This window comes from Diadema antillarum, unplaced genomic scaffold (genome assembly GCF_040938485.1).
Source record: "Diadema antillarum isolate AM-2024a unplaced genomic scaffold, OU_Dant_1.0 scf00000094, whole genome shotgun sequence".
In the NCBI taxonomy this organism is placed as follows: Eukaryota; Metazoa; Echinodermata; class Echinoidea; order Diadematoida; family Diadematidae; genus Diadema; species Diadema antillarum.
Genome location: NW_027270983.1, coordinates 2,660,582 through 2,948,939, shown reverse-complemented (window position 1 = coordinate 2,948,939; position 288,358 = coordinate 2,660,582). Strand labels below are relative to the sequence as shown.

The window sequence follows — 288,358 nt, the reverse complement described above, 5'->3', positions numbered from 1 at the left end:
GGTATTTTGGGAAAGTCATGCGATCATTATCTACCGGGCATGGGTTGATCATCCGCTAATATCTATACCCGGTCAAACGCACACACATGATAAACTAAAAAAGCGCTTTTATATATATATATATATATATATATATATATATATATATATATATATATAGGCCCTATTTATGTACATATACAACTGTGGCTCTAGGAATAGAACGACTAATATATAATTACTTTATTAAGGAGACACACCACCTGAGGTAGACAATTTGTGTTTCAACGTTTTCAGCTATGAGTTTAATCATATCCATTCACTCGCACGCTTTACTGCTGACATTTCTCTATCTACACAATGTCTCCCTAAAGCTGAATTCAGTTATATAATCGGCCAATGTACATATATCTAGGGCCTATATAATGATATAGGCCTATATATTTGCTCAAAGTTGTCACTAATAGGCCCTAAATCATTCATTTCTTTTCAGTTTTCCCTTCGTTCGTTTTCATATATATATATATATATATATATATATATATATATATATATATAAATATATATATATATATATATATACACATATATATTTAGATATTATATATGTATATACATACATATTGAAAGAAATTAGACTTGAGGCGGACGTTGCTCTCGCCTGATAGCAGGCCGAAAGCTCGATTGATTAAAAGGGAGAACAAGATCGAGAGCAACGTACGCCTCAAGTCTAATTTCTTTCACTATATGCTACCCACAACGAGGCACCGCGTATGTTTGGGAAGGGAACAACCTCTCGCACTATATATATATATATATATATATATATATATATATATATATATATATATATATACATATATGTATATACATATATATACATGTATTTATGTATATATAGAATACTGTTCTAAGTTCTTTTGAGAAAAAATATGGTTCATTGAATGTTCCAACCTATTTATGCCATTCGAGGTGGAACATAATTACGCCTACCCTCCCAATATAGTAGCCGATTGCTTCCCCAAGGAGTGGGCGGGGCAGGAAGGGGGAGGACGGAAGTTGACCTATCCAGCCTCGTACATTGTAAGCTTATGTATGAAAATCTTGATACTGAGTAACTTTTTTTTTTGGGAAAAATCATTACATTATGATATCATCCCAAGAAATGAGAATTTGTGTTTCATCATTCATATCGAGGACGATTGGGGAGGGGGTTGGAAGGGAGCGAGGATAATGAAGAATAAAACCATCCCATGGCCCAGCTTAACAATGTGCATGTATTATGTCTTTGAAAGCCCTCTTCCTCCACCTACAGAGCTAGAAACTCCATGCTCCACCTGAATGCTCTCGCAGACTCGAATTTAAAATGGTCTCCACCGATCAAAGAGGGGGGGGGGGGATGTATTTCATTGTGCTTGGGCTACCCTTCGTACCCTATTCTATTCTGTAAAGAGACGGCTCAGTTCGGTATTTTTCTACCTTTTCATCGGGGCAAATCAAGTATGAATGGGCTGATTTGGCAGGAAAGGGCACACAGTGTCAACGGCACACAAAGAATCCTTTCACACGCACCCATCGCTTCAACTTCCAATAACAGATTTTTTTTTCATCCTTTTTTTTTTGGGGGGGGGGGTGGAGGGGTGGAGGGGTCGGGGAGGGCAAAAATTCTTCAATTTTTCCTTGCATTCCAGAGGAAAACCGCGTCACAAATACTGCTGATTTTTCCTCTTTCTTGCGTATTTTCTCTCTCCCTTCTCTCTTTCTCTCTCTCTCTTTCTCTTTAATTCCAAAAAAAAAAAACCCAAGAAATCTTGAACACAAAAACACGACAGTTTGCTTTTCCTTAACTACATAGTACCTAGTAATGACTGCGGTCTACGAGCATCTCAACTATATTTGAAACAAACGGCCGCCTTTCAAGAACGATTGTTGTGTATTGATCTGAGCTATCATGGAAAATGATCAGTCACGTCATAGTTATCATATCATAGATATGCGTTTCTTTGTGTCGCGAAATTTTGCCCCAGCAATCATGAATGGATAGGTATTAAATGTAATTGTATAATATTCATCTATAGGCCTACATAATCATATCATGTAGCCTACTTCGTGCTTCATTTCATGTTCAAACCCTTGTTCCATCAGTCGATATGAAGCACATCCCCGCTGCCTGGAAGCAGGGGCGGGGGGCATAGAATAAGTTTACTTAATCTTTCCTTTCAAAATCAAATGAAACCCAAGGTTCGATAATTTTACGTCAATGGGTCTGAATTCACATAGCACACATTTGGCTTCTTTCCATGAGTGCATATCCTCGGGGTCATCCCACAAAACCGACACTCACGAGTTGTACGGCCCACGAGTTCGACATTACATCGTGGGGCTTGTGTCGGTCTCGTTGGCCTTTCTTGCCTAGTGTCTAACTCGTGGGCTTTGTTTGTCTAGTGTCGGACTCATGGGCCTCATATTCCTAGTGTCGAACTCATGGGCTGTATGACTCGTGGGCTGTTGACTCGTGGGTGTCGAACTCGTGACGTGCACCCATTCCCTCGTTATGATCTCTCACTTACTGTTCCTGTAGATTGCCGAACATGAAAAAAAAATAACTGCTGATAAAATACAAGTAGCAAAAAGATGACTATATTGGAGAGTAAAGGGTCATGAAGTTCAGAATTTTAAAAAACAAAATCAAAACATAATAACGCAACTAATTCAAAGTGACCACGTGATTGGTCAGCAACTTCTCAGAAATATTTGCGTCACTTCAAAAATCCAACAACAATTTCACTTTTTTGTTACTTCTATGAAAACAACATTAGTATTTTACTTCTCCTCCCCAGTGGGGTGTCTCACTCCCCCCCCCCCCCACCCTTCCTCCCCCTTTCTTTCTCCCTCTCTTCCCCCTTCTCCTGCATTTCCTTCCTCTCTCTTGTCAGACTCAATAAAAAAAGGGAACCTGTCTTTAGGTTGTTTGTATAATAGGTTACAGAGCACAATACCGGTAGGCCGCTAGCGCACATCGCGGTTCATTCCAAATTCTCACAGTCTCACGTGCCCGATTACACCGCGGCGGTTAGCAAATGTGGCTTCACTCACGTTCATCCTCGTGATATCGATGCAAGTGGCATTATCATTTTGTCCATTATTAAAACAAAACATGCATAAAATGTGGGTTTCTTATTGGCGGTGGGGAAACAGCCAGTTCCACGTCTCTTATGGCTCTACGAGAAAGAGAGAGAGAGAGAGAGAGAGAGAGAAGAAATACATATACATATATTGTGTGTGGGAAATTACAAGCTTCCAGAAAAAGAATCCGGAATCTATGGAAAGAAAACAAAATTGTGATCATTCACTTCCCACTGTAACAGTGCGCGAATGTTTCACATCATATGGAAATAGAAATGAAAATATTCCCAGGCATCTGGTGGTCTACTTCAAGTTTTATTTTGCTGTTTCCCATTTATGTGGATCTGTGTGTACTGTAACTTTCAAGACGTGTCATTACATTTTTCCTTCTTCGTCTTGTTCATGGTAGTACATCATCTTGACTATAATTATGTACGCGAACAAATATTACTATATTCATATTTTAATTTAAAGCGACACTAATGACTTGCAATAACCATTCATGTTTTCACCGTCGTGCCATGATTCATCATTGGATACAGACCACTGGGTTAAGTCGACTGGGAACTATGGATCAACCAGTCACATCAATTGTCTGAGAGTTGTTTAGATTGACGCCCAGGACATGGAACCGGAAGTGATGATTACGCTCCTGCTGGTTCCGTCCCATAAGCCCTGTGTTCTAGACCATATCGGCATTTCAAAATCCAATTGTGGTCTCAAGAAGAAAAGGGGGAAAAAGGAGGAGCGTGGGAATAGTACTGGGCAAAAACAGACAAAGTCAAAACAACTTATACGGAGTAAGAGCAATACCCTGCAGTTTTGTTCAGCAATTTTATTATTAGTTTTATTTTGAGTTTGGGTTTTGGTTTGGACTTGGATTTGGGTTCTGATTTGAGTTTTGACATTTTGGCATTTGAGTTTGAGCCTGAGTTTTGATGTTGATTCTGATTTTGGTGTGAGTTTGAGTTCGAATTCCAATTTGAGTTTCAATTTCAGATCAAATGTTAACTTTATTTGAGTTTCTGTTTGATTTAGATTTTAGCCTTAGTTTTGACGTCTGTCTAAGTTCGAAGTCTACGTGGCCCTAGGGATATTATAATCAAACGTGTGCAAGCAAGAAATCACTGTATCTTTCGCGGACTGCTCCCCTAGACATCATTTATGAAACTTATGAACTCTTTTAGTTTTAATTTCTGCCCTAGTATTACTTTTGAAATGTGAAGCACCGCTGCAAATTACTATGATTGGGACATATTCATGGACATTGTGAAGTTTGAAATTAGATTCTCTTAAGATATACAGGTTTTCAATCACACCAAGAGAAGAGTGCTAGAAGCGAGTAGGGCTCATTCACGAATGTATGCATTCATCTGCATAATGTATGTCCAGAGCCAAATTAAATAAAGCGAACTCGATATGTTCCGCAGCAAATGGCTAACAAATTTATCCTAAAATTTTCGATTTCTCATTCGCAAATGAGCGTAGATGCAGCCATTGCGCATGATGACTTTTCTCATGGAAAAAAAAATGAACAAAAAGTGACCCGGACACCTACAGGGTGCACGTCACGAGACCGACACCCACGAGTCATACAGCCCACAAGTTATACAGCTCACAAGTCATACAGCCCACGAGTCATGCAGCCCACAAGTCATACAGCCCACCAGTTATACAGCCCACGAGTTCGACACTGAGTAGATAAAGCTCACGAGTTCGACATCAAGTAAAATAAGCCCAGGAATTATACGGCTCACGAGACCGACACTACGCACAGAAGGCTCATGAGACCGACACTAGGCAAACAAAGCCCACGAGACCGACACTACACTTAAAAGGCCCACGAGACCGACGCTACGCATACAAGACTCACGAGACCGACATTACGCAAAAGAGGTTCAGGAGACCGACACTAAGCAAAGAAGGCCCACGAGACCGACAGGATGAACAGCGCCACCTATAGACCAATAAATTGTATAGGGTGTCCTGATGATGGCATAAGGAAGATATGAGAGATGGAAAAGAAGAGTTGCCAGGGTGTTACCCCTTCAGTTGCCCCCCCCCCCGAAATGATCAGGATCTTTAATTGTGTTTGCGTGGGTGTGTGTTTGTGAGAAAAGTGAACAAAATTCAGTAAAAGCGTGCAACAGATCTTTCCACATTAACTAAAGATGCCAAGACACCCTCGTTTGCATGTTAACCCTTTGACCTCTTTTATATATTCCTACTCCCAGCCCCCCCCCCCCCAAATAAAAGAGAGAAAGAGAGAGAGAAAGAGATCTGCCTTTGGTGATTGTTATTATATTCTAGTGGGAGGCATTTTATAGAGTAAAAATCGGCATGATTCGAGTGTGCTTATGATTTGAATAGAGAAAAAACGGCTTGTAAGAAAAATTGTTAGTGCAATTCAATCTAATCTGTATAAACAAAGTGGCTACCAAAATCATTACGTTTTTATTCTTGTAGGTGGTTGCTTGTGGAAAACTCGTTACTGAACTGGCAAATTAACATCACTTAAATTACATGATGAGAAGGTGGAGCTGCAGACAAGAATTTAATACAAGTCAACGAATTAGGAAGAAAATAAAGCATATACATTTTGTTTAATGCAAATACAATACATTGAATTGATGAGAGATAAGTGGTCTTAGCTATACTTCACGGATTTGGGGATCTTATGAGATTCTGTTGTACTATGATGTTAATCTGCATTGGCTCGAAAAATCAGATTATCAAGGAAAAAAATATCACGAAATGTGATGGCAGTAAATGATTAAAAAATGACAATTTCTCATATAGGTCCTATATAATATATACATATTCGATTCGGATTCGGAAAAAAAAAGATGCATCCATGAAAACAGCTATTGTATTTCCAGAAAAATGTACTGTTTTGGAGGAGAATAACACAAGCCACAAATCGAGGTGACTCCCTGCGATATGAAACGTTTTAATCAGTTGAATTACATACACTATAGTTACAGAGAAAATTACAAATAGATCTTACTCCAAAACGTCTAAGCCCGGGGGTAGGATATCTAATATAGCCTAAGAAAATAGTGAATAGAGAAAGAGAAGAGGTAAAAAGTACATCCTGTTCATCTTCTAGCTAAAAACTAGGAAAGCCTATTAAAAGTAGCACGGTGGCATTATCAAAGCTCTAAAATTAATCCATACATCGGTCTTGTCCTCTTTTATCAATTCATTTGACCATGTGTTTTTTGTCTTCTCCTTTTTTTGGGGGGGGGGCATGAAGAATATAATTCTATTTTTCTTATTGATAACAATGTCGCTCCCTGACATACCTGCCCCTGGAAATGTGTGGAAATACATATTTGATGTCATTCATTATGTAGATGGTTACCATCTTTCACTTGATAGCGTGACGAAATTGCACCCGCCAGTATGTTATTTTTCCGTTCATGGAACACCCTGTACAGGTAATTGACATGTAGATGGCGCTGTTTATCTTGTCGGTCTCGTGGGCCTTCTTTGCCTACTGTCGGTCTCGTGGGCTTTCTTTGCTTAGTGTCGGTCTCGTGAGCCTTTTTTGCTTAGTGTCGGTCTCGTGAGCCTTTATTGCTTAGTGTCGGTCTCGTGGGCTGTGTTTACTTAGTGTCGGTCTCATGAGCCTTTTGTGCCTCGTGTCGAACTCATGGGCTGTATGACTCCTGAGCCGTATAACTCATGGGCTGTATGACTCATGGACCTTTTATTGATGTCGGTCTCGTGGACCGTATGACTCGTGGGTGTCGGTCTCGTGGCATGACCCCCACCTACAACCATTTAAACTGATTCATCAAAATGTGTACATCAATGCAAACAGATTGACCTACACTTAAAAAGTAATGTTTTTTATTATATAGATAAGTTTAAACATTCTGCCGAGAATCTCCGAAATCTTGAAATATTTCTCAAAAGCAGGTTAATCGAGAGATGAATTGCTGATATGAATGGAAGCTTTCCCAATCCCCGTTTTTATCAGCTTTTGCAGTAAGCCCAGGGCGTTGAAAAAAAGGCTCCTCTTTTACGTCACCAAGGCAACGTCGTTAGGTGGACCAAAAGGAAATCAGCTCTACGCCGCAAGCTCGTCTCGTCCAAGTTCACGGAAAGGCCAGAGATAAATGTGAAACCACCTCCCAGCCAGTTCTCAGCGACCTGTGTATTGTTTCATTGCTCAAACACTGGCATTCTTACCTTTCATACCATCTGATTTAGGGATGTGCATGGGAAAGACAGTGCTCATACAAACTGACATTTTTCCCACAGGGTGAGAACATCTGCAGAATCTCATACCCCCAAGAAATAACGAGGACCAACCATATATTTTATATAATATCGAGACAGTGTTAGCAATTGAGCAGGTATACGATAGAAGGTGGGGGATTGGTGGAAACAGAAAAAAAAACAAGATGAGAAATTAACAGAAAACAACACAAGAAATATAACATAACAGAAATACAAGAAATATGATATCATGATAAGGAGGGATATACATGACCAATACTTAACTGACAGCTACAAGTAGAATGAATCTTTTAAAAAATTACAGCGGTCGCAAAATGTATAGAAATGCTGATTTGATAATCATTTGGCATGGCATTGAACATCACTGATGAATCGATGGAACATTTTGTTGTTGTTGTCAGGAGCAATACTTCTGGCTTGGTGTGTGCATTTCATCTCATTAAAGCTTCACGTTGTAAACTTTCACTGTTTTAAAAGCATATTATATGGAACTTTAAAATGTTAAATTTTGCTTGTGTTGTCAATGGAATCAGCTTTTCCCTCTTCTTTACAAACAAAACCGTAATTTTGAAACGCCTTTGAAGGCATAAAAATATCAAAACTTACTCGTTGTCAACTATTCACATCAAACCGTATCCGGGCAATTACCCCCTGAGAGCAATTACCCCCCGGCTAAATACTGGTTAGTGGTAAGGTTAGAGTAAAGATTAGGGTTAGGGTTAGGTTTAGGGTTAGGAGTTTGGGTGAGGGTTAGAATTAGGTTCAGGATTAGGATTAGGATTAGGGCCAAGGGAAGGGTCCGCGGTAATTGCCCAGGGGGTAATTGCCCTTGAACCCATCCAACAAGCCAGTCAGAATTTGAAATATCAGTAGAAATGAAACGAGTCAATTATACGCTTCCAATCTTGCATGACGTGTTTCGCATCTCGTGGCTCTCCTCGCCTCCTCTCAAACTTCCAGAAAAGTGTTATTTGTCACTGGTTGCATCTCCGCCTCGCGTGATCAAATCGCTTCGGTAGAAATTTTCCTCCCGGACACCCGGTTTTATATATGTATTATTTTACCAGTTGGTAAGCGGAGAATTGTTGCCATGGAAACTTGTTAAGATGCATTACCATATCTGTCAACGCACGAACGCTGACGGAGGATGAAAATGGCGCGTTAAAAAAAAAAACAAAAAGACTGGGATTGTCACCATGGTCACAACACCTGTTTCTTCTGCACAGCTCTCGTCATGCTAGTCTTAGTTTGAAGCTTAAAGGTACTGCTTACCATTGGGAGCAGTGATTTAAAAAGTGTTCAAGTTACCACATCTGGTGCATGTGTGTACGTCAGTTGCATCACAAAACATCCTACCATATAAAAATTTTGCACTAAAGCCGAAAATATAAAGATATATCACTATTTGTTTTCTCACTAAACCATGGCCGGTGACTAGGGTTAGAGTTAGGTGACTCTCACTAAACCATGACTGTGGACGATTTAGTCTAGAAACAATCTGCTGATTATAACTATTGTTCACATTTTTATATGTTTAACAATATTTAATACTGATTAACTTTTTTACACTGGTTGTTTCTATCCCAAACTAACATTTTAGAAATAGTTTGAAGCACTAAAGCTATGTTTTTGTTTCATTTGCAAATGGTAAACAATGTCTTTAAGGTTAAATTTATGACTTAATCTGTACAGGGTTATGCTAAATTACTCCTGCCGAAGACAAAACAATAGATAAATAAACAAACGAACAAAAAAAGTTCTTGTCATAAGCATAACATTAGGGCAGATGATACACATGCCATGATAGTAAAAGAGCACACATACATACACATAAATATGCTTCCAGTTTTACTGTGTTCAAAATATAACGTGACTTTGTGATCAAAGCAATTAGTTTGTTTATACCGCATGTCGAACTTTAGAAATGAGCAATCAGCTGCCCACGAGGGTTTAGGGGTTTTTTGACTTTTTTTTTTTCATTTCAGAAATTCAAAGAGTACATCCTTAACGACACGTTATTATAAATCATAATAGTTTTTACATCATCGGATATCTTAATGACTGTACACTCTTCAAATTCTGTAATTTAAAAAAAAAATTGTTCGATAAACTCCTAAACTCCCTTTTTTGTTCTGCTAACAATAAACCCCTTCCCCCTCCACATAGGTAGGTTTTCTGGGCTGCCACGTGTTTAAGCAAATGCATGTATAGTGGCAGTCCTTCTTCTACATATTTTCTTAGTTAATCATTTGCATATTTGGTAATACAATTCATTCATTCATGTTTTATTTTCATTTCCAAACAATATACATGGGTAATACATACGTCAAAATGATGATTATATATTCTTGTAACATATAATGTCACATGATCAGTAGAAATACATCTTGTTTCATTAAGGACTTGATGGAAATGCTAAAAAATTAAAGTTTGTGTAAGGAATTAATGTACACATTGAATGTGTACATTAATTCCTTTAACAAAATTTGTATGATGGAAAAATAAATTTGATGTTCTTCCTTCAAATCGTGTACATTGTTATTCCTATGCAAGTCCCATAATATCAGTTATTTGAAACTGTGTGTATATCATGTGGCCTCTATGTAGTGTATCTCCTCAAGGTTCTCATTGCCATGTCGGTATAGATTCTGGTTTTCGACGATATTCTTGAGAAATAGGAAAGAAATGAAATGGATACCATGTAGAGAGAGAATTATTTTCCTAGCCTTCCAACAAGTCCTGCAACAAATTATTGATTAACGGGTGCTCGTCACGAGTTCGACATCCACGAGTCATACAGCCCGCTGGTCATACAGCCTATGAGTTCGACACTAAGCAAATAAAGGTCCATGAGTCCAATAAGGGGCAAACAAGGCCCACGAGTTCGACATTAAGCAAACAAGGCCCACTACACCGACACATTAAGCCCTGTGATGTAATGTCGAACTCGTGGGCCGTTTTTACCTAGTGTCGAACTCGTGGACCTCTCTTTGCTTAGCGTCGAATTCGTGGGCCTTGTTTGTCTAATGTCTAACTCTTAAACCTTGTTCGCCAAGTGTCAAACTCATGGGCTTATTTAATTGCCTAGTGTCGAACTCACGGGCTGTATGACTGGTGGACTGTATGACTCGTGGGCTCTATGATTCGTGGGTGTCGGTCTCTTCGGATGACCCCAAAGCAACACGAACAAATGTGTGAGAGTTTTTTTTTTCCCCTGAAAATTGAGTTGACTGGGAAAGAAAACACATTGACCATATCAATTATACTGTCGTAGTCCTATGTCTTTAGCATTCATGTTGGACCAAGTCCTCATTCGTTCGTAACCAAAGGGTCTGGATGCGACTCCATCCCACCCCCTCTCCATGCGCACTATCTTCCAGTGTTCAACGGTCGATCAAGTGTGAATTCCTCGCAGTCGCCATTTTCAATATGCTTTCTGCACGCCCGGGTTTTATGACTTTTTTTCCGCCGTAAAGTTCACAGCTTCTCTTCATAGTTTAGTGACTTTTGTTATGGTTGTTATCCTTGATCGTTCTCCACTCCGCCATAATAATGGCATTCATTGAGTTCTTTAAACGTGAGTCGACTTATTATTGTCAGGGGTACAAAAAAGCCTGACATCTCCACCCCCCCCCCCCACATGTTTCCCTTCTCCCATAAATGGAAGTCATGATTAATGTGGGAAATAAAGTCTGAATGGCCTGAATGTATTAAGATTCTCTTTATTGCAATTGTATAATTGTGTTTATTGAAATTCATATTTGGGACCAGAGACTGATTTAAACGGTTTGAGTAGAATTGGGTGATTTACTCACAAGCTAACATTAACCTAGCTGCTTGAAGTTGAACCTGGCCGGCTAAAGATTACTTATCAGTGTTGTTACACGCTACTGAGGTATAGATAGCTACATGAAAATTTCCACAGATCCTGCATTTATTGTAATGACCTACGTACTGTACTCAATCTTTGCAAAATTCTAGAATATCTTATAAGGAAATATCAGTAAACGTAATGGACTTTCATCGAACTTGTCGGTCTGCCCGTGGACTGCGATCCCTCCAAGATGGAGGCTGGGGATGGAGAGGGGTGTTTGGTCCTGGTCGTAACCCGGGTTTGTGCACTGAAGAGGCCCCATCACACCCAAGAGTTTACCCAAGCCGACACCTAGATGAATGGTCCTCCAGTCCAAAGGTCAGTGGGCTTCACAATACGTATTCATCGGAAATTGTGGTTAAAGATTGTTGTTTGCATGAAACGCCGCGATGAAACAAATAAGACTATGAAATTCACTCCAAGAATTCCTGGCATAACTGCACCACTCTTTATAAAGAGAGAGAGAGAGAGAGAGAGAGAGAGAGAATGTATTTTGATAAGTAACACAATGATTCATTCTTTTTTTTACACTTCACGGAGCATAATGTAAAATGCATATGAAGTGAATACGGAAAAGTCTCGCACCTATGAAAAAAAAATCTCCTTAGACACACGTTATATTTAATGCAAAAATGTAAAATGCAAATGAAGTGAATACGGATGAGTCTCGCACCTATAAAAAAATCTCCTTAGACACACGTTATATTTAATGCAAAAAAATACAAAACATTGTGTAAAATTCAAGAAATTTTCAGTGTCTTTACTGTTTTAAATCTAAGTAAAGCTACACATTTCACGCCACTCCTGAAATCAGCAAGGGGGGGGGGGGGGAGCTCGATTCAAACTCCGTTCAAAGGTCCTTAAAGAAAGACTACAGTTTTTTTTTACTCGTTAGCTTCACATGTATTCTGAACCAACGCCGAAAAAAAATATGTAGCCTTCCCTAAACTTTAAAGAAAGGCTTCAAACGAGGGTGTGACCCTCATCAGCCACATCTTACTTTGTAACAGGCTGGTCTGGTTTATCATCTACATACATGTATATTAAATATAAAGTTTTGGTACCTCAAACGTTTCCCTGAGTTTCCTTGTCTTAGTTTGTGTTTCAGGTTAAAGTACCTTTCATATAACTAACATTGTGAGACTTACTCACACAAAAGTGCTCTCATGTCTTAGTAATCATGCAATAATGGTTTCGTACAATACGTGTGCACAGTATATTGATTGTCGCGGTACCGCGTCGAGTTAAACTAACGGCTCGTTCGAATTTTTCTGAGCCCGGTCTGCTCTGGTACGAAACCATTATTGCATGATTACTAAGAGATGAGAGCACTTTGGGGCGAGTAAGTCTCACAGTGTTAGTTATATGAAAGGTACTTTAACCTGAAACACAAACTAAGACAAGGAAACTCAGGGAAACTTTTGAGGTACCAAAACTTTATATTATCTTTAACTAGATGTCAATTTGTGTCTTTGGGACGACAAGGTGATGTGGCTCGGGCTGTTCCACTTTATATTTAAAGGAACGAAACCTATAGGAACATGTAGATGAATATGAATGAATACGAATGATATGATAATTATGTAGACGTCACTTGTGCTTGCTTTCGGTTATCTATCACTTGGTCTGCTCCCAATTCGTCTAACTCTAATGGCCATTTAGTCCCAACCCACGTGGTCTAATCCTGTTTCGTCTACAACCAGTTCGTTTTGATTTTGCTACAACACGCATTTCCCATAGACATCTAATATCTAATATTTCATATAAGACGTCTCTAATTATCTCGTAAAAAGTTAAAACCTGAATTTCCATCTCAACCAAATTTTTACCATCCCTTTAACTTTTCAGAATTTCATTTTCAAAGTGTCTTTACCTCTGAAACTTTTGAGAAATAATTGTGTGTGTATAGGTGGGTGAGCATGTGTGAGTTTGGTTTGCCTGTTGAGTGTGCTATCAATTGTGACAATCTTATCACACTCAAGATTCAAGTTCACTGTTATTGTGTGGAGAGCACACAAAATGATTATCAGTGAGCAAACGTGTTTCGATCTTTTCCCACCTTGATGTGTCTCGTTTTTACTCTTTTATTTTTGTAGTGTTTCTCACAAGAGTGCGCATGCGCAAGAACAGAGCTCAAAGGTCAGGCTCTGGAACATGATGACATTAAAACACTCGAGGTGTCGTCGTAAAGTCAACTTGAAGGATTATTCGCAGGGTAGGGTGCTGGAAGGTTACCTGATATCTCTCTTCATTATCTCAAGTCGAGATTACTGTCTCCTCTAATGTTTAAAAAGCGATAAAGAAGAGCGTCTCTTATCGTGTGATAACCGCTTTAGCGTACAATACCCTTCCTCATTAAAATGCAATTAGCCATTGATGAAACACTAAAAGCTATCTTCTGTGCTTAAAGTGTATTTTTGAATGTGATGCAATCTTTTCTTGTGTGGGTCGTCCTAGTTAATCAAAAATAATTTATCGCCAAGAGTAAACTTTGTTCATTTTTCTGTTTGACTGATCGTAGATGTATTTTATTTTATTTATTTTATTTATTTATTTATTAAGTCTTCTTTAAAAGCAGGGTAGTCCCATTCAGTGCCACAAAGGCCTGCTTTACAAGGGGAAATTAGTATTTGTCCTCCATGCTGAATACTTCAACTGCATGAAACATTTAACGATATACTTAGGCAAATTAGGCATGTCTCCAGAGCAAAGCGGACACAGCGCCTATCCAATCACCATGATGGGTGAAGGTTTTTTTTTTTACAACAATATACTAGTAGGTTACCCTCTAATTTCTCCAGACATCCTAGAGGCTGGAAAACACATTTTACGGAACCATCCAAAATCATCAATATGCTTTCAGTCAGTGCTATATCTCGTCAATATTCAAGTCCAATGTCTTGCTTAAAAGTAAACTGCGCTAACAGACCCTAGATGAATGGTCTTGATGTTTTACAGAGGTATTCGCAAATGTCTCGTATTTGTTATACACTGATCATGGTGTAGCTCCATGCACTGATAAAGACGAACCCTGAAACCGTTGCGTGAGGCGGAAATACGGGTGATCTGGGTCATGACGATGAGGAGGTGCAATGTATACAGGGAGGGGTGCATCAATCATTCAATCACCTCGTAAATCCACCCATCCTTTAGAATTGAGCTTAAGAAAAAAAGTTTCATAAGAAGATGAATGTATCTTATACAGCTGCATGGCGAAACCACAAAACACACGGATGACTTAAAACACACATGATTCAACTCATCTCTCTCTGAAATAATTATTCTTCTGGTGTTGTGGGACCATGACGATGTGTCTGTTGGCAACGACGCGTCGTAACCAAGAAGGCAACAGAAATTACGGTGCCTTTCTATTTGACGACATGGCGGGATAAATCATGAAAGCAAGTCAGAGGGGCGAAGGTCCAGGTGCGACCTTCTTCAGTTTGTCTCCCTCCAATAAATGAAATTTATTAAGATTTCATCTGTTAGAGGGAGACAAATTGAAGAAGCTCGCACCGAGATAATTCATCTTGTCGTAAGAGCCGATAATTTAGCGTGGCGTGAGTTACACCAGAGAGGTGTCTCACCTCCCTGGTTACACCAAGGAGGTGGTCAGGGAGGTGGGACCACCTCCCTGGTACCGCCACTCCCACCTCCCTGGTTATGCCGCCCATCCAGCCATTTTGTTCGAAGGAACCCGTGCGGGACGGAAACATCTCATGACCTTGTGAGGTCATGTTATAAAGGAGGTAAACGCCTCTTGACTGAATCATGTATGAAGCGGTCCATGTTACGTAATGCGTGTCGGAAGAAATGGCTTCGTTGATTCAATGTGTTTCTTTTGGTGGACGTTCCGTCAAAGCTTGAGTCCTCTCAAGGTAAATCGGGAAGTCCCTTTGTTTGTGACGACTCTTCACCAACTCCTCCTGTTCACGTCGCTGACTGTATCAATCTTTACCGGTCCGTACTAAATACTCGCTGCAATGTTGCTTGCGTCAATGATTGGCTACCTATACCAAATGTCCTGCTCTTCTAAGTGGGAATAACAATGATGATGATGATGATGATGATAATTATAATAATGATAATGATATGTAATAATATAGATGTAATAACAATAATAATGATAAAGATGATAAGAAGAAAATCTATGATATCAATAATGTAAGTAATTATAATGATAATGATACCGATTTTGCTCAAAACTTCAGTAAGTTGAGAAACACAAGGAGTAGGGGGTTTTCTTGTGGATGATCACTGCCGCATGTCCTGTCATCATGTGTCATACATCCTGAGAGCTATCCCCTTCTGGGTGGGCTTGCTAGGGCACAGGCAAACAGCATTAATTGTCGACTCATGGAACCATTGGAAACATATCTCTGTGCAGTTACTATGGAAGTTGTATAACGATCTGCCACAATGCATTGTATGCTATATTGAGTGTAAAGGCTGGTGGCTGACTATCGCTCGCGTTTAACCCAATAATGTATGTCTTGGTATGCATCTCTCTAACCTTCTTAACAAGTACTAGAGTAGAGATAGCTAGGTAGCAAAAAGAGAGGGTAGAAATCGACAAAAAGTGAGACTGATTCGGTGACTGCGTCCCGAATTCTTGCTCCTTATTCGACTCCTTACACCCCTGCCCTTGTCTCTGCCTCCAGATATCCTGTTGATACCTGTCGGCTGGCGTGAAAGCATCCGAGACGGCTTGGGAGAACAGAGGAAGCTCTATGCGAGGGAAGCCACATGATCTGCGGTGGGATAGAACGGAATTCCGCCCGATTATCTGGGCTCGGGTGTGGATTCTTCGTCTGAGGACTCTACCATTCATGGATGTGAAAAGTACTGCCATGAGACTCTGAAAAAGAAAAAAAAAACACCAAAGATTTTCAGGTGAATGCAACATCCTTGTTCGCAGAGCTGTCTTATTTTTATCAAATTTCTCTACACATATCTCCTCTAAGAAGCCCATAAAGAACCCTAGAAGGTTTTTCAACGTTTTGAGGAGGGATTCTACTCAAATCCAAGATTACTTTGATAAATAAAGTATTCTCAAACAAACAAGAACTGCAGATTTCTAAAACAAGAACAACACCAAAAGTGTTTATAGAATTTCAATGTTTCAAAAGTTTGTTTGTTTTTATACAAATTTTATTATACTCTTTTTGGAATGTTTTTTATTAAATCGCTTTAACAATGATATCCTTTAAAAATCAGTACAACTGTAGGGTATTTTGATGCGACGGATGCATTTTTCATCTCTGCATTCGTTTGAAAAGGAGAGTTAAACATTTTTGTAGTCCAATTGAAAACTCGTGAGGCCTGACAATGGGAATTTGTAACATGGTATAATCTATACAGTAATGCAGCATCTCACGAAATTCTGTGTCGGATTCAGATAAATCTTTTACTAATTTTAACTCATTATGATATACTGCAAAGGAGACCTGCACAAGCAGCATAAGATTCACATGCAATTAATTTAGCAGAATTTTTATAGAAAATTTATAAAATCAAAATCAAATTATTGAATAAATACCACTATAAATGTAGTCGATATTGTAGCGACTGCAATTCGCTCTCTGTTAAGGATTTCTGAAAATTTATCATAAGTTTACAATAAATTGATGCAAAAGATGAAATCGCTTCAGTACTCTCTAAAAAAATCGAGTGAAAATTTTCACTCTAAAAAGAGTGAATACAAAAAAGAGTGAATTTCGAGTGAAATTGGAGTGAATTTTGAGTGAAAATGCTCATTTTCACTCATTTTGGAGTGACGTCAGGGATCACTCGAAGATTTTGGAGTCGGTACAAAAAAGAGTGAATTTCGAGTGAAATTGGAGTGAATTTTGAGTGAAAATGCTCATTTTCACTCATTTTGGAGTGACGTCAGGGATCACTCGAAGATTTTGGAGTGATCCGTGACGTCACTCCAAAATGAGTGAAAATGAACATTTTCATAAAAATTTTGAGTGAAAATTAACATTTTCACTCAAAATTCACTCCAATTTCACTCGAAATTCACTTTTTTTGTATTCGCTCTTTTTAGAGTGAAAATTTTCACTCGATTTTTTCAAGAGAGTTCAGAAAAAAAAAAGAAAACTAAGATAAGATTAGAGTGCAGGTAAATGGAAGACTTGACGCGAAGAGACCATCACTTTATTTGATTTGCATTTTTTTATTTTGACCAATATCAGATCATGGTTGAGCGTGGAGTGGCTTTTCACTTTAAAGGGATGGTATATAATTTTGGTTGAGACGGGACTTCAGGTTTCCAATTTTTTACGAGATAATTAGAAACTTTTTGTATGAAATATAGGGCACTAAGAGGAATTAAAAGCTTATTTTGACAAAAAATCGTTCTTGAAATTGCTGAGATATCCAGAAACAAAGAGGTCCTAATAAAAAGTGGGTCCCATCTTTTATTTGTTTCACTTTGTTTTTGATATCTCATTCATTTCAAAACCAATTTTCATCAAATAAACTTTGAATTCCTTTTAGATTGTATGCTCTTTAAAACTCCATGTGCGGGGTTTCTAATTATCTTATAAAAAAGTTAAAACCTGAATCCCCATCTCAACCAGAACTGTACAGTCCTTTTAAAGACCCAATAGTGTGAGGATCTATGAGTGGCCCGCTTCATTCGCTGCCCACAGGGGTACATTCGAAAACCACGAAAAGAACCGGTCAGTGAATATGTGCATTGTGAAGGGTACGCTCATAGGAAACGGTCAAGATACCAGTCAAGATTCTTCAGCCGTGTGTGTCTTTTACACAGAGATCTTTACGGGGATTCGCGAATACAGCCGAATCGGACCAGCCTTATCCTACTCCATTGTATCCTATGCTATCCGGTCTTTAAACTGGAAGTCGGACTCGACAGGGCTGGGTCCGTGACGAGATCAAAGTCAGCCGAGAGTCATTCCTTGAACTCATACAGTATCTCTGGTTTGCCCTCATTAAAAAGAATAATGGGTGTAGAATGATCTCTATCGAAAAGATCGTGTTAAATGTGCCATCAAGTTTGCTTGGTTAAAAAAAAAAAGAGAGAGAATATCGCTTGACTACATTTGAATAATCTGGGTAGTTTATACTATGTTTGTGAAAATCCCATGACGACATGGGCCAATGGAGCGAATTTACCGCCTCTGAACAGGATTCACTTTTCAAGAACAAGGAAGCGGTCGTTGACTGAGCAAGAAAAATGGTGATAATGGGTCATCTATTGTTCTATGTGGTATTGTTGGCAAAATAATTGTCTTTGAATTTTCCTTCCTATTCATGAAACGGCGTCCATGCATGGCTCAGTCGGCGACATCAAGATATCTACGTGAATTCGGCTTAACATTGTAATTAAATGGTCTTAAAAGTTTGAACGCAGTGTTCTTAAAACGTGAAGCACGTCATGCGGTAACAAACGAACCAGGTTCAGCTTGCCTCCACACCAGACCATCTTGTCAGGGAGAACCAGAAAGAAAATAGGTATACGTAATTAACAAATGCAATGAATTATGGCATCCAGTTAATTAATAGTTGGGGGCCTCCGACAGAGTACTGATGAATATTCACAGCCTGATGTGAGATGGCAATGCTACCAGGTAATGTTTGTTTGTTGGGTTTTTTTTTTTTTTTTTTGGTATAATCATCTCCTTTTTGACTGCGTATGTATAACGCTTTCTTGAAAGTGTTGGTTGGATGTGACGCCTGTCCAGCAATCAAGAAGTCGTGGGTTCAAATCCAACCCGAGTATGTATGCCCATGATTTTTTTTTTAATCATATCTACTACTCAGACAATGAATGATCGGTGTTTATTTACATCAACGATGGGCACCGACGGGCACCGATGGTCAATCTGTAGCAATACAGAGACGACTCGACGTAAGCATTATTAATTTAAAGAAGGCTCTCCTGTGAGGTTTCCTCATTTAGCTATAGAGTACGTTTAAAGAGATGATATATTTGTGGAGATGAGGATTGGGCTTTTAACTTTTTGTGAGATACCAAGAAACTACTTATGAAATAGTATACAGAGCATACCATTCTAAAAGGAATTCAAAGTTTGTTTGATGAAATTCAGTTTTGGAAAATAATAATAAAAGGCGGGTCCCACCTTTTATGAGAATCGCCTCGGTTTGGATATCTAAGCCATTTCAAAACCAGATTCAATTAAATAAACGTTGAATTCCTTTTGGAATTACATCCTCTTTCACATTTCATAAAAGGTTTCTCATTATCTCACCGAAAAATGCTAGAAACCTGAAGTTAGGTCTCAACCAAAACTATACCATTCCTTTGATACTGCGAGATTTCAAATCATTAAGATGACATAATTTCGTAACTCTGAAATCATAGTTACACCCATAACCATTGTACCCTTAGACAACTCCTGCACAAAAGACCAAAAACACATTACGTTAGATAGATGAATGAAAGTGGTGTAATAGTGTTATCGAAAATAAAATGATAGTCCAAGTCACATGACTAAAAAGACTGATCTCGCGGATTAACGAGCATCTAGATATAGAATAATATTCTATATATTATTACACGCACATATTATGTGCGTGTCTGATTATAAACGAATCTTCGGAATAAACGAACCTTATTTCATTTACGGACAAACTTTGGAATAACGAACAATACCCCATCCAAGCGGTGGAATTGCGATCTTTTCTGAAGGTGTCATGGTCACGATAGGTGCCAAAGTCCAAAAATCTGAATGAGGAAGATTTCAGAAACTTATACCAAGGCGAAAATACACGTAAATACTGGACTTTGGGCAACCAGCGGCACAATGTACCTGTATGATCTATCAAAATTAAATCTAGCAGAGTTCAAACTGCACAAATCTGTGATTTTGTATTTGTTTTATTTTGTTTTCCCTTAGATGCGCACGACCATCTCTACCACGCTGGAATGTGGCTCGTTGATGGGGTATACATTGCAGGAGCAACCAAGAACTGAATGCTCTAAAACTGTACACCATTATCTAGTTCCTCCAAGCATCCCCTTTGTCAGTGTTTGTGCCATTACGGAGGACAGTGGAAACTCGATATAAAGAGACCATTGCGATTGAAAAATATTGATCGATATTGGAACCTTATTCTCTGTTACTAAAGAAAGCGAAGTGTATATGTTCTCGTCGAAAAAATGACATAAAAGTGGAATTGATCTGAATTGACTTGAATTGACTTAAGGTGACTTGACTTGAATTGAATTGAATTGAATTGTCATACATTTTGTATTAAGTGTTTTTTTTTCATTAAATCTGTATTTTGCCAGATTCACGAGAGGTTCATAAATATGTCTCTCCTAGCAAAATGTGTGTAAAAATGTAAGGTATGTACTGCCATGCTCAGCTCCGCCATTTTCTCCATCGATCAGAAAGCAAGAAGAGGGAGAGCATGCTAATGTGAACATCCAACTTGGACAGAGCATAATACATGTACTAGGCCCAAAACCACTATTTCGGCGCAATTGGTCAAAAATCGTGTCGCTTATGTTCCTTCTCACCTAGGAGAGATAAAAAGCTCTTTCAAAATGCTCCTGTGATTTTATGTGATGCCAATGGACATATAGACAAAAACTGAAATCATTTCGAAGGCGAGATTGTACCACTAAGCCATTGGTGGAGGGTTAAGTTTGGCCAACAGGCTCAAAAGTGCATGTCGCCAACGATGATTTTTTATGTTTTCTCAACTTTGTGGGAAAATATGAGCATAAAGGAGAAGCTTACTCACAGTTTCAGAAAAGTAGCCGAACGTTCTATAAAAACCTAACACAACTTTATAAGCTTATCATTCTTTAACAACAAAATACCTGATGGAAATGTGTCGCCAGATCTGCTGAAACATACGTTACCATCTTTGTACTGCAAACTTGGTAATGCTATTACAGTGAATACTACACAATTGTATTGTTTTTCTGACCAAAAGGGGTCTAAGTTTATGTTAAAAAATATTTCATCACTCAGCTTCAAAAGACATGCGACTGCTAATCTCGCAAATATAGATTTTAAAAAGGTAGATTTAAGAGAAGTAACATACGTTACCATCTTTGTAAAAAGTATGAAGGTGCATGGCTCTGAATGATTGTTCTAGAGTTGAGACTTATGGAGTAGATTGTCCTCATACCCATGGGTGGTAAAATAATCATTATCATGTTGCTAACTTATACGATTTAATCCACAAGTGTAACATACGTGATGTAACTTACGTTACCACCAAATGACAGAAAGCTTGATTACACCATTAATTACCACCTAAATATATATTTCTCGAATCTGTGCCGTCGATTTGAGGTCATGGGATAGCTCAGCAACCTCTTTTACTGGCATCTTGAGCATTGGCAGCGCGCAAAATACCTTTACATGATGTGTTGAAAAACTGAGTAAGTATTTGATTGTTGGAAATGTGTTGTTGTTTTTCATAGAATCATGCTTTACTTCTGTTTATTGTGTGTTTATTAAGTCAGTACATTCCACCGTAAAAATCCAGTAATTACTTTGCTGTACAGGCTTATTCTTTTGAAATAAATCACTCAATTTATTAAGTAACGTATGTTTCAAATTTTGATAACGTAAGTTTCAAGATGTTGTCATGTTAATAACAGACAATCTACGGAAAAGCCCATTTAATCTGAGACAATTTAATTGTTGCAGTTATGATGTTGATGAATTTCTACGTCAAAACATATCAAAGTCATTTACAGCTATATGTTCTTGTTTGTTTGGAGGATGCAGTAAAAGGGGACATAATCATAGTATCTTTTTAAAAAATCGTTTGGTGGGCGTTGATGTTCAACTTGGCCTTAATGATGTCATATTTCAGGTATAAGCAATGAATTTAACATTGTTTTAAGAAAATTAAATGAATAGCTAATAAAATTAGAGATTACACAGATCTTTACTTCAAAACTAGTGGACCAGGTCCCTGCATTAATGAGGTAACGTAAGTTTCTAGTTTTGGTAACGTAAGTTTCATCAATTCATGTCATTGAAAAAAGAATATTTTAGAGAATGTGCGTGGATAAAAATAACATTTAATTGTTCTAGAACTATTGTTGAAGGAATTATGTAGGGAAATACGTCTTTTCAATTATATTTATCTTTGGTTATCATAAAACAATATGGTGACTTACTCCCTGACTATTTTTAACGGAGAAAATAAACTCAAATTTCTGTCGTAATGTCGTTGATGATCTCAAAGTGAAGAAAAACACATTTTGAATGAAGAAAAGGCAACAAAAATACAGTGCATTAGAGAAATGTAATTTCAACTATTACTGTTACCATCATAGATCAGGCCTACATGATAATAATAGTGATAATGATAATAGTAATTATAGTAATATATATTTATGTTTCAGTAAGCTATATTTTTAAGACATTAACGTTTTTTGTTCTTCCTTCTCGTTGAAGTTAATACAGTTGCAATGGGGAAGAGCAGTGCTAGGATTAAAACCCCATATATAGGGAACGTGTTAGCTGTAATCAGAATGGCGAAAAAGCATATCTCTAAGCAAAGATTCAAGAAAAAAAAAACTTATGCCCGTCTCGTATTTAACAAAGAAAAGAAGCAAAGTCACACATCTTTTTTTTTACCCTGCCACATCAGGGTAATTATAGGGGAGGGGGTTCAGGGTCCCTCGCCCCTTTGCCAGCAGTCAAAATACAAACAAAAGGAAATAAAAAGAAAAAAAATGAATCGCGGACTCACCCTCCCCCATTTGAAATAAAAAAAAAAACCGAACAAACATGAAATTGGGCTTGTACTGGCAGCATCGAATTGAGCTGCAGCCTTTTTTTTTATATTTCTTCAATTTTCTTTTCTTTCTTTCTTTTCTTGCTTGTCAGTCGATGAAACCCGGCAAAAGAAATGAAACCAAAAAAAAAAAAAAAAAAATGGCACGGGAGTTTTTTATTTTTCTGCCCGTCAGGAGATTAAAACGGGAAGTGGTCGACTTTTTCTAACTCCTGACCCCATCCTCCACCCCATAAAAATCCTACTTACGGGCCTGCATGCCTATAATCATTATCAGTACCTTTGTTGTGCATGTTTAGCAACTTGTCCTTTCACTTTTCTTTTTAAAGATTCAAAACATTTTTCCTGGAGACAATTTCAAGATACGGCAAGAATTATTAATGCAAGACTTGTTATTCTTGTTATCCTTGTGGATTATGCTGTTTTATGCATACATAACAAGGAAAATCGAGTACATCATTTTACTAATGACAATTTCATTCATCCTACCCAGTATTGTGCTAATGAAACTGTGTAATTTGACGTTATTTCATGGACCTCATTTTGCCATAGTCAACTTAGTAAAGTGGTCATTTATTTAGTTAACAAAGAACATTTCTCGGTTCCTTCTTTTCCTATCTCTTGTTTACCGAGTTCAGACATTTTAAATACAAGCAATACGGCGTTATTGTTCATTATGAAGCACTTTAACAGAGTAATCATCTCGTTTCTGCCGTTTCTTGTTTCATACAAGTGTTAAGAATTTTGTGAATACTATTTTATTGCAACTGCTATTTTCAAACTGTTCCTGCATAGAGTAACTGTTGCGACAGCTGATGAGTCTGCAAAGTTATGGCTTCGAAACATATCTTTCAACAGCATGAAGATAACAAGTTACAAGACATCAATATGAAGATAACAAGTCACAAGACATCAAGCATACGAAAACTTTCATTATGATAAAATTAAAGTGAAACCTACGTTACCCACCACTCGTTTTATATTACACGTACATCATGACAATATTTTCATCCGTTAAGGCACGAAACAGCATGTTCCCAACTCTTATCATTTCAATGCCACAAATTCATAAGTATGAAGCCTATTGTCTTCAAAATATCAACAGTTACGGATTACTGTTCTACTGAAGAGTTTATACGAGGACATGTTATAAAGTCTTGCAGTTTTACAACTATTTTAATTGTTATTTTTGAGAATTGTATCGCCATAATATTGCGACATCGTGTTATAATATTCGTTCACTTAGAGTTGAAGAGAAATTAGTGTAAGAATATAAACAAAAACCAAAAAGAAAATGTTCCAAAATTTGCTGCACATGTAGTAGTATTGTCTGTGTAACTTACGTTACATTAACGTGAAACATACGTTACGTGGAATCTAACGACTATATTTTTGCGCACATAGTTTCACATGTTTCATCGATGATACTCAAGAATTAGCTGGCAATTTGGGACTGATAAATGTTGAAAATATTTTCTGAAGAAAGTCTGACGTCAAATTATCGAGAAAACAAATCAACATTACCTGTCTAAGATTTAACACAATAGGACATGCTGTGTTCAGTATAGCATACAGGTCATATGCCATCCTTCCCATCTGCAGGCAGCATTTACAAACATGGCAGCCGATGGTATACTTCATATCTGACGCATAATTATCTCAATCATAGAATGTATTCACCAATCTTAATGCATTTGAAATAGAATGACATGGTAACGTATGTTACATGATGAAATTTACGCCCCATGAAAGAAATTATCACACCTTTAAAATAAAGCAAAACTATGTGTTGATATTTTTCAACTACAAACTTGAATATTTGTCTCGTGGATTGGTATAAAAATGAAACCTATTCTAACAACTTTAATTTTCCCGTTTTGTGATTGTCCAATTGTGCCGAAATAGTGGTTTTGGGCCACTATTCTTAGTAAATTACCAAGATGATACATAATTATTTAAGTTGCGAGCTCAGTACAGGTTGCGACCCCAGTGAGGTAGATATAGGTATAGTACTTGACTATGCCTTGCCTGTCACTTCGTCGCCCTGGCCATTCACCTGTAGTAGTCACATGTGTACTTTGATCTATTCTGAGTGGGTTGTAGAGGAGATTTCAACAGATACCGGCTTTAAAGGGGTAGTATACATGTAGTATTGGTTGAGGTGAGGGTTCAGCTTTAACTTTTTGTGAGATACATGTACTTAGAAACCACTTAATGAAATGATCCAGAGCATACAGTTCTAAGAGGAAATCAAAGTTTATTTCATGAAAATCCGTTTTGAAATGGCTGAGATATACAAAAACAAGGTATAGACAAAGCAATCTTAACAAAAGATGGGTCCTACCTTTTATTAGGATCGCTTTTTTTTCTTTATATCTCAGCCATTTCAAAACCAATTTTCATCAAATAAACTTTGAATTCCTCTTCGAATTAAATGTTCTTCCATATTCCATAAGAAGTTTCTCACTATTTAAAAAAAAAAAATCACCGTCAAAAACATTTGAAACCTGAAGCCCCATCTCAGCCGACACTGTACCATTCCCTTAACCCTGTCCGTTGGCAGACAGGAGAATCTGCACACTCTGTTTTAGAAGTGTGAGGTATAAAGAGAGGAGTGCATTTTGCCCCCATTTTGAGACAAACTGGAGGACACATGTAAAGAAGATATTTACTTGCAGTTCTGTGCACATAGAAGAGGAGGTGTCCCTCTACATCTCGAACCCAGTCAGGAACCACGGGGATCAAGAGAGGTGGTGTACAAACTGTAATCATCTAGAGGACTACCAATGACTACAATCAAGGGAACTCAGGCCCTACTCTGCATGTTCTGAGACACACTCGCTGATACAGAGGGCTACATCAAAATGTCAGAAATAGAGAGAAAGAGACCTAAACATCTACTTGTTTGTTGATACGAAAGTTTGCTTTTAATCCAAAAATGAAAAAAAAAAGGTTCGTTAATTCGAAAACGAAATAAGGTTAGCAATTCCAAAGGTTCGTTACTACGCACATTCTTTTCCTTTTCGGATTAACGATCCTTCGGAATTACAAACCTTATTCCGTTTTCGGATTAACGAACATCTTGGTACTAGGAATTTGTGTGTTTCGGAATAACGAATATCCGAATAACACACGTCTCCCAATATCTGGCCAGCAACCAGAGGGTATAAAAAGGGTATGGATTGTATCCCTATAAAGCCTATACAATTCAAGATCAGTGAGAACAACCCAGTGCGTGGTATGGCATTGAATATTACATTTATCCATAATTCGGAAGTCGTACAATAGTCAAATTCAAAGATTTAAGGCATAAGTTATGTATTGTGTCTAAAAGAAAACTGAATTAATCTTTAATCCACTTTTTCAGCTCACTGGTTTCATAGTTTGAAAAGGGTTTCTCTTCCGCACGGATGCAGATACTCGCATTATTGTTTATTTCTTGGTCGGAGCACTTAAAAGCAAAAACCTCTTTCTTGCGAGGAATTTACCCGTAAGTTTTGAAAATATATGAAATAGTTAATTTTCAACAATATGAATTGGACAGAATGATTATTGAAAACGATACATACACACTTTGATTCTTTCACTTTGTTTTCGCACAAATTGTTTTTGTCATTCAAGTTACCGTTATTTTTTACGTATTGAATAGCATCGAAGAGGTGGGCACTGTATTTATACCCTGCAAGTGCACAGCAAATACACCGTGCGAAAAGTACGTAGGATCTAGTGTCCTTTGAGGAATCTTGTTTCTTGCGAGTAAGTTTTTCCTGGCCACAGTATGGACAACAATGGGGAAGGAAGACAGCCTAGACGTATGGAAACCGTAGTTAAGTTAAGTATCAAATATTTGTAATTACTCTAGATAAGACAGAACTCGACTTTCGACATACGGACTCTCAACAAAGGAAATGAAGTTGTAGATTGCCACTCAACGCCCGTTAGTCAAATTTTGTGATAAAATCAGTTTGTTTACCAGAGCAGTTAGATGTTTGTCATCCGTATTTTTTTTTAATGTTTCTCTCTTCAGAATGAAGAATGGGATCGCCGGTAGATTTCTCAAGTTAACTACACATTGAACATCTTTTATTGCTGTTAGTTTCAATAGTTTACAATTACAAATCCTTTAAATCGAAATCTCTTTCTTCCCGCCATAGAAGAAGTGATCAAACATTTGCGTTTAGACTGCCACAGGAAGTATTTCCAGCAAAGAATAACATCGAAATACAATGGGAATTCGGGTATTCACTGCGCGATGATCAATCGAGCTCTATGCTCGCAAAGACATTACAGCAATGCCTATAGGTTCAAAGTACACCAAATGCTGGGCTAGTTTTAAAGGAACCGCTGGGATAACGAGTGTGTGTTTCCTCAGAACATTTCCTTTTTATTCATTTTTTTTTTAAATAAACTTGTTTTCTTTTTTTCAACAGTAACAAAAAATTATACTGACTTGATATAATCAATAGGCGACATTAAATCTTCGCAATCCCTATTCCTCCATGATAAAGCATGCAGATCCACAATAATGCAGATATTCCTGATAATGCGCATGAGTACGTCTGACCGTGGTTCAAACTTTCGCCTGAGGTGGACTGAGATCTATGAATTAGCATCAGAGATGAAAAAAAAAAATGAGTGTGAGATAAAGGTGCAAATTTTACTTTTGTTCGTTTGTTTTTAGTTAATAAAAAAGGAAACTCTCCTGGAGAGTCATTACCTGGTCCATGAGTGAACTATGAGACAACGGATCTGCCTACAAACACTCTTGTATACTTGTAAAATTGTCTCATGAATACGCATATGAAACTTTTCGATTCCACGACTTCCCAGCATGATGCGAGATATGATTTTTGATGAAATCTCCTCTGTCGTTTAATTTGTTTGATTCTCCGTTGCTGCGACCAGTTAAGGGGATGGCATAGTCTTAGTTGAGATTAGGATTCAGATTTTAACTTTTTTTAACGAAATACATGTACTTAGAATCCATCTACATGTATATGAAATATTAAAGAACATACCATACTAAGCTGAATTAGAATGTCTTCGATGAAAATTCGTTTAGAAATGGGTGAGATATCCGAAAATGGAGCGACACACAATGATCCAGTTTAAAGGTGGAACCCATCTTAGAATTGTATGCTCTTTAATATTTCATATAGACCTAAGTGGTTTCTAATTGTCACGCAATAAGTTAAAACATCAATCCTCATTTCAACCAAAACTATACCATCCCTTTAAAACACAGTGTGGAATTGCATATAAGAGCTCACACAGGAGAACGTTTTAAGAAGAATTCCGGACCGGCTTAAAGTTAGTCTATAAAGAAATAGTGAAATCATGATAAGCACAGCAGTAATAATAATTTGATCAACTCAGACAGAAATTGGGGAAGTTATGATATTGTGAAATTTCACTGATTTTTGCAACAAACAGTAGATATGAATATGCAATTTAGTGGTCTGAAGCATCTCGTACAAATAATTTTCCATTGATCGCTCACAAAAACAAAATGGGGCATAATCATTTTTTTTTAAAGAACTGTGAATCATGATATTCATGGCTATTGTATATCTTCAAAATACAGATCAGTCGGATATACATGTAGCAGGATTTGAGGCTGGGGCATAACTGCATTTGAGCAACAACAACAAGAAGAAAATTTCAAGATTTTGTGTACAAACAGTATGACAAGTTGTGAGGCGATGACATCAACTCACTTATTTGCATATTCACATTGTTGTTTTGTGAAAATAAGCAAAATATCATAATTTCATACACTCTCTCCTATCGGACTAAGTTTAACTCTTCCGGAATCGTGTTATAGGCACTTAGAAAAAGACGGTATATATCGTCTTCTAAAAGAACAAATTATCATTCGTTTAAGACGAAAAGTGAAAGGACCTGTCTAAAGATTTTCACACAGGCTTGTTACCGGCAAACCGGTATATATGGCTGTATATGGCTGCCACTCTGTGTATTCAGTGTGTTGATACACTGGAAATTCGAATCGGTATGAAGAGATTTGATAAAACGATGATGTCTGAACGCTTTTCTTTCTCCCAGTGAAACGAAATCCTATGCATTTTTACACTACTGATAAAGCAAAGTTTTTGATATAATGAACAAATTTCCAGGTGAAAAGCAGCTCTTTACATCGAGTTTCTAGTGTACATTACTATAATGTGTATGTTATTACTCCTCTCTCTTATTCTCGACTTGCATTCAAGTACACAAACACAGAAGCGTATTCACACATTATAGTTGGTTAAAATAATTTGTCTCCATTTTCCATAAACAAAATATACAAGCAACATGAATATTGGTCATCTTCTGTATCATACAAAGCAGTGTCCTAACTATAGTAGTATTCGTCATATAATTTATTCATTTTCGACATATTATAGTTCGAATAGAAACAACATTGAACTGTTGTGTCGATATATCAAGCGGACTATTTTCGGTAATCTACACAAAAGGTACATGGTAACATGTACAAATAAGCGATACATAGTCGATCAACTCACATTGTGACATACAGGTAGACACAACTGTAAATTCAATACTGGCGTGTAAGAAAAATAATAGTGCTCATTATTCGGACTGTACATAACTAGGAGTATAATCATATTATGAAAATACAGCACAGTATTTAAGTAAAATTTGACCCATATGCAGATTCATAAACAAATCAAAATTCATATCTCAAATTGCTTCGGTGTAATCGAAACATAATACATCCCAGGTTTACCAACAACCCTGGGCAACAAAGAGCTGAAAATGACATCGAATACATGTCAGTTCTTCGCAGTACACTGCATAAGGATTACATACTATGTAGTTAAAGATTTCTCCTTTGCAAAAAATGAAACACCTCTTTAACCGAACATCCGTGCAAGTTAATATCACATAGCCCACAACGCGAGTTGCATGCAGCGAACGAAAAGAGAAACGAGTTGTATGGAAAGTACATGCGGTTAACTTCTGCCATCTGTTACAATTAATATTCAGTGCCATTTGGCCTGATTTCATGTACTACGTAGTTATCATTCCTCGACCATCACATAACATGTCATCTGCCTTGCATACAAACAGGTTGGCGATAGAAAGGACAGCCTAAATTAATGATTGCAAATCCAGGCAATAGTGCATGATATCATTACAAACACCTGTTTTAATAGCGGCAGTTGGCTGCCGAATGAAAGAGGCTTTCAATATACATTGTACATATTTCACATTCGACATCCCCAAAATTCTGATGAAAATTCACATGCGAGGTACAAAATTTGCGTCGATTTCGAATCTGCTATTTTTTAAAGAAACAACAACAAAAGAAGAAGACATTTCTGTCCAAATATTTGTCGAGAGGACATCGTGAGTCAAAAGTGAATTACAGATTCTGATAAGTCTGTTTTTTAACGGTCCGTGAGAGCTAACGTCGACTTTTTCCACTAGACTATTTAAAGGGACAGTATAGATATGCTTGAGATGGGGCGTCGGATTTCATGAGATCATGATTTTATTAGATCATGAGAAACCCTCTTACGAAATATGAAAAAGCTTACAATTCTAAGAGAAATTCAAAGTTATTTGACGAGAATTAGTTCTGAAATGGCCGAGATATCCCAAACAAACAAGGTCTAATAAAAGGTGGGACCCATCTTTTATTAAGACCACTTTGTTTTTTTTTTAATATATCTCAGCCATTTCAAAACCGACTTTGATCAAATGAACTTTCCATTCCTCTAAAAACTGTATGTTCTTTAATAATTCCCAATCGGTTTCTAATTAGCGCCAAAAGTTAGAATCTGAATCCTCCAGTTCAACCAAAACTATATCCTCCTTTTAACTCCAAATGGATTATTACACAGGTGTGTAAATGAATGGTCCAACACATTTCACTTGAATTGGCCATCATATTCCTTTGCAACTACTCAGCTTCTGGTCGAGCGCCAGAAACTGACCCTTCATGTGTATCATTATATACCAAGCCTTTGAGGATGTTCCTTTTTATCACCTTGATACACGCAACATCATAAATAAGCGACACATCATCATGTCCGTTCGTCTTTGAAGCAATTTCTTCATTTGCCCCACATTACACCGAATCGAAATCTTTCACATTTGAATCCCAATCTGAGAATTAAAACACGACTTCCATTCTTAACAGATTTTCTTGACGTCATACAGACCATAGGAAATGCATTCAGCACACGACATCGTAAAAGTACTCATGTTCTTGTCATGAATGGCACATTTCCACTGCGTAATGTGCTATAAAGGGTACCTACTCAGTACCAACACGCATGGAAGTTTGAAAAAAAAAATGTTCATCTAATATTACTGTGCGTTCTTTAACGGACATCATAGTAACATCTTTAGCGTCACATTTTTCAAATAACTGCCGTCATTCATAACATTAAATGCTGAAGTCTGAATTTTAAAGCCTAGATTTTAGGCTTTTAGCTCCGGTTTTACTAAGGGTCTCCTATAATAAGTGCGTGCACAACTGCTTGATAAAGAGATGTTTAAGTCAACCTGATTTGTCTTCACAATTTTTCAAGCAAAGATGTTAATGGCCTATATATCAACAACATTCACACATTGGACACACACAAACACCCCCCCCCCCCCCACACACACACTGCTCTAATTAATCAAAACTTCAATAATACATGTACATTGTACACGATGTAGTACTGGAACTTACTGGGCATGCTGCGCAACGAGCAGACAACACGGGTTGTTTAACATGTTTATCTGGGTGTACGTCACGAGTTCGACACTCGCGAGTCATACAACCCACAAGTCATACAACCCATGAGTCTAAAAGGCCAACGAGACCGACACATTAAGCCTCGTGATGTAATGTCGGTCTCGTGGGCCTTTTTGGCAGTGTCAAACTCTTGGGCCTTGTTTGCCTTTTGTCGGACTTGTGGGCTTTATTTGCCCAGGGTCGACCTCATGGACTGTATGACTCGTGGGCGGTATCATGACTCCTGGGACTTTTTTCAATGTGGAATTCTTGAGCCGTGTGACTCGTGGGTGTCGGTATGGTGGGATGACCCCGTCCAACTAAACTCTCCGTTTCATAAAATTTGAATGTCATATATACTTTGATCAGAATAATCTGAAGTATCTCTTCACGCGGAAATTATTTAGATGGGTTTATGTATGTAACTGTACTATCAATACATTTTTCTTCATAACTCCAAATTCTGCGATTGAACACCTGGAAATGTCGAGTGACATCGCTTATCGGCAATAACCTTGATCACATGGTTCCAGATGTTCAAGATTCAAGATCTTCCCTCAAAGAAAACTAATTCCCGATAATAGAACGATTACAAAATACGTTGTATAGGGCCTATGTATATTGTCAATTCAATACATGTATTATTTTGTGCTAACAACTAATGCGACTGCAGAAAATTATAAAGATACAAAGATAACTTAGGCGGGCTGACAAGTGATATTGATGACGATGTTCGGTAAAGGATGATAGCTACCAGCAGACGAAGAAGAAGATTGTAAAATCGTTAGCAGCTTTATCGTTCTTTGACGATTTGAATACGAATTTGTCTACGTATAAGGAGGGCGGTTTTATGGTTCTTTTTCAGTGACTCGACGTATACATACAAGTACATGTATGTACATGAGTGTACATAATACATACATGTATATACACATATAACTATATATACGTGTGTGTGTGTGTGTGTGTGTGTGTGTGTGTTTGCATGTGTACCTGATGTTTGTTACTTTGATTAAACTCCCGGAGTGACTTCAACAACGTGAAGACGTCCTGGGAAAGAACGAAATCCCCATTTCCCGTCAGACCTCATAATTGTGCCAATGTTTACCAACCGGCTGAGCCCTCCCCTTCTCTTCTCTTTTCGGGTTTTCTTTTCTTTTCTTTTCTTTATTTCCACCCGTTGTTATTTACCATGCCGGTGCCTCCATAAGTGCCGATACGTGTATGTAAATTTGTAGAACTGCCTTGTGATTCGGTCAGTACAAAGGGGATAACGTACAAACACGCAGAGGCGACTGTCCCCAAAATACCAGACCTGTGAGAGGATGACTTACGCTAATTGGATGACGAATCGAGTGCATTCTACTGCATTTCTAAGCATCCCTTGATTTTACACTCACAGTCACACATCCACGCATAGACATCGACACACGATCACAAACAGACAAGCAAGTGCAGTACAGAATAAGCGCCTAAAGGTCCACTCTTTAAAAAAAAGTAATGCCAATCACGTGATCATAGCCCGTGGACGTGTCAATAGAATGTGTAGAGGAAAAAAATTCTGGGGACGGCACTGGTGTGTAGATGATTGTCTTTGATCCCGCGTAAAATGCCGCCAAATTCCCACGAAATAAGCTGGTGCGAAACTGGACGGTATTATGATATCGACTCGTCATTCCCAAAGTATTGCGTAAGAAAGGGCCCAAAAGAAGGGGGAGGAACGTTATTTCATGCAACCTTGCGAGATCTTCTACTCCTATGTACACACAGTGGAACACTGATTTACGTGTATGTTCAGTGAAGCCTAGGTTCGTCTTTTTTGGGGGGAGGGGGAGGGAATCATTCAAAACTCATCGTCAAGTGCAACAAATACTTTCATTACAGTGTTCGAATGTGCACCACATGACGCACTTTTCGGATCTTAACAAATCTTTCAATCACAATTATACTCTTTTGTAAACATACATACGTATTTCTGTGTGAGAAGCTTTCAGGACTAAACAAAAAATTGTGGCAAAGTGTCAAAATCTGTACTTTGTCTACAACTGGGTTGGTGTTCACTTTCTCGGGATTCAAAATTATATCGTATTCATTGAGCACTATAAAAATCGTATACATTAAAGAGCTGCTTTCGAATCTTCGCGGTCATAGGAGAACAGAGATTTAGTCATTATCTAATGAAATCTCACTCTGATCATGAATATTTGACAGTTACAGTTAAGACACACAATTATTGATCGTCACAATTCTTCCGAAATTTGCCCATAAATTTGCTTGTTTACTTATTGTTTCTTTGAATGAAATCTTGAAATCTGGACAAAGGGTTCGTAAAACTTTTAAGAACAATACAACTCACAGCCAAAAGGCAATTTCGCATGACGTCACAAGGTGACCTCAAAATCCTGTTGGTCACATGACTGAATGCGAACGTGTACGAACGTGATGTAGCTTGCATAGAATCACCAACACGCACATGCATTAACAGAAAATTCTAAATTGGTGATACGATATTGAGGAACCAAATTAGAAGTAAAGGGAAGTGACGTCATACATGATCACATGACCAAGAAAAATTCTTTAATCATCCACTTTAACGCCTTGATACAAGGCTTTCTGATATCCAAGTTTGAAGGCGTAAATACTCAGTCTTGAGTGATATACGCCTTTAAAACCAAAACAACAACAACATTGAAGTAGTTGTCCAGTTTCCTTCGATACACGTATTCTATCAATTTGTGCTTTGAAATGTTTAATGACACTGCTTTCTTGAGTTCAGAAAGTAATTATAGTCTACATTGTCTATACTTCTAACTTTTAGCTGTGTCTGACTTTAGGCAAGTCAAATAGCAAACAATACTGCTGCTGGACAGCCCTATTAAGATGAGGCCATTGCAAACACTATGTGTACATCTGTGATGTTGTGTCCTTCTGGAGCAAATAAGCCAGTGTAGACGACACTCGCTTACTCCTACATAAATAGTCACACAAATAAATTTGCAATTGTTATCCGTTTGTAAATAGCTACAGGTAAGTGGTCACTGACACCATGACCCGAACTGACTGCATCTTTCTGCATTCCTCATGTTAGTTTCACCGGCGGGCATGTATGGTCCCAGTGACACGTTGGTCGGTAAATGACATAGCAAACATTCCTTTACATATAGGAAACACTCTATCAAGGGTCCCATCGACGAAAAACGGCTCAATCCGTCCTTTAAAATGCAATTCAAGGTTCCTCTCCTTTCAACGTCCGTGGGAATTGGAATGGAATCGCGGAACAAAATGTAATTTTTGCGCGGATCTAATGAGCTGTGACGTGACAAGTCTATTGTTGGTGATAGAGCATTCAATCTCGGTCCGACCCCTCTGCTAGCCTACTTTTGCCGCAGACGATAGAGAGGGTCCCTCTCCATTGAAAGCTAGGCCTGGAACACCTTTCAGACGGTCTTGCAACTCCCGTCCTTCATTATCCCCCCCCCCCCCCTTTCTCTCCCCAGTCTTTTTAGAGAAAGAAGGCGGGTAACAAGAGAAGAGAATAATAGGGAGGGATAATTCCCCTACACTTCCTACGGGATACCTAAATGGAAAGAGCAGTAACCTGCACAATAAAGGATAACGACGTGAACATTGTACATAAAACGATCACAATCATGATTGCATCAATACACTCACATGTAATTTAATTTCTCTTACAGAGTGAACAGGATTGTAAGCTGTAAACAAGCATCAGAGAAGTTGGAATTTGTAACTGCATCTTTCCGAACTGAATCCATTTGGAAATCGATCACATTTGATTATGAAGAAAAACATAGTTTCCAAAACGCTCCGAAAACCACAATTATGAGTGAAAATCTACCCCACAAACATCTTCAATCTTACTCGACAAAATGACAATGTAGACTAAAACCACACACGCGTCATGCAGGAAGGGTGTCACCAAACGGACATAAAATGTTACGATAATGTGACAGTTCAACACAAATGGCAGTAATATCTGTGACAACCACATTACGCAAATTGAATGACTTGATAAACCATCGTCTAAATGATGCACTTATCTCAATATACAATATCAATACATCCATATCAATGAACTGTATAGAGCCCAAGTACCAAATACAGTGGACTCCCGTCATAAATACAAGGAAGTGCTCGGGACTGGCAGTTTTCTTGAACGGTATGTCGAAATTTCGTTATAACCACACAAACTATTAGAAGGGCTGTACAGTACTGGTTGAGGTGGGGATTCATGTTTTTTTCATTCCTAGGTGAGATAACGAGAAACCTCTTGTGAAATATAAAAGAGCATGTAATTTTAAGAAGGATTTAACGTTTATTTGATGAAAATTGGTTTTCAAATTGCTGAGATATCCAAAAAGTGATAATAATTAAAGACTATACAGGCCACGCCTTTTATTAGGATCTCTTTGTTTCACCTTGCTTTTGGATATCTCTGCCATTTCAAAACCGATTTTCATCACATAAACTACCCATCACATACCCCTTAGAATTGCATGCTCTTTGACCTCTCATAGAGTGGTTTCTGAATATCTCGTAAAACGTTAAAAGCTAAATCCTCACCTCGACCAAAACTGTACACACCCTTTAGTACATGTATACATAGAGTGGATAACGTTGCGGCCTGAATTTTTACTTCGTTGTAACCGGAATTTCGTTATAACCGTTTTCGTGATAACGGGAGTGCACTGTACGTTACGATTTAAGCTCATAATTTTGATTATTTTGCGGCGACGTTTTTTGTTACATTTTCAAAAATCTATAACAGCCATTCAGGTAAGTTGGCGCTGGGGATGCAATCTAATCCTTTAAAGTGTCAGTGAATTTTAATGAACAGGCAATTGACGTCACCATTAATTTGACTAATAATTTTTGTAAAGACACATTGGAAGTTGAAATCCCTAAATTTGATTACTCTATATTCAGTGGCTAGCTCTCTTTTTTTTTTTCGGGGGGGGGGGTGGCTTTCCTGTATTCGTTCACAAGATGTATTGACGGTGTTGAAACTCTTAGACATTAAACGCAAAAGTAAAATGATACTTTCAATGAATTACTGGCAGCTTACCATCAACTGCATTTGAATTTTAAGCCATATCAAATTCTATTTGCTGAAGAAAAATGAAACTACTTTTGCATGACCAGCGTGATCAAGACCGACATCAGTTCCTGTACGTGTTGTAATTTGGCCGAAAGAAATGACAGATTTCAATTCGGATTTTCTAAATTTTGCAAAACTTATGGAACTAAACCTCCTGTCGAAAAGCTACATGTATAAGGCCTAGGGGGCCTACATGTAAGAGTCATATTTGAGCCCTCTGTATTTTGGTCCGACAGAGATTTTCTGCCTACCAAACAATAAAATAATCACTGGCCACCAAAATGACAAGTTCTGCCAGATTATCTCGAAGAGAGGGCCTAGAAATATAATTCTACCCCAACTCTAACCATTATCGTAATTTTGTCATAAAATGCACAAGATCACCCGGCACTAAGAATATTAGTTTGGAAAATCTATGGACACGTTTATATCGATATATTTGTCAGTACAGGCTGTTCCCGTCTTCTATATTGTGCAAGGACCACTAGTACCTCGTTGGTATGTGAACGGATAGTAATTTTCTGAGCAGAGGGCTGTCAAATTACTTGCCGCCATCTTTTACGTGCCCCCTGGGTCGCACAGGTGTGAGTTCAGCGGCACGTACACATCCCTTCGGCACACCCCACAGCTCTGTTGACCTTTCAACTCATGTCGTACTACCACTCCTCTCCCTTCCACACACACACACACACACACACACACATACACACACACAACACACATACACATACACCCCCTTCCCACTCCAAGTCCAGACATCTTGCTCCCGAAATATTGTGTAATTGATTGACACAGAATTTTCACAATACAACTGACAAAATGTGAACTCAAAAGTGATTCACGTAGAAGTAGGCCTACATATTCCTAATCACCCAGTAGGTGTAGAATAAATACAATTGTAGTTGCAAATGGATTTTTTTTTTCGTTCTTATGGGACGAGTGGCCCCTTCGACTGTTTTTTTCTAAAGCGCTTTTGGGAAAAAAATAACCATAAACAGGTGTGGATAACACGTATTCACAAACACAATATATAATAGACTCCTTGAGGTTTGTGGATACCCTAGCCACGGAGCTAGGAGCTCCATGCCCTAGCATTGAACTTTAACAAGAAAAGCTCCCTAAGGCGACTGGTGGATGGCTTATTCATCTATTTAAAAAGAAAAACAGTTCAGAGAAGAATCATGGAACACGGTCACGTCTCATTTCGACCGTCAAGCTCGGAGAGAGACTAGAAAAGCTCGAAATTTGCCGAGATTATAATATTCTAAAAGTCATCTTTATAATAATCTCTAAAATAATATATGAGGGAAATTCGAAGTGTACAGGGTAAACGAAAGGATTCACAACTCATGGATGTACCTTCAGCTTGTAAGTAAGCACATAATAATTCAAACTTCTGGGTATATTTATTAATCTTCCATTATGGATTGTGGAACGAGCCCATAAGGCAAAAATGCACACCATCTTCAGTGCCGCATGTTCTCTGGCAATCAGTGTTGTGTGAGGGAATTGAAATTACACTATTTCTACGACTCATGAACCCATCCCTTTGGCAAGGTAAGACATTTCAAATGCAGTAAACTTGTACTTGTACATGTATGGGGTGCAGCGCAAGTCACGTGACCATGTCCGAGAGGACAGTTCTGAAAGTTAGTAAAATGACATTGAGAGAATGAAGAAGAGAGGCAGGTCCATTATGTACATGTACAATTGTACGATTATCTTTAAAGGCTTGTTCGTTTAGCTAATAATTATTTCTATCTTTTTAAGGAGTTTGATCATCCCGTGCCAAGTTTACATCTCTCCAGTGGACTAGTCAAGGGCGTTGGAATTCCAGACATACATGTAACTGTACATGTAACCCTCTAAGGGCTATCACGTGACTGAATCTGACTGAGGTCACGTGTTATCTCGACAATTGTATTGGGATGAGGCTTCGCACTCAACATCACTACATGCCGCTCCTAGACTCACAGCTCAGTACATGTAATGTTTTCGTACTGTAGTTGGGATACTAATTGACGACGCCACACTGGGGACACCGAATTTCGTCGCCATTTTGGGGTACAAATCACACTTGTCCATGACTGAATCCAAGTGCACAGTGGGGAAAAAAACGTTTGCAAATTTGGTATAATCACAGGAGTACAACTGTAGGGCGGCTTAAGCAGAAGAATAAGTAGAAAATTTACAATGAAATACACGTACGTGTAGTTTGTACAGATGTGCATCCACACTCCTCCAGTCCTTCACATTCCCTTCGTTGTTATCCATTACGTAACATGAAACAGAACGACAAGAACAACGAATGACCAGTCTAAAACACACTACACAACACCGCAACCGGAAAAATCATCGTTACTGCACAACGTTTGCTTCCGTCTGTTGCTACAAATTTCTCTTTTGTCTTTTTGCTTGGTCATAACGTAACGCTTGTCTATACACCGTTACGTACGGTTTCACTCGCAGAGTCGGATAAGATGCAGCATTACTATATAGAGAATTCACACGAAGAAGCAGAGAAGTTCCGTAAGACACAATTTGCGGATAATCTACCGTAGACGTCTTTTAATACTGTTATAGTGCATTACCCCGTCTAATGTTAACAAAACGAGTATGGCATCATAATATACAAGTTCAATAATGATCATATAAAAATATATATAGTATCTATGTTTACATGCATCATAGTTTTCACTAGAAACTGCTCGAAATGATGAAGATCGCTTTACTGTACATTCAATACCGGTATTCGGCTCACATTTATAAAGGGAATACAAGGTCCAAGCGACGTGAAAAGCCAGAACTCAACGAAGAAACATCAACATACGACATTTCGATAGTAAAGGGTGAAAAGCAGGTAAGCTACCAGATCGCATTTCACTTACAAACAACAACAAACAAAAGCATGGTGCAAACATTGCACAAGCTTTGCCCCTACTCTGTATACAATGTTTAACAAATGACTTTCAACGACCTTATACACATTACTGAAAAAACAACAACACGAGGCTATTAATTAAAAAATGACCATTTTCACAGATGGAGATCTGTCACATGAGAGTCTAGCGCCCTCTATAAGCATTTCACCAAACGCGAAGGCTGTTAGTCCGTACAATTTGTACTTCCGATTTTTTTTTTCAGATGTCTAGCCCTCATGTAAAACTACTGTAACAAAACACCGAGGGGTTATCACCTCCGTAACTTTCGTTGCAAAGGAGATGGAAAGCAACTAAACTGAAAAAGTGACATTCTGACATCTTCACTAACAACTTGATGACCAATGGTCTCCACATATTCTGTCCAGTTGAATTTAATCAACCACGAAGGAAATCAGTTTTGGCAACTCACAGCACTGTGACAAGCTACATATGCTATTTCACTTGGCTTCTTTTTTAAACTAAGTCAAAGGAAAGCGAGAAGGATTAATATCTTAACAGGTCATTTCGGATTGTAGACAATATAAACAAATAATAGCTGCGCGGTTTCTTTTAAATTTGCTCGCTTGTGAGAGCTACGTGAAAGATACTTGACGAAGTTTTTACTAGATATAATAATTTCCCAGGAGCTAATACATCAGGCCGGTATTTTCATGTAATGAGAGCTAGACATGGAGCATTGTTAATGTGTAATCTACCATTACGTCATCACTGACAACAAAAAGATGTAGTAGCTACATGTAACATTTCCTCGCACATTATACACACATAATAATTCATACAAAGTTTATAATGCGTCTCTCGTTCATTGATCAGTACGCGGGTTCTTGAATATCAAGTGCCATATGTAGCTTGATACGAATCTTGTGCGTTGACATCCTTGTTGACATTTTCTTACATTTGTTATAATAATTAAAGTATGTACACCTGTAGATACAGTGTACTATGTATCACTCAATTTAAGTACGACTAGAAGATGCCTTAAGGACAAGCAATCCTGAAAATAAAAGGAAGAGAATACTTCCAAAGCAGTTTGAGGACAATCGGAGGACCTACTACATACTCAAGGCTAGTTGCTCATACCAGGGAGGTGTCACCTCCCTGCTCATACAATGTACTGCCTTTGACGATACATAAACCTGTATTATTGTACAGCACTTGCCATCTGGATACACACGAACTGCATCTTGCATTACACCTTGGGTCTATATCGCAGTCTTCCTTGTTATGAATGCTTACACTGCAATATCGTGAGTTGTACATACACTTGGAAACAACTGCGGCTGAACATTCAAAATAATAAGCATGATGTAGGCCACTCAGAGTATTGAAATGTTTGGAACCATTTCTGATACAAAATTTGATAATCTCGTCCTTCACCTCTCATATAGTACGATATTTCGTTCAACAAACAACACGAAACTTCGGTATGCAGTTACACATGTGCATAGACGTGGTAAATATCACGTTATGACGTCATACGTCTGAATAGTTGTTATGATTCTAAAGATGGCACCGTGAAGCAGTTAGTTTTGTTCGAGTCTTTCTTCTTCGTTGATTAAAATGTCCCATAACTTTACATGACTGTTGAAATTTACGCGACTTTGAACAAGCGTATGCACGGGACAAATAAGGACAAAATCCCGCCATTGTAACCAAAGTTTGCTATGTTCGTTCCATGAAAAATAGAACAGGGGGTGGACCAACTCCCAGAATAGGGTAAGCGTTTCATCTTCTGCGAAACATACTGCTTTGTTAAAGGTGATGGCTAGTAACCGATCAGTGGGAATCAGTGGGAATGCTGAGGGATGATTGTTCCAATCCTTGTGGGATTCATTTAAGAGTACATTATATATCTACTGTTGTGTGGAAATTATTTGCTTCAGAATGGTCTCATATTCAAGTAATGTGTAGATTAATGCCCCGTCACTGACCAGGGACGCTTACCTGGAAACATTAAACTGCACATTACTTGAATATGAGACCATTCTGAAGCAAATAGTTTTCACACAAGAATAGATATATAATGTACTCTTAAATGAACCCCACAAGGATTGGAACAATCATCCTCCAGCATTCCCACTGATTCCCACTGATCAGTTACTAGCCATCCCCTTTAAAGACAGTGGCATACAGTATTCAGAGAATAAGAACACAAAAAATAGATCTAACAATAACAGGTGTATTTTGAAGGGACATTAGCTACGATGTGTGTACAATGTACATGTAGCCCTCATAAGAAGTCAAACACGTGAATCATACGTCAGTGCATCTCAATAACTGTTCAATAGACAATAAACACTGTGTAATATGCACTGCAGACGAAGTAGCGTATGACTAGTTGCCTTTCATGCATAAAAAACACTTCAGTCTCAACTCGTGGGATATCACAGACAACGGTTATGGACGTTCCCGTGGCGAGAACACTATCTGTACATAAACATGTCCCTGTTATATACATGGATTTCTCGCTTACATCGACGAACTACACGAAGGAGATAAAATATCACACACACCCACGAGTGGGGATTGTCGAGATGCTAACTTATGCAACTTACTCTTAAATTATGTGTGTAAGAATGAATGACTAGAGTCTCGAATGACTTAGGTAAACATAATCAGTAACATTTCAGCATAGTATGGCAGTGATGATACGAATATCAATGAATACAAATGACCATCCACTTTTACTTTCAAGCGGTCAAGCGGTACGTACAGGAATCGTTCATAAGTTACAAACTTAGCGATTTAGGTCATGTGATAAAAATAAAACGAGCCTACAATGGCATGCTGCATTAATGATATTGAAAGGCTCAGTTGAAATACAGAAGCAGTCTGGTACATTTATAGTGAATACAAAAGTGGCAAAGAAATGATGTAGATAGTAGGATTTGTCAGTAAGGTACAGAGGATTTGATTTAGAGTACCACGCACTCTCAAGCTTACACCACACCCGACTGGTGACCCGCCGGCCGGCTGTCGGCAAAGAGACAGTGATATTCTTACGACATGTACAATCGTATCGGCCTCAGGGATTGGCAAATTTTCACATTAACTGATAATAATGCATCAGAATACTTGGGAAGTACACGTAGTATTGAAAGGGTGCATGCAGCCCATGAAGTTTGCACAGACTGAACACGAATCTCACTGCCTGGGGTACGATGTACAGGAGGGCCTTCAATAGCACACACACACACACACACACATACATACAAATTGTACATACACCTGACTCAAATGCCCAGATTCCTACTTCCACTCCGAAAGCGAGAGAACAGTGAGAAACAGGGCCCTGGTCTGTCGCCATGGCAACTGACCTTGAGTGTGACGGGTGCCGGTAGGGAACACACACACACACACACCACACACACGTACATGTTCATAACGAATAAGAGAGAGAGAGGAGGGAAAAAATGCCGTCCTCCACTTCTTTCAAGAGATTGGCCCCACGGTACACACATGCGAACAGATTTTCAGGCGGGAGACTGCTTGAGCGAGTGAAGGCTTACCACATGTGCGCTGGTATTGATCTTAATCCTCACAGTGGTAGAATAAACGTTCCACCTGCCGCTAAAACTCGCAGCGAACAATTCCACGGGAAAATAACACATAAACTATACTGCCAGTAAAAGAAAAATATTGCGAGTGAATATAACTGTCTTCTTTTGAGAAAGCAATATACCTTGCAAGAAATAGTGTGATATATAAAAGTCGAAGTACAAATGAAGTATTTTATTTGGTTACGTCATTTTTACGCTGGATCTTACAAAAATATTCTCATTGCAAATAATAGCTAATGTCCAGAGTGCAGTGGTAAGAATCTTTCATTATCTCTCCCCCATCATAACGACCCGAGCTCTGCAGTCTACACGAGTACAGCTGGCCGTGCCGTGCGTGGTCTTGTTCCGTCCGCTGGTTCTGGACGAGGCAAGGGACAGTGCTTCATTGTTATCGCGGCTTGGGAACTTCGCTGTTCCCTCCTTTCACCATTTCTCACGTTTGCAGACTTCAGCTCCTCAATGCCTGCTACATGTACCACAATAGCCTGGGAAAATTTGCAGGCGGTAGACAATCGACGAGACGGACGCGCCGGACTTGTGGTAGATACCGTGGTTATTGAAGAACTAGCCGCCCGATGCGCCGACGTCCGAAATCCCCCTTCACATTCGACTTCCTTTCTGGCAATCCGTTGATGGAAAAAAAATAGAGCAGACATTGACAATAACACCAATCACCAACCACGACATAGGAGATTATATCCCATAACTCCACTCCATCCAGTGAGACAGCGCTGGGGAGCCTATAACGTACCAACCGTAGGGAGCGTCAAGAGGTAGTAAAATATCTTTATCAATGACACTTTTTTCTCCTTGCGTTGAATATATAGGATGGCTACATAATATACTAACGGTGTTATGTTGCAAAAATATAAATCTTGATGCATAGCTGCAGAGTAGTACTTAAAAGATGTCGACACTCATAATTGCGATTATGAGAAGCCCGTTCATCGTTTTTTATAACTCTCTGTTCCTCCGATGAGGTACAATGCTATGTCAATGTAACCCCTATATGCCGCAATGTGTAATGCGTTCCATCCTTCTCGATTTGCCAGAGCAACATCCGCTCCACAGTGAACCAACAGTTTCACCATCTCCAGGTTCCCTTTCAGAACACTCTGGTGCAGCGGGGTTTGCCCGTGTCTGTCAAATATATTCACATCCAAACGGGCAGGTGGTGAAGCCCGTAGTAATCGCCCAAGTTCCGCATAATTTTCCAACTGAACTGCTTCGTGAAACAGTAACTGGTGCTGTCTTCCATCCCCGTGGAGAGGGCCGGCCGTGGCCCCCACAATGGGCGAGGTGGGTGCCCCATGCATGGGCGTAGCTGGAGTGACACCTTGTACAGATGTGTCATATTCCGATGTAAATTCCATTATTACGGGAAAGCACTCCTTGCGATTCTATCCGCGGCCGGACGAGAGCTAAAATGGCAGGCTATGCCTAGTCTTACACGTCGCCATGTCCCGTAGTATTCGAAGCTAGGAAAACGTGAGAAAATGTGTCACGATGGATGAGGGCTGTCTCTTTGTCAGTGACGAGAACACGTGCAATAGGGAGCCCGTCGTTCAACGCTTTAGCTCGGCCATGTATACTGGAGTCCGTGGGATCCAAAATTTCACAAAACATGTGCAGCGGGCGATACGATGGGAGTGGCGAACGAAGAGCGCGTATATCGTGTGCGTGTGGAGCTCAGAGTAACGATTTTCCCACACTCTAATCCTGCAGCGAAACCTGTGCGCTCACCAATCAGGTCCAATTCGGCCTCCTTTGCTGCAGTCCAAAGGGCGTTTAAAATGTGATAAACTCAGCAGCGATTCCACTACATGAGTATGGCATTCCCACGGCATGTAGGATCGCCTTACTCTTGAACTTGTGCGCTCTTAACTTGGTTCGTTCTAAGTTGGAGTCGTTATTTTTTTATGTCCTTCTTCTGTCTCTCTCTTTCCCTCTCTCCCTATCTCGCCCGCTCTTTCCTTCGCCTTGCCCCCGAGTCTGACCCAGCCGGGCTTCATGCTCCGCTGAGCTAACGAAAGCAGTGCGTACAAAGGACCAGAGCCTGCGATTCTCCCACGGCCCCGGAGCACGCACAAAGTGATGAAAGCAACTCGTATTAGCCAATCTCGCTCTGAGTCTAACCTTTGTGTACCTCCCTTCTCTTGGCCTGGGCCCTGTGTATGTCTTTTACCGTGTTTGCCAACGGGTCAACAAGTGTGTATGTATGTATGTATGTATATGTGTATGTGTGTGCGTGTAGGGCTGTGTGTGTATATGCATGTGTGTATTGCTTTGTCTGTACGTATTGGTGGGTAGTTCAGGTTGTCTGTAGATCAGCTTCATTGAAGAGCGGTGATGTCGTTATCCTGCCCCACCCCTCTGGGCGACAGAGGAAAAAGGGTGGGACCGAGAGCGAGGCATAGCGAGCAAAGTGTGACCCTGGGACGATTCGAGTCCAGAGATGGCAGGGGTAAAAAGGGGCGCTTACTGTCCCACAAAAGGTTTAGCAGCCCTTGGGGCCTAGTTTAGATTTCAGTGAACTTCGGAAAACATTTTAAAGGATATGCGTCCTTTTGCGTCCATTTCCAAAGATGTGATTCCTTCGAACTCCATGCACAGAGACAAATAAATCTGACGCGATGGCAAAGTGAATTTTAATGTTTATTCTATCAATAATTCCTCCACCATGTTCAAGTTGTTCCTTTTTTTTTTAACAGAGTAAAATCAAACAACCGATGGTCGAGGTTTCGTCAAAATTGGACCCACAGAATACATGTAGTATACAAAGAGTTACTGAACTTGTTTTTTTCTGCCGAAAATTGATGTTGATTTGTTATCATACACCACTGATTTGAGATGATGGTGGATATTGGCCTCATCACATGTTTTCGCGCACAAATCCTCACTGTCTTCTTTTGGGCATAAAGTCAAAAAGAAAAACAAATTGCACATTTTTCATGACATTTTCATTGTGTTGCAACCAGTTATGACAACTTACAGATATGGGTTCAACTACCGAACTACCGACTTGAACATGATATTTATGTTAGTTTGTGCACAAAATTTTAGTTTGCATAGATATGCGGTTGCGACCTAGGCTATATCATTATCATTTTTGTGTACTGTTAACTTTTAAGGTCTAATATTATGCAAATTTCCTGGCTTATGTCGAATTCCGACGAATCTTCCACTGCTCTTTTTTTTTTTTTGAGTTTACTCTGTTTGTCTGAGCCAACCCTTCATCAGGGTTCATTTTTGGTAGCTAAAGCACTGAAACTCAGGGCACACGCAACGTATAAATGCTTACCACGGGGAAACAATTAGGACCCACGTGCTGTCATGCGTTTGGACCTAGAACCAATGGGGCAAAACTCTATTATCCTCGAAATTCAAATTCAGAGCGGTTATCAAGTTTGAAAATTTCTGGTTCAGAGTCAAAGGATTCGGCAAATTAGACCGTCATGAGACTATTTCTCTTCTCTTCTTCTTCTTCTTTTTTTTGCAACTGCATCTTATCTGAGGAAGAAAAAATAGAGAAATAATACCAGCAGGATACAAAGATAGGCCTATTATCATGTTAAAACCTCTCCAAGCATGAATAATTCATAGCTCTGTAAATGTAACGTCATTGATTTTAGCATAGAGTGGGGTAAATACTCACATCAGCCTGTCAAACACCATAAATAACCATTTTTTTTTTTTTGGTCACATGTCAAAGGGTTGAGTGTCGTGAATATCACGTACTGCATTAATACGCATCATTGCATTCATATTCACATAGGCACATCTTTTCTACTCATACAATGATAATAAATGATTATACATACATGCTTACATACATATACACACACACATACACTACGTGGGCCTACATACAAGCATACAGCATACATTCATACTCATTAAGAGTACGTGCGTATGTGTGCGTGTTTGTGTGTGTTCAAGTATGCGTGAAGATAAGTATGGAATGAATAAGTTCTTCGTGTTGAGAGCAGTGGGATCCAACCGCGCCGTGGGCCTGTGTCAACCACCCCTTTAAATATTTCGCCGGGAAAACAGGTTGACCCGCTCATTGTTTGACGGTGATGAACTTTACCGGGCGGATAACTCCCCGTGCGTCGATAGTTGCCCTCCACTCAAAACACCGAGCTCAATAAAACGTGAGAAAATAGCACTGGGGGGAAATAGATAATCGTTGCCCATAGAATTCTGCGGTAATAGTGTTTCAGTGGCGACAACGTTTTCCGAAGACGCTTTTTTTTTTCTAGTTTACGAGAGAACGAAAAGCTGTGACTACATGTTGTGGAGCGGCAGTTCAATAATAATTCTGATATTTACGGCATATAAATATTAATAATACATAGTTGTTGCATGATCCAGTGGCTGACTGAAGTTACTTACCTGCCTAAATAGGAACATCATTTTCCTATATAGGCTTTTATATGCGCATACTACAAGTTGCTGACTATCAGTCTACCTGTTACCGTATGTGCCCGAATGCCGCTTGTGGAAAAGACAAAATAAACTCCTCAGATATAGTAACTAATGATGATAACTCCTCAGTCGTATAGATAAAGCGATTTCTGAAAACTACGATTGGTATACTTGTTTACTGTACGTAATGGTATACACTCTTTCAAAGTGCCTGGTCAAAGGCAATGAAAAAAAGTTTGAGGAAATCGCTGCTATAGCTTTCAAGTACAGTGTATAAAGGGTTGATAACACACAATGGTAGCGATCCATCGCCTTACCAACGGCCGATATCGCACCTTTCAATTCTGACAACCATGGCAAAGTTCCGAAAAATGGGTAAAGGAATAAGGCTCTTTTTTCATTTGTTTGTTTGTTTGTTTGTTTGTTTGTCAGTGCATTTCCGATTATTTCCCTGCTCTGATTATCTATGTATTTTTTTCACATGTAATGCGTAATTGTAGGACTGTAAGGAATATGATATTGGTATGACTGAATAATTCAATAGGTTTTTTAACTTTTTGATTCTTTTAATTGTGAATGTTCTATAATCATGCATGTACTTTTATTCTGTACGCATGACACTATTAGTCTGCGGACTAACTATTATGCTTCTTTTGATTTGAAATAAAACCGAATTGAATTGAAAATCACATGCACGAGGGTCTCCTAATCACCGTTATACTTTAATAGTCTCATGCAATGCAAACATTACTATCTTTATTATTATTTATTCGACTAGATAAAGAACATAATATTATACAGTACATACCATAAACATTACAAACAGAAGACAACCATCATGCACACTTTTGCAGTACCACAACATCGATATGTTGATTATATTCATAATAATACTCTTGCATAATACTGTCATACATCTTCTTCTATAATAAGTCGCTTGTATACATTTGATTTGCCTTATGATATTACACGGTGCTGGGGTTTTCCCCATTGATATTTATGTCTGCTCGAGGAATAGAAATACAAAGTCTTTAAAAAAACCCAGTAGCAAGCACATTAGGCATGCATAATGGTGACAATCATCATGCTTGTAGAAATGATCCGCATTGACCTAATACCCCCACACAGACCGTGTCTTCTTCAGAGCTGCTGAAGCTGGAAACCACCTAAGGCCTACATGCTTCCGACTCTCTCCGAGCTGTCGGGATGTTTTCCTGCACTTGACGTTGACGTATCATTGTTGATCGATGCTGGAATTTGGTGAGTGTGAAAGTGGTTGCCTCCCTTCAACTTGATCCCCATCTGTGCGCCTTGACAGACACAAAAGGCCTGAGACCCCTCTGTGAAGACCTTTGTCGCTCTCACTGGACGCGGTAAGGGGGATTTTTCATCAACATTGGAACAAGAACGCTCGTCCTCGCCGTTCGCCCTTTGTACCAGACAATGCACGGCCAATTAACACGCTTCTGGCAAACTCATTGTCACCGGGGTGTGAGAACGCCTACCGAAGACCCTCACAGCCACAACCCCACCCCCCCCCTCCATCCACCCCTCATTCTGACCCCCCCCCCCCTCCTCTCGCCGAAGTTCACTCTCTCGCCAAGTAACGATTTCATCAATACAGTAACAGAAAAAGAAAGTGATGGCGGCTCATTAGTTACTTCAGCGTTTCTGTGCGATAGGTCTTCTGGGGTGGGCGAGTTTTAGTACAGTATACGTACTTCGACCTAAACACCAGACTTGAAAAAAGACCTACAAACAAAATATATCAACGGAAAGTTAACTTAGGAATAGTAAGGAAGAGTGAAAAAACCCGAAAACGCACAAAAAAATAACATGTTGACAGTGTTACATGAAGGCCCGATTTACTAAAAGAGCATGTAATACATTTTTATGGACAAAAAAAACAAACAGCTTCCTAAAACGTGTGTTTTTCTTGTGTTAGACACGAACAAAATGTAACCCTTCTCACTTTTACGAATGCGTATCTCTTGAAAAAATATACTTTGCGATCAAGGGATAATGGTTAAAATAATTCTGACACTTCAATTCTTTGTGACGAATAGACGTGTCATGCAAGATAGATCGAACGGAAATCTGACCTATACGTCAAATATTTTATGTTCTCTCACGCATAAAGCAAATCGTTCAAATTGACTGAGTACTAATGAGAAGAACGTTCTTTGGTGGTCAAAAGTTGTGTAAGTTTGTCCCGGAAGCTTGCTGTCATGGTCTATTAAGTCTGTGACTACCCTTTGCCACATGTTTACGGGCATTTTCAGTCCGATCCTGGAGATTATGGAGACAAGGATTGTATCGATCACTGGTGCGTGATTGCGTGTGGTTCCTTCATGTTCTGCCAAGTTCATTCGGGAATGACGTGGCCATTGAAATGTATACACACTCCTATAGTTGTTGCCTGCGATTGTTGACAGAAACCGTGTGACGTATACATCGGTGATAAGACCGTGTGAACGAGCTCGTAGTTCCACCTGCTGTTAATGGTAGGTATATTAGTGTATATAGGGGTGCACGTCACAAGCTCGACACCCACGCGTCATACAGCCCACGAGTCATACAGTCCACGAGCTACAGATACTTATAAGTGAACAAGGCCCATGAACCCGACATCAACAAAAAAAACAGACCCACGAGGTTTACGGTCCACGATCTCGACACTAGGCAAAAAAGAGCCACAAGCTTGACTTTACATCACGGGCGAGCTCATGGGCCTTATATTTGCTCATAGTGTCGAGCTCCTGGGCATTATTTGCCTATAGTGTGTAATCATAGCCCTAGCTCGTGGACCGTGACTCGTGGGTGTCAATCTCGTGGGATGTCCCCGGTAAATAATATTTATCTATGATAACTTTATGAACGTGACTATACCATTGGGATGACACCGCGGTGGCACCGACCGGTGCCACTGGTGCTACACCGTCTTCCAGGGAAGGAGACGTGGTTACGTAATGCACTACCGATTGAACAGGTATAATCCGCTTTCTGATTAGACTCTTTGCATTGGAATGCACCATGTGGTCGTGTCTTCAGATTATTGCACCATGGAGCAACAACAGCTAAATGATTACTAATGGTATTGTCTTTTTGATGCACGTTTTGACAGTTTTAAGTATATGAGAAACTAAGGATAGATTATATTGGCTGCGGAGTGGGAATCCAATATGCACATTTTGTTTCTTACAAATAAACCAAACAATAAATAAACAAATGAAATAAAGGGTAAACCCTTTTTCATTTTCGGATTAACGAACCTTTGCATTCAGCAAATTTGAGTGTTTGGGATTGACGAACCCTCGGAATAACGAACCTCATTTCACTTTTCGATTAACTAACTTTCCGAATAGCAAACTTAATTTTCGGAATTACCCATCTTTGGAACAACACCGCATATCTTGGGATAAACGAACCCTTTTTCATTTTCGGATTGACGAGCTTTTACGTAAAGGGAATTTGCGTGTTCCAGATTGACGAACCTTCGGAATTACGGGTGCACGTCACGAGACCGACACCCACGATTTATACAGCTCACGAGTCATGCAGCTCACAAGTCATACAGCCCATGAGTTCGACACTAAGCCAACAAGGCCGTGTTGTATCTGTCGAACTCGTGGGCTGTTTTTACCTAGTGTTGAACTCATAAGCTTTATTTGCCTAGTGTCGAACTCATGGGCTGTATGACTCGTGAGCTGTATGACTCATGGACCTGTTTTCAATGTCGAACTCGTGGGCTGTATGACTCGTGGGTGTCGGTCTAGTGGGATAACCCCCGGAGTTATAATCCATACTAACCTTATTTCAATTTCGGATTAATCATTTTAATGAACCTTCGGAATAACGAACATCCCCCAAAAGAATTGGGACCTATTAGTATTACACTACCAGTTGGCATCCAATGCCGGCATACCAACCCTATTCCTGATAATTTTTGGACCACGTTCATGTTTTTACTGAATGTCGAGGACTCTTCTAAATTCCAGACAAATCCTGAGAATGCATACCAACGAGTGAAGTATTCCGGTATGACTACGTAGATATTTAGTACATTGCCCTTTTCTTGGGAGTGACACCATTTTTTCTTGGATCGAGACACCCTCCCGGTAGGTTGCAGGATTCCGCATCCGCTGCTCTGATAGCTTTCACATGTTGATCTGAACTTCTTTTCTTCACAAACTCGACTTTATTCGATCATGGACCTACACTAGGTCCATGATTCGATCAAGCTCCTTGATTTGACTTTTCTTACAGTACAGTTACTCACAGCTGAGAGGAGGTATACCCGTGGCATATAGCAAGATCCGAACTGCAGATACCCTAGTCCACTATCTGGATTACAGACATCCGTGTGATAGGCGTAGATCGTTTGACCATGGTTTACCAGGCAGGTGGGTTTTCGTCCCTAGTTAACTTACCTCCCTGGTTTGAATCAGGCCACCTGTCTATTTGGTTTAAAATATTGTACTGGAAATCGCCAATGTGTTCATTCCAAACTCGCTGGTTAGCACCCCACCGTATTTCACATGGACATTGATGGTAATAATTTAACCTACTTCCCATCTTTTTTTAAAATTTTTATTTTGGCAGGCAGTCTTCTTATAAACTTGCTTAGGTTTTCACCTCCCTGATTATTTCCAAGATTAATTGCATACAAGCTTGCTCGTACTTGCACTGATGTGGATATCGAAGCTTCGTCACGACGTCATGAGCACAACTACACTCCACATACACCACACACGGGTGCTGTTCGTTATTCCGAAGGTTCGTTATTCCGAAGGTTCGTTAATCCGAAACACACACATTTCCTATACCTAGAGGTTCGTTCATCCGAAAATGAAAAAGGGTTCATTAATCCGAACATTTGTGGTGTTATTCCGAAAGTTCGTTGATCCGAAAATGAAATAGGGTTCGTTATTCCGAAGGTTCGTTGATCCGAAGTGATGTAGAGTCCGTAACGAACCTTCGGAACAACGACCTTTGTTTCATTTTCGGATTAACGAACCTTCGGAATAATGAACCTTATCTAATTTTCGGATTAATGAACCTTCGGAATAACAAAGCTATTTCATTTTCGGATTAACGAACCTTCGGACTAAAGAACCTTCGGAATAACGAACCTTCGGAATAACGAGCTGTAACCACACACACAATGAGAGTCATCTGCGGACTTGTTATACCATGGGGCTAGTCTGCAGCTATATCCTACCTTTAATTCATACAGGAGCGGAAAATTAGCAAAAACACGAATTTTCCGCACTACCGTGGGAAAAGACTCTGGGCAAACTGTGAAATCTGGGTTACCGCCGGGTTACCACCGTCTCAAAATCCTTTCCTCGAAATCACCGCGAATTACGTCGACTTATACAAACAAAATTTTGACGAGCTTTCAAGAAGAGGGAGAGAGTGGTCTTTTTTATTCATTGCCTGGTGCACGTGGCTTCCTGTAGAGTGTAGTCTGCCGTTTTTCACCTTTCTGTAGAAGCTCCTTGGTATCACCTTCTTCCGATAGACAGGTGATATTGCGGTGGTAACTTCGTCATCGTTATTTCCTGAATGAAAAGTTGCCAATAATGTTAATAATAATGATAATGGGCCGGCCATCTTTTCAAGCAATGCTTATAATGGCGGCCCTCTGCATAATCGTTTCTTAACTATAAATGTTATTCTTATCACTGCTGCATAGACATGCATACTGTATATTAAATTTCTTTCATATCGTTGTTTATGCAAGTCAAAAGACTGTGTTAAATTTACTTTACATAATATGTCCTACGTGTTCATGATTATGTACTTAGTATGTATCGTGGTTTATGCAAGTCAAACGACTTTGCGTTTAATTTACTTTGTATATTTCCTGCATTTTCATGATTATGTAACTTATGTATATTGATTTGCAGAAAATAAAGTATCTATCAAACAAATAATAATATGGAAAATATATAGCGCTTAACATGACGAAATGTTACTATTAAAGTGTTTTACAACAAGTTAACAAAGGAGAAACAATCAATTAAATCGACTACGAGTACAAATAATCCACAATTGCATATTTTTTATTTCATTTCGTTTCATTTCATTAATTTCATTCTTCATTTTTCAGCAAAACATAGCACAGAATAAATCAGAAGTTATAACATAGGCATGTATTCAACTTTTCATGATAGATGATAGAACTTTTTTGTTTGTATTTTATGTCCGCTTGCATTGTACATGTATGTTGAATTGCCGAATAAATAGTAAAAATAATAATAATAATAATAATAATAATAATAATAATAATAATAATGACAATAATAGATCATGTCAAGACAATAAGATAATGTCAACCAAATACAAATTAATCATCGGTTCTGTTCCTGAAATAAGAGTGTTTAAAGTTTCTTTTTGAATATATCAATGGAGGTAGAGGGTTTGATATGAGTAGGGAGGTTGCTTCTAGGAAGGGAACACAGACGGAAAAAAAAAATTATTGCACTGTACCATAACGGTTGTGGGTGCGAGGATCAAGTTCAAGCTGAGCTGTAATTGATAATGAGAGTTATCTCGCTTGATAGATGTTGGCCTCTAGTGCCGAGGGGTAGCCATTTTGCAAAAAAAAAAAAAAAAAAGTGCAGATTTCGATGAAACTGATCATGCATTTTGATAACATGACATATCCTTACCAAGTATTGTGGAACAAGCAACATTAAATACATTCAATTCACTTGCCTCTCAATGCATGAAATTTCGATCAAACAATTAATTACATAAAAATAGCTACGCAATGTTCACTTTACGTTGAATTTCGAACCTATCTGTCTGGTGGTATGCTAGAAATCTCACAAGCTGTAAACCACAGTATTCCTTCTTTTCAGCCGTTTCTGTGAAATACAATATTGTTTCAGAAACTACATATTTTACCCATCAATAGAGAACATATATTACCTCCGATTATAATCATAAGAAGAATGAGTCTCAAATACGCCATCTGTAGATCCAACAAGAAGGTTTTTATTCACAAAATTTTCAACCCGCCTCAGGCCTTCTTGTTGGATATACACATTACTTATTTGAGACTCATTCTTCTTATCTTATGTAACATCCGAAGTCCAACACGTGGGAAATTCCAAGATGAACACCTCCGATCATATATATACTCAGCAAAAAAAGAAAGTAAACACTTTTTCGAGTTCATATTTTTCATAGAAGATTTTGATGAAAATCAATGTATTGTATACCAAATTGAAGGTAATTCATTTGGCTATCAAACTAGTAGGTCAATATAAAGGGAAACGTTACGCATGAGTGAACGCATTTGTTTTTGTCCTCCAAGGTACAAAAGTGAAAATTGCAAAACTAAAGTTGACATGTTGTCTTTCATTTGGAAATGCCCTTTAAGATAACAATGATAACAAAAGACCAGTTTAACAGAGTGGGAGACATGAATGAAATAACAAAAATAAGTTTTGGTTCTCTTTATGCCTTTATTACCTCAAACAAAATCAAAATTAAAAAAACTAAAGGGGGAAAATAACAATTTTCTGTCAACTCAAACTTCATATGACATAGGGAGTAAGGGCACAATGATGATTAAATGAACAACATATCTTCAATTAACTCTTTTAATGTCGCAATTTAAGAATTCATGAGACAAATTCAAGAATCAAATATAATTTTTAATTTTCCTAATTTGAGAAATTGATTCGAATTTCTACCACTTTTGTTTATATTGCTCCTTCTCGCGTTTCATTTTAATTTGGATTTGACAGAAAATTCTTCATTTTCCTCCACTACTTTAGCCTTTATTGATCTTTTGGGCTTCAAAGATATTGGCGAATTCATAGCTCTTTATTTTTGCAACATAATACATGTTATTTTTTGGGCTAAATTCGTCTTTTGTTCTTATTGTTACACGGAAGAGCACTTATGAAGAGCACGCATGAACGACAACTTGTTCATTTTTGCAATTTTCACTTTTGTGCCCTTGAAGAGAAAAACGAAGGTGTTCACTCATGCGTAAAGATTACCTTTTTATCGACCTACCAGGTTGATAGCCAATTAAATTACCTTTCATATGGTATATAATACATTAACTTTTAGCTCAGTATTCTATGAGAAATATAAACTTGAAAAGTGTTTACTTTCTTTTTTGCTGAGTGTATATATAAACATATCGAATTTCAAGTGCTCTGGTGGGTTCACAGATAATTGTTTCAATGTGTTATAAAGAATCTAACCCAAAACTTTCAATATTATAATATTTTGTAACATGTCTCCCTTCAAAACAGGCCCCATGGCTTTGAATGTAATTTCCCTGTATGTTCCAAAGAAAACTGAACTAATAGATCCCGTAACAAGTGATCGCAGTGTCTTATTAGTTTGTAAAATCGTGGTCTGTATATTTCATCTTTATTATACGAACCTTTTTTAGTTTTGTGAGCGGCGACTTTAATCACCTCATTCACCTTGTCTATGTATGTGGTTGAAACCAATAACACTGTTAAAATTCCACCACGTACTTATTTCAGATCAGATTTCGCCGACTTCCTTGCATAGAAGTCAAATTGAATATGAAATGGCATCGCACTTTGATAGAGAATATTGATAATTATAAACACACACACAATCATATACACATATATGTATATATTATATATAATATTATATTTATTCATTTATATGTAGGTCCTATGTATTATACATATATATTATATGAGATATATGAAAGATACCTAGCTGTTGATATCTATTCTTTTTCCTGGTATGTAACACGTTCCACGATAGCTATCGGGGTCGTGAGAACTCGGAGTACGGTTGGTGGCGCAAACATCGTCAATAAGTACATTAACCTCTCTGAACCTCACATCGTCTAAATTAACCCACTTCGCCCCCTGTTACCACGATAAACATCTGTCTGTCTGCAGTCTTCTCCACCGATCTGACGACCCAAGTTAACTCAAACAACCTCCCAGCGCTCACAGCCTCTCTTCCCCCTTCACAAGATTCACGCGAACCAAAGACATTTTCAGAATCTCTTGGGGTGAGAAGACACTCCCAGGCCCGGCAACCACATCGACACATCATAAAGAATGACTATAAGAGAAGTTGCACAGTGTATAACGAGACAAATGTAGGACCTATATGATAAGATAAGTGGATGCGCAGATACAGGAATATATTGCGAGAAAGGTAAGTAGATGAACATAATTGCTATTTCATGGCTTCGCGTGGCAGTCAACACGAATGGAGTTTACAGTTTTGGTTGAGTTTTCCATTTTTTTTTTTTTTGCTTGAGTTTTCCAACGGTTTTCTTTTCTATAAGAATGATGATTTATTATTTTTTGCAATAATGAGAAACCTTGTATGGAATATAAGAGAGCGTAATTCTAAGAGGAATTCAAAGTTTATAAGATGAAAGTTGGTTTTGAAATGACTGAGATATCCAAAACAAAGCGATCCTAATAAAAGATGGGTCCCACTTTTTATTAGGATCGCTTTGTTTAACTTTGTCTGTGGATACATCTCAGCCATTTCAAAACTGATCTTCGTCAGATAAACTATGAATTCCTTTTAGACTTGCATACTTCTTAACATTTCATAAAGCAGGATCTAAGTATCTCGCAAAAAGTTAAAAGTTGAATTCTCGCCTCAACCAATACTATGTCATCCTAAACTCCCACTTCCCATCTCTCTCAAAGAACAAAAACACAATCAATGACGACGCTAATGCATACCCACACGTACTTTTTCTCTCTCTCCCTCTCTCTCTCTCTATTTTTTTTTTGTGGCTCTCTCGCTCTTTCCCTGATATCATATATCTTCCATTTACTTTGTTTTTGTTGCTGCCCCCATTTCTTGCAGTATTAAAGGGATGGTATAGTATTGGTGGAGATGAGGATTTGGCTTTTAACTTTTTGCGAGATATCAAGAAACCGCTTGCGAAAGAGTACGGAGCATACCATTCAAAGTTTATTTGATGAAAATCGGTTTTAGAATGGCTGATACACCCAAAAACAAAGTAAAACGAAGCGATCGTAATAAAAGGTGGGTCCCACCTTTTATTAGGATTGCTCTGTTTTGGGTATCTCAGCCATTTCAAAACCAATTTTCGTCAAATAAACGTTGAATTCCTCTCGGAATTATATGCTCTTTCATATTTTCATAAGAGGTTTCTCATTATTTACCCGAAAATGTTTGAAATTTGAAGTTAGGTCTCAACCAAAACTATACGATCCCTTTAACATTGTAACTCAACATGATAGGACATTAAATGTCCCGGCCGCAGCTTGTAAGGAGAAGCACCATCATCTTTACAGATGATGTTGTTATTGTGAGCAGACAAAATATTTCAAAGCACAGAGAGGCGTTGAAAAGTATACATGTCATATGTATTTCCACAATCGTAGATTACTTGCTCCTCATTTGTTTTCTACAAGAACATCTAAATTTGACTGAGAATAACAACAATAAAAATGGACCGTAATATTATTGAGACCCGTTACCTTGTTGTACCAACGGTACTTAATAGATCTATGAAATCAGATTTCTTTCCCCCCTCTCCCCCCCCCCAAAAAAAAAAAAGAGCATCAGCAGCTCGACAAAAACTAATCAGCTGTCGTTGGTGAGGTGGATTCCTTTCCAAATTCCCTTCAAATAAGATGATGGACGCATTTCCTTTCAAATTAGAGGGATTCTTTGTGTCTTAGAGCAAATTAACAAAATATGTGAAAGTTTTGAGACTGTCGATTACCTGTACCGCCCACTGACCAAAGTTTGACCAGGAAAAATGCAGATGTGAGCACTGGAGCTATAACATGTATACTTATCTCGTATAAATCATTGCTTCTTTGTAATACGTGTCTCTGTGGTGCCTCATTGATATTACAGTGTAAGAGATCTTTTTTTTAAAAAATGTTCAATAAGGCATCAGAACCGTTAGTCTGGTTTCCAGACCCTTTGCCAATTACAGTTCAATTCAATTCATTTATTCCACATCCTCAAAAAAGTATAAGAGAAACACAAATACACGAACATAATATTATATAGCACATTACGTTTACGTTAGAAATGAGAGAATGGTGCAAAAAGATATGCTAATAGATAAAGATATAAAGATATACATTATGTGTAGGAATCAGAAAAAGGCCACATAGGACTTCTCAAGGCCGATTTCCTTACAAATGAATATAATAGGATACAAATTGCAATCAATGATATACATTTTAAAAAGGTATACTATTAGAAAATGTACACACACAAAAAACAACAACAACAACAAAAAGACAAATATCCTAGGAATTTTTCACCTGCACTTTGGATTAAAAAGTCCCTTCCACAACATTCCAGGAAGCAAAATTACACATGCAGATGGTCTTGAAGCCCGGGACTCCAGTACAGTCACAATAGAAAGAGGACGCAATGGCTCGCACAATATTGCTGGCTCATCTTAAGAGGGCGGTATATAAACTTATTTTGGTGGGTTTAAGGTGATTTATATTTGGATGAGATATGCTTCTAAAGAAGAGCAAAATTAATACAATGTATTTCCGACTACAATCTTAGTTATGTCGCAGTCTAATGTCATAATCATTGGACACAATTAACTAGATTTGTTTCGGTGTAGACTCAGAAAACACAAACTTTTTGAGTGGTGAAATTGTAGTAGGCCAGCTGTTGTTTTTTTTTCCTTTTCAACGCGCTTGTCTATGTGGAATAGACCAGTTAGTAATTCCACTTTGCGTATGAGCAGAAAAATGTCGTTTGTACCAACAGCCCTGTCGGGTTGTAAATTAACCGAAGTAAGCATCTATGAGGTGATGATTATTAATGTGATCCTTATAGGTAGTGCTTTCCAACACATCCACCAGACAAAAAGTCTGGTATTTAGCAGTATTAATTAAAAAAAAAAATCATAACACGTTCAGGGCGGTGAGTTGGCTCAGTCGGCAGCGCGTCTGCCTCACGATCCTAACGGCCCTGGTTCGAACCCGAGTCTGGACTGAGCAATGCTGTATGTAAACATACCGTCCCCTCTAGCAAGAGGCAAAACACGGATCTGCCCCTCGGATAGGACATAAAATGGAGGTCCCGTGTATAAGAGAGTCACAACTCATGCACGTAAAAGATCCTGTCCTGCCTCATTCATTCATCGCAAAGAGCAGGGTGTTTAATCCGGTGAAGTGGTCTCACCTTACACCCATGGAAGACCTGCTTAGCGTAGCTGAATATGGGCTATCCAGCCGTCTTCTCAGATAAGGGTAAACAGTTGATTAATTATGCTTCACAGGCCTGGTGTTAATTGACAAATCATTCTGGTTACCTCCTCTGCGCAAGTTTGTTCTTGGTTTGAACATGAATTTCCATAAATTGCTACGTCGGGCAAGGTCATGCATTACGTCGCTTTCAAAACAAGTGAAATGCCTAGCAGGGGCGGATCCAGGGAGGACCGCAACCGGCGCACGCCCCCCCCCCCCTTATTTTTTTGTTGAAACAAAAGAAATGAAAAGAAAAATGGGGGGAGGGGTGCGTACGCCCCCCCCCCTTAATTTTGTAAACGCGCCCCCTCTTTACGGAATTCCTGGATCCGCCCCTGCCTAGCCAACCGAATGCCAATTTTACCAATGTACACATTAATCATACTTGCTAATGAGCCAATTACGAACTGGCTTATCATAGCTGCAAGGCCAGATGAAGAATTGCTATAGCGCCCTCTACACTGTTAGAGTGGAGAAGGCAACTTTCTGCCAATAGGCCTGCTATTGAAATCGACTACGGCATGAATCCGCACTGCAGTATTGTATTCATACCTCTCTCCCTCTCACTTCTCATGCAAAGCCCGAAAAAAAGTGTTGACTACTGCATGCTGGGTATCTCATGGATCTTTACTGAAAAACAGAACAAACAGAAAGTTACAACAGAGGCTAGGCTTCTACTAACCTTTAGCAATTTTGTGAACAAGGAATTATTATTGCAACTGATTGACAAATTGCCCCACATCGACGTAAATAAGCACTGCATTGATCAGTGTTTTAGTAGTGGCCATGATAAAAAAAAATAAAAAAAAAAATCATGGGCGTACATACTCGAGCAGGATTCGAACCTACGACCTCCTGAACTCCGGACAGGCGTCATCTCCACTACACCACCGAGCTTCCTCCCGACAGCAAGTGTTGGTTCTCATCCTTATAGCATGCAGCGGGTACTGCTTTATTATTCAAATTCATGAAATTCTTCCGTCGGGATGTTTTCATCGCAACTGATTGACAAATTGCCCCACATCGACGACAATAAGCACTGCATTGATCAGTGTTTTAGAAGCAGCCATGATAAAAGAAATCATGGACGTACATTCTCGAGCAGGACTTGAACTGACGTCCTCCTGATCTCCGGACAGCGTCATCTCCACCAGCGGCCACCGAGCTTCCGCCCGACAGCACGATGTTGATTGTAATCCTTATAAATATAGCATGCAGCGGGTACTCTGCGTAAGCATTCAAATTTATTCTTCCATCTCGAGGGAAGAATTTCATGAATTTGAATAAGCAATTATTATGTGGACTTTCTCAAGTAAAGTCGTCACACCGTTTCTCCTCTCAATCTGCCTGTTGTCCGGTCGCTGGACTGGAGATCGCTGACAAAAGTATAGCTTTATTCCCTCTTGAGTATTGGGACTCAGGCAGTGGTACAAAATTTGTATTTAATGAAAAATATAGTTTTTACAAAATCAATTTTCGTCGCTATTTCTACACTTGAACGTGTCAAACATGTGAAGCTGACCACTTGAGTGTACCTTAAATTTAAAGAATTAATGAAAGAAAGAAAACATCGAGTAGCTGGTCTGGAACCAGTTTCGGAATTTATCGCGTTCAAAATTACCAAATCCGTCCATTCTCTGATATACTCAGTTAAGTGTCGTGACTGTATACAGTATGTAAAATTGATATAATTAATCAATGAAAGGTGCACTATGCCATCTTCTTCTGATTTTGTGCAGTTAGTGGTGCAAGAATGATAATTCTAGTTTTATACAAAATAGACTTTTTGTCGTAATTACTATACACTGCACCTCTTGTAAGAGTCAAATGATTTTCAGTACGTCACTCTTGTCCCTTGCTATAATACCTTTTTTTTTTTGGTCACAATTGTAAAGAATACGTTGTTTCTATTCATTCATTCATTCGCATATTTTGTATCAAACTTTATGAATTGTATTTCTTACAAATTGTTCACAATATGATTTATCCAATGCAAACTTTGTACGTGTATTTGTATTACGTCTCATTGGATGGAAATAAAGCACAAATGAATCATATTGAAACGTATAAAGCTGGCCATTTGAGTGAGATAAACACATCATACGTATCTCAACATCACTGGCTTCCTATAATAATGATGTCGATTTTATTAGTACTCTACTTAAGAGGAAACCATATAAAAAGATGCTTAAAATATACATGTAGCTGCTTCCATAGATCAAATATCAACCTCATCCTTTGGCATACAGAATCAAGAAAGGTACAAACGAATGCGAGTGCATGGCTGCAGAATTTAAAAAAAAAGATAAACACGTCATACGTTTTTCAACATCACTGACTTCCTATAATAATCATGTCGATTTTATTAGTACTTTACGAAGAGGAAACCATATAAAAAAGGATGTTTAAAAATAAACATGTACAACCTCATCCTTGGGCTAACAGAATCAAGAAAAATTGAAGAGAATGTGAGTGCATGGCTGCAGAGTTGAAAAAAAAAAAGCAGTTTGAAAATAGATACTATTAGTATCTTTGTTGTTGGGGACTCATTTTAAAGCTATAAGTGATTCAGCAAATCGGATTTATCTCTTTTAATGATCACAAAAGTGAAAAAGATGAAAATAGATGGCCAAGCAAACAAGCTGTGTACGTGCTCAAATCAATGTCACAAAGACGATGATCTTATGATGGGTTACAAGGAATCTCCACTCCATTTCAAGTTTTCTTTAATGAGAAGAATAAAGTAAAACACTCAGTGTGCTTGTATATTCTAATACTCATACATACCTGAGGGAACTTATTTCATACAAGGCCGCAAGGCCTTTCTCTAGTTCTCTTTTTCATTTCCATGAATTGTTTGATTTGGCAAATATGTAGACTTGAACTTTGTTTGTCTGTATTATGTCAATTTCGATTGATTATTGTTTTTAGTGTTTTGTAACCACGGATTTTATTGGAATGAATAAGCGTAAAGAATGAAAACGGCGCGCCGTTTGACTAACTCAGTCGGTAGAGGGCGTCTGCCTCCCATTCCGTATGACTCGGGTTCGATTCCCGTGTCTACAGGTGAGCAATGTTGTGTGTGTAATGGTACCGTCCCCTCTATAGTGAGGTAGAAAACACTATGTCCTTCGGATAGGACATGAAATGGAGGTCCCGTGTGTGAGAGAGTCACAACTCCTTCAAGGAAAAGTTCCCGATTCATTCATTCATCGCATGGAGCAGGGTTTAACCCGGTGAAGTGGTCCCACCTCACATCCAGCTTGACCGCATTGAAGACCAGTTAGTGCAGCTGAATATGGGCTGTCTAGGCATGGAGAATTAAACAAAAACCAAACAGAAAACATTAAAAATTCCTAAGATATGATTTTTTTTAAATGTAGGGTAGCAACAGAAGGTTGTTTTTTTGTGTGTAACTCTTCTTTGTAAAGTGCTGTGAATCACAATGACCTAATTCACTAATTATGCCTTCAACGGGGCGCGCTGCGCCATGTTCTTGTCAGCACCCTGGTCAGTCAGTACCCGTGCACCTCCTCTCATTTTCTTTCCACGTCGAACTCTTCTTCTCGTTTTCACAAGACTTGGAAGTTATGTCAAAAAGCTTTCATCACTTCTTCTTTTCCTGCTAATCAATCTTGAATCTCCACATCTGCATGCCTTGGATCGGAAGAATACTCACACACGGAAAATTGACACTCACACACAGAATATTGCACACTTAGTAAACACAAGGGGGCCATTACTTGCATGTATCTATAAATTCAAAACTCGCTCGTTGCGCTTGCCAACTCTCTCACCTCATTCGCTGTAGACACACGGGGTTGAATAAATAAAAAAGCGATTAAAAATTTCGTGTGGAATACATGATTCATTGCCTTTTATGCTTCATATCTGAGTAGAAAAAACTTATTCTACTCCAGTTTTTAACTTTGCATGGAAGATTTCACCTCGAACTCTTATCAGATGTCCTTAACCCTTTTTATTCCAGGGACTTAAGAAAGTGTGTCTGGGGATTTTGCCCCAATCGCCTCTCAAACACACAAAGAGTTAAAAGAAAACTATGGCTTCACCACTTAAAAAACAAACAAAACGAAGACAAAAAACAAAAACAAATCTTTATTTTTCCTGAATCTGCGACGAAACAAGAAGTCCCCTGTGATTTCAAAAAACAAAACAAAACAAAACATAAAGTGCACTTTGTAAAGGGTGTCAAAAGATTTACCTAGTCAGTTTTTTTGTTTTGTTTTTGTTTTGTTTTGTTTTGTTCTGTTTTTTGTTTTGTTTTGTTTTTTGCATGAATGGTATGGCTTATTTGTAATGCTTTTTTCCCAAATATATTTTCGTATCTTTATAAAATCGTATCTTATAAAATGATAGGGTTCGGGCTGGTCCATTTTCTCATGTTACTAACAGGTGTGAGATTTCTAACGCTATACCTCCTTGTAATGACGTCATCGAATCCTGTTGTGAGGTTCGCTCTACCCTGAGTTCGCCAAGTTTGCCAAATTTGATTTTTTATCTTCATATTAATTATTGAAATGAAAGCGATATTTTCTAATTGTGCGCATGAACTTCATTCTTTTAGTGATTTTCAATATATTATTTTCTCTTCTTCAGTTTGAATAGTGTCAAGTGAAAGTTCTCCAGTCTTGTTCTTCATATCCAATTTAGATTTGTGTATATCAAGGTCATTTGCTTGCATGGAGTCTCTCTTGGTCCAATTTGTTTACCTACAAAGTAAAACCCCTGGTAAAACCCATGCGAAATTTGAGGCGGCAGAACCGTGTCTCTGGTACACTATAGTAGCCCTATCTACGATTGATGGTCACTGACGCTTTTTACTAAACAGCGCCATCTCTGGCGAATATCAGGAGATGAAACGAAGTCAATCAAATATGTTTGAGGCGCTTGGTTCTATATGTGCCATCAGTAATCATGGCTTGTATCTCTCGATAGAGAAAAATGTTCCTATTTTCTTCACTTTTTGATATCATAGCAACACCAACCTACTCTGCGTCATTTCTCAGGTCTAGTCGCATGTACGATATAATAACTATGATATGACGTAATGTAATGTAATATAATGTAATAAGATATGATACAATCATCCATTTTAATATCAATTATATCACATCATATTATATCATATTATATTATAATATATTATATTGTATTATATTATATTATATTATATTATATCATATTATATTATATTACATTACAATACATTATATTATATTATATTATATTGTATTATATTATATTATATATATAGTGCATGAGACTGAATGCACTATAACAATATAAGCACCGACAAATTCTGAATTTGCCCCGAAGGCCAGTTATATTCAATGAGGCCGCAGGCCGAATTGAATATAATTGCCTGAGGGCAAATTCAGAATTTGGAGGTGCTTGGTACTTGTTATAGTGCAATAAGATGTCATGCACTATTTGTTATATAAAATAGCATACATACCCAGGCAAGATAAATTGAAACACGTGTCTAGACAAGCAATAATACCAGTTTCTTTGAACCTGTGTAGACAAAATCCTGAAGATCCAAATTCAACAATAGTAGAGTCTAGGGTCTACGTGGTTATATCTAACGATTTCTAGGCCCTACGATAGGTTAGGTCTAGGGGCCCTGGCCTAACGTTTTAGATCTTCGTCACTTACGAGCGACAGAGCTAACGTTAGTTAACACTTGACCCTACAATAGGTCTACCATGGATCTAACAGTAACACGTTAGACGCCCTAAGTTTACTTACTGCACTGTGGGTCCAGGACCAGGACTAGATGATGTTTTGTAGGATTAGGGATCTACTGGATTTAAACACACCAAGGCTCGTGCAAGGCATCATTGAAGTCACCATTGCTGCACAAGTGAATTCCGAGAGTGTGTTGTAAATGTCGTAGTAAAAGTTCATAGCGTAGCGTGATCAAAGAGCGCTTAGCGTATACCGTACACACGCTACCCATTTCCACGGCGCACTTCCGCGTAGAATGTACGGAGAAAGCCGCGGCACATATCTTGGATTGACTTGCTCAATATCCGTCGGATTGATTCCTTTTTCAGAACAGTAGGAGTCCCAAATTCGTAGGGCGTATTTGATGGCATCCTTTGTGTCCTTATTGTCTAAGATACTGTTTATATAGATCAGTCTCTGTAAAAGTAGCGAACCTGTTCATTTCAGCTTCCATCTTTAAATCTACCGCTGAAAGTCTAGTCCCACACAGATAAGTTGCTGGCATAGCTAGCGAGAATCGAGAATAACGATAATATCGAGCAGAGCATATCGCGGTTGTGGCGCAATCGCGTCGATGAGGTGCGGGATTCAGTACTCGATGATTAAAATGAGGGAGCAAAAACCGATATCAAATCGATAGTGGGTTATCGTCTGCAATCGTTATATTTTGCGTGCACTATAACTTTTGTCATGCACTGCCGGCCTGTATCATAAGTATGTATGCTATTTTATATTATATTATATTGTATTATATTATATTATATCATATCATATCATATCATAGTATATACAAAGGGATAGACTACAGAGACAGATACATAAATTCATATAGCTGTAGATGTAGCTTTCTCTAACAAAGTTCCGTTTCAGGTTCAATGACATCTCATTTCATCAACTATAGGCTAAATATATAATCCTAAGTACAAGTAACATACGATCGATCTGACAATGCTGGGGGCACATCTCTAGAAGTAAGAAGAACTTGTGGCGAGTATGTTCTTAACAAGAATAAAAAGAGAGGGATAATTTCACATTTTTTTCGAAAAATGAATATTGCTCTACAAGGGTAATAAATACACGACAGATCTGTTAGTCTGTCTGCCGGCATCTCCCGATCCAATTTGCAATCTGCGGGGAGCTGGCGCATAATGTCGCTCACGAACACGTTATGCATAATGACCTTGAACGGTATAACCCGTATACATGTATATCTCTCCCCGCGGAGAGGTACCATCACCGCGCTGTATACACGCGCTATGGCACCAGCATGATACGTACTTGGCCTAATTATGTACTGGGTGAGACAGGTATGGAATCTCTGTGTGGCTTGGCCTGTCACACACAAAATGATATTCGCAAAAAAAGGTTGTGCCGCGCGAGCTTGTCTGTGAATGATTCAGTGTTAGTATGTTTTCAGAGGGTTTGATGTATTCTGTTTCCATTCTCCTATAATATGGCTAATCCTGAGATAGACTCATGCCACCACCCTCTCATTTTGTTCCCTGATTAGGCCATACTGTAGTATTTTTAATATGCCCCAGTAAGACACAAGCATTAGCTGACTTACATTAGGTCCATTTTCTCTTTCTCCCCTTTCGTTTCCACAGACTGGCCGGATTTGTCTCAGTGTGCTCGCTTTGCATATCTATTCAATAATTGAACTTGACAATGGGTTTCTCGCCTCGCCATTTTCCGCGGGGTCTGGCGCTGTAAATAATTGAAAGCTGACTAGCTTGGTTTTTCAAGAGGGTCTCGTGCCAATGTCTGCTTCGTGCTATGTTGACCTCGACAAAACGTCGGTTCTTGCCGTTTAATGGTGGTGCTGGGTGGATGTGAAATTATAGTGTACACAAAAGTGACGCGGCCCAATGTCAGGGTCATTAATTTCTCGATCGACTTGACAGCTAGTCTGGCCTTGCAGACCCATAGTAACCTTCAGGGTCTCAGTGTTCACTCTCGCTATGTCTGCATGTCTGTCAGGGGCCTCAAAAGAAACTAACCCCAATATTGAAGAAAATTCATCCTATGACTGAAACTGAAATCAAGTCCTGCGCATACGGCTTCTATTGCCTATAGATACGATATTACTCAACATTACTGGTGAATGATAACCAATTAACATCAGTCTGCCTACAGTTCACAAGACTTCCAATATTAATGCATTTCATTTTCAAAAAGGAAGAAAATGGCAAGCGACCTCAACAATGAAATACTAAAATTATATTAATTCCCTTAGGATATCAAATATTGCATCATGCGTGATCATACCTGCAACGATGCCATCATAAAATGGAAAATTCTAATTTTAGTGTCGGAGAGGCAGACTTAAACACAAAAATAAGCAACTTGATGAATATGTACCCTGGTATTATACGTACAGAAGGCAGAGAGATATAGGACCTATACGAAGATCGTTCTTGATAACTGATACTCCGCTCCTTTATTCTTTGAAAATATCTTCATAACCTTTGTGAGAGAGAATATACTGCAGATAAATATCACTTAACCGACTCTTGAAAGGCCATACACGCACCAATGTGCAAATTTCAGTCCATTTTTGCGCTTCATTCTTATGCAAGAATAATATTCTTACATAAGAATGAAGCGTACATATTATGTGTTAATTGATTCAAAAAGTAAACGAAATGGTACAGTTATCTTGACGAAGCATCGCAAATAGTTCTGCATTTTCAGTAAACAACATTATAAATGATCTGGCAGTCTTTAGCAGAAAAAGCAGAACAAAGCATGAACGCTGAATTCAGGCTAATGTGTTGGATTACTGCATAAGGAATTATATTTAACGTTTCAAGAACATATTAATTTGAAAAAAAAGAGACAAACATATCAAATGATCATGGAAGTAATCCATTCGTTATTCTATATATTTATCATTTCTCTATTGAAAGACACAGCTCTCCCGACAATGCATTTACTACATTATTGATTACAGTTGCTGACAGTGTGCCTACCCTGGTAAAACTCCGTGACTGGCAGTGAAATTGCGCCCTCTCTCTGAAAGTACAGCACAGGGTTCTCGTAAATGTGAACGACCGCAAACTAGGACAGCGTAATGCATCGGTCGGGGCGCTCGCACGACTCGCCATACGGCAGACATCATGCGTCGCACAAACACGCCCTAGATAGGGGATAAATTACCGCTCCGAGGCGGTGAGACGCTCGGGCGGGGGATGTATCATCGCTGCTGATAAAACGTGTGGGGATGGCAGGCGGGTGTTGTGTGAGACGCTCGTGATGCATATGTGCCTCCTTGCCTTTGCTTTTCTGTATCAGTGTATGTACAGAAAACATGACCGTATTTTACGCTATGTTGTATCCATGGAGAAATTCAGTCACTATATCTTACATTAACGCGAGAAAGACTTAAGGATATACCCATTATTCAGGTAGAAAATACACACACGTACACATGTGTAAACATATAATATGCATTTTTGTGGTCAGTTTCTCATCAAACGGAATAATATACCAAAGGATATTTTTCATACCAGCTCAACTAGAGCATGGAATTATTTTGCCCTTAATGTTGTTTGTGCAAGCAGACGATATTTTCGCAGAACACAACGTGAGTCAAAGTCCGGCTCACTCATTGTTCTCTCCAAATCCAATTCTATTTATCATTCTGTTTCAAAAAGAAAAGAAAAATACTACTGAGAGAAAAACGCAGTGCTTTAGACTTGAGAGACATGGACCATGAGATTGGTCGTGTAATTCCGATCTGAAGTCAGTCTTTTTGGATATGACCGTCGCACAAATTCACAAATGAAGCTATTTTTTCTACTTCTGTAGCTAGAGAAGAAGTAATGGCCCAGCTAGAGTGTCAATCAAAGCTGAGCACTGACCTAACGCTGCATAAACCAAAGGACATGCTTTGACTCATGCAGGTCTCTTTGTTGTGCGCCATACCATTGGGCTTGGCATGGACGTGTGTTGAAAAACCGTCAGGGGGAGCAGAAAGATATAAAAAGACAAACCTCATTTCACTTCATCTTTTATAAATTCATTTTCAAATCTCATTTCCTACAAAAATTAAACTATGATAAGACATTAACATATACATGATCGCACAAATCAGTATAACATTGTAATATAAGGAAATTAGTGTGAACGGAAGAACAATTATTATAAATATTGTGACTTTTGTGACTGTATACCGAAGTAAAGTTGTTAGAAAGGAGGGGCCTGCTGAACATCAGTGCTTGTAATCTTCAGTCTCCACAAAACTACAAAATAACATTATACATGCTGTACATGACAACAAATTTAAAAGGAGCGCGATTTTAGTTTAAAGAAGTTACAAAATGAAGCACTAAGAATGAACTTGGTCAATTGTTTCCAAGAAATACCACACCGCATTTGAAAGACCACTTAAGAATCGTTACAGTAACGATGTAAGTTTAAAAGAGACGGGAACTAAAAATCAATGCGATGTTCCCACGATACACGCATGCACATCAATAAGCCTATAGCTCTATATTCCCAGACAAGCTTGTGAAGTACTTTCATGTTCTTAGTGTGCATGTTATTTTGATGGGATACTTAATGTAAAAAAACCCTCTATCCTCATATTGAGTTTGTCAGCTATTATTACAGGAGAATTTAGCCACCAAAACTGTTGAAGATTCATCATCATCCGACTTTACAAATGAAAATAACTCTGCAATTGGTTTTATGAGGGGATATAAGAATCATGATTAGGACGCTTAAGAACATCAACATCATAATCATCTTATTTGCATGTGCCATTCTGACCAAAGTCATTGATGCGTAGATGAAAACGTATTGAAATGAACTGGAACTTGATGAAATCTTATTCTGATATTCATGATATTGCTGCTGTTTTGTTTGTTAAAGCCCACTCGACCATATTAAACGGGAAATTATGTGGCATTTCTCTTTACACGTGGTCCACATGAAGACACACTGGTCTGTACATGTTATTGTTATGTGCAGAATATATACTACATCAGACTTTTAGCTGTCGACAACATCTTTTGCACGGCATAAATTAGAAAAAAACAAACAACATTTAACTGTCCGCAGTTCATGACGATTTTTAGCAAAACAGTGCTACCATTGAACCTTCAATATGTAATAAACATAAACTATATAAATATGTTACCTAATGGTAAAGTAGAAAAAAGAGAGAACCGCTTGCTCACGAAGCGACATTAAATTTCTTTCTTTTTTCTGCTTTTCCCACGCTGAACAAGCTAAATTAAATAGTTTCAGTACATCACATCACTTGAAACCAAAATACAGCAATAATATGATGACGTTTCTTTGTCAGAGTTTCCAATACTAATTCATTATGGGGTACAATAACCAAAGTTTACAATCAAAGTCATTATTGATATTTTTAAGAGCTCGTATTCAATAGAAGACTTGGAATCTTTTCATGTATGGCTGTGTTTTTAGGCTATTTCCAAATCTTGGATTTTGAAACATATCCTTTTATATTAATTACGCTTATAAAAACTACTGATATTATGTATGATAAAATCAATGTTGTAATGTAGATGCTTAGTGTTGGTATACTATACGTAGCTGAGAGAAATCTGATCTTATTGGCCCCGACAAAAATGCCTCAGAATATAATCCGTGGTATTTGTCAGTTTTTACTGTCTAATCGCTTGACAGTTTGAAATACCTTTATTTTGTAATAAATCCGTTAGTTATAAAGTAAGGTCGATAAGATCTGTGGGTTTTTTTTTTTTTTTTTTTTTTTGTTGTCTGATAGGGGAAGTGACACACTTTTATACTTCAAGAATGCATTTTTCATTTTTCTTAAATGTTAAATGCGTCTGAATTCGCCTAGAGAAAAAGCCTACCACATCAATATTTCTAATAATGATGCCATTTTGATCTAATGAGTCTGCACTTTCGGCTACAATCACTTCATGATTGAGGTCTCCCACAAAACCTCTTTGAACGTCTGAGCACAAAAGATTACGCCTTTTTTGTTGAAACCCGCAACGCTTAAAAAATGTAACCACCTACCCCCTGAAGAAGAAGAAGAAGGTAAAAGGGAAAACCGCGTTCCCGAAAACAAAGAACAGCCTGGCAGTTAGTCTTTGCAATCATGACAGATAAAAGCAGATAGATGTCCAAATTTCTCTGTGCTCATCCTTCAAAACGATTCTTTAGATATTGCTGTAAGACAAGAGATTTGCCCCTTCTTCATTCCATTTTTATATTACGAGATGCAAACTTCGATGCTTTAAAATGTGTTTCTCGAGTTATCAATATACCATGTGTGAGAATTAGCATTCCAGTTCATGCATATGGGAAGATAGTAAAGCAATTATACTCATCCCCCTTCCGCTGACCCGTTTCACAAAACCCCCGTGGGGAAATATTAAATGCCCACATTCCTAACTCTGAAATTTAGAAAGAAACATAATATACCCATAAGGTTTTAAACAGATGAAGAAATAATCAGAATCTTTTATTGTGAATGTAAAGTTATTTTGTGAGATGTCGCTGTTTGAAAAAAGAATATAAAATGCTTATTAATCAAACAAATATACCAAAATAGCGAAGATGGAAAACAAAGGAAGAAACAGTCACCGATCTAACACAAAGCAGTTTATAAAAGGGCCAATCATACTAAAACACTCGCGTCATGGATGCTGGCAAGTAAATAAAGACATGCACATTCCTGTTTATGAAACCAAGATTTCGTTATCATCAGAGGGGTTTTTTCCCCTACATATATAATCACAAATAACCCCGACAATATCAACATTCGATTATGAGCTTTCCGAGCCAATCAAGTAGAATAATTTGACTGTTTTAGGTTTCAAAACCTTGAAAATCCTGTAATCCCGCGAGCGCTTATCATGGCGATTAGCATTGAAATAGATAAGAGAAAATATTTCCATGCGTATTGCGGCTGCCAGAGAGAAGGTTCGCTTTATTTAAGGGCCATTCCGCCAGTTTGTCTGGGTCTTAATTTTCCTCTGATGAAAGCAGGAAAAGGGATGAGGTTTGCGAAATCTGGGACGCTAAACTGCAGAAACCCTCCTCCTGAAATTGGGCTCATTACCCGTCAGGCACATGGAACAATGTTTGGGTTTGACGGACGAGGGAATTACACGGAGCGCACGAATTCAGAAAACAACGACCCCTACACATCCGGCACTCCCACATTGCTTATTCCACGATATTTCTTTTTCTCCACTTTATGTTTTTTTTTTCCTGTTTAATGGTATTTTCATAATAATTTCTCGTAGCAGTCAAATTGTTCGTCTTTATGAAAAATTAATGAAGTGCAGTTCAAATATCCCAATAATTGTAGTTGGTGCTAAATTTTTCATACTCGCCCAGAATGATGCTCATCAGATCGTCTGTTTGTTGTTGTTGAGCAAACTATGGGGCTTGTTTAAGAACAGAGGCAATCACAGATGAAACGGATTGGTGGAAATTAATCATGGCTCGCACGACAGCGAAAATCGAGGTGCCAACTTTATTGCCACTGAATGGCGAGAAATGACTGTTAATGAGGCAATCACGATTAGTATGAAAGTTTGATGATTCCTGGTGACGAGTTGAACGACACGTTGGCATCGATCACATCATTTCCACATATAATATGTCCAACTTTCCAAGGCTGGATCACACTGCTGCTCGACAGACGATCATCCATCTTTAAAAAGTCTTTTCCCGCGCGCAGACCTCAAGATAGCAGTCGTCGTTCGCACAACCTCCAGGGGCAGAAATGCAAGGGTGGGGGGGGGGGGGGGGGATGGAGTCAAAGAAAGACATAGACTCATTGGGAATTAGTCTGAGATAATGACTTACCCAGTTATTCAATCACAACATTCGGATCATTGTCATCGAACAACACTCTCAATATGTATGCCATTGCATCAAACGATATCAATTCTGAACATGTACCGTTCAATTCGAGTAAGGTGGTTATATATTAAGAGATCTCAAAGCGCTCGCTTTATAATCATGATAATGTTAACGAATCCCTAAACGTTCAAGTGTCAGATTTCTTCCTCCCTAAGCATTTAGTTTTTTGTACAAAGGTCACTTGCATGAATGTTGTAACTTTGTAACTTTTATCATTATAATATTCCTCAGTACTCTGTTAGTGTTGGTCTCGGAAACTTTGTCTTCACAAAGAATAAACCATGAATAGAATACAATAAAAACAATATGAGCAACATCAAATTGCAACAAACATTTCCTTGTATCCAAACAGAAAAAAAAAACCCGGCACAGTGAATGAAGCTGAAAGCTCATCTCTAGTTTTCAATGATACACTGAAGATCGGTTTCCTGCCCTCTTTTCCGAGTATAAAAGTGCTTTAATATTTCCCGGGAAAGTCCGTTTATCCTGAGGATCACACGAAGCTGGTCGAGAGGTGCTAGTGCAGTATTTTTAGACTGACTTTTGGGATGCTCTTCTTATAAAGATTCCCCAATTCCTGCCAAATTCCATCAGATAATGCTTGCTTTGCCAAGAGGTTGCTTATCTGAGATAAAAGGCAATATCAAACAATACATGCTACAATCTGTCAAGTATTGAAGTCTCCTTTAGAGTTCCGTCACTCCTCAGACATCTGCTGTAGAAACACGCGGATGATTTTCTGCCATTTTGCTTTAACTATTAAAACTGAAGTTAATCCAATGATGACAATTTATTTCTTAATGACCTTTTTTTTTATATACTGTAACCTCACTACAAGAGGGCCCTACCATTATCATTACCCTACAGAGTTGCCAGGTAGGCCTACTCATTTATACAGCTGGGTTGTGAGGGACATGGCGGATCAGCACGTCTTGTCCAAGGCCCTTAACAGGATTTGAACTCGGTACTTCCGATAGAAAATCATGATTCTTACCCGCGATACTGTAGTGCTCCCGCAACGTCACATTCAAAACATGGCGATGGTATCATGATAGATAGTCGTTAGATCTCAATTTTGAAATGCTTACCGGTATATCTGAAATATTATGTTGCATCCAGCCCCCTCACGCAGTATAGCTAGCGTATGGGCATGCTAGTTCCGTCCCCTTGAAAGTATCCCTTTAATTAGCTCAGAACTATACCAAAAGTTCTGACCCCCCCCCCCTTTCGCGGGCTTTCCCTGCCTTGAAGACGCCCCTATTAAATCCGGAACACTGCCCAATGCACCCCCTATCTCAGGTGAGCTCCCATTTCATTCTTGGCCCACTGTTTCTATCTTTCAGTGGATCCTAAATGAGGAGTGAGCTTATAAAACTAGCAGATCTTTCAAGAACTGGATCAATTTTTCTACGACTTTCAAGATATGAAATTTCTCAGGAGACCAAAGAGAGAGAGAGAGAGAGAGAGAGAGGGGGGGGGGGGAGAGAAAGACATCCCCTTCTTGAAAGAAATCTCTGGGTAAAATGCCAAATACCTTGTACCCCCTCTTTCATTGTTGAAAAACACCCCTACCTACCGGAGATTTAGGGAGCACGCATGTGGTCCCTCCGACCCCGGAGTGTAATCAGAGGAGGGGGCGGATAGTGTATCCTCAGTTTGCTTGACAAACTCTGAAAGGCGTCGTTTACCAGCTACAATCTGCTTGATCCACAGACGGAGGACGTCGTCCAAGGCAGATGCTGCAAGGGGCATAGGGGTAAGGGTTTAAACGATCCCCAAAGAAGGGTGAGAGTTCCTGCCGCTGAGTCAAGCAGCTTGCCGACCCTCATATGGCCACTGACTCGCGTGTTCTGATTACCGTCAACGAATGATCCTGCTTATTGATTTGGAACATTACTTGATTGAGGCTAACCACCGCAGCTTATTGCCGATAAGGTCTCCTGAATCAGCTGGTCCAAAGGATATCAACATGATGATGGTGGGCTTCCTGATGTCTGGAAGCCCACAGAATATAATCATGTCATAAAGTCCTCTACGACGGAAAGGCATGTGTAGTGGTAATGTAGTGCAATTTGTTCTCTCAGTAATGACAGGTGTATGTGCGCCTGTTTGCAATTCTATACATTGTTTGTAGCCTATGTATGTAAAATGTAAGCGTGTTGGGACGATGCTTTCAAATATACTGTATCTGGATCAGAGAATGCATCCACTCCAAGAATACACTGATGCGAGTGGAATGGTTGGCCAATGAAATATTTCATATCGGTTGAACATGTCATTGTACACAAGCTCCCCTCTGTCTGCTACATGCTGGCGAATGTATCACAACATGGGTTCCATGTGTCACTGGTACACGAGAAGCCATCGCTTGAAGTGCCGGGGACATTCAGGAAATGTGCTACTCACCTGGTCGCGGTGTATATGATCTTTATAACAGATTTTGCACATGTTACTAGTACTTGATGTAAATTGCTATCCACGGATGAAGCGCATGGTGGAAGCTTAGCAAATGGAATGCTACCCACATAAACAGGGTAAAAGCAACGGGCAGTGTTTCTGTAGAAATCGACAGGTAGGTTGTTGACATCGAAATACTCACGTCAACATGTTATCTGTGTGCTTGGCAAGTAGTGAAAGGCATTGTACACAATGTCTACTTTTTGAGAAGTCTGAGCTGCATGGACCTCTCATGCGACCAGTGTCGCTGGTTTTGAGCTAAAGCGAAGCTATGAAAACTTGTGGTTAGTTAGTGATCACTGAAAGTTTTAAAAGAAGAACAGAAAATGAATAAAACGGTGAACGTCTGTGAGCGACCGAAATTGTCATCTCCTTTGAGAGCAGAGATAGAGTAAGCCATCCATACGGAAAGGTTTACTAGAATGGTGATATTTGCTCATAAATGTCTTGGGATTGACCGTATTATTCTCGAAGTTTTTTTCATGCCGAGTGATTCTACATCCTCTTGAAAATAATATGACAGTTCCAAAAGAAAAGCTTGGAGGCATTTTACTAACTGAACCAATGTAAAACAATGTTTTACTTGGTCCTTAATGTGAGATCACCTTGACATTCGAGTAAACTAAGAGAGGTACTTAGATTGTTTAGAAAAAAAATAGTAAAGGTTTCATTTAAAGAAAAAGAAAAAAGGAGTTTGATATGTTTCCCAACCGTGATGTTTGACTCAAGCAATTGGATTAGGTTATGATGTTATCACCTCACAATATTTTCCAAATGCAATTAAGGTGTACAAACTGATTTTGGAAAATTATGGGCTTTTTGTCCATGATTTATCGTCTTTAACCCTCCCCAGTCCACAAGGAAAGAATAAAAGGCAGCATAATTTGGTTATCACGTGACAATAAAACAAGCCGATGTGTAAAAGCTCTTTTCCGATCGATTTAATTTTAAAACAGGAAATTTAGTCATTTTGTTTGTTTGTATGTGCATGTCGATCGGAGACATGTGAACTGATTATGACGTCATCATCTCACCTGATTTGCATATTAAGATTGTAAGCGATATGTCTGGTTTGTGAAAAGATTTGGAACTATTTTGATTTCTCATATTTCTTATTTCATTTCCAACCTTGACGAAGCTTTCTACCATTTCGTTTTCCTTATTTTTGGTATTCACTTCAAAGCCAGAGAGTACATGGAATGCTATCGCACTTTCAGTTTTCACCAGTGCTTTGACCCCAAGATTAGAGCAATGACATGTGGCACCAGGGTATACGGTAGTTCAGATATCGTTTCATTGATTAAGTTTGAATTTGTGTTTGAGTTTGAAATTGAGGTTTGGTTTGAATTTGAGATAAAGATTGAGATTGAGTTGGAGTTGGAATTTGAAAATAACTTTATTAATGATTTTGAAATTGAGTTTTAGTGTTAGTTTGACTTTGAATATTAGTTTGATTTGGAGATTTAGTTTGAGTTTGAGTTTGATTTTGGGTTTAAATCTGAGTGTGAGATTGAGTTTCAAATTTAGTTTTGAATTTGATTTTGAGTTTGAGTTTGATTTTGGGTTCGAATCTGGATGTGACTTTGGGTTTCGAATTCAATTTTACTTTGACTTTGAGTTTGAGTTTGAGCTTGATTTTTTGCCTATACTAGGCCACGCCGTAAGCGAGTCAAATAAAAAATCATGACATGCATTGCACCACGCATTTCAAGTAATTCATGAATCATATAGTGCCGTTTGAACAGTACTAAATTGTTTTGTTTCTTCAGATAAAAACATGATTTTGATATTGCTGTTTGAATCTATTGACTAGGGTTAACCAAGTCCAAGTTCACTTATTTAGCATAATCAGTGCACTTTGAAACATATTTTTTTTTATTTCTTTATTCAATACCTTGTTAAAAATGTCTCCAGCGTCATTTAATTTCCTATTCTTCTCTTTCTTCTTCGTTTTTTTTTTCTGTCTATCTAATGCTACTTTTCGTCTTCTAGGCTGCATCTTTTGATTTCTATTAAAAACAGTCCTTTTATCACTAGATTTTGATGGACATGGCGAAGTGATTTTACTTGTTTCGGTATGTCGCTATCCCCAGCCATTTTATGTCGCTCAATAGGGAATACATACTAATACTATACCTTTTCTCTTGCCAGTGTACAAGCCAGTTCAGCGTTCTATTATGCGCATGAGCAGAAAAGGGTCATTAGTACCAACAGGTATGTTGGTTTTTAAATTCACTGAAATAAGCATCTGTGATATAATGAATATTCATGTGATCCTTATATGGTGATTATCAGCACATCCACCCGACAGCAAGTCTAATATTTGGCAATACATGTGTTAGAACGAGAAAAGGTTTGCTAATACATTCAACGTAAAGTATTGAAATGGATGCTTCCCAAAGTGTGTTAAACGAAGGGCCATTCTGGTCACCTGGTCAACGCATGTTTTTTTCTTTGTTTGAACGTGACTGGTGAATCCTATAAAAGATGACGCATTCTGTCGCTTTGAAAATGTGTGATGTGCCTAACCAACTGCGAAAAGAGAAAGGTCATTTGTAACAATGCGCTGAGCTGAGTGGGAACTGGCTTATTACTTATTTCTGAGAACAACACCATTGCATGTTTTCTGTCTATACACCCGTATTCTGGGTTGTTTCTTTTTTTTTTTTAGTAGTCCAAAGCGACAATCAATTTGTACAGTTTCACGCCAACGCAAATTCGTCTGCCATCGATTGCTCTAGATAGTAATTTTGCTTCTCTGGGAATAAGAACTATAGCACACTATTCATAGCTTTCAGCATAAAATGTTATTTGTATATCATAATTAGAAATGATTTAAATGTGTGTATGGCAATAGTTGAAATCAATAAAACGTATGAAAAAAAACACACAAGCAAAGCAGTGCTCAAGCTGTTTGAGATGATAGCTTGAAATTAAATAAACGAAGCAGTGCCAATCTGATCGATATCACCCACGAGCATATAAGAAAATTGTGGAATTTTACGCAAATTCGATGAATAGTGTTCTAAAAATTTGCATTATCTGATGTGGTGATGACTTTAGCATTCCGCTTCTCAGTTTTTCAATTCGCTTGCCTAAAAATATTCACTGGATTTCCTTCAATAGTCTACAAGAGTTCATGAAGAAAAAACAAAAATTTTGCATCAAATGTCAAGTCTTACCGAGACGATCTTCAAAACTGAGGGATCTACAGTCAATAATTTAAAAAAAAAGACATAAAAACGTACATGTACACCTGTGTACAGAATGATGCGAGTTATGAGACAGTGACGTCATCGACTCATGTGATTTCCGCTTCAAAGTTTGCGACTTCCCTGTTTCATGAAAATAATTCCTTGTTGCCTCTTATACTGTATTTGCTTGATTTTCATGAAATTTCATTTCTTTTTCACTGTTCGGTCTTATGCTGCTCATCGAACTTAACACAATGTTTCCCTTTAAACACCATATGGGTTGCTGTGTCACTTTGTATGGTTATGATAGCGTGACCAGTGTTAGAAATTGCTGTGAACGATGCACTTAGCATAAAGACACAAAAACATAAGTTCGTAATACAAACACACACGTACAATCAATCAATCAATCAATCAATCAATCAATCAATATCTATCTATCATCAATCAATCAATCAATCAATCAATCAATCAATCAATCAATAACTGCATAACTCCCTGCACTTCACAACAAAATTGATATGCAGCATTTCTGACTACCTGTATACTATAGTTCTTTATTTCCTGACGAGACTTTTTTTTCTGCCCACTTGAATAAGCTTGCATTAAAGGTGAAACGTCTCACATACTAGTGTTCGTTCTGCAAGGGTGGAACTCTTTCTTTTGCGTCACCAACCACACCCCACCGTTTTTTTTTTAATGTACATGTATTTGTAATCATGAAGATCACTTCTAAAGTGTAGAGAGAAGCTACATACGACAACATGCCGGCTCCATGCATGTTATGCACCTGCCATCGTCACAACATCACCAGCGCTCTTATTTCCGTGCTCGTATGTATGCATTTATGATTCTCCCCCAGCGCATGATTGTGCGAACGTGTGTGGAGAACTGCAGCCGACCGGAGCTGGCTTGCGCGCCACCATAATTTGATTGCGCTACAATGTGGCTGCCTCGTGCTCGGCTGCCGTCTCTGGCGGTAGACTATATGAATATGAGCTCCTGGTGTACCTCAAGAAATACATATATATTTTTTCTCTCACTCTCATTCGATCTTTCATCGCTTTTCCCTCATGTGGATGTTCCTTTCAGGTCATGCTGACAGGCGACTTCAAGTACGATGGCCATAAAAACCATCATGGCGTTGGCCGTGACGAATCGAGCACGCTATTGAATTCAGCACGGAGCGCAAACGCGCCGTCTTACTCGCTCCATCTAATTTGATAGTTAACGGGACGTTCACTACACAATGACAAGGATCTCTATTCCCAAACTGAAAGAAGGAGAACTGATGCAAGGCGACTGAAAGACAAAGCATTTGCTTAAAAAAATACTTTTAACTCGAATCTTTGTTTTTATTATAAGGGGCAAGCCTGCTGGTTTTGGTAAAGGTTACATTTTGTTGTCATAGTTGTTGTATCATTCCTTCTCTTTCCTTTTTGACTGAAATGTCAACAATTTGTTGTTTCCAAGAAACCAAGCATTTATGGCCGAATTCCCATACTTCCGCGTAGCAGCTCAATTGTCATTTTGCAGTGTGACGACATTCGTGGATCCTAGAAAGAAATGTTATTGAGGATGGCATCAACGAAGCACGACTTCGGCCCTTTGTTTTCACCAGGGCATGCAGAGCCGCGTTCGTGGAACAGAAGGCACCGAGTACAACCAATTCCAGCCCTGAGCCGGTCGCAATATGAACAATTTTCAGCCCTTGAAGCACGGGGAAAGGAAACTTCTACCCGCATAATTGACCGTGTTTCACTGCATTCGCACTATCATTTCACCATTAGACGCAGTTGCGAATACAAATGGACAATTGAATTCTTCTTTTTTTTTGGGGGGGGGGAGGGGTGGGTGGGGAAGGAAGGAGATGGAGACACGAAAGGTTGATTTCAGAGAATTATTTTGTTCTCTACATTCACCAATCGTAAGTTGTCTGAAGTACCAGATAGTTGCAAGAAACGGATAAAATGCGGTTTGTTTGTTGTTTCTCATTGATCTGAATAATGTTTGAGTATTTATCTATTTGCAGAGGTCAATACGGGTCACTTCTGGTCTTCTGTATCCACTGTCACAGATCTTACAGTTTATATTGTGTTTGTAAACTTTATTTCCGTGGTCTTAGCCTTTCCGAGAAAACTGTTCTTGCTCCTGGGATGCATTTTTATAGCTTTCCTTCGTCGCCATCGATTCAGCGAAACTGATAATCATTCAAAAGAGAGCGAGTTCTGAATACAATGAATCTGACAGGATTGTCTCGTAATGTAGGAGGAATATTATGTGTCGTAACTCGTAAGCTACGGAAAATTATACAATAGTATTATGCCTTATTCCAATCAAATCATATGACAGTATCCTTTGTAAAACTTTATGGAACCATAATTTTGAAAAAAGAAAAAGTTGGAGGTATATTATCAAATAAGTTGTCTCCTTTTGGCAGGGAAGCTCGCTCAATTCCGGCAGAGTTATTCTCTTAGGCCTGGAGGTAAAATCATGATACAGCACATGACACATTGATCATTAAAGAAACACATGGTAGCAAAGAAAGAATGGGCAGATTTCTTACACTGAAGCACGCTTTAGGGTCGTGTGTGTAATATAAGAAAACATCTTAAAAAAAACGAAAAATAAAAACCGTCGGAGACGTAAGATCTAGTGGTTGGACGGAGGTATAATCACATGGGAGGTTTCCACCTCCCGGGTATATCACACACAGACATGTAAGGATATTTTACATGACTTGATGACTTAGAAAATCACCCAGCCATTTTTACTAGGCTATTGCTTTTAGCGTATTGATTTTATCCCATATACATTCAATTCAGTTCAAATAATTTTATTTCCATATATAGTAATGCAAAGTGATATACATACACGTAACACTTACATCAAGCTGGCAATTCGTTGTAGATGTTCTTACAAACTTGGCCCTAACAGAGGCAAGTGATAATACATGTGGAGCTGATAACTTTAATCTTTCCAACATTCACTTTACACTGCAACGATATCTCACCATAATTATCCTATATACTGAATGACATGATTACATAATGAGTCCATCATTGAGCACGTAGAATTTCAATCTTAAAGGCACTGTTTACCATTGAGATCAGTGATTAAACAAAATGTCGAGTTATCACATGTTGATTTATATGTGTAGGACAGTTGTATCACAAACATCCTACCATATAAAATTTTTGCAGTAAAGCCTTAAATATAAGGAGATATCACTATTTTTTCTCAATAAACCATAACTGTAGACGGTTTAGTCCAGAAACTTAGATTATCTTTTGTTCACATTTTGTATATTGAACCATTCTTAACCATTTCCTATACTGATTAACATTTTTTACATTGGTTGTTTTCATCCCTAACTCACATTATAGAACTATTTTGACGCACTAAAGCTAGGTTTTTGTTTCATCTGCAAATGGGGAAGCCTTTAATCAATTCTTTGCCTTATTTCTATAAAAAAACAGTAAAAAAGTAAATGTGACTATGAGAACAACATAGAATGAAGATACAACATTAGATGGAAGAGTAACACGTTGCAAGTTTAATTGTGCAATACACCTTGGTATTAATATGGTAACAAGACAAGCGAAAGGAAGAAAATCATGACGGAATCTCCATGACAACGAACTTGTGTAGCTGTACACCTCAAGAGCCCAAAATTTGAGACTGGTGTTGCGGAGAACGAATACATAATAATTGGACACAGAGCGAACGTAATTGTCAGACTGGAAAGACTAGAAGAAATAGAGTCAAAACAGGAATGGAGTTATAGAGGAGTCGTTTATGCTGTTATTGGGCTTTTTTGTGGATTCAGCGTCTTCTTTTGAATAGTGACCAGTGCAAATTGATCCTTTCAGTAGACAGTTGCTGATTAATGGGTTTTATGTAACCATGAATAAGAAAACAAATGGAATAGTTTAAGCGTGGAACTGAAATGGATACAGTGAAAAATCAGACATGAATCAAACGAAAGAAAACATCTGAAAACTGAAAGGACAATTAAGGATGATTGGATCATCACATCAAAATACCTCGTGAAAAGTTGCAACTCAAACCTGAGGAAGGGACAATGATGAACAGTTTGCCCTCCCTCATTGCCGTACCAAAATTATCGTTGTTTACTCTGTTCAATTCACATTATCTTATTTACAATATTTCTGTCACTTAAGAAAGTGATATGTATATCATGTTCGTATAAAAAAAATTGAAAAAAACTTTAACTTGCGTTTAACATCGAATTTGACCAAGTAGGCCCTATCAATAAAACTCTTTACTGCCACGGCCTTTCAAGAGGAAATCCACCCCAAAAATAAATAAACTTAAAAAGAAAGAGAGAAAAATCCATACAGAATGATAAAAATTGACAAAAAATCGGATAAGATAGAAGGAAGACATGACATTTTGAAATTTTACATTTTCAGAAAACATTTCTTGACTAGTCCTTATGTAGTGAACGATGTCATGCTCTCACAATATCTTATTCACTTCGTATTCAGAAATGACAAAATCTCATATTTCAGTTGTATAAACATAAATCTTGCCAGTATATCTTAAAAACTTGCCAAAATAAAAGAGAACAGAGGTTAACTCTGATGTATCTTGGTATTGGAACATTCTTTTATTTGCTAAAAGTAACAATTTTTCCGATTTTCGTATCTTACATATACTTCAAAAATTGCGAGGGTATGACATCATCAACTCTCTCAATTGAAAATTCGTAAGGACTGGTCGAGAAATGTTTTCCGAAAAAAAAAAAAATTTCAAAATGCCATATCTTCCTTATTTCTTACCATTGTTGTCATTTTTGTATCGTTCTGTAGGGAAAAAGTAACTCTTTCTTTTGAAGTTTGTTTATTTTGGGGTGAATTTCCTTTTTAAGACAATGGAATGGACTTCCCCAGGATGTCATCGAGGTCAATACCATCGACACCTTTCCCTCAAGGGTCTCGAAATGGGAATGGTAGCCCAGCGCGCACAGTTTTTGTTTTATTCTTATTCATTTGTTTATTGGTTTCATTTATTTACTTTCAACGAGACAAGTCAGTGAAAGTTATCAAGAAGACGGATTACAGCAATGTGCAAAGCAGACCGTCTTTCAATGTGACATGAAGATCAGTTACATATTAGGGAAGGAGCAGAAGAAGAAGAAAAAGGAGAAGACGAGGATGGAGGAGGAGGAGGAGGAGGAGGAGGAGGAATAGGAGCAGAAAGGTAAAAAACAAGATATCATATAGTTCAGAGATATAACAATGCTTAACAAATGACACCTGTGTGAGGAAGAGATACTGGTGATCATTAATGTTATGGAGCACTTGTCCTGCTAGCAAAAATGAGAAATCACGAGGCTTTGGAGAAAGGCTAGTCGATTTGGGGAAGAGTTCACTGCTGGCCATTGCCTAATGACCTTTTTATGACCGAGACGAAAATTACAGGCGACACGAGCACGGAAACTGAATCTGGAAGACAAGATCCCCATCACACCGAGCGCGCGTCGAATGAGAACCGGCAGGCCGGGGACGTACGGGGCCGGGCTCGCGATGGGGGGAGCCCGGCTATGCCGACATCGACCTAACTCACATCAGATGAAGTGCCTGACAAACTTTGTGATAGGACAGCTTGAAATAGTGTCGGTGGAGGGGAAGAATTCAAGAAAATTACTACAAAAATGGGCAATGTTTAAATAAGAAGATTCTGGATAAGACGAGAGGAAAACGGAAATATAGGGGGAAAATGTGATCAATGTTTAGAAGCTGAGGGAGAATAAGAAGAGGAAGATAAGAGACAAAATATACTAAGTATAGAAAAAAAAAGAAAGAAATATACAATTAAATCTCTGCGTGCAACATTAATTCCCTGTTCATAGGTATATGTTTGAAATTTGTGCATATTTTACCCATTGGTACAGAAAGGGTTGACAGTAGTTTCAGCAGTTAGAAGAGGAAGAAGCAGACTAAAAAGTCGAAAAATAGAGAAAGAAATTAAGAAGCATAACAAAAACCATAAAGATCTAAAGTAGAAGTAGAAGATAAAAATACGAGTAAAAAAAAAAAACAGGCAGAAGAAAAGGACGGAGAAGAAATGTTTCAATTTGCACACTTGTAACCCGCAATAGTTGCAATATTTTTCGCAAGAAATCCCGATTAACTTTGACAGTATGACGTCATCATTAGGACGACGATGTATTGTGAATTAAAAACCGAGGTACACTAGTAGAGGTTTTGACCTCTGCAATGAAATTTATAGACACTGATACGTCTTGATGTATTAGATGTAGCTCCCTTCTTCCCCCTGAATTCTCTCACATCAGACGTAGAAAGAAGATTAAGGTTCCCCCTTACAGGCAGCCCACCCCCCCCCCCCCCCCCGGGTCGTCACCCCCGACTGTCACTTAGCAGCTCCTCTCTAGCCAGAGCAGAAACACGTCCCTGATAGGCGGAATAACCGTTATTTCGCCAATATCCGTCGTGTCTGTGCCTAGTCTTGGCAAGACGGCTTCAAATAGCTGACCCACGTGAAAACGTCGAATAGAGATTCTGTCTGGATTTGGAATGTACACTGAGGTGTAAATACACAGACACAGACACAGACACAAACAAACACACACATACACACACGAACATACAAAAACACAGACAATCGTATGATATACAAAATAAGAAATTATTCGTGTTGTTGACAAGTTGACAATTATATTCACTGACACATAATAATCGACACACGCAAACATTCATTGAAATATATATGATCATATCTTTCATATTAGTGTTTGTATGTGCCTATAATGTTTATATACATGTTATATACATAATTATCTATCTATGAGAGACAGAGAGAAAAAGTGCATATATATAAACATAATTATGTTTGTGTGTCAATATATTGACACATATACATATATTGAGGAAAGAGAGAGAGAGAGATGAATTGCTGCGCATGCAATTTCTATTTCCTCTCCTTGTACTTAAAATGCAATGCTTTATGAGTACTTTATCAACATTATTTTCCAGTGGCAGTGGCAAATTATTTTGATTACTTTTCATTATATAATTCAAATCATTGATACTGCAGAATTGATGTGATTTGAAGTACACTTGTAAGACCATTAAAACCTGTTTGTCAAAGCTTTCAAGCTTGTCGCCGCAGTGATTTTACGTAGTAATGACTTCTTTGACGTAAGATATATTCTATGTGATGTACATAATTATGAGCGTCATATGACATCAGATGTATTTCATTTGCGATTCAATAAAAACAGGGGGATTGTGCTGTGCAAATATCTATTCTTTTGCTGTGGAATACCTTCTCATTTACGTTACAGTGAACAATGAGGTTGTATTCAACTCTAATCTTCGACAAATGCATTATTAACGTGGACATCACTCAAGCTTGTCATGAAGTCTGTAGTGATCTGCTCGGAGAACACTAGTCGCGATGTTTGCTGTGGATTTCGTACAGAAGAATATCACGATCATGAAGGCATCAAGGAACAAGCTAATGAAACCGAGGACCCTGATAATCCTATTCGTGGTTATGTATAGTTTACGCTATTTATACTCTGATCATTCAACTTCTACTGATCTGAAACGACTGGATGATGTATAATGCTCTCAGAGAAAATGGCAGCGAGAAACGAAATCGAATTAGCTCTTCCATTTCTCACTGCCACCAAGAGACGCAGTTTGCACAGCGATTTGACAAGTTAAAATGTCATTCTGGGCTGGTATAGATTCACCATTGCCAGGATTTTTGTGTGATTGTCATTTTGATGCCTTACTTTTTAAGTACAACAACCACAATTACACTTCAGCATCTCCCGCCGTTATTCTTGTGCCTATGCATGCACAAGGGTAACATTATTGTACAATGTTCATTTTCGTAAGTATACAATCATCCTCCCTAGCTTTATCATCATTAGAAGTAGAAGACGTAGCAGTAAGAGTGTTTTCTTGACCAATGTTACACTTATCGACATATTTCCAAGTCTGTACCGTCTGCTATTATTGATTAAACAAGTATAAAGATATCAATAATGGATAACGGGTTATGACAGCAACGAAGCCATCATTATCACTATTTACGATTATTCATTGTCTATTGGAAGTCTTGTGGTGTAGAGAACGGTAGAGGGACTCTGGGCTATATCAAGCAGTGCTCGAATCTTGCTCGGTGCATACACACAAACACATGAACAACATAATGTACCCTAGACTTTTCTCTTGACTTTGTTGGGCCAGGCGTAATGATGACAATAATGATGACGGTGATGATGGTGATGATGATGATGATGATGATGATAATAATAATAATAATAATAATAATAATAATAATAATAATAATAATAATAATGATAATGAAAATAATAATAATGATAATAATGATAATAACAATAATAATCATCATCATCATCATCATGATCGTAATAATAAAAAAGTAGTAGTAGTTATACTAGTAATAATAATGATAACAATCATAACATTAACAACAACAACAATAGAATTGATAACAATAGTCATCACGATCATGATGATGATGATCATCATCATCATTTTGATAACAATAATAATAATGACAACAAGGCATTCTTGGGTTAGAAATAATGGGGAACAATACATTCACTGCACACTGAAAAGGATACTCTAGAGAAACAAGGCAATATCACATTCATTGTTTTATCCCCCTCGGTATTGTAACTATTATTGTGCTTATCATCACTAACGTCGATATAACAATATCATTATCTTCCACTTCTTCCATATTCTCCTCCAGCTATTCACGGATTCTCCAAACCTTGCATCACGGTATGATGATCGAGATAAGGAATAGCGCAATCAACCTGTTTGTTATAATATACCAAAGCTACGACTGATAATTGCCCATAAATACTAAATGTAATCATAACGTGGTCGTGTTATGCTTTCATCATTTTTCATTTTAGTGGCCATATTCCCTGCAGCATTTTGGCAACTACATGTGCCTTACAAGTCTGGCTACGTGATTTCGGCACACTTGATGTCTGAAAATGACGAGATGAAAATAGCAAATCGACGCCTGAGAGAAAGGTTACTTTGGCTCGCTGCTGTTGCCAAGTGCAACCGTCCTAGCCAGCCTGCTTTTAGAAGTGTGTGTCTCGCACCTTCTTGGGTGTATGGGACCCTAATAAGCCATTCGCCCGGCAAGTCTAGGCTAAGGTCAATGGCCTGCCGAGCATGACTCATAGCCCACTTCACACCTTATGCTGCAGCCTTGACAGAGATGATAACTTATCCTGTGAATGTGAAGGTCTTACTCACTGCAACCATACTGAGCGGTGTTATCGATACGACAGTCATATGGATGTCATGTATAAACATTACATCTATGATTCAAGCCAGCAGCAATATGACTACGCTCTCAACGTCAAACTCCCAATTACTGCATTTAGTATCATGCAGAAGCCATTTGGTATTAATTCACTTCCTCTAGTTAAGAAGGTCATATTCATTTCCGAATGTCGATGACGTCATGGCTTTAAAAATCATGTATTCATGCTGTCAAAGTTAGGTCTGTCTGATTCCAGAGGCCTTAGTTGATCAAAACAAAATAGTTCACATGGTCGGAAGTTTCATTTCATCTGCAGTGCGATAATTAGTCAAGAACATTCTACGCATTCAAATAGACTACTTTATTTGGCCATTCATGTACTACATGGCCATGGCAATTGTAGTTCAGACATTTCCACTCAGTTCATTACTTACGTTCATGGCAAAAAGCTTCTTTAACGTTTATCATGTTAGTACACATATTGTATAATATTGTCAAATCGTTTGATGGTATAAACATATCAACGACTTAATTCTGCGTTATTCTCCTGTTTATCTTTTCATATAATTATTTTCTCCTATTCACTTTTCGTCATTCATCCTCGGCTTTGATTCATCGAGGTGTTAATTACGATTTAGTACGCATTTCTTCGTTGTATATACGGTATTCTCGAGCTTGAAAGTTATAATTTGTCATACACGGACGCCATAAAGTCAATTTAAACACAGATCATGTAATATACCACAAACGTACATGCGCACGCGTTCAGCGCACACGCACACACGAAAGCACACGTACACACGTACCAACACACGCATACACACACATAATGGCGTGAGAATGGCGGAGCCTGGAATGCATCACCATACAAGATGGCGCCCTACGTACTAAAAAATCCATAATGCATGCACAGCGTTGATACATGAAGTGCCACGTCTGTTATAAGCGTTAGCGATCATGTCGGTCTGAGCTGGTTTATTCTCAACAGCTTAATGTGAGAGCAGATTGCCTGCATTACATAGACCACTCCGACAATGTATTAAAATCCATTAATGTTTCTTTTCTCACAGCCTAGTAGTATAACTAGCTGTTTTATTCACCTGCTCCCTCCAAATGATTTTTCTTAGGCTGGAAGTCACTTAGCGTTCATTAATTGCTGCTCGGTAGGACAAGCCTCCGGCAAGCTTTGTGGTTGTCAAGGCAACCTTTCGTGAACAAAGCATGCCTAAAATTTGAATGCATTACCGAAACGTTCTATTGATAAAGCTCTTGGTTGCCAATCCATGAACTCTTTTCTACCCCTCTATTTTTTTTTTTTTTTTGCGTTTGTTCGGTTGTCAGTCATGATCTTATTTATCCTTGAGAAAGAAGACATCAACAATATGTGCAAGCCAACGTAAAGGCCCCGTCATACTACAGCGAATGCCCAACGAATGCCAAGCGAAAGCCCAACGAATTCGAAAATGTGAAGACAGTTTGCATGTCTGACGTTCTTTGAATTCATTAGCTATTCGTAGGGATTCGCAGAGATACGCTGGAGATTTTGGATTTTGGACATGTTTAAAAAATAAAATCGGCTCCAGCGTATCTCTGCGAATCCCGACGAATAGATGATTAATACAAAGAACGCCAAGCATGTTACGAACTATTCTAGTATTACCAATGGATGTTAACATATCTTCAGATTTTCAAATTTATTGGACATACGTTGGGCATTCGTTGGGCATTCGCTGTAGTGTGACGGGGCCTTAAGACGTTAGATGAGAAAAACTTGCACACACATGCACACACACAAACACACACACACAAACACACAAACACACAAACACACAAACACACACTAACACACACACATACATAAAACGAACAGAAACACACATACCCACAAAAAATCAAATTTCTGCAACAAGATTGTTGCTACCTGATCTCTCTTTTTTCTTTTCTTTCGACAAGGTCATACATAAGATAATGGCAGTAATAAGAGCACATCGTTTTCAGCAATGCTTTGACTGTGATCCACCGGTTTGATTTGCTACGTACCATGAATTAGTGGGACTGTCTCTCACCATTAGATTTACTTGTTGAATTTAAAAGTTGCTTTTTTATATTAAAAACTAAACTTCTAAATATTTCCCGTCTAAATCAGGTTTCTGAGTATTCGATTTGCTTTGTTGTGTGGTGTGGGTTTTTTTTTTTCATTTGTTGTTTGTTCGTGGTTATTTGACATGCTGCACCATTACGTGGTCTTAATTTGGAAACTTTCACACAGTATATATCTGACAGCTTTCCAGTGGTCTTGAAATGCTTCGTGTGTGTGTGCGTGTGTGTGTGTGTGTGGGGGGGGGGGCGCTTTTTAATAAACTTGCCCCACATACTATCAGTTCATTTCGGTTCGCACGGGTGTGATTGATGCCTTTCATGGGACTCGCATGTGCTTACTTTTTTTTTTCAAGTTCTTCAAGTACGTTACATACAACCTTCTTTCACGTTTGGTGTCCATTGGGAAAATGAATGTTAGCGAATTCAATTTTCTAAAAGGAGAATCGCGAAGTGCAGTTGCCTTTGACGACATTCGCCATATTCTTTGTGGCCGATCCTCATTTCCGACAGCAACGGATCCTATTATTCGTTGGCACATAAAGTTGACAATGCACCCACGGCGATATTCCGCAAGCAATTGTCAGATTGGAGTACGGTGGCGAACGATAACATGACCTTGAAACAAAGAAATCAAACCACAAACAAACTTTATTATGGCTGGTGGGGATCTTTACTCATGAGCCCCTCTATAAGCAAATGTGATTTCTTTGGAAATGAAACCTCATCTTCTGTATTGACTGGAATGGAAAGAGAGGGGAAAAAGAATATTACCAGTCAAGGGTATTATTTTCATCCCTTGATGTGATTCGAAATGGTTTTCGATAAAGAGCATGCAGTGAGCATCACCTGTACAGAGTAGGAAAAATCAGGACTCGGAGCATTTCTCTGAATCGCTAGATCCTCTGTGCAGTCAGCAAGTGTCACTAAAACATAAATGGTTACATTGGAAAGTATAGAGGGAGAGTAGGAAAAATGAGGAGGGGATGGGAAGAGGGGTAAAGGTTTATATAGAGTGGGTGTTTGGAAGACAGTAATGACAGTAATTTAATCTCATGTCACCCCATTAGGGTATTGGAGAACGCAATCTCAGCGTCTTAATATGAAACTTATTTACACTTTGATGCAGATTTTTAAACACTTTTTTACACTGTTACACTATTACACATATTCACTCTTAATCCAGTATGGAACTTATTTACACAGTATGATGAAGCATATTTAAATTGAAGTATAAAACATATTTACACATAGAGGAAAAAAATCTTATATATCACAGATAAATTTTTATAGCCTTAGATAAGAAATAATGTGAAATTATTTCTTATTAGACAATGGAAGACTGGGAGATGGAGTAGCGCGCGCGCGCGCGCGTGTGTGCGTGTGTGTGTGTCGAGAAACTGGAATATTTCTCCTCTTTTTTTTTTATTGTTAATACTCTCTCTCCAACCTTACTGTAAGGATGACGAATCGTCTTGATAATGTTAAGGGTTTGCCTCGTCTTAAAACAGACGGGTGCAGTTGCGTGGTGTTCTTATTCCGAAGACTCGTTATTCCGAAATTCATAAATTCCCTGTACGTAGAAATTCGTTAATCAGGAAGTGTAAGGTTCGCCAATCTAAACATTTGAGGCGTTATTCCGAAGGTTCGCTATTCCGAAAATCAAATGAGGTTCGTTAATCAGAAAATTAGATAAGGACGGTGCGTACAAACGAACCTTCGGAATAACGAAGCTAAAGAATAACGAGTCCTCCTTCCTTCTCTCCATCCTTTTCTGTCTCTTCCTCATTTGTCATACGCACTGTCTCGATGTCAATGCCTTTTCCTTTTCGATATCATCCGTCAGCTTGGTTCATCCCGACACTACGAGATGACTGCGAGGTGAAGCTAAAGACAAAATAACAGTAATTCAACGGTAAAAGAAATATACTTTAATCTGCACAAAAATAGATACAGGCAAATATATATGTATCAGATACTTTTGTGAGTAGGCCTCCATGTATGTGTGTGTGCGTGTGCGATGCACATATGTATTTAATGTACACGCACGTGTGTGTGTCTGAGTGTGTGTATTTGTGTGTGTATAAACTTCAATGATACCTCTGTGTGATATTCTCGATGTTGTCGTATTGAGAGACGGAGGAGTGGAAAGGGGGCTATTAGGTTAGCCAAATGTTGTAAGTGCCCCTTAAACAAACTTCGGGCCCCGAGCAGATGGCGTTATGGCTTTAGGCAGACATAGATCGCCAGACACAGTATGAATCTGGGACATGAAGTACACTTAACATGCGGCAGTCCTAACCACTGTCAATACAGTGACGCTAAACGATAAGACTTGGTGCAACCAGTAGCAGCTGCGGTGCTCAAGAAGCGGTTTACACCGTACGTTCCCAGAGGTGATTTGATTCCTTATCCGTCTATAGAATACATGACTCTCAAAAGACGGACTTACCCGGACGGTTATTTCCGACCATTTCCTCGAAATTCACTCTAACCGTAGTATACTAAGTGTCTCGAATTGTTCGGAGGGAAGTAGTCGTTGAAAAAACACTGTGCTGGCAAATTGCATGAACGTATAGACATAATTATGTAAGTTGGACGGTACTCTTTTCTGAGTGACTGTCCTTGGATAAATGTGTGTATATCATTGCACAAGTATATATATATATATATATATATATATATATATATATATATATATACATACATACATGTATAATATACATATATGTATGTATATATATACATAGCAATAATGATGTCACAACAGAGGGATGCATTGAATGCCAATCTTGATTTTAATGAAAAATCCGAATTTTCGAGGATCCTTCCTCTTCATCAGGGATGACCTTCGAAATATGTCAATATGTCAAAGTGAAGCGTCATACATACATACATACATACATACTGAGGTCAAAGGGCATATTGCATAAGTGATGATGATTTGGAAAATAATATTTTCATATCTCCCCGCTATCTCTATCAATTTACCTTCAACAACCTAAACAAAAACGCTAGTATGCCAGGAACAATTTCGAGTGCCAGTCACCGCCAGTAAACACAAATATGCAAGTTATACATGCCTTTTGAGAGGATGCACTGGTATGACACCAAGTCCTCCAAAACGAGTCGGGGAAGGAAGTCGTCTCCATAAAAGTTCATTGGACGGTTGTTCAAAGCTATAGTGTCAATGACCTGAAGTTCTTTATATACATTATCATGACAGCCATCCTCTCTGACTACACACGGAACAGATAAAAAAAAAAGGACGGCTGGAATACATTAAAGGAAAAATAGCATGAGATTTGCCTCTAAGTGCTTTAAAAGTTACAAAACACGACAGCACAAACAACATCATTATACATGTATGATATACACATTTAAAAAGAAGGTCACGACATTATCATTGCATTAGTATAAAGGCGTGTCTTGTCAGCCATGAAACATATAGCGTAAATTATAATTTTTGTCGCAAAGAACCCCATACATACTTCATTAGTTCCCGGACTGTGAACAGCTCTCTGACGAGACCAATCCATTGGCTACATCACGAAGGAAGCTATACAAACAAACAAACACGAACACCAATATTTCACTAATCAACGTAAATAATTGAAGTACATGTAGCTGATGACTATGCACGGCAATGTTTCATGACATTTCATGACATTTCAACATTAAAGAATTAAAAGCTCTAATAAACTATGAATTGCTTATGAAATCATTTTTTGAACTCTCTCCTGTCCTGACGATGGAATGGCTTGTTCACAGACTTCTCTTTGTTCTTTTTTTTCCTCCTTTTCACCTTCTCCTTCTCTATTCTCACTTCTCCCTTCTGTCTGTTTTTTGTTGCGTTGTAATGTCACTGTCTACATATCGTTCTTGTCATGATTTGTATCTTTTGTTAACTTAGGCCCATATGTGCATTTTTGTGTTGTTTTCTTTTTTTATCTGCGTTACCAACTGTGTGTGTATGTATGTACTGTTTCTTATTATTGTATTTGCTTGTTACACTAACGGCTTGTTACGGCTAAATGGATGTTGTCTGGATAGTGCTGCAATCCTGACATTGAAAACTTCTCTTGACTACGTATTATTTTTGTACTTACTATTTAGATACTGTTGACAATATTTCAATTTCAATTTCAATTTCAATTTATTTTCATATTTCTCACAAATAGCACAAAAAGTATATTTATACAATACGAAAATTATACAAAACATAAATTATATGAAACTTCACCGGAATGCACAAAAGTTTGTCTTGGTAAACTGTATACATCAGAGTTGAGCTATGGTCATAATGCGAGATATATGATGGGGCCAGCGCAAAAGCAAGCTTGTACAGCCGTGATAAGTCAGATTAAAGGCATTATGAAATACAGATATCTTTTTATCATAACAGTAAACAATTTTTTTTTCAACATCGATATACATTGTATATGCATTGTTACCAAGGGATCCACGTCCATAAGCTGTGATATTTAGTCGATTACTCTTTTCCATCACTGTATTCACTTCCTAATGTCATTTCTGCAAAGTGTACATTGTTCTATACCATTATACATTCATTTGCATATCCATTAAGTATTTTTCTTTGCAGAGTATATACTTTACTTTTTGCTTGTTTACTTTGTACTCTGATCACTTTTTTGACGATGATTAAAAAGTACTCATTGATAAGCAGCTAACAGTTGGGGTTGTTGTCTACTGCATTTATGATACTGATGATAGTAATAATAGCTAGTTTTTACATAGGGCATTTCAGACTTGTTAAGAATCTCAATGCGCTTTACAGACTAATCATTACCCCGGCCACTTATTAATACATCATTTCCAACCAATACTGACAGTGCTCACCCATCACTCATGATTCATGTTTAAGTGATATGAAATCGCGATATTTTTTTTTCTGGAAAAAATATCTAAGCTTGATTTACATGATTGGATGTGAATACTCGTATAATTACCTTTCTTTCTTTCTTCAGCTGGTTCACTCCTTTCTGCTCAACACCTAATGAAAAGGGAAAAAGTGAAAGAAAGGAAAGAAGAAAAAAAACAAGATGAAAGGAAAAAGAAACAAAACGGAAAAGGTGAAAACATCGCGGAGTAGAATGTATGATAAGTGGAGAGCGGCAATTATAATTTCGACTCGTTGGACAGTCCAAATTTATTTTCCTCATGCCTGATATTGCGTTGCATAATATTATTCTCTTGTCAAGCCGTGAATTTAAAGGTACACTCTAGACGACTTATGTAATCTAACCTCATGTAGTACATAGATCGATAGTACCATGTATAGATTTGTGGAATCCATTGTGGTTCCTGAGCAGATAAACCAATAGGCCTATACTCTAAGAAAACAACAAACAAACAAAACAAAACATAATACGCTGAACATGCTGAACGAGGATGAATGACATAGGAGACTCACATATTCCAGTAATGTACCAATGAAATTCCATTACAAAACAACTTGCTCAACAAGTCCACCAGTGTAGAATTTATGCATGCTTTCTTCTTTTGTTCTGCTTCCTTGAGCGCTCAAGCGTGCATTCTTTATGTGAAGCTCTATGTCACCATCCTCGTTCATTGTGATTTGTTATCAATTTTGGAAACAGTCTAATTTCTCATCCCAAACGATAAATTCTGAAACGTTGTACATACCCAGTATAACCACTTTATAGGTGTTCTATCCGAAAGTCTCCTTTAAGAAAGCTCGAGTCTTTGTCTGAACAGCGTTGCGCTGACACCTTTGTCACGTTTGGCATGGACTTGCATGAAACCAGAGCTCTCCAATATTCGCTAGGGTGATATTACGGGAGTAGTTAAGAGATCATTCCGTGTTCAAGGATGCAGGTTTATATATTATTTACAGCCACTGATTTGCAATATTTCTTTTATTCCAGCCATGATATTTAAATGGCTCACATCAATCAACGGCACATAACGTGACAAAAACTGTATATCACCCTGGTTCTGTTTCATATCGGCCTGCTGGATTGCGCGCTCAAACATTTTCAAGGCTTTTCACGGATGATGTGTGATAAACATCAAACGCCTTTTCAAGCTAATGTGGGTAGATTGTTCATGTGTTTGTGACAGTGTTTTAATTCCTTGATTAAGCTGCATTTCCAAAAACACAACCTGTGATCTTCTTCGGCGCTACTATGGGCGGTTTGAACTGAAATAAAAATCTACATTGAAATTCAATATCGGCATGATTGACCTTGAAACTCGTATTTGAAGTTCAAATCACGGGGAATAAAGGAAGAACCAACTAAAATTTCATTGTGGAAACAAGATGTAAAAACTTTAACTAAAACCCTGGTAGTTAAAAGCCCTAGTAGCTCTCACGAGCTGCACCCATGGCTATCCGTCTGGAACGAATTCATCCCCACTGAACCACACAAGGCCAAGCCTTAAAATTGCACAACGCCATAAGGTTTCAGTGTGATGCTTACGAAGGTAGAGTGATTCCGCGGTGCTGTGTAGCCCGCCCAGGACGCCAAACAACGGAACCTTGCATCAACGCGATCACACGACTGAAAAGGAAATGGGATTTCATTTGAAGGTAAACAAAGGGTGTCAAACCTGCCGGGATTTTTGCTTTCAGCGAGACAAGAAGAGAACCACAATCAGAACGATGCTAATGCAAACCAGGTATGATTTATCGTGTCCGGGCAATGTCATCGCACTCTTTTAATACACCACTTCAAAGCGTAAAGACAAAAGCAGAGGGCAGTGTTCGGTTGGCTGGCACTTTTAAGTTTCAATTACCCATACCACTTACAAATAGCTATCAGAAAGCACATCTGTCTCAGACTGCAAGATTTTCAAGTTTTGATGTGTGTGTGTGTGTGTGTTGTTGTTGTTGTTTTCTTCTCTTCTTTGTTGCTCTTTTCGTCACTGCCTCTAAAAGGAAAGGAGTGAAAACAAGCCCAAATGAAGAAGAACTGGGGCTGTATGCCGCGGTGACCTTCGTGTCCTAATAAATTTGTGATTTGAGAGATGTATTGGAAAAATAACATTCTTTTGTGTGTGAGCTGCTCCCAGACTGGTTTTTGTGTGCGAAGAATGAATCGCCAAGGGGTTTGTTACTCCAGTTCCATTCAAGACGGCGTTGAATTGCGCGATTGTGTGTCGGTCAATGTCGCCTGCCTGCACCGCTACACAGTGGTCCAGCAAAATTTATCTGTTCACGAATATCACTGACACACTTTGAATCCTTGTTCAGTATGCAGAAAATAAAGCGCATTTCTGTAAATATAAGTAAATGCAGGGTTGAAACTTGAAATGCAAGTGAATTCCATTCTCTCCATTTTTATTTCAAGTTATTCATGTTTTCTAGCCTGCTCTGATTCGATTTGACTTTTAAGCTGAATTGCGTTGTAGTCTACGCTTAAAGATTAAAAAAAAAATAGTGTTAACTAACTGGCAAAATGTAGTCGCAATTGCACAATAATAGTTTTCAGACTATAGCCCCACCTCGGGACTTAGAGAAGCAAATATGAAACAAGTGCAATTTGAAACATTTCAAAGAAACATGATTATTGTGATTTACAACATTATTTACGCCAAAGGCACGGTATTTGATCACTCATTATACATGATTAATTCTAATTTCCATATCAACATTGCAAAGTGTGCAGTTTCAATCATAGTTTCAGTCATATTCAATTCATCTGTACAATATTTTGTAAATTACTTTATGATTCACCATGTTACAAACGTATTTTTTTACGAATTGTTGAATCAAAATGATTTGTGAACTATATGTGATTTGTACTATATCTATAACCCTTTTTTTATGGAAATAAACTAATTGAGTCGAAATTGGTAATGAATTGATTACAAAAAAAAAAATGTAGTAGAACACATGTCGGGAGATCATGTGTTCATAATTTTGATATACATACCGTCATGGTATAAGGTCCCATTGGGGTACAGAATGCAAAATGAAATAGCTGTATAGAAATACTCCAAAAACTCCAATATTAAAAAAAAAATAGTTTATGCTTGCACACATTTTTCTATCTTTCTCACTTGAAAACTTTCTTCAATGACAGTTCGCCTGTAGTTTTTTTTTACTGACTTCACTGTTTAAAGGTGTCTTTCCTTACCATCTCTCAATAAGACAGTTCGTAATTAGCTCATATTCCCATTGGAAGAAATGACATTTGAACAAATGACCTTCCTTATTTTCTCAGTTGGCTAGGCACTTCATTCGTTGTCAAAGCGACATCGCGCATCGTGCTTACTAGTAACCTTGACCGACTGAACAATTATGGAATTCCTGTTCAAACAATGAATGAAACTGCACAGACCAGCTGACTTTATAATGGCCCATCAATTTACACTTTGGGAAGCAACCATTTCATTGTTTTGCATTGATTCAATTAAGAAACCTTTTCTGTAAATATTGCCAAATTATAAGCTTTAATGCACACTTTTTTCCTGTCAGGTGGATGTACTAGCAAACACCATTTATAAAGATTACATGAATAATCATCACATTACAAATGCTTATCTTATTGAATCTAAAAGCCGAATGGTTGGTATCACAAATGACTTTTTTCTGCTCATGTGTAAAATGGAACTACGATCTGACTTCTTCAGTAATTCATAGGACAAATCTATCATATCTTTGCAGAAGCCATTCTTTAATAACACTTCCCCGCCAAAATTCTACATTGAACAGATAGTTTTAGAGATTCTCAGAACGCAGTAAAAACAACTTTTTTTTTCCGTGGTAGGTTTACAGCAGATGAGTTGAATCTTTTTCCAGCATTTTTTTTACACACCTTAAAAGCTTGCCTTGGATCCCAAGGTGGGACGATGAGAATTAGGTCAGGCTGCATTACGGTGTATTTACGATGGTATTACCCCAGAAAGACCTCATTACAAAAGAGGCATTGCCCCTTTGGGGTCATCTGAGCCCCCTTCGCTAGCCTACGATCTCAGGTGCACCGCCGCTTTGTAGCCACCAAACAACGGGGCAAGCCACGGCTTTTCACAGTCAGACTCTGCTCTTATTTTTGTATCCCTACTCATGGTTATTTTGACATCTTTGCATCTCATAAGATTCTCCGCCTAGAACGAGGATCATCAAAGGGCTCTGAGTGTGCTTTGGACGTCATTTTGTTGTTGCTTTCTTGTATTGAGCTGCAAACAAGGATAATATGCAATTGTACGCGTTTGTAACCTAGTAAATGTGACAATCTGTTGCAAGTGCTAGCGATACAGCTGCTCATGATGATCATTACTGTCATTGTTATCACCATCTGTCTTTATAGGACAATATTTCAAAGTTATTTCATGTCTTGTTAATTATGACGTGGCTTGTATAACAAGTATACAGCGCTCTAACCCCTAAGTATAGGACATTATTACATCAGATTATTAGCGTATTTAGTCACAGTAGGGTCGAATGAAGTAACCTTTTTTATGTAAAAATGAGTAATTCAAACGAAGTCAGGTAATTACTGAGTGAATAAAGAGTATGTTGTGTTATGTAATATAGTAAGTGTAATCACTATCTTGATATTTTCCCTCATGAGAACATTTGTGCAATGTAGAGCCATTACTTGTGCGTATGTGTGTGTGTGTGTGTGTCTCATTGTCACAAATTATTCCCACGGGATGTTTTTCTCTTGTAAGCTGAATTACTTTCATGGGCAAAAGACAAATCCATTATGATGGACTCCTTGATGCAAATTCAAAACAGGTTAAAATCTATTAGAAAAATAAATAGATTATATTCACGAGTTTCATGATATGGGTTTTCTGCTCCGTTGATTCAATAAGAAAGTGTCACATTTCAACAAACATCAAATAAAAGTTAAAAGGTCGTGAACACATGTTTTTGCCAAAATCGTCTGAAAAACATCACTATCTTATATACAATTCTGACCTCATTCTGTTAAACTAATCCTCTTCTGAGCAAAAAAGAAAGAAAGAAAAAAGGGGGAGACCCATAAGAGGAATACAACTGTATTTTTGCAAAATAAATCAAATCGGTCATCACTGAAACGTCTCACAGACTGTGAAAAGATTTCCATGTCTTCAATCATTTTATATTTTTACAAAGCGTTTTACAAATGTTGTGTAGATCACTTTGGTATTTGGTGAGTTAAATCACATTTTCTGAATATAGTTATCTATCTTTGCGTTTTAAAAAGAGAAATGATTTTATTTCAACCAATAATCAGTATAATCATTTATACAGAAGTTATTATGACGGCATGGTTATAAAAGTTGATGAAACAAAATTATCGCTTCTAAATATCAAGCATTAAGCACGACGGTTCTCTAGTGTGATAAAACGGCAAAAGAAAAGAAATGCGTTAAAGAGGAAATCCACCCTAAATATAAATAAACTTCAAAACAAAGAGAAAATTATTCCCTGTCGGGTACAGAACGATACAAAAATCGGATGAGAAATAAGGAAGATATGACATTTTGAGATTTCATTTTTTTTTGAAAACATTTCTTGAAGTGTCTTTATGAATATTCAAGTGAGCGAGCTGATGTCATACCATCACAATTTTTAATGTATGTTATATATGAAATTCTGATTTTTTTTTTCAGCTGATACAAGCAAACCCATGTTCCCATAGCAATGTATATCAGAGTGAACATTTGGGTTTTTTTTTTTTTGCTTTGTTTTGTTTTTGTTTTTTTACTTTTGGTGGTTTTGAGGCAAGGTTTATGTTATATACAGCTGAAATATGAGATTTTTTTGTCATTTCTGTATACGAAATGAATAAGAAATTATGAGAGCATGATATCGTCAACTTGCTGATTTGAATATTTGAAAGTACTGGTCAAGAAATATTTTCCGAAAAAAAATGAAATCATAAAATGTCATATCTTCCTTATTTCTAATTCGATTTTTGTCATTTTAGTATCATTTTGTAGGAAATATTTCTCTCTTTCTTTTGAAGTTAATTTCCTCTTTAGTATTCTGTAGTGACAATTCAAACAACAATAACATCCTTCGTATTGAGTAAATAACAGTGAATCTATACAGCATTATAGTCTCATAGTTGGTGGTAAGTTTCGTGTAGGTGTTCAGTGTGAGCATAATGGAAACACCCATAAGTGACCCTCGGGAAAATTGGTGTGTTCATGCATTTTGATTGGTGCTTACCTCCAGCATTCGCGATCCTCGAAATTACCTCAAGTGAATGTCGATGTCTATAAATACGATAGCAATACCAACATACCAAAGAAATTAACTAAAGCATTAGTTTACGACTACACATCAAGACTGGCGACAACACGCCACCAAGAATCATCATGGAAAGGATGTATAACAAATATACTCATTTTAGAAGAAATACACGAAGATGGGACCAGGCCATGTCAGTCTTATATTATAAACCAACATACTATTCCATTGCTGACTTGAAACTAGCAGTCACTCGAAATTTAACATTTTTTTTTTTTTTTACAAAGGATGATGAACTAGAATGCGCCGGAATGTAGATTAATCTTCCTCTAGGCTTGGTTCTAGGAAAGGATTAGTTTGGGGTTTTTTAAGCCATTTTGTTTCATTTGATTGTTCAAGGATTCTCATGTATGGCATGTCTTGGTGAATTTCTGCATATTAAAGTTATAATTTTCAGTCAAAATAGTCATACAGTCATATAAATAGCCACTCATCACAGCTCATTGCCTCAATGCTCATTTTGTTCTACACTTCTATATAATAGGGCTGTTTTGTTTTCATGTCCTAAAAATCTTACTAATGACAAGTTTTATGTGATTGTGCCGCGAGTAGAGATGATATTTGGCAACAATTATGGGCTTATGCCCAATCTTTATTCATTCTAACAAAAAAAAAAAACAAACAAACAAAAAACAAGAAAAACAAGAAGCAAAGAAGGGGAAAAGAAGATCATCACTTAAGAAGCAACCTTATAGAACTTGGTTATTTTCTCAAGACCTTGATGTAGCTGTCAGATATATCCATGATGCGTTGTAATGCACAATAACATGATGTTTTTAACGAAAAGGTTTTAACGTTTTCACACAAAAGTTAGTCAATAAGTGTGATACTACTCCTGCCAAATTATTTTGTTCAAGATTTTTTCGTAAAAAAGTTGCGCCATTTTGAATAGGAGGTGGGAATCACTTTTTTGCTGTGTATAAGATGGGGAAAAATCATTCTTGTTTCGTTGTTGTTGATGGAAGCCCCATTAATTCTTTTCTGTTTATTTTATTAATGTTATTCTCTAGGGACATACTATAGTGCTAAACTCTTGCAGTATTCGTAAAGTGATCGCAAAATGATGCCGATTTGAGTACAGTAAATTTTTGCCTGCAGGCCATCAGATAAAAGTCTTCTCATTGCAGTTCGTGCTACTCATCATCAATAAAAGAAGCCGTTCTATAACTCTTACTGAATCAATGCAGATTTTGTCGAATTCTTAACGTCCTTCTCTGAAGAACACATTTGCTATTCATGCTCGTAGTCACCTAGCAATGCCTTTACAATGTCAAGACAGACAACGATAATTCGAACACGTTGCTGGTATTTCTGCAAATAGGGTCAAAGTTGGATTGCAGCAGTCGCATCAGGCGATCCAGCGTGGCTATAGATGTAAAGACTTTGATTTTCCTCTTAGACAGAACTTCAATGGGCGTTTGAGTTAAATGTTTTTCAATTCCCCTCACAAACAAAGAGTTAAGATGGAACGGATTGTTTATGCAGATGAGATAAATAAAACTCGTTTAACAAGCAATTTCTATTTCTTTCTTCTGCTTTTTTGACAAACACAACATTGTCAAAATTTTTATGACGGACGACTGTATCATATTACTCAGACAGTTAAATCTAAGAATCAGATACAAGACAAAGAAAAGAAGGAATAAGGTTAGGTACTCTGTAGCGACAAAAGTGTCTGGGTGCAATGGAAAGGTAGGCCTACAGTTACTCTGTACATAGAATATGAAGTGTGATAATGAAGACGATGGAATGGTTAGATTAAACTACTAGACGCAAAAGAGAAGATGTATACCTATACATTTTGTGGTGGCTTGTTTTTGGCGCCTGTTTGTTTGCTTGTGTGTGTTTTTTTCAATCATTATAGGCCTATCTCTTGTATCGCTGTACACTATATACCGCAGACTGTCCGTATAACATTACTGTCTACAGGTCTAACATGTCTAGGCTTTTTTTTAAAACCAGAGTAGGATAGTCTTTCGTTGGTGAATTATCGATGAAGCACAGCCATCGAGGGATTTTTTTCCACTTTTTTTCTTTACGGAGTACCAGTAGTCCATTAACACTAATCACAATCATTTTGCGGAGCAACAAAGCCATCATTAACTTTGAATGTCGTTGGGGAAAAAAAAAGATGAACGAAATCTATTTGGTACCGTTAGTTTTCTGACCTACTGTGCCCTGGTTTCTCCGAATGCCAGCAGAAAGACAGCCTCAGGGCAGCATGTGAATATATTTATACACTCAGCTATTTCCAAGTGAAATGCATCATTCAAATGAGATTGGTTGAAAATTGTCTTCCATATCTTGTGTTCATCCCCAAATGACACGTCTAATGTGATATTTGCCACAGCAGACACGACAACGCGGTATCAACCCTATGTATGACAATAAAACAGCGTATCAAACGTTTGTTGTCCACGAAATAAAAAGGAAACAAACAAAAAATCAAAAGCCAATATAATAATGTCTGGAAATTGGATCTGCTCCATTGGTTTAGAACGAGTGAAAATCGTTCGGCATGTTCAGAGTAGAAGATAAGTTGGAAAGCGGTTGCCTGGAAACGAAAATTAGGCGAGCAGAGCTACCCGGATTTTACAACATAACATTTTTCTACATCTGATGATCCAGCCTAAAATTGATGTCTACCTGACAATAAAGACACTGTTCATCATTATTGTATCTCAGTTTCAGAAATCATTGTTCAAATTTGCTGAGTGAGTAGAGTAATAACGTCCAAATGAATGAGAAAAGAAAAGAAAAGAAAAGAAAACCCACTTCAGCTGAAAAGAGTTTTGAGAATTACGCCCTCACTACCAAGAGATCTATGAATACATCTGACGCAACAACAGTTTACTGAGGAGTTTATTCCAATACTGTAGTATATGGGATTTTATTTCTTCAACATTATTTCACACATAAATCAAGTCATTTTCAGTGATATTACAAAAAAAAATAATAATACATGGATTACAATGTACATGATTCCAAGAAAGAAAATAAATGTGTACATTAATTCCATGAACAGAATTTATGATTGTATTACCAAATTAACCAATGATTAACTAAGAAATTATGTAGGAAAAGGACTGCCACTATAAGCGGGTGCTTGAACACGTGACAGCCAAGAAATGTACCGGGGGGGGGGGGGGGGGACAGGGCGGGGTAGGCGCGTATACATTTTGTTTAGCAAAATTGGGAGAGATGTCTTTAGTACGGTATGCTCGCAGAATTTCGCTCTTTGAAACATTTACAGCTCTTAAAGGGAGCGTATAGTTTTGGTTGAGACCTAACTTCAGGTTTCAAATATTTTTTTTTTTGTGTGTGTGTGTGAGATAATGAGAAACTTCTCATGAAATATGAAAGAGCATGTAATTCCAAGAGGGATTCAGCGTTTATTTGATGAAAATCGGTTTTAAAATGGCTAAGATATCTAAAAAAGAGCATTCCTAATGAAAAGCGGGATCCACCTTTTATCACAACGCTTTGTTTTACATTGGTTTTTGTATGTCTCAGCAATTCCAAAACCGACTTTCATCTCATAAACTTTGAATTCCTCTTAAAATGGTATGCTCTGTACTATTTCATAAGTGGTTTCTTGGTATCTCACTAAAAGTTAAAAGCCCAATTCTCATCTCCACCAATACTATACAATCCCTTTAACGTTTGGTTTCCTTTAGACTGACCCAAAGCATTTTGAAGCATTTAATTTTTCAACACTCATTTCCCATAGCTGCGTATTTAATGCATCTACATAGAACTTTTGGATATATGGATGAATTGATAAATAGATGAATTTTGGATGCATAAATATGATATTGGCATATTGTTTTTCGAGTGATCCACGCTTTACATGCTCCGCTTTTCAGTGGAGCACTCTTTTCCATTGCTTTTATATTTGTCACCATCATGACCATTGCCAAGTATACATTGCTTCTTTCAATTATATTCATTCTTTCATATGTATTAAACTTTATTATTTGTATTTCTTACAAAATATTGTTATCAGTATGATTCATTGAATGTATTTACTTTTTGTTTTCATTACCATTCGTTGCATGCAAATAAGCACAATAATGAGGTTATTGAACTGAATGAAATTGTAGGTTTTTTTTTAAGCCTCTGGTAGCCGGTATACAAGACCATGCAGTTCAGATTTTTTGACTGGAAACTTTATTAAATGATATACATTTAGTCCAGGCCATTATAGATTAAAGGGAGGAGCTATGGGCAAGTTGGAACAATTATTAATTCCTTTCGGAAGGCAGAAAATCTTATGTGATATTTGATTAGATAATGTACAGGCATGCAGTGTAAAGGTGCAGCTTAAAATGGAATACGTGGAGAGAACACTAGGCCTAGAAATCAACGTGCTTATAGGTTGAAGTTCTGTGAATTTGAATACGCAACAGCATTCTCAATTTGTTATGTATGAGACTATTTGACAAACATATACACAGATATGCTTCATATATTTTTACTGTTATTAATGCGTGAAGCCCGAATGCAGAATAAACCTCATTTTTATCGGCAGGAGAGTGATGAACGTTAACTCGGCCAAAGCCCATTACGCCTTTCCTTGCGCAAACGAATTATGCCAAAGACATCTAACGACAGACACCACGTAGGGTCTGCTTCACCGCAAGTCTAAAAATACAATTGTTGTGGTCGGTGATTCCACTGTCGCTATTTTTTCTCTAATGCCCCAGTAATGTAGGAGGTCATAAACAAAACACATTTTAACAGCATAAAGTCCGCTTTTCGGCCACAAAGTACTTGTTTGAGAGGCCAGACATTTGCCAGAAGTGATCATATGCGGCGCAGTTTAACCATCTGCCCATGAGGTGTTGACAAACAAGTTTGACGTAGGTAGCCTACAGGGCGAAATTAGACCCAGCTTGAAATCTTAGATGTTGGATGAACGACGAGCAATACAGTTTGGGAACGTTTTCACAGTCAAGATCAAGTTGGTAAATATCGAACGCCAGCTGACGACTGGGTCTTGTAGTCTAGGTAGTTTTTCGGCGGCTAATGACCCCAGTCGGCTCAGCGTTCATCTCCTCGACACCCTCCCGAGTCCCGCAGTCCGTGACCTTGTCAAGCTAAGCTGGGGCGCTGACTCCGACTGACTTCCTCCGCGACGCCTCAGGGGGACAGCGAAATACGGTCAAGTTCACGGAGAGTGTGAAACCCGAGCCGGGTTTCGGGGCGTGCTCCGATCGGGTCCCGGCGGGACGGCCCGGGCCTGCGTGCTAACACGACACCTGGAACCCGCTGTGCCGAGAGCTGTTGTGGCTGCCAGCGTGGTCTCGGTGAAAAGCGACGAGAACCAGGAACTGTAAAAACTTGGCGACAGTCTTTAGCGAGTCTTTAGCTCTTTCGATTCATTCTGAATGTCCCAAGATAACCATTGAACAACGGCGGATCTCCCATGTAGTCGTGATATCCTTGTTGAATTCTTGCCATGAAGCTTACGACATCACTTCTTGATTATATCTTTTGGAGCGTAAAGGAAATTTTGGAGCCAAATTTTACAAATAAGAGTGCAAAAACAAAAAACACAGCAACTGTAATTAGCACGTCATAGCTGCTGCCAATAAGCCTGAATGATGATTGTGTTATGGCAGTGCAATTTTCATTAAATTACTCGTTTAAACAATACAGTAAACTTAGTTATCAAAAACAAAATATCAAGTCCATGTATGCAGGGCAAACGAACACCCAAATTAGCTCGCTCGCCTTCCTGTCATATTGTCTTTGCCCCGAAGACTCTTGCAGATGAAATCGACAGCGGACATCCGAGCGAGTCTGCTGGGAGGTCGGAGGGATGAAAACTTTCCACGAGGTGCAGCCTGCCAAAGAGTCTACACCGCACCCTTCTAACCGGCGATGAACTTCTTGGGAAGTACACAAACGACCCCTCACTCAGAGCAATGACACCGAGTACTAGTATTACGATAAGGATTTTTTCCTCGTGTTTTTTCCCCGTTGAAGCAATCACGTGGTGGCTGTCAGCCAATACCAAGTCGTCTTTTCTCGGTGCTGAATCGAGAGCCCGTTTGACTGTAGGTATATTTATAGCGTTATTTCTCCGTTTACGTTTTCCATTGTTCTTTTTCTTTCGGGACTTTTGTTCGTTTGTCTGTCGCGTTGTTCTTTCAGCAATGTTCTCCTGTAACCCAGATGAGTGTCACATAATATTCTAATTTGCGACGGATAGAGCAAATAGGGCGCTCCGTAATACCATAGGACGACTGATTGTAAATGACTATAGGAGCTACGGGGAACCAACATGTTACTGCTTTTGCTCTCTAATATCTGAAATGTTTTTCTGTTATATAGATCACATCTGCGGTATAGATCACATCTGCGGTTATCAGTATCGCAATCCATTAATTCCATGATTACACCTAAAGAGTTTTTGAATATGTAAACAGTAAACCTACAGTAAACGCGTCATAATGAGATAGTTCTAATGAAATGAAAGTCCTATTAAGATTTATCAAATTCTGTTTCCTTTCTCTTTTTCTTTTCTTTTTCATATTCCCTCTGTTTTCTCTCCTAATTGATCCTTTCACACTTATGTGACCACTCTGACTATTCCGTAGTTGTATCTTGTTTCAGCCTATAGAGTGATCATCATAATAAACAATATTTGAGATAGCCTCCAAGCCGCTTCTCTTGCTTTAATGTCTAAGATAAATGAAGTGCATCAGTTCTTTTACATTAAGCAATGTACCTGTAAGCCATAAATACCGTTAGGTCTTTGAATATTACAGCAGGCAAGTATCTAAAAACTGTGACACATATTATGTACCTATTACGATAGATCAGGGCCCCGTTTCATAAAACTTGCTATCAGTGACAAGTTGTCATAGTTGTTATAAGCTACCGAAATCCTTGCATCTGATTGGCTGAGAGCAAATTTGTCACAGAAACGTGGCAGTCGTCACTGATAACAAGCTTTATGAAACAGTACCCAGATCTCCGTATCTGTCTGCATTATAGACTATAGACTCTTCAATCATTAACGCTTTCTGTGTCAGAAGTCAAATGTGCACACATTTCACCCACATATACCTTGTAATATGGAGAAGAAATCAATGTGGCGCGCGGAGGGTTAAGCGATGGAATGAACACGGAATATATACTCGAGGCTTATACGGCCAGTCTAAATATTGTGATAGTAGTCCTCAGCCACACCTTTACACAGGGGTCTTCACTTGGTATTTTATTCAACTGAGAATCTCATTAAAGCGCCTATTCCCAAATCTTCGACTGGCTAGTCCGTTAGAGTCTTCGAGAATTAAAGCATTCCAAAACAGCATAATAATATGCTCAGCACAAAATAATGATAAGAGTGCCAACCCAAATGTTTCCAGAGAGTATTTGCTTGTGCATTTCCTAAATTGTAGATTGATTTATTTTAAGAGTTCTGATGATCACAAATCACACCTAAAGAGTCAAAATATGAACCCCTAATTATGACGTCAGAAAATGCTTTCATAATGCTTTTGTAAAACCTTTGAAAAATGTTTGAGTGGCATAATTGTCAATGACAATTTTTCAAAGACTTCAAAAGGGGCAATATTGATATCAGCCCGTTTCATTTCGTATATTTCGTCCATTGCGTGATCTAAACTTTTGTTTTCCAATAATCATTTATTTTTTCCTATTTCATTATTTGTATGACTTTTCATTGGCATACTTTATTGAAAGTGAAATCATAAAGTTATGTAAAATAACGGTTTTGTGAGCGGGTACCCTATATTTAGCTACGTTACTTTAAACACTTTTCCAAGATAGTAGAAAGAAGAAAGAAGAAAATAGTATGCTCCATTTATGGACACGCATTTCCTCATTTTCGTAACCAATAGTGAAATAACCAATAGTGAAAATAGTGAAATGGCACAACGAGAAATATAAACCACAACAAACCATAAAACACCCAAAGTACTGTTCACCGAACATTCAATGAGTTATTTTTTTTTTCACGAGATTTGTTCTTGGTATATGATGAGAGTTATATGATTTCGCATTCCAGTTCCTCAGCGGACAAGTTCTCTCTGTGACAAAATATTTGAGAAAAATATCAGTATATATCAGTGAAAATATGAAATGGAATGCTCATGTGCAATACATCTCAGATAAAGTGTCTCGTAACGTTGGTATACTCTGTAAGCTTAAGTATTATGTCCCAAAGAATATTTTATTTATGCTTTGTAATTCGTTGATATTGTCGAATATCTCATATTGTAACATTGTTTGGGCAACTGCGAAAAGTCACATTGACAGTATATTGCTCCTACAAAAGAAAGCTATACGTATATGTACCAATTCAGGTCATTGGGACCATTCAGATCCTTTGTTCGTAGAATTAAAAACACTAAAGGTAAATGATATCAATTTTTTGCAAAATTCACTTTTTATGTTTCGTCTGTATAACGGTCAGTTGCCATCTTCTTTCTTCTCTTTATTTCAGCTAAACAAGGATATACATTCTTATCCCACAAGGCAATCTGATAAATTTCATCTACAAAATCCCAAAACCGTGATGGCTCTGAAATCTATCAGAGACACTGGACCTGATATTTGGAACTCTCTTCCTTCAGAAATTCGAATTTTAAAGTCTATGTATTCTTTCAAGAAAGCTGTAAAGACAATGCTGCTCTCTGGATATCAGTGATCTTATAATGTCATTGCAATTGTATTGTATATGAAATTCCCTCGTTGAATTATCGCCGTTCAGAATTTATTGCGTAATGTTACGTAACCGACCATGACCTGTAACTGTTCACCTGTACCTCGGTGAGAAAATATTTTGCCATGCTTTACTATTCAGCGATCCAGGTGATCTCACTTTGTGTACTAGCGAAAGCAGACAGACCTCTCCTCTCTCCTTTCTCCTATCCTATCTCTATGCAAGTCATCCCTCCCCCTTATTTTCCTATTATGTTATGTATTATGTACGAGGGCTGCATGCAAATCAAGCGATGCTTAAGCTGTAGCCCTTCTGCTTTATTCATTGCATCACTGATATGTTCTGTTGTACATTGTAAAGGCAATGAAGAAACTGTATTGCTGTACATTCTAAAGGTGATGAAGAAACTTACCTTGTTAGCAATTAATGTTTATGTATATCCATTTGTATGTATGGTACCATCAATGTATATGATATATGTGTATGTATCTGCATGAGCAATGATATAATGCAGGAACCAATCAAATCAAATCAAATCAAGAATGAAAATTACTGAAGTTTTGTGAGGAAGATTTTTGTACAAAACCAATGGAGAGCTGCTCAATACCTACATCACACAGAGTTGCCAATCTTTCTTAAACTCTAAACATTATCAGTTCATAACTTTTGTGTGTGTGTGTGTGTGTGTGTGTGTGACTTTCCCCCAATTCTCACTGATCTGCTTCTATGATTTTTCTGTTTTCATTCAAAGCAACATGATATTAGGATGGACTTTCTTTTTGATAAACGTGTCTGTGACTACATCTCTGTGTCATCACTTGGTCATGTTTTTGACTCTTTTATGCGTCTGTTATGACCTTCCAGAGATTTCGTTGATCTGTGTAGAATGCAAGCCTTTTCTCTTCTTGTTCATCCTTTCCGCGCGCACGTATTTGTCATCGTTGGTGGTTGCGAGAAATCAGGCCAAGACCCATTCATTTATCAAGCGACTGGCAGCTAATGACGTCATCCGATGACGTCACGGTGATCATTGGGGATGTCCGTAATTCAGCCTGGCCCCTTTAACCCGGCTGCCTTGTTGACACTGTTGTGTCTCGACAGATAAACACTTGCACAGAATTCTTTTTCCCGCGCGAAAATCAGTGACGCTGAATTGCAGAAGGAATTTAGAAAAGCCACCTTCTTTTCTTCTTTTTTTTTAAGTGACTGCGCATATGGTGACGTCATATCACTGGTCACTGTCGTGCCATTCACAGACAATGGAACTAGCAGGGCAGTAAATATTGTGTGATAAGAAGAAAGTCTGTTTGTCTTGTTTGTCATTTCCTCGCATCAGTGCCATGTTTGGCGCAATCACGGGGGCATTTTATGGGCAAATAGGAAAATTGAGCGTTGGTCAGACAGGGTTGGGGTTTTTTTTTCCCGAAAGATTCGTTTAATTCACAGTTCATTCAATTCTTCATCCATTTCTTTTATCTTCCATATTTGTCTCGCACCTTATCTTGCAACATAAGATTATCGTGACAAAAGTAGACGCTATTCTAGATTAGTCATGGAACCACGTGTCAGCTCCTTGTGAAAAATTACTTAGGCCTACATATTTAAAGGGTTCCACAGTGTGTAAAGTGGGTCTTGTCCTTCTTTCTAAAATGTTTTTTTTTTTGAATATTCAGTGTAATCTAAGATCAGTAATCAATACATTATTTTAAACTTCGAGGGCAGGTTCGCTTCAAATACTACGTCCATCAGTACCTCTATGAGGGAACTTGAAAGGTGTATAGGGACCGTGTAGGTATGGCAATAAGGATGTAGGATCTAAGATTTGCTTTGAAAGACTTGAAGTGCCTGAGATGTTCAGTCAGGTCGTATGTAGTTCTTAGTTTGAGTTCTTCTTGAACACGAGAATGACTGCCATTTGCCATGACACTGACGAAATGCCAGTCAAAAGAAGGACTATCGATTCAAGACTGCCTTGAGTTTTTCTCTCCTTTAACCAAGGGCCAAAGTCATGCATAATACACACATTTACGGTGGGAAGCACTTTCGATTGAAAAGCGAGCCTTTCAACGAATGTCAATTTATGTGGAAAGCTGGGTGCGTGTATGACTGACTAGAATGGTATCTGCCTACCGCGCTACTGAGACCAGAAATAAAACATGGATTGACGGTGAACTAGATCAGACTTCCGATAGATGGTCACGTGACGCGCCAGGGTATGATCACGAAAAAAGGGGGGCAATCTATATCAATGTTTGTTTGGCGTACTTCGCTCAGCGCCATGTGCGCAGCGTATTTTCCAATCGAGAAGTGTAACAATGAGCTGTTGGCTTCACACGTTCTTTTCTGAGTGTGCATGCCTGCCTCATTCTATCCTATCTATCTCTCCTTTTATCCGTGTCTTTTGCTATCCCCTCCATCTTTTTATCCATCCTCCCTTCAATACATCTCTGTATATAGCCTATATCTACCTGCCTCTCTTTTCCTTTCGTTTGATAAAAATTGGGGGAAGAGCGGGTATAGTCATTATGACATTATTTGATCCTTATACCAAGCTCCACTCATTTCACCCGTCAGATCTTGAGAAATTTTGTGGCAGAAACTGCCACACAAACATGCAGTGAAAATCTCATTAGAATAAAAACAAAAACAAAAATGTGGTGAAATATTCCTTTGCTTTCGGTAAGCAATTGATATCGGTGACAATCACTTGTGCATATTACGTCATCCTATGGCGATGACGTCACAGTTTTTCTATCAGCTTGCACATATCAAAACCAAGACCATTATTCAGTCAACACTAGATACATATCCCCCAACACACACACACACAGAAGCACACACACTTAAACTTTCGTCAGTACTCATTCATAAGAGCAATAAGATTCATATTCGGAGGCGGATACTGTAATATTTCCCTTTTAATTCACTTTCACAAACTGGAGTTGTAGTGCAGATAGCACGCAAACGGGTTAGAAATTTCATTAAATCCTGGTATAATGTACTCGGTTCCGGTGGTCAACTTGACTTTTGAGAAGGGCGTTTCTCTTTGTAGACCATTGTCAAGGTGTATATATACCACTGAAAAGGAAAGACAGTTCCTCCTTCCAAATACACATACACACACACACACACACACACACACACACACACACACACACACACACACAAACACACACACCCACATACACACACATGGACACATCCTCACACGTTATGGAGACACAGATTTCTACTGGCATCTTGCACAACTTCGGTTGATACTGACCCGCGCTATCATCCCTCCGCTAGGATATACCAACACAGGGTAGACTAATCGGCATTGATCTCTCAACAAGAATTCAAGAGGGCATACGGTTGACAAATACATCTGGAAGAGAGTGGACGCTGTAAAAACACCATCATTTATCCCTATAATGTTGTCAAATCATTGTTTGTTTGTTTGTTTGTTTGTTTTTCCGTGGGTTTAGTGCAATGCTCATATAACCGTTGTTCGTGGCACACTATTATACTATCTTCTGTGGAGTTAGCTTCGTTTATGAAGTCATTGGAGTGAACTTTCGATGCGAATACCAGGGCCAGCGCCGCGTTTTTAAAAGTGAGGGCACCAGGAACAAAATAAAGGCCTTCACCGGCAGTTTTCTGGTGCCATTTCCGAGGTTAAAAAAAGTGTGTGTGTATGTGTGTGTGTGTGTGTGGGGGGGGGGCAAGTGGTTAGACCCTATGTATTTCCTACGTATTTTGTAAAAAAAGTGCTCCTCCTCCCCCCCCCCCCCCCCCCCCACCAGCCCGGTTGTGCCGGCCCTGGATACAGCTCACCTGTCCTCTTCACTCATAAAGTAAGAGAGTCATATATTAATATATTAATTCTCCTCCAAAGATTGCCCTTATGAGGAGAGATAGAAAGATAGAGAGAGAGAGACAGACAGAGAGAGAGAGGGAGAGAAGGTCAGGGAGAAAGGGAGAGAGAGAGAAAGAGAGAGTGAAAAAAAGAAAGAGAGACAGAGATAGAAAGAGCAAGAGAAACGGAGAGAGAGAGAGCGTAAGAGAGAGCGAGAGAGAGAGTAGTTGTGTATATCCTTCTGCTATCTGACCCTGATATGAACATATTAAAATGAAAAAATGCCAATGCCAATGTGCATATGAATATGCGTGCAGTCGCACTCAAGCATAGTCGGTACAAATTGTCTATATATATATATATATATATATATATATATATATATATATATATTAGCCATACGATTCAAATGTTAAAACATGCTTCCTTGTAGTATGAACAGAACTTTAAGTATTTCTATAAATTGTCGATGCCGTTTGAGAAAATATTCAAGTGTCGATTATCGATGCTTTGAGTAAGTTAGGATGTGTTAGTAGTATACTAGTATGTAATTTCGAATGTTACATCTGGTAATTATGGAGTATTGACAGTATCCCCCACTCCACACACACACACAAACATACACACACACACACACACACACACACACACACACACCAGCGCAAACGTATCTAATTCTTCCACCATTTTAGCACCAGGAATTGTCCAAAATTAAGGATTCACGTACTGCCACATATACCATATAAGTTTCAGTGCCCCATGAATCTTAATAGATGTAGATGAATACAATATTAATATAGGATACCCCACAATACAGTTGCAATATATTCGCGCTCTGACGGGCTCTGAAACGAATTTAAAAACTAATACAGTACATCACTTCGTGTCTTGATTTGCTTCGTGTATAAACTCTTTTGAAATACCACCGCAACAATCTTCCCTGCCTAGCGCATGATTGCTTCTTGGTTTCAAACTGCGAAATAGAAAAGGCTTACCCTGTTGAATTGCACATTGTACTACAAGTCATAGGGTTTCACGGGAGGCAACACTCACGACATCAAGAACGGACGACTAGACTTTTTGAGAGGGGTGCGTCCTTATCGCTGAAATCATCTTTTCAAATTTCTTATCCACTCTCATAAACCCCACTGTCATCATTATTCCCCACCATCATCATCATTACAACCAAACACATTTTCTAGTCCAAACACGGCGCGGGGGGAGAAGATTGCTTATTGCATTACGCCGGACTCATCCATCAACCTGTATTCCACTTCTGAATAGCAAAAACCACGCTGGGTGAGATGCACAACCCGAAGGAAGAAGAGATATAGAAGAGAGTGAGAGATAAAGGAGACAGACAGACAGAGACAGAGAGAGAACATTGGAGAAAGGGGGCCAAAGCAGAATGGGAAAACGGAAGAGAATATAACTGAGGATCTGGAAAGAAAACATTATTGTTTGCAATACGGTTCCGACAATGTGGGCGCCAATGTGCAGCGAATAGTTGAGTCTTGCATTGAAAAAGCGGAGTCGGCAAACATCATAAAACGCTGGTGTAAGTTCGTAACAACACCCAAATGATGAGGAGGGGAAGACATCTCTTCAGTAATATTAACCTCATCAATCACGCTCTATATATTTCTTTTTTCCCCACATATATCTTTCACTAAGTGTGTCTTTTTCGTCACACATGTCAAATACCAAGGGAAATGAGAGGCAAGATATTTAAAACTAGATCGAAAATAATCGAACAACATCTGACATGTCTCCTCTCTCCTCTGTGTGAAAATGATAAACTTTCAATGAATATCAGCTGAAATGTGAACCGCTATGCATGCGGGAATACAGATTCTGTCAAATTAGAGTAGAACAGAAAATGTTCATGCTTTCGTCTCAGAAATCGTTATTCGAGATGTCTGTGGTTTTGAGTTCGAGTGTTTCTTTTGCTCATTTGCAGCGCCTATACTAATCACGATGTAAACTTTACTGGATTCGCTTCCTTTGAAAACTTTTCAACTGGAATCTTATTTTTATGTACGCATATAAAAACAAATTGACTCTTCTCTGCGATATCCAGCGCTTAAGATAAGGCAGATGAAGCTTGTGGAATATCTATACATTGTTTGCAGTCTTTATAGATCCACGCTTTTGTTGAGTGCTTGACAGATTTATGTGGGATTCAGGATAAGTCGTGTAGCAAACTTCACCTTCTGATAAGCTTTGACTGAAGTTAAGTACTTCTGTAAATACTGAAAACTTCTAGGTCTATGGCTGCCAGCAACTAGCAGGGATGTCAAAGAAGTAACATGACTTCTTTTGCATAATATACAGGACACGCCACACGATTGATATTTGATGCTGCTGTTGTTGTTACCATTGGGCAATGCAAAGATATGACACAAGTGTTCCAGAAACACAATAAAAAACAACAACAACTGAAACAAGATAATTGTCAAGCTCATAATTATTTCAAACCAATTATAGATCCAGCCATCTTCCCTCAATCCTGACAGGGAATATCTATTCACATTATTCCTTCAATGCACTGCTCGCCTTCCACTTTCACAAAGCGATGACTGTATTGCCAAAGGTTTTAATGACTTAATGACTTGATTTAAGACTTGATATGACTTAATATCAAATTGCAGTAATGTGTATAATGAATCTCATGCAAATTCTAGTGTAAAACACCTATCTACGAAAAGGAAGATGCATGTGCTCTACTGTCGCCATAAACATTTCATCAGGGTATACTGCAGAGTGTTTATCATTCTTAGTCACTTAAATCAATCAGAGTATCTGCAAATGTCGAATACAGTCGAAACAAGTACATTCAAATATTAAGATTTCATAATTATAGTGCTCTCCGTCATGTATACTTGAATGGCTTCTCCATTTCTGTTTATTTATGTATCTTGTAGCTGTCTTTAGGGGACATGTCTAATCTTTGTAACTTGTGCTGCTGAAGCAAAAATATTTTGATTCATTCCTAAGAAGCCAGGGTCAGTATTAGACACCCACTGAAGACCCAGAATTTGTACAATACATATCAACGAAGGTCTGAACAACTTCAAGCTATGACATACTAAGGTTTCAAGTAGATTGGATTATTCAGAAAGAATTGATTACTGTATACGTAGTTAAAGACGTCGACTTGAATCTGTGCACCGGATTGAATTTGAATGACGCCTTTTTATTTGGCGTGTACGACAAATTCATTGTGACCACTCGATGCGACGTATGACAGCATGATACTTTAATGTTAAAAAGAAATAATCTAACGAACAATAAACTCAGCACAAATAGACAGAAACTGGCAGAGAAATAGAGAGAGGGACAAAAAACAGACGGACATACAGACATGCAGACCTACATACATACGTATTTTACAGACAGACAGACAGTGACAGAAGCAGATCAAAGTGAAAAAAGGAAAATCAACCGTATTCTCTTTTTTAAAAGTCAAGATAACTCAAGTACATTCAGGTTGTCATTCGTAAATGTCATTGTAAATGTTAGGTCAATGTATTACGTTATGGTGTATGCGATATTGTATGCTGATATATTTCAGTTTCAATTTCACTTTGTGCAATGTCTTTTGGCCTCCTAATTGTAAGATATCTAATGTATTTGTTGTTATATCCAATGTACGAAGACTCTCCATTGCGGGCAATAAAGTAATAATTAATCAATCAATTAATCAATCAAGCAAGCAAGCAAGCAAGCCAGCCAGCAAGCAAGCAATCAATCAATCGTTGTGTGCATTCAAGTTGGCATATTAACGCATACCAGTCACATGCTGTTAAATGCGCGCCCGCGCGCGATTACACAAATGTACACACACACACACACACACACACACACACACGCAGATATATTATACGAATAATTTATGAGTTGTGAATGCATTGGGCACGATTATCGCACTCAGCGCGAGATACTAGTAAGCCACTGGTCTATTCAACAAGTCGCGTAGACCAGTGGCTTTTATTATGGTAAAAAGCCACTGGTAGTAAAAGCCATTGTGTAGATTCTGTTTTAAATTTATTCACTTTGAATAGACCAGTGGCTTAGATCAGGGGCCTAATGCATGGCTTTTCTCAATGATTTGATAGGTATTTTCTATTGAATGTCACGTGACATGTTCTTGGCCAATCACAATTCGACATCATTCTAAGGTGTTGTATATATATATATATATATATATATATATATATATATATATGAGTTAGATATATTCATGGTAAGTTGAGATACATGAGATTGAAAATGCTAAAAAAAATATAGTAAGAAAATGTACTACTAGTAATCATTCCTTGTTCCTGGAAAGTTTTTCTTATGTTCTATCTGATGATGGACTTATTTCAGATTGTCTGAAAATGGCACTTAGCCCATTTTGCAATCAATCTATTCATATAGAATATTGTAATACCTCTGTATATATATATATATATATATACACACATATATATATATATATATATATATATATACGAACATGTTGCGAATTCACGTATTGGCTCCAATGTAACGAAGAATAAACCGGTAATGCAATATTTCGCCAATATAGTTTATTGAGTTTATCAATAAACTCTATATTGGCGAAATATTGCATTACCGGTTTATTCTTCGTTATATATGTATAATATACATATATATATATATATATATATATATATAGAGAGAGAGAGAGAGAGAGAGAGAGAGAGAGAGGAAAGAGAGAGAGAGTGTGTGTGTGTGTGTGTGTGTGTGTGTGTGTGTGTGTGTGTGTGTGTGTGTGTGTGAATATGCACCGTGTAGAGACGCAGTCTTGTTTCTTCATACTATAACCTTCCATATTGAGAAGTTTAGGAAGGAGCGGTTGGCGTGGCTAGATTTCAACAGGTGTAACTTAGTATTTTATTGACTGAGCTTTCGGTCTCTTTTTTTTATAATTTCCTCAGGCTACATTAAGATACAAAAGGAAATGACTCCATGCAACATCACTCTCCTCAAAACAATACCTGTAGTTACGAGTAGGAGGACTACAATAGATATACATTTGTTTCGATCAAATTGCTATTAAAAAAATCAGATTTGTATTTGCATCATGTTGCAATATTTATGCATAAGATGAACATTGGCGACCTGCCTAATACATTTTTCTCAACATTTGTTCCTTTAAAACAGTGTTATTCAAACTTACCCTACAAGACACAGTGGATCCTATCATTTTTCCTTCGATTTCACAGTTTTAGCTCTTTTTTAAAAACTATTACTTCTACAGGGCCTTCATTCTGGAATGAGTTAGATTCTGTTCTCTTCCAATCAAGAACTCTAAGTTTCTTTAAGCAAATTCTCAATGAAAATTTCATAAAATCCTACGTTTACTTGTTTTACCCTGATCACTGGGAATATCCTTGTGTACTCACATTGAGGCCTCGGGTGATCAACTTTGTTTGACTGAACTGTTACTAAGTTTTTTACCTTATATGCACAATATGAACATTGTATAATATTTTGTGCATTTCGTAACTTCATTATATTCTCGACATCTTGTGTTCTCCTCTGTTTCGTCATGTTTAGTCATTAATACATCGTGCTAAACTCTTAGATTATTACTGTGGAGCCTACGTTCTACAAGCTTCTGATTTTAGTGTAGGTTCCTTACATTACGCGTTATTCATATTTGCTTAAAATCATATTATTTATTTTTGTTTTCATCTCAAATTGATTGTCTTGTATTGAACTTCCTATCTTGAATCTAATGGAATGTAAATTTTCATGAAATGTGGAATATGGAACTATGAATAAAAAAAGTGGTGTATCTATAACTTTGCGTTTGAGATAACTTTAAAAAACAAAAAAAGAGGATGATTTGATATCGATGAAGCTCAGATAAAGATCCTTCAAACGGACGAAAAGATGGGCCAATGAAATACCTTAAAAGTCCTACCCCACGCCCTCCCCCGGAGGGTACGATATTGACAGAAAGTTTGTATTTCAAACGCTGAAAATGTTTTAAGAAGAGATTCACTGCAATCATAACATCTAATGTAACCTCGTCGAGCGAAATTCATCACCGTCGCTTTTGCGCAACATGGAATTCAGTTTCTGGGCCATGCTACAAATATTTACACGATTTCGAAGCAAAAGGAGACCCAGATCGGGGCTACATCGTCACTGCTGATGCAGTCAATTCAATTTCCATACATCATATCACCTTTCATTACCGTGCATCACGGGCCGGAAGCTATAGGTTTCTTGTGTATCTAACTCTGTATAGGTGGATTTATCCCCCACTCTATTTTTTCTCCCCGTATTTCATTCCCCTTCTCTCTCCCTCTCTTACCAAGTCCCCCTTCTCCTTCTATCTCTTTACATTTCTTGCTGTATTCTGCTTCTTTCTCTCTATATATGTATATATATCCTGTAGAGGCTAGAGTTCTAGTAAAGCAATGGCCCTAGTAGCCAGACGACTACGCCTACGCGCACTTTCCCTCTTGTAATGTGTCTATTCATGTCACCCTCGTTCTATCAATCTAGATTCAATATTTCTACCGTCGTTCATCTTCGCGGAACCTAAATTTGTGCTCTTTGCTCTACCTCCTCTCTCTCTATTTCTCCCCTCCTTCTCTCTCTCTTTCTCTATGTCTTACCCTGTCTCTCCTTGGTCCTTGCATCTCATTCATCATGAATATTATATATCTTTTCTTCATTTGAATCTGAATCTCATTGCGCCCTCCTCCCCCCCCCCCCGTCTTTGTCCGTCCTACTCACTCTGCTTTCCACTTCTGTTATTCTCTTATGCCTCTTGTTGCTCTAGATATTTTCTACAACTTGTCTTTGTGCATGTGACTGCGTAAACGCCCCTTCAGGTCCTGTTGTTATGTAGCTCTTCCTTTTAGAAATAACTGTTATACACTCAAATTTCATGAAGGACAGGAAACACGATATAATGTACTCACACACCATTAAGACATATTTAAAAAGATGAACATATTCATCAACAATGTGTGTGTAATCTTGTGTGTGTGTGTGTGTGCCTGCGTGCATGTGTATGTACGTGTGTGTGTGCGTGTGTGTCGGTGATTGCAAATCTGCATTCGTGAACATGTATCATACCACACTAACATGCATATTTCGTCTTTAGGCCTACATACTCTGTGGCAGCCTATAGAGCAGTGAATGGTGTATATGGGGTGGGGGAGGGTGGATTCGGTGATTTTGTTATCTTTTACGACTTGGTTCCTCATCTCCCCTGTCCCCTCCTCCCCCCCCCTCCCCCATCACTCTCCCTCCTTTTCTCCTTCTCCAGCTCGCTCCTTTTCCTTTGGCTGTCATGGGTCCTCTGTCCCCCTTTCTTTCTCGCCTGCGCGAGAACCGTGCCACGGCGTCTCAAGTCACGTCGCCGTGGGACACTCTAGGAGATTGAACCGGGATAAAGGAAACATGGCCTCATTGCATATCATTCATAACATTAGCACCTCTGAATTTCGAGGGCGTTCGCTTTGCATACGCCGCGTTAACCGAGCGCGTGATATACGTATTGTGGGCTGCCGAAATACTGCAGCCAGGGTACTTGGCACAGTTACAGCTAGGGATCAAGGGGAAAACTAGGCAAATCAATAATGTATCTAGATCTCGAGTGGTATACACCTATGGCCCAGCGCTTACTCTTGTTAATGCGCCCCATGATCCGCCGATGCCAAATCTAAGAGCGATGGATTACACGATCCATCATGTTGGGGGTATGTTGGAGGTGTCGCTACTCATTTTTCTGGTTGCACAATAAGACCGTGGAATACGTCAATAAGAAAACGAGAGCTTGCGCTTGTCTTTATTCTATTTCATTTGATTTTCTTGTTACATACAGCGATACAGATACTCTCAGATGGAAAACACTGTCCAGCGCTAGTTATTCTCATGTTCAAAGGCAACACATTATTCTTTGGAATTAGGCAAAGCATTTGCTTTGAACCACAAACTTGTAAGATAAAAAACGACAACAACAAACAGACGATCTATATGATATTGTGACACACATTTTCTATCCCTCTCTCTCTCTCTCATCCAGCTTATGTATATTTTTACATTCTAGATATATAGGCAGAAATACTTTAAAATCTTTCATAGAAGATACCCTAGCTTGTGAAGTTTTAAGTACACGTAAGGACTATCTAGACCCTATGTACACACTAGATTTTATTGGTGTGAAAACACTGACAGGACCACAGTGAAATATCTGGAAAAATACACACACACAAATATGAGCATCTTGTAAAAGCGTTCGTAAATTATAGAATTGTGTCCGTTACAACATCATCAGCAAATTATCTGAATAAGTCATTGCTTTGGAACTCTTCAATTTCTTTGTCCCCAATCAATCCTGTCTTATAGCTTTATAGTTACGTCGTCTCTAGAGAATGTGAGTTGATTGGAGCTCGTAATAGAAAACCAAAATACCAAAATACCAAAAACCAAAACCCAAAGACAAATGTAGATTGATTGAACGGTGAAAGCAGCAATATTAGTAGAACACTTTAGTGAATAGTTTTAGGAAATTTTAACAGTTTATTGAAATCTTTAAAGTTTCGGTGCAATCATCGCCTGGTAAGAAAACTACCATGCACAGTTCATGACGTCATGTATGAACAACAATATAAAGAAAATATAAGAAGAATTCCACAAAATTTTAATTTTCATTAAAAGTAAACATTCCATGGACCTATTACTTTTGACATACGTTAAGGGTAATATCATTCCCCCTGCTTTCTGAACGAGGTAAGTCAAGTGCTCTGTCATTGTGCTAGAAAATTGAAGATATGTTTAATTTTCTCTATATATCATTGTCTGTATATTGTTGTACACGTATGACGTCATGAACTATAGTAGTCTTCTTATCCATCGATGACGTACGGCACTGAAATCTCAAAAAAAAATCATAACTTTTGAATCGATTGTCCGATTTTCATAAAAAGTTTCACTGATGTGTTCTGCTAATGTTGCTGCTTTTGCTCAATCCACACTTATATTTGTGTTTTGGTTTCCTTTAAAAATGTTAAAAAAATCACTCCAAAGAAGGAAATTTGAGAACAAATTTCTATTGATACCGATCATCTTTACCTGTGCATCATCACTCTTTTCCAGCTTCCAAATGATATTGCATAATATTATGTTGTCTTTTGCATAAGCATACGGAAAGATTTGGGAAATCTACAACTTTAGGATGTTTGCTTAGTTTTGTGTTATGTTCAGTGTTCTGTTTTTAGACTGACTGCTAATAACAGCACAGATGGGACAGACTCAAGCCTCTGATCAACACGATCGAGTCAACGATGCTAATCACACAGACTGTACGTCATATGGACTCTGTGTAATTCTCCTTCCATCTGGGAGGTCAGTATTACGTGTACATCACTGATCATCATTTTGACCTCTCATAGGAACAACAGCCAACTACTGAAATTATATATAGGCCCACCTGTCCTCGAGTTCACTCTTTTTTTTGTGTGTTTTCTACGCTTGCCAGCAAAAGAAGGCATAACTGTTCAAATATTGATTGTGCTCTTTAGGTATATATACTCTGTGATTTTGGTAACTTTATGCTTGTTTGCCTTCTCCCAAATATTTTACAGGCCTCTGTATTTCTAACAAATTAATAAAAATCCAGATTTTGTAAAATCAATTTACATAATTAGAAATATGCAGTGGTTGTATGCTTCTATCCATCATGTGGGTGCCATAATGTTGCTTCGGAAATTCAGGTCTTGAAATCTTGGCAAAGAAATTAAAATGATCACATCGGCCCTTGGCTTACAGGTTTGGAACTTTAAATCATAATAGTATGTCCACCTTCTAGGCAATGGACGATGTTGTTAGTGGCATAGCTACATTGAATAAGGAAAAAGAACAGAAAAAAAAATACAGCGAGAAACCTTCTTACTCCTTTGTTCAGTTGAGTTGCGAAACTCTTCTACAGTATCAAGTGCCAATTGATAACAAGTACACAATCTGTGCCAAAATGCAAATGTCTCCTTTTTTTCGTAATGCAAGCCACTCTAGCTATTCCCACGATTTTAACGCTTCATTAAAGCTAAGTTCGTTGCTTTTTTATGTCACAAATGAAAATGCGGATCAATCGTGCTTTTAGTGTTTAATGTAAAATAGCATAGTCATAGTTGAATAACAGCCTTTTATCAAAGTTTTATAAAGTACAAAATCACACACACACACACACACACACACACAAAATTAATTGCATTTGATCGAGTGGATATATTCACAAGTGTTAAATTATCAAAGATTCAGTTTTCCTTAACTCGGCGTATGTAAAGATGTTTCAGCAACGCATCTGGGAAGAATGCTTGAAAATATAATTAGGTCTATATATAGTGGTCTTCACTTTTATTGAATGACAGTTTGATGTACTTTATACAGTTTGGACGGAATGCAAAATTTGAAAGAAAACCCCCCCCCCCAAATCTGGAATATTTATGTGAAAGCGTCTAATGAGGCTCTCTCAAGTGTTTCCCCAATTCTCCCCATCTGTCCGACCTTACTCCCATTTATGTCCCACTTCCCCCGGAGTATAAGGTACCATAAAATGAGTTCTAACGAAATCATTGAAAACATTAAGTAGGAGGAATTAAGGATGATACCGAGTATTTATGATTAATAACTCTTAGTCTTAGTAACTATCAGCATGAACTGGTTATCCGAAATATACTTTTCCCAATAGGATACGAAATTTACTTTTCCCGATCTTCCTTTCTATCAGTATGAATGATACTGTTTGAGAATAGTTCTGTTTTCTCAATTTTCTTCTGATTTTCAACAAATTGAACACAAAATATACATTTTTTACAGGATTTTCAAATAAGGACCTAAACAGTCAAGTATTGGAAATTAAGACTCTAATAAGAACCAAACGCTGATTCGCCTATAAACTCTGAACGTTACTCTTTGCTACAAATTCTCAATTTTCTCCTTTTTTTTTGCATTGAAGTCGATCTAAATTTCAAACTTACTCGATATCAAAGGTATTCTACATTTTAAATTTATTTCTCGTTGAACAATTTGACAATCTATAATGAAACAAGATTGAAAATAGATGATATATATCAAAGTATTGATTTTAAATGCAAGTTGTTGTTTTTTCCTGACGAAGATCTTTGGTGCCATTCTTTAGAAGAATTTCAACTCTCTTCAAGTCACTAGAAATACAGAAAACGGTAAACGTCTAAAGTCAAAATACATCTTTACAAAATGATATAGGCAAGCGATTTTTTTTACATGTTATACAATATAAAGAAAGTTTTTTAAAATCTTATGATAACATGTCTTCTGAAGACTTCTGAACTTGTGTATTTGAAATGTGATTCTTTTTTTACTTTATGTTCTTTCCAAGCGCTTCATAGAAACGCTGTAGGCAGCGCAATATCATTAATAGTATCATTGTTGTATATCCTCTATAATTTCTTTCTATATGATTACAAGTACACTCGTTCTCTCAGACGAGTGGTTATAATTCTCGCTATCGTTCGGTTACTTCGCCAAGTATGAGCGGCCGCTCCGTCTGTTTGTTCATGAGCATGGATGCATTACACATTTTCAAACACTGTCTTTTTTTAACAATTGAAAGAGTTACATCGATTCGGTCTCTATTTTTTTTTTTTGGGGGGGGGGTGTTTTTTGTTTTCTATTCAGCTGATGATGATTTTTTTAATGATGAGAGACCTGTAATGAAATATGGAAGAGCATATAGTTCTAAGAGGAATTCAAAGTTTAAATGATAAAAATTGGTTTTGAAATGTCTGAGAGTATCCAAAGCAAAGCAATCTTAATAAACGGTGGGACCCACCTTCTATTATGATCCCTTTGTTTTACTCTGTTTTTGGATATCTCAGCCATTTCAAAATCAATTTTCATCAAATAAATTTTGAATTCCTCCTAGAATTGTATGCTCTTTAACATTTCATAAAATGGTTTCTAAGTACTGTATCTCGCAAAAAGATAAAAGCTGAATCCTCAGGTCAACCAATACGGTGCCATCCCTTTTGTTCCTACTATTTCTACTATTCTTATCCCTGTTTCTCTCCCTCTTCATTTCAATTCTCATATTATTTCCTCACTTACTCTTGTAGCATTTTCAATGACCACAATCATATACAAAAGCTACTACTTGTTGAGTGGTGATTGAATGCGGCGCGTGTAGAAGTAATTCTACGCATGTACAATTCAAGGAAATAACATATTTCATAGATCTGGTGATAATCAATTCCGAAGAAAGCATAATTTGAGCGGTAATACTTCAATTATTTGGAGTACATGAGCTGCTCCAACCATGGAGCAACATGAACTATAGGTACAATGCCAATAACGAGAGATATTTCCCTCACGTAGCTGTAGTAATTTGCATTATGAAATATTCCGTCCGTGATGCTAATACAAAGATCAATTCCATACAGCCCTAGAAATATCAAATTGAAGCGATAACAATATTTTTACATTTGATCGTTTTGCTATATGATGAATTTGTGGCTCTGAAGAGCAACGCATTCTTCTCTGATTGCATGCTCTCGACAAAGTTTGGGCAAGAATAGAACCTTGAACTACAAATATGTGTGTGTGAGCGTGCATGTGTGTGCTGTGCGTGTGCGTGTATGTCTCTGTGTGTGTGTGCGTGTGTTTGTGTTTGCGTGCACTTGATATACAGATTATGTGTGATTGTGTGAACGAGTGCTTTTGTATTTGCGTGTGGCGGAGGAATGTCTGTCTTTTTGAAACAACGCATTGTCATATGAAATATGAAACAATACATATGCTTCATGGTTGAAGGTTACTTTAAAAACAGATATAGTTTTGAGTGTTTCATCTCTATTGATTTTTGCTATTCTTTTGAAATTCTGAATAAGCTCAAAATCAATCCCATGTTTTATGATTCAGCTTGTTTTTGTTAGTCCTTGACTGAATTAAGCACGGAATGATAACTCAAGCCGAACGTACTGTATTATGCAGTTTTGTTATAATATATTCATTCTCATTCTCATAAATTAGTGGGGGTTTTTTTGCCAAGTATGCTGCACAGTTAAGGCGTGGTATTACATTTATTATGTTTATCATTTTGACTGATTACATTCTCTATAGTGTCTTAGAATTGTATTGTTACCACAGAAAAACATTCTGCTTTAATAGCTTTCCGTATATTCTATGACATTTCGACAAAATTGCGATTTACATGCATTCCTGTTCATTTCCTGTCATATTTGTACGACACAGGCAAAATCAAATTACGTCTTCAATTCTATCTGGAAATTTGATTTGAACTCTTTCGGAGAGCGAAATTAAAATGATTTGCATGCTAATCACCTTGAGGCAGTATAGTAAAGATAACCATGATAGCCTGTTCCAAAGCTGTGCTGTGACTACTATTGATTTCCGTTCCCACGAAATCCCTATTTGCAAAATTTTGCATGAAAAACACGTCGTTGTATAGATTGATCAGACAACTTTTTTATATGTTTGTATAATTATGGAGGGGTTTATGGGATCGGTTTTGTTTAAAAATATCAGGAGAGAAAACATCAATTGTAAAATGTCAGGGGAAAATGTCACGGGTATAGAAAATAATGTCAGAGGTAAAAATGTCACTGTTAAATATCATGGGTTAAAAAAAAAGAGAAAAGTAGGGTGGCGTGGTAAGATAATTGTCAAGAAACAGATTAGAAAACCCATCTTGATTCTTGCGTGCAAAATGTTGCCAAACTCTAACTATAACATAGAAACATCTGGAATTATTTTGTCCTTGATTCGCGGTCATGATTATATGATCGATTTTGTTTGTGCAGAAAATCATGCTTGTATACTCTTATAAAAAAAAATTCAATGAACTCCTGAATTTTGTCAATCTTACAGCTGCATGAGTACATAAACTTATAAACCCCTTGCCATTCTTTTCTTATATATTTCATAATTTTCAAAATTGCTTTAGGCTGTCTATAATCTACTCCTGGCATACACAGCGTGCATATCAGAAATAGTTTAACCTGTTTCTGACTGTATGTAAATTCTTTTGCTAGATCTCCCCATTGGTTTATTTCTAATCCTAGTTTGAAGGTTGACAGTTACAAAATGATGTGCAAGATATGCTTTAAACCTGTCAATACAGCCCCTAAACAGTTACTTGTGCTATCATCTAACCAACCACGCTTTAATAGTTACGTGCGTGATGCATTACGCTTATTTGCTTTAAGACATACGCAAACTTAAAACTAAAGGTCACGAAAAATCCCTTCCGTTTGGTCACTGGCAAATTCAATATACCTTTCAGGCTCACGGTTTGAAAAATCACTTTTCCACATTGGCATAATTCTCTTACAGCTGACACATTTTACCTTCCAATTTACGATTTTTTTTTGACAAACTAACGTGGTAGGTAAAATTGATACCTTAATGACCGCTGGCTTATTTGGCAGGGGCTTTTTGTTAATCTCTACTTCTGACAAATGTACCTCTGTCATATTACTTCTTTGTGTGTAAGCATACCGTCCCCTCTAGCACGAGGAAAACACTCTGTTCCTCGGATAGGACATAAGATGGAGGTCCCGTGTATGAGAGAGTAACAACTCATGCACGTAAAAGATCCCGCTTCATTCATTCATCGCAAAGAGGAGGGTGTTTAACCCGGTGAAGTGGTCCCACCAGTCCTCACATCCAACTGGACCCCATGGAAGACCAGCTTAACGTAGCTGAATATGGGCTATCCAGCCATCTCTCAGATGGAAATGAACAAACAAACAAACGTTTTGCTCCAGATATCCTCACTTCGGACATTATCCATCCCTTATAATTTTGGCTTCTAGATTTCTACCGCTGACACTTTTACTCTCAACATTTACCCCTTGACAATGTCATGTTTATCCCCCACATCTCTTTCCGCTCACATTTTTTCTTGACATGTTTCCCCCTGACATCGTTCTCCTAACATTTTTACCCCTGACATTTTCCCTGCTGATATTTTTTATCAAACATTTTTATCCATGCCATATTTACCCCTGGCATTTATTCCATCACATTATTTTTAATCCATGAATATTTTTACCCCTGACATTTTCCCTGCCGACATTTCTACCCCAAACATTTCTATCCATGACATTTTTACTCATGGCCTTTATCCCCTGACATTTTCATTCATGGAGTGTTTACCCCTGACATTTTCCCTTGACATATTTACCCCTGACATTTTTACCTGGCACAGTGGGTCCGGGGGAATCGCAGCGGAAGGGTTGCACCTATAAGCCTTGTCCAATTTGGCTGAAAAGTGATAACACAAGGTAGTCTTCAGACTAGGACGAAGGTTTGGGGAGGGACATTAGTCACAATTTAGAATTTAGACCTTCATAAAGTTAAATGTCAGGAATTGACATTACAGATAGGACTTAATAAATGAATTGTCAGTCAACTACTCTACAAATAATTTTTATAAAAAGAAAGTTAGTGAAAATGCTTTGCCAAATAATGAACCGAGACACGAAACCATCTATTGAGACTGTGGAGCAACAAGGCTCATCATTCGTTCACACAGGAGAAAAAAAAAAGAAGAAATCCAAAGTATACATGGAATGACTCAGAATATTAATTTCTCAGATTCAACTGAAGTTTTAGTTTTTGGTTGTTGGTTTTTTTTTTTTTTTTTTTGGGGGGGGGGGATAGTTTTGACGGCAATATGTAACTCTGCATAAAACTGTTTTCACAAGATTTTACCACATTGTTTTTCTGCTTGTGCATTGGAATCCCTTCGGCGTTTCTTCCGGAAATTCGCAGGTAAAACAAATCGAACAGAAAAGGTATTTATTTTCTGCAATGGCCTCTGGATCTACTTTATCGCTCATGCGATCCACACTTTTCGAGGAGGAAGTGGCAAGCGAAAGAAAACATGGCCGCCAACACTTGTGTATGCAAGTTCAGTCACACCTGAACTTCGAAATTAGAGCGTGAGTAATAGGATTAGGCACATTAGCGTGTGAATGGCATGTGCTGGGGACACATTATCATTCAGCGACATCGTATGGCAGGTATGGTGATAGACTCCATTTCAAGCGTCACTATACTGTTTTCTAGACATCGGTGGTGGCCATGCCTAATCATGTTTAAGCACTCTCTAGCCCGGGGTACGCACGCATGAGCCGTAAATGATTGGTTAGACTGAATGCCAGTGACTTCTTTCAAATCCGATTCGACTTTTAATGGCAAGCCCACTGTGTTGTTGAATGTCATCGAACGTCTGATAGAAGACTAAAATAGCGATGTTTGCTAGTTCTGCAAGGATGTGTCTCCACCGAACTGGGACACATTTGATCAGAATGCCTAGTGTGCTTGCTTCGATAAATTTGGATCCCGTTATGGGCAGCTGGGTGACAGCCGACGAGACAATGAACCCGTGCACTTTTCCACGAGAGCATTGCCACCACATCAGGCTCGTCCAAAGACTATTCCTGATGAAAAGAAAGGTTACTTGGGACGTTGACAGTACGACAAACGGTCAAAGGATTTACTGAGATGTTTTCGACTCATTCTAAATCATTTATAAATAACTAAACAGTATTATTTATTCATGAGATTCAATTTGTACTTGTTTTGTTCCGTCTTCTAAACACGGCAAGTCGAGGGAGGATTTGCAGAAATGCAAATGAACCTTTTGTCAACGAGATTTTCTTTAGATTCTGGTTTTTAAAAAAAAAAGGAAAGAAGAGTAAAGAACCAAAGAAGGCAAGCTATGAGGAGAGAGCATTGATTTGGTTTACATTATTTCCTTGAAAAGGCCTTCTCATTTATTGTAAGAAATAAGGAATTCGTAGTTTCTTTAATTACTGGATGAACATCAAATATTTGAACAACTTGCTCCCTAAAGTAATACAATTAATCCGAGGCCCTATAGCTTGTAATGGTTAAATCAATTCCCTAACGAAGATTCTTTTTAGCCCTTTGTATTGCTTCACCGTTCTTCACTCACAATGATGCCGTCCCTCAAAAGACTTGACTCTGCAGAAACAGCAACAACGACACATTTTGTATTCATATTATCATGTTGTAAATTAAATATGTTCGAATGGACTTACACACCTTTATCATTCTACCTGGATGAATCAAAATCTACATCGATATAGTATCATGTTGTGTTTATGATTGCATATAATTTTGCCGGATATGAAAAGTCAATAAATGGGGAAAAAATGAACAAACTGCAACGTCGACATTTCTTATTATTAACAAATCTAAAAAGCCAAAATGCAGTGCAGCATTAAATATCCTCTATTTCCGAAGCTATCCATGGGACACAGGCCCATCAGCTATCTGTTTTTCCTTTTTTGACGATATCTCCTGCTTATGGTAAGTTTCCTGCAACAAATGTTTTAAAATTGCAGAACCAAGTCTTTTTAGAATTTAAAAGAACATGTACCTAAATCGGAAAATATAGACGTTAAACGACTTTATCAGGCATTTTGTGAAGGGTTATCGTTATACACAGCTATATAAATAGCTGCAATAAGACTCGTATACACACACACACACACACACACACACACATACACATACACACCTAATGTAACTATTTTATTTACATATTTGCCCTAAATTTTGTCGATGTTTTATGTTTTCGTGTTTATATGATTTCGCATGAATATTAAATGTAACCTCCTTTAAAGGCTCATATCACTTGTTTATCGATGAACATTATTTTGTTTTCTACATTTCAAAGTTTTGTTGTTGTTTTTTCTTTTTTCATAATTATATGCATATATACGCCCTTGAAATATTAAATTTTTTTACTTCTTTCAAATGACAGATGTATAAACGCATATATACATATATATATATATATATATAGAGAGAGAGAGAGAGAGAGAGAGAGAGAGGCCTACATTATACATATATATATATATATATATATATATAAAAGTTGAAATTATTGAGTTAATTTTGTCAACATTTTTCCCCTAAACTTAAAAGTCAAATCACCTTTGTCGAGTAAACTTAGATTCAATGCACTTTTAGCCGTTTATCGGATGTGCAAACCCAATTTTCTGCCGATTCATATGCAGTCAGGCGATCAGCTGTACAATGGGTCAAATAACAGTGAGTTAGGAAGTGATTTATAGATCGGCTTTCCCATCACTATTCTGTTCAGCTTTATTAGGTCGATTTTGTGGTTTTTTAGTTATTCTAATTACACACAATGACCACGTACGGATATATTATAGAACACGATGGAACTCAATTGTGAAAAATCCATTCTCAACTATTTTATGTTCATTCTCATACAGGAAATATATTTTGCGAATTGTATATGGTATAATGTATAAAAAGGGGGAAGCTACACCGAATAACCACTGTAAACAGAGATTCATTTTGATGGTTGTTTCAGTAATGACTGGGAAAAATTTCTATGAATAAAATTATTCACGAGTCTATATACATCGTAGATGTATTTGTGAAAGACATAGGAGATAAAATTGTTCTAATAGATCGGTCCAAATTAACGACATTGCTGTTTTGTGCAGGTGATGTCATGTTGTCGAATGCCTGCATTGAGATAGTGCGCTTTGTGTTTGCTTTGCTGTGTAACTTTGGATAATGCTAACATTCATTATTATACAAAATGTAAAAAGCTTTTCTGATGTTACTGTGTTAGTAAAACCCAGTCGATGTTTAATCAGTAGATGCCTTTTAGATACGTTTCGTCAGGAAAAACAAAAACAAAAGCAAAAACAAAAACTCCTAATAAGGAGTAACTATGCTTGAGATGATGTGATCACCTCTTTCAAAAATTCAAGTTCATGATGCCTAGTGAGAATATTTTTATTGTTGAAAATTTATTCTGACATATTTTCTGGGCTTATAAAATATTTTTGAAGTCTGCTGAACGGCTAATTGAATGTCTCCATTTTGTACATCAATAAAACAAATATGTTCCTTCCATGATGGGGAAAAGTAATTGTGTGCACTCGCATTCCGTGTGCTTGTGATATTTGGATATCTGAATTCTTAACCTTAAAGAGTAATATGACGTTCTGTTATTTATGGAAAATTGTTTAGAGTTACTCAAAATGCATATCTCCCGTATCTGTTGTAATATTGATCAAAACAGAGCCAAAGTTTCATTTTTCCGATTTAGGCAAAGATCGAGCAACATGTCCCCGGTATTAAATGCAGCAACAAGAAGCAAAATTGATGAAAATATTTAATGTATACCCCTGATTTGCATTTACTCTACTCATTGGAGAATGATTTGTGTTGTAGAGTCTTTCTATTCTACACTTCAATGTCGCTAGAAGATTAAATATCAGGTAGTAACGAATGTTCTATTTTTTTATTAGTGGATTCAAGCGAAAGAAAAATAACTGTGGCAAGAGATTGAACAAACTAAAATACTGAGCTTTTCTCCCTGACATGTACGTTTATTTACAAAACCCATTTCTGGAACCCCCTTTCTTGAATAGTCAATATAGCCTCAGCCATTAGCCTTCATATCAACACAACCCGTGCCCTAGATGCAAGGATCACTTCAATCGCTGACAATTTAAATTGAGTCTGCAAACCCTGGCAGCTTGCAAGCCCTGGAAAAAACCCTCACAGTTAATGTCACGAACGAGGCTGAAACCGTCTGCAAGCTACGACCCCGAGCCAGCGATAATGCCAAGTTCATTATGCAGGCGCATGCGCACTCGGCGAGTTGTCTGTCAAGTCATAAATAATAATAGCCGCCCCCAAACTCCTCGCCAGCTCGCTGGCTCTGCCCAACAACCGCGCGCTCGACCCGAGGTGACCCCCACGCGTACGGCGGATTTTCAGCGAGCGATGGAGGCTGAAAATAGCACACGGCGTGTAAACAAGCGCAGCCGCTGCTTTCACGCTGTGGGCTATACGAGCATCAAAGTCACGGTCAACCGAAGGTCGAGGACGTGAGAGGAGAGTAGACGGGGCTGTGAGCCTGCCAGAGAAAATTGGGACGGCAATGAATGCATTGACCGAGTTACAGGGCATCCACACCGAGCTGAGCGAGTCGCGCGAGCTGAACAGACGGGCGTTTAGGCTGAGGACGCCAGCCACTGCGAGATTTTCGCTGCCGTTGTATACCGGTCTGTGTCGCCTGAGTTTTCGGCGTTATGTCTCGTCGCTGTGTGTGATTCCGGTAAGTGACTGAAGAGAAATCGAGCTTGTTGCTTCGGCCCTAATCCTAGCTTTGTTTCATTTAGTCAGACAAAAATGAGGACCTCATTTACTTTTTCTTCGATTTAAAAGACATCTACTTCAAAACATTTTGTAATCTGCTTCGCATTTGTTGAAGTGTTATCACTCTCTTAGCCTGCAAAGCATTGCATTTCATAGTAGGCCTATCCGAGATAGCTTATTTTACGATGTCGTGGATAAAAATCTTCAGCTTCTACTTTCATTAAATCCCGTCAACAATAGTGAAGATTTTGTGAAATGTTGCATGATTATATTTGCTGTTATTTTTGACGAATGCAAGATTGCAAGAATGACACATTCATGCCGTCATTCTGTTTTTAGATCATTATGAGGATGAAAGCTTGTGCAGATTTGAACAAGATAAGAGCAATACTACAAAATAAGCAAACAATTACAGCGTGATTGTCGAATGATCGAATCAATACAATCTATTGATTTCAATTGTTGTTATCACAATGATGTTGACCATTGTCACTTGTTATGAGCTTTTGTTTATTTTTATGATTACTATAGTATTCTATATCACCTTCACATGCAACGTTATCAGTGTTAATATCATCATTACTATAATTGTGTCTGCGTTGTTGTCATCATTCATTTCCCTTGTGTTAAGTCGAGAGTCGTACCTAAATGGGAAGGAAAAAAACCCACTCACAATATACGCCTGTCACACTTAGAGAGCACCTCCTTTCCGATGACTAGAATGCGACGTTCAAGATACATAACTTGCCCTAGTTACCGAAGCCCATACGGAAGCTGAGTATTATCCACTCCTATTCCCCCTGACCATGTTTATTGTGACTTGCCGTCAGTAGCCTAGGAGTAGTTAGTATACACCGGGGACGTGTAGGCGTAATTTTGTGCCTACATGTTGGGATGAGATAATCGAAGCAACTATTCAACGAGAATCTGAATTTTATGAGTCTCTTCACTTGACTTTACGAGACTTAATTTCCATACGTTCCGGGTTTTTTTCGACGTTATACTTTGATCTTTAGGTTACACTACTTACGTGTTTACATTCAGAATCATTCACCTTTTGCTAATCGTGCATTTTGTTCCTTCTGGTCAGGTAACAACCTTGGCCACGTCAAAATGTCGTATATTATAATATTTTGCAGTCAAGTTGTTGCCCGCGCACAAAAATTCGATTGCTGTCGCCGTCTCAGACAGGGTCATGATATACGCCGCATTTTTAATAGTTTGTGGATCATATAAATTATCGTACTTTGCCTTTTAGCCCTGCAGTTTATCAATGTAGCCGATGCAGCTGATTTCGCTTATATTGTGGGGCTTTGCTGCGCCGGCCTAGCGATAATGTGCAATCCCAAGCGCTAAATTAATTGCTCATTGGTATCTCGCTAGGATTGTATCATCTAACTAACTTCCCTTATAATGGTATCCATTTCAAGCGGGTTTTATCATCGAAGAGTAAAATGTGATGAGCTTATATTCACGGGAAAATTGTGGTTTATTTTCCCTAAAACATATCGAAATAGGGACACATATTGATCTTGCGCTTTGGTCAAGCATTCTCTGACAAAATATGCGAATGATCATTCTGAATGCCAAATCAGTCGCAAAAATTACAAATTAACCAGAGGGATTTTTTTGATAACAACATATTTTTCTGAACGTTCCCAAAATCCATGGTCAGAACGAATTATGATTATCAATATGTATACAACGGATGAGCAAAGAGAAATTAAAATTCGGCACCTACTGACCGGGATTTGTTTTGAACATTTTCAACATTGCTGCTCACAAAAGAGCAGGCCTTAATCACCCTTTTCCGTATTCTTATTAGCTACTTATGATGTACAACTCGCGCGTCGACTGGAATAATAATAAAAAAAACAACAACACACAAACTTCATCTTATCACGTTTACCAAGCCAATCCAGGTAGGGGCATTTCCTTCAACTTTATTCTACTTTTTAATGATATTCAATAAAGTGGAGCTTCTATAAGTATCTGGCAATTAATGTTCTCTCACATACTACTCAGTGAAGGTACATGTCAATGATCGTTATTAGTCTGTCCCACGTTCTTTTGAAATCTCGTTCTGGGACAATAGATGTAGGGCCTACAGGAAAAGTAGCACTAAATTTAGCATCATTTTGTCCAGTACTAGTATTCATCAAAGTTTAATTCGAATGACAAATCCAAACCCGCATTCTATGCACACTGTGTTATAAGTGTGCAGGAGTAGATCATTTTGATTATCAAAAAAAAATAAAAAAATAAAGAGGTTTTTCATATTTAGACTAGCTTTACTTGATTTTGATTATGAGTGGTATGAGATAATTTACCTTGTCTTATGTGACTCTCTAATCCATAGTACAATGTAGTATGATATCCATTCCTGAAAATGTGAAGGTTGGTGAAGCTAGCTAGTTGTCGTTCCAACTTTGTCATTTACTGCCCAATACCTACCTACAAAAACCCAAAGCTAGGTTTTCCAAATAAATTTTCATCGGTTTTTTTTTTTTTGGACATTTGTTCGTAATCTTCTAGGTAATGCAATTTAAGTTGTCAAAAATTACATGACAAAACCGACTTGTGCAACAGTCCTACTCACTGAATCATCCCTTATTTATGACAGCATTCTTCTTTTTTTTCAGCTCGGCATTAATTTGTGTATATGTGAGTGTAGGGTCATATCTTATCATCCACAGTTCGACGAAAGCATTTAACATTTTGCTACGCATATCATTTGCATTTGAATAAGATTATGGCTTAGTGATGATAACTGTGCGACGCCCTGCTTGGTCTGTGCCCGTCGCGCATGGTGCACCACAAAACAGCGGCGCTCACGACCGACCGTGTTATGGCCGCTATTGCCTATCATCAATTTGATTTATATCTACATCATATCATCTGCCATTCACTCTCCGTGAACGCCGACTGCTAGTGTTTATTGTCATTTTATACCCTTTCCGTAAACAGTTCCGAACCATATGCCACCATTTTTCTTTTCTTCAAATTTGCAATCAGCACAATCTTAATTTCTTCCCCTGCAGTGCCCTCTGTAGAAATTCATGTGGTGTCGCAGTTTTATATAACGATATGTATATATATATATATATATATATATATATATATATATATTTATATGTATGTGTGTGTGTGTGTATGATTAAGTATACAAGTCTAGCAGGAATGTCGGCGTGCTCCAAACATCACAGGCTATGTGAGTCTTAGTGTCTAAAAACGATTTGCTTTTAGAACATCGGCAACTGTAAAATACATGACATTGTAGTCTTCATTCTTCATTAAGAATAGGGAAGAATGTATTTGCCGGTGAATGTTCTGCAATAGCATTTCAGGTTGCTGTATTCTATCTAATCCACATCAACAACAATATGGTTGATATAAGTCAATGAATCTAATTTATGGACGCGCTATTGGAGAAAGTCATAGGCGATATAATAATAATAAGGAGAAACCGAATCGAAAGAAGATGAGGAAGAAGAAGATGATGAAGACTAGGAAGAGCAGGAGGAGGAACCAGAACAAGAACAATGAGAAGAAGAGAAGAGAGAAGAGACAAAGTAAAAGAAGAAAGGGAAGAAGAAGAAGAAGAAGAAGAAGAAGAAGAAGAAGGATATAGCAACGTAAAATTCTTCAGCCCTTTAATTCCGACGTTGTATCTACTGCGCACTGCTTTCCCGACTAGCAACTTTGCCTATCAGAGAATGTCAGGCCAAATCTCGTCCCTGGGCTCAGCTGCGGTCACTGACTCGATATCTTAAAATGCCAGTGTCTCCGCCTTGCCTTTATCCGGTGTGTTTTACACACTCTTGACAATCAAAAGTAGGTTGCCTGCCTGTATTGCATGGTATCGTATTATGCACTATATTTTATGCCAGTGATTTGTTTGTGTTCAAGTATATTTGAACAATGATATCACTGAGAAGGATGAATGACTGAGACATGTTGTTCAATTCCGAAATAAAAAGCGTCCATTAGAATCGCTCTCGGACGTATATTAAAGAGAACATTATAATGGTTTGTTTTCGTAAACTTGTCCATGTGTATTGCTCTTCGAAACTAACATTTTTTCTTCAAAATGTGCACATAAAGGAACGTGGTATATTATTAGGAATCTTTAGTTTTATATCTTGTTTGCACGCGGTGTTTTAATGAACGTATATTCACTGCTGAAACTGAAAGGAGTTAAAGTAGTTTTTCTGAAGGATTATAAGATTCTGAAGGATTGCTTATAGTGACAACAATTGAGTGGTTATGTTAAATCAGCCAAGAGATGTGTTGTACTCTGTAACAAGGAATTCAGAATAGCAGCATCTGACGTACATCAATCCAAACAAAACTCGAACATCGTAGGAAAGTCTTTTTTGTTCTGAAGTTTACATCATGGCACGATATTGGCTAAGAATAGAATAATGGGAAAGCACGATTTATTCCCCATCAGAGATGCTCACGATAATGACCTTCTGTTCGAATGGTTGTGGCACACTTTTGAAAACAAGATGTTACTTTCATTAAACATCCAACACGGATGATTTATGACATTACATACCGCAACATGGTATATTATGATGCCAAGTTATCAAGTTGCAAAGAATCGAAATTCACTTAATGTTTCCCGAGTAACCGAATATCTTAGAAGACTTCACGTTAACCTGCGGTGCCATGTTCGTGTATCTTAATCAATGAACTCTTCGGCTGAGATATCACATGCGCCAATTAGTGAGCATCAAAATACGAAACATTTTTTTTTTTGGTGGCATCATTATGGCAGGGCACGTTAAGAGTTATTCAGAGCAGATCCCTATTGCTTGTTGTGACAAATTATTCGAAGTATACATAGTCCATGTCCATTTTTCTTTCCCGTGTCTGAAATAAGAAAGTTGGATATATTGAATTGAAACAGCAACGCGAGAATATGCTGCAGATATAAGCCAGAACCTGGCAGGTTATGGAAATGCCTCGTAGAATTCCATATGCTGAAGTGAACGTTTTCATCATGAATGATATCATTGGTCACTTTTATCCAATGAGCATAGGTCATTTATGCTAATGTCTTACTGCTTGCCTTTTGGGTGTATCTGCCATCTATACGTTTGAATCCTTTCTTGTTACCTTCTGCAATGTAACCTGATTAGTATATTACATGAGTGTATGTCGACGAAAAAAGTCGTTCAGCCACCCATCACTTCCTTCATTTCCTTGTTATCAAACAGATGTATTGATATCAAGTGGGTCTTCAGTATCATTCGCACACCCATACGGATGAGGACTGCCACTGTGCGTCACTGCCGGTAACAAGTTTATATGGCCGCACTTGGCAGAAATACTGCACTGCCTGGCCTGCGCTATCAGTGGTGTGCCGTTGCTGTTTAATATCGATAACAATTACAGAAACATGGCAATTATACTATCGAGACAGAGCAATTAATAAGCACGTCTTGGAAACTGTATGTGAGATCTCGTAGTCAGTTCATGGAGCGAAGTAGCGCCATGATCAGGTTCTGATTTGAGTCTGATGAGCTGTCTCGCCCAGTATTATCATACCATGCGAATACATCGCTAATCAACCTTTTCTATGGTCCAATCCCGGATTGGTTTCTTGTCTGTCGCTCTGCTCTCGTTTAGCTGACAAGGGTTGTTAAATAACCCTGCCATTGAAAAAGTATAACAGGTATATTAAACTAGATTGCTAGTTTGATAGTTGCTGATGAATACATTTGCATACCCACTAAGTTCAAGTTGTGATTTCTACAAATCTACGGGGAAAAATCTGAACGGCTTGTGTATCAGCATTCAGTTATAATGCCGACCCAAAAACAGCAATGTCTAACGTTTCTTTGTTTCATCGTGCTTACTCAAGAATAATATGCCTTCTTTATAAGTTATTTTGAGGGGTTATTTAATGCATTTTTTTTTTATCAGTGCAAGTTAAGATAAACAAAATGGCATTATTTGCTGGTCATTGTACGACTACTGTTGACCACAGCTTTTAGGGCTTCTTTCTCTTACGTAATCTTGTAGATCTTCGCTCACATTCAAGAAGACATATTAAGACATATTCAATAAAAGACATCTTACGGTCATCATCTTATTACTATTGCGATGAGATCATAGAAATGGCAAAACATACGCACAGTTGTGAATGACATTATACGACTGATCAGACCCTTTATGTATACTGTAATGTATGCTATATCCTTGATTTGTTTTTGTTTCGTTTACTTAAGTTAAATTTTGAAAGAAAAATGTTATAAGGCAGAGCATTTTGTATCGAATTCCTAATTTGATTAATTGACCATCTGTTTGTTTGTTTATCTATTAATCTATTAATCGTCATAATGTTCTTCTGTGCTTTTTTTTTACGCGCGAAAGTCAACGGGATATTGTCAACGCATCGACGCCAGACTACACGTTCCGCGCATAAACGACGCTGCAGTGCGTGTCCGTCTGTTTCCTGTCTATGACCTTTCGTGTCAAGTTGTCAGAGCGCGCCTGAGCAATAAACACACTTAACAATGCTTAACAAGATAGACACACGCACGTACAGAGTCCACTTTCAAACATGTATGTAAAGGAGTCACATTATAAACGTCGTGCATCAGTCGGCACTCTAGTGTCACTGTTTATTTCCTGCTCATTTTAAAGTTATCATTGCGGATAACTCGTTGTAGTAGAAGAAGGAAAAAATCAATTGTTTGGCGTACCTAATTCACTATACAGTTCCATTGTAAATGTTCTTTCTGATCGCGACAGACCACTGAAAATATGGATATCGACCTTAAATGTGGTCTTGTTGCACAATGGTTTGGATTTGAAAATTGTGTTGATTTTCTCGATGAGTCGGAATTGTGATTGTTTTTGTTGAAGCTGTTAATTTAGTTCATGTCGGGACCACTTATGCTCACACACTTAATATTACACGGTGTAATATTAAGTGTGTGAGCATATAATCTATACGTCAAGATGGTAAGTCATAATGTTTTCCAGTACCCCACTCGCCACCGTTTCCTCATTGCAAAATGTTGGAAGACGTAAGACAAACTCGACCCTGCTTGGATCAATCAGCTACACGTTAACAACAACAAACAACAACAACAACAACAACATAAAAACAACAACCTCAAAAACAACAACTGCAGCCCCGTTATTTGACCAAGCAGATCGTCTCGTTAATTCCTTTACACGCAACAGCATATAGAAACACTACTGTGTAAAATCTGTTACTTGATGTGATCAAGTTTCCTCTCTCCTGCTATCACTTTATTGAGGATGTGAAACGCATGCAAGCCCATACACCCACTTAAACACAGTTCATTGTCCAACAGAATGCGTCCACTAAATCGTCGTTTTGATTACATGCTTCAGGCTCTTTATACATGTTGCCCAATGCAGCACATTTTGCCTTGATCTTTGAGGAAGAATATCAGCTTATAGCTAAGAGTTTTTTGTTGTCGTTTTTTTTTTTCAGGTTTGTATTTTTTTTTTCTTGAAGAGATTATGGCATACATTTTTATGTGTGTCGCAATCAGAAAATTTTCCTGAATTTGATACTGCGAGCAGTATTAAATTCATATACTTGTGCATTTGTGTTGATTTTTACTCTGTAATATCTATCACGTACATCCGCCTGCATCCTTTATTGTAGTGCCTGAGACAGAAACTGAACACGAATAAGGCAGTGCTCGGTTTGAAAATCGTACAAAAAATTGAGGGAAGCGGCTATTAAGGCGAATATTATAAATAATCTCCAAATTTGTTTTTGTTGAATGCCAGCCATGTATCTTTTTCTGGGAAGGGAAGATGGAGGGGGGGGGGGGGGGGACTCAATGGCCATCCATCATCCTGTCCGAATGAACATGATAATCAATACTAATAAAAGAAAAATGCGTAATTCATAATTCATAAGACAAACCAGTACTAGATGAGTCATGGCCTGCTTCTACCCGTCGATCATGAATTCGCTGTTTCGGTTTCCATCACCGTCGATGAACTGAAATTAGGTGTGCCAATGGGTCGGGGAGAGGGGGGTCGTCGTCACATCGGTCGGAATTTTGGGAGAGTTATATCATTTTCGGGGATTATTAATATACTGCATAATGTATTTACTTCCACTTTTAGTCCAACGTCTATAGTGATTTATACAGCTTTTATCATTATATAACCATGGGAGTCGTCCTGAGTCACCTCTGATCCGCAAATAGCAAACGTTGGCTCAACTCACGAAACGCCCACGAGCTGCTATTTTCTTCCAAGAACTTTAGTAAACGAGAATGGCCTTTGATGGCTTGCCAGACTAGGTCAGTCAAACTTAGACAGTGATTCAGAGCCAATTATGCCTACTGTGACTTACTATCGATCAGCCCTTCCGGTTCAATTTTTAATTTTGTCAATCTTTTCTTTTTCTTTCTTTTTCATGTGAACAATAAGATACAGATTAGTTAATTGCAAAACAATACAAATTTCATTATGACAAAATGAATTCCTCATTGTCAATATTACGAATAAACAAATAAGAATTTTGTATATAGAAACAGGGATAAAGAAAAGCATCAAACAGAAGGGAACAAGGCATCCCCCTCCCCCACCCACCCAACCCCATGCCTGGTGAATACGCTCACATTCTCACTCACTCAAATACTTAAATCACCAAATTACAGTGCTGATACCGCCAGGGAAGCGTTAGTTATGGGTGTGTAGGAAGGTTAAAAAAAGCATACAACCAACAACAAAAACCCAAACACTATACATCCTACCGACTGCAGACTGTGGACACAATTTACAAGCAGTGTACGCACAAACAAACACACACACACACACACAACCTCACACAAACACACACATCTACATAGGCATGTCATATATCATATCATATATATATATATATATATATATATATATATATATATATATATATATATATATATATATCTGTATATTAAATGGTCTGTATCGATACTGGTCGGTGAGTGGTCATGATACATTCACGTGAGTAATCCAGCAGCGAAGATCCAAATCGTTACATTGCGAACAGTGACGTCATGCCAGGCAATATAATTCAAGGATTTGACCGGCTGACAACGGGGCTAGAATAAAATGATGTGTATTTGTGTAGATCGTAGTACAGTTTGTATAACATAATATTGCCTTGTCTGTCGTAATGTAACACTCTTTTTTCCATTGTTATATCTTTCCCTCAAGACAATATACTTTCATAATTTCTCTTTTGGATGTCAAATGTTATATTACTCGTCTAAAAGGCAATATCTGCATTCTGTAGTATATATAATCTGCATAATATGAACAAGGTACATTATTGTTTTCATAATCCTCTCCTTTCTTCTCTGTCTAAGAAGCGCGCACATACATTCACATAATATCACACACACACACACACACACACACACACATACAATCTATCTTTCCTCCAGAAATGACCGTGCTGCCCGTAATTACTGCATGGAGTAAAACAAACTGGAGATAAATTACCATGCATGGGGCGTGTAGTGATCAAACCTTGAAGTACTCTCGAGTCCATGTTTCCTTCCCATAGCGATTCCTTCATACGTCCATGTTCGCTTACGATTCTATACGCACTGCACCCTTTGTTTGCATTATTCACAACACAAATACATTTCCCTAACTCTCACCGTCGGTTACTTTTTTATATATAATCTACGAATAGTTTCACTACGATTCGAACGGAAAGGGCAACCAGATCTTGCGCGACGGCGATTTTTCATTCGTGACGGCCACGGAAGAATCATTGTTAGATCATGTCGACACGCCATGACACGGTCACTCACAGGTGCACGCACAAAACGACATAGAATGCGTATCATCGAGTGAGTGTGTGGACACAATGACATATTACTCGAACACGAACTGGACTGGACACAAGCGCCAAATTTTACCCCGAAGGAAAGATGCTGTATGTATGATATAGTAGATCCATGGTGGTTGCATGCTCTGCTGTGCGATGACCGGTATATCTTCGTACAGGCTTGCAATGATGTCCAGCTGGTTGAATTGAAGAACGCATTTATATGAATCTGCACACTTGTTATGGACTATAGGTCAGTGGCGGTTGTTTTGGGAGGGGGGGGGGGGGACTTATAGTGCGCTGTTGCCGCCTGCTCTGCCGACGGTCTGGATTTACGAAACCAACCATATTTCAAGACTCATGAATTGGGAAATGTCTACGCTCGGGAAGCAATTTGCGTCTTGCATGTTGATCATTTTGACTCGGAGGCCTTAAATGAGGGAATACCATCTGAATAAAATCCACTGTTAACCTTAAAAATTATCTTCTATGACAAACATAAATTATCATGATAATATAAAAAAACGTCGAACAAAAAGCGTTTACAATAATTTTTTCTTTATTTTGGTATGAAATGCGTTTGTTTGTATGTTTGTTTGTTTTATTTCCGTCATAAACATACATACAGGCTATTGCATAATTTGGCTCCCCTATAGAAAAATGCACGTTTGCAAAAGTTTGTTCAAGGTTTTGGAAGGCTGAGGCTACGGTGCCGAAATTGGTAGGGTTTGGGAGAATAGGATATATTTTTGTGTAAATAGGTAGATGTTAAATTATTCAGAGTCTTGAAAATCATCACTCCGATGTGAAATTTTTGACGGGATCTTGCGTTACTAAAGATAGATCTCCCTGTAGACGGGATTAAGCAGTTAAACATTTGATACCTTTCCCACACTTTTTCATCATGTCAAAAATAACACACTGATTGAATTCCTTCATTTTGTGGTTAAAACGTTTTATTCCTTGCACACCATGAATAATACCTCAAATATGATACCGCAAAGCAACGAAACCGTTCTTTGTAACGTAGTGATATTGATATCAACATTCGATTTGTTTTCCGGCTACATTTTTACTTGAGGAATGCCCTTGAGGCACTCCGTTTTGCGGAACAATTAGTCTCAGTGAAACCACTTGTGTCAGACTCCCTTGAACAGCCCTTATCCCAACATCTTAGCCAGAAAGTAATCAAAACATGTAAACATAAAATGCTCACACATTTTAAGCTTGCGTTGGATGTTGCGGGGCTCGACTTGATCAAAAACAAAAGAAAAGAAAAGAAAACACAAACAAACCTTCTTTTCGCCGAATGCGGAGATATACAACATAATTTCATAAATTTTTTCACTTCTGTTCATTCAGTTCAAATAACAAAAAAAAAAATCATGTTTTATTTCCGATATCACAAATGTTTTCATATACAACAATTACAACAAATCAATGTAATACAAAATATATAAACATGAATACGCTTGAAAGCGGAAGAGAAAATGAGCAAGTGCATAACCTATATGAAACTATTCGTTCAAAATCATTTTGTTATTGGAAAAGAGAGGCCCACATTCAAGTTCGCCTTGACAAGTGATGTAAATGATCGAAGTCATTCTTGCCTGTGTAATAATAGCGTGGCCGCTTCCCCATTCAGTTTCACACCATTCATTGGCAAAATTGGTCATGCACTTGAATCAAGCCACGGATGAAATAACAGAAGATTTCGCATCTCTGAAAATGACAACCGAAAGTGAGAGGATAAAATCCTTCCCACCAGTTAGATTGTGCATCAGGCCAGGAATATCATAAGTGCAGGAGCATTTAATCCTGATTATAGTGGTTTAGGAACTACAATAGCCAACCAGGTGTCTATTTATATGTCTGTAAGGGTATCGCATGATCAAATCTGACGAATTATTTGCTCGTCCGGATGTATTGGGTTTGGTACTCTGACCATATAGTGATAAGTGCGCGGCAGTGCGTAAGATTTTGTAATGATGCTGACATCATGCAGAAATAAAAAAAGATAGAACTTATTTTTACTGATATGAAAACCAACTTATGCCCGTTGTTCAACGATGAGCTTGTTCGAAAAAAAAAGTGGGTTGCTTCCTGACAAAGGACAAATCGTACACGAGGGACATCATATTGTCATCTTGGGTGTCGTGATGGAATTTGAGGAATGACACGACAGATGTTTATTCACGCCAACGAAAATCGACATAGCAGTGTGACATATCCCTAAAATCGGCAATTTGACCGAAATGTAAATAAATGGTATAGCATAGCGCTTTGCATCTTCTTGATACTCAGCCGGATCTGTCGGAGTTTGGTCGGAGGCAAAATAGAGAGGAAATAAGCACGATGACAAACACACTTAATGGACATACTCTTTGGTTAAACACACAGACACACACACACACTCTCTCCAAGTTCGCGTTGACATTGATAGAAAGAATGAATTCAATAATTGATTTTGCTCACAGTCATATACATACGTAATGATGTCATGGCACTGGTCCCTTATAGACCTATTAATATACACACAAATCTTATAGCTTGATTCCTTTTGTACTTATCTTAATTTGTACTTGTAAAGAATACAATTGTATTTCATTAACAATGCTGACTTTTGAGAGTAGGGAGTCATTACTAAATCATGAGTGGCATAATACTTTGTGAAAAAAAAAAATCAGTAGAGTTGTCAAGTAATATCATCTCATCTGGGGCCCGTTTCATAAAACTTGTCATCAGTGACAATTTGTCATAGATGTGACAAGCTACTGAAATCCTTGCATCTGATTGGCTGAGAGCAAATTTGTCATAGAAATGTGGCAGTTGTCACTGATGACAAGTTTTATGAAACGGGCCCCTGATTTGCATCAGATATTACGACCATTTACTGTGTGATGAAAACAAACATGGACCTATTTTTTCGTGGATTCCCTAACTTTCTTAGATTGATTAAGCTTCTCCGTTTCTGATTGCTTGAGTTTGCTCACTTCACCAAACTCGAGTTGAGTGTCTCTCTACTTCAAATCAGTTTGCTGATACAAATGAACTTTGAAGAAAGCTTGACTACATGCCAGAAAAAGTATCAACGGCCTAATTTCACGAATTGACAATGCTGTGTCATCTTCACGTGTGAACATTGAAACCGTGACACTCGCTGCCCGTTTGAATTTTCGCATAAATATTTTGCCAGCGGTGACTAAGATGTCCTTCAGGTTTTTTGTTTTGTTTCGTTTTGGTTGGGTTTTTTTTTTGCGAGATACACACGAAACATTATTGAGGAGTCTCACATCTTAGCAACAAAAGGGCGGTTAGTCATGTGTGCGTCATACCCGAGCTTGTGTTTTAATCGTGGTCCTGCATGGATATTTCATTGCGAGTTAGTGGAATAAATGTATGTCAAAAAACTCGCGCTGTTTGTGTGTTCAATGAAGGTCACAATCTGAACGTCTTACAAGATTATGGAAATGTATCGCATTGCATTACAAGGTCAGCATCACCCCTTGACTATTCTAAAAAATTTGATGCGGTGTATCTCCATTCCTGATGTCTGGTAATACAAGGCATAGAGGCAAAGAGGAAGTTACGTTCTGCGAACAAATATCAGATTTTTGTTTGTTTTCAGAAACTGGCTCAGCTTAATTTATGATAACTCATGAGAGAACTGATTATAAGCTGATCAAGAGAGGTGACCAACTACTCTAAATTTCTTGTTCTTACTCTCAACCAGGTTCATGTAAATGCATCAGCTAAGTTGGCTGAACAATACTGATGAAAACAACGACAGCAACAACAAAAGTATGAAAACGTTTTCGAATTCACATAATTGCACGTCATTCGTTGAAGACGATTATAGTCTTTTAGGTTAAGGAGACACGACGTGTTGAAGTGTGAGTTGTATGTGTCCTGTAGAAGTCGAATAGGGAGGAAATTAACAAAGGTCAGCCATATCTCAGTTGGTCTTGGCCGATAGTTGTTAGGTCAAGGTAACCAGCGACAGTTTGTCATGATGTACTCTATAATGCATCGTACAGTAGAGAAGCATCTGGACAGGGAAATTAAAGATCAGGCAGCGAGAGTTCGTCCCTCGTCCTCCGTCCCTCGTCAGTCAGTAGTCACTACCTCTTCATTGCCTTTTTTCATGTTTTAAGCGATTTCAACTGGTATCTCATTTGACCATGATATCCTTTATGCTAATTTCTAAACTTTTCACGACCATCTCTTTTTATGATCAGTGATAATAACCTGAAGTGAGCGGAAATGACCCGCACGGCAGCGGACATTCCACGCTCACTGCAGTTGCTGCCTCTTACCAAAAAAAGAAGAAGAAGAAGAAGAAGAAGAAGAAGAAGAAGAAGAAGAAGAAGAAGAAGAAGAAGAAGAAGAAGAAGAAACAAAAAGAAAGGTTGGATGGCTAAGAGACGAAATAAAAGGGCACGGGGTCGGGGGAAGAATTGTTTACCCCACTGCTCAACATTATGACGGCTTAGCATATATTATTTATGAAGCTTAAAGTTTACTGACTGACGTCGAGCTACACAAAGTTTATGCAGATATAAGAAATACATTCAAGTTAGCCATGTGTTGAAATGATTTGCCTTTTTCATACTATAAGGATATTTTGAAAAAAAATTCTCCAAGCTTGTACACCGTTTCGCGGTAATTCCGTTCACTCTCAGACTTTTCACTTGCCTCGAAGCATTTTTCAAAGCTTTTCTTTTACAGGGTGATGATGGTGATGATGATGCTGATGATTATAATGATGATGATGAGAGCTTTTCGTATAGCGCCGTTATCCTCGTTTGAAGGGCGCTTGATCTACAATGTCTCAACTTCAACATACGGGGCACATGTGGCTTTTTAGTCCATGAGCAAGCTGCGATTTCTCAAATCGGAAACATTGCTAACAGTGTATGGGTGCACGTCCACGATTCATAGAGCTCACGAGTCATACGGCCCATGAGTTATACAGCTCACGAGTCATACAGCCCATGAGTTCGACACTAAGCTAACAAGGTCCACGAGACCGACGCATTAAGAGCCGTGTTATATCTGTCGAACTCGTGGGCTGTTTTTACCTAGTGTCGAACTCATGGGCTTTATTTGCCTAGTGTCGAACTCATGGGCTGTATGACTCGTGAGCTGTATGACTCATGGACCTATTTTCAATGTCGAACTCGTGGGCTGTATGACTCGTGGGTGTCGGTCTAGTGGGATGACCCCCAGTAAATATGCCTTTGACTTTCAAGATTGCATAACTTGAAAAAAATGATAACTCAATGCACTTGGAGGTATATTCTTGTAGTAACCATTGCATACAATAATTTGTCGTCACAAGTGGAGCCCTACACAACTCGTATACCAGAACTCGTCAAACCAGAACTCAAAATCAGTACTCTCATAAGACTGCGTATCTTGAAATAATAATACACTGTAAAAACATCGGTGTTAGATTTAACACCACGGGTGTTAAATCTAACACCGATCAAACTTCAATAAAGGACCACACCCACAGGTGTTAAAAATGCACTGTGATGGTGTTGAAAAGTGTTCACCTGACACTTCGTGGTGTTAATTTGACACTACCTGGTGTTATTTTGACACTGTACTGGTGTTAATTCAAAAATGACACCACATGGTGTTGATTTGATATTTGCTGGTGTTAATATCAATGGTTTAACACCCGTCCAGCTTCAATAAGGGACCACACCAGCTGGTGTTACTTTGGTGTAAATTTATTTTCACATTTTTTCAAAAATCTTGTATTTTAATGTAAAATTCTTGATCGTCTTGTTTAAATTAAAAATCAACAAGAAGTGCAGTTACTAAGAAACTCTTCAAAAAACAGTTTAAAATTTGGAAATGACACCCGTAGATATTAATTTAACACCATAAATGAGCACCGAAAATTTAACACCAGCTTGGTGTTCACTATTTAACACCGGACTTTTTGCAGTGTAGTAACTGTGCATTTGGAGGTACTCTTGCAGTTGATATCGCATTCAATTTGTCGTCACAAGTTGAGCCCTATAGGTTTACAACTTGCATATCAGAGCTCATCAAATTAGTACCCTGTCATACATTTGCGTACACATCAATGTATCGAGACTACTTGTGGATGTCGTCTATGTATAACGTACATAATCATTATCACTATAGTGAGCTATATGCGCCACTTAGAACCCAGCGAGATTGATTCAATCGCACGCGACCATCCACCTGGCACTGAAGAAAACACGGCTAATACTAGTACTCTCACTGACATTAACATGACAAAAGAGTCGTATATCTTACTTTCATCCCCCCCCCCCCAACCTTAGTAATGGTACTGTCTTTAATTCACCCACGCCAAACAAAGGGAACATTCATACACAGTTACAGTTGTCCCAGTGGAATTGTATCGCAGCCTTGACGCTCTTGAGTCATTGCTGCAGACAGACAGCTGAGCTAATTACAAAGTTTCCCATGTTTTCAACAGAAATATGATACGTATGTATGATTATGTATACATTTTGTTTAAATATGTGACATATTACAATTGTATTCTTGTCCCCTTAACGAAACAGAGAACGTCTCTTGATACATTATAAAACACAATTACATAAAACATCATAATTTTATAGGAATCCAGTACATGCATTTACCGTGTACTCACACGAAGGCTTCATTGATGAAGTAAAAGGGAGCGATAGGGGAATCCTCTATATGTTTGACGAAGTACAACCGTTGCGGACATGTTTGTTGTTTTAAAGTGTCTAATTTTTCCTTAATTTCATCTAGAAATTCACTCGAAATTTGTTTGAACTCTCTTTGACCGCCGAAAGATCTTGAATACCTGCGTCCGCTGTAAAATTTATCAAATTAGATGGAAAGTCCGTTTCTAGCTTATTTCCTGGTATAAAAAGCAGCAAAGTAGGAATGACATAGTAATAAGGTGACATGAATTTGTAACGTTATCATCCTTTGCCTCCACATTTCGTTCAAAGAATAATCAATTGATGAAGATGTACAACAAAATAAAAAATCCTAAGAACTAGAGATTGTGACCTACGCCATGGATGAATCTAAAACTATAGCAGTAACCATAAACATGTTACCGTAGAAGCATTTCTTGAAAAACTTATATAGCTAATCTTTATGGGAGTGGCAACAAGCTCGCGTCAGATACACTTACGAGGAAATATGAATCCACGAACTAAATGAGTGAATGAAAGGCAATACGTAATGTAATACCGCTGAAAGAAAAATGGGATAAGAATATGAAAGTTTCCGTGAATGATACGTGGTTTACAAGAAAAGAGACACCATGCACATTTCGGCTTGTGAAAGGATGATATTACCCAGGATTTCTTGTTATGTGAAGAGTGTTATCGGAAATTTGGCAGATATTTCCTCGTCCTCTTTGCATGTTTGTTATTTTAAATGCCCAGTAAATCTAGTCGTTTCATGTGTGAAACTCAAGGGCGTCAGCTAAATTAATAACGTTCTCTGTTCACGGATGTATGAGGGTATGTTCATTATGTTTTCGGTTATTATGTTTCACATTAGTTTACATCACATAAAAGAATGATCTTGTTTATGCCCGTGCGTATCTTATTGTTACAATCGGAAGAAAATTGGTGACCCTTTGTTCATAGTTTGTACATCGATAGTTTTACAATACAGCATTCCACGAAGCCGGTCATGTCAAGTAATATAGATTTTGTACGTATCATGCAACACTTGCTCATACTGTTATCAAGTCAGAAAAGAAAGATTAACTTTCGTTGTTGGTTTTCCATTCGAATACCATTAAATAGTTCCGAATATAAATTTGACAAAAACTTCATTAAACTAATCAATATATATGATAGAAAACCGCGAAACGTTAGAAACGTAGAGACAAAGCCACAATTTGTAAACTTCTTTCGTTACTCTATTCCTATTCATACTTCCAAAGACAGTTGGTAATCACTGAAACCTGACTTCCTCTATAGCAAAACAAATGGTTACTATAAACGATACCCATTCATTTTCTTCTTCTTCTTTTTCATGATGTTCCTGAAAGTTGACTTGCATCGTATACAGGAGAATTAAGATCCACGGTATACAAATTTCACCATTGATTTCTCGGCATTTTAATATTCACGTTATTTCTTTTGCCGTTTTGAAACTGATATTATGAAGATGACCTTGATAATCTGACTACATTTTAGCCATGTTCCAGCGATGTATGTAGCTCTTTTTTTACATTATTGATAACACAATCTGATAGAATTAAAATTTCCTTAGATTTAAAGTCGGTTTATTGGACAGTGATGGCAAATTCTGTATAACTGATTACCTACGCTACATCCTCCTCTCATAAAAATGATCGGATGAAGCGTGATGAAATCTGATAATCGTACTATGGCATGAAAACAACAAACTTACGCGTCGAGCGTCGTGACAATAAACCCATAACTTTACCTTACGATTGTGATATTTTGTGAGCGATTTCAATTCAATGTTATCTCCATTTTTATTGTGTCGAGAGATGGGATTAGGTTATCATGTCCACAGTCTATATTCTTCTCATTTTCCCTCTTCTTTTTATCGTTTTAGAGTGAAAGGCGACAGGCTGAAATTGTTATATCCATCGACCGCTCACACACAAATCGTTAATCAGTGCGGATCCTATCCCTGGCCGCTCGCTTGCTTGCATAAATAGCTAATGCAAACCCGAACGCTGGCGTATCCGGGCCTCGCTTTACCAGGTTGTCTGAGAGAAGCGCTTTTTTTTTCTTCTTTTTTTTTCAAACATCAGGATGGGATGGATTTGGACTGTCGGCGGTCTTTGTTAACCTCCCAGCCCTTCAGCTCATAAATTTGAGATGAACTTGAGATGAATGCGTCTATTCACCACAAACCACTGGGCAATGTCATCCGCCAGATTTTTGTCTGCAAACAAGGTTTTGGCGCTTTTGTGCGTCGCACCTGTTTGTTTTCGATGCGTTTTCCCCCCTTTCCGTCGAAATTGCAATTAAGGCACTCTTTTAGTCATCAAAATTTGATGCACTTCGGGCAAGCGAAATCAATTAAACCGTAAGCAATCAGTCGGGGCGTATTTGCCAGGTTGCATTCACCCCCATTCTTGTTCACAACTCCAACGACTTTTAGGATCATTATACAATGTTTAGATGTAGGGAAAGGGAGGAGCAAGCATGCTTCGGATTAAGGTGAAATGCAATTAGACTGAGAGGTTTTGCAAATTGTACACCATTATCTTATCTCTCATTGCTATTAGAGTTACGGGATTATACCATCTCGAGTATATAAATATATATATATATATATATATATATATATATATATATATATATATATATATATTCACGTGTGTGTTTGAGCGTGTGTTTGAGTATGGCTTTATATTTTAGGGGGATGTGTTTACATTCACGTCAATCCTTTATGGATTCCATTTAGCCATAAGGTAATTCAGAAGCTTGTAAAAGAAAGACAATAAAAATGAGAATAGAAAACCTCACGCCTGTAAAGAAACATCAGAGGACACAGGTTGAAATACTCGAGAATGGTTTCTTGGTATCAATGGCCCTGACATCACGCGCAGTGGACCTGAAGTCTGACGAAAGCACATCTCTGAGTTTTAAGGTTAACCTGAACAACTGAATACCTTCTGTTTCAGAGATGATGTAGGATATAACTCTACGGTAGTTTCACGGTATCGGGTATTTTTTTTTATACCTTGGTCACTTTGTGCATCCGTCTGTAGAATTGTGAAATGAGGATTCAAATCCTTTTTGTAAGTGAACATGAAACACAGATTAGCAAGGTGGACAAATACAGAACTGCTAGTTCTTTCAAATCGCGATTGCATCCATGTGGATCGAGGATGTAGAGCATTCTCCGCTATCTCCCCCCTTTCTCTCTCTCTCTCTTCATCTCCCCTTCCCCCTCTCTCTATATATATCTTCATATCTCCCTTTTCTTTCTCTAGCTCCCCCGCTGGATAGTCAATATTCGGTTCGGTTGAAAGGAAACATCGTCGCTTTTTTACAATATCAAACGTTTTTGGCAAATAGATTTTAATGGCAAGTCGTATTGTACGCTTCAACAACAAAAAGCTTTTGAAAGTCAGTTAAATATTTACATTCTGAAAATGTGCCGTAAAGTGGTGGCAGCTGTTACAGGAGGTTTCTCGCTGCCTTCTCACTCCCTTCTCCTCTTCTCCAACATCTCCTACATCTCCACATTTGGCTCAAATCGGCAGATTTAGATTTATTCCTGGCGAAAGCTATATTTGTATGTTGGATGTAGATTAAACATTGATTCCTCACGCTAAAAGTAGAGCATATTGTCTTTAACTAGATCTATTCCTAAATTTGTACCAACTGTAACTCTCCCCGACCCCCTACAAAAATAGAAGTAATAAACATAAAACTGACTAGATAAATAAGAATATAATTACTGGCTGGTGTAAAGTACCAACTATCGTGCATAATACAAAAGGAGCTAGTATAAAAGAATAGATACGTTCTTGCTTTTCAACTAAATCATCTTCCTCCAATAGTGGATTGTATGGGATTTAGTGATGAAACATAATCATATCTATTATAGAGTGAGATTTTTAGCATGTTGTTGCCATGTTTGTTTTTGAAAGGAGAGTTAGATTGGAGGAATGAAATGAAGGAAAAAAAATCGTCAAAATTGGATCTGAATTAAAAAGATATCTATAAAATTTAAAAGTTTCTCGTGTGTAACTCGCTAACTTGTGATTTTGGTCGCCACCACGCACATGGCAATTAGCCGAAGTGATGGTGTCACCAACTCTCAAATGTGTCACTTGTTTGAGCACAAATGTATCAAACATATCAAATTATTCTTATATCAATAATTCAGTAACACACAAGCCTCTCTGCTGAAAGTCACAATTGCTAGTTTATCATAATGGGACCAAAGTTTTATGCTAGGTATACTAGTATATAGGTGTATATAGGAATTGTATTTCGTGTCAAATAAGGCAATTCAATATAATTCAGTAATACTTTATTTCCATCGACAGAAAGTATACATTTGAAAAATCGTATTGTTTTGACTATGTCTACAAAGTACAAGTCATGAAGTATAATACAAAATATATGTACATATGAATGAATATAACAAATGAGAGAAGACAGTATTGAATAATTTTCGATGTTGACGAAAAGTAAATTTGGCGGTGGAGAAGAGTGATCTACTGAAAAGCGGAGTTTTTCTAACAGTTATTCAGTATTCTACCTGCACATAAATGGATTCTGGATGAAACGTAACATATATATATATATATATATATATATATATATATATATAATATGCAATTGATTATGTATATTGTTATTGGATTCTGTTATATAATTACGGATTGATTGATTACATAGTCATTATAGACTCATGCCAGTTAGATTTATGTCAGTATATATATATATATATATATATATATATATATATATATATATATATATGTGTGTGTGTGTGTGTGTGTGTAGCCATACGAGTGAGTCATTTTTGTATCGTTACAGCCCTGATGAAGGTCCTAACGGGACCGGAAGCTCGGCAATAAATAAACACGCACGTTGACCACTAGCTACGTCCACGATTGCTCTTCTTCTCGCACTGAATAGAAATAATGAAGGAGCTACACTGGTGCTGTAAATGGTCGAGACCTCTTCTCGCAGTCTATATATATATATTTTTTTTTTTTGAGCCACGTTTTACAAGCTCAGTATTTCAGAGGACCACTCTTTTCTATCGTTATAATTACTTCTCTGTCTACCTTGCAAAGTTTGCATTGCTGCTTTTATCAGTTTACTTATTTGCACATAATATTTTGTAATATACTAAGGATCACTTTATAGTCCACACTGTACTATGTATTTTTTACAAAATGATACAACAATACAATTTGTATGATTCATGTTTTGTATTAAGTGTCACCTTTTTGTTGAATGGAAGTGAATGATAGCTGGCATTGACAGTGACAAGACGTGGATCACTCGATGAGCAATAGGCCTATACAAAACGACATTTTTATTTAAAAAAAAAGATATCTATGCTCAGCTAGAATTTTGTTAAGTGATATAGAAATGATAATAGGACATTGTAACCAGTACAATTAAAAGAACAGAGGAAATACATATGTGAAAGGAGATATCAATGTTATGACACAGACACTCTTTTATTGAGTCGTGTTTACCACGAAAATATGGTGACAAAAACAACAACACAAACAAACACACACAGATAGTCACACTCCAAAAAAAAAAAAAAATAGCACACCTATAAAGATGCAATATTTCACAATCTTATTCGTAACGGACCTAAACCTTGTTTCTGCCATTCACATTAAGATACAGCCTTGTGTTGTGCATTTATTTGCTCTTATATCACTGCATTCACTTTTGTAGCTATACCTCTCTTTGTTTTGAATTGTAATCTGATGATTCTGAAAAAAAAATTGTCCAGTGATATGTATCGTATTTGGTTTTGTCGTGGAATATGAGAAATAAATTCAATTTAATTCAATTCAGTATTGTAGCAAGAACACAATGACATTGCAACACATCGAAAAATATAAAGGGAAGATATTGTGTGGCGGTCAGTTGAAGACTTCTGAAGCTCTGACGTCATCAACTCATCTAAGTTGTACAGTGAATGTTTTAGTTTGCTATCAGTGTTACTTTTTGTGAAAAATAAACCTTGAAATTCCATAATTTTTCCTCCGTCTGACTTTGGATGAAGCCTTGCAACCATGCTGTTTATCTGATTTTACCCCTTTAATTAGATCCAACTTCACGACGGAGTCAAATTTCAATTTAATCGTCACCTGAGAAGGAAGTAATGAAGACTAAATATCTCACAATTTAAAATACATTCTGTACTCCAGAATGGTTATCAAGCACAAGTATTGTAGCCAATATCTTTATCTTTATTCATAGCGATATCGCAATTGTTTTGTTTTGATTTATTTTGTTTTTCTTCTTTTACGTTGGCCATGCTGTTCTATATGACATTCAAGATATTCACCGTCACAATGACCGTAGGACCTTGTTCCTAGTCACACGATACCTAGATGTATGTATGTCAGTCTTAATTTACACGAAGTAGCATTTAAAGTTCAGTGGCTTTCCTGAGACATCTACAACTTGCGTCCTGGATTTTATCTCTAACAGCGCGCAGTATATTTATACAACCTATGAAAGTTGATTTTTGTTCTTGTATTTTGGCCACAGTTCAATAGAGAAAGAATGAAAGAGAGAGAGAGAAAGAGAAAGAGAGAGAAGGAGGGGAAAGAGAGAAATGTATCAAGGGAATTTACACTAGAATAATCAAAGTCAATTATGGAAGCGAGGAGTGTTTTTCATTATGTATCACCAGATCCAAGAAGTGGATCGCACTTGAAACAAAAAGAAGATATACAACATCAGTCAGAAGTGACCAAGAGTAAAGAGACTATCGCCGGGTCAATTTCATACAAGTTCTAAAATATCAGGTATCTCGTCTAGGCTCAGTGTATATAGCGAGCGTGAATTCGTCTTCTCCCATAAAAAGCTGAGTGCGCTGTCTAGCAGTCGACATAGGAAGTGGTCTGTTCAGAGACTGAGAAGTTTTGTAGGAAAACAAAGTCTGTGTCGACGCATGTGAAGCTTTTGTCTTACTCCTTTTTAAAGAACCTTGCCCTAATTTCATCGACAGACGCATATATTCAAATCTGCTTTTACATCAACGACAATCAAGGAAAGTAGAGTGAGGGAACGACCCGGATTCTATTTGCACTTGGTGTCCTCAAATTCCAGTAAAGCACCTGCATTCATTTAAAAGTTCTATCCATGCTTTGAAATTCCGTTTTTTGAAATCCTGCCCCGCCATGGGATTAATTTAGTATAATTTGAAAGTCTGAAACGATGTGATAGTCCTTACTTCTTCTGTCAAGTAGCTTAGTCCCGAAAATCTTCTGTGTTACAGATATACCCTCAGGGAACACAAGGCTGCGGTGTCTTGCCATGTATATGAATATATAAATAAGTCAATGAAGTTAGTAAGTAAATAGATAAATGAATAGATAAATGAATAAAGAAATTATATATATATATATATATATATATATATATATATATATATACATACATACATGAATACATGTATACAGGTGTACAATATGATACATGCAGAGAATCTCATTAATAGCGTGTCTACAGCGATGAGGTCACGTCAGAGATTCACAGACACAGATACATAATAATTTCGCCAGACGTGTTAGATTATCAAAACACAACAAAGGTCTCGAGAGCCGTATTTACTCTTCACTAGACTAGACACTTGTGCTCAACGTATTTCCTCGTTCGCTGTTGTTCATCCTCTCTAGAACTCGAGCCGACGGCGTGTTGATGCGGATATCAACCTACACCGCTAAAGTGCCAAGCAAACCGACACATCTACCTTCTCACTTGGATCAGCGGAGGAAGAAGGTCCCAGAGAGTTCTTTCCAAAACTTTTGGTTTGAAGAAGAAAGAAAGGAAGAAAAAAACAGCATTCCTGTTCGACAGTCTGTGAAGGGAGTCTGTCGGGTCCCGAAGCTGGACGGTTTTCCCCCTGCAGGGGCGCCCCGCGATCCTTTGCCTCACCTGTCTCGGCGGCCCGTGTGAGCACGGAGATTCGTTCCCGGTTTTCAATTACACCACGCAGCAAGATGTGGACTCGAAACAGGTAAGACATTTTGATTATCCGAAGGCCAACAACCTACCCCCTACCTCGTCGTTGGAATTCACCTCCCTGACTTACCTGTCCTCACTGATTCGACTTCTTAAGCCACTAGATTCCAACCCTGAAAATATTTTGCCGTTATAAATTCAGGCAACTCAAATCACAACATACCAGTTATTCGGCGTATTCAGGATCTGTCTGCGAGTAAAACCGGCCAGTTGAATACCGCTGAAGGTACCACCAAAATGCAGAAAGAGTAGAAAAAGAAAAGAGACAAGAGAAAAATAGACTTTTCTTTTGAAAAAAAAATCCGACAAGTGAAGTCATTGTGTGGCAATTTTAACACGAGTTTAGCCTTGCGAAGTAAGCAGACTTTAGCACAAAATGATGTGAATCTGGTACTGCAGGTAGGCCCCCTACGACCTTCCCCCGCCAGGCATCGCGGTAGGAAAGCGGGGAGGCGTCAGAAATCTGGTTTTCCACTCCAGCGCTAGGCAGTTGTTTCTTTGGTCGAACAAAAAATCAGCGACACATACATGCAAAACAAAGTGCAACAAGCAAACAAAATGTTTGCAGCAAGAGTGCTACTAGTACTTCAACAAGAACATCATTAAACTGTCGGCGAGTTGTATTTACTTCGTGAAACGCCAGCTTGATTTCGCAACTGCCGCGGCGCTCTTATCAAAAGCATTGTTCCTTTTCGCTTCGTACTGTATTCTGTAAACAACCATTCAACCATTGCAGTCATGTATGTTCCTAACTCGTACGTATTCACTATTGATGTGTATATGTGGTGTTTATGACATGTGTGATGTGGAAAATAACATGTGAATTTGCAAATAGAATGGACTGGAATGCAGGGTTGAAGTATTACGAACTTCAACGAGAAAGTTTAAAGTAGAGCACACGCACAATTATCAGAGCCATCTTAAAATCATGAGGACAAGCTTGAGTAAATTTATATTTGGCTTGTTGTGCGATCGCCTGCTTTAAATGCATTCACTCTTTGTTCGTACTATAAAAGAATATAAAAAAAAAACACTTCGTAATTCTCACACAAAATTTATTTCGAAATTTGCATCTCTCCCAGATTCCTTATGCTTGAGTTGCGATTTCTTTTTAATACGAGGCTTGTGGAAATTAAAAAGACATAAGTGGGTCCTTGATTGGGTTTGTTCTCTCTGTTCTATTGAAGGATGATATAAGTGCAATGCCTCATTTATTGGGTTTATCATGCATACATTGTATTTCCATTGGATGACGGCCGTATAAAACTACAAAGTGCAGGAGTCATTTGTTTCTTGGTATAGCACTTTAAAGATACGTTTGAGTGCGTGCGTGTGTGTGTGTGTGTGTGTGTGTGTGTGTGTGTGTGGAGATTCATGTTAGTCGATCAAAGTCGTAAGAGACATCGGCATTAAAGGGGCATGTTCTAGACAATTTGTATAAATTTCACATTATGTAGTACAGAAATCGATGGTGCCTTGCATATATTTGTGGAATTTATTGTGGTCCTTGAGCAGATAAACCGATGCTATAAAAAAAATACAGTCTAATAATAAAACTACATTGAACAAGGATGATGACATAGGAGGCTGACATATTTCAGTAATGCAGCAATGTAATTCCATTACAACACCACTTGTCTAACAAGTTCACTAGTATAGAATTTGTACATGCTTTCTTTTTGCGTTCTTTCTCCTTGAGCATCCAATCACGTATCCCTATGTTAAGCTGCTATGTAATCATCTTTGTTCATTGTGATTTGTTATGAAGTTTGCAAACATTCTTATTCCTCATCCCCGATCGCTATAAATTCTGAAACTCGGTACCTAGTTTAAAGGGATAGTATAGTTAGCATTGGTTGAAGTGAGGATTCAGCTTTTAACTTTTTGCGAGATACATGTACTTGAAAACCACTTTATGAAATGTTAAAGAGCATACAATTCTATACGAGAGGAATTCAAAGAAAATCAGTTTTGAAATGGCTGAAATATACAAAACAAAGTAAAACAAAGCAATCCTAATAAAAGGTGGGCCCCACCATTATCAGGATCGCTTTATTTTGGACATGTCAGCCATTTCAAAACTAATTTTCATCAAACAAACTTTGAATTCCTCTCAGAATTATATGCCCTTTAATGGCACAAAAAATTCTCATTATCTCAAAAAGTTAGCAAAAGAAGTTGGAAACCCGAAGGCCCATCTCAACCGAGACCGTACCATCCCTTTAAGCATCTCATAGATGCTCAAATTCAAAAGTCCCTGCAAATCATCTTGAGGTCTCCTTTAATTTTATGACGAGCCTTGTTCAAATTTCCAATAAACGAATTTCAGCCTTGCGTATCATCTTTTGCATTCATGCACTTCACTCTACACAAATTTACGCCGAAGATTGGCATCAACTTTGTGCTGTGTGTAGGCTACATCCAAGCTAGATATCATGAATCGTTATATTTTGTTACATGTCATGCATGTTCATTGAGAATAATAAGAATAAATTGAAAATTGAAATTGAATTGAAACCTCAAATTCAATTCGAACGATCTATTTACTACGGCAAGTGATACGTCTCTATTATGCTTTATTTTTCATGATTATTATCTTTATGATGATCGTTATGTTTATTTATCTATTCTTTGATTACAAAGTAAATATCAGAACTGAGCTCCAACAACCATTTCCGGGATGGGCTTTGCCGAAGATTTACTCGTCGGTCAGCATTACATATATCGGCTAGAATTTAGTTCCTGGAAACTTTCCCTGAATAAGTACCACATTCAAGAGCGAAACTCGCAGATTTAATCGTGTTTTTTTTTTTCATTACTCTGAGGAAAAAAAAGAAGTGGCAAAGCCGCTTAAGCTGCAATTTGCATATAGTAGTCCCAAATACTCATATCTATTGTATCCCATTATGTACCCCTACTTTTACATTTCATTAAAGGTTTTATTCCAATCGCAGAAAAAAAAATCCTCGTAGCAAGTTTCTAATCCCGCGCAATGAGCCGTGGCAGCTTTATTTCCTGTGTTGCTTTATATGGGGCAGGGAACTGTATTTTGGCAGATTTAGTCCCAGTGTTGCTTTACACGTGGGCAGGGAAATGTCCCATGGTGTTTTGTGATTACTAGTACTTACTTCACGTTGTGGCGCCACGTGCTTATCGTGGAAGTGTTCCTTGCGATTTTATTTGATTTAAATTCTCTTCTGTATCCGGGTTTTCCATTCGCCTCTTAAAGCTTCTTCTTGTCTAACTTCTGTTCTCACGCTATTGATCACGGGGTTCTCACTTAGAGACGTGACTGCCACAACTGTGTGATTTGTTGGCACGAAAGGTGTTCGTAACAAATTCAATGCTACAAAGTACATACACAGTTTTAACATGGTCTATTTTCCCAAGTGCAACGCACGATTACATTTTTATTACCGATTATGGCACAGAATGTCTTATGCTTTTGATGTATTTTACAGTCATGGGGGTTCCAAACCATGCTCGAAATGAATTGCATTTACCTTCTTTTCTTTTGTCACATGAAAATTATTGAAGTGTAGTCATCTTGTTGAAGACTTTGTACATATAGTCAACGATAGACGCTAACGTGTGACGTCATTATATTGTGCATAAAATGTGACTGCAGTCGATATCCCATGTGAAATATGTACACGCTGCGCCCAATCTTATTATCAACTTCAACTTCAACCTTATTTTTCATTTCCATTAAATAAACGGGGAAAATTATATACATTGCATTAACAGAACATATTTGTAATTATAAAAAAAAACCCACGTAAATTAACAAAATACATGTGATCACGAGTAGCAACATAAATTCAATTTTTTTTTTAAGGTATATACATATGTATAATACATATCATGTCAAAGTTCAATGGAATTTAACTTTTCTATATGTTTTGTTTTCCTTTGTTGTATTCATGAAAGTCAAATTGGACATAGATTTGAATTTCAATCTTCATCCATGTCCAAGATAATTGTACCATACAGTCAACCTTGCCTCAATCGAATCTATTTGGACTGAAGAAATAGCTTCGACTTATATGGGGTTAAGATTAATAGAATGTAAAGAGAAGAGGACTTGAAAAGACGTTCGATTGAGGCGATTAAAGGACAAGTTCACCTTCATAAACATAAGGATTGAGAGAATGTAGCAATATTAGTAGAACACATCATTGAAAGTTTGAGGGAAATCGGACAATCCGTTCAAAAGTTATGAATTTTTGAAGTTTTTGTGCAGTAACCGCTGGATGAGAAGACTACTGCAGTGTGTGAATAACTTAGATGTCACATGCGTACAACAATATAAGGAAAATATAAAGAGAATTTCACAAAATTTCATCTTTTGAAAAAAGTACGCATTCCCCCGACTCGTTACCGACAAATGTTATGGGTAATATTATTCCCCCTGCCTTTAGACAGAGGCAAGTCAAGTGCTCTTTTATTATTCGAAAAAAGTGAAAATATGTTGAATTTTCTTTACATTTTCTTTATACTGTTGTACGCATATGACTCACAAGCTGTAGTAGTCTCCTCATCCAGCGGTTCCAACACAAAAATTTTAAAAATTCATAACTTTTGCATCGATTGTCCAATTTTCCTCAAACTTTCACTGATGTGTTCTACTAATATTGTTGCATTCTCTCAATCCTTATGTTTATGAAGGTGAACTTGTCCTTTAATAGACTTATGCAAGGTCGCCTGCATGTCTTTTAAGGTTCTTACCAGGACCAAAGTCCTTTTTTGACATCGCACGAATGTTCCTATCTCTGTGGAAGAGAGAGAAAATTAGTTATACGATGTGATGACACCTCTATGCAACACAGTCGGTTTTTGTTTCAAACAGAAATATGAACAGTACACCAAGTGCAACACATTTTATTTTGACATTGTTAGCAACCTGGGGTTTAGCGCAGCATATCATAAAGTTCATCATGATTCTTTATGTAGATTTTTGAAGTCTCAAAATATGATGATCCCGTTCAAGCTGATCACCCAACTATGGTTTCTATGAGAAGCAGAAAGAGGCCTTGAAGGGGAAAACAAAATCCAAGACTGGACGACTTAACTTTATGTCTGCTGAAAGTATTTTCCACTCGATTTTTGTTTTCTTCGCATGCTTTGATGCGTCAAACGACACGAAGCACGGACAAACTGCCTGGGTCTCAACAATCGATGAGATTTGCTCGGCGGCATCTACGTTCGAATCGATTACACTCCACATTTGGAGCCGAACTGCGCAGCCTCTAGCCATGGAAATGCAGGTATCGAAAATGGGAGGGAAATTATTGTACCAGGACCATTGCATGAAAGGACCATGAATGTGAATGGCTGCTGGGTCCACAGGTTGTGGTTGAGATCGAAAAACTGGAGACCCTGTGCGTCTCAGTGCGTCTTAGGACGAACGCGGGAATGTGGATTTTTTTTTTTGACAATGGTAGAAAGGGAAACAGTACAAGTAACCATGAAAGGATGAAAAAAAATTATGTGGCTGACAATTACAGCCAACTGCACCATGAATTATTGCTTGAAGTCAATATATTACCTGATTCACACTGTTTTCAGATGATAATATCAAACCCTACAAATTGTACAGGATAACAGGTAAAAGCCTTGAGAAGTCAAGTTAACGCTCACAAGGAAGTGGTCAAATGTTCCGAATTCAACTCTCAAGCGTCAGATCTCATAACATTTCAAAGAAAATGTAAAAAAAAAAGAGAGAAAAAAAACTATCAACACACTATTGATTTGAATTAAGACCAACAGGTCCAGCGAGGGTTTTTGCTATCCGATCCTTTCCCAATGGCATCAAATGATATAATCGAGATTCAGCCATGTTGTCATTGCTGATGTGGTATAGAGTTAAAATAACAGCCTTCAATGTTTCCTTTCTTTAATTATCAGGCCTGGCGCCATATCTTGCACTAACGTATTTATTCAAACGCTAAGGACACTTGTTTGGGTCGCAGCTTACTTTGACCAGTACACGTACATTCCGTAAACGTGTCCAATGATTAATCATTTGAGCCTCTCATATTGATAGTAAAGCTTGGTCTAAAAGATATTGCTAACTTTTCTTTTGTAATAAGATTACTTTGTACGAAAGTACACTCCGTGTTATAGAAGAAAAGTAGGTTGAAAGCGAAATTTTGTAACCTTACTTTTGTTTGGATATCATGATTCAGGTAAAATATTGTTTGCACAGTTTTAAAGGGGAGCTCAAGGTTAAGAAGTTTTTTGTTTACTTGGTTTTGATATACATATATATATATATATATATATATATATATATATATATATATACATATATGAAATCCAATGAAATATAACTATGATCACTCCTAAGAGAAAACAGAAAGCGCATATACTAATTCCGTGCGCGACTTTCATCTGTGCGTTGTCATGATACCCGTATGTCCATGTGTATTGCTTCTGAGAAATCATCGTGTCCACTTTAATCAAAGGGAGCTTTCACTTCAGGATGGAAGCGAGACAGGAGGCAGAGGTAGAACCTGTTTCCATGTATTTCCACCGTTCAAACATTATTACTCAATAACTTTGTTCAACTGGCTTTCTGTTATATTTTTGTATGAAAAGGGAATACAGAAATCAATCAAATCAAAATCAAATCAGAGTTTAGCGGCCGTGCTCGTACAACATAGTCGTCTCATCTCCTTGTGCTTGGCACCAACAACAGAGGCGAAACGCGGTGGGCCTTGGGAAAAATGTTAGGCCTTTTCCCCTCGTTTGTCCAGCCTAAGACTTTCCCGTGTGCATAATGTGCTGAAACATAAGTTAAGACAGGTGTACCATTTTGGCAGACCAAGTATAGGGTCCTAAATAATTGATTGTGTTGATGATTGAACAATATAATAGTGGCTGTCGGACAAACAGACAGCAAACTCAACCAGTGGAACTGCTAGCAATACGTAACCTTGTGATTTGACAATAATAAAAGATTTTTAATGTGTTTTTTTTAATGCATTCAATGCAAAGCAATTGAATGGATGCAGAATGGATGCTTCCCTAAGTGTTGATAAACTGGCCTTTCTGGTCTACGCAAGTTCAGTCTTTTTTTTTTTTCAAGCATGAATTTATTCCGTAGATTGTTACGTCAGGCAAGTTAATGCATTATGTCGCTTAAAAAACCGAATGAAATACCTTACCAACTGAGGAAAAAGAAAGGTCATATTCGGAAATGTGCTCATGAGCTTATTACGAAATGACTCATAGCATCATCAAGAACAGCAACGACATCAAGAACAACAACAACAAAAGTTCTTGTCTGACAGAATCCTTTAATTTTGCCCAAGTTGGTAGTTTTTTTTTTTTGGGGGGGGGGGGAAACATATACCGTACAACATTTAGCTTGGCTTAAGTTCAAATGCCTTTCTTGTGTTTTTCCAGATGACACATTGACTTAATAATTTATCCTTACGGCAAGATGCGTCGATAACAGGGGATTTTTTCCTGTAGAAATTACTGTGTACAAGTTCCACTTAGCCTAATGATAACAGTAAACAATTAAATCAACATGGTAGCATTTTGGTTATCTATGTCAGCATGTGTTAAGTGGCATGCTCATGACTTTGGCAACCTACATTATTTTGATGGATGTGATTATTATGAAACATTCAACTGAGTGTCGCGAGGACATCATCTAGAAGTACCTTTTCCTCTTCTGTTATAGATTAATACGGCATATTCACGTGACCATTACGACTGAATGGGGTTGCTCATTGAATACTATAATATCGGCTGAAGTTTAAAATGCCGTTATCTCTCGCTATCAAACACCTTTTTTACTTTAACTTTTTACTATACAGCACTTCCATAGCTTTGTGGATTTATTTGTATCAAATTTCTCTCTTACAGGTTGTATGACTACCAATATATTCCGTTGAAAGAAAGGGGTTTAACCATAGCATTCCGGATGAAGTGAGCTAGTGACGTTGATTCCCTCTAACAACGAACTTTAACTTTCTCTTTCAATTTTTTTTTTCATTCCCTAATTTAGGATCCTGCTCAAGCAGAGATTCACTGAAAAGCCATTATTTGTATGTCGCCATCAACGGGCTAATTTCACCATCAACGGGCTAATTTCACCATCAATGGGCTAATTTCACCATCAATGGGCTAATTTCACCATCAACGGGCTAATTTCACCATCAACGGGCTAATTTCACCATCAACGGGCTAATTTTACCATCAACGGGCTAATTTCACCAAAATGTTTGCGCAACTTTGATTCCTCTACAACACATTACTAAAAGAACTCCTCACCTTATGGGTTTTCAATTGAATTCCCTTTTTTTTTAAGCAAGGGATTCTTTTTTTTTTCTTCTAAACCATACATATTATAGCAATTGAACTGGAAAGCTAATGCGTAACACATAGCTTATAGTTTCCGTTGCATCATTTTCAGGTGAATGGATCACATTAAAGTTGCATTTCGCGCTCATCATCTGTCCACTAATTCGGCCAGAAATGTTAGATTTGCGAGTTCATTGACAGGAATATTTTCTGCTCTCATTCACTCCGCCTTTCGGTTTCCAGCATGGCTCCTTGTTTCTGCTATAGTTTCTCGTATAAAGGTTAGTTCGGGGGAATAACTCCCATCCCTGTGCATCGTATTCAAAAGAGTGGCTGGGGAGCAGTCTCTCGGAGAGCAAATGAAATTTTCACATCTCTTGCCGACGACCTGACGCCAATTTCGTATTGCGTTAATTTTCTTTGACATCCCCCCAATCCAGCGCGCATATCAACAGAGCGCGCTTTTGAGTCGGCTATGAATTATTTGCACCGGGGCTGCGAGTCTTCGGGCCCGAACAAAGGCCCGAGCAAACACTCTTCCCTCCCCACAACAAACACGTCCGTCATAGCCCCTCAACAAAGTAGCTGTCGATTTTTGCTCCAATTTTGGCAATATTGCACAATGGAAATTACAAAGCACAGATGTTGAGGGTGTCAGTTGATGACGCACAGGCTCCTTATTTCATCATATTAATCCAATGTTCCATAGTTCCTCTTCCTTTCTCCCATCCTCCCTCCTTCTCTCTCTCTCCCCGTCTTCTTTTCTTTCACTCCCGCCCTCTTATCATCTTCCTCCCCAAACTAGGCAAATTTATGAAAGCGCGGCTGTCAATACTTACAGGGTAAGATAGCAAACAGTGGCAAGAAGTGCGCAAGAAGTGCGCGCCGGTTCTTGGCGTGCGCAAATGAGCCGTTTGCATCGCCCGGAGCATGTTTTTAGGAGCGGATTTGGAGCAAAAGAGGAAAAGTAAAAAGGTGAAAAACACCGGTGAAATTGAAAGGGCTCAGGAGGAGGGAGATGTGATCCGTAAGAGATGACGCACTGAGTGAGCTTGGCGAGAGGAGGACAAAAGGGTTTTGGAGGTGGGGAGAGAGAGAGTGGGATTTCGAGGCGAGTGTCTGATCCAGAAAAGTCAAATGAATAGATTGATGGGCCGTGCACGGGTGATGTAGACCCTCGCTAGCCCGGAGGCTGATGCTGAGCTGTCCTAATACAACCCGTCTACATACGTCAGATTGATAACTCGATGCTACCATTGCACTTAGTATGTAGGCTCGTCGACTAGGAGTTACATGAGCATTTCCTTCACTGTCATCAGTCGAAGCGTATTTCGAAACGACTGTAGACAAAAGGTGTATAGAAGAGGTCATCTCGTTGAATAATTTGACCTGAAATGATAATCTCTCGGCAGTAGCATGGGGACCAGTTACTTCAAATATGCACCAAACGACTATTAGGCAGGCTAGGCGTTGTGCGGCTGATTTGCGTGGGTGGAGTGTATAGGTTTGTAGTGTCTCCGTGATGAAGGCAAGCGAGGTCGCTGACCCGCCCGATCTAGTTGAATGTACTTCTCTCTTCTCCGAGTATTCGGGCAGCGGCCAGCCAGCAAGAATCCCAGTATGTGCGCCAAGTGTACGGTTACTCCAGCGGGGCGCGATCTGCGGGTGTGAGTCGCCCTCCGGCTGCGTCAAGCGGTCTGCCCGGCACGTTTTCTGTAGGAGCTTTCTCAACGCTATTCCAGCACATTGAACAAACGGTATTGGCAACATCCAACATTACCTTTATCATTTCCCCCTTTCTGAGCGGCCTAGCTTTTTTTTTTCTTTTTTTCCCCCCATAGGTTCTCATAATCAAGAACGCGCGGGAACAGCCGCGCGCGACGGTGTGAGAATATAGTCATCTGTTATTCTTGGCCCGTCATGACATGAAAGGGTACGCTGTATGTCTCCCACTACAGTGTTCAATGCACCGTACCCTCGCACAATACCTTTCCGCTCACCACATCGAACGTGACCTGTTACATTAAACACCATAATGTTCTAGACAACAAAGACACAGTTTCCCCTATGACTTTGTATTGTAAAGCGGACGGATTATCAAATTATCTCTTTATCTCAGCGTTTCATTCCCCAATCAAGGCTTGGATATAACGATTTCACAAAATGTGCCACAAATGAAATAAAATACACAAAATGAGCGTTCTGTGTGTCGTTGGAAATAATAGATCTTTATTTTGTTGCCATAAAATAACAAATATCAGCCGATGTAATTACCGAAATATGTAAACAATCTATCGCAGTTCTCTATATTTTCGTTTCAATCTTCAGCGGGGTTGAAATGAAGCATTTGAGATTTCATATCTTACCATGATAATTACGGTCAATATAACTGGGCACCTTTAAACTTTAAGGGAGGCTGGAAAAGAGAGAATACAAATGATATTGAGACTATCACTGGTGCTGATCAATCCATGAATATTTACCTTGATTACTATTAACCTCCAGGGATGTTCAATCTTTAAATATATACAACACACACACACACACACACACACACACACACACACACACACACTTTTTAAATGATATTCTTTATTCGAATTTCGTTCGATATCGACATCGTATTCACAATGGAACGAATACAAGCAAGAATTTTATGCAGATTCACACAAACAAACAAAAAGACTTTAAAAAAGACAACCTACAACCATATGTATACAACAGTTGCTTTTTTACAATACAAAATTGGACATTGACGTCTCACAATACAAAATTCACCGTGATTAACTTAATCAAACTCATCAACACTCTCATAAGCACGCACAGCGCGCACACACACACACATTGACATCCCCTTTATCCACCTGAAGATTGAGAAAAGCTTGTGAACAATATTTTTTTCCTTTTCGTGTTTTTCTGTTTCTTTCTTATCGATAGACAAATAATAATAGAAAGTGTCTTGAAATATAGCAAGATTTGTGATTGGTCAAAAAGGTACCACGTGACATTCACTGATTTCGTTATAGTTCACGCTCGTGAACTATTCTCATTGATTCCTCCACGGGGAATCCCGTGTTAAACAAAACGGAATTAGTCATATATCTGCTATCATTTTGCAATCAGTTTTTTGAGATTCATTACTTTACACATTCATCCATTGGTTTAAAAACGACCTAATGAGGTTTATCTATGGCATTTCGTTATGCAGATGGACATTGCACTATCGCTTTAATCACTCGATATCGTAAATGCTTTGTGCAGTCTGTGCAGTATTAAAAAAAATTGTCCCATCGTGTCCTGTAGGCCATATCCAGCCCAGACAAATCGATAGTATAAATACACTTCAATTACTATAACAAAATGCGGGTAAATGGCATTCTTTCATGTACTATCCTGGCCAACATACCCTCCAAATGCACCATTAGCCCTCGTGTAATTTTATGGCACCTCGGTCTTTGGCATCTATGTGAATTATACTTGCTACGATACGACTGCACTTGGGCTATACTCACACATATTCCTCGGGCGTATATCCATAATACTAGATTACGTATAGTGCATTCAAAAGTATGTATTATTTACATGAATATATGTGTATGTGTATGTATATTTGTGTGTGGGGTGGGGGCAAGCACGTTCTCATAAAAGCATTTCAAGTTAGGCAGTTTCTCTAATATGCATGTGGTTATGAGATACTTTACTAATAGTTCCTATAGAATAATGAGCAATTCTGTAACTAGTGTTCGCAGACCAGGCCATGTGAGGTTGATTAGGACCAGTTTCCGTGACGATGAATCGCTATGGATTATGACATCACACTTTGTTACGCCATAGTTGTTTTAAGTCGAGCATTGACAGGTTACCATTACAAAAATCGGCTGAGGGATGTAAATATCATGAGGCAAGATTCGAAATTTATGGTCTCTTTTTTTGAGTGTCATAGCGGCGTATCCTCTCACACCATTGTTAACCTACGCCATACACTATACCATTCATAATACGCAAAAGAAAGTAATTCTCACGCGGTCTTATATAAACCTCAGAGTCTAGCTTTTCAAAGGGACTTTTCTTCCATTCTCTATGTTCAACTCTATAAAGTCTCTGTATTCATTTAGAGTTTTGTATTTCATGCTTGTTTTGAAACGTGTGAGCTTTATTTGAAAGAGAGATAACAAATTTTCTTTTTTTTTTGCATTTGTGAAAGACTCTCTTGCGTATAGGTAAGTGGTGCAACCTGTTTTAGTGAAAATTACGTTTCACTCGCCATAAGCAAATGACATAACATTTACATATTGCACTATATTGACCAAAGAAGAAGAAGAAGAAGAAGAAGAAAATCATGGCTTCAATGTGAGGCCACAATGAAAAAAAAAAATTGTGATAGAATAGTAACGGGCTCTGCATTACTCATTAGCCTGTTCATGCAGGAGACCAGGAGATCAAATAAAAAATAAAAAAAAACGAGAGATTTTTTTTAACAAATGCAGCCATGAAGAAAGAAACCATGTGAAAAAATTATATCTTGTATCATTTGATTCTCTACTCTGTGTTTGTCTCCCTGCTGGGGTTAATATTTTGGGTGTGTGTGTGTTTACATTTCGTTATGTCGGATTTTTGTTATTCCAAAGGTTCGTTATTCCAAAAGTTCCTTAATCCTCAAACGAAATAAGGTTCACGATGCGGAAGATTCGTTAATCCGAAAATGAAATAATGTTCTTAAATTTCGAGGTTCGGTAATTTAAAAACGAAAAAAATGTTCGTTATTCCTATAAGGTTCGTTAGTACGCACTTTCTTTTTCTGATTAACGAACCTTTGGAATAACGAACCCTATATTTCATTTTCGGATATCCGAACCTTCAGGATTACGAACCCTATTTCGTTTTCGGATGTGCAAACCTTCGAAATTACGAATCTTATTTTCATTTTGAGATTAGCGAACCTTTGCAATAACAAACCTTATTGCATTTCCGGATAAACGAACGTTTAGGTCAACGGAATTTGTGTCTTTCAGAATAATGAACCTTCGGAATGATAAACCTTATCTAATTTCCGGATAAACGAATAGGCATACGGAATTTATGTCTTTCAGAATGACGAAACTTCGGAAATAACGACCAGTACTCTTTTTAAAACCCCTTTCTCCAAAGAGATATAGTATTTTTCATGCAGTCACGTGGATATTGATTAGAGCACACAAAAAAAAACAAGACCGAATATGTTCACGCCATAGCTTGCTATAGTTATGACCAAGAAGTTCAACCCCCTCCCCCTCAGAATACAGACAAACAAACAAACATGAAAAAGATCACTAAAGCGAATCCTCTGCCAGCATTACCATTTTCGTGTACTAAAGTCATCCTCAGACGTGTTTTGATTGACCTTCATTGAACTTCATTAAGGTTGTCCTCATTCCGTTTTTCATGTCGTCTGGAATGAGATAGAATCTAGAGCTCAATTTTGCGATTTTTGCCAGATTCTTTCTTGTTCTCATCTTTTTCTTATCTTAACCTTATATTTTCTCATTCTGTATTTTCTTTTCCATATTAGTTATTAAGATTAATCTTACGTTTCTCATCGGTTCCATGTTTTTCTAGGAATCTGTAATTTCCCATACATAATCTATATTGCATTCTGACATCGAGTGAAATGTTATAGTTGACTTTTGTTGTTTCCTATTCATCGGAAAAAAAAATGTCTCGATTTAGATTCTAACTCGTCGTGGCAGGTCGGACTTAGACGGCTTGTCCTATGATCGCCGAAGGACTTGTATGTCTGATTAGAAAATCACAGCCTACACATTATTCAGCCTAAACCAAGTGTAACGTCTTTGCTAACAGCATCTAATCACATTTAGAATGCATGGCAATATACTAAATCGTTCTACTGACATTTGAAGCTGTATCCCTCTTCAGAGCAATGACCTACATTTCACCGTGCTTTATTTTTTCTCTCTCGACTTTCTCTCTCCTTATCTCTCTCTCTGTAAGTAATATATATCCATCTCTCACACACTCTCTCTATATATAAATCTCCCCTTTCTATCTCTTTCTCTTTCTCTATTTAACTGTCCTTCTTTATCTATTCATCTCTCTTGGTCGCCCTCTTTTCCTCATGTGCTCTATACCTGTACGGACCTATAGCTATTTGAATGCACTTGTCGTTTAGAAAGTCATATCATTAGCAGTTTAGTCTGGAAGACAGAATACAAAACTTGCTTCAAACTGTGATCCAATTTTCTCCTTTTGTTAATCATAATAATAATGATAATAGTTGATTTGTTCGCATTCATTCTGATATATCTTATATTTCTAGAAAAGAAGCGCATAGTGACTGTACATCTTCTACACATAATGAGTATGGACTATAAGTAATAGAGCTCATTTAGCTCACATTTTTTCTCAACGAAAGAATCTCTCTCAACAACTATGCTGACGTCATGAGAATGTAAACTGATATTCGATACCACAATCAGGCAAATTTCCTAAAAAAAAGACCCTCTTATGATGGGTGGAACAAGTGCAATGTTCATAGGACTGAAATCCCAGGTTTTGAGCGTGCAAAATTAGAACAGACGATGCCGTCTATAGAAACTTCGGTTCAACCAACTTTTATGTGAAGAGGAACTGGAATGTTAAGCTTGTAGAATTCCCCCAACTATCAAAGTTCCAGTCACAATAAAAAAAGCCGTATTGTTCATAAAATATGTACTTAGGACAGTGTCTGTACTTATTATACGTTTGGCACACTTTCCCAAGATCACGTGTCCCAAATATGGACTCACGTGCATAGTTTAAATGAATAGAGCACTAATTTTAGCATCTACTCAAAACATCGTCGAATCATTATTTCATATAGCATATATATTATATATCCAATATTTCGTAATTCTGCATCATCCCTATACATCTGAAAAGCGACTGAAATATCAATTGTCGATGGTAATATAACTTACGGACATTAAAGTATATATATACGGTGAAATAAACAGACTAATCAAAGTTGCTTCACAATCAGACGTCAAATATTAAATCCCCGAATATCAAAGATTAAAAATCAAAGATTAACATGTTTTAAAGAAAAACCGTCAAGGTCACAACCACATGGCCATGACTGGTATTAGCTGGGGTGATGATGTCATAATTTCACAACTCTCTTTCTAGTTAAGTTGTCTGTGAAAGTGAGACATGAAACATGCTTGTAGATTCAGTGTTAAATCAAGGACAAGAGGGGGATTTGTTTGTTCCGCACTTGTTGTATAGTGTCTTTCACACACTGCAAGAAGTCCGGTGTTAAAAAGTGAACACCGAGCTGGTGTTAAATATTCGGTGCTCATTTATGGTGTTAAATTAACACCTCCGGGTGTCATTTCCAAAATTTTAACTGTTTTTTGAGGAGTTTCTTAGTAACTGCACTTCTTGTTGATTTTTAATTTAAACAAGACGATCAAGAATTTTACATTAAAATACTAGATTTTTGAAAAAATGTGAAAATAGATTTACACCAAAGTAGCACCAGCTGGTGTGGGCTCTTATTGGATCTGGACGGGTGTTAAACCATTGATATTAACACCAACAAATATCAAATCAACACCATGTGGTGTCATTTTTTAATTAACACCAGTACAGTGTCAAAATAACACCAGGTACAGTGTCAAATTAACACCACGAAGTGTCAGGTGAACACTTTTCAACACCATCACAGTGCATTTTTAACACCTGTGGGTGTGGTCCTTTATTGAAGTTTGATCGGTGTTAGATTTAACACCCGTGGTGCTAAATCTAACACCGATGTTTTTACAGTGCATCGTGTTAAATCTTTCCTTGCATAATTATGGTTCTAATGATAAGACGGTCTTATTGAAGTTTAGGGTCCTATTGACTTGTACCATGGGCCCTATTTGTCCGAAATTTTGTCAGGTGAACATATCCTTTAAAGTAGTATGATACAATTTTATAAAACCTCTTTTTCACATTTTACTGTTTCCAAAAGTTTATTAGATATGTTTACCACATGAATAGGCCTTCTTCGAAATCCCTATACAAGGCAACTACTCCTGTTTGACCCCCACCTACATCTTCTATACGTATACAGTCGTGTTATAAATTAGTTTGAAGTTAAGCAGGACTCCAGCTTAGAGCTGTACTCGGTCAAGTCTATGTAGATTATAATTCAAATTGATACATGATTTTTCCATGGATGCTTGAATCATAAATAATTATAGTGATTGTACATTATGCTCCAGTTGGAGTCGAGGATTTTAGTCATAGAGCAATTTGAATGATAGCGGAAATAATGGCTCTGATGTCAAATTTCCCCGTGAACTTCCCAAGAGGTAAAATAGGAGAAAAGGAGTCATTTTGCTATTTTTTGCAATGTAGACGCGTTTCTTTAAATAAGTGGGCTTTTACCTTCGATTTCAGTGCGAAAGTGAAGGCAGCTTCATAAAGTCATCAGTGATGTTGTGTTTTCAAACATTGTTACCTGAACAGTGTTTATATGAGCTACATAATCTATCACTCATCAGCCTTCGTGACGTCAGAAAGAAAAATCATCTTTTTTTGGCATACCTATGGTTCTTTCGAAAGGTCCACCTACCTAAATCTAATGCTATGGACACTGGACATAAACTGACATGATCTCTTCTTACAATTTCGCTGTGGAGAGCGCGAGGTCGTGATCGATTTCTCTTTTCTTCTTCTTCTTCAATTTTTTTTTTTGTGCAAGCGTTCTTCAAATAATTTAGAATTTGTATTACGTATTTCGAACACCCGTCGGATGTCGTTTAAACTGCCCACTCATGTTGTCTTGTATAGGGCCTACTTACTTCGTGGCTATACACTACACAGTATCTTTCATATCACCATCACATGCTTTTTGTTGGCGATTCTGTCGTAAACGGTGATTTGTGTTGCTGGTCCAGTTTTCTCATGAAAGGAACGGTAATAATATGCTTAACAATCTGCTTTTTGAGGAGGTCTGATTAGTTAGATTTACACTGCAGAAAGGTGTGATTTTTTTTTTTATCATTGTGTGCAATCGGTGGAAGATTAGGGTTTATGTTGCTATGAGTCACACCTTCGTAGCGAAACTGCTAAGCAAAATGACTACTCGGGACCTGGTAGCGGCAGGGCGTATTAGTTCTAAATGCAGTCCATTCATCGATAATGGGATTTTTTGTTTCTTCTTAATTGCTCAGTCCTATTGTATATTTTGACCATCGAGAGCGCCCATGTTCGTCTGCCAGCGGCCATGGACACACATAATAGCTGGGATACAAAGCGAAAGAAAAAAAGGCAAAAAAAAAAAATATTGAGACAAAAACTGTCCTTGTAAATTCAATTTTTGTGACATCTTTTACGAGTATAATTTTATATGGCTCCAACCAAACGTTCACCGAGCTTGTCCATGTAACAAGGTTTTTTTTTTTTTTCACATAGGAGTTAGGACCTACATGTGGAACGCCGGAGCCTATGTGGGGCACTCTGGTTGATGTATGATGGTAAAAACTGTCTTCAACGCCAGTAACGAGTCACGAGTTGGGATTAACGATTGAACACGAGGGGATTTTGGTCAAAAGTCAGCTCATATCACCTTGATTTCTCATGGATGCCCGCTTCGGGCGTAAAACTCTCCATCAAACTATGTTTCCTACGGTGATGCCATCATGCTCTGCTTGATCTACCTCAACCTTCGAGAAATTTCCTCTTTCTAAAAATAAGCCGAAAGAAAAACATTTTCTCGATGATAGTTTTCGCGGATAGACGCGAGGAAATGGCTTACGTGCTAATCGCCGTGGAAGTTGGCCTAATGCACGTGGCTAGGTGAGCGAGTAACGCGATACAGCAGCGAGATTAGACCGCTCCTTCGATCTGGGTTATCGTTGGGCGACAATGAAGGCGAGACTTTTTTTTTTTGCCACTGAAGGCAAGCCATCCACTACATGTTGGCCTAAAGTATTGGAAAGCGGCACCAAATGTCAAAATCTGTATCTCTTGACACGCTTTCTCCCCCTTGCCCTCTTTAATTGAAATAAATGTGTGCCTGTGGATTCTATAGCGCCATATTGGAGGAATGATAAAAAGAACTCGTAAATTTTTGCTCAGAATGTTCGATAAAGGAATTCTCAATTTCTTGGTCACGGGGGCTCTGATACCCGGAACAAACTGACCATAAACATTAAAGGGTGTGTACAGTTCTGGTCGAGGTGAGGATTTAGCTTTTAACGTTTTGCGAGATATTCAGAAACCACTCTATGAGATGTCAAAGAGCATGCCATTCTGAAAGGTATTAAAAGTTTATTTGATGAAAATCGGTTTTGAAATGGCTGAGATATCCAAAAACAAGGTGAAACAAAGAGATTCTAATAAAGTTGTGGCATGTCGCCTTTTATTGTTATCATCACTTTTTTGGATATCTCAGCCATTTCAAAACCAATTTTCATCAAATAAACGTTGAAACCTTCTTAAGATTACATGCTCTTTCAAATTTCATTAGAGGTTTCTCATTATCGCACTTAGAAATGTTCAAAACATGAATCTCTTACCTCAACCAGTACTGTACAGTCCCTTTAAGAAGATGATTACAAACATTTAATCACTGAATTAAGACAGACATGTCTGTTACACAATATCAGTGGCATATCGATATCGTGTTTCTAAGATGTTTACAATATGCCGTAGTGATTGCCTTAACTGATCTTTTCCTTATCGAATTAACAAAAAAAAAAGGATCCCCATTATTTTTATAGAGTTTTTATAATTTGCATTAGTTTTCCATCATCAGAATTCTGTAATATGTTGCCATAAGTGACAATATTTTGAACGTGATGGTACAGCGTACGATTCGTTGTATCAAGATTGTTAATCATTTTCAGTTTTCTTTTTTTTTTTTGGGGGGGGGGGGGTGAATTCTTTAAAGGATTTGCGTCCCTCAGACTTATTTTTCATTACGCCTAATGGATTGATTTCAACTTTAACATGTCAAAATCTATCAATATTGTATTTCTTATTCTGACGTTATTTGTACCAACTGCTTCGTAGTGGATTTCTTGAGCAATAGCAGAGAAATGCATATGAAATTCTTAATAGCTGTGTTAACATGATGGTGATTATCTGAAGCCGTGATATCTAATTAGCAAATCCCATCGCGTGTTCCACTTTACAATGCCTACAAGCTTTTGCTGAGTAGCGAGTTTGAGTAGCCTGCGAAATCCGTATGACGCAAGCGTGTTCGGTATTAGACAGTCATACACAAGGTTTTTCGTTTGGTGTGTGTTAACCAATATCCCAATGCATTTGCACAAATCGTCATACAACCGCAATTTTAAGAATTGTCGTCAATATCTCGAAGATTTCATCTGAATTGGGATCATGCGTAGCAAGAAGTTGCACTCATTTTCCCCAATGCATTTGCACTGATCATCATACAACCGCAATTTTCAGAATTGTCAATGTCTCGAAGATTTCATCTGAATTGGGATCATACATAGCAAGAAGTTGCACTCTTTTTCTCGCTGAAATGATATCGTATTTTACTGCTGGGAATTAGCTGAACTCGTCCTTGAGGTAGATATCCCACTTTGCCACTGCTTGCATGCAGTCCTGCTATTTTATGCTTGTTTGTTTTTCGTCTGGACGATCCGATCGATGCTTAATTCGAATCGTGCATTGATCGATTAATACTTATGTCTGGACCTATATTATGTGTGTGTTTAATGTTTATGTTTATGTGCACTTTTTGTGCGCAAGTGTTTGTGTATTGTATACATGTTCAACTGTCTCCCCTTTTCTCTCTGTCCTCTGTTTCATTCTCTCCTGAGGGAGCTGTACAATACATACAATCATTTAGTTCCCTCTCACCACCACCCCCTCCAAAAGAAAAACACCCTAATTCTATATAGTCTATGCACCGTATAATAATTTTCCGAACCCGCATATTATGTCTCTTGATTACTGTGAACAGTGAGTGTATACCTTCAAAACTCTATCCAATTCCTTGCATAGTTGCCCTCGATGAATTAACTGGTCTTCTTTTCTTTCGATATCTTTTAATTTGTTTGCAGTTGCATTCCATGTCACACTCGCTATAGGGCCTACCTGTTAAACCTATATACGGTCAAACCTGCTTTAGCGGCAACCTATTGCGGTCACCTGCTGTACACGGCTGCTAAAAAGAAATACACTGTAAAAATACCCTTAAGAGAAAAGCCACTTTAATGATCTTGTCTATAGCAGCAGCCACCTGTCTATAACGGCAGTGTTTGTATGTTGTTGTTTTTTGTCTCCCTTGGGTGGCCGCTATAGACGGGTTTGACTGTATTTGAACACGTATATACTCAGTTTTGTGTCACGTTTTCTGTGAAATATGGAAGCAAAATTTAAGGGGAATGAAGTGTTTTTGTCGATTCTAGTTTGTCTTTCAGATCTGCTATTAATTCGAAACAATCCCAAAGAGAGTTGTCCTTCATGTCATACGGAAGTTATCCGGTGTTTGCTGCAATTCGAAACAAAGATACGGAACAACGATAATGCATGTATATCATATAGTTTGACAGTGTACTAACTGGAATAGTGAACTGACAAGAACAAACAGCCTTTATTACCACTGATGTCATAGAAAAGGAAATCAATTCTTCTATAATCATCAAATCATTGTGCTATATCGTTATTTTGTTATTTTGCTCCCTTTTTGTATTGGCAGCGGTCACTTTACAGCCATACTAGACAGTGCTTTGTTTGGATTTATTTTCAACTCAAATATTGATGGAGTTCGCCAAACATACACCTACAGATTATGTTCTGGGTCCAAAAACTTGACTACTGAAAAATGTATCTTTGACGAATGTGTCCCAGTTGTCATAGGCAACAACATGTCCGTGCCACTGCACCGATGACGACATATTTCCGAGAAATTGAATATTGTTGTTTTCTTCTTTTCTTCAAATTCCCTGTCTTACTGAGATAGCAGCGTATCCAATCCCTTTGTTATTCATATTATCACTTACAGAGCCTATTCTGTAGCTGGTTAATAATTCTTCTCTCTCTCTCTCTCTCTTCTTAAGTTGAACACGTGATATCCTCGCCCATTGCTTTCCAGTCGAATATGTCAAGAGGTTGTCGAACGTGGTGTGATATTTATTCAGGCCTTTGTTGCCTTGATAGGCAAATAACTGCATTTTTCTGGTTTACAAGATGGATGGCTTTCGTCATCTACTAGCGATGAAAGAAAGGAAAGACTGCTATCGTCATTTATGTGGTGTTCAAAATCAAGGAAATGATGATCTCGAGACTTCGAACACGCAAACAGCGTGTCCCAAAGTAAGTGGACACAAATTACGGCCTCCGTAAGAATCGGTGTTGAGTGACCTGGATGCATTTGACATCTTTGTTAGTTCTGGCTTGTAACTTAGATCGAGTGCATGGAGGTGCCTGCCACCTACTCGCTGCAGAAAGGGGAAGAAAGTAAGTTCTTCCGTGATTTGTTTGGCATCTGTGCCCCAAGTGGCGGCTTGAATGTCCTTCACACATGAAGAAGGTATCCAGCACTCTTCATAAACTTCTTCGGGAAGTCTGGTTAAATTTGGTGCTGGTGTGAGTGCGAGTGGGTGTTGAACTGTATTTTTGTTTTCGTACGTGTGGGTGCTGGGTGTGCACGGGAGCATGCTTTCCGTGTTCGTTGGCGCGAGTGTTTGTTTGTCTTGGTGTATGAAGAGCAAAATAACGTCTTTCTAGCATCATCAAGACTGCTCGAGTAACGTATTTTATGAATGGAACGCTACCAATTTTATTCAATACCGTCAATACCGGTGTATCGATTTTTAATATCATCTATCATTTCCAACAGCTTGTACTGATTCTTGATGTATATTCAGTATTTATGGTCATTGTAATGACCATGAATCAAATTAGTCTGATCCACGACATTTAACAGAGACGTTTTTTTTTTCTTCCACATACCATAAGATCAATAAGCAATGAATATGTAATGAATGTATGTTGCTAGGAAAGTGTCTTTACAGATTTAGAATTCACTTTGGAGACTGTAAGTCATTACAATTCTTCGTTTCAGTGCACACTGCAAGATATTTCCCCCGCTTCTTCTACAAGAGATGAACGTGTACGGGAGAGGATCTGGAGGTATGAATTATGAATCGAAACGAGGTAGAAATTTGTGTTTTTCACAATCCGATTCAAATTGAATATCGTTTACATGGAAAGTGATATCGCCTCGGGATTACAGTTTCTGGGCTCACCCGGTTTTCGGAAGAAGGTTAATGAGATCGGGAAAAGGCCGAAGTGATCGGACTACTTTTGTCTGCGTGTCTTCGGGCGTCCTACGTGCGGAGAATGTAGCTGGGTGTCGGGCGAGATATCTCCTTGGCCCATTAACCTAAATCGATAATTGCCCAACATGGTCGAATTCAGTGATGTTCCAAATCGTCTGGATCGAAAGGGAGATCAGGGGTTTAGGCGCGAGAGATTTCGCGCTTGCATACGCCTCTTAGGATATTAATTGGTATGTTGAATAAATGGATGGGAGGATAGGCGGCAGTTGATTAGTTTTTTCCCCTCTTTCTTTCTCACTTTCTATCTATCTTCAATCCTCTTCATCGGATTTCTGACTCCATCTTTTTTGTCATCTCTTTTGTCAGAAAAGGCGGGAAGAGTCGGTCAACTCGTATTGAGACTACAGAGGAGAAGAACGATTAACTTAAAAACTGTCGTCTGCGTGGCGCCACTGTTTGAAAGATTAATGCAAATTCACTGAATTATTGATACTTGCTTTTCCACTGCTGAAATACTAAAAGCTTTTCATAGGTTTTCAATGAAAGCGACAATATTCAAATCTCTCTGTAGGCTGATGTCCATGTCACATTTGGACAAGTCACATATTTTATGTAGTAACGACTTCAGTTTAAACTTGGGAGATAATCAAATCTACTTCAGTCCAACAGGATTTACATTTTCTGTACATTAATGGTGATGAGATACCGAACACAATGATTTCTTTTTGTTAATCTGTCGTCATTTATTCTATCAATTTATTGATTTCACTCTCGAGTGCTCTTCTCTTTTTCGTTCTTTCTCTTCCTCAAGCATGTCAAGGGTATCTCTGTATGTCTCAGTTTAACTTTCTATCTACTTTTCTTTTGTTAAGACTATCATCATTCCGCCATTAAGTATTCATCATCAATCAGTGCAATGAATGCATATAAGGAACAAAGGAAAGTCAATTAAAATTATGTTATTACTTTCTGTTTATACTACTCTCATATTTTGTGTTGCTATTGTTGGTACTTGTTTAATTTCCTTCTCTCTCTCTCTCTCTCTCTCTCTCTCGAGAGCCTCGTTCGCTTTGAGTGTTTTTTGCTGTCTTCAATAGACGAATGTATCATATGTAATTATGATATACATACATTTGTATGCTTGTGTAGTCTATACATATGATTAAGATATATGAATACATACATGTACATATACATATATATATATATATATATATATATATATATATGTATATACATAAATACAATAATATACATGGACATACTTGTATGTATACTTTCATTCATTATGTATATTTGCCATAGTTTTCGTACAACTTTCTGTAAGGCGTTTTTGTTTGGTACGAATGGATAAGTCATCGAAGCATTATATATGTAGTCTGTATGTATATACACCATATATACATATACATTTACATTCGCATATCCACACATATATACATATAGTTATTAAACGTGTATATGCATACTTAAATAGTTATATTCATTATGTATGTTTGCCATGATTTTTGTTCAACTTTCAGTGAAAGTCGTTCTTTATTTGGTACGAATGGATAAGTCATCGAAGCTTGAGAAAACACGTCAAACTGTAACCTAGCTCATAATGGCGGAATAAAGATACTGTCATATACCAGGCTATTTCTGTGCAAGTCACCGGCCATGTTCGTTAGACATCGCAGGATGTTTAGGTGATTCTCCAGTGAAGCGCTTCCCCAACCCAAGATCACTCATAGTCATTAACAAGCTATCGTTACTTCCCTATCTTCCTATCTTATATCACCTTTAAGGCGAGGAGGCAGCCAGCTAGTTACCAGGTGCTGACAGACAGAATGAGCTGCAGCTTGTTGTATGTAGATTAATTTGAACGCATCTTCTTTCCCTGGTTTATTCCAACCTTGTCGCACCATATGTGATGGAAGTTCACGACTATTGCAACTGCCTCGTTTTGTCATTATAGAGATATGGATACAACAATATCTCCCTGTCGAAATCATCAGGTAAACAGAGTCCTCCTGAAAAGCAGAGAGTAAAATAAAAGTGTGTGTGTGTGTGTGCGTACGTGTGTGTGTGTGTGTGTGTGTGTGTGTGTGTGTGTGTGTGTGTGTGTAGGTGTGTGTATGTGTGTGTGAGAGCGTGCGTGTTTGTGTATGTACTAGAAAAATCTCTCGTGGCTATATGGAATCAGAGATGATGTAGGCTCTTCTACGAGTACAGAGCGGTTAGATGGAGAAAATTGATGAGATGAAAGGTCTCCTCCCCGCGGGATGGTGTGACATTAGCAGAAGAATTTGGGGGAAAGGCAGGTTTGAAAGCAGTGCGTTTGGGGACAAGGGAACTCGTGGAACAACACGACCCGCGATCCGGCCAGAGTGCGGGGACGGCCAGAAAATGGGTCGGCCGCGGAAGAACGGTAGCAGGACAAAACCCCGAAGACCTTTGCCAAGTGACAAGTGAAGATGAAGCGGCGTGATGGAGTTGGGTGGTCTTATTAGAAATCATGGTCGGGCGGGAAAATGAATTGGAGAATTATCTGGCTGTTGAACCCGTCTAGAGGTTGCCTGTCCGTTTAATGGACAAATCACCAGGTGACGTCAGTGAAAAAAAAAAATAGAAAGTAGATTGTGATCGCTCCACTGCATGTGCCTGCGCTGCGTGGTGGACGGGGCGCGGAGATATTATGCAAATGCGAAACGTTCAGAGAGTTGCAGCGATTGGGAAAACTTGTAATCAGCGCAAGCCATCGTGGAAGCATTTCACAAAGCTTTCTGACAAAGACGGGGATAAATCAATGTGCTGCTACATTTTCACCTTCACTCATATTTCCCGAACATGGAATGATAAGAAGCAACAATAATGTTTGTAGAAAGGAGTTACTAACAATGTAAAAACAGCACAAACATAATCGGCACTGGGATCTGAATAGTCAAGATGGCATGGGAAAAAGTTCATCTTTTTAGGTCAAAACTTGACTTATTCTGAACTGCTAGAAGCATTGCCAGTCGTTATTTTTTTTCTGGCGTATATTACTTCTGTTTTGACTTTTTGTGGCAGTAGCATAAGAAATTACATCGGTATAATACATTATATCTCTACACCATTTTGTTCTGCACCATAAGACAGTTTATGACGGGTCATAGGATCTATCTATCATTGACTACTCTCTCTCTCCCTCTCTTCTCTCTTTATGTAAATACATTATAAATAAATACATGTATATATATATATATGTATATATATATATTCATATGTGCATGTGTTTATATACGTGTATATGTATTTATGTTCGTGGATGTGTAGGTAGATGGATAGAAAAATAGATACATAGATACATAGATAGATTGATAGATATGGATGGATAGATAGATAAATATATATGATACGCCTAGACTGGAGGCAAACATACTCTTTTCGCGCGAACAGTTTCGCGTTTATGACTGAGGAGACGATACCATTGTGGAATTATCGAACAAAAGTGGAGGAAAAGTTTGCGACATGAATTATCGATTTTCCGAAAACTGGCATCCTTTGGTAAACAGCATATGGCACTGTGCCTTATGCGGAACATGCCTGAACAAATACACGGTCTCTGCCAGTTCGATCCCAAGGTTCGAGCTATGACATTACTAAACCAGTGTGTTGAAATTGCCTTATATAACTTTGATATGATATGGCCAATATCCATGCTTTCATTCAACATTCATCAGGGATCTATGCATCGTTAGAGTTTACTTCATTAATTTCATTGTCATTTCCAAACAATATACGTGTATATTACAAACGACAGAATAATGGTGCATTCCCTGTAATATGATATCACTGGAATCCCATTTTCTTTGCTCAAATTTTCACTTATGATACCATATAGAAACACATCTTGTTTCATAGAAGACTGTAAAGGAAAATGGAGGGGTGCTAAGAATTGAACTTCTGGACACGATGGATGCAGTCCCCTCAATTACAGTACGTTAATGTACATCACAACGATACATTATAATACACTGTATATAAAGCTGACAAATAAAGTAAGTGCAAATTAAATAAAACAGTGCAAAATCATACCTTACACAAACTTAAAGAGGCAAAACTTAGCATGATTGATTACGTCTATATTTCTAGAAATTGCACGAAAAGCTATCTTGCGGCAATTTATCAAGAGTGCTACTTAATAACATCACACAGATTTACCGATAATCAGTTTGCTCTTAATCTTTGCATTACTTTTTTCAGTTCTACATTTTATTTTATGGTATTAACTAAAGTATCGGGATTTGAGTTAGAGGGAAAGAGATTAGAATTGTCGGCAATTATATCAAAGGAGAGAACATTTACGTTGAGAACTTTGGAAAATTATTGATATGAATGATAAACAGTAACTGTCCAAGTATACTTCCCTGTGGCATCCCATAATCAATTGTGCTCAAAGGGGATTTTTAATCATTAAAAAAAATGAATTGTTTTCTATCTGTAATTACCTATACACCAAGGAATTCACATATATACCATTAAGTGGTTGAGTTTATAAAGAAGAATGTCATGGTCAATAGTTAACACATTGGCAGCAAGTTTGAACCGAGATACACTTTCAATAATTTAATGTATTCATAAATTTATAAATTTCATGTATATCATACATATATTTTAAGGTAAATAAATATGTGTCGATAAAAGAATAAATTCATCAAGTATTCATGGTTTATAATTCGTTAGGTTATCGTCAGTTGTGACAACTCAATAATTCAAGTTTCAAGTTTATTTTCCACATCTCATAAAAAGAGAAAAATGAAATCAATGTGATTTCATTTAAGCATAAAAAAATATACATACAGAAAAAACAGTCATTAACAAAATAATGCACATCAAAATCAAAGTTTGTGACTCATGATAAGTGGCGAGTGTGGAGGGGAACAGCAATTCTCACTTTAGTTACATTTATTTGATTTCAAACTGTAATCTCTTCACTTTATTTCATTCTTCGTGCTTATAGCGGCAGCCAACTTTCCATGATGTCAAATAATTCCTGACCTACACTTGACTCGTGTTAGGGACTTAAAATACTTTGCAATCATTGCTTCCTTCATTGATCTGTTGCACCGTGGTCTACACGAAATCCGAGCTCCAGTTTTGTATATCCTATTTACTTTTGCCACGAAATGAGATCCATATGTAATCATTGAGACACAGTAATTTACTTATTCTGAAAGGCGACTCGTGGAAATGTCTCAAAATATACAAACTGTATCCTTTATTTTTGAATGCAACACGAAACAAGAAATGAAAATACACAATTGTGGATAATATCATATGCTCCTTTTACGATTCCCCGCGGTGCCAAATATACGATAATATTGAACCTTCATATTATTGTATGCCTTATACCAATTCCTAAGTTTTCCCTGTCACATTAACGACTCGTCCATTGACCTTCATCACCTATTTGCCGGAGTAAATTCTGGGCTAATCAAGGGGAACAAAACCCGAATACCCATGTGCATTGTGTGAACGCAACAATACTAGTATAGAACACATCAGTGAAGTGTGAGAAAAAATCGGACAATCCGTTGTAAAGTTATGAATATTTAAAGTTTCAGTACAGCCATCGCTGGATGAGAAGACCACTGCAGTTCGTGACGTCACGCATTGATATCATTTCATTTTAAGATGAAAAGTATACATTCCCTCTACTTCTCACTCATATATTAACGATAATATGATTTTCCTGCTTTCTTGAAAGAGGTAAGTCAAGTGTTCTTTCACTGTGCTAGAAAAGTGAAAATATGTTGAATTTTATTTATATTTTCTTCATATCGCTTTCCATGCATCAATGACCTCCATAAATGACGTTACAGGCGTCACATCCAGCGATGGCGGCACCGAAATTTGCAAAATTCATAACTTTTGAAGAGATTATCCGATTTTCCTCAAACGTCGCTGATGCGACGACTGTACCGAAACTTTAAAGATTCATAACTTCTGAACAGATTGTTTTTGATTGATTCAAACTTCCCCGATGTGTTCTAATAATACTGCATTCCCTCAATCCATATTTGGAGTTCATTCTGCTTTAAGCCGTTAACTAATCCATCTTTCAATATGACGCATATAGGGAGAAAGATAAAATGAATAATGAATCATCACCAGGGAATGCAATCTGACGCAGTTTGCGTTTATTTTTTTTAAATACAAATAAATGCTCCATAGCTCTTGTTCAAGGTTAATTGACTGTGATAACACGGAAACTCTTACCCACCGAAGGACGGAACGTGATTTCATCAACATTACTCACTACTTTGGAAACATGATCATTATGCAATGATTTGAAGACAACAATCAATCATTGATTTGTGTTTGACTCCCTCTCATTCATTTATTAAGACTTTTTGATGACGTCATCACCTAGCTCCTAACAATCCCAAAGGTTTGTTTATGATTATTGAGATATATCAAGGTTATACAAGTGAGCAGTTTGTTAGTAATCTAGTAACTTTAATTCCCCTTCAAGAGTCTCTTTATAGATAATTCCAACTGTATATGATATTTTGATACAAAGATTGTGAATTTAAGTTCAAAGTTCAATGCGCGAAAGATTTCAAGCCAGTGAGAGAAATTTAACAGTATGAATATTTTATAATAATCATAATAGAACTTGAAAATTGCAAAACATTCTTGGTTAAATCATACTAAGACGGAGTATTGCTGCAATGCCATGCGCGGCAAAGGATGGGATCCAGGGGCAGACTTCATGGTTACTAAATGAACACAAACTATCTGCTACAAAGCCAAATTTTTAAAGTTGCTCTTTAGCAAAGATAACTCCATGTAATAACTTAAATTGAGATTCTCTGTGTTTACTGAGGAGAGTTGTAGATCTTGGTGTAACAAATATTTCCTTGATTTTTTTCTTCAAAATTATTTTGACCATCTTTTTATCTTTAAATCGTACAATTTTTGCAAATCATTAAAACATTATACACACACACATTCTTATTCTAAAGCGCGCTCAAAACACACACACACACACACACACACACACACACACACACACATCAAGGTGTGTGAAATGATCTATATACATCAGGTTCCTGTCCTCAGTAGTTAAATTGCTCGGATGACCTCATTCGCAGCCTTCCGAGGACGCAAGTTTGAAAATGTTTCGGCGCCATCTGACATTGCGTACAGTATACCATGACACTCTCTGAGGAGTGTCCGGATTTCATACTTGGAAAAAAAAATATTGAGAGATATTCCAAACATAGCACACCTTGAATGACTAAGGGAAACTCTTGAGCTGGATCAACAAGATTTTTGGCACCTTTGTAAAAAGTACAATTCACCTGATTTTCATTCCTCCTTCTCGTCGGTGTACGAGGTCCCTGGTCGCCGAGGAGGGAACAGCAGGATGCAGCCAGGAGGATCGGGGCAAAGAAAACAAGATTGCGTCTCGACGGACCTTGGTTCCGTCACTTTTCGTTTTGTCCTATATAAGGCGTACACTTGGACATTGCGTGTTATTATTTGATCAGATGGCCCGGTGAATTCGCGGCTCGCTTAAATTAACCCGCTCGGCGATATATTTACATAAGACGCGCCAATATGTTTCACTTGCATTGCATGCTTTCTGTCTTAGTAAGATTTATCAGAATTCAAAGTCGGTACAGGATTTCTTGTTCTCTTATGTGTGTGGGTTTTTTTTTTTTCCTGTGGTTTGGGGGTTTCCACGTAATTATTGCACATTTCAACGTTTCGATGTATTTTCTATCAAATTACGTGGAAATCACCGACAGTATTCTCATGTTCACTTTTTTTCAGTTTTCGCATCATATTTATCATCCGTCATGTTAAATCCTCCTTTGTCGGTGGGGATGTACTGAAAGGCTAGTATGAGTTACGATCATATTTCATTACTGCCATAAAGATCATCGAATTGTAACAATGCCACAGTGTGAGAGTTTCACAGTGTGAACGCACTGTTTTCAAGTAAAACGGAACGACGATGCCGATAACGAGGACATAGGACCTACATGTGGCTACAAAATCAATGACTGTATATCTATTGCTCTGTGAGTACTTGGCGACAGTGGATGTGACAAATGTACACAGTGTGTAACAGCACACGCTGTTGTGATTTTTTTTTTCAATTCAGAGGCGACAATTTGGTTGAATTAGAAAGTATTTGTGGCGGTAAAATTGCTGATGATCCACAGTAATGGTGTGCCACCCATGATTATCATGCATTTGAAATTAAAAATAGAAATAAATTGTCACAAAGTTTAATATAAACTCTAAAAGCAAATCACAATCTGTGCGCAGGTTGTTCAAGATAACCGCTTTCTGGATCGGATTGACTAGTCAAATCTTCAAGCCACTAAATAACTGAAGAAGAACTAGGATCATTTCTTCTTTTTTTCAGTGATATAGGGAGAAATCAAGATTGGTTGGTATAATACGTCATACCACCCGTTATTGCCGTCAAGAAAAAGGCTGCAATACCTGGTATATTGACAAAACTGGGTTAAATATTCAGTAAATTGCTTCCCTGCTCCCGCGGTAAATTAGCTCGTTTCCATTTTTTTTTCTATCCGTTTTTCGCTTAAACGAGAGCAAAAAAAAAAATGTAAATCGCTTGATGCGCCGCAGGTGATGTACCGTCTGCAAAGCGGCGAGCTAGAAAGACTATATGATGGTGTGTACATCACCCAATGTCGTGACATCTGTCTTCTTGCATGTGTTCTGTACATGCACCCAGACTCACACAAACACACACACACACACACACACACACACACACACACACACACACACACACACACACACACACACACACACACGTACACATGCACATAAACTGGCGGATAGCTATTGAAATTTCACGACGTGCTTATCGAATGGAGTAGGAAAAGCTACTTTGAGTTCCGGTGAGGCTTTTGGTCCTAGTCTTTCAGCTTTCGCCTTTTCTTGCGAGGCGACTGCCAACTTCAAAGGCAATCGCTTCGAAAATCTAACGCTGCCGAGCTCTATACTCTTCAGGTGAACCGATTCAGAACATAAAGACCGAGTACTTGACATCAAGTCTTGCATGCTGTGTGTGACAGCTTGGAAGAAGTTTTCTTGCTTGCAACTAAAAAAATGAGGGCCTCCTATGGCGCTTGTCGACAAAGGAATCAACATTTTTCGCTGCTATTGCATCTGAGAAAATGTAAGCGCAGATATATGTATTTAAGAGCGCATTCATCGGGTTTGGATAGCCGCAGGCGTCGCGAGAAAAAGAGGGAGAGAGAAAGAAAGGGGGAGACAGGAAGAGAGAGGGGTGAGAGAGGAGAGACGGGGGAAGGCGAAGTTGGGATATATGGCGGGTGATTGCTCGAGAAATGGGGCCACCTAGAGTCAATGACACCGGCTAAATGGAATGCCGTCCTGTTTATGTATGATCGCACTAATACGCTAAGATGGCGCACACGGTTGCGAGCTGGGGGAGAGGGTAGCGTATAAAATATTCACAGAGTTATAAGGGAAAAAGGAAGAGAAAAAAGTGGTAGAAAAAGGGGAGACGGGACGGGAAGTAGCGAGAGGGCAGCATTGGTACCTCGCGATATGTAGTGACGATTCTCGTCGAATGACCGGAGCGGGAAAATAAGTCAATGAATCACACGTCATTTGAAATTCAAAATAGTATCTAAATGAGTTCCATCTCTTTTTTTCTCTTTTTTTTGGGGGGGGGGGGGTGGAGATCGACAGCGAGGTACGTCTTGGTTTGCCTTCTTTGGTCACTGCATGTCTGCAAATTTGGTTTAGAATTGATAGGTGTGATTTGTACTGCGCGGGAATATTGCGCGAGCGTCAATATCACTTCGCAAACTACTTAATGAGAATAAGAAATATTCAAACAATTAGGCCAATCTCCTTGGCGCTGGGAAATGTGGACATCATTCCGGCACTCGCGGCCCAAATTGATGTAATTCCGTTATCATACGGTATTGGCATTTAGTCGTTATTGAAGCAAAGATAATCCGTATCAGTCATTTCTATTATCAGGGAGTGAAACGATGGAAATTTAAGCATTAGGTCGACACGTATTCAATGATACTTGAGCGAGCTCGCTATAGAGTGATGCAAAATAATGGATCAGAATTACCAGTCATGAGGCGGTTTTTATCGCTGAAAGCCCTTAGTGTAATAGTGCATAATAATGAATGTTCACATGAACCCAGTGCGAGGTCTTTCGGCAATACACTCGTAATCTTGATCATACTCTCAAAATCAATCTTAAAGTCATAATTTACCATTTGCAGATGAAAAAAACAACACACGCACCTTTATCGCTTCAAAATAGTTCTAAAATGTGAGTTAGGGATAGAAGCAACCAATGTAAAAATTTGAATCAGTATGATTAATTCTAAGTGTTCTTATAAATATACAAAATGTAAACAGTAGTTATAATAAAAGTGTACAATCCGTATAATACTGTGAGAATGTTTTACGTACGTCATGAGTGAGCCAATTGATATCAAGCTCTGTTCTTTGAATGTGAGGGGACTTGGAAACCCCTTTAAAAGACGATGCGCTTTTAATTGGATAAGAAATTCAGATTATCATGTGATTTTCTTACAAGAAACACATTCTTCACCAGATTCAGAAAAAAAGATGGTGTCAAGAATGGGGATATAAAATCATATTCAACCATGGTCGATCTGACAGTGCAGGAGTATGTATGCTTCTGAAACCTTCTGCAACTTTTGAAATAGTAAACACTGTTAGGGATGACAATGGTAGAATATTGTTGGTCATCCTGAAATTAAATGCAAATTTGTTAACACTCGGTAATATTTACGGCCCCAATAATGACAACGATAGTTTTTTTTTTTTTTTTTTTTTTTTTTTGCTGATCTGCATAAGCTACTTGCAATGCACGGGGAAGAACCATATGTAATCGGTGGTGATTTTAACACAATTTTAGATGCTAAGTTAGATAAATTTCCGAATTTGATTCAAAATCATCCACGATGCTTCAAGGCCATAACTGATATAATGTTAGATTTTGATTTGATTGATATATGGAGATCCTTTAATTTATCAAAACTGAAATACACGTGGATGTCTCATGACAGTAAGATAGGAAGTCGTATTGATTATTTTTTGATATCCCAGAGCTTAACCACTTCAGTTGAAAAATGTGATATCCGCTTTGGATATAAAACGGACCATTCTTTGATTTCTTTGATGTTAATGATGTCCGTTGCAAAGCGGGGGCCAGGATTTTGGAAACTCAACACATCTATTTTAGCTTCGGCAAAAAACGTGGAAAAGATACTAAGTGTAGTAGATTTAGTTTTGACTGAAAACAAAGATTCGAACCCAATAAAGACTTGGGAATATTTGAAATAAAGTAAGACAAAAGTGTATTCAAATTTCAAAAGAAATAAAAGTGTTCGTCAGAAAAGATTGAGTAAATTAGAATCAGAAATTAATAAATTGCGTAATATAGATAATTCAAATGATAACAATGTGTTATTGAATGATCTCAAAAGGAAAGAAAGGGAATATGAAGAATTACAGGAAGAAGTCGTGCGTGGTATAATTGTCCGCACCAAAGCCAAATGGATTGCTGAAGGTGAACGTAATACTAAGTATTTTTTTAATTTGGAAAAGAGAAATTTTCAACAGAAGTGTATTTCTCGATTATCTACAACCAGTGGCATTTTAACCGATGCAACTGATATTCTTGAAGAAGAAAGGTTATTTTATCTCCGGTTATATACCAAAGACAATCTGAAAAAGTTAGATGTTGATCCCATTTAAAATTTGGTGTTACCTACACTGCATCAGAATGAAGAACGATTCATTGGGGGAAAGATTTCAGAGAAAGAATGTTATGAAACTATAATGTCGTTTGCAAACGATAAAACACCGGGATCTGATGGTTTACCCATTGAGTTTTACAAAATATTTTGGTTTCAGATTAGAGATTTGTTATGTTCTATGTATAATAAATGTTTTGAGGAAAAATCTCTTCCACATTCAATGCGAAGAAGCATTATAACTTTGATTCCAAAAAAAGGTAAAGACCTGTTACTTTTAAAGAACTGGCGTCCAATATCACTTCTTAATAGTGACTACAAGATTTTGGCAAAAATTCTCTCCCAAAGACTTAAAAAGGTTTTGCCTTATATAATAAGTAGGGATCAATATGGTTTCCTGAAAGGTAGATACATAGGAGAAATTATACGGTTGTTCATTGATATAAAACATTATTGTGAAATGCATAACATGGAAGGTATTGCTTTAAGCATTGATTTTGAAAAAAACCTTTGATATGTTAGATTGGGATTTCTTATATTATGCTCTTTATACCTTTGGTTTTGATTGGTCTTTTATTCAGTGGGTCAAATTGCTATACTGCAAAATTGAGGGTTGCGTAATAAATAATGTTTTTTTTTTCGAAATCTTTTGATATACAACGTGGAGTGAGACAAGGTTGTCCTTTATCTCCATATCTTTTTATAATTGCAGTTGAGTTACTTGGCTGTTTAATGCGACAAAATGAGGAGATCAAGGGATTAAGAATATACGATATAGATGTGAAAATATGTCAATATGCAGACGACACAATTATGTTTTTGAAGCCGAATGAATTGAATCTAAGAAAATGTCTTGGAGTGTTGGATAGTTACAGAAAAATGTCAGGCCTAAAAATAAACCTTGAGAAATGCAATGTGGTCAGACTTGGAGGTTTTTCAGAAACATTGTGTCGAGACGTTCCATTTGTTTAGCCAACAGATTTGTTTATGTATCTAGGAATAAAGATTCCCCTCTCTGATTGTATAAACGATTATGATTTGAATTTCAAACCAAAAATTGCAGAAATAAGAGCACTTTTGAATTTGTGGAATTGTAGATCTTTGACACTGTATGGAAAAATTATTATCATAAAATCTTTAATGATTCCAAAATTGATTTATCCTTTAAGTATATTGCCAAATCCTCCTCCATCTTTCTTTGACGAGGTTCAAAAATTATTCTTTGGGTTTTTATGGAGTTATAAGAACGATAAGATAAAACGTTCTTTGTTGTATAATGATTATGATGAGGGTGGTCTGAAAATGCCGCATCTGCAATCTTTTACCTCTGGTATGAAAATAACTTGGGTAAAGAGGTACCTTGATAGAGAAAATGAGAGTAAACACAAAGTTTTTCTTAGAATGTATGTAAAAACTACGGGCGGTGATATGTTCTTTAAATGGAATCTTTCACCTCGGCACCTTATTCTAAATGATAATATTGATATTTTTGGTACGATGTTCTTTTTGCATGGTGTCATTGTTTATACAAGTACTACAATCCAGTTAAATTCAAGGAAATTGTTTCACAGCCATTATGGTTTAATTCCCATATTTTAGTTGATGGTCAGCCTATTCATTCTAGAAATTTGTTTGAATCAAACATGACTTACATAGGAGATATTATCAACCCTGATGGTTCCTTCATGAATTATGACCAAATATTACAGAAATTAATCCAGGGTCATTCTTGATTTATTTTTCAATAGTATATGCAATTCCTCAAGAATGGAAATTCACCATACAACAAAATATGGATTGTCAAAGTGTTGTATTACTTTCGAATCCTTGTGATCTTCTACTGAACAATTTTCTTAAATCCAAAAGAGTTTCAAATTTGTGTTACCCATACTTTGTAAAGAATCATAAAACCACACTTTCAGAGACAGACCATCAAGTAAAATGGGAAACTGATTTACTGTTGAACTTAACAAGATTCTCTGTTATGGAAGTCTCGATTTTCTTTGATCTATAGATCATCGATAGAGAGCAGAATTCGTAATTTTCAATTTAAGTTCGTACATAGAAAAATCGCTACTCAATATTATCTATGTAAAATAGGTATCAGTGATTCTGCAATTTGTAATTTTTGTGACTCTCATCCACAGACATTAATACATTTATTTCTGAAATGTACCCATGTGTCATCCTTCTGGTATGAAGTATTTTTTTGGCTCAAAGCTAAAAATATCCGCAATGTTATGTTCACAGATGAAGAAATCTGTTTTGGAACTTTGCATGTTGAAAGGGGACATTTCGTGAATACAATTATCTATTATGCAAAATATTTTATATTTTCTTGTAAAATCAAAAATATCATTCCAACTCCAAGTCCGTTTCTGTTTTCTATGAAGCATTTGGAAAATACAGAACGCATCAAAGCTATGAAAAAGAATCGTCTAGATTTTCATGTGAGCAAATGACAAGCTCTTACACCATAGTTTTCTATGTTATATGTTTTTTCCATAATGTACTATTCATTATTTTGCATATATTTGGTATATGAAGCAGCATGTGAATTGGGAAAATAAAGTTGGAAAAAAAAGGTTATGATAAAAGTGCTCCTAAACTAAACCGTCTACAGATATGCTTTATTGAGAAAAATAGTGACATCTCCCTATGTTTTAGACTTTATTGCGAATTGTTTACATGGTGGGATGTTTTGTGATACAACTGACCTACATATGCATCAAATGATTATATCTTGAACATTTTTGAAATCACTGCTCCCAGTGGTAAACAATTGTACCTTTAACAACGAAGTAGTGACAATGTATACACTCACTCATATTTCATTGTGAACTCAAGCTATCAGATTGGATATCAAAATCTCTACATCTTGCTTCCCTTCACAAGCAAAACTCGTCGTCATTTAGTATGATGTGTGACATGTGTCCGATAACAAAACATCAGTACTCGAAATTTTTATTTCCGCTATTAAATAGCTCTTTACCTCTTTCAAGTATTATCAGCTCATAAGTGGCATCGTTGTTTATGACTTTGTTCATCACGTACAACCAGTACAGCTATAGAGTTGTTGTTGTTTTAAAGAAAGAAAGAAGAGAGAGAAAAGTGGGGCCCTATACAAATAATTTGACTCAGACAACACTAATATAAAACAAACATCATAAATCTTAGAGATATTAAACAAGAATATTAAATATACAGATAGAGGTTTAATAATTTTTGTGTTCTGGCTATACACCCCATTATCATCTTAGCTATTTGTGTTTGATGTTTTGTCTATAGTCTTATCAAGTGGACCAATGAATGTTGTGCGTAGGAATGATTTATTTGTGGAAAATTTCATCTTGACGATTATTGAAAGAAATGGTTCAGATTCTTGTTCTTTTTTTTTTTTGGTTCATCAAAACTTGTCTTTTTTATTTGGTATCCTCGGTTGTCAACTTTTTTTGTAACTTTCCTCTTTACGTGGGAGCAAGTGATGCGCAAGACTTTGCAAACATTGTTAGGCCTACTGATTCATTTGGCTGTGACTACAGTAAAGTCAATATTTGCTTTCTTCATAATACAGCCAAACCCTCATTTCATGATTCCATGTGTACGCCAAAACATACTGTAACCCTGCAGTGGTAATCGGCATGAATGAAAGAACACAGAAACTGACGCCAGTGAAACAGAGCGAGACTGCATTCAGGAGACCATCCAGAGGCTTTGTTACAGATTACACTCCAGCGGTAATGAGGAGTCAGTAACCTTGAGTGATTTCATGTCTAAGTAAATATTTTCGAGAATTATGAGTGGCATATATCTCTCGTTAAATTTCTCTTTCAATTCTTTTCAAGGAACAACAATAAGAACTCAGTGGGCGCCACGGATTTTACATATTTTTGGAATCATATAAATGCGGTTTATATAAAAAGATATTTAATACCTTAAACCTCTGATTTCAAAGAACAAAATAATAAGTTCGTCTGTTGAGAATGAGAAGGGATTTAAGTTGTCTCGAACACCATGGGTTTTGTGATCACTTAACGCCCTTATCATTCTCAACCAACGAGTTAACTGTTTACTCTCCAGGTTCTCGAAACGAAATACAACCTTCATGCGTAGAGTTCGATTTCTAACATAATTATGTTACGTATATTGTATTTATTATGTAGTTATGTTACCTTCTGACAATTTAAAATCATACTTCTCCTATCCACGTCTCTTCAAATAAGTAAACTGTAGCTTAGGAGCACCCATTAGTATTCATGAGTGGTCATTGGTAAGTTTTTGTTTGTGTGTTTTTTTTCTTACTTTTGTAATCTTTATCGTAAGTTAGTTATATATATAATGAGAGAGAAAAAGAGAGATAGAGAGAGCGAGAGGTTTCTATACATACATGAAAGAGAAATCAACATCTTTCTTCCTTTTTTCAATAACCAGATTGATGTAGTAGGATTTTCCTTTCTAACGAACAAGGTTACGATGTAGTACCAATACATTTGCCGTGATCTTGAATGATATCGAATATTACGTATTAATGAATGAGCTGAACAGAGAAAGAAAGAGAGAGAGAGAAAGAGAGATAATTGTCAGTTTGTTTTTCAGCGGAACTATGCTATCCAAATCGGTGACTGATATTTCCTGCTCAAGCTGCTTACGACAGATCATATAAGACAGAGGGCGCCTTCCCCTAAACGAAATAAAACATAATTTCGGATTCGTCATCGTATTCGGAAATAGACCAATCAGATAAAAATGTGTGTTTTTGGTTGTCAACTTATAGTCAGAAAAAAGAAACACTTCACATGAGTTAATCGAGGATATTATTTCACGTACACTATCCCGGAACCGTGAGCAGTTTCCTTCGCATAAGTGTTGAACAAACTATCCAAGGTCAGAATGTAGCTAGAGAAGTACGCAGCATCGTGTAGTTATGTTTATCCTTCTTTTTGTGTGCGTTTTCTCAGCTTTTCTCGTTTTGTGCGGTGTTAAATGCGTCATGTTTCTGTCAGTAATCCAATTTCTAATGCGGTGGGTCATTACAAACGTTTGGAAGTTTATTCATCATGACATTTCATGTCGGATATTTATTTTTGGAGACTTGTGGGGTGTTTGCCTTGCTCTGCGTTGTAAACCCATACTTTTATTTCTACTGTTATGTCACAAATTGCAGAATAATGCCCAAGAATGAAGACAAGGATTGGATATGAAAATCACTGAAAGAATTGAATTACGATATGAAATCACAGAACGAATTGATTCCTACTCTTTTTTATAGTATGAAAATTGGGTTTTCTAGTCCCACACATGCGTATCTGTGTCATATGTCTCTCTGTTCTATACAGATACTATCCACCACTTCATATTATTGTGTTTTATCCATTCGAACTATTCCAAATTTGCTCAGACAGCTACTTTGAAAAGAGATATTTGACCAGTTTCTATCGATGTAAAGGTATTGCCAACAACACCTGGGTTTCCAACATTTTTGGCCCGAATATTCGGTAGATTCCAGAAGTTTTACCAAATTGATGTTTCAAGCAGCAGTTGATAAAGTCAGTTTTGTATCTCGGATCTCCCTAGATGTGTGTGAATGTTTGATCGTTTGTTTTGTTTTCCGCTTCCTGGGTTTCTATGTTACAAGCAAATTAGAGTGACCTTATGTGTTAAAGAAGCAAGTTGATACCAGACCAGGCCGTTAGGCTATGTTCTTAATGTTCTTCCCTTTATTTACGATACTGGAGATGTAAATAAAGATGATATTTTGAAACTAGAGAATGCAATTTGAACTAATAATGAGCTGTCAAGGAGAAAACAGATAACCCAAGAAGGGTTGTCATGTCGAATATCAAACTTATAAAGTTGACGTAAAAATTTGTCAATGCCAAGAAATTTGAGGAACCATGCTTCCGAAAGATGGGGAAGAAAAAACATGGACCAGTTTAGAGAGAGGGATGGGGAGGAAGAGAAAGCACGAAGCCGCGTGGAGAGACTTTAAAGGGATGGTCCAGTATTGGTGGAGATGAAGATTGGGCTTTTAACTTTTTTTGCGAGATACCAAGAAACCACTTATGAAATATTACAGCGCATACCATCCTGAGAGGAATTCAAAGTTTATTAGATGAAGATTGGCTTTGGAATGGCTGAGACATCCAAAAACAAGGTAAAACAAAGCAATCCTAATAAAAGGTGGGTCCCATCTTTTATCGGGATCGCTGTGTTTTGGATATCTCAGCCATTCAAAACCAATTGCCATCACATGAACGTTGAATCCCTCTTGGAATTACATGCTCTTTCATATTCATATGAGGTTCCTCATTATTTCACCAAACAAACTAAGAAACCTTAAGTTAGGTCTCAACCAAAACTATACCTATCCCTTTACCCTTTAAGGGAAAGATTGAAACAGTCATTGAGGGCGCGGAAAACAAGTTTGAGTGGCGCAGTGACAGTATTTGGTTTGAAGTCACCAGTTATTCCCGGGTTTCAAATAGCATAGAATGAGTTTGTTTGTTGATATTTTAGGATAAAGTGGTCTTCGTGTACCTCCTTCCTGGTATTCAGTGTGTTCTTTTTTCTTTTTTCTTTTTCTTTTTTTTTTTGCTAGATTTTTTTTTTTTTTGTTCCTGTTTTTCTGCCGGCAAACCTGTAAACATTCGCATAAGATGTACAAAACATAAGTCTGCTCCCATGCAGAAGACACTTCTGAGAGGACGTGTCTTCAGCGGGTGCTGCTCGTTATTCCGAAGGTTCGCTATTCCGAAGGTTCGTTGTTCCGAAGGGTCGTTCACCCGAAACACACAAATTCCCTATACCTATAGAGGTTCGTTAATCCGAAAATGAAAAAGGGTTCGTTAATCCGAACATTTGTGGAGTTATTCCGAAGGTTCGTTATTCCGAAGATTCGTTAATCCGAAAATGAAATTAGGAACAATGAACCTTCGGAATAACGAATCATCGGACAATCTAAAGAGCCTTCGGAATAACGAACCTTCGGAATAACGAGATGTAACCGTCTTCAGCATGGTCACCAAGGTGTCCTTTGTACATACCACTGTGGATTACACGTATTTTATGTCCATCTCATGTTCATTTGATATTATTTAGTCATTCATTCATTTATTTTCGAATATGAAGTGTTTGATAGCTAAAATAGTTTAAGCGCCATTCTTAAACATTTTAATGTAAGTCCATCATCAGATAGAATGCAACAAAAATCCCTGTCCAATGACACCTTACTTGTTGCATAACAGGAAATATTCTTTAATTTATGAATGAAAATAAAACAGTTTCTTACCATCTCTTTTTTTGGCAGGTAGAAGTAGTAGTAGTAGTAGTAGTAGTAGTAGTAGTAGTAGTAGTAGTAGTAGTAGTAGTAGTAGTAAGTAGCAGTAGTAGTAGTAGTAGTAGTAGTAGTAGTAGTCCTTGTAATTTTTCAAAGTCTCTATGAAACACTTAGAAAAGGAGCGTAGAAAAGTGGAGAATACAAACGATGAATGTATCGGTCTGGCGATTACATCCATTCTGCATTTTTGTCTTTTTTTTGCGCTGTTCTAATCACTAAAACTATAAATAATCACCGTGTTCTCTTAAACAGCTACCTATTTGAGCAGCTCGCTGAACCAAAAAGAGTGTTCCAATAAATTTACGACTCTTTAATGGATAGAAAAATGCGGCTGTTTGGAGACATACGGTGGCGATTGAATGGATGAGATAGAAATGGCTGAACTTGCTGTAAAAGATTTTACCTGAATAGCCTGAAATTCACATCAAAACGGTGACCGTGGATAATCAATGTTCTTGATCTTGAGTTTCTATTGTGGAAAAAAAATGGAACACAAAGAGATCTGAGGACATCTCGCAGCTTACAATACTTGTTCCAGAATAATTTGCCGTATCTGCCGGCGATGGCAAAATATATATCAGGTTTTTGTTTCACGGAAGAATTGTCATCGATTCCATCATACACCGTATACCTGCTCCTCTGTCTCCACTCTCACCCTTGTGTCTCCGAAGTACTACGTACAATTGGGAAGGGCTTTTGTTCCATACCCGAGCCCTGGAGCCACGATTTGAGAGGTGCTTTTTTGTGGAGGGATGTGCAAGGTCTCATTTATCTCTGAGGAGAGGGAAAAAAAAAGGAAAGAAAAAAATATGTAGGCCATGAGACGCTATCGGTTAAGCCACACAGGAATAGTAAAGAGCTCGGCACGCGAAGCGTTCTTCGCCTCTCTGTTCGCTTTCTTGACTTCGCCGCCGTCGTCCCGACATCTTTTCATCGCGGCGCTGGGCGAAGTGGAGGTAATCCTAGAAACCGCGGCCCCGATTCGGCGGTGCAGAGACAGAAGGTGGAGAGCCGAAATTAGGGCGCGAGAAGAAAATACAGAAAATGAATCGGAGAAACAGGAGACGGGGGCGCAGTTGCAGACGAAGAAGGAGTAGGAGGAGGAGGAGGTTGGGGTGGAGGAGGAGATGAGAGCGATCAAACATCCAGCAGAAATCGAGGGTTTTCTTTCCTCTCTTTTGGCTGTGAGCCCCCCACGGAGAGACGTGGGAGAAGCACTGTCGGTTTGGAGTGATCCTCCACAGTTGCTGAAAACACAATAAATCAATACTGCAAGAAATACTTGCCATTGTCAGAGCAAAGGGCACGTGAGAGATTAAATATATTTTACGCCTTGCTGATGTATTATGAAATCACACGAGTTTGTGCTGTTCCTGGGCATGTAATCCTAATTCTACTAATGATGATCAAATCGGGCGTATAATCCTTGAATGACGGCAAAACATTCTCCCAGACTGCGCAGTATGCAGTCATTCTATCCGAAAAGTGAGCAGTATGACTTATTATGATTAAAGTCCCAGTAGATTTTGTTCAAGTGTCAGACAGGCGTAAGAGACGACACTAGAAGTCTATAAGAACCGGAAAATAAAAAAGGGTTGGAGGAGATGATGACGATAATAATGATGATGAATGTGAAGGATAATTGACATTCAAAGGACGATGATGACTGTAAGCAGCATCACTTTTATCATTCCACTGAGATTTTATCGCCATTGCAAATTGTATCTGGCCAGTACAAAGAGAAGAAGACAACATCGGCGAGGGAGATGGCATGGGAAACGGAATGAGAGTGAGAGAGAGAGAGAGTAGGGGGGGGGGGGAGCGTGGGAGAAGGTGATGAGGTAGATGTGGAGGCGAAGGGCTGCAGGTAAGATTTCATATGTACGACTTGAAATCAGGCCAAAGGCCCGACCCGCTATGTAGGTCCGCTAAGCCTTGGAGATGGAAACAGGAGAAGGGTGAGCGGCAAGGCAATGAACTTGACAAATGGGTCAGGTCACGGCTATTGGCCTAGTTTCGGCCCGCTGTACGCTAGTCTCCTTTCAATGCACCAGACAAACTGAGGTTTATCAGAGATATAGATCGCAAGTAACATAATATAGCCTCCACAACGAAAATAGAAGGTTGACAATCATATCCCTGCGTCTGTAGTGTTTCTTACAGTTTTCAATATTGTGTGGAGCTGCGTGGGTGACAGTACATTTCTTATTTCCTCAAGCTTATGGCTTCTTTGTGGATTCAATCACTTGTTTGCTTATTCGCTTTTGCAGAAGCCATGACAGTTATATCGGCACAAAAGAAGCGAAGAGAATCATGACAAAAATTCAAACCCTAATGCGGAGTCCGACTATATGAGTTAAAGGGGATGGCTAGTATCTGATCAGTGTTAATCAGTGGGAATGCTGGGGATGAATGTTCCAATTCTTGTGGGATTCATTTAAGAGTACATTATATATCTATTGTTGTATGAAAATTATTTGCTTCAAAACGGTCTCATATTCAAGAAATGTGCAATTCTAATGTCCAGTCACTGTACAGGCATGCTAACCTGGAAACATTAAACTGCGCATTACTTGAATATGAGACCATTCTGAAGCAAATAATTTTCACACAACAATTAATATATAATGTACTCTTGAATGAACTCCACAAGGATTGGAACAATCATCCCCCAGCATTCCCACTGATCAGTTACTAGCTATCCCATTTAAACAGCAAACATTTCTCTTGGAATTCAATTTTGGCCGATATAGACAAATGATAACGTGCTTCTCAAACTCCTAGTCCGCTGATATTCCATATATATTGATCTAGCTGCCACCCTACCAACCATGTATACACGAAAACATAGATGAAAGTCAAGGATTTTCCCGTTCGTCACTATTTGTTAGAGGAGGGATTATTCCAATGAAAGACCGAGAGTCATGGCATATCTAATTTTTGATGGTTCTGCTTTTATTAATGATGTACTAATGCAGATTCCACTTAACTTGATGCGAACAGCTGAACTTCCTTGGAAATTAAGTAAATAGTTCTTAACTATTTTCTCTTTTAAGTCGGACTAGCCTCAGGCGTGTTTAAACGTCGTCATAGTAACGCCGTTGATTATTAAAGCCTCCACGCCGAAATTTGAAGTCATTACGAAAATTGCCTGTAATCGCCGTTTGACATGGAGATTTTTTTTTTTGTCCCAGTGGTAAATGCAGACCTATACGTCCAAACATACGCACGTACCTGTCAACTTAATAGGATTTTGTTTTATTTTCATAATCCATTCCACTCGCCCATCATATATCATCCGTCCATTAATGTTGCATTACACGTTATTGTGTGGTATCTGTAGAATCACATCAAAATTGTATCGGGGAGTGTTTCGTTCCTGCACGTGTGTACAAAATTCAAATCGCGAGATGCAACTTTTTTTGTATAAGCAATATACAAATTAATTCATTACAAAATTTCATTATACCAACATAAATTCCACATTGTCAATTTTAGGAATGAAAAAAAAAAATTGTATGTAAAAAGGACAAGAGACAAACATAAAAAGAAAAAGGAAAAGAGACACACACACAAACAAAAACACACACAAACACACACACACACACACACACACACACACACACACACACACGGACAATCAAATAAACAAACCCTTGTTATACTGAGACATCGATTATCAAAGAATGAAGCGATGATACCGTATACTTTCGATTCACTTCATGAATGCGAAGCATTTGATGAAGACTAATGCTACCTAGTTTCCCCCTCCCCCTCCTCCTCCCCCCCCCCCCCCCCCACCACCACCTTGTGTTACCAGGAGAGAAATTTCAAAGTCATTAAACGAATGTGTGCGTGGTGATGGCTAAATGGATTCATGTCTGCCTGAGAGTGTAGAATTGATTACGGAACAAACAAGCAACAAAAACAAACGAGTCGCATTCTGAGTGGCGCTAAGGTCTCTGACATCAGATAGAACAGAATCTGACGACGGTGGCGTGTGTGTCTACTTCTCAACGTAAGAGCAAGCTCCTGTTTTAAGACATTAAAGTAGGTATGAGGGAAGCTCGCACGAAGGTCGCACACGTTCATTCCTTAAAGATTTAAAGGTCCCAATATAGTTGTTTTCTTGAAGGTCTAGGAGAATTCTAGGTTCATTACATTGCATGTAAAACTCAACTCTCCGAAAAGTACGTAACACGGTTCATCATCTTGATCTATCACAGCGATGATAATGATGATGGTGATTGTGGCAATGATCCTTATCGTCATCATTTCTGTTGCTGTCACTATATCCTATAATGATAATAATGATAATGATAATAATAATAATAATAATAATAATAATAATAATAGTAATAATAATAACAATCATAATAATAATAATAATAATCATAATAATAATGACAGTAACTATAATAATTATAATGATAACAACAATAATAATGCGAATAGAAATATCAGTATTATCATTATCGTTATTGTTACTGTGGTTTCTATTGTAACCATTATCATTATCTTTAACGTTATAATTATCCTCATTATCATCATCAGTAAAATTGGTTGATACATGTACCCATAAGATATCGCAACACGTGAAAAACCTCACGCTGAATTTAATAATGTGATGGGTCAAAGGAATTGGGTAGAAGGGGGTTGTAAGATAACGGGAACAACAAGAGGTTACCCCCACATACATGGGTAAATATAAAATGGTAAGTATAGGAGAACCATGACACTATTAATACACTAGTTTTGAGGGCCTGATGAGACGTCGACGCATTCAATGGTACATTCTTACGGAGTATTATAAGGAGTACAGGAGGAATAAGTTTCATTATGCTATCGATATACCAGGAAGAATTTAGAGCTCATACCTCTTGCGCCTGCATCTCTAGCGGTAACACACTTGCTCCAGCGACAATGCTCCAGTGTCTTTTACTCCAAAGACTAAAGTTAGGGTTAGGATTGGTTTTGTGATAGGGTTTTAGGTTTAGTTTAATGTGAGGATTAGGATTAGTGTTAGGGTTATGCTTGTGCGTAGAATTTATGTTTGGCTCAGCGGGCAGATATTTTATAGCTGGGAGCAATTGTCGCAGGAGTAAATGTCATGGAACCAGTTGTAGCACTTATCAACTTCCTCTTTTGGGACGTCGGGGTGGATAATAAAATTTAGGGCGATTTCCAAACACTGATGCTACCACTTTGGCATAGATAAACCAGGAGTAATTCTAATGTTTGTTTGCTTGGACGTACGGATAAATGGCGTTTGACGTATGAGTTTGTTTGCACAACTCTTTAGTATGCTTTTCCCGCTCGTTTACCCTCAAATTATTTTATTATGAGATGTGCTATACGGTTATTGCGCGTCGTTCTGTTGTTAGCAAAAGTGATTTACCTTTTTTTCGCAGCAAAAGTAATGACGTTACCAGCCGTGCGTATGCAAATCTTAAGAGTTTGCAGTGATTTTATCCAACAAAAAAAAAGCGCGATGTAACCAACTGAAACAGTTAACAATACAGAAAGGAATCTTCCCACGGTACATGTAAAAATGGAAAGTTCTATAGATCTGTAGGACATGTGAAGTTATATGTACTGCTTTTCTCACCTTTAGCATTTTCGATTCCGCGTTAATGGTATACTGTGCCGTGAGCAGCCAGCAAAAGTTGCCTTTAACGCGCGCGCGACTCGATCGAGGTTCGTCAAAAAATGTGGTTACGACGCCTGGCGTCAATGACTTCACTTGGTTCGACCGCCAGCACAAACACGGCGTTACCAGAACATGCATTATTTAGTGTCGATCACCCCTAGCAACAGTGTGACGTCACCACAGTCGTCATTAAAACAAATGAGTTTTCGCATGACGGCGACTTACCGTGAATATGGATATCACGAGGAGTCGAGCTGATCACTTTCCCCGAACAGTGCTCGTAATCGCAGGGCATGTCATGTCTTACCGGTACAATGTCCGATGAGGGGGGAATACAGGAGTGAGTATGGCGACCTGGTTATCACAGGTAATGTTTTTGATAATGTCGCTTCATTTTCCCTGAGCTGATTGCTCCTATTTCTTCTTATTTTCTTTTTGCCAGCAATGCGTCAATATGAATCTTGTCAAAGAGAATCAAAGTTCCAGAGATATTCAGTTTTAATCAGTTTTTGTTTACACATCAAGAAATATCTGTGAAGGACTGCTCTTTTGAATAATATCATTCAATATATTATTACGGATATCAGTTTATATGATAATCTCTCAGTAAACGTGAACAGTCAGGTTATGTCTTTTCTATTCTCCTCCTCCTCTATCCTCCAGCAGTGTTGTTATTCTTGGAAATAATTTTAGTGAAAGAGTGTAATCATTGTTTTACAAAAGTTTGTCAAATGATCTTTGCGATTTACGGAAGGAAGACCATACTTTGCGCAGAGCACATTCTTGGCGAGGTTCGTATACATTTCGTTACGTACCAACCATTTTTGTTGTCTTTATCACTATAATTGGTCGTCGAGAGGATACAAGTCGCTCTAGTGATATATTCCTGGTGTTCATTTATACCTCATCTCATCATTATGTTTTTGTATGTGCATGTCTGTGTGTGACTGGGTATAATCCATTCTCTTAAGCCAGTGTAGACAGTGCGCTCAAAATTGCCATCCCATTACATAATACTAACCAAATACGAGACAATTCATTTCATATCTGACACCGTCTATCCTAACGCTTAGCAGAAAAATCCGGTTTGCTCAACTTTCGTTTCAGATAGAGTTTTCCATGATGATGACAACTAAAGAACTCTCTATTAGTATAGGGTAAAAAAGAGACAGAGAATCGGTTGATGTCATCATCTCCCGCCGAGGACAGAAACATTCAATGATACCCATGTAATATTTGACATCAGCATTGATAAACATCGTTGATTGATTGATTGATTGATTGATTGATTGATTGATTGATTGATTGATTGATTGCTTGCTTGCTTGATTGATTGATTGATTGATTGATTGATTGATTGATTGATTGATTGATTGATTGATTGATTGATGTTATTTCTGCTTTTCTTCTTTTTATACATAGATGTATAACACAAAGTCAATTGAACAAAGTTATGTTGAGTATTGTCAGAATCTCACTGTTGAAAAAGATAAGTGATTAATTGAGATGTGTACGATATTTTTTCATTGATATGATACAAATGAAGGCGAGCGAGTGTCATTTTATGCGTATACCAGTATGTAAACTGAAGAGTAAGTAGGCTTACCTGCCATCCAAAAGATAAATTAAGCAACTCTAAATATAGCAGAAATACAGGTGACCATCATCATAATAGCAAACGCTTGACGAGGATAAAGGCTTCAGATATAGTTGTCGTACATTACGACAAATGAAAGGGATACTCGTGTCACCACTGTTAGCAATTGTAAATCCAAGTCGATGATAATACGAATAACGAGCACCACGCTCGGACGAAAACTTTGGCAAACTCTGGAATGCCATTAGTATCCTATCGTCAGGAAATTTTCCGCAACTACCTGTTATCTTCTCATGTCAGCGATTAGTATCTTCTGCATCTTTTCATATACTTTGTACAATGTTAGATTTGCATCTTCTGAAAACATATACAAAAACCATCATTTTCATGTTAGAAACACTAGGGAAATTAACTTGCGATGTTGTAAGATGAATACCGGTTTAAACCATGGGGGGGGGGGGCGATGTTGTAGCTAGGACGTTATATCCATAGATTGAGATTCAACATAATAACGATAATGCACTTCCAGTTTAGGCAAAATCTTTTATCTTTTATTCTGAGTTCACACTCATTTCACTCCGTTACCTTAAACGGATAATAACTTTGTGTGTTTTTCACTTTTAAATATCAGTTGCACCAGTCTGTTTTTTGTTTGTTTTTTGTTTTGGGTTTTTTTTTTCTTAAAAATGATGCGTTGAGTCATATTTTCCAAACTGGTTTAGCTGGGACCATTCACAGAATTATGTATAGAGGCGTGGAACTAACCATCAACATTTCGCCGCCGCTTCGGCATGATTTTAGAGTGCACAGTGTGAGCAGCATTAAGTAGGCGATTATGGACAATATCTGGTCCGGAGGTAGGCCAGAACTGGTTCTAGTCCGATTAAGAGATGTTGGGTACTGGTTTCGGTCAAGGTCAAGTTCGGACACTGTTTCCGGTTAGAGAGTTGTTGGGTACTTGTCAAAGTCAAGGTCAAGGAGCAGCAGTAGCAGTAGCAATGCCAACAATAGTGACAGTGCATGATGACAAATCATCTATCATAACTACTAGTAACCTCGATACGTAGTTACTCAGTTTAGGTCTACTTCTACCTCAGATCTTTTTTTTTTATTTTTGACTACTTTCCTTTTTTTTTCCTCCCTCAATGACCTTGGTCAAAAGTGACCTCCGGAAGTACCTACATCTCATATCAGACCAGATCCTGTGCAAATATCTCATATCAGACTGAAACCAGTGGTCAACTTTGACCTTGACCGGAACCAGTACCCAACATTTCTTATCAGACTGGAACCAGTATCTCTGGACCGAGATACTGTCTATAATTGCCTTTATAATATATTTAGCAGCATATTATGCTGCTAAAGTATGAGCAATTTCTTCAAAAACGGATTAAAGATAACATCTAGTTAAGGAATTTTAGAGTTTTCCATCTTTTCACAAATTAGTACTATCAGTCGCAACCGAATATTTAAATTGGTATGGGTCATGATAACACGTTTTCTCCATATGAGTCTTCTATTGATATGTACACAAATCTTCACCAGCTTTTTCCTATTTTAGCAACAAACGAAAAAAAAAGAGAGAAAAAGAATGAATTCTCATTCATTACTCATAATATTACTTGTATCATAGTAAGACAGTGTGTTATAGGCCGTAACAGCCTAGCAACGACAAGTTCCAGTGGGATCCGAAGTATATCGCAGTTGCTATATCATCGACTAAGAACATGATGCTATGATGATAATGTGTTTGTGTGCGGACCAATGGGAGAGTCGTTTGGTGATGACATCATCGCCTCTTCCAATTTACATATTCGATGAAAACACGTGAAGTCTTATGTTTTAAATGTCAATCTAATGAAACTTCATCAATTTGTTCGCCTGGTGTGACACTATTCGTCAAAATCAACTTGAGCATGGTGCGCATATGCTCTTTAATCATAACCAGAAAAAAAGTCTTTGACAACCACATAAGTACTAGTATCCCCCCTCCACCCCCACCCAAATCGGTCGGGATGCAGTGGCGGCCCTCGTAGCCAGTAGTGGATGACAATGATAATACTCTGTAGTTCATTATGCGCGGTCATTGAAGCTAAATCAGTGTCACCACGAGGGGGCGCTGCGAAACTCCAATATGCAAGGATGCGCAGGGGGCATGCCACAGTGGGCATGTACGCCACATCTGCTGCAGCAGCTCCGAGACTCGCATGCAACCATGTAGTAATTCGCCTGAATTCGCTTGTCTGATACTCCAGCATTTTGTAAAGCTTTGATGAAAAAATTGGTGGCACCATCGAAAGTCATTACCTCGGGCAAAGATTTCGGCATTTGACAATCCTTCCTCCACTTTTGGATGATTTCAAACAGATGCTGATGATGACGATGAAACAGCATTATAGCGCCATTTATCTGTAAAAACATTACAATATGTCACACATCATTCACAATGTTGCTGGAAAAGATAGGTCTTCAGTTCAGATTTGAAGGTAATGAGGTTGGGACTGGTAGAGAGTTCCACAGACGTGGCGCAACAGAAGAGAAGGCTCTACCCCCATACATTTTTAGGCGGGTATTGGGCACACGGAGAATCAGTCCAGGCAGGGAGCAAAAGTAGTACATCGTTAGGTACTACAAAATGTGTAGACATCCGATATTGGGAGAAATTGCTTTGCATTGAGGCACATCATTTGAGGAATACTGACCCTAAAGGTCAGCTCTCCGTTTCTTCATTAAGCTTTAACTGTCTTGTGAAGACTTTTGGTAAGTAGTCTACTCCGCGTCTTGTTGACGTCGTTCTCCTCTCCAAAAATCATATTTTAAGCTTGAAGACATAAGAATCTACTTTTCTTTGTATCAAATGCTCTCAGTGAGGAAAAAAATGGTACCTTCTTATGATAAAGATAGAATATATTTTGATGTAGCAAGAAAACATGCAAAAGTAGGTATACGATGATAAGAATGATACCTAAACGTTGATGATTTGTCTCATTCGATTTGTTATCAAATTCATACTAATAACGTCTCTGTTTCTATTGTCTGTATAGTAGAAAAGAAAAAAAAAACATTCGTACGAGAACGAGTTATACTAGTATTTGATATCAGAAGTACTGTATAATCTGCTTCGGAATTAATTACTAAACGTACTCCCAGCAAGAAGCGAAAAGCCCGGCAGAAGATATTATGGTGACTGGTCTGGAGTATCAACAACTGAAGTGTTTACTCCAAACGTGGCTAGTTTGAAGTATAGAACCACCCAATAACGTACTTCGTTGGGCTGTTTGTTTACAGGAACGTACATTAATAAAAAGAGGTAAAATGATGCGCATGGCCTATTTTTCCCAGTGTTCGTATTCTTCCACAAACATTGTTTACCATTTTTTGGTCTATTATCGCGTCCTCAACTCATTGTCACAACTCGACATTAATCATGAGCGTCGCATTGTTCACATCGACCACATGTTCTCTCGGTTTCATCCGTCTCTTTTTAAGAGAGTTTGATAATTTCAAAAAGGAGGCAAGTCCACTTTGTACGTTTCTGAGAAAATGTGTTATCAAATGTCAGCTTTTACACAGAACTCCCATGGGGATAACGACTGGCGTTGCAGAATTTATGTAGCACCGATAGATACACCAGATAGGTATACGTTGCCTTTCATTCTGAAAAGTGAAAGATTCAAAAGATTTATAGACACTATATCCAATCCATGCTCAAGTTCGATAAATATGTTGTGAAAAAAAAAACGCTTTGGGGATTCCGAATCTAGTGTCTCATCTTTTAATGAGAATCAGTAATATCAATCAGTCACGTGACCCATGAGCAAATTGCATAAGGCGATAAGTCAGCTCTTCTAATCTCCCCCGTGCGCTTTGTTATCGTAAAGAGATAAGAATCGTACTTGGACTTATCGAGAAGCTGTGAATCTCCACAAAAATCATCGCCAATTCATCAAAGCTTTATGATTAACGCCAGAAGGATTGAATGTTTGGTTCGAATGCCTTAGAGAGCAAGAAGGTCAGTGAAGACTTGAATTTGGTTGTTCTACATTAATGGCAGAAGACTACATTTACACACAGCGGAGTTCCTCTTTCTATATTGAGAATGGGTCTCTCATACGGACAGCTTTACTTTGACCGACATGTGTTTGAACACTAGACTCTTCAATCAATTGCTCTTGAAACACGAAAGCTGTCCATATTATAACCACATAGCGCGATTTAAAATGGCTGTGAATAGGACACTAATGGAGCAAAATCAAAAGCAAAACACAACAACCTTGACTTATTTCCCAAGAATGTCCTCATTGCCACCGTTTTGTTATCATTATCAGTAGAAATTGCTCCTGGTAAGCTTGCTCTGCTACCATCAGCATTACACTTCTTGCTTTATTCGTGTGGTAACTGGTCATTTTGATTGCACTCATCGGCGATTTATCATAAGTCAGTTCAGTTCAATGACATAGTTCTTTTAATTTACGTTATAACACTACATCGTACATTCGTTCTGTGTTAGTATAGGTGAAATACAGACGAATTATGTATTAGGCGCATATTTACTTTCCTGGAAAGCTGAATTTTAGTCCCACGTTCTCCGTGAGGCTCTATGCGCAAAATGCGCTTCGCTGTATTCGTGGTATTTCCAGACGACGAGACCCCGAACTACTTATGTTCGATAACATGAAGCTTACAGAATGACGTCGTGGACCCGGAAGTAGATTTGCTACAGGTCATCTTGCTCCAGGTCCCCGTCAAGGCTACACGAAATTTCTGTTTATCTTCTCTAGAATAGATAGAACGTTCCCGAATTGCATTCCATGTAGCAAGTGGGTGTGAAGCAAGCACAATAGACCTCTGTGTAAGGACAGATTGGTTAATAGGTGTGTATAGACTACAGAACATACAGAATGATGTCCCAATGAGGATAGCAGAGAGATAGAGGGACGGAGCTGTTTTTCCCCCGATGCGAAAAACAGCTTGAGCACGCGAGGTTACTTCAGGTTGAAGGGAAGAGCCCGCGCACCATTTATAATGCAAACATTTATTCATGTATCCATGGCGGACCATCATGCTTTCTGGCGAACCCGCTCTAGTATTAATGTGCAGCTATTAAGCCCCTCCCATGACGTCAATGCACGCCAGTTTTCTGCCTATTTTTCAAGGCCTCTGTAATCACCGCTCCCGCCGATGCGTTGATGCTGTATGGCCCATCATTATCCCGATAAAAAAGCCGCTCGCTATTAAGTCCCTCACTGCCGAGGGATGCGCAAAGGCACTGTCCTCTGCTGAATATAGTACCCTCTGGATTGCGTTGTTCATGGTTAGTATTCGAAACTAGCATGATTTTCTCCCAATCCCCAAATTACAATTCCTCTCCCTCTCTCTTCCTTTCGATCTACTGTCGATATCTATCTATCTATCTATCTATCTATCTCCCTATCTACCTATCTATGTCCCCAACTATCAATCTATCTGTACCTATTTATATTTCTATCAGTCTATCTGCCTATATCTGTCTGTCTATCTATCTATCTATCTATCTATCTATCTATCTATCTATCTATCTATCTTTCTCTCTATATATCTATTTGTTTATATTCTCTATTTATCATGTCTTTATCTATTTATCTCTCTATCTTTGTATTTCTCTATCTATCTACTCTGAAACGGATGAATAATTAAGGACTCTGAGGAATATCACAAGTCAAGCGTAAACCAATGCAGAATCCCATTTCTCTTCTGCTTTCAAGGACATCCCGACATCCAAACAGACTTGATGTTACCTCGACCTTGATAGCAAAGTGTAATAGCCGAGAAATCCAAGGCCAGCTCCGTGACAACACTCTTGTGCTAATCTCCTATCATGTTGTTTGCTTTTGTATTGCTTTTATTTCGGGTTGCTGTTGTTTTTTTTACTGTAGTATATAGAGTTTCATTCAATGTGATCTGAAGGGTTTTGATTTGATAAAATGCTTCGTTTTTATCGATACACGTGAAGTAAGCAAGGAGTAGAGTCAGTTTATGATAAACATCTTTCACGTAAGTTTTTTTTTTTGTGTGTGTGTATTTTATAATGATGTAGACCCTATAGGCCGAAGAACCTCCCAGGTAAAACGACAACAGACGAATTGATGGCTGATGTTTGGTCATGCCAGGTTTTAGAAGCGATTAATCAGCAACAACATCTTGAATAAAATCTTTCCCTTAGCTGAAAGCCTGTGAACAGACTTTAAAAGAAGAGGAGGATTTATGACGACGTTCCACATTGAATGAAATGCGAGCAGCCCAATTCTGTAACCTTTGCAATCTACTTAATTCTATCCCAGGCTGGTGTTTTCGTGAAAAAATTGCAATTGTCTAACAGTTACAATACAATCCAATTACTTTTTTTATAACATTATTAGAAGCATCTTTAGTCATAATATATTTCTTTATTTGTAACACACTTCTTAACTGAAACCGAACAGATTTGCAAATATCATTGATTTGATCAAACATTGACATGTTGCTGTCAAAATACACCCCAATATCTTAAGACGGGAATATTTGACTGTCCCCCAAGGGTAAGACTATATTATAACAGTGTTCAAATTGCGAAGGCTTTTCTGGTGACCCAGCAAACCCAGAAACTCAGTCTTTTCTCCGTTCAGCTTAAGTTTATTTCTGCACTTCCATGTTCTGATATCCGCACGACACACAGTCAGTGTTCTCAATGCCTTTTCAAGACATTTTGGATCCTTTGGATAAAAAGCAAGCGAGGGCGCAATGGAGTTGATTACTGCTGAGACCTGTTTATTCTTTATTTGAACAGATGAAGCCCTATCACCAAGATATGATTATTATGAACTATATATATGTACATCTATTTATTCATATATCTATCATCTATCTATCATCTATCTATCTATCTATCTATCTATCTATCTATCTCTCTCTCTCTATCTATCTATCTATCTCTCTCTCTCTCTATCTACCTACTCTATCTACCTATCTATCTATCTAGTATCTATCTATCTATCTATCTATCTATCTATCTATCTATCTATCTGTCTGTCTATATATTATACATGCACAAACATATGTGTCTTATACGTATAATAGGTCTTATTCTTTATATTACTGTATGGCTTCTCTTAGATTTCTGAGAAGGGGTTCATTTCCTTCGTCATTTCAGGACGAAGTGCATGGAGGATTATAATAGTATAAATAACCTTGATATTAAGATCTTGATCCGTATCCTGGAAACAAATAACAAATTCAGGCCAATATAGCGAAATCACCTTCATGCGATTTATACAGATCGCGTCTTTCATGTCAACAATCACTGGATTACCGGCATTGCAAATGTCAAAATTTTCTATTTTCTATACCCATTTTCACTCCAAAGTTTCGCTGACTGTTTGCCTCTGTTTAGATACAGCGTTTGAAGAGCACCGGTATTAAAATCTACTGGTGTATTTCAGAAGTAAAAAGCTGCAATGACTTGATATGATTTGATTTCGATATCATAATTCTGTCAGTACAACCATACAAAGACTATATGCTGCGGGTAGTAATAAAGAAATATATGAATTTGAGGCAACTGAGAATGTAGGCCTATATTGAAGACTGGTTTATAGTGCAGAAAGAGCAGTACGTATAGTGACCACACAATGAATCGCTGTACATGTTATAATAAGGCCTGCGTCATCGGATGTTTTTTTTTATGTCTTCAGAACCATGTAATCTCACTCTGAAAAGGCTGCTACGAAAAAAAAGAAAATCCATGGGAAATGAAGAAATGTAAGAGAAGAAAATATTGAAATATCTGAGACATAATGTTCCTGAACCGTCATGACCGTGTGCTTATTTTTCAATTACGAAAGAAAAAAAAATCTTGCCGTTGCGGATATCATGTTGTAGTGATCGATATATCTCCATTTAGATAGTCGTGAAAGTAAAAAGGCAAATCATCTTGCTCTAGCTTCGAGATCTCAATTTGAAAAAAAAAAAAGAATGAATGAAACTTGAAATTCCCTTTGCGCAAAGGCATAGCGGATTGAAATATCAGTGAGTAGGTATGTTGCAATATCCGCTATCTCTTCTTTAATATACGTATGTCTCCCTCCTTCTCAAGTTCGGTGTTTTGTTCACGCTAGGCTCTGTGTATGTCATTACTGCAATGCTGGTGAATCCATGAGCCTTTTCCACGAAGTCGCTGAATGCACCCGGTGATTGATGACGCAAAAAGTTCACTGTTTTCTTGCGGAAATAGCTACATAAACAGAGGTGCCTGCCTTTCCCCTAGTAGATCTAAAAATGTACAATTTCCGCGCACTCAATCATACAGGGTAGGAAGAGTGAGAAACAAAACACTGCTAGATATTAATATCACTTTATCTTTCCTGCCTATTTTTCATGGGGGGGGGGGGGGGGTCAGCTGACCCAGATACTAGCCTCGTGTCAAGACTTTTTGTTTGTTTGAGGGGGTTAATTTCACTTCTATCAGTTGTCAGCGAGTGCTTTCACTCGAAAGGTCAGTGCCAATGCTGTTTGGTCATTCAACTTTACTGGATGGCAAGAAGCAGTCAAGTAGCAGCCGCTGCTGCATTCTCTCGACGCTCATATAAATGGTGATTGGCCTTATGCACTTTGAGTCCGTCGGGGCATGCCTAATGCGGGCTGTATTAATAGCCTAGTTATTTTTTCCGTGTCCCTTTTTTTTTGTGTGTGTGTGCTCTTTCCTTCCCCCGTGTGTCCGGCCATCTTTCTCTACCTTTCCACTATTCTGCTTGTCTTCCAACTCCCCCTCCCCTTCCTTCTTCTGTCCTGTCTGCCTGTCCGACCCCCACCCCCGTCTCTCTCTCTCTCTCCCCCTTTCACTATATTTCTGTCTCCAAAATCTCTCTCAAGATTCTACATACACAGACAAGAAACAGAGCCCCTCCGTCCCATTTCTCAACGAACGTGTGTTGATAACAACGCACACGCAGAAAGAGTAAATGAGAATTTTTCCCCTCCAGCTCTCTCTCCCTCTCTTCCAGTCTCCCCCTCTTCTCCCTACAGTACTGGAGAGTGTTTGCATGGGACACTGAACAGAGAGTGCAGCAGGAGTAATGACCGCGCGACCGAGGAAACGTGAACTTGTCTGTGCCACTAGTCTCCCGTACACTAGACCGCAGCCCCGCATACCGAACAGCTAGCAAGAGATACGGTAGCGAATGCAGCGGGCTTCAAGGCCATTTCTTCGATTCTCTCGGTCGCGCGATTCCAGAGCTCCTTCCCATTTGTTGGAAAATGGAATACACGAAAGATTTTTCTTGAGATGATCTGAAAATTTACACCGTGTAACCTGCGACAGGGGAAAACGTAATCGAAGGCTCAACCGAAAGGTAATACACAGCACAGCTTCCTATGTCATTCCCGATAGCCTACCATTCATTACCACTGCCGTGACTGCCTGAATTGGTAGTGAGCTGCCCGTAACACGATGTGTGCATAGGCTTCGCGCAAACAACTCTTGGTACAGTAGCATCGCTTCCTTATCTCAAATTGTTCGTCTCGCTTTGGTTTTGTGAAGTTCGGCCGCATCGAATAATATGTGCGAACCAATTTTCCAGTCTCATCATCTTCTACGATGTGTATAATCATCTTCCCTTCAGCTTGTGATGGTCACCATGTGCATCGCTGGTGACAACAACAGGGCTCTAGCAAAAACTGCACCTCGTCATCGTGCGCTGAAGTGGTACAGCGCCCGCCTGCTTCCACGGCCGCACAGGCAATTTTCGTTGGCCGACGCACTGAGCGAGTCCAAGGTCGCCTCAGCCTGCGGCGGTGGTAACCGTCAGCGGACGGGGGGAAATCCTGTGTTGTGATTACCGTTCCACCGTGTGAGTTTCTTCGCCAATAGAGAGTCAGTTATCTGCCTTTTTTTGGTCAGATATTAATGTATTTTGCGACGGATACAAATGTTTATAGGTAATATTCTATGTGGTGTGCTTTTTTCCCTGTAAGAAATTGTTTGCATTATGCTGCTAAGAGTGTGGGTGAGTCGTTGCTGAGTGGTCAGCGTGTTAACTCATTCTCAAGGTCGGTGAATAAACACTATGACGTAATGGCTGTTGGCTTGTCCACTCAACCGACTCATTCAGGTATTTCGGACACGACTATTCAATGCAGTAGACTGGTCAGTGGCGTCCAAGCTTCGCTCTTGTGTGTACCACTACAACTACTCCAGCGAAGTTCCATTTCTATTTTCGGGTTCGCCGTAAAGTGTTATCATCGCGTCGTTCAATTTTCGCGGGAATGTCATGCCATAAACCAGACGTTCTTGTGTTTGTTTGTGACCAGTGTTTCTCTTTGCATATCGACGATGAAAACAGTAGTGAAATCCATTTAGAAGTTTCAGAATTGCATTCTATTCACCACCCGATTGCCTGCGTTTGCGAGGCCAGTTCATAATCATTATCCCCTGCTGCCGCCTCGATCCAGTTGAACTTGAATTTTTGCCGATTCTCCCTCGCATCGTAGCAACACGACGCGACAGTTTATTCCGTCGCCATCCCGCTGTTGTAAACCAAGGTATTGTGTCACTTTCTCTGTCTTGCGAATACCACCTCTGAAACCGATAAAAGTGAAACTTCCCTGGAGGATGTAAAACTATTTTGTGAGAGCAGATACCGCGTTTAACGGACTAGACGCTTTGTTTAGTTTTCTACCTCCTAAACTGCTTTGGGTTTTGATTCGCATGAGTCTGTTTAATTGATGCGGAGTGTTGGTTGTGGGTAGTGGGATGGGATGGATGCCAGTCTGCTTGTGCTATGTGCATTTACTGTGGATGCAATTCATCATTGAGTATTGATTGCCATTACTATTTGCGCTCATATTCCTTCATGGGGTTTTTGCAAGAATATACCTTAACAATTTTGATTTGGCGGTTTGCTGAGAAAGAGTGATGTTATGAGTTGTGGGTTATTGTTTGTGTACATTGCAGGATGTTGGTTTTTGCGTGAGATATTTTTTGTTTTACTATACATCATGATCGCCAACAACAACAACAACGAAAATTCCCCGCACAGCGGAGAGCCAGAGACATAGAAGGGAAATTTTCCTGGAAATTGCCATTCAAACCTAGACGTTTATAGGCGTATTGCTTTGCAAAGCGTTGCTGACAAAAAGCGAGCTGCTTATCTCTTTGGAGGGGAAACCCACTGGCTTTCGCTGCGTCATCCTTCAGGCCCCGCAGCTCTGGACGAGATGAGGATCTAGGAGGGACCTCCACTCAGCCCGCCGAGCGAGGAGCGTTTTTCGCTAGCACCAGGCACGCACGAAGATGCAGCGCCGTGCCGCTGCGCGTCCGAGCAGAGCAGTTCGCCGTACGCCACTCCGATATCTCTGCTGCATGCATGGCATGGTGCGTGGCATGGCGCAACTCTAGAGAGGAATACTACTCGCGCGCTTATTTCTCGCAACTCTTGGCCCGTGTTCGGATGTTTGATTATGGAAGTAGTAATGATTAGAAAAATGTAAGCAGAATTTCTTTCTTTCAAAAGTTACTGGGCTGCCGCGATGTTTAGATTACAGATAGGAACAGGGTAAGAATATAACTATTAATGTTAGCTTCTGGAATCCGCCGCGATAATCCCGCATCCCGGAAAACTAAAAAGCGCGTTGTGTGTCGTCTCCAGTACGCGACACTACAAGGATGACGTTTTTTTTCAAGTTATAAATGATAAGGTATTGTATTATTTAAGATTGAAATTGTAGATAATTTCGTATGTTTTTAGTTAACAAGTGTAGGTACTAAAGCCAACAGTATTACTCGGCTGTAATTATAAGATTAAAGAAGAAGATGCTCTGAGCCACGTTGATCCGCATAAAGGTTATGAAAGTTTATTATACTCAGACACGTCATTTATTTTGCAGACGCAGGCAAATATACAAGTCCAAATTTAGATTCTATACTTAAAGAGCACATGTTTGAATAGCGTCATCCAAAGGTTTATTTGATTATCTGTATAGCCTGGTTGTATTTGTTTCATTGTTTTTAGCATTAAACTGGTTGCAACAAACGTGTAGTTTTTGACTGACACTCGATCTAAAATCATCATACCATTTTGTTCACGAATTTGTGTTTTAAATAATATATCCCTCACACAACAAACGAGAAAATCAAAAAGGCACACACGATATGACATTGAGAACAAATTCACAATGATTCAGAACAGAGGAGATTGCAGTACCTCAGCGTGTACTCGGGTATGACTTCATGTTTGGGTGTGGTTGTCTGCCAGGGATTACCCAGTTTGTGCCTGATGCATTGCTACGATATTGTAAGGTCAGTGCTACCCCAAAGAAGGTTAATTATAGCATATATCTCTTCTTTTTTTTCAAAGTAGAATAATTATAAATAAATGAATGATTCTTGATGAGCATGTTCAATTTGAATACTGGTTGTGTGTAGCTCAATACACCTAACCCCTGTACTTTGCCGAGTGGAAATTTTGGTGTCAAATGACGAAACCCTATGTCAAATCAAACCCGCTTTTAATGAGATATAGTTATTGATTGAATAGGTATATCCCAAAAGACGATTTTTTTTTCTGAAAATAAAGACATTGGTGCGGATTTTTTTTTTTGTTATTTGTGTATTATTTTTTTGTAGTCTCCTTGTCAGTATTCGAAAGCGTTACCGCAATGTTTTTGTATGTGAAGTTGTTGCGTATGTTGCAGAAAGAAAATGTTTGAGCTGTGTTCTGGCAGCAGACTCTCCATGGCTTCGCATACGTAGAGGCAAAATCTGCTGCTGTTCTGCGCAGAAAAAAAAAGAAAAGAAAAGAAAAAGAGAAGAACTATATGAGAGAAAGAAAAAGTTGGCATTCATGTACTGGGATCGCCTGCGAGTATACATGGAAAAAAAAAAACAAAACAAAACGCGAGGAGCGGATTCGCAATTTATTTATTTACAACACGTTCTGAACAGGAATCTAGGGAGTCCAATGCAAGAGACAGACGTCTTTTTCGCCGCTTCTGAAAAATGATGAATATCTGGGGGATTTGCAGACTGGAGTGCAGTGCTCGTGCTATTCCCGTTCGTTGACACCGCCTCGAACTTGACCGCGGAAAACAGAGCACAGAGAAAGAATGAGCCAGACATACAGTAGGAAGACTGAACAGACGCATAGAACAGACGTTACGCAGTCGTGTTTTCACATCCAACAACAAACCCGGTTGTCGGGTTTTTTAAGACCACACGAAGCAAGAGGAAAAGTCGGCAACAACAGCATTCCATTTTTTTTCCAGCGCTTTTTCCGACAAAACAGCACATGTCTGCCTCTTGCAAAACACATGTTGAATGGCGACAAAGAAAGAGGCGGATAGAGAGAGAAGGAGAAGAAAACGGATCGACAAAGGTTGTTTGAAAACACGTGAAAATGAAACTGGAGTAATATATTTTCCTGCTCAATAAAGTCAAAGAGGGTGAAGGCATTTAGGAATGGACTTTGTAACGTTGCTGTATTGTGCATCTAATTTTTATGGTCACCATCAAACCGTCAAAGGGAACAGTCAAAGTCTGAATGAAATCTGGTTATGATTATTCCCCTCTCTTCTGAATTCCTCTTCTTTGAAATGTCTAATCTGGTCTTGATGCTTTTGTGTGTCCACCCTATTTTAGTGTAGGCCTACCCCACATTGTGTCAAAACTGAATTCATCCACATTTTGTTAGAAAGCTTTTGAGACAGAAGACTCTAGCATCTTCATTCGGGCAGTCATGTTATTTGATTGTGCAATACAATTAATATTTGATGACAACTTAATTATAGTCTGCCAAATTCATTCCTGTGTTTCTTTTGTCAGAAATTGACATTTTCTTTTCTTTCATGTTTGTTTTATCATCTCCAGTTTCTCTCATGATAAATACTTCCGTTTTGTAATTTGTGTATGTTTGTGTATTTGTCTATTAGTCCTACAGTGTACCTAGATGTGATAGCAACTGAATACCAATAATATATTAAAATAAAATTCAAAATAAATGAATGAATCATTGAATAAGTGAAAAAATGAATATTTGAGACACACTAATATAAGACTTCAATGCATTGTTGTCATTGATCGACAGGTTAAAAATGAATTGCTCAGTGAAAGATGGAAAATGTTTATTGATAGTGATACTCAACAATTTTCTTTATTAGAGTTGTTGCTCTTTCAGTTTGGAATGGGATTTTGTTTGGCCTTGTGTAAAGCAGGATTTCTCTTCTTTTCTTACTTCAAAAATGGCTTTCTTATGGGTGATTTTACACAAGACTTGTTTTCATTGTTCGTATTAGTAGTTCTAGAGCCAACCTGTCCGCCCCAAAAATAGAACAAAGGCAGTGTGAAAATGCAGAAAGCAAAAGGGCTTAACTGCTATTGGACATTATTCTCTGTGAAAATTGACATTCTTGAAAGTGTTTGCATATTGATAAGAACATTTTGAAGCCTGTCACATTTTGCTCATTGGGAAAACAGATTTTCCTACGCATTGCCATCAGTTTACCTTTTTTTATCTATTCATAATTCATTTCTTCTTGTTCTTACTTCAACAGGTTGAGCCAGCATGAAGCGGTCGCTAGAGGTTCACATATCTGAAGTAGCTAATACGCCAGAAAACCTTTCCCCTCTGAGTGATGTTAGCAACAACAACGAGAATCCCTCGGTCTTGAAGCTCCCTCCTTCTAAGAGATGGACAGGCAAATACCACAACAACAACAACAACCACAAGCACGCTGACCAAGAATCTCTCTCGCCCCCACCAAAAGACTCTGCCCAAGAAGCCAAGAGCCCCGGTGTCATTCCGCAAACGTCAGCCGATATGGACATTCAAATTCGCAGCGGCCACTTAGATATGGGAAAGCTTCCGCACCACATGATGCCACCCCCACCACTTCTGGTGGTCCCAAGCTTGGTCCCAAATCAGCCACAGATGACCCAGCGGACTCCTGATAACTTCTTTCTAAAAAGCCCTCATGCCCACCATGTGGGAAGAGTGGAATCGCCAATGTCCACACTGAGTCCCTTTTCAGCAATCCCTTCCCCAGGAACAACGCCACGAATGTCTCCTCTAACGTCCCTCCCAACGCCAGTTTCAAGCGGGTTTCTCCCCTCCCCAATGACAGCAGGGACATTCCTCTTCTCCCCTTTCTCGGCCGGTCCGGGAATTCCCACCTCCACAACTCCAACCCACTTCCCATTCCCCCCACACCTTCCATTCCAGACGCAGCACCTCTTGCGAGAATCCACCGAGCACAAACTGCGGACTCAGTCGGAAGGCGATGCTGCTTCGATGAAGTCCTCCGGACTGGACAGTCAGGGCCACAGTGAAGAGAGCAATTCCGACGAGGATGAGTCACTGATGCTGTGCAGCATCTGCAGCGATAAGGCCACAGGACTCCACTATGGTATCATCACCTGTGAGGGGTGCAAGGGTTTCTTCAAGAGGACAGTGCAGAACAAACGGGTTTACACCTGTGTTGGGAATGGACACTGTGAGGTGACAAAAGCCCAGAGGAATCGTTGCCAGTTCTGCCGCTTTCAGAAATGCCTTCAAATGGGCATGATGCTAGAAGGTAAGTTGATGAAGATGTACAATAAAAACCTATGTGAATTGAAAGTTGTGATTCATTTTTTCTTGAGCTTGTGGAAAAATGCATTTAGCCTGAAGGTATTACACTAGTTCTATCCTTTTTTTTATTTACAAGGAGTGTAAAACTGGTCGTTACTACAATGGAGTAGAGGTAGAAAGAAGTTGACAAAGCATGTGTTTAAAAAAATTTTCTTGTGTGCCTGAAAGCAAATTTGACATTCAAGTTTTGACATTTTGGCTAATCATGGTACTTGGGTGTTTTCCAATGTAGAGTTTCTTACCCCAAATTTTTGGATGGTTGTACATCGTAGTTCAAAAAACAGAACTTAGGGGGAACGCATGCACCCTTTCAATTTTTCCTTCTTATTTCCTTAATTTAAAAAAAAAAAATTAAAGGGGGAGCACGCCTGGTGTGACCCCTCCTGGATCTGCCACTACATTCCTTTTTATTGATGGCAGCATTTCCCATATAATTATAAATACAATGCATTTGTGAGGTTCACTCAATATGGAGTCTGCACCAAAGCTGATTTATGCTGAAATGGTGTGCATGTTTTGTGGTTAGTGGAGGAGACTCTTGTACTACATGTTTTAGGCATTTCATCAGACCTTAACACGAAAGATATGATTACAAAAAGTTGTGTCGCAGATGCCATTATAAATAAATTACATCCAAGAACTACAGAGTAATACCACATTGTAGGAAAGCTAAAGTGTTTGGACTTGTGTGTCTCAGGAGCAAGTAAAGGGATCATCTGTTTTTCTGATTATCAAAAACTAAATCTTGCAGAAAAAAATTGTACAGAAAATTTAGCATACATAAACATATATACTATATCTAGTAATGGGATTGGGGAACAGGGAAGGATTTTGTGCATCGCTTTTTTTTATGCTACCCATCTCAATAAACTTTTACTATTAAGGTGCATTGTTTTTTATGTCACCAATCTCAATAAAACTTTCACTCTATCATGTTTGCCTGAGGCACCATTAAAGTAAAGGGTAAAGAATTTTATTGTCTTATATCTCCAAAAAGAGCAACCCCACTCCCAGGAGTTGAGGTCATGAAGTTCTCTTTATGTTATCCTTTCTGCATTATATAGCATCAGCTCCCAATTCATACACTTCTGCAATATCTGCACAGTTTGGATACCTTTCACGTTGATGTTTGAGAACCGCCATAATTTGAGTTTAAGCACCCACTCAAAATGCTCTCAGAAGGTGTTTGGCTGCATTGACAGTGAGGGTAAAATGAAAAGATCTGAATACAAGAGGCATCAATAACATCACGATAGATGGATGCTTAAAACAGGGACTCGGATAATGTGCGTAGTCCATCATGGCTTCATGCCCTTTACGTAACAGTGGAGGTGAAGTACTTGTTTGTGTGTCTGCTGGTGGGGGGGGGGGGGGTGGGGGGGGGCTCGTAAATCACTACAGGAATATACTAATATGTATATATATATATATATATATATATATATATATATATATATATATATATATATATGCCTGTATGCATAAGGCCCTACATATTTATATCCCAGTCTATTTTTTCTCTGTCAAGCTCATTTCTTGTGAAACTGGGAATGGAAACCTCATTCCCTCTTTTCAAGAAAGAACTCAATAATGTTTGTTTTGTTTCATAACTCTTTTTTTTTCCAATCATGGCTCTTTTTAAATGAAGCAATCATTGAATGTTAGAAAGAGGTCTCACCTTTCTGCACTAGGCGTGTCATTGTGTGGTAAACATATTGCATACAAATACTCCATCATTGTTTTATATGTTTAGGCCTGCATGTAGGGCGATTGTGCACCACATATGATAGATGTGATTCAGATTAGAAATCACTTTTGACTTGTCTATTTCGTTGTATAAATGCCAGGATGACTCAAAGTTGCCCATGAGATAAATTTGAGGCAATTGCAACTCAAAATAGTCTTTGGAGTATTTTGAACACAGTATCCCTAGCTAACATGACCATCAGAAAGCTTTGTCACTAACCCCATGTGGATTAATGAAAGGAAAGTAAAAGAGAATTTGCCGTAATACCAGGCCCGGCCCTGCGTAATACCTGAGCTAACATTTGTATTCTTTCATACCAGATTAGGAAAACAGGACATGATCTGAAGGTTTGTATCTAACCATGGAGCTACAACCGTAGCTCCATGATTAACTCACAATGATTAAACTTGTTTTTTTAATGCATTGAAGAAAAAAAAATCACGATAATGTGTACTCCACAGTCTGGAAAGAGACTATCGTGTGTTGTTGACCACTCTTTGTCCGTGTAATCCTGTCCAAAGGGATAGACATAGCCTTGAAATGTTACATAAGAGGCACACTGCCCCAAGAAAGCGAGATAACAGAAAAAATGATTATGGCTAGTCTTAGCACATATTGTTTTCCTGCTGATCAGCTTGTTCTTTCCTGAGGTCAAACTACCGTTTAAGGATAAAAAAGAATAGTTGTGCTTTCGATACTTGTTATACCCATCCTGACTATAAATATGCTCAATAGTCATGCATGGGTGACCATACTGGTCTTTTCGTTTGTGTTAGCCAAGCATCCGGAGGGAAAGTGTATTTTAGATTTGTCTTTTTTGTGTGTGTGTTTAGGGCCTATTTTGTTCATGTTTTTGCTTCTATCTTAGATATTAATATTATTATAGAGATGAGTCAATCAGCTATTGATCGGATAACATGGCACCCTGTTTCAAACCCTAACAGTGCTCTTATCCAATAACATAGGCATTACCTGCATTTTAATAGAACCCAATAAGTTCTTGAGTATTTTCTACAAATTTCACTGCCCCCTCCCCCCCCCCAATAGAAAAGAAGCCTGTTCATAGTGATTGAGTTCAAGATATTGCAAGGGCATGATATGTTTATCAATAATATTAGCATTTAGATGTTTGCCTTTTTTGTGTGAAAAGCTATTTGTAGAGAAGAATCTGTATGAATATGCAGCTCTGTTTATAGAAGATTACCAAAACAACAGTTTGAGATAAACAAAATGGAGAAAGGATGAAATGCTCAATTTAAAGCATCTATCTTTGTTTTGTTTGTTGTTTCTTTTGCTAAAATGATATTTTGTATGATGCTGTTACTTACCAGCTGTTGTTTGAAACTACAGTGTATCTGTATCTGTATCATTGATTTTCATTAATTTTTTTTTAGTTCAAATGTTTTTGGTTAGATTATGTCTGAATAGTGGAGTTGTTATTATTCTCTGGCATAGATTAATTATGCACATTACTTTTCACACTTCTGCAGTGGTTAGAGAATGCCACAGGAAGAAACAAAAAGTAATCTAGATATCAAAATAAATACCGTTACCATAGTCTTTATTCCTTTTTTTCATTGGAAATTCTTGAAGTTGAGGACTGTTAGCCACTCAGCCTTCTGTACCTTGATCCTTGATACAATACCTTTTTGCAGCTCTGATGCAAAGTTATTACTGGGATGATGAACCTAGTCTGTATGTCATGAGGAGGTAGATGAATTGAGAAAGCTAAGCCTCCCGAGTTTGATGATTGTCTGACCATGAATTTTCCCTTCACAAATATCAAAAACAGGGTTCAAATTCTGAATGGGATAAAAAACACACACCTACAAATTCCTTATATACCAACTGGCCTGTAGCTTCTGTGTGGTCATTGCCTGGAGTTGGTGTGCATTTAGACATTTTTGTTGAGTTGGACGACCTGTGGCAACATGGAACTCCTGTGGGATTTTATTCAGAATTCCTCAATTGTTTTCAGTTTTTATGATTGCAAATAACCCAACAAGTGACTCCATAGTTTGTTACACCCCTGATCCTTCCATTTACCCCCTCCCCCATTCACCCTCATGAGCTAAGGTCAAAACCATTGGCTTCCATAGTGAATGGTAGCCACTTGAGGATTGATTAAGCCATTTCCCCAACAACAAAGAAGCAGCACACACACACACACACACACATGCACCAACATACACACAAAAACACAAGGCTTCATGCTCGCACTCAGAGTTATGTAAAAGGATGTAAAGCGGAGCCTTCTTTGTTGCAGTTGCGAGCTGAGCTTGAAGAACCTAATTACCTTCCCAAGCTCAGGGTACCATTTTGAAGGTGTATGGCATGTATTTTCTTTTCTTTCTTTCTTTCTTTCTTTCTTTCTTTTTTTTTTAAGGGGGGGGGGCAGTAAGAGGGAGAGTGTGAATGGTAAATCAACTTCACAAGGAGTTGTGGTCAGTGTGTAAAAATATCCCATTGTTGGCACCTTTACTGTCCTTAGTTGCTGGGGTGTGAAGGCCAGCAGTGCAAAGCCCCTGTGTTGTTGGACACTGATGAGCCGATGACCACTGAGTATTGGGGGGGGGGCAGTTGGGGGCAGTTGTTCAACTCCTTCTTTTGTCATTGACTCATACCTTTGGTCAACCTGAACAAGGCTAATAAATTCCAGGGAGACCTTTGTTCTGATACAGAAGTCCACCTGATCAGCATAGGGCTGGCCCTTAGCGGAGATTCTGTGAAAATAATGTGCCAAATATCTATGATGCATTGAGGTGTAAAGAACTCACAGTCTAACAAGACCAGATTTCCTTTGTCTTGTGAAACCTTTTTGGTGAGCAATTGATGGATAAAACTAAGGAACATTTGATAAAACAGGCTTTGTCATGATATCTTTCAGGAAAACCCCATCTTAAAAAGTATTTCCACAAATTATTTTGTTATGTGCTGTGTGCTCTTCAATTACAGCCAGTTTCAATCCAGTACAGAGATTTGTGACTTTGTTTATGGAACCCATATGATAGGTCTTTGTCCATTTAGAATGGCAATGTTCTGTGTACACCCGGTCCCAAACATCAGGATGTTAGCAATTATGCTGGTGCAAAAATAATGTGCAACAAGACTTGGCAGAGAATGATCAAATTTGCATATATACTTGTACATGGGATGGGGACACACACATGCAATATTTATAGTTCTAGGTTTTATTATTTTGCTTGTGTGGTTTAGTGGTTTAGTGTTGAACCAGTCTTCAGACACTCTAAAATGCAAATATGCTTGTTGTCTCTTCTAGAAACCAGAAGCTCCTTAGCTGTATGGAAATCTTAACTCATTCTTATCTCAAGAAATGTGTAAAGTTTCAAGTTGTGAATTTGATTATTTGCATTGCGATGTGTCCTATTGTTCCATCCCCTTGCTTCAATGCATCAAAGTTGCTTGACCTTTCCAGATTTTTTCCAGAAGAGAGAGATATAATTATATATTTAAAAAAAAATGACCAGGGTGATGTATCCTTTGTGAATGGAAAATAAAGAAAGAACTGACAGAACAATCCCTCAATCTTGAGAATCTGAACACCCCTAGAAACTTACAGATGGAGTCTTCCCCTGTGAAGGCCAGCTTGGGTTCTGCTTATCAGGTGACCAATGGGTATTATGTAACAGGCTTGAATAGGATTGGCCTTGGTTCCCCTGTTTCCTATTAGGGCAGCAGCAAATGTGTGCAAGAGCTGTCTGCTTCGGCACACCCAAGGTCATAGGAGGGTAGACAATTAAAGCTAGACTCTTCTAAGCTGTTTCTTTGCTCTTGATGTGCCACCCTCATGCATGTTACAATGTGACAGAAACCATTGTCTAGTCAAATCCATTGTGTCTTGTGTTCAGGACTTGTTCTGGAGTCGATATATGCGAGTTGCAGTATTTATCTGATTGGGAATACAGTGTATATCTTATAACTTGGTAGATGTTGCAAGTAGTCTTGTTGAATGAAAACCCTCTAATCTGTAGAATTCCTTTCTTTACAATTATTCCAAAGATTGAAAAGATTAATCCAAAGATTTAAGATTCCAAAAATTAAAGCTACAAGAGTCTTGCCCTGAAGATAATTTTACCCAGCAGCTCCAGAAGGAGCACTCATCCATTCATAGAAGTACAATGTAATAAAAAAGTGTACAAAAAGTGTGATTTTGATAAAAAAAAGAGAACAATGTTTCTCCAGTCCTTATGGTTGTTCAAATCTGATTTCTTATTGAAGATTAGGAAACATATCTAATCAAGACTCTTCTTGAAACTTGAGTTGCTATATCATTGTCAACATATATGAAATCCAATGCTGTAGTAATTGTACTATTTTATGTTACATGCATGATGAATAACACCTAGTTAACAAACCCACATTGTTCTGAAGATTAAACCTTGAAGTCATCTACAAACTGTAGGCCCTTTTAGCAGCTCATTGAAGCTATTGCAGAACATAATCAACATCATTTCTGCTCAGAAACTGATTTCTTCCACTTTTGCCGCAACTAAATGCAATGTGAACTTTTTGCACTTGCATGACTAATAGATGTTTCACACAACTACTTTACTCTGTGTACTTTGAGTTTTTAATCAACTCATAATGAGTTCTTATTTTTGTGTTGTTCGAGTTCTTATTTGCTCAGATATTGAAGAAGTTGTGATATCTTATCACATGAGTGGATTCAATAGTCAGGGGGCTTATATGAATAACTTTGTGATGTCATCACTGTTTCGGGAGTAGGCCTTATTGATATGAAAAAAAGTACCTTGATACTGGGAAAATTGCCAGGACAGTCAAATTAAGATTTTGCTTTGAATGAAGGGGTGAAAGCACTGGGGGAGGAAGTACAGAGATTAAAAAAAGTTGGATTACTAGGCCTATACCAATGGAGCCTGGAGGTGTGGTCATGGTAATGCTGGTGTTATAGGGATTTATCAAATATTCATATTTCAAATGTTTGAACAAGAGTTTCTCCATGGCATGAGGACTGTTTTCAGCACACTTGACAGGGACAAATTGATCAATAGGCCTACTTGTTTCAGATGTTAGAGCACTTCACTGTGAAATACTAGGCCCTATAACACATACCCAGTTGAGTTTTCCCCCTTTATAGTTTTGAAACTCCAATTTCTGTAAAATCATTTTTGGTAGAAATATCATTATGCTTTTGAAGGCATAAAATTGAATTTGGTGACATGCCTTTGCTTAAATGTCAAACCTCTTGTTGCAGGGGTTGTAATTTGCCGTATATTTGTCACATACACATATACATATAAGTAGCCCATAAGCAGTAGGTCAATTTGAAAAGGAACATTGTTTATTGTTCATGGGTGGTAGGTACATTGTAGGCCTACACAACAGCAACCATACCAGGTACTGTAGCTACCCCTCGAGAAGTGCACAGCTCATGGCAACCACTCATCACTCTAGCCTGTAGCTGTTTGAGCTTGCATTAGTTGCAATCTACTCCATTTTAAGATGGAGCCAGCAATGAGGATCAAATACAGTGTTTGCGGCTCTGTGATGCGGTCTTCCCTTTGTGTATCATCATTTGCTCCACCCTGGCCTTGAATTGGGCACAAATTTGCTCAAGGGTTCTATCGGGTAATATCTGAGTTTTTGGGAGCAGTGCCACTCTATCCCTGCTATGCATTAATGATCAACCATGTGCAGTTGGTCTTGAGTAATTCATGTTGGAGTGGTCTGGGCGGTACCCGAAGATAAAATTGCCAGTCCCACCTCCGCGGTCCAATCAGATGACAGTTCAACTTCAGGGCACTGGTGTCATCATGCAGTCATAACTCCCCAGCGAGACAAACAAATGAACTTGTGATGGAGAAGACATTAAGAAAAGAGAATTTACCCTCTGTATTATCAATGGCCTATATCGCTTTTGGAAGGCCTAGGTTTTGATGGCTGTGAATAAAATAGAAAGAAAAGAAAAAAAAAAGAGATGACTTTGAAATATCCATTCCTCTTCGTTCCAGTGGAGAATTCTAAATGAAAACACACCAGTGTGAGGCATTGACCTCAGCTTTCAAGCCATCACTGTACAAAGTATCCAGGCTTCAGAGTCGACATTGGCATCACTTCTAGGGCTGCCTCCAGTGATGGGGGTGGGGGGGAGGGGTGGGGGTGGAAACAAAGACAAAAACACATGGGTTGACTCATGCATAGATGTACAGACAGACACATGAATGGCTAGATGAGTGTATAACAGGTGGAGGAAAGGTGATAGTAAGGAAAGATGTGACTATGCCTGCATTATATAGTGTAATTCCATGGCAAGCGTGCAAATAATTATTCTAATTTGCAAAGAGGTCTGTGGGCTCCTTTGTATCTGAATAAAATGTCTCTTTGCCTCTAACCCTTCCTGTGCCAATGTGTCAAATGTGCACAAATCTCATACACAGACCTACAAATGTGTGGACCAGTAAACAATATGGCACACAAAGAATTAAAGAGATATACAGTGTATAAAAGGACAAGTTCACCTTCATAGACATTTGGTTGAGTGAATGCTGTAATATTAATAGAACACATCAGTGAGAGTTTGAGGCAAATCGGACAATTCTTTCAAAAGTTATGAATTTTCAAAGTTGCTTTTCAGTCACGGCTGGATGAGAAGACTACTGTAGCTTGTGATGTCACATGTGTACAACGATATAAAGAAAGTATTTTTTAAAAATCCAACATATTTTCTCTTTTCTTGCATAACGAAAGAACACTTGACTTCTCTCTTTCAGAAGGCAAGGGGAATAATATTACCCTTAATATACGTCAGTAACAAGTTGATGAAATGTGCACTTTATTCAAAAAGTAAAGTTTTGTGAAATTCTCTTTTTATTTTCCTTATATCGTTCAATGCATGTGACATCATACACTGCAGTAGTCTTCTCATCCAGCAGTGATTGCGCAGATACTTTCAGAATTCATAACTTTTGAATGGATTATCGGATTTCCCTCAAACTTTCACTGATGTGTTCTACTAATATCGTTGCATTCACTCAATCCACATGTACATGTACACTGTATATGAACGTGGACTTGTCCTTTAATGAATTGATTGAAGTATGAGTGGTATTGTTAGACAAGCAGATGAAGAGGACAAACATAAAATGCTTCAAGGAGGTAACTAGGCAATTTAATCAAAGAGGAATGATAATAAAAGTCACTAGGACAAACTTATGAGATTATTCTATAGAATCTTTTTCACATCCTTGTTGGATATATGACATCTGGTTTTGTTTTCACTTTCTGTTTTGTGCGTCTTTAATTGACCGTACAGTCAAGGAGATATACTGGGCGAGTTCACCTCATACCTCTTTGGTACAGTATCATGTACATGTACAAATGTATGTGTGTATTCCAAACCATTCAGCTTCGTTTACGTGGAATGGTATCTAGGCCTTTCAACAGCAATGGCAAAAGGAGGAAAGAGATTAAAGTGATTCAGATTTAAGCAAGGTTTGTTGCTCTGTGACGAATGAGTCAAAATAAACCATTCTCATGTGAAATGGATGAACTGTGACCAGGGAAAATGTTTCTGACAATTCCCTCAGGACTGATACAAGGCAGATACATGAAAGGAGTGCCATTTACACAATCATGGCATTGCATTCGATGAATAGTATGCTATAGGCCTATGTTTGTGAAAGCCACCTGAAGAAAAGGTGTGATGTTAAAGGTCATAGCTCAAGCCAAGAACATATATATTTTTTTAATCTCAGTGTCTTGGCACCATGGAACAATGATACAATTGATTTGTAATTGGAGGCAGAAAATCTTTGTAATAGTAATTGATCCATGAGGCAGGATTAGTCCGAAGGAAGGATTTTTTTGTTACTCTTTTTAACTTCAGTCACCTCATTGTAGGTCATAGGTATTACAGCTTCCATTCTGTTATCTTTTGTTACATCATGATTTCTCATATTTTGTCTTGATTGAGGCACAAATATCCTGCCTCTGGAACTGGTTTCTGTACCAACATTTACATGAGCAGTCAGCTTCTTGCAGCTAGCTGACTATTTCCTTTTTTATGTCAGGGACCATTGATTATCCCCCATGATGCTGCACAGATCTGTCTTTTGTTTCTTTTGTGTTTGCTTGTTTGTTTTTGTCTAGCTCATTTCATTAGTAGCAGTGTTTAAAAAAAATCTGTTGAAAAGACTGGGGTGAAAGACTATCCAGAGTCCTGCTTCAAAGCTGACCAGATAGCTCAAGGTCTGGCAAACAAGCTGACCGCGGCTGGCTGCTTGTCTTGAGTGTCCAGACAGCTGAAGGACTACGGCCTGGCCATTAACATCTTCAGGGAAACTCCGGCCAAAACATCACGACCTTGTCCACAACATGAGTAGACTCCGGACAAAGAGTTTCTTGTTGTTTGTGTTTTTCAGTTGGCTCTCGCCAAGTTATGTCATCTTCCCCCGATTCTTGAAAGGGTCAGGCGTGTAAGGATATGTGTACATGTGTTTTATGTTCTGAAAGATAGTTACTGGCTTTACAATTTGACAATGGAACAAATTAACAGCACTGGGCACTATGTCTACCTAGTAATCCACTGCATTTGTGGCTCAATGTACCACTCAAATACTGGGATATTGTACTGCACGGTTGATAGCTCTCACATACACTGAAGCATTTCATAAGGAGTACCATGGAGCTACAAACCATGGGAGTACATTGTGTAAGAAGCAGACTTTGCAGAAACATTAGATAAAATATATTTATTTATTTGTTGGACAAGGATAGGAAACTTTTGCAAATAGGCCTACTGTGTGAATTTTCTTTATGTTGTTTTTATAATCACAATGAATAAATGACAGTAACTCCTTTGCAGATGGCAGGTGAGATGTAAAAATGATCAGAGAATAGCAATCTGCAGGTATGTAATACCAAAGATTTGGGGTTAATCGAGCAGGTGAGCATTACAGGAAGGAAACATTATTGTATAATAATAATAATATGTTTTTCCTCAAACCTTGATTTGCACAATAGGTACTTTTTTTGCACAAGGATTTTATCTAATTTCTTGTTGGGTTGGTTGATTTGTTCAATTGTTACAATTAACTCAACTGAAAAGAGATAGTCTAGACTTTTTCCAATGCCCACCAACTAAAGTAACAGCAAGAGATTTTTCAAACATCTCAATTATTCTCATGCAGCATCTGTAAGCCTATGTATGTTTATTTTGATGGTTCTAGATCCTGCAACAAGGAACATGTCATGGGACAGAAATTGCAACAATTTACTGTCTTTTGAGTCTAAATGATTGATTGAATTTGTTTGCCAAACTTGTTTTTTCCTCAGAAAATTGTATCTTACCAAATGTTTGTATTATTAGGCCTATATTTTATATTTATTCTATTTTCATTTGTGCATTTTATTCTTTCAAAAAAAAAAAGTTGCAGATATAAATTGAAATCAGGCTGGGGGGGGGGGTCAAATATTTTTTCAAAAGAAAATGAGAATTTCTCGGCTGAAGTCTTACATGAAATAGACATGGGGCCTACTCTGTATCATCATAGTCTCACAGTTAGTAATGTTGATATGACTGGCCTGATTAGGTTTGCAATCTAAACAAATTCAGCATCTAAAATGTGTTGGGGAGCACCCACTCCTTGTATAAACAAAGGTGTTGTGCAAATCCTAAAAGCATGTACTTTTTGTGGCCTTGATTAAACATGTTGATTAGTAATGGAAGAAAGCAGCCGCATTCATTAATGAGCCATTAATTTTCCAGCATGCCATTTGTGCATGAAGGTCATGACAAAAAAAATGGTTTTATTAACGGATATTCTTTTTTTCTTCTTTTTGTATTCCCAAAAGAATTACTGGTAGGTATGACAGTAAAGGCAAGCTCTATAACAATTTGATCAAGAGGACTGTAGCGTAATTAGCGTGAAGCAACTTTATAGCACCCTCAGGGTTCTTATGAAATTGTTTGCCATGTTATGTAACAGGTTTTATGATGTTGGGGTCAAGATCACCTTGCGGAGTTGTGGTTGAATTCAGTTGGCAAGTGTATTGCCTTTCTTGTCATATCTGACTTCACTGATTCCCAGTAGGCCTGATATTGATAGAGTCTGTGACTTGTGAGGTCATTGGTTGTAAACCGTAGCTGCCTATCAAGATATTGTACTCCATGAATACAATGGTCTCAACATTACTGAGATGGGGGGGGGGGGGGTGCTGCTCCTCATTAATTGGTATGATTTAAATGGTTTTGCTTTCCTTTAATATTAATCTGTCAGTGCATTGGATAAAATCTATTCTCATGAAGTAAGTCTATAGGCCAGCAGGCAAAGAATCAGTGAGTACAATTGTAGGGCCTACAGTAATATCCCATTCATGTTTTCACAGCTGTAGCCTTACATCCAGTCACAGATAACTCGAGTTATTTGTTCACTTGAAATTGGTTCTTCAGTTCTCTCCTCCCCCCTCCCCCCTTTTATTAGTGGTCTGTTCTTTTTATCCAGCATTCATTAAGAAAAGAGTGAGAGAGAGAAAGAGATAAATACAGTGGAGTACTGGGAAATAGATATTTCAAGAAGATATTTGTGTCTTTATTTCTTTATTTCAAGCAGGAAATATCCTTTTCAAAAACAATGACAGTGCAAAGAGTGGTGCTCACAGACTTGAAATTGGCATTCCCATTGTACGATGGATCAGACAATCTGATACATTTGTAAAAAGGTTATTTTGTTGTTTAGGTAGGAGCCATGCATGGACCGAAAATAGGGTATACAAAGTTGTTGGAGAAAAATTTTCCTGGATAAACTGATAACGCCCTCTGTCTGTCCGTCCCTCTGTCTGTAAATCATGACACCATCACTTCCTGCTATATCCTTCACACTCTATTAAATCATCATTAATACTTGCTAGCAGATCCCAAAGAGAAGGGAGGGGAATACTGGAAGACGGAAGAATTAGAATCCGAGAAGAAAGAAACAGAAGGAGTACTGGTAGATGTGCCTGAAAAAAAAAGAAAGAAGAGATATAGGCCCTATACAGGTTTGGAAGAACAGAGGGTTGAGGAGAGATTTTTTTAGGGTGATGGAGATTGGGTCAGAGGATGAATTCCATGGAGAATTTCACTTTAGGTAGATACAACTCAAAGATATCTGACCCCTACTCTTACATGCTCTTCTTACCTCACCCCACCCCACCCTCTATCTCTCTCTCTCTCTCTCTCTCTCTCTCTCTCTCTCTCTCTCTCTATCTCTACCATATCTCTCTCCCTCTAACTATCTCTTTCTTTTTCTCTACTTCCTCTCTAATATTTCAAGGTGATATGTCAAATGTAACTTCCTGAAAGATCTTATGGTCTCTTAATAGTGTCCGTGCCCTTTGTCCCTTCTAGCATTCTGTGAAATTACCAGATTTTTATTATCTTTTCTCCTTGGTGTTTATCTCACTCTTGTGCTGTTATGAGCGGGTCAGGGACATGAATTTGCCAATGCTTTTATCCCAGGCTGTGATTTGTCAGGGATTGTTAAATGTCCTCTTGTTGTCTGTCCTCTCATTGTGCAGGGACCACAATGGTAAACATTTGGGCTCAGAGCTACATTTGCCCCTCAGAACTTTGGCGAACTTTTTGAGAACTTTGTAGCAGAAGAAACGTTGATGACAAGGAACTTGGAAGAGGAGACTCAAACGTAGACATACATCAAATATTACGATTTCTTAATACCTCCGTATATGAGCAAAAAATCATTGAAAGAAGACTTAGCAACCACTGGAAATAAGAAATATGGTACATTTCTCAAATTTGTTGCTTCTGTTAAAGGACAAGTTCACGTTCATAAACATAAGGATTGAGAGAATGCAGCAATATTAGTAGAACACATCATTGAAAGTTTGAGGAAAATCGGACAATCCGTTCAAAAGTTATGAATTTTTGAAGTTTTTGTGCAGTAACCGCTGGATGAGAAGACTACTGCAGTGTGCGAAAAACTTAGATGTCACATGCGTACAACAATATAAGGAAAATATAAAGAGAATTTCACAAAATTTCATCTTATGAAAAAAGTACACATTCCCCCGACTCGTTACCGACAAATGTTATGGGTAATATTATTCCCCCTGCCTTTAGAAAGAGGCAAGTCAAGTACTCTTTTATTATGCGAAAAAAGTGAAAATATGTTGAATTTTCTTTATATTTTCTTTATACTGTTGTACGCATATGACTCACAAGCTGTAGTAGTCTCCTCATCCAGCGGTTCCAAAACAAAAATTTTAAAAATTCATAACTTTTGCATCGATTGTCCAATTTTCCTCAAACTTTCACTGATGTGTTCTACTAATATTGTTGCATTCTCTCAATCGTTATGTTTATGAAGGTGAACTTGTCCTTTAAGTAGTCATTACACTAAATGTTATTAATTGATATTTCCATTTTGTTGATATCGGCCTTGTAATGCAACAGATGGGCAAACAAGATCCAGATCTCATGCACTGTACCACAAAATATGCACTCACAAGCAGGATACAAGATACAAATGTACATTAATTTAGTTCGAACAGCATCAGTAATAAAACAAAGAAAAGAAAATCAGTTGCTCCTATTGAAGGAGGTGGATTGATAACTTCACATGAAAAAGTTTGCAGGTCTTGAAGTAAGGCTAAGAGAGGGAGTAGAATGGACGCATACCTGGAAATCAAACAGGGGTCAGTGATCCAGAAGGAGGGTTCAATGACCTTGGCCATTTTTTTTTTTTTGGGGGGGGGGGGGGGGATGGTGGGGAGGGAGAGATTGCTTTTCCAGCACCTGGATTGATGAATGGTCAAGGCCCTTCACTGTCTTGGCATCTGAGGACATTGATGGTCAGCTCTGTCCAAACACAGTTCTCTGTTATCAAAGTTTCCCTCTTACCTTCCCAACTTGAAAGAAGAAGAGGAGGAAAAAAAAACGACTGATGGTTCTTGCTGTCTTTATTGAGCTAGTCTTGCATTCAGAAGTGAATTTAGATTCACTCACACCTCACCTTTCCATCTTCAGTAGTTTGCCTGAGTCTGGAGAGAAACTATTTCTCAAAATATTTCTCTGTTATTATCATTCCATGGACATAAATAAGCCAGATATGAATAAGCCAGAAATATTGTCTTGATTTTTGGCACAGTCTGTACAAGGCCTCACTACACAAATGTAAAAAAAAAAAAAAAAAAAAAAAAAAAACTTTTTTCTTTGTTTGATTGTTTCTTTGTTCTTTCTTTTATTCTTTTTCTAAATGCCATGATGGTGTTCAATGAGCTCTGTTACTATCAATTTGCAAGGACCACAATGTTCCCTCTTTGCACATTGTTAATAGTGAAACCTATGCCTAACTCTGGCTTAGTCAATTCAGAATCAAACTTAAATCTTAGCAACCCCCCCCCCCCATATCTATCATACCTAGTACTAATTCTAGGCCTACATGATTTCAAGTTAACTCAGTCACCACTGGGAGATTAGTGAGCATGTCTAAACAAAATGATAAACAGAAATAGCAAAATGTTAGCATGAGCGCCTGTATATCTCATGTATGTAACTGTACTAGCATAATTGAATAATACAAAAAGTTTTTCATTGCACTCATCAAAATAGCTGCCTTGTCCATGCATTGGTCACTCCACATGCATCAGGCACAAAACCACTGGTATTTCATGAAATTGAAGGAATTGGTTTCTCCTGATGAGAAGAAAGTCTTTGGAGCTTCCTGATGGAGAATATATAAAAAAAGTCTTGGAATGATGACCAAGATGGCTATTCATAGCTCTCTATGGAAGGCCACATGAGGTGGCTTACATTATTTGAAGTGGCGTGAATGTCTTTGTTATACATCCACATGGCTTCTTTTATAAAGAAAAAATAAAGTAACTCTGTGTTTTACTCCAGGTTGGTTATCCTTGGTCACAAATCAGCTTTACTTGGTGTCGAGATTCACAATAGGGACTCATTTTTGATTGATCAGTGAGTGGATGTTGCCTTGGTTCTGTCTAAAGTGGATTTCAGAAGAATCAAATGAGCCAATTTTATTTTTAGTGCAATGTGTAATGAGCAATACAAAAGGAAACTTCCACAGGTAAAGATAATACCTTCCTCTTTTGCTTTGCTCTTGGAACCATGTAAACAGGAAACTGTGTTTTTTAGGTATTACTGAATGATTAAGTGTTATTTTAAACGTAAACCTCTGATTTGACAAATTTGCAGGTTCAAGTGAACCACAATTGGTTTACGACTTAGAAACTGTAATTGCGTCAACCTTTAAATCATCCCCATTAATCTCGTGCTTTGCCTTTAGCCCAGGGACATCGGCTTGCTTCAGATTGTGTTGTATCATAAAAGATATCGTGCTAGTCAGCACCAGGCTCTCTGAATATTCATTTTTCCACTAAACTTACTGAATGGTCAGTGGTCAAGGACTGCCCATTCAATCTCTTCAGCAGATTTAGGCCCTGAAAATTGTTTTTCTTGTGTGTATCTGTGTGTGTTGTGAGTTACCTTGTATTCATGAAATGCCAAGGGAACGACAGAGGCCATAGAGTAGTTTATCAAATGGGCATTGGACATGGGATGTAGAACTTCTGAAAGTGCATAGGAGTTATGAAGTCATGGAAGTGTGTATGACTCTTTGTTTGCCAGTGAGTCAAATGTGCACAAGTTTTACACAAATACCTATGGACATAATAATTTGGCATGCAGAAGGTTAAGAATGTTTCAGAGAAAAATGTTAAGACTTTCACTAAAAAAAAAGAATGTTAGGAATTATCTTCCATTTATCATTGGCTTCACATCCATCCCCACATTTCCATGTTGGTTGTAGTAAAACCAAGATCAATGCTAATTATCTGTGAAGTTTGTATGGAAATGAAACAAACTTACATATAAGTCTGGAAAAAAAATATGCAGAGTATGTGTCATCACTATTGCTCTTTTTTTCAGAATGTTAAAGTGGTTGCCTGACTGACCTGCCCAGATTGTGATATGATTAGTGTTGATGGGTTAACATGAATTATAACATGAGCAAGAGAGAGATCAGAAATCAACATTTTTTATCCGTAGGATTCTGTACCCACTGGAATACTGGCAGTAGAAATGTGCTAGCATTTTCATTCCTTTATACTCATTCAGAACACATGTAAATTCATATTCATGGATGTCAACATGACATGTTACACATACAGTAAGATGTCAGAATTGGGGCTATATGTCATAATCCATCACTAGTCCTCAGGGCCTATTCATTGATACTTTTTTTTTCTGTCATCACATTTTGCAAGCTTGTCTTCTTCAATCTACAAGTACAGGCAGATTTTACCTGCAGCTCTTTCATGGCTGTGGTTATGTCTGGTTATTAAACTATTCCCCCCCCCCCCCCCACCCTGTCACAGCACCATATTCAAGGTGAAACATTTTAATGTAGATTACAGTCGGTCACAGGCGGTCAGTTGTCCTGCTAATTACACCTGACAGATGACCAATTCTCACAGGCCTGCCTGGATTGAAAAGAAATTGGAGAGGGAAAACTTGATGCGAGAGTAATATTGCTGCAATGACACACTCATATTCATGGACTATCTCTTACTTTGTGTTATTATTTCAGTCTGTCTGCAAGAGCATGACTATGTTTTCATTTTTATTGGGGGGTTTGAAAAAAACATTTCTGATAAAGTGAAAATGTAGGAGAGAACAGACTGCACAAGTAATAAAAATGTCATTACATAACTGAAATGACAAAATCCGTTAGAGACCAGAGTTGTAAGGTTATGCCACAATGGCCACAAGTGGTATAGAAATAATCATCATTAGTCCTTGAGATGGTATTCAAATTTTTTGTTCCTGGTCTGTCATTCCCCCTTTTTCCAGCTCTCTTCTTTTCTGAGCTGATCTAAACAAATGTTATATGAGCTCCAGAGGGGAAGCTTTGCTCTCTGTTCAAAGAAAGAAAGAAAGAAAAAAAGAGAGAGCCTTCAGCTGAAAGCTACATGGCTTGGTTGCGGGTCAGGGACCACAACTGATGTGAAACTGTTTATATCATCAAAAAACGTTCATCATTTGTGCAGTGTATGTAGAGTTTTTTTTTTCCTTTGAGGATTTTGGCAGGTATTTGTTATACTGACCTGCCCAGTCTTTTAATGATGGTGTGAGATACAAGTAACAGCCTCTGCCCACTGCTCATGATGATAACACAGAGGAGAATGTGTCAAATATAAACTTGCCTCTTCTGCACCCCTCTGCCACGCCTTTCTGCCACGCCCCTTGCCTAGACTCTCTCCTCCTCCTCCTCCAGTCCTTTATCCAGGGTTCCTCCTCCTCATCATATCTTTCCCTCTCCTTGAAAGGCATTAGACCCTTTTTTTCTCCAAGGGGGCAAGGACACCCATAGCCCCTCCACTCATTTCCTTCTCTGTACACATGATGTATTTCTAATACAGCAAATTTCACAGTTTATGGCCTGCACCTTATCAGGAAATATTCAGCTGTTTAATTCGCTGTCACTCAATTTTCAGTATTGTATTATTCAGTTCTGATGTCTCAGTGTTTGTAAGCAGAACAAGGCATTATTTGACTTTCTTTCCTGTTCTGCAATGGGCCATCATAGCGCCAGAATTCTATGTGGGCTGTTGATCCTCCAAAGTAGATAATGAGGAAGTTAGAAATGTTCTTTTAGAAGTATAGTGAATAGAGTGGCCAGACTCAGTGGTCATCCAAATTGGAAGATTAATGCCACAACGCCCACTAGGCTTTCTTCCTCCAAATCTTTTTTTTACTTTTTTTTCTCTCTCTATCCATCCATCTTTCTATCTGTCTATCTCTCTATCTATCTATCTATCTATCTATCTATCTATCTATCTGACATTCCAGTGGTTGATATAAATCTATAGAGCTTACAGGTCTGCATTCATAGTTTTTTTTTTTCTCATCATTATGATTTATGTGCCATCTCTTTTAATATTTTCCCATAAACTCTTTCTTCGGGATGACCCATGCTTCACCATGGTACATTACTGCTGGAGGCAACCATGTCCACCCTGTGTTCTTGTGCGGTCAGATTTGACACAATCGTCTCCAGAGCCACTAACTTTTGTTCATCGCACTGATCGGGGAAAAGAAAAATCACCATTTGACATCATACCAACCAGTCTTCTATGGCCTGTAATTTGAGGGGTCAAGTAATGAGAAGGAAAAGTATAATATAGGTGTTATATGAGTATCAAAAATTTCCCTTTCTTCCCAGTTTTTCCCTAGCAGTTTTATTGGTGCCATCATTATTTTTGAATTTCAGAAAAGCAGCCGTCCATATCTCCCTTTGTAGAAAAAAATGAGGTTTTGACCACCAATACAATTGTGATTTTATGGTCTGCAATTTTAGTCTCATTTAATCGTATGAATGACAGTGGGCAGAGGGGAAGGGGGTCTGTAATGAGTGAGGGTTAAAGGAGTTGCCCTCTCCTTACACACACGTGATGAACTATGAAAAAAAAGTCATCTTTGCTGTCAGCCAAAAAATCTTGACTTGAGTGAGGATTGTGTTGTTTTGATTTTGCTGTATGTGTGTATGGATGTGTGTGTGTGTGTTGGATATGTGGGTGTTATGCGTAGGTGTCTAGGGGGATATTGTAAGGCGGTGCTACTTTAATTATGTCTGTGCATGTTTTTCAGCTCTTTGTCAGACTTATTGCTGGTAGACCTTGGCCTGTGCAACAGCTATAAAATATATTTTCCTGATATTATAACTATCCAAACAATCAAAGCTCCATGCTTATCCATCAAGTATTTGTGGTGATGTTAAAATGAGGCCCATCCTCCAATGAGGACCCTGTGTCACTTATAGATCTCATTTCTCTTGCCAGTGCTGTTATGATTGATGTAGTTTTAAGTTTTCTTTTCTTTTCTTTTCTTTTTTGCTAGCTTTGTGAATGCAATACACATATTTCGGTATGGGATGGCTGGACGGTTTGTATCAAACCAATGATTCAAAATGTTAAAAAAAAAGCAAGAGAAAAGAATGAAAAGTGTTTGCCAGTTTTTACAAAACTGTGAAAATCATTTACATATTCCTGAAAGTGTTTGAATGTGTGTTTTGAAACAGTGGGTAGGTGCCTATATCTTATGATACAGCAGTAGATCTGTTCATGTTCCCTGAAGTTACATTTCAGCACTTGAAGAAATTTATCAGAAAACTTCATTTTGTGGGTTCGTAAGGTAATCAGAACAATCATGTGTGAGAGAAAACCGATGAGTTTTTGGTCTTTGCATCTATTTTAACTACTTTAAAACTAGAGATTTATTCCAGTCTGTGACGTATTCCCATTAAGACAATCCTGAGATGAGATGATTAGGTCTCAGACTTGATAGACTGATTGCCATTGCAATGTGAGGAATTTCACATCTTCAGTGGAATAAAGATTTGTAAGCTATGACATCATTATCTCATTATACGCTCGTCTTATTCTTAGCAAAAGGCTCTTGTAAAACAGTGTTTTGTTGTTGTTGTTGTTTTCTGCATACTATGTAAGTATGGCTGTTAACTTGCAATACTGAACTGCACAGGTGTTCATTTGTGTGGGGCATTGATTAAACAATGTTTCCTAATTGTGCTTTTCATGTGTTACAAATCAACCAGACCACAGTGTGGAGTTCACTCGAAACAGGGAGGCGAGAAGAAAAGAACAAATCCACACCTGTTGGAATGAGAAAGTTTAGGAGCTTTTTGATCGTTTAAGGGGTAGATGCTTCTACCCCCCCCCCCCCCCTTCCTCCTTCTCCCCTCCTCCTCCTCTTTCTCCTCCTCAGATGTCCAGAGGAAGGCCCCTGTTGGCCTTCCAGTTGAGCTCTCTTCCCTTTTATGACATTCTTGGCCGTCATCAAAGATCCCTGGACATTAGGCCTGGTCACATGATCATTCCTTGACAACCTTGGCTGTCTGGCCACAATGGCCTGGCAGTTGGAATGACCAGTGGTCAGCTAATTATGCGATAACATGGCCAAAAGAGATAGGTGGACATTGGATGCCCCAAAGTGAGATTACATGGCAAGGCCACATACTTGCTAGCCTCCGGCGCCAGTCCTCCTGTTCATATTCATCCGACTGCAAAATAAATTCTTTGTAATGTCATCGGCCAGGCTGAGCTACACGTATGGCCTGCTCACTGGAATAAAACTAGACGTGTTGATTGGTTAGGAAAGCAATGAACAGCAAGAAATTTCAATTTATAATGTGTAATTGCTATCTTGATCAGGCCACATGTGTGCACTAAAACATCCATTATTGTGATTTTAAATTTTCCTACCCACTTGTGATTCCATGTCTGTAAATTTGAACTCTAGGCCTACATAGTAATCAGTAAACTTTTGACAGAACTTGCTGGAATTGGAAATTTATCGTGTAGGCCTGTAGGCTAATTGCTTCCTGAAAACTTGTAAGCCAAGAAAGATTTGTGGCACACTGATGGAATAGCAATGACTTTTACTGAATTAAATTCATGAAAAAGTTCTAATTTCCCCCATGTAGGATTTAGGTGGCAGCAAGTGCTTTTATTGATGGTATATATAAAATTACAATATATATTTCTGTTAAACAAGGGCCTTGCATATACTCCAGCCACTTCCATTATTATAGCAGATAGTCCCATATGTGCACTCTGTGGTCAGTGCCTGGCTGAAAAAAGCTAATGTTAGTAGATAATGGAGTCATCTATCTTGTATGTGCCACGCTAGTAATATCGTGACAGATAATAGAATGATGCTCTCGAGAATACAAAGTGCCATGCTATCATGTGCATTCCAAGGCAGAATGGCTAGTTGCTCATCAGAAAAGAGTTAGTGGCCATCCCCGCTTTATGTCTGCACTTTTGACATTTCTTTTCTGGTGCTGTACTTTTTCAAGGAAAATGTTTCCCCCGAGAAGATACCTCCCAAATATCATGTATCTCTCCGTCCCTTCCTTCATCATCGGCCTTAGTTGAAATTCGAATGAGATATCAGATAAGCGAACTGCTGCAATCAGGGACTGGTTATCAGCCGTCCTGGTGTGTACTTTGAATGTTGCGGAATTATCTCGCCCGGCAGCCTTGCACTTTTTGTGCGCGCAGTGATAAGGATGCGGGCCAGCGCGGGCTTCGCCAGAAAATGTTCTGATTGAGATTGGGTGTTTCCTTGGAAGCTTGGAATCTTTCTGTCATTGTTGAATAAGAACTCTGTATAGTGTTTGTTTCCAGAGCCTTTCGGCTAGACACTCTAACACAATCAGTCTGAGAATGTAAAGAGAGACGTACCGCTGTATATGACAGACTCTTTATCTATTTTTGTAATTTCTTGATTCCTCTCTTACTTGTAGCAGCAACGGGGATTGGGGAAAGAGACAATAGTATGTCTTATGATCCCTCAGTAAGCTCCCATTCTTTCCCATCATACGTTGAACAATAAGTAGATCAAGTTCAAACTGCCATTGCCATATATCAACATTCACATAACACCAAAATTCAGTAAGATCACTGGCCTACTTGAATTTTTAAGCTTTTATGGAGGCAGGCATACTTTCAGATGAAAGTCAGTAGAGAGGAACACACAATATACGATGTATTGCCATTTGAGAAAAATGCAGGTACTGAGAGGTTGTGTGAAAGGAAATGGTGCAAGAAAAAATGGGAATGGAACAAATTGACTCAGTCTGATGCAGGGAGTTAGAAACCAATCATGCCAAGAAAGAGTGACTGGGAAAATTATGCAGTCTAAAGTTAAAGATGTCGTGCGAAATGCCAAATATGCCTAAAATGTCACCGCAAAACTCTGAGCACCTTGCAAGTGCAATTTTTCTATCAAAATGTAGCATGAAATTTTGAGTGTTGAGTTACAATTGAGATTGCCCAATGTGTGAAGAAAGCTGAGGATTCTAAGTGGTCCCATTAGTTCTTTTTATACAGATTTCTCTCAATGGCTGTGCACAAACTTTGTAGGCTTTGTAGTCTTAACTAATTGCTTACATTCATAGTGGTAGCTGCCCACTACCTACAACCAGGGAGGTGGGAGCCAATTGCACATTGTGATGATTAAAACTCACGATATCTCTCAAATGGCATGACATCACAATATGGCATAGCATAGAATGAAACATCAAACATCTATAAGAGAGAATGGGCATGGATTTTAGAGGTTGTGAAATAGACGAGTGTAAGTCGATATTCACTTCACAACATCTAGGCCCCTATATATAATACCCTTTAGCTTTTATGTCATAGATCATATGACATTGTTCTCATGCAAAAAGTCATTAAAGCCTTTGCCCATCCCAAATCACTAACCCCCCCCCCCCAAAAAAAAAAAAATGATGATAATAATAATAAGAATAATAACAATAAATACATGTAAATAAATGAATGAATGAATAAATGAAATAAAATAGAATAAGATAAAATAAAATAAAATGATATAATAAAATGAAATAAAATAAAATGATATAATAAAATGAAATAAAATAAAATGAAATAAAAAATAATAATAATAATGACAGCAAGAAACGATCAAGCAAACAATGAACATAAAAAAAAACAAGCAGGGAAACCGGACAATTTAAAAGAGATAAGATCAAGTTATTTCTCAACTAGCAGCAGGAAGTATGAGAGTCACTTCCAGCGATAGGGCCGCATCCAATTCCCAGAATGCCTCTGACGGGGAAACTGCCATGCTCTCCACAAGGCTCTCTGACCTGTGATGAGGATGTACCTGTGAAATGAGTTGAGGCCGATTTGAAGAATAGAAGCAGTTTTGGTCTTTAACAGCACAACATAAAATATCCATACATCACCACGCACCTTTCATTCCTGTTTAAATAAAGGCAGGGGGAATAATATTACCCATAACATTTGTCGGTAACGAGTCGGGGGAATGCGTACTTTTTTCAAAAAATGAAATATTGTGAAATTCTCTTTATATCCTATACTATAATACTCGAAGTTGTTGTTGTTGTCGCGGCCTTATGTATTTCCTGTTTTATTTCGGCGTTGCTGGTTTCTCTATCTCCTCCCGAGCCGTCGGCTCCGGGCAGTTGCGACCGGTGCCATCGGCCGCAGGAGAGTATCCTACATCGAATGGCGTGGGTTTCGTCCCCTCTCCGCCTCCGTGTCGACGTCGAGGACGAAAAAGAAAAATTAATTAGCTACATGCATAATGCATTTTTGTGCGTGACGAAAGAGCCGAGCGTTTCAATATTCACGTAACCTGCGCTGGCCTCCTGCTTTCTCGATCTTCCATCTTTTAGCTTGCAGAGACACTGGGGGGATACTAAAGATGATGGTGCAGCGAAATCTCTGACATCTTCCGGCGGACGCGCACGCACACACACAATGTACCTCGCAGAACTCTATACACACTCTACACTGTGTGTATATAGTTCTGTGATGTACCTTTGCCTCCGCCTGTTACGTGTACTGAATGTATTGACGATGGTTTCACGAATCTGTGTGTGCGTGACATGGACTACAAGGGCATTTACGTACAGTTCGCCATTATTGGCGTCCCCAAATGAAAACAACGAACGTTGGTTATGTAATTGTATTTTGCACAACTGCAGAATACTATATGCAGCTCAGGTACGTCATTTAGTTTGCTCACCGTTTGCTCTCAAGTCCGGTGTCATTGTACGCAGACTGTTTAGGACGCGGCTAAATATATTTGCCGATCGTACCCTTACATATCAGATTACACGCGCAGCTGTGTCCATTCGTTTACTGCAGAGCTGCTGTAATCATACATATTCATAAGATGAGCGGACGTAGAGGAAAACCTCGCTTTGCCGACCGCCTATTTTTAAAATTGCAAATGGAAATAGAATGTGTGGTTCCATGGTCTATCAAACCAAGTTTTGGTGACAAAAAAAGAGGGAGCAAATGAAGACGAATGCAGTGATGTATATATTCTTCTTTCTTCCATAACTATTAACATGGGAAAAATATTAAAGAAAAAAAATACGAGGTCGTGAGAACCTACTCCCACGGGTGCCTATTAAACCTGATGACTATGATCTCCCCCTCCCCAAATAATAACAATGATGATGATAATAATAATAATAATAATAATGATAAGGATAATGATAATAATGATATAATAATAACAATAATAGGAGCAATAATTGTAGGCCTAATATTAATTATGATAATGTACAATCTGAAGCAGATGTAGTTCTATATTGATATGATATATCAAGCCAAGTTTTGGTGATTAAAAACAACAAGGAGGGAGCAAAATTATGAAGACGAAAATATCTTATTTTTCTCTCATAACGTGGGGAAAAGAAACATGAAAAAAAAAACACAAAACAAACCGAGGCCTTGAGACCAGCCGTGGATTCCCGCGGGTGCCCGCGTGGATCGATGCAAGAGCAGGGGGTAATCAAAGTCATAGTGTTAATATCTTCCCGTTTCAACGGGAACAACCTGTGGGCAGAACTTTCGGGGAATCTCATTTGCGTTTTTGGTAATTTTTCCCTGAATGTTTTTGTTTTTTTGCCCTGCGGAGATGGAAATGTGTGTGTGCGTGAGGGGGGGGGGGGGGGGGGAGGGGTGAGGGGCAACAAGACAACTGTTGGACTTCAACGGGTGCAAATAACCCCTCGAAACTCAAGTTTTATGATAAAAGCAAGTAGTGGCGGGAATGATCCCTACCAATGGACCGGATCGCCTGGCATATACTACAAAAATGTATTATAAAATTTCTGGGAAGGGTGGTCATTTAGAAGACAGCACAATTAACGAAAGAATGAGAAGACTTTTCTTTTTATTTCTTCAATAAAAATGTGCAAAATCGTATTATGAGAAAAAAAAAATAAAACCCCCAGACCTTACCATGCCAAAGGTCCCCAACAATGTCCGGAGAACAAAGTTACACTTCCTACTACTTATCATGGCCAAGTTATGGAAGATTTACTCTCAGTAATGAATAGTCTCCAGTTTAGTGTTATAATCTTTCCACATGATTTTTTTATTGAGGTCATATTTTCCCCTCCAATTTTCTTTTTCAATGCAGCTATTGTATGATCACTTTAACAAAATACTGTCAGGCATTACTTTTCTTTTTTACACTGAACATATACCAATCCCTTTCTTCTGGGCCTTTTTTTTTTTTAGTGTGTCTGCTGTGACATTTTTTTAGTGTGTCTGCTGTGACATTTTCAAGAGGATTAGGTGAACCTTTTTAGGTCTTGAAAGCATTGTGAGTTTTAGGCCTATCCACTGTATCCTTTGACAAACTGAAACCACTTTGACAAACTGAAACCACATTGACAAGAGTTATGTGTCCCTTTAATCATCTTCCTTGTCTGCCTGACCTTGGCATGGTCCACAGCAGCTGCACAGAAGCTTGCTGGCGGTCAGCCAAGGCCTCACTGGTCCAGACTGACCACTTGAAGGGATATTCACCAGCAAGGACCTTGTAGTTTTAATTCAGACCCTGTGCTTGTACCATTTGCCATCTCTGGCAAGTGGATGTCTGTGTTTGTTCAGCTCACCTCCCCGGTTTGTTTCTGTTTCTGTGTCTGTGTGTGCTTTTAGCTGACAGTCTGCCTGTCCCTAAAACTGAATGTCTGTCTGTCTGTCTGGCTGTCTGTTGGTGTGTCTCCTGTCATTCCTTCTATTTGTCTGTCACTGTCCTGTCTATATGCTTGTCATCTTTCCAGGAATGGAATAGGTTCTGAAGAATGACACAAGGAAGTGGAGTAAGGTAACTGAGCAAACCAATCCGCAGTTATCACTCTTGACTTGTGGCATTTCCATCTGTCAGACCTATCTCGACTATTGAAGATATCGGCGCCAAGCGAAGAACATAAGTCTTAATCTCTGCATGCGATTAGACGTAATATGTAGCAAACAGGTGAAGGACAGAATCAGTCTATCAGTTAGGGTCTTGCAGATAGCCATGAAATTGTTAGATTTATGCAACAATGGATATGGAACAGCCGACAATGTAAATGTGATAGCAGTGACAATCAGAGTAGATTGTATTGGTCAGCAGTTTTTGGTATGGCGTGGTTTAAAGATCATTTGGAATATGACATGAAATGTAGCCAAACAAAAACACAAACAAACACACACACACATTCTGAATGGTTGAACAGGAAGGACATCATCATATGTGATATAGAAATCTCCTTACAATCAGCAGTCCTTTTCTGTTGTAGTTTTGAGCCTTCCGCACAGTGATTTGCAACTTTTTGACTTAAGTAGGAGTATCTAAATGTTCTGATTTTGATCCCAATGTATGAGTTACATGGTGTCACAGTGTATGCTGTGTGGCATGGAAAGTTCTTTGGACAATACTTGCCCCACTGTAGGATAATTCAGAAAAGAAAGAAGTGGACAGATCTCAATCAAACGGATGTGTCCCTACTTATGTAGATACGGTCTGCTTGACTGCAAGACTGCAAGACGATGATGTGGCAAGCATGGTCAGTCAGCCTGGTCAGTTCTTCAGGTCACTGGCCAGGCCCACACCAAGGACACTAGTCACGGTCCACCACTTCAGCCACCCCACCCCACCCTCCCTGGTCACAACTGAGCAGTACAGCTATGTATAACCAAGGAGGTACTAGTATCCTTGGTATAACCTTGATGAGTGGAGGATGATGGGGAGGGGGGGGGGGGGGGGGGGGGGGGGGTTAGAGAGAGAATTGAATAGGAGAATAGGAAGGTTTTTGTTGAGGTTTTCATGGAATTTTTTGAGGCTTTACTGGCAGGAACAGATATTCCAGGGAGGCACCTCCCTGGATATTCTTTTTTTTTTTTTTGTAAAGAAGCGCTTGACACTGACCTCATGAATAACTTTGGCATTAGTTTTATCGTTCCAGGAATTTGCCTTCCCTCTCTTTCTTTGTCTTCTCTCTCTCTCTCTCTCTCTCTCTGTCTCTTTCATGTTTATTAAACACGTTGTTCTTTTCTGTGAAAGAAGGTTGTAATCATTTCATTTGTGATGATTCAGGGAATTTATTTGTACAAGTGTAGGTGGGACTCTTTGACATATCAAGGTTTGATCCTGTCTTTATGAAGAAATGCTACACAATTTATTGAGATTATTTCATTTGGCGGAGGAGAGAGAAATGTTTCTTCTATAGGTCTTTTCTTGTTCATATGAATTTGTTTGGGCTGCAGATTCTTCAGAAGCTTTTAGATTGCTAAGTTTGTGATGGACTCTTACATTGACAACACATGAAAAAAAAAAAATTAATGCTATTTTTTCTCCCTCAAATTGGCAGTTGCATGTAGATATCTGTGTTTTTTCCCCCAATTTAATAACTTTCATCCTTTCAATCTCATCCCTCACAAATATAAGAGGTATGAAATGAAATTCAGAGATCCCAACCAATGTAATGATGACAAAATGATAAGCTAATTTCCCCCAGGGCTTATGGGCTGTAATCTCAGTCCAGTACACAGTTGCCATGGAGACCCCAAAAAAGTAATTAAGCTTTGTGAAGGAGTTGACACCAGTTTACATTCATGTAATTTCTGTGAAGATTCTTTTTCCACCATAGTAGGGGGAAATCAACATTATCACACAATTTTCAGCCATGTTTATCATTCACATTTTTTATGCCTCCTCTCAGGTAGACCTTCATAATTCTTACACTAATTGCATTTAAAAAAAGCAATTAGCACTTTCCTGAAATACAGTTGTTACACCTTCAGTTGAACAGATGTCAAATTTAGAACTACATAGGGCCTAATTGTATTTCATCCACAACACTTTCATGTTTGAAGTAGTGATCCTCGTTATAATTCTTTTAAATTCTACCTCCCTGAATCCTGGAAACCTAGTTTGTGAAATAGGAACCTGAATAGCGACAGAGAGACAGAACCATTCCTTTCTTGGGGGAAAGTTCGTTTGCAGCTGCCCTCTGTCTGAAAGCAGACCCTTTTCAACAATCTTTGGATGCAAGTGCTGTGGCCATCCTATATTGTGCCAGATTTTTCAAATGAAAGAATTTATAATGGCCTGTGCTCCATTAGGTAGTTTGGAGAGAGATCTTAAGTTATTTTCCATGCCACTGGCATAATTGAGAAAACAAAAACAAAAGTTCTAAAAATTCACGGAAAGATGTGTCCAAGGAATGAACTTACTCCTTAATCCAGGTTTCCATCCATCACTTGTCACTTCCCAAAAAGTTTGAGTGTCCAATTGCGTGGAGTCCTGAGGTATTTGCGTCTCGTGTGGACGATCATGTGATTATTTCGTATTCTGCCCCATTCTTCTCTCATAAGTTCAGGATGCAAAAGAAAAAAAATAATAATAGTAATGATAAGTAAATAAATGAAATATAAGAACAAAATAACCAAAAGAGTAATGCCCTCATTGTTTGCAAAGAATTGTCACAGGTTCCCTCGTGAGGAGAAAAATTGATCATTTCTGATGAAAGCAATCAGAGAGAGTGTGTTCATTTTTAGTGAAGAAACATCTGTAGTATTCCCATGAATGCATGGACATGTTAGGTAAATTGGCTTCAATCTGGAAGAGCCAGTTGTGCCCATAATTCAAACTAGCAATCAACCAAGCAGCAAGCATCGTGTCTCCTTCAGGAATCTGTGACCAAACTTCATCACCAACTTTCTCTTCTGTGGTGTGTCATCAACACATCACTAAGCAAATGGAAATGCCAACTCTTTTTTGTTTGCTGTTGTTATTGTTGTTGCTTCAATTCTTGCTATGCTTGTTGAGATACATGCATGTTCAAGATTTTGTGCCTTCTGCCAAATGATTATAAAAAGTGAAACCTAAGTTTGTGTCTGCACTTTTTTCAAAGTAAAGTACTCTGCTTCACAGCCTCATGAAGTGATAGGAAGACTGTAGAAGACTTCAGTCGACAATATGTAGCCATACAATGTAGCTATGTATTCTTTTTAATTCCAAGGAATGATGTTTTCACTTCATCCTCTTGCCATTGCCATGGTGACAAGTTGTCATCTGTTTGGTAGTATCCTCCAAGTCCTTGAAATTGAATTCCTGAAATATTTAGATCAAGAATACTTTGATGGAATACATACGTGAGCCAGTTTGTCTCACTGTAGTGCCACAATCTTGAACAATATTTGTCTATGCAAACCACAGTATCTAATTTTAGTCCCCACAAACTGTTCGAAGAGTTTACTTTCTCTCTTCACCTGAAGCATGACTTGTTTTTCATTGAATTGCCACAGAATGAAAAGTACAGAAAACTTTCATTGCATGTACAAATTGTATAATTGACATGGTAATGGATTGGTAGCCAACCCATACTTTCCCTTCCCCCTCCCTGACTTTGTGATCATATAAAAAAAAAAAGTGTATTGGCCATCCTAAATCTGTATTTTACCTTGGAAAACTCATTTTTGAAAGTATGAGCATGTGTTCATTGCAAGTGATGTGTAGGCCTAGACGATTATATAGATTGCTGGGCAATACTAGTAGTGAAAATGACAAAATGTTGGAAACAAACTTTCGCCTCAGAGTACATTTTCTATTCGAGATAGATAGATAGATAGATTGATAGATAGAGAGACATAGATAGATATATATATATATATATAGATAGATAGATAGATTTATAGACATGTAGATAGATAGATAGATAGATAGAGAGAGAGATAGATAGATGAAGAGATAGATTGAGAGATAGATTCAGATAGATAGAGAGAGAGAGAGACAGATAGATAGAAGAGAGAGAGGTAAGATGGATGGTTCTAGTAGGCCTACTTCTATGTGCAAGATCTAAGTAAAGAGCTAGCTCTTTGATCTAAGAAAGTTATTCCATCACATGTTGTTGCTGTGTCACACACACACTCACACACACACACACACACACACACACACACACACACACACACACAATTAAACGATGTTGTTGCTTGTGTCTCATAAAAAAAAACAAGAATTAAATTATATCAGTATGTATTGAACATATTGATCTGCTGGTTTTGACCCAGTAGATTTTTTTTTTTCTTTGGTGTGATAATGCAGGGCATCAGAAATGTCCCATGAACATCCCAGAGTTCTCTATGGAAGAGAAGCTTCTATTTATTCTTTGCCCAAAGCTATGCTGTGAGCTGCCTATAATTTAGGCCTAATCCTACTAATCTAAGCTGTAGACTTTGAACATTTCAGTTTCCATGGTAGTTCTATTGTTTATTAGAACCCATTTTCTGACCGAAACTTGGTCCAGATGAATGGCTCTTTTTTTTTTTTCCTCTCTGGTTTATTATAGAGACTGTACATAACAACTGCACACTGCACTTGCTGGAGAGGAACGTTTGGTTGAAAAGAGGGAAATAATAGGAAGTGGTTTGTCTAAATGAGCATTAGTTTTGCATTTATTGTTAGTTTTGTTTTCCAGAATGAATTGGATGCAGTGCTAAGGTATTTCTACTTCGTTTGATATACAGTATGAGACTACTGCTCTCTGGATCTGTTTCACAAACAAGATGACCGTATTTGATTCAACTCCAGGGCAATGCTAAAAAGAAAAAAACAACAACAATTTTGATATTTGATGGTTGGTGGTGTCCCCGGGGTACCTTTTTTTTTCCCTGTCCCCTGCCCTCTGGAATGGAAGAGTCCGTCTGGATGTTACATAATGTTCCTACCTCATGAAGGCCAGCCGTCATCCCCTCCAGCAAATTCCACTTTGGCTTTGGTACTGCGCTCTGTGGTCAGTAGTAGGAAGGGCACATTTGACGTCAGTGCAATGGTGGGGTGGGGTGAGGTGGGGAGGGGGGGGGGGAATCCTCTCCCAGTTCCCTAGTCGGACTGACAGTCATATTATTGCTTGGCTACTTTCTCATCTTCCCCCCCCCCCCCCCATCTCTTTATCTCTCTCTCTTTGCCTCTGCTTTTTTTTTTTCTCTCTCTCTCTTTTGTTTTTTAGTAGTGGCCTATTTTTTGTCTGTCTTTTCTTTGTGCATTCCTTTTGCAATCTTTAGGCCTCTCTCTAACCTTATCTCCACTTTTTTTTTCATGCACTACAATTTTATGTATCCCTTCTCCTCCCCCCCCCCCCCAATTTAAGCAAGCTTGTAGTGATTCCACAGATAGTGTTTATCCTTTTCAGAGCATCAAAAAGATGATAACCAGAAAGTGAAGACCTGATAAGACTACTCTAGGTCTTAATGGCTCTTAAAGGACAAGTTCACCTTCATAAACATAAGGATTGAGAGAATGTAGCAATATTAGTAGAACACATCAGTGAAAGTTTGAGGAAAATCAGACAATCCGTTCAAAAGTTATGAATTTTTGAAGTTTTTGTGCAGTAACCGCTGGATGAGTAAGACTACTGCAGTGTATGTATAACTTAGATGTCACATGCGTACAACAATATAAGGAAAATATAAAGAGAATTTCACAAATCCCATCTTTTGAAAGAAGTACACATTCCCCTGTCTCGTTACCGACAAATGTTATGGGTAATATTATTCCCCCCGCCTTTAGAAAGAGGCAAGTCAAGTGCTTTTTTTATTATGCGAAAAAAGTGAAAATATGTGGAATTTTCTTTTACATTTTCTTTATACTGTTGTACGCATATGACTCACAAGCTGTAGTAGTCTCCTCATCCAGCGGTTCCAACACAAAAATTTTAAAAATTCATAACTTTTGCATCGATTGTCCAATTTTCCTCAAACTTTCACTGATGTGTTCTACTATTATTGTTGCATTCTCTCAATCCTTATGTTTATGAAGGTGAACTTGTCCTTTAAATGGACTGTACAGTACTGGTTGTGGTGGATATTCATGTTTTTTACCTTCCAAGTGAGATAGCTATAATAAGAAACCTCTTATGAAATATAAAACAGCATGTGATTTCAAGAAGGATTCAACGTTTATTTGATGAAAATTGGTTTTCAAATGGCGGAGATATCCAAAAAAAGTGAAAATAATAAAAGACTACAGGCCCCTTTTTAATTAGGATCTCTTTGTTTCAACTTGTTTTTGGATATCTCAGCCATTTCAGAACCGATTTTCATCAAATAAACGTGGAATCCTTCTTAGCATTACATGCTCTTTCATATTTCATAAGAGGTTTCTCATTATCTCACTGAAGAATGTTCAAAACATGAAGAATCCCCACCTCAACCAGTACTGTACAGTCCATTTAAGACCCCAATTGTACGTAGGGACTTGAAATTTATTTCATTTTTTTTTTCTCAAGATAGTGTAAGGATTACTTGTGTCAAAATCCTTGGGATTTGCTCTATTTCTGTATCGTTTTCTATTTCTTGAAAGAAAGGGGGAAACAGCATTTCGAAGCTCTGTTTGTCCCTATATAGGCTACTGTAGCATCCCTCTGAGCTATATCAGAAGTTTAGTGTTGATTTCCTACTCACTTGTCACTAACCCTATAGGGCCTATTAGCTTTAAATAGATGATTTTCCAATCATAGAGTCATTAGGTAAATATGTCTATCATTTAGTGTTTGGTTGTTGTTTTTTTAAGATTTCTCTATTTCCCACTGATTATTTCACATCTGCCATGGACCAAAATTTTTCTCAAGTTGGAATCATTAATCCAGGGAAAAGCAAAGTCAAAATGAAGCAAGATGTGAGTTTGAAAGCAAAACTATAGGCCTATAGCACAGCTTTATAGTATTGAGACTGCTGAGGTCTGTGTTTTCTGTATGGCTCAAGTACAACGTAGATAAAGACCTCTTCATCCGAGAATTACTTCTACATATCGATGTTGCTTTGCAACTATGGCTGCTTATCTGATCACAGCCTGACCAGTTGAGTTATGATCAGCAAACAATGTTTTGTTGTTGTTGTTGTTCACTACTACTCGAGTCTTGACCCAAGTTCATTATGTAACCATTGCTGTGTTTCATTGTTAGGCATTGAGGATTCAAGATTGAAGCAGTACTCATAGAGATTCGTTCTTGTGCCTTGCCATGGATCCACCCCCACCATTTTAAAGATATACTAGCCCAACAAGAGATGCACTGAATACATATGATGATGATGCATAGATATATGCATTACTTCACTGACCATTTTTCTCTTTTCATCTCCCTCTGCAGCTGTTCGAGAAGATCGAATGCCGGGCGGACGGAACACGGGACTGTCTTATAAGGTACGTAGAGGGGGCAGCAAGTGCCCTGCTGCAGCAAAGTGTGTCGCCACGCTGCCGGGCTCATCGAAAAGTCTGTTTTGCCCTCTCTCGTCTGCATGATTCATTTGCATAATAACATTTGAAGACGATGTAAGAGACATTTCTTGTCTGTCAGGGGGAGACACATAGAGAGTGACTGCAAATTAAGCACATAGTGACTGCATGTACCACAGAGTGCAGTGTGCAAAGAGCTTCTTGGGTGTAGATTGGTGGCTGCACTTCTCTCTTTCTTGTGTGACTACGATGTAAGCGTGCATGTAGTTTTCAAGCACATGAATACTGACTTTACTATTTTGCTAGTTATATCTATGTGTTTCTGTGTGGATTTACACGTATGTCACTCCATAAGCAAGTAGTAAGAGATTCACGAACCCAATTCATTCCTCTATTTGGATACTTTTACCACAACATGCTTCTGATGAATATTCAGCCTCTTTCGGGCAATGTCCAAGAAACCCTAAAATACACAAATGTGTCCAAGATTTGAATATATAGTGATTGAAAATGCAAGTAAAGACACACACACATGGGTTTGTTAGCCTAAAAACATTATCATCAGTTCCCCTTGATGTAAAGTCCACTGTATTTTACTGTTTTTATGATAAAAATAAAATTGTAGCGTCAACCAGTCAGAGAAGAACATGTGTTTAGGGCATTGTATCTGATCATGCATACCAACCAGCATGTTGGATTTTTATGACTTCCTTCTTTGTGGAAAAATGGCAATGTTCCTGCAGTATTGTCATGATGTTTGGCATAAACAGCAGTAATCATTAGAGCGTATACAACATGAATGAGAAGCATTACAACATAAATTATTTATCAAGCCTTCAGGGCATACAATATCACTGTTTTACCAACATATTCTCTTATTGTTTTGATGGTGATGTTCAAATACATTCAATTTTGATAGTCAAATGTGTTCGCGTGCAGTGATACACTATAACCAAAGCAACATCGAAGCTGGTTCATCCCTGTGGCATCTGCTATGAAAAGGGACAGCATGGTAGAAGTTTAATCAACATTGTGTATGATATAAAGTGGTGAAATTCTAAATGGTTACATGTTTTCATGAAAAGAAATATTTTTCAGAGTCCATATGCCAAGTAGATGAGGGGCTGGTGTGATTTCCTTTGCACATCTCCTTTTTATCACCACACAAATAGCTACTTACAAGAGAATGATTTTTATTTGTCATATCAAATGTGTAGACAGTTGCAGTTACTAAGCAATTATGATTTTGAAGTTGAAGGGCTTTTTGTTGCCGTGTTATTGTTAAAGAAAAACATGATATCGTGGTATTATTTTTGTGTAAATAGATAGGAGAGTTGTATGATGACAAGACCACCACTTCATATAGTTGGCATCATGTGGTTGCAATCAATCTTGATATCTTTTTGGAAAAATGCCAAATTCCATACGATTTATCTTTCTTATCCATTGTCTAATATGAATGAAATTTTAACATAAGTTACATTCAGACGACAAGCCTTAACCTCGGGGTTAGGAAACCTCGAGGTTAAGCTCGTAGTTAGGGACCATGTAGACACACTCGTAGTTAGCTAACCTCCAGGTTAGCTCACAAGAGCCACAAGATATCTCAGGGTTAGCTCTCTAACCACGAGCCACGGGGGTCCCCACTCGTAGTTAAGCACCGTTTGGACCCAAAAAACAACCAACTTAAAGGGGCAGGAGCTTAACCTCGAGGTTACGCTTCGTTGTGTGGACGCACGTCAAAGTTAGGGGGCAAGAGCTTAACCTCAAGGTGTTAGGGCTTGTCGTCTGAACGTAACTGTTCTGTTTGTTCAGTTTTACTCTATTCACTAAGGTTATGTTGAAACATATCAGGGCTTTTAGTTTAATGCTATTTTTTATTTGATTCATTTGCAATGATGCCAGTAGAAAGGTCTGTTTACTGTCTGCTATTCAGTAATGTAGAGGAATGACTCAAATATCTTGTCTTGTTACCATCCGTGGCGAACACTCTTTCTGAAGCAGTGCAAACCAAAGAACTACGACAAGCTCCGCAAGAAGTTCCAGCTCATGGCGCAGCAGAAGGCCCAGCTCAACCGCAAGACCAGGGCCGAGAAGCAGGCACTCAAGGCTGCACGGGAGGCGATGAAGGCCGAGAAGGAGGCCAAGGGTGCGAGAGGGGGCGGAGCAGGGGGTCCAGCTGGAGTGAGCGGAGTCTCCGGAGGTGGTGGTGGCGGAGCGGGCGGGGTAGGGAAGACCAGCGGAGAGGTGCGCACCCTCAAACCTCAGACTGCCCAGTTGATTGAGGTACTTCAGCAGACCGAATCAGCTGTACTGAAGGTGAGTGGGGGAAACATATGCACTGCTGCTATACCAGGGTGTGGTCATGGAAGGGTGGAGGTCCCCCCCCCCCCCCCCCCCATAGAGCCACAACTTCAACAAAAGCACTACTTTATATACAATGAGGCCCCATACCATCAAACAAGAGATCCTGGATTGGAATCCTGACTGGGGCATTTGTCCTTGGACAAAATGTTTTGTCGACTATTAATGTCCCACTTCAACCCAGGTGTATAAATGGTGCCTATTAATGCTGGAGCAATGTAAATGGCAAGGTCATGCAGGAGAACTGAAGTGGGTACCCTTGGTACCTGGTAAACAAGACTATATAATCATTATCAGTAGGAGGTTTACTCCCAATCCAGTTCCAATCCAGTCCTGACTGTGGCTAAGTTGACAGCTAGAGCTATCAATAAAGAACCTTTGGGATTGTGGCAAGGAGAGCTTGGGTGTGGTCTTTACCTTGCTACATCTGTATACTCAAAGAGATTGCAGTTGGCTACGAAAATGGGTTGTCATCAGTCTGTATGATATTAAACCATATTACAGGCAAACATCCCAGCATAAAATAGATCTCTCTTAAATTAGACAATAGTCCACAAAAAAATGTTGACTGAGTCCTTCTACTCATTGCTTTAGTATGTTACAGTAGCTTGGTTGAAGATATGCAATTTTGATAATTGATAAGATGAACGGTGTAAATATTGTGTGAAATATATTTATATATAGAAAGAAAAATACAATGGCCAGTGGCTAGACTTCTACAGGTGGTGAAATATAGATTGGATGTGTGGATCACGTTGACCTTTTATACTAATTCTTCCATCATGTGACAAGTATTATATTAGTTTTATAAAAAGGGTTTATATTGTAAGAATTTAGAAGACATAATTGTCATTATTCACTTTAAAGGGAAAGTACAGTTTTGGTAGAGATGAGAATTGGGTTTTTAACTTTTTGCGAGATACCAAGAAAACACTTATGATATAGTACAGAACATGCCATTTTAAGAGGAATTCAAAGTTTATTTGACGAAAATCGGGTTTGGAATGACTGAAACATCCAAAAACAAAGTAAAACAAAGCGATCGTAATAAAGTGTGGGTCCCACACTTTATTAGAATCGCTCTTTTTGATATCTCAGCCATTTCAAAACCAATTTTCATCAAATAAACGTTGAATTCCTCATAGAACTACATGCTCTTTCACATTTTATAAGAGGTTTCTCATTATCTCACCAAAAATGTTAGAAACTTGAAATTAGGTCTCAACCAAAACTGTACAATCCCTTTAAGGTTCTCATGCAGCATTACATCGCAGAAGGAAATGAATGTTTGTTTTGATATAACAGGCCAGACAATATAATTAATCATACGGCAGGTAAATTGTGCTATCTTGGCACTTCAAAAATGTCTGTTTACACAGCAAGCTATGGATGTGATAAGCTAACAATTTGAAGATCTCCAAAAAGTTTGTTACCACCAGTCTTTTCGTGATATAGGCGACGACGTCCCTGCCCCTGACATTTTATTGACTTTGGCATGTGAACACACTTTAAGCGCTGGCGTCATCAGTCCTCAACTCTTGAGAGAATGGTGTCAATCAAAGGAGAGTTCAAAGAACTTTTCTGTATCATTTACAACGTGCCAGAGAACTTTTGACTGTTATGAATGTTTCTGTTGCTCAGATGGAACCTCACAACATGACTGAAAAATCTGAAAATGCAATGAATGAATTGGCCAGTACAGAGGTATAGCTTCAATATTTGTTGAAGAATGACATGGATATCTCTTTTGCTGTTGAAATTCTGTATTCATTTTGATGGACTCTTCTGAAAAGTGTTCATATAAAGAAGTCTGAATATCTGCAGAAACTAAAGACCTAAGGGTGTTTGTCATGTCCCTTGTATGGTTTCAAGACTCTATTCATCTCGATGAACTGATTCTTCATGATATGTGGCATCCCACTCTGAATTAAAATGTCCCCTTATCCTAATTTCTTCTGCATTTTTTTTTTCAAAAACTTATTTTAACACATTGTAAGGAGGGGTTTAGCTTGCATCCTAAATTTCTCCACATCACAGGTGGCAGAGAAAGAAGGTGTCAATCTGAAAGAGCACAAGTACAGCGACCTCCCAGCCACCATGGAGCTGGATGACTTTCTGCGGCTCCAGTGCCGTCTGGGGGAGGAGCTGGTGTTCCACCTGGTCCAGTGGGTGCGGCACCTGCCGTTCTTCACGCAGCTCTCGGCGGTGGAGCACACCTATCTCCTGAAGACCAAGTGGCTGGAGCTCATGCTGCTCTGCACCATCAGCCGGGCCATGCACTTCAAGCAGCCCCAGACCAGCGGGAGCGGCTCCTCGGGCGGCATCAACGGCAAGTCCAGCGGCGGAGGCGGGCTGGACGTTGGGCTGAGCTTCGAGCAGTGCACGCACAAAAACCTGCTGCTCCTACAGGAGTGCATGAACAAGACGCTGGACCTCCGGCTGGACATGGACGTGTTCCGGGAGGAGATGGGGGAGGTCGTGGAGAAGGTCACCAAGCTGGCAGCCTCCTTCAGGACCCTGGGCATCACGAGGAATGAGTACCTGCTCCTCAAGGTCATCTTGTTGTTAGACCAAGGTAAGTGTGCCCAGGCTCACCTGGTTGGCGATAAGATTCATCGTCGCACGTAAAGAAGCCTGTTGTCTATACTGAGCTATGTGTGTGCATGCATACATGTGTGAAGTTAGTCTACATTTATTCATACAGCAAAAAGAGGTGATTACCTGAAACAATGCTGGTCAGTCTGTTCTGAAGCCAAACAAGACACTTCCTGTCACTCTCCCATGTTCCCAGGAACTATTTTTTTTAAAGTCCCCAAACAAAATTTCTTAGAAAGCTTCACCTTTGAAGAGGTCACTCTGCCTGCTGTGTAATTCCAAAGTGCGTGTCAGTCTATTCCGGGCTCGTTTTTCGACTCGCCGGCTTCCGCATCCTGCTCAGTTTATGCGCCCAAACAAAACACGCTGAAATGATTTCCCTTCCCTCCCCGGAGTGTTCCTATACGCTCCTGAAGGTCAGTCAGTCACTGGATCAAGGTAGACAAATATTTCCTGGAGAGGTTCTTGACCCAGTGCCATTCTCGTCTGCTCAGGCTGGGAATCCATCTTGGCTACGTATCTATATTTAGGATCAAATATGAGGATAAGAGCCTGGTGGTGCTTACAGGTAGAAGCCCCAGTATGCCTTGCCAATATCCATGGACCGTATCACCTGGTGCGTGGCGATGGCCGGTGTCTCCCAATATCAGCCCAAATTGAGATTATTATGAGTGTGAAATGAAAACTGAGAGGGGTACTTCAATGCTTGTGCCATACTGAAGCTGACAGATCCTCAAAATAGCAGATCCAATTTCCCTAACATTTTTGGTAAGGGGTTGTGTGATCCCCAAACTTGAATGAGACTGCTGTAATCTCACATAGCACTTAGTGTTGTAGACCTGCCTAAAATATCATTGGTCATGCTCCCAAGGTTCCTTTGACATTCATGATGTGTAAAGGGAGTTTCCAACCATACTTCTGTTCATCATTTCATGTATCAGTGTTAACAAAACATATCCTTTGACACTAAGTGTAATATGAAAAGCCTTTTGTTAAACTTGAATTGCTGTGAATATGGGCTATGGGCTGTTACTGTCTCAATAAAGTATAATTACCCGTAGTTTTCTCCTACGGTCTCATCAAATACCAGCTCAAATACGCCAACATCGAGATAAATGTTTTATTGATTTTTTTTCTCTGAGTGGAACAGATACAACTGCAGTTTAGATTGCACAAGCTTTTCTTAAAAAGTGCTGCCACCTTTTGTGCAAAAAAATGTGTGCCTTTAAAGACCTGAAAGACATACACTGTAGATAGGTATTAGTTGATGCAGGCTTTGTAAATATTTTATCAGAACTTCATATAGTGGATCTGACAATCTTCTGTAAGGTGCCTTGATGCAGAATTGTATGAATTGCTGTAAACATGATATACTAGTAGTGTAGACAAGAACTTTCGTGGCATTTTAATTTCGCAAATCTTGGCGCTCGCGAAATTTGCGAAAATAAAATGGTGAAAAACAGTATCCTCAACAATCAAAACTTACTAAGAAACAATATGATTAATGGGCAATACCTTAATCTTGAAGTTATGCATCTCCTTTAAGATTGTACTGCTTATGTTTGATATCATTCAGCTTGCATGTAATTGGTACTTTAGACATGATAGGTTTAATTTAAAATGCATGTCTGTTTGATAATAGACATATGCTGTTGTATGTGTATATTTATATGATTCTATTTTCCCAGACCAATGCATAATTGACACCTCTGAAACATTTTTAAGTGAGCACTGGGCATTAAGATAGTTGGTACTGTGAGTGTATAGTTTTGCCAAGCTATCTAGAATCATCTTCACGATGAATAGCATCAAACCGAGACTATCGTCAATGGACTGAAACTGTCATCAGCAACTTGAAAGTTTGGAATTATGATGCCATTCAACATGCATTGTCCATTACGCAGGGCGAAGTGATTATCCTCCCCCGCAAGCATTTCACTTACATAGCAAATCATTTCTTATTACTTCCCTGTTTTCATGTACTACACTATGAGGGTATAGGGTTGAAGCACAGAATGTCATAGACCTTTGAAGGAGATTAGAAATGCTGTGGTGTTCTTAGGGATGTTTTGCTGCACCGTTCATGTTGCCAGTATGCCATTTAAATTGTAAATGAGAATAAAAAGGTGCCCTTTATTTTTAATATTTGTGAATCATATACAAGTTTATTGTTATTAAATTGCATAGGCCTATGACCTCACTAAACTGAATATTCTCATTTATGACAATTATTCAGAATCTTCACTTTTGCTTGTTTCTTTTAAAATGATTAGAGACAAATGTTCATGTGGTATTCAGACAATCTGTAAATGTCATTTTAACTTTGATGTTAATAAGTGTTCAAGGACATACATCTGGTTGTAGGATATCACCACTTTTTCAGCAACTCACCTGATTGACATAGAAACTGTATGATTGAGGAAGTAGCAGCATACTCAAGGTCAAGATATGCTAACTTGCATGTCATTTGGAAACCAATATGTGGTCACCATGTGTTTGACAGATTATTGCACGTAACGGTACATGCATGTACACTCCATGCTGTGCTATGATGTGATATGCATGTAGCATGGGTTTCTTAGTCTTCTCAGCAGACGCTTTAACTTGCAGCAACTCATCACAATAAGGGAAATAACCCATATTTCAAAATTTTCTCAGTATAAGTTCCATTTTTTTATGACCATTTGTAAGTAACCTGTCATTTTGATATATGGAACATCTGTCACATGAATATATTTTGAGACATAGCTGCACAAATTTGGAGAGGGATGTTTAGTTTGCTTGAATAGTGACTGAAAGGAGGCTATATCTGGGTATACAGACTGCCCTCCCAAATAGGTCCATTGTGGCTTTTTATTACTTCATTATCACCCACAACCCAGGGCTGTGATAAAAATTGTAATATCCCTTCCTTCGCCATTATCTGTCAAGTGTGTCTATTACCCTTGTACATCCCTCAGATATTTATTGGTATATTGCAGTCCATGTCAAGCATCCGGCCATAAATTGCCCCTTCTGGCTCGAGTTGGGTCCAACTTGGGGACGGGAATAGTTGCGAAGGCATTAATCCATGCAGTGATATAATGGTTTCAAACTTGACCCTGAAAGTGTAACATTGAACTGAAACTAGAATATATCATCTCTTCAATGTACTCTATAATCTAAACCTATCTTTGACAACTCCAGTGCAGTTAAGCTGCCTTCTTTCTGTCCAAGTTGTATTAGTCTTGTAAATGTAAGATACACAAACACATTAAATGTGTTTGCGTGAAATATTAGTTTCAATTGTTTTCAGAAATATGATTTGTTGAACTATAAGAAATTCTATCACTTTTACTTTATTGAAATTTCCCATAAGAAGCCTGGTGAAATCGATTCATTTCATTAAGAACTTGTTTGCAACCTTGAACCTTGAGTTAAAACAAGTGTAAAAATACGATGAAGGGTAGATTACAGTATTTTCACCTGTGACAGTGATTCTATAGAAATCGTGAATTGTCAATTGATTTGCTTTTAGCCATGATCTCTTCAAGTTTTGGCTCCCATAGTATCTGTATCTGGTTAATCTGCTCTCAGCACTTTTGAGCATGAATGCAAAAAGGTATGTCATTTAAAAACAACTGTTGTTAGTTTTTTTTATTATGTATCCCAATGTCTGTCTATCTTTGCAATTCATATCTTTGAACTTTCTCTCTCTCTCTGTCACTTTGTCTGTCTCTCTGCCTATGAAAGTCCCCCCCCCCCCCTCCCCTTTCTCTCAGACATTTTTGTTGATCTTAGAAAGAATGATTGTTGAAATGGCAGAGTGGCATCCAAGTATGTATTTGATCTCCAGCTCAGTGTATGTAACCTGGTAACAAAGTTTCTTCTCACCTGTTATCTCTTTCTCCTTTCTCCACCCCACCCCCACCCCAACCCCTTCATCTTATTCCAGGTGGCAAGCCCTCCAATGACCAGATCCAGTCAGTGCAGGAGCCGTACCTCCTGGCGCTGCGGGACTTCATGGAGGCCAACAACCAGGCGGGGCGCTTCGACGACATCGTCTCGCAGCTGCCGGAGCTGCGAGCCAGCAGCAAGCTGCTGCTGCACAGCAAGCTGCTCTATATGCCCTACCTACTGAATGCCATCGCGGGCGTCGGCCCCAGTGGCAGCGCGTCGACGTGCTAATACCACACACCCTCCACCGGTTACACATGGGCGCGGCTCAGCTGGCTGGAAGAGTAGCATCCGATCCGTTCATCATGGATTTATAGAAAATGTTTCTAAGAAGATAAGTTTTTAAAGCGGAAGGGTTGAAAAGACTTCTCATTGTGTTTTGTTTTGTATCCATTACTCTTTTAGGGGCAATTTATCCCATGGGTCTAGCCTGCCAGAAGTGCAAATAAAACATTAAACAAAAACAGAAACCAGGCAAGATTTGGCCAAATTCCAATCTCGGTTTTCAAGCTGTCATGATGCAAGGTTAATGCTTCTATCATATGAGATGCCAAGAGGGGTCAGTCCCACTTGTGATGTAAAAAGAATGACATTCTTCTGACGATTCTCAAAGAATGTACTGGTATATCTTCATAAACCTTGACTAGGCAGAATAGATCCATTTAATACCTCAGAAAGAAAAGCGTGTGCATTTCTGCAGTGCCACTCCAATTTCCAGGCAAGACAGGGTATCAGTGTAGATAAATGCCTTAGTCAAAAACATCCGACTGCAGAGTCTTGTGTGTTGCAGTTTGCCTGCTCTGTGGCATCCTTTCCCTTCATTATTTTGTTCTTCTGCTGGAAATTACATCCCACCCCAAGATTGGCTTGTTTAAGTTGACAAAGCAGTGGATGTTGTGAAAGCTGATGATCAACTAGAGCCACAATCTTTGAGAATAATGTCAGTTATGTGCAATGCTCTTCTGCGAAACATTTTCCGTAAACCCATTCTCATATGGTACTCAACTATTGGATGCAGGATTGGATGTTGAGAAGGGTGTTGATGAGAGCAGTAGACTCTACAGTAAGATTTTTTTTTTTAATGGTGCAATTCAGTGATGTGTCACACTTGTTGTCAAACAACAGAATATATTTATGATATGGTTCAGAGGAAGTATTTCAGCCCATAGTGACATGCTTGGTGCAGTGTGATGATTGTATGTGTGAGTCATGTTTATTACTATTATGCTCACCAAAGTTCTTAGAACTCTGATTAAACATACCGACCCAAAAGAAGAATAAAAAAAATGGAGTGCAAACTTTTTGTTGCTAACCACAGACCCTGAAATCTCTAACCACCCCAACAGGCTCTGTGCCGCGCTTTATTCGTAGGGAAGGTTTTGACTTTGGCAAATTACCAGGCAGCATTATTGTCAGTGCATATACTTGCCTTTTTGTCGAAAGTTATTTCACACCCTGTGTTCAGCCATTTTCCCTTGAATTGATTTGTAGTAACAAACACATAAACAGCAACAGCAGAGAAGTGCTCGACCACTTTGTGTTGTGAAAACAGTTGTCTGTAGGACCAGTGTTCAGAGAGACAGGAACAGACACCCAGTCCCAGTCTGTCAGATGTCACTCATGTGTCCCGTTGCCATGGCGATCCTTTCAGGGACTGTTCTTTTGTTTTTCTCCTGTTTTCAGTGCTCACTTGCAGACCCCCAATACTGTTTTAAAGTCTTTTTGGTTGCAGAAATAAGCAGTTGTAAAATTGATGATTTTTGTTTCTTGTTTGATGGGACAGACTCTTGCAGACCAGAAACAATGACATCATCTAGGAAGGGGAGATTGAAGTTGAGGACTAGTCCACCTTTTGGCATTTACATTTGTGCACATGTGCAGATTTTGTTGTTTAAATCTTAGAAGGAAGATAAATGGAGCAGGTCTCCATGCGTGTATTTGTCCAATGGGGAAATAAAGTCACTTTGTTCTATTTATGGCACAAAATAAGATGTGTTAATCATTGTTGTAAATTAATCCTATACCTTGTTGTATGAGGTTGTGTTGTGTCCAAGGCACTGATATTTTGTAAATAGTCTTGTGAATTTTTTGTTTTTACTTCCTTTCCTTTCTTCTCTTGAATTTTTTTTTTTTTTTAGTAAATGTTGATATTGATCTGCTTATTTCCAAGCAGTGTGATCATTTATGTAGTTACCAAGGATAGAGGTCACTGACACAGAGTTGGAAAATGGAACCCTACAATCCATCTTCAAACTTGACTGAAATGGGGGACGGAAATCATGTCTTAATACATTTAGTTGGTGGAAGGTAGAATGACACGTTAGGCAGAATTTGTGTCTTCATTTGTTTAGTGGTAGGTGTCACTGGTTCGAGGGATATGATATGTTAGGATGGCACCGTCAGTCCCCTTTAAGGGTGCAAGTGATTACCCCTTGATGTGGAAAGGAATGTAGCTGTTGTAAATCCCTTTACCATCATAGTCCTCGACAGTAATGATTCAGGAGGAAAGCCAAAAATAAAAACAAATTGACGTAACAGAGCCCCCCTCTAATGGTAACGCTGATAATAAATAAACGCAAATTGGCTATTTCCATCATAACTTTATTGGGTAAAACATCATGATACATGTATTTGGTGTTAGAAGATATAAAGTTTATTGGAGAAATTATGATCAAGAGGGGTTTGGAAAAGATGATGAGTGAAATTCTTGGGTATCAAAAGAGGATATGAGAACTACTTGCATCAAAGTTAAAGAGAGAAATCTAGCAACCTAATTTTCTGTTAGCTTAGTAGGCTACTGGAGATCCTTGAAGAACATACTTTTATGGCTTTGATTGAGATTCAGATCAATTTAGATTTTTTTTTTTAAATTGAACGTATCTCTCTAAGAGTTCAGAATGTAGAGCTCTTTTATAAGAGCATACCCACCCATTTCCTTAAATGCGACACAGCATGTTACAAGCAACCTTGTTGGGATACTATCTGTGTTTTACACTTCAGTTTTAACTCTGAGCAGAGGTTTTTAGTCCTTTTTTCTATTAGTATTATCTTGATGATTGAAAATTTTAAAAAAGAAATGAAAGTACTTATGTGAAACAGTCCTACAGTTCATTAATATTGTGCAACGAAAAAAAAAAGCAAAGATATGATGGATGTAACTACTCTTCATGACAACAAATTAGTGAGGGTGAAAATAAGTAATTTTCTTCCTTGTTCTGTTTTGTTCTGTGAATTAGATAGGTATTGTAATGGAGAGATTGATAGAGTGCAATTTTGTTTGTTCCATTGTGTATGAATGTGACAGATGATGTATTTGTCTTTTTTTCTTTTTTTGGCCCAAGGATGTTTGGGAGTTATATTCTTCATGTAGATTCTTAAGACTGTTCAAATTTGCTGTGTGTGTTAGTAAAAAATTCCCAGAGGATATACAATATTTAAGTTGCATTGTTGGAAAATGATGCTACAGGGTTCAAAGGTCATGTGATGTTGTGATTACATATTCTGACTTTCTTGGATTAGATCTGCTCTAGGCTTCCCTCTTATTTTGTTTTCTTCTGTATCACCATCTGCATCAAGTTTTGCAAACAATGTTTTAGGCACTATCTTTCTCAAGCATGCACACATGATATGAGACTACTTAATCGTTTCAAAGATAACTGTGTCATGTCCCACCAAAATGAAAGAAAACAAAATCACAGGTCACTCAGCCTAGCAATGTTTGTTTGACATGCGAAACTCTGGCACTTAGTAGCAAACATGTGTGCTGTTGACTCCAGTATGACATTGATACATGGGAAGAGGTTAAGAAGATTTTTCAAAAAGCTTTGCTGAGCTGTTTCAGTGGGACAATCAAATTGCCTTAACAAGAATGAGCAGAAAACTCTCCATGCCAAAGCAGTGCTAAATAGCAGCTCTTTCCAAGCTCTGCTTGTAGACATAACCATGTGTATGTTGTGAATGTGTGTGTTTGTATGTGTGTGTGTGTGTGTGTGTGTATGTATGTGTAAATATGTGTGAAGAACATTGTAAATTAAAAGTGGCATAACATTGCCTTGATTTAAAAAAAAAAGAAGAAAAGAGAGAGAGAAGAAAAAAAAACCAGGCCTGTTTACATCAGAGCGTGTTCTGGTATGCATCTAAGCCCACCGTTACACCAGAGGCATGTCTCTGATCCCAGCCTTTATATTTTCTCACTCTAGAGTAAAGCCATTTTGGTTGTGAGCTTGTGTAGCTTAGATTACAATGCTCTTACACATATCAATTTGCATAATTCTCCCTTTGGCAAATTTCCTCGTAATGAGCGTATTCACTTTCAGGCATTTAAGACGTAATCCTCGTATACTTGTAGGGAGCAAAATATTGCTTGGAGTTTTCATTTTTTAGATGATCTGTTCTGGATCAAGAATTATGGAGGTATTTTCTCACAACCACGAAGAAACCACCAGAGTTCATTAAAACCTGCATTGTCTTCTCATTTTATGAGATATAACAAGATTTACTGCATTTATTTTAGGCATGAATAATATTCGGAGTCACAGACGTAGTGTAAATATTTATGTACTGTACATGAAACAGTTAATAAAGAAAGTTATGTTGATCACAAGTGCACATGCCCTGTGCTCAGGAGTGCTAATTAATGTATTTTCTGTAGCTTATCACATCTTTTGCGTCAGATGATTGGATCTCTTTTGATTCATGTTACCAACTGAGTGTTGCACCATTCTCCTATTTTGTATAGGTCACCTCACGTTGGAAGTTTTGTGGCAACATGCATGATATGATACACATGTCAACAGAAGAAATGCACAAGCAGAAGATGAAATATCAAATATATTTTTATGACAGTGGAAAACCTCTTTTAAAGAGTTGATGTTTTTTTTTTTCTGGTTCATTGTACCTCTAGGTATGTTGAGGTGATGATTAATGCCATTATAACCTTTGAGTATGATTATGTAACAGACATGAGATCTGTGATGTATGTTGAGGCAATCTAACCGTGTCTGGTTGTAAAGTGTACAGGTCAGTTTTCTTTCATTGTAAAGCATTATTGTCGATAGAACCATCTCTCTCTCTTTCTCTCTCTCTCTCTCTCTCTCTCCCTTCATCTCTCTTTTCTCCCTTTGTCTCCTCACTACACAGTACACGCAATTCTATTTATGCAGATTTATACAGTTTCACTTTGTGATTTGCTTGTGACAAGCTATCATGTACAGAGGTGTAAGATGTTTTTAGTTTTGATAAGTTATTATTTATTTTGATTGCATGGACGACATGCAATTCAATTTAACAATTTTTGTCTTGTGTTGTACTGGATATAACTTCTCAGCTGGAGTAGAGATCTTTTTGCTTGTTTTACATGGTATTTTTATTTTGTGCTTCAAAATTATCAATGTTGTCATTCCAAAGTTATATATTTCAAGAGTTTGTTAGATTCACATTATAAAGAAATGGTTGCTATGTTAGGCAATGGCTAACAATTCTTGACTTCGATGCATAATGTGTTTTCCTTTTCACCAAAGGAAACCAGATTTATGGATGATTAAAAGTGTTTGTAAATTGAATGGTGTGAGGAAATAATAAAATTGTGTTGTGTGTTAAAACCATATGCATCTTGAGATTCAATCACTGTGTATGTTGATCCAAATTCAGTTTATATATATTTGAATATATATATATATATATATATATATATATATATATATATATATATATATACTTGAATATATATATATATACATGTATATATATATATATATATATTTGAATATATATATATATATATATAATATATGTATATACACATACATATATAATATATAAAAAGTTTTAATGCAAAAACATAAACACCATTTTCAAAATTTATACATGTCATCACTTAGAGAATTAATGATACTGCATTCATAACATAAGACATTAATATTACCATTTGCTTTAATCATTTTTTTTAGCAGATATAATCTTAAACATCTCAAATTGATAAAAATGGATATACAGTACTGGTATATTATGTGTGTGTGTGTGTGTATGTGTGTGTGATAAAAACCATTTACAACATACACAGTATATATATATACACACACACACACACACACACACACACACACACACACACACACACATATATATATATATATATATATATATATATATGTATATATGAAGAGTTTGAATGCAAAAACATTAACACCATTTTTAAAGGTCATCATCACTTGGCGAAAAAACAAACTTTAAATGATACTGCAGTCGTTACATAACAAGACATTTGTGAAGATATTAAGATTATCACCTTCAAATTATTTTAGTAGACATAGTCTTACACATCTCATGTTACTGAAGATGGATATATATAATTGTGTTTGTGTGTGTGTGTGTGTGATATCCAAGTTTACACATCACATCTTAAAACCATTTACACCATATACACAGTATATATACTTATACATGTATTTATATATCTACATACAGTATATATGTAGAGTTTGAATGCAAAAACAGATACCAAAGTCATTTACAAAATTTTTAAAGGTCATCATCACTTGGAGATAAACAAAATCTTGCAAAGGATACAGCACTCGTTACATAACTTAATATTGTTGAAGATATTGAAATGATTACATATTTGAATGATTTTCTTTTGCTTTTCAGCAGATGTAATTTCAAATATCTCATATTGACAAATATATATATATATATATATATATATATATATATATATATATATATACTTCGAGTCATGCTGCTGCTGCTGATGGTGATTGTTTATAAGAATGTCACTTAATTCCTTCTTTGCATAAAAACCGTCACTCACTCCAATCATCTCCCTCTATCCCCCACCCCTCCCCCCCCCCCCCCCCCCCCGAAACCTTTGGTAGAGGGTTCCCTTGACCAGACATTATAGGGGCATTGGTTTCTTGTACACTTTCCAAACAAGGGAACGTTGTTTTATACAGTTTCAAGTAAAATGTACCCTATGCTTTTGCGTGTTTATGTATGCCTGTGTGTCTGCACTAAAGATATCTATATAACAATATAAAGAAAATATAGACAAAATTTCATTTTCCTTGAAAAGTAGGCCTACATATACCATTACTGACATAATTGCAATGTTGAATGTAATGTCATTCCGCTTGCTTCTGAAAGAGGTAAGTCAAGTGCTCTTCCGTTATGCTAGAAAAGTGAAATAATAATGTTGAATTTACTTTATTACGTTCTAAATTTTGTTGTCTATACATGACGTCATGAATTATAGTAGTCTTCTTGTCCAGCGATGACGGCATCGAAACTTTAACAATTCGTAAGCTTTGATTCTATTGTCCGATTTTCCTCAAATTTTTATCGATGTATTCTACTGATATTGCTGTTTCACTCAATCCACATTTATATTTGGGTCTTGGTTCACTTTAAAGAACAACTTCTCAGCTGTCCAACCAGCTCGTTGACTCACGATCATGCATGTGATGTACATTTCGCATCGCCTTTCTGAAATATAAAATCTCGTCGAATCGGCTTTGGCAGAAGCCGCAACGCTTACAAACGATATCGAAAGCTTCGTCGCCGCGACCACAATAAAATTGCTGATAGCTTTTTCTGTCATTGGTTCAGACCACCTCTCGTCTAGGTCTTGGAGGCTAGGCCGAGCGTCACGCCCGTTACCACCCTATAACAGAACCATGAGTGACGGGGCCGCATTCTCAGCCGCCACAGAGGCTTCACTTGATTCGATTCTGATTACTATGGTATATACAGCATCAAACTCCGCTGTAATGACAGCTAGCGTTTGGCACAACCATGACAAGACCGCATAGCAGAATGCATCGCTGTTTGTCAGACATGTTCAAACAGTTATTTCGCTTGATCGGACTAACGGACCCGACTACCGGGAAGAGCCAGAAGCGTGTCAATACCATCGCGCCTCGGCGGAGAAATTAGACCAACATAAAAATGATAATTGCTTTTGTTAGCAGAGTATTTCAGTCATGCGGTTAGATGTAAGTCGTGTGGCTGCCCCAAGTGCAGAGGGTGTGGGCAAGGGGAAAGGCGAAATGAAGTTCACGAGACACCGCCCATCCTCCGTTCTCTTACTCTTGTTGTGACCTTGCATCACGGAATCGTCAAACAGTCGCCAGATGAGACGTTTTAATCTAAGTCATTTTTTTTTTGGGGGGGGGGGGGAGGGAGATGCTGAACATACTAATATGATAATTATATACATATAACTCAACAAAACTGCAAACAAACCCATCCTACAACAAACGATGGTAAACCAAGCCCAAGGTGGCTTTGAATGAAGGGGTCTGTTCAAGTGCACTAAATTTTCCTACACTTTGTGAAAAACAGAAAGGAAATCTAAAACCCTATGGCACCCACTGTGAAGGGATTTTCAGATTGACCTAAAACATGTAAAATTGAGCACATTTATCAAAACACTCTACTTTAATGATTATGTCCAAGTACCAATGCCGCCGCTGCTTCTGAGTTTCGTGCGCACTGTGACATAGGCCTAGAAGTGAAGAGCTGAGAAAACCACCTGAACTTTGCAAGTAGATGAGCCTTCAAGAACTCTGACATAATTATCCTTGATTGTATACCGTACCAGTATTTTCATCTTCAAGATGTTAGTATGTACGTATTGTCAGTTGGCGTCTCCATGCTGAATTGAAATTAAAGAAATCATCGTGTCGCGAGCCGCTACGTAGGCCTTGCATCAATAAATATCGCCGCTTTTGAGGGCAAAAAAACAATGAATCTTTGATTAAAAATATTTAAAAAATGGGAAAAGGAGAACTGGAAGAATCGAAAGAGAATTAAAAAAGAAGAGCTGGAAAAAGACAAACTCACTCGAATAGAATAGACGAAATTATCGAAAATACAACACATAGGTCACCTCCCACGCTTTTCTGGAAAAATATTGGTATCAAGTCATCAAACCCGTCTCTTTCTTCTCCCACAGGGTTCTTCGTTTCAGCAACAACAACAAAAAAAGAGTGACTTTTGGGCTATTTTTTTAACAGCAGAAAAGAATTGGGAACTGTTTTGTTTTTATAGACTGTTCATTTGGTGTTTGTTGTCGCAAACATTAGTTGTTACAAGACTCTGTTATTCAGAACGACTGCTCTTGCGAAGGTTAATCATTATGACTCGAAAATGATTATACGTTGTTCCCTTTTGACGCATGTTAACGAAAGTTAAGCGATTCATTTTGCATCCGGGAAAGCGAACGATATTTTCTGCTCTAGAATCGTCAGCTTTCCTCTTCTTATTTTGGATCGATGAGCATCGGAGTAAGATATTGAAATTCTTATCTCGGAATATCGAATTCATTTATTGGCCCGATTTTGACATTCTATTCTTGGGTTTTGTTTGTTTGTTTTTTCTCTCCTCTGTGATAAGAAAATTCTCTACATGGCAGTAGCAATTCTAATTTTTTTCGGGGGTAACTGGAGCAATGAACTTTGGAAGACATGCAGCATGAAAGCAACACTTTTTAAGAATGGCGGACGAACATCATTGCGCGCTGTGCAGAAGCTGTAATTTGTTTTGTGCTGTGCAGAACATTTTTTATGTATTCTGTTTTTGTTTGTGATTTTAATCTCCCCCCCCCCCTAATAATAATAATAATCAACAATAACCAATATTCAAATGGCGCCTTTTCTATACAGACTCAAAGCACTTCAACAATTAACAATAGAGAACAACAAAACAACGACATAGAACCTGATTCCTTTCAAAGAGCTCGTAGAACTAAGACATTGAGATGCGCCTTGAGATCAAAATGTACAATTTTAATCGTAATAGGTACTCATTATTTATGTTGATAGATTGTAATCATAATATAGTATATGTATGGAAACGAACCACTCTTCTCCAACCATTGACAGCAAGCTGCAGTGCTTTCTTCTATTTCGATAAAAGGCGAGAAGTTATTATCTTAGTCTATCATTTCTAAATGCTATCAATTGTAGATACTTTCCGAAATGAGGCCTTCGATTTCCCATTTTTGTTCATCTGAAGGTTGCATTTTAAGGCGAAAAGTAGCATGTGTCACGTTTTCGCTATTTACAATATTTAAGCGGGGAGCAATTTGATCCTTGCTTGTATCTTTGCGAAATGCCGTGCACGAATGGTATACGTGTAGATTATTACCCAATATTAGCCCTTTGTGTTTTCATTACTGTTCATGTAAACTTTGTATCTATAATAGGGCAAAATATGGAATGTGACATATTTTCACTCGAATTATCTCCTTAAAAACTTGTATTCCTTATGATTTGAAATTCCCTTCATTTCTTCGCTTGATGGTGTCCCTCTGTTATCGTTTGGGAAAAACGTCAAAATGATACAGTAAACGTATAGGGCCTAATACGGTGGTTGTTTGCACAACTATCAAAACCTTCAGATGTTCATCTTTATCACATTAATCCTCACCTTTGGAAACGATAATCTTCTTCCTTCCCTATAGGGTCTGTAGGAAAAAGTCCACGTGAGGGTTATGATGGTGGCAACGTGACGTTGCTGTAAAGCTTTACTTGCAATGGACACACGACTCCGATTACTAACGGAATATTTTCTAAGACACAAAAAAAGTGTTTAAAATAGAGATGCTCAGAAGGTAGCCAGCGAAATCAACTCAACTGATCAGCGAAACCTTGATCAAAATCAGGCAAGTACATCAGGAAAGTTATTACAGGAGTGTAAAAGTCAGAAGGTCACCCAAGGGTGGCGTCCTTTGGGGGTTTCGCAATAGCAGTCATCGACATGTGACCCTGGGAAAGTTTGCATTCAAAATCGTTTATTGTATTACAAGACGTTGAACAGAAAAATGTGATATTTCTTGTACTTGTATGAAGGATTCAATTGACATCTTCTCTGAGAAATATGTACAATCCTTGATAAATTCCAGGAATTCAGAATGAAAGAACATATTTCGAGAAAGAGGCGCCATTCACGCACTGTGTGTGTTTTGGTCAGGGATAATACCGATACTTTCCTATATAGAACCCCCTAATCATATTCGCTGCGATGTTGATTGATTGTTACATGTACCATTATAATTCCACATTTCAACCTGTTGCTTTCTCTAAGTGATTAATTCCGCATGTCATAAAGATCATATTCGCGACTCCAATAGCAAGCAACAACTTAAGACACTGTTCTCCTGTTATTTTCAACTTCTCTCCTCGAGATTTTTTATGCGATATAAAAATTTTGTGATAACGGAAATTTTCAATTTCAATTTCGATCATTTTTATACTTCTCAATGAAAAAAAAAATACGCGTCAAACATTACAGACTTGAATAATACATTATATCCAGCTTGGATGTATAATAAGAAATTATATTATGAGATCATGAAAACTAATTATGAATACTGAAATGGCAACCAGCATGGGCGGAAACAAAAGTAAGATCATTTCTTGTGTCCGTTCGAAACTCAAATGAGCGTTAGACACGCTACAGATTCTTGAGCTCCTTTGAAGAAGAAATCCGCACCCCCCCCCCCAAAAAAAAAAAGAAAAAGAAAATGAATAAATAAATAAACTTCAAAGGAAAGAGAGAAAAAAAATCCTACAGAACGTTTCAAATATGACAGCAATTGGATTGAGAAATAAGGCAGATGTGACATTTTGAAATTTCACATTTTTAAAAACATTTCTTGACCAGTCCTTGTGGATATTCAAATGAGCGAGTTGATGATGTCATGATGTCATGCCATCACAATTTTTCATGTATGTTATTATATGAATTTCGGGAAAAACGGCTACTTTTAGCCAATACAGGTAAAAGCATATTCCATATCAAAATAATTATATCAGAGGTAACAATTGTTTGTTTGTTTTTTGAGTGGTTTTTAAGGCAATAGTTATTTTATACAGCCGAAATATGAGATTTTTGTGATCCTGTATATAAAATGAATAAGAAATTGTGACAGCATGACATCATCGACATGCTGATTTGAATATTTATAACTACTGATCAAGAAAACTAAGTGTTTTCCGTAAAAAAGAATTGAGATTTAAGAATTCTTCTTTAAAACAGTGTTGCCATGATGGCTATTCGCTGAGTGAGGCTGCTGTGCAAGTGTATCGTATCGTTGTAGTTTGCGTGATTATGCTCTACTTTGAAGGAATCATTTTTCAACCAACTATGACGTTGGACAAGTGTTCATGCGAGTCACCGTAGGAAGTCTTTTCCGTACTTTGGCAATGAGCGGTCGACAACAAGAGATTTCAGGTGAGAAAATTATCTTTGAGAAGGCTTAAAATGAAAGTCTGTAAGTCTGTTCCTCTGGCATCAGCACAGGTGTATCAGTACAGAGGTGTATGACAATTATTAGCATTTTTTTAAATCAATCGTTAACTTCATCACCATCATAATCAGCATGATCAAAAATATTACCAAAAGTGCAGTTAACCTGGAAGCTGATACGTCCGGCACGTGACATGTCGTTCGAATCTCGAATAAGTGTTACACACGCGATAAATACTTGAGCTATTATATGACTGTATGGAGTAGCTCATTGTATCATACCCATAATGCCTCTGCAAACGAGGGCATCAACCTACTTGGAGTTCGTGCGCACAAAAACATATTTTTAGACGGCGCCGAGTTCCCTGGCATGTACATGGAACATCTTCTTCTTTCATTTCCGAGGTCTTCTCAGCTCTCTTTGCTGGATCTGAGTTAAGTCCTCGATATTACTCAATTTTCCCCGGATTTCTTTCCTTGTAACCCACTTCGACGTTACGTAGCCCTAGGCCTATGCCTTTTATTTTGTATGTGGAGCGGTAAGAGAACGAGCATGCATGTACTCATAGATAGGCATGACTTCCCGTATAGTCTGCTCTGCATAATACAATCAGTCGGAGAGGCTCAACCTCCAACAATATCAAATAAAGTAGTTCTCCCTTACAAGCCCCCCACCCCCCACCCCACCCCACGCCCCACCCCTTCTGGTTATGACGACATTTCATCCGTCGAGAATTCTTGACCCAGCTTCCAGATACCATGAGAAGAGAACATTAGAAATATCAGAAAATGTTACATTCTCACGATGTATCGAAGATATCAAAGTATTTTATGACAGTAGGTGTGATCAGTAGTGTGTTTATCATAAAGTGTTTTCATCTATTATTGCAACGCACAAAAGCCTATAATTTCGACAATCTGCACAGATAGTCATATCATGCTAGTTATGGAGGACTATCATGTAAAACGTTCGGTATATATCTAGACAGGAAAGTGAAAACAGGGAGCCGTTGTTTGAAACCGCATTTATTGTTGATTGTGATCTTGTTGATCTGATGTAGACTCAGTTTCCATGAGTAAACTAACATCACAATATCTAGCAATTGCGTCTCTTTGTTATTCCCTCCAAAGGGGGGGGGGGAATAAAAAAAAAATCTCATTACTGTATATCGTATTTGGAGAGCGCTGTAAGATTCATTTCGGTCATTTGCAAAAAGGTCATAATTTTAGATAGTATACGGGATATCAAACTGTAATACAAAAGCAAGACGGATCACATGACAGAAGTGGACAGTCATTTTTGTTTGCCATGGCATGGCGGAAGTGGATGTAGGCCTACAATGATTTGTCAGTCTCAAGTGTTGTTGGAGCCAGTACAGTTAGTCTTACAACTATTGGACAATGAGGTATGAGTCAAGCCTATATGGGCTTATATCAATGAAATATAATTTTTATATGAATTACATATAAGAATGGATAATTACACTCACTGGTTAGTGTCTTTTTCAAAGTTTGCCCATGAGATTTGCAATCATTAAGGATCTCGTTTACTGATTAGGATCAATCTACTTTGAATGGAATCCACGTAATCTTGAACGTTTGACAGGAAAGGATAGATTGACGCATTGTCATTGGAAATACAATGTATAACCAAAACAAAAGAAATGAGCAACATGCTTATTGTCGACCGACGATTGTAATGGATGAAAAGAGACTACTGCGCCAGTCGTGATATTAATAATATTTCACGTGACAGAAATAATTGTTGCTTGTGTGTTCTGATGTTCTCCTTTTTCACCAGCTTCAAGTCCTTTTCTTGAGGGCTTGTAAAGTAATCAAATTGGCTTCACGAGCTATTTCTCGCAATGAATTAAGCAAAACTCAGCACAAAGGCAAATCATTTCATTTCGTTATAAGGAGTGCTTTTTGATTACTGTGCCATGATGCTCAGTTGTGGTCATCGCTGACATTCTCTCCCATTCGAAAATTAATCCAGTCAAAATAATGATCTTCATGTAATCGTCACGCTCCTGTTGTCTCGTCATTTTCCTCAATGTTTGATTGATGATGAGCTCATGTACACTGGCCTCACGTACATTGACCTCATGTAAGATTTCTTTCTCGTTGATATAATGTATATACTCTCCTATATCCATTAATTGTGCTTATGATTAGACACATGCATAATTCAGAAAATAAGATATTTGTTGCTTTGGTGTTGTTTCAAGTTGACATCCAGATTTTAAAAAAAAAAATGCATTATGAAACGACGAGTGTAGAAGCGATATCTACGTCAAGCTGCAACCCTTATTCGTAAGTGAGTGCAGATAGCAGGCATATTTGATTGTATGAGGCCTAGTGGCAGTTTCCATATTAAAGGTCCTGTTTTACCTTTAGGAGCAGCAATCTAAAAAAATGTTCAAGGTATCACTTTTGATGCACATGTGTAGGTCAGTTGTATTACACAATATCCTACTATATAAAATTTTTGCAACAAAGTCTAAAATATAAGGAGATATTGCTATTTTTCTCATTAAACCATAACTGTAGATGGTTTAATCTGGAAACATTTTTATCATAAGTATTGTTCACATTTTGTATATTTACATCGATTATACTGGTTCAAATTTTTACATTGGTTGTTTCTATCCCTAACTCACATTTTAGAACTATTTTGAAGCACTAAATAAATGCTGGGTTTTCGTTTCCTCTGCAAATGGTAAATTTTGACTTTAAAGTCACTATCATGGCAGAGGAAGACGCCGTCAGCATTAACCCATCCTTACGGGAACCTGGTGGCCCGTGTATTAAAGGGGATGGCTAGTATCTGATCAGTGGGAATCAGTGGGAATGCTGGGGGATGATTGTTCCAATTCTTGTGGGATTCATTTAAGAGTATATTATGTATCTTTTGTTGTGTGAAAATTATTTGCTTCAGAACGGGCTCATATTCAAGTAATGTGCACTTTAATGCCCCGTCACGGTACAGGCAGGCTAACCTGGAAACATTAAACTGCACATTACTTGAATATGAGACCACTCTGAAGCGAACAATTTTCACACAAGAATAGATATGTAATGTACTCTTCAATGAATCCCACAAGGATTGGAACAATCATTACCAGCATTCCCACTGATTCCCACTGATCAGTTACTATAACCATCCCCTTTAAGTCTGTGGGGATTTCAGAATTCAGTATGGAACGGGTTAAAGGAAATGTGAAAATTATTTGCTTCAGAACGGGCTCATATTCAAGTAATGTGCAGTTTAATGCCCCGTCACGGTACAGGCAGGCTAACCTGGAAACATTAAACTGCACATTACTTGAATATGAGACCACTCTGAAGCGAACAATTTTCACACAAGAATAGATATGTAATGTACTCTTCAATGAATCCCACAAGGATTGGAACAATCATTACCAGCATTCCCACTGATTCCCACTGATCAGTTACTATAACCATCCCCTTTAAGTCTGTGGGGATTTCAGAATTCAGTATGGAACGGGTTAAAGGAAATGCCCATCAGACTCAAGCAGCGGCTCCTTTTACAAATGAGAAGGAAGTTCCAAATGGGAGACTGTGCGCCAAAAAAAAAATGCATATCTACCATATGTAAATTAAAGAGATGTGCAGGGATGAGTAGAAAGTTTGTTGTCCGACATGTTATAGGGTCTAGAGCAATTACCCCCTGGGCAATTGCCCCAGACCCTTCCCCTGACCTTAATCCTAATCCCAATCCTGAACCTAACTAACCCTAACCCAAACTCCTACCCTAAACCAACTCTAAAATCTTTACTAACCAGTGTTAAGCTGGGGGTAATTGTCCTCGGGGGTAACTGCCCTGATACGGTTGAAGCGAATGATAGTCCTAACGAAAACTGTGAGAGAGGAACTACAAGATGACATACGGGTCAGAAGGGGAGAAGCGGTAGGCCCTAGATAAAAGAGTAATTATGGCGTGTAGGAGAGAAATGTACATAGAGGGGCCCCAGGGGCATATACGAGAAGAAAATAACGGGAGAGATATGAGTGGTACGGAACATGACTAGACGGAGCTGAAGAGATGGTGTCGACGCATAGAGCTGGCTGACTTCCCGTGTTCAAGATACTGTAATCCTTCCAGGAAAAGACAATGATATTCCTACGAGGAAAAATATTTGTATAAGCGGTCAGATGAATAAAGATGATGACGATGATGAAATGACAAACCACAAACATTTATATCTTCCTGTGATATTGACTTCTTGTGTTTGCTTTGGTCGATAATGTTGTAGAGCAATGAGTGAAATTTGCATCTTGAAAAGGATGTCAAAGACAGCGAAATGGCTAAAACGCTGCACCGAGGTTCACAGATAATATGTCGGTAATAATAACACTGATTCATCATTCTATTTCCACGTCATCTGACCCAGTACTTGTGTTTCTGGGTTTAATTTGACTGCGGCAAAATAAAATAACACATTTGCAATTGCGGAAAGGCAAAATGACTGTCGCTTATACGTTATACCTTAAAGAATTAATCTGATCTGTAAATCTGATCCGAGGCGCTGCTATAGCCCCATCAGCCCCGCACATTCGAAGACAGGTGTCTTCTGAACGCGAGAAGACCTGGCGATCGTGATGGAAGGGTGGCCGTTACACCCCGTGGGGCGGAGCGATACATCACCCTAGTTCTGACCGTATACATGCGTGCTTCCAAGCGAAGAAACGCTCTTGTCAGATGGCTTGAGGATCGAGCGAATTTCTCGGGCATCGTTTACACTGAACATCGTTTCGATCTTGTCTCCTCCTCTCCCTCCTCCTCCTCCTCCTCCTCCTCCTTCTTCTCCTCCTACTCCCACGCCTTCCTACACCCATTTCTTTTTTCTTCCCTTGATTGGGTGATTTATTGGTTGATTGATTGGTGGTTTTTGTTACTTTCTGTATTTAAATAATTATATTGATATATTGGTTTATTGATGACAGGTAGAGTGTAAGCAAGCAATCTGCAATCTGCGTGCCTTCATTCTGAGTGTAAACAAAAACAACAAAACCCCCTCTGTTTGGGATCTGGGTCTCCCCCCCCCCCCCCCCCTTGGATTATTGGAGCAACGAGATGACATTGTCAATGATTGTATTCTATTATAATAAGAATATTTTCTTAATTTCATATTCTCTGTCAGCATGATGGTCATACGCACAAAGCTTTTTCCCCCTGGGAGGCTAAGGTAATCCCTCTGACCCCATATCCTATTTTTGCATATTTTTCCAACGATTTACAATAACATTTGATTACTCTCTTTCATTTTTAAGAGTGTGTACCAATCATTCATGAAAATAACTTCTTCTTTTTTTAACTGACTTGGGGAAATTGCATCCGCTGACTACTGCTGCCTGAGACCTTAGGTGTCTCATGATGCGTCTATCTCCTATAATTCGTTCATTCATTTTATTTCACTGATGATCGATTAGTCTTCTTCGCTTGCCACAATGTGCCTGGTTGCCATAAAGTTTGCTGATTATTGCCATTTATTCATCAGGGGTGAACCACGAGAGGTTGGCATCGTCATTCGCCGTTTTCTGGTGTAAGTATGTGCGTGGACCACTTCACCGGGTATGGTGATCACCCTGCTCTTTGCGATAAACGAAGTGGGACGTGCGTGAGTCCTGGTTCCCTCAACAACACGAGACTTCTATGTAATGTCCTATCCAATGGACAGAGTGTTTTTACCTCTTCTTAAAGGGGACAGCATGATTACATGCAACATTGCTCAGCTATAGACTCAATGGGAATCGAACCATTTGATTGCGCGTCAGACGCGCCGCCGTATACCGACTGAGACACATCGCCGCCTTCGTCAAATATTCAATAAGTTGGTCAGAGCTCAAATATGTACCTTGATGCTTAGACCACAAATTAAGGCCAATAAATGTCTTGCTACGATTGATAATCATATGTCAGGCAGTCATTTCAAATTCACCTTATTTTAGTCAAATACACACACTGCCCACACAGATACCGAAATTCTTGTACTCCAAACGAGTTGACAGCACGTCGGCATTACTTCCTGTTTTATTGAGCGGTCACTGATAACCAAATGCGGCATAAGAAATTCATACATTGGTATATCACCCCATCCCCCCCCCCACACACGCACACATACACAATATGGAACAGATATAAAGCAGACAAAGGAAATAATAGTAAATGATAATAATAAATCGATCGCCTCAGATACGCGATGCCCTCGGCGAAGAGCTTGGCAAACGCCCCCTACGACAGACACCCAGTGCTGATCCATGCATCACTGTCGGTGGAAAATGGGGTGATCGAACGTGATTTGAAGAAGGCCCCCGTGTGCCCCGTAGAACGTGCAGACCTACATCCTCCAGCGAAAACAAATGACATTTGCCGAGCTGGATCGCGAGCTAAGCGAGAATCGGGAGCAGAGAGCTAAAACTCGCAGCTCTTCCCGTCGGGGATTAGCGGCAAACGCCATTCATGTCATTCATATTATTTGGAATGAAATATGACACCCTTTTTGCTAACTGCGTTTCGCTTATATCTATCGAGGTACACTGTAACGTCACAATTACGTTATCACTTGTTGTACATCTACCCATATCCGATCACTCCTTGAATCTCGAAGGAGTTCATAACGGAACCATGACATAAGCTTAACAATGAGAGACTGAATAGATTAGAAAGAACAGAAAGATAGGGGATCTAGAAAGGGAGGGGAAACGAATAGTAAGAGTACTACGCGTCATGAGAATGGCACATTGAATGCAGTTAGCTGATTTTGTTGTGTTTCTTGCGAACTTGTCGTTTCCTTCTCCTCTTCTGCCCTGCATGACGCTCGCGTTATCTATAAAGGGGATGCTTTCTTCTTTTCATTTTGTTTCCCGCCCAAATCTACTCTTGCTCTTTCTACAACCAGTAATGGGAATAGTGATATCACTATCAACCACCACCACTACATAATCATAATCATCATCGTCATCATCATCATCATCATCATCATCATCATCATCATCATCATCATTATCATCATTGTCGTTGTCATCAATCACCACCATCCTTTACTCTACTTCTAATATAGTAGGCCCATTATATGCGTGGTGTTTTATAAAGAATCTAAGTCGATCTTAAAAGTTAAAATCGCGTTAAATTATATGCAACTGGTTTTCCTGTTTAGATTCATGAATCTTTCAAAATTCACTTCCAACCGTTAATCAAAATTTACTGAAAAGAAATCATATCACTCTTCTTTTTTTTTTGTATATTAATAGCTGTATGAAAAAGTCCAACATCTTTACAGTTAGAGCAATAAGGAAGACACACACACATCAACATACACATACAGCATTATGCTGTGTGTGTGTATAGCATATCATTGTTTTATGTCAAGCTTAACTTTTAAGATCGAACCTGCCAGTTTGTATCGCTCTTGTAAATAAAAACTAGCCATGTCACTCCAATTGCTACGAACTTATTGTTACCGCTGCACACAGCAGCTACCATTTCAGACACTCCACATTTGTGCACACTACAAAAACCCATAACCGTCCATACATACCCGTTAACACTCATCTACAGTATCAGACGGACCGTTTTTTTCCCCCTGAAATTTAATAATATCGAAAGTTGGGGTGCGTCTTATACACAAACGCAAAATACCTGTGTCAGCGTGCTTTTTCTTCTTCCTCCCCCCCCCCCCCCCCCCCCCCCCACCTGATGTTCAAAGTCGGGATGCGTCTTTTACACGAGTGTTGTGTTTACGGTACACAAAAACGCAGATACAGTTTCATTTGGTTTTTCCTATCTCATCTCCCACCCCTTCCCTTTATCTCTCCGCCGATTTCCTACCTCAATCCCCATCCCCCTCCTCCGATTGCATCGGATTACATGTACAACTTGTATTTCTATCAACCACCCGGTGCAGAATTTGTCCCGTCGCTCTCCCCTTTTGCTCTGGAGGGTACTCATGCTCCAAATCCAAAGTGGAACACCGAGGCGCTGAGAAGGATTATAATCATAAGCAGACTTTCGTTTTGTTTTGTTTTGTTTCTATTAATGCTCATGACATTTATGAGTAGCTGTATGACAAATACAGTCATATCATAATGAATTAAAATCAATACAGTGTAGTTGAGCACATCTCATACTTCCATTGCTAATCAAGGTGACTGTGGATTGTCTTTCTGAATAGCAAAAGAGCAAAGTGTCTACAATAAAAGAGACTGGATATCGCTTCGCCAGTGAGATATCATGGAATACCCTCTCCCTCCTTAACAAATGTTACTGTTATGCACAGTGGGGGGATAATACTGACTGCAGCTAAGGGGAGGATGGTTAAAACTATTTGCCCTATTTCTCAACAGTACTACGAAGTCGAGGGGCATAGCACTGTTGGCAAATCACCAATTGCAAATAGTTATAACCATTTGACCTGAAAAGATGCAGTCAATATTTGTTTTATAATCAATTTTAAGATATTATGCTAAATCAAGGCATTGAAAGGAAGTTGTCATGCTCCCAGTCAGACAAATTACATAAAGCATAACTTCACAATGCGCAAATATGAACATGCACACAAAATTTTCTTAAGCGCACCTTGAAAAATTGATAGATGGCTGCCGGGCATTAAAGCAAAAACTAGTGACTGAACTTCTGACCAATCAGAATTGAGGATTCATAAAATCAGGTATGTAATATTGAATATGCACTTTTGGTGTTCAAGATGTTCTGCAAGACAATATTGTATTGGCATATGCACTCTGGATGGTATTCTGATGACACTTTTATCTACACATTTTCACTTTACATGTTGCCAGCAAAAAACAAACAAACAAACAAACAAACAAACAAACCTGAAAGACTTTTTGCTTTCAGCTAAAAATGCTGACCGACGTTGCAAAGGGGAGACTGAAATCCGTACACAGACATTTTCTGGACACAAAAATCTGGACAAACACCACACACAACAGCTCAGTGCATAGCATACAGAAAATTTATTATCCATGTCTCATTCATACAATAATCATACACAAATGATCATTATCTTTTTTGCTTGTTCAGTTGTCTAGCTGGAGCACTACAATCTGATTTAAGTTCAAGAGAACATAAAGGGGGTAACAATTACAAGAAATTCATTCTTTCTTTTCTTTTTGGTAACAAAGACTTCTCTAGCTTCCCCAGACTAGATGAAAGGGATTTTGATTTTAATCACCCTGTTTCTTACAAGAATACAATATTTCACTGGGTTTTTAACAGGATGCACCTTCTTTCTACAGGCAATAGGTTCAGGTTTGGAATTCCAATTTGGGATTGGAATAGCAGCATATTGCATTTGACCAATGAATTCCATGAGAACTTATTCCCATGGGCTGCACGGCTGGATTTCCACCTATGAATTGTGAAGAGCTGAACAAATAAAGCCCTTTGAATTACACATTGCACAAACTATGACATCTTCCCATGTCTATTTCTTTCAAAAGCTG

The 288,358-nt window shown here is 38.2% G+C and overlaps 2 protein-coding genes across 4 annotated transcripts; one reads left to right on the top strand and one right to left on the bottom strand.

Annotated features, from left to right (window-relative positions):
• Positions 1 to 44,304: 44,304 nt before the first annotated feature.
• LOC139718447 (notch-regulated ankyrin repeat-containing protein A-like) lies at positions 44,305 to 44,733 on the bottom strand. The gene has a single exon (XM_071629917.1). It carries the CDS (start codon positions 44,731 to 44,733, stop codon positions 44,305 to 44,307), a length of 429 nt encoding a protein of 142 aa, XP_071486018.1.
• An 89,570-nt stretch (positions 44,734 to 134,303) lies between these two features.
• Positions 134,304 to 272,212, top strand: LOC139718459 (nuclear hormone receptor family member nhr-91-like). Of its 3 annotated transcripts, XM_071629931.1 has the most exons (7): positions 134,304 to 134,673; positions 158,930 to 159,270; positions 222,811 to 223,830; positions 257,646 to 257,698; positions 259,736 to 260,050; positions 262,133 to 262,670; positions 266,625 to 272,212. In XM_071629931.1, exons 3-7 carry the CDS (start codon positions 222,822 to 222,824, stop codon positions 266,855 to 266,857), a joined length of 2,148 nt encoding a protein of 715 aa, XP_071486032.1. In that variant the 5' UTR covers positions 134,304 to 134,673; positions 158,930 to 159,270; positions 222,811 to 222,821; the 3' UTR covers positions 266,858 to 272,212. The 3 variants fall into 3 exon arrangements, with proteins under 3 accessions (XP_071486032.1, XP_071486033.1, XP_071486034.1); XM_071629932.1 differs by lacking the exons at positions 134,304 to 134,673; positions 158,930 to 159,270 and adding an exon at positions 217,257 to 217,616; XM_071629933.1 differs by lacking the exons at positions 134,304 to 134,673; positions 158,930 to 159,270 and adding an exon at positions 218,081 to 218,114.
• Positions 272,213 to 288,358: the final 16,146 nt, after the last annotated feature.

Coding starts and splice junctions, on each gene's coding strand:
- LOC139718447 (XM_071629917.1), bottom strand. CDS start 44,733: ATGGAATTTACATCGGAATATGACACATCTGTACAAGGTGTCACTCCA.
- LOC139718459 (XM_071629931.1), top strand. CDS start 222,822: ATGAAGCGGTCGCTAGAGGTTCACATATCTGAAGTAGCTAATACGCCA. Junction 257,699..259,735: donor ACACGGGACTGTCTTATAAG/GTACGTAGAGGG, acceptor TTTCTGAAGCAG/TGCAAACCAAAGAACTACGA. Junction 262,671..266,624: donor CATCTTGTTGTTAGACCAAG/GTAAGTGTGCCC, acceptor ATCTTATTCCAG/GTGGCAAGCCCTCCAATGAC.